This window comes from Hemitrygon akajei, chromosome 11, assembly GCF_048418815.1.
Source record: "Hemitrygon akajei chromosome 11, sHemAka1.3, whole genome shotgun sequence".
NCBI classification, from domain to species: Eukaryota; Metazoa; Chordata; class Chondrichthyes; order Myliobatiformes; family Dasyatidae; genus Hemitrygon; species Hemitrygon akajei.
In genome coordinates, this window is record NC_133134.1 from 51,701,119 (window position 1) to 51,906,458 (window position 205,340).

General features: G+C 40.9%; 3 protein-coding genes across 4 annotated transcripts; 2 read left to right on the forward strand and 1 right to left on the reverse strand.

Annotated features, from left to right (window-relative positions):
• Nucleotides 1–785: 785 nt before the first annotated feature.
• alkbh5 (alkB homolog 5, RNA demethylase) lies at nt 786–28,309 on the forward strand. The gene is made up of 4 exons (XM_073060851.1): nt 786–1,863; nt 24,163–24,243; nt 24,815–24,970; nt 27,336–28,309. Exons 1-4 carry the CDS (start codon nt 1,124–1,126, stop codon nt 27,529–27,531), a joined length of 1,173 nt encoding a protein of 390 aa, XP_072916952.1. The 5' UTR covers nt 786–1,123; the 3' UTR covers nt 27,532–28,309.
• A 13,018-nt stretch (nt 28,310–41,327) lies between these two features.
• Nucleotides 41,328–134,157, forward strand: llgl1 (LLGL scribble cell polarity complex component 1). Of its 2 annotated transcripts, XM_073060852.1 has the most exons (23): nt 41,328–41,566; nt 43,242–43,339; nt 83,552–83,633; nt 88,178–88,308; nt 95,203–95,361; nt 101,662–101,824; nt 103,461–103,593; nt 105,447–105,501; nt 106,122–106,276; nt 106,848–107,065; nt 107,517–107,584; nt 108,818–108,971; nt 110,049–110,153; nt 110,919–111,211; nt 111,984–112,137; nt 113,266–113,419; nt 115,916–116,032; nt 118,603–118,769; nt 120,059–120,323; nt 121,013–121,139; nt 126,987–127,081; nt 130,016–130,139; nt 132,465–134,157. In XM_073060852.1, the coding sequence occupies exons 1-23, from the start codon at nt 41,486–41,488 to the stop codon at nt 132,472–132,474; spliced, it is 3,108 nt and encodes a 1,035-aa protein (XP_072916953.1). In that variant the 5' UTR covers nt 41,328–41,485; the 3' UTR covers nt 132,475–134,157. The 2 variants fall into 2 exon arrangements, 1 of the variants encoding a protein (XP_072916953.1); XR_012100784.1 differs by lacking the exon at nt 126,987–127,081.
• Nucleotides 134,158–142,734: 8,577 nt separating this feature from the next.
• flii (FLII actin remodeling protein) lies at nt 142,735–204,951 on the reverse strand. Its single transcript, XM_073060853.1, has 30 exons — nt 204,838–204,951; nt 202,101–202,211; nt 201,111–201,182; nt 200,526–200,606; nt 199,403–199,488; nt 195,904–196,065; nt 194,354–194,457; nt 192,950–193,125; nt 191,664–191,821; nt 190,949–191,033; nt 190,224–190,371; nt 189,169–189,302; nt 187,642–187,854; nt 185,210–185,389; nt 182,214–182,293; nt 180,967–181,041; nt 174,124–174,207; nt 172,308–172,479; nt 166,254–166,358; nt 165,975–166,166; nt 163,201–163,386; nt 156,861–157,000; nt 156,356–156,563; nt 152,577–152,731; nt 151,920–151,980; nt 147,993–148,121; nt 145,680–145,786; nt 145,166–145,271; nt 144,331–144,396; nt 142,735–143,766 (listed from the first exon to the last, which is right to left on the reverse strand). The coding sequence occupies exons 1-30, from the start codon at nt 204,898–204,900 to the stop codon at nt 143,632–143,634; spliced, it is 3,774 nt and encodes a 1,257-aa protein (XP_072916954.1). The 5' UTR covers nt 204,901–204,951; the 3' UTR covers nt 142,735–143,631.
• Nucleotides 204,952–205,340: the final 389 nt, after the last annotated feature.

A 205,340-nucleotide genomic window follows, 5' to 3' on the forward strand; every position in this document is an offset into this window, starting at 1 on the left:
CGTTCTGAACCAGATCAATAGGCTTCCTTCCCTACAAATATTTGCTCTGGTCTGGCCCGTGCCAGGTTTCTGTATTCTGAATGAGGGCCTGAAATCATAGAGATTTGATTATAGTGTTCAAAATAATGAAGGACCTGACTAAAGCGAACATGAAGGAACTCAGAAGAGTCAACAATCAGAGGCCACTTATTTAGTTATTAGCAAAAGAACTAGAGGCAACCTTCAATCTGGAGTTAATTCCCTATAGAATCAATTAATAGGTAATCATAGGTAATTATAGGTTAATTGCCTATAGAATCAATTAATAGGTATGAATTTTATAACATAAATGGGATTTTTTTGGAGTAGTTTGTAAAGTAGATGAGAACTCAATTAGCTGAGAATGGGGGAGGAATGAACACGTTAGTTTTTTGCTGCATAATCCCATATCTGGAATAAATGGCAACACATTCAACATTGAATAAAATCATGTGCCTTCCCCGAGGACTTTCTCTGCTCTTAGCTGCCCATTCTACTACTGCGTCACTTTTATTGCCAGGAAAATGTCCTATACCCACATGAGAAATTTTTCATTCCCTGTTCATCAATATCTAATAGCAAACGAATCTATAATAAAGTCAGTAATAATGAAGAGAATTTTACTGGCAAAATTACAGGACGACTCCCGATATCTGAGGGAAATTATGTAACCGGATTGACAGGGTCGGGGGGGAAATCGCGCAACCTGATTGGCGGGAAGCTTGGGAGGGCAACACCTCGTGGAGATCTAAACGAATCGCAGAACAGTGTTGGCAGAACTTCCGGTGCGATGATAGGCTGAAGCCTGAGCGTATGTGGAGGGTCGGGTGGAAGCTACTGGTATTCCAGAACTCAGGATTTGTAGTTTGGACCATAGGCGCGGTTAGTTCATGGGAGACGTTAATAATGTGAAATACCTAAGCTGCGTTCGTCGTTGTATACCAGCTATGGGAATACGCAGCCGAATTCGGGCCGGTTACTAAGGGGAGCAGTGGGGAGCATGCGCAGTGGCTGGCCGCGGTCAGCGGTTCGGCCCACCCCTTGGTCCCGCCCCCCGCCCCTGTAACCCCGCCTCCCGCCGTGGCCCAGCCCCTTCCCGGCCAAGATGGCGGCAGGCGGCTACGCAGACTTGAGGGAGAAGCTCCAGTCGCCTCACCGCGAGAAACAGCGACTGGCCTCGGGAGCGGCGCTGTACAACGGCCGCAAGCGGAAACACGAGGCGGAAGCGGGTGATCCCAGCCTGAGTGGGGCGTGCAGCGGCGAGGAGTACGAGCACGGCAAGTATCACAGCGACTACGACGATGATCGGCTCGGAGAAGCCCGGCGGGTGAAGCAGGGCATCCGCCAGGTGCGCCTCTTCACCGCCGACCAGTGCACTCAGATTGAGACGCAAATCGACAACGTGGTTTCCCGGGCCGAGAAGGGCATTTACCGTGATCACACGGTGGACAGGGCCCCGCTGCGCAACAAATACTTCTTCGGGGAAGGCTACACCTACGGCTCGCAGCTGGAGAAGCGAGGCCCCGGTCAGGAGCGCCTGTATCCCAAGGGAGATGTTGACGACATCCCTGAGTGGGTCCACGACCTAGTGATCAAGAAGCTGGTCGATCACCGCATTATCCCGGAGGGTTTCGTCAACAGCGCCGTCATCAACGACTACCAGCCTGGTGGCTGCATCGTCTCGCACGTGGATCCCATCCACATCTTCGAGAGGCCTATCGTTTCCGTGTCCTTCTTCAGTGATTCGGCTCTCTGCTTTGGCTGCAAGTTCCAGTTCAAACCCATTAGGGTGTCAGAGCCAGTATACTTCTTGCCTGTCCGAAGAGGGAGTGTTACTGTGCTCAGGTGAGTCGGAGTGAGAACCTTAAATACAATAACATTGTATTTGGTGTGTATTTCAAAAGTTTCAGGTCGACCATGCCTTGTTCTGGCTGAGGTGTGTCGTGAGAGTTTAAGATTCCGTGGCTGGTTCGTTGCTTTCTGTTTGTAGGTATGTGTGGCTTGCGGGGGGTTGAGGAGAAGAATACATTGAAATGACAAGAAAGAAAATACTGGAAATAAGTCAGGCGGCATATGGAAAGAGGGACAAGTAACATTTCAGTTTCGAAAATCATCAGAATTTCCTTAATTTTTGTTTAATTTCAGATTTTCAGTGTCTGTGCTGTTACATTTTCAAAAACATGATTTGGGCCAAAAGTAGGGTATTTAGAACTTCTAGCATCAGTGGTATGTAAATTTGTAGGGTTTTGGTTTCCTGTAGATGAAGATTTTTGCATTAGGACAGTTACAAGTTATTGTAACTTCAGAAGATCAAAGAACATAAGCCTGTTTGGCAGTGATTTTTTTTTTGACAGTGTGTTGCCATGTAGTTATTTTCCTTTTTGAATTTTCTACAAGAAATTTAGTAATTTTAGTTCAGAAGTGTTTCATTAGATCTTTATGCAGAGCAATAAAATTGTAAACATGAGATTCTGCAGACGCTGAAAATACAGAGTAACATATTAAAAATGTTAGAGGTTCTCAGCAGGTGAGGCAGCATCTATGGCAGGGGTTCCCAGTCTGAGGTCCATGGGCCCCTTGCTTAATGGTATTGGTCCATGACATGAAAAGGTTGGGAACCCCTGATCTATAGAAAGGAATAAACAGTAGGTGTTTTCAACCAAGGCCCTTCATTAAGACTCTCTAATACAATTGCAATCTTGTTTTGGTGAAAGTAACTCGTGCACTGGAGTGAGTTTATATGGATTTCCAGAAGGCCTTTGACAAAGTTTCACAAAAGGAAAGCATGCCATTTGGCCTCTAGTTTCTGCTCTGCCATTCAACAAGATCACAGCTGACCTTCAATCTCAGTAACTTTCTAGTTTTGGTTGTCTTTGCTATCAAACAATCTCTCAATATCTGCCCTGAACCTGTATGGCACTTTTCTATTTAATACTTGCTGAGTGAAGAAATTTTATTTCTGTCCTAATAGGCCAACTGTTTATTTTGAGGTGGTTCTTGAAATCTAGATAACCTAGGCAAAGGAAACATTAAACCTCAATGTCCTCGCAATAATGTGGTTGTGCTAAAATGCAGTTAATGTGCATACCCTTCACTTAGTAGTTCAATTGCAGAGCATCCCAGTGATGAGAACCTTAATTTCTATATCAGCTGGAGGAGGTAGAGGTGCAAAATCACAAAGCAGTACAGGTGATTTAATAAGCAAGTCGGCAAAACTGGAAAATGGGTTTCAGTAGTTAAGTCTGAGCTTGTTCATTTGGATAGAAAACCAGATCTAACTTTGTCTTTTATAAGAGTTGAAGCTGTATTCATCAGTGCAAAGCTTTTAGACCACATTGTGCGTCATGTGGGTTTCTCTAGCTGGAAAGGATATGTACTAAAGCTTCAATAATCAGGCATCATTGATGCTTTGGTAGTGATCAACTCGTAGATTTTATGCTCCATTGGCTGTTGTTCCTCTTAGTACAAAACAGTTTAATTTCATTTTTTCTTGTAAACCTGGTAAGTTTACAGGTAGCAGGAAATACACAAAAACTCTGCTCCAGCTGTAAACCTACTTGTGTCACTGAATCCACAGTGGTCAAGCTTGTGCTTCATATGCACATCGAGTCTACCGTCTGGACTCCATTCCTGGCTGCATTCCAGATCTCAAGGCTTTTCTCCACTTGTCCTGCTCAGATTCCTGTGTAAGAAGTGAAGACTCATGCTGGGTCATCAGAATTTCTGAGCAATTGAGTGCTGTGTTGTCATTGGAATTAATACATATTCATTAGGTTGTCAACATGAGAATCTTAATTACATTTGTATTTCATGGAATGGTCATAATTATAGCATAAAATCCAAGCTCCCTCAATTAAATTTTAAGAGGAATCAAAAAGATAAAATGTCCCCAGCTAGTAGCTGGAACAAGAGAATAAGCATCAAAGTTGGGAAGAAAAGTTTTTCACAAAAGGTAGAAGATGATAGTTCAATTAGTTTTTTTTTAAAACTAAACTTTTTTTCAAGGAAGATATGAAAGGTAGGTGGATAATGTTGGAACACAGTCACTCATGGCTGTACTGGTTTATGGGTCATACGGCCTTTTACATACCCAGAAATTACAACTAATTGGGTTTTTGTGCTATGAATCGTCTTTTGGTCAGAAGTCTTTCTGCATCTACTTCTCTCCTGGAAATTTAGAATTGAATCCATTATCCTTGCTGGAAGTTCATTTTCATTATGAAAACTTGACTTGCTAAAAAAAAATTCTATTATTTGGTTTTGCTATTTGTATAAATTTGAAATCTTTAGTTATAAAGCTCCCAATTGTGTGCAGTAGTTCCCCTATAAAACATTAATTTAAAAAACTTAATAAATATCACCTGTAATTTCCATGGAACATTAATCAGTCTTGATAGCAGCTGTGCAGTTGTGTGAATTTAATGCAGATAATAGTGTGATTGAGTGTGAAAATGTAATCTGTGACATGCCACAAATTACATTGGTCAAGTTGACTGTCCCCTGCTAAGTGAAGATTGAGGTGGTAAGGAGGAAAATAAAGTGTTGTTGTTTTTTTTTTATGGGACAAGGTCATCATTTGGAAGGTGTTTTGATTAGCTAATTGGCAGCAGGTTAATAGGTTATATATCTCTAACAAAAGTTTGGGGTTGGGTTGGAATCTAATACTGGCTAGGAAAGAGAAATCTTTGTGCATTTAGTAGATGGTCTCTGCTTTTACAGTTCATTAGTAGGATGTTTAGGCTGATGGATCTTATGCACACCATACAGATTACTTTGTTCCAGTTGTATAAAAAAGCAGACGACCATTTGGCCCCTTAAGTCTGTTCTACCATTCAGTAATCGTTACCTGGCACTAGTGTGATGTGAATGTTACCTGCCACTTTCCAGTTCAGGCTTGTAGTCTTGGTGTCACTACACGCAGGCATGGACTGCATTCAAGTTTTGGGGAAGTGTAACTTTGAACTTTATGCTGAAAGGAAGATAATGGACAATATGGCTGAAGATTGAATGGATGATCTATATTGAGGAACATTTGCACTGTATCCTGAGTTAGGTTGATTTACTACAACCCTTCCACTTTTTCTCGTGAGATATAACTACGTTCATTGTTTTGATACCATTGATTTCAATTGTACGGGTTTCTCAAGGTGCTGACTTCATCTCAAGGCAGTCACCTCATCTCTGGAATTCAGCAGTGTTGAAACCTGGAGCCAGTGAGCCCATTATTAGAGATTAGCACTGTTGATGTCACTTCCATCACTTTGAAGCTAGCTGATGATTAGCTGGATTGAATAAATCCTATTTGTGAGTAGGCATACCTGTGCAATTTTACCTATTATTGGATAGATGCCAATATTTTAACTGCACTCAACTAGCTGTCTTGCAGCATGAAAGCAGGTCTTTCTGCTCAGCATATCCACACCACTTGCATAAGCTAGTTCCAGCTGCTCATGTTTGGCCTACAGCCGTCTAAACCTCTCCTATCCATGGATTATCTAGATCATTTTTAAGTGTTGCTAATATGCCTGCTTTAACCACTCTTGTGGTACATGTCACCATCCATCGTTGGTCTGCTAAAATGGTCACCGCTGCCTGACCTGTGTTTCTCCAGCATTTTCTGTTACTCTAGTTTTCCAGCATCTGTAGAATCTCTTGTGTTTATGTTGACTTACCTGAAGTATTCTGCAATGTATGAGAGAATCAGCTATGGTTTCCTTTTTCGTCGGTGTACTGGACCACTTGAAGCTTGATAGCTGAAGACTTTCTGTCTTGGCTGGAATTTTCCCATGTGTTTCGACTGGTTATTAATGCAGGCTCACATGATGAAAGGTCATTTGTGCCGTGCACTGGATATCCTTGGTTACCTTTAAATAACTCAGCAATGTTTCAGAGATTGAAAATTGGAGAGAGAAGAACCCCAGGCAAAGCCAAGCTTCATTCATTTTCTTTCCAGATCTTGAGCAGTCTTTCCTCAAACCAGAAGTATTTTGTGTGTTTTTTTTTCCCTCTCATTTTTTTTGAAGAACAAGTAGGAGCACAAGAAGGCCATTTTGCCTCTTGAATCTTCTGCATTCAATAAGACTCTCGCTACTTTTCCTTTTTTATTCAGTTGCAGACTTTCAATATACATCTCGCTTTCCTGACCTTCAGAGGTTGTTCAGATTTTTCTTGTTGGTACCCTAGTAAACTTTGCCAGATCACTTCTATAATAAATTTGTACTTGTATTTGGATTAAGTTTATAGTTTTGGCTTTGAAATCTGTTTTCACTCCTTTAATATATGATGCTGAACTTGTACTGTTATACATTATTCCCTTCTGTTACATTTTGGTTGGCTTTATTTGCCGCATGCATGTCAAACCACACAGTGCAATGCATCGCTTGCATTAGATCAAATCGGTGAGCATTATGCTGGGCATCCCTCAGAGTTGATACACCTCCAGTGACACTTTAGCTTACCCACTGCTGACTAACCCTTTGGAATGCAGAGGACACCTGTGCTTCTAGGGAGAACATGCAAAATCCTTATAGTGGAAGGATTTGAACTGCACTCTTGCAGCTGTTGTACTAACTGCTGTGCAGCCCCATCATTACTGTATCACTACATCTCACTATTTCTCTTCAGCTTTCTAGGTTCTTTCCGGCGTACTCTCCCACCTCAACTTCCAATATTGAGTTTAAAATCTTGTCTACAATATTTTCATTTGATTTACCAGGCCAGGTTAACAAATTTCATGACAGATGTCGGTGATATTAAATTTAATTCTGATTCAATGGCTCTACTCAACTTCAACTGAAGCTATAATCTGTCCATATGGATAACCTCCCTATTACTAGTGCTATTGTCGGAGCCAAGGTTTTGCAAATGAAATTACTTTTCAAAAATGACTTTCCAAGCCTGTCTGGTGTATTTAAGATTGTATCAATTGGTACTTAGTTTGGGTTATAATCTCCTCGTTAATTTAACTGCTCTCATGCCCTCAGCAAATGTCCTTTCTTCTACCCGTGTTGGGTTCGTGCATAATCACAGCAACTGGATCCTTCCCCTTCTCCCAGTTTCCTGTCCAACCAAGAGAAAATATTGTTAATCCTACTACCAGATATGATTCACAGCCTTTGATATTCAAGTTTGTGGTTACAAAGTTTCTATTCCCCTGATTTTACTCGCCCTGGACTTCTGGCACATTCCTTATAACTCCAATTTTTTTTTTTGCCTTTACAACTATCCCACCATCCCTTCCCCCGCATTTCTTCCCCGAGTAGTCCTGAAATCTGCAGTCTGATTTGGCTGGTTTACTCATCCACATTTCTCTTTTGCACACCACCTCATACCTGCAGTACTGTGCAAAACTCTTCAACACATTCCTGGCACTCTGAGGCTAGGGTGCCTAAGATGTTTGCACCTTATTTATCAACCTGGAGCAGAGAGCGAGAGTATAAATCTGGCAGGAGCAAAGAATATTGTGGGTTGGGGGGGCAGAGGAGTGCCAGGGTGTTTGGGGGTACAGACACACCCAACCCTAAAGCAATAGGCAAGGTAAATTGATTCCAAATAATTGCTTTATTGATCGTTACACAATATCTCTCTGCTTCCCACTCCCTCCCCTCTTCCTGCCCCCTCCTGCTGTCAGTCCACAATAGAGACCCATATCAGAATCGGATTTATCATCACTTACCTGCATAATGAATTTGTTTTTCTGGAGCAGTACAGTGCAATACATAAAATTAACTCCAGTACTGCAAATGCAATAGATGTGTCTCCTTCATTGCTATATCCTGGATACCCACACCTGCCTGACTCCATTTTGCTCTTTATTTTTCCTGAAGGTTGATTAAATAAATCTAAAGTTCTTCTAATCTAAGGGACATGTCTGCATGTCTTTTTCTCTCTGCTCTGTTGTGGTCTACAGCTTAGATTCCAACAGTTTTGAGTTGAAGTTCCCTATGCTGGAAACATTTTCCAGAGACTAAGTTCTTGGGGACCACATGTTATCAGTCTGCAGCTAACTGCCTTTCAATCTCAGTTTTGTTTTATGTAATTGTTAAAGGTTTGAAATTTTTAGCCAATTTTAGAATAATTTAAACCAGCCCTCAAAGAATAAACCAGCCAGTCATGCATACCTTTTTTACCTTTTTTAAACGCTTGGTCCATTCTCTTGTGACTATGCACTTGCTCTCTTTCTGCCTTAAATTGTCACATTACATGAAAGGCATATGTCTTGTCAATCTGATATGATTATAGATTTCTTGGAATTGATAAATTTCTTTGTTGAATGTTGGAAACAATAACCTGACTAGCTTAAGCATTTTAGCACTGTACAGTTTTACAATGGACAATAGAATACAATCTTCCAATAGAAAGTGAAATGATCAGGTCTTTAATGTCTGCGTAGAATTGGATGCAAGAATCTGTATACTAGCTTAGTACACTTGTGTGTTGTATGGTCTCTGTAATTCCTGTTTTATATTATTCCTCTAATATTCTAATGAAAAGATCTGATAACCGTTTAAGGGAAGTACTTATTTTGGTAGGGCTTGTCCATTTGTTTTGGTTACTAACCATTCCAATATGTGTTGGGGTAATAACCAGCTAATTTTGCTGTTCTCTCCAACAAAGACACATTCTTTGTCTTTTGTTATTTTTGCAGAAGACCCTAACTAGCATTTTAAAACAATGGATAAATTCCCAGATCCAGATAAAATAAATCCAAGACTCTTAAGTGAACCATGTTTTTAAAAAAAAACACCACATGGAATTTGCTTCTCACTTTTTTCTCTTTGGCTATGGAGATGGTTTCAGAGGATTGGAAAATTTCTACTGTCACTATTTAAGAAAGGAAAAAGGGATGCTATACTAGTCAGTCTAATAACTGCAAAAATGTTCAGAGGGACAGCCTTGAATTTTTAAGAGTTGATGGAATTGCTTGATGTTTCTCCATTATGGTAGTGGGAGAGAGATTGGAGGAATTGTAGTAAGTGTACCTACTTGTTATTTTCATAACAATTGCCATTTTGTGTGATTATCAAAAGAGATAATTTTGTAAAGATGTTTTGTTTTGGACTCTTGATTGCACATTAAGAACAATTGATAAAGCAATGTCGAATTTTTGACATGAACAGTGATTATTCTAAACAGTTAACTTGTAAAGCTACTGTAAAGTTATCAGCTTTCAGTATGACACTGGAGCATCTACATTGAATGTACAAGTCATACAGATCATTTCTTGGGTTACAAGCAAGTTCTGTTTTTGTAGATGTCCATGAATTGAGTTTGCTTACGAGTCAGAAAATAACTCACATCTCCTCGGTTGTAATAGATACTGTTAAAAGCACAACTGATGAAGAACGATTACTAAAAGTTTTTTTAAAAAGGCAGAAAACTAGGGCAAATGTATGTACGCCATATTTTTGAATTTAATATTGTGGGAGCTTGTTCATGTATACCAGTGTCCATAAGTTGGGCATTTGTACTCTAGGGACAGTCGTAGAGGGGGAAAAGAAAGATGTATAGTAAGTCCTCAACTGAGTTTCTATAAAGTTAAAATTGGTGCAATGTAATTGCATGAATTGTGAATTCATTGAGTTTTGGTTATGTGACTATAATAGTTAAATTTATACAATTGTAATCTGGGCAATGATGACAATGTCAAATTCATTAAAGGCTGTTGTACTGAGCAAGATTTCTGTTCTTGGTAGTAATGTTTGTAATCTGCCTGTGTTGTACATTCTCAATTCAGGAAAATGGAAATAAATAATATAACCACAAGATATAGAGGCAGAATAAGGCCATTCGGCCCATTGAGTCTGCTCCTTCATACCCTGGTAGCTGATTATTATCCTTCTCAACCGCATTCTCCTGCCTTCTCCGTGTAAAAATTTCACACTCTGATTAATCAAGAACCTAGCAACCTCTGACTTAAATATGCCCAATGACTTGGCCTTCACAGTTGCCTGTGTTAGCGAAGTCTGAGTTGACTGAAAGTTTAAGCTGAAGTGGATTTTTGTTAGATCCATGTACAGGTTTGCCCCACTATTCAAAGGTAGAGCGTTCCTATGGAACGGTTCATAATCTGGAATGTCGTAAAGTGAAAAAGCAATTGCCATTTATTTATATGGGAAAAATCTGTGAGTGTTCAGACTCAAAAAATAACCTACCAAATCATGCTAAATAACACACAAAACCTAAAATAACAGTAACATAGTAAAAGCAGGAATGATTTGATAAATATACAGCCTATATAATGTAGGAATACTTTTATTCCTACATTATACTTTTATGTCCACTTATGTCCACCACAGCGAAAATCTCATGCAAACGCTCTCTGCAGCACTCACGGCAGAAACAGACGGCGTAAGTGCTCCCCGCAGAAGCACTCTTTCCAGTAACCTTTAAGCTATGAAGCTACCAAATAACACATAAAAATACCCAAACTATATAAGGTAGAAATAATGTATGTACAGTGTAGTTTGACTTACCAGAATCGAAAAGAGAGCGAGCACACTGATGATGGTGTATTAGGCTGCGTCGTCGGAGGTTGGGGTGGTGGGAGGTAGAGGAGACTGGGGTGTCATCTCATTGTTGTCTGTTTCCATCAGGGCAAGCAGGTCACCTTCTATGTCTGCCTACCTCAATGTTGAAGGTCGAGTTTCGTTATCTGCTGTGGCTGTTTTGGAAGGCTTGAAAAACGACAGTATGCTTGACTGCTTAGCCTCGCGCATCTTTCTATCATACAGTTCTTTGTAAGCACTCAAGCCATCCTGCAAATATGCCCTAAACCTACGTACCCCTTCAAAATTAAAGTAGTTATTTTCTGCAATCATTGCAGCGTTATCAATCGCAGCAAAAATCTCACGCAATTACTTCCCGTTCAGTTCCTGGGTGTCTTCACTTTTGGGCCGTTCGCTACTGCATTTGGCTTCAATTGTTATCCTTTCCTCTTCATCAGCTCTTCATCTCTTAGTTCTTGGTCATGGGATGCCAAAACCTCTTCAACATCATCTTCATCAAATTCCAGAAACCCAGCCTCCTTAGCCAAACTATGTCCTTACTTTATTCTCCACGATCGAAATGCTTAATTATGTCTAGTTTTACGCTGTGTAACACCCTTATGCACTCTTTTAGGCTTTTCCGATACCTTAGAACACACCTTGCTAATGGATGTACAAAATAAATCGACATAAAGCACAGATGCTCACAGGCACGTGTTTAAGCAATGCCGGATAGAATGTAGTTCCGGGGGAAGAATTTGGCTGCTCGGCCATGCGCTGCCTTTTTTGTAACAGTGAAAACACCTTCTGTTAGCGAAAACAGGTTACTAATGTAGGTCTTTCGTAACAACAAGTTGACGTAAAGCGAACGTCCGAAAAACGGGGGAACACCTGTAATTGGGGTTGAAGAGTAGATCAGTCCTGATATCTAGAATGATGAAATTTTGTTAAATATTTGGACTAGAGGAAAAGGTTAGTGGCAGAGGTGTAGGAGGAAAGAGCCTTATGTATAATAGTTTGTTTACATATGTTACCATGTTCTGCTTCAGACTTTTATTCTAAAGTAGTTTAGGTCATTCTAGGATGTTCTTGATTTAAAGCAGTTTTCTAGAAAGAACATCTTTGATTAAAGGAACCAGCTGCTGCTGCTGCTAGTCACGCGGTGACTTATTTCAAGCAGGTGTCTATTCTGAGATCTTCCATGTGGGCCATTTGCCAGTTCTCTAGAATTTCAGCCGTGTCCCGTGATGAAATTCAGAAGAGAAGCAACACTAGATGTGGTAAACGGGGAAAAAACATCAGAATTGATTGAAGTTGAATGTGTTGAGGGACTTGTAAGCAAAAATAAACAATCTCTATCGGAAGGGAGAGCTACTGGTAATATTCTTCAGTCTATTCTCTATCTTGTACAAAGCATATTTGAGCAAGAACCTGTACTTGCCTGGGGCTCCTGGCAACATGTCAGTATTCAGAAGGAATTTTGTATTTACAGGTAGTCTGAGAGGGTTATTTAGGGTGTTGGTATTTGTGGCAAGACTTCCCAATAGTACATAGTCGTGGGAAGGGATTGAATTATTTACTAATATTTGCAAGGTGAAGGGAAGGGGAATCTTAGAAAGGGTCAATGTTTGAGAGTGGGGTGGGGCATTGTATTTCAGTATCTATGGAGGTTTTGTTCAGGCTTGGTCACAATGTAGATTAGCAAAGTAAAAAGCTTGAAAGCAATTTCAGTAAGAAGTATTATTGACAGAGCAAAGTGTTATATCATAAATATCAGTAATATTTTAGCTGTTACTTAACCTGAAATCTTCAAAATTATAATATATCTAGGAATTATTTCACCCATCTGCATTTCATCGTCAGGCTAATTTTGTAGTTAATAAGTGTGGTGTTCAAAATGAATTTTGATCACCCTGTGAGGTTTTGTAATAGCAGGTGGGCAGGAAAGTTTACTTCCAGACAAATGGTAGCCTTTCTCTTCTCTCTTTTCCTGGCTCTTGTATGTATTGAAACTTGTTTGTTACAGTTATAATGAAAGGTCATTGACCTGAAATTTTACATTTGTTTCTCTTTGCACAAGTGTTCCTATATATCAAATTTCCAACAGTAATCTTTTATGATCACCTGGCTGTATATAAATGAGCCAGAAGACCATATTTTTCTTTTTTTTGTATATAACCATATAGGTCATGCTCATTTAGAGTATGAACCAAAGACAGCAAAGGTAACTGGCTTGATTTTCCTCATTTTTCCTATCCTAGTCAACATGGACAAGGGCTCAAACCTAAACTGTTTTGATAACATATGCTGTGTTGTGACTGTCTAAAATTGAGCCACATAGACACTTACAAAAATATAAATGTCTTTATTCACAAGGAACACCTTAGAGAGAGTGTCCAAGAAAATCTCACTCTTCTTGACACATTGTTTTATGCTTGAATACAACAATAAAAGATCAACTGCAGTTTCAGTTGCTTTAACATTTGGAAACTAGGTGGGTAAATTTGCAGAGTTGCATGTTTACAGTGACAGTACATCTCAACAAGCAAACCCCTTTGAATATTCAATAGTGCTGTCTGTTCCAAAAGCCAGACACCCAACATATTCCCCATTTATTAGTGTTGAAAGATGGCTCTATGGATATACAACCAACCTAAACTATACCTTGAGTTACAGGGATGCATCTTTAACACATACTGTAAGCAGGAGCATTCACTTATTGCCTTGCGTAATTTCAATATGACAAAATCAGAATGATTAGTTTCATTAGCCACAAAGTATCAGTTAGAAGTTAAATTGTACAGGTTTTATTTCCTGAAGATGGGTGTTCATGACAGGTCATGTATACTTTTGCTCTCCATAATGTCATAACTCCAAAATGATCCATAATATGCTGTAAAGTACCTTTGCCAAAAGATTCATGGAGATTCAGGTTTAATATTACTGGTATATGTCAAAAAATTTGTTGTTTTGTGGCAGCAGTACATTGCAATACATAATAAAAGCTATAAATTACAATAAGTGTATATAAAGAGAAAATGATTACAGGTAGTCTCCGAGTTATGAACATCCGACTTGCAGACAAATTATGAACCAAGGAAGGGGGACACCGTCCGCCATTTTAAGTCTGTTTGCAACGCTGTCCGCCATTAAGTCATTGCCGTTGACACTGTGTTAAATGTGTAACTTTGTATTTGGCTTAAATTTTTCTTAGCAAGATTCACCTTGACCCACCCCCCATTGGCAGGTGGCGCAGTGAGATCAGCAACGGGCTGGAGAACAGTGTTTCCTGAGTTCAATCCAATAACAGACCGCTCCTGTGTCAAGTTGATGTCGATCCAGTGACTCCCGTACCATCTGTGCCACGTTAAAGTCGAGCATGCAACTCGACCTCGTTTTTAAAAAAAAAACACTGCCCCCTCCAGTTTAAATTCCCACATGGAATATTGTGGAGTATCAAACACAGTACCCAAACCCAGCACAGCCCCCACTTGTCCCATTTAGCCTGTCTCAGTGCGGTGGACTTTCGGACCCGGGGAATTTAGTGTGGTGGTCCTTAGGACCCAGCAGACCTCAGGACCCGCTGCCCACAGTGTATCTGTTCCATTGATGGGAAGCGATCGCGATTGAAAATAAAGTGGAAATAATAAAGCATTTGGAAAGAGGTGAAATGCCATCGGTCGTTGGAAAAGCGTTAGGCTACATTCAGTCAATGATCGGAACAATCTTAAAGGATAAAGTGAGAATAATGGAGCATGTGAAAGGCCCTGCCTCGATGAAAGCTACAGTTATTACTAAGCAACGCAGTGGTTTAATTATTGGAATGCATATGTTTCTTAAGTGTTTTGTATGCATAGAAAGATAAAGTATATGCTATATACTAAGAAAAACGTTTGACTAACTGACACTAAATAATACCAGATATACTTGTTCCGACTTGCATACAAATCTGGTTTAAAGACTGACTCAGGAACGGAACTCGTACGTAACCCGGGAACTGCCCGTACTGCAAAAAGGGGGAAAATAGAGGTTGTGTTCATAGGCTCATTGTCCATTTAGAAATCTGATAGTGGAAGAGAAGCTGTTCCTGATCTGTGTGTGTCGTTGGGATTCTGTACCTTGTCCTTGATGGTAGCAATGAGAAGAAGGCATGTTGTGGGTAATGGGAGTCCTTAATGATGGTTTCTGATATTTTGAGACATCACTTTTTGAAGGTGTCTTGGATGCTAGGGAGGCTACTTTTACGAATTTCTGCAGCCTTTTCTGATCCTGTGTAATGGCAACCCTCCCATACCAGTCAATGATGCAACCAGTTGGAATGCTGTCCATGGTACATCTGTAGAAATTTGCAAGTGTTTGTTGACATACCAATTCTCAAACTCCTGTCATGCCGCCTTTGCAACTGCCTCAATACATTGGGCTCAGGATTGATCCTCAAGTGTTGACACCTAGGAATTTGCAAGTAAGTTGCAATGATAGTCACGTTATTGATGAGCACTTTGGGGAAGCAACACACTGCACAATGAGGTTGTAGTAGTGCAAAAATAATCACCTCCCAGTCTTCATTGCTATTTATATTAATACAAGGTTGGATGACTTAGCCACTTGGATCAAGCAAGCTATGTCTCTGTACTGGGACAACAGGAAATCTCTCTTGTTGAAAGACCCCTCTAGTTAGCTGAGTCATTAGATAATGTATTTGTATCTTTATCTGTACTATGCTGAGGAAATGGTATTCTTCGCTGACTCTCTTGCCATTCAGTATCTCTGAGTAGTGATGCTCCAATCTCAGTTTCTGCATTCTCCTTTGTATTGTTTCTCTGGGGATCATACTGAAGTTGGAATACAGTTCCCACTCATACCAAGTCTAAAGAAAGCTGTCATAGTTTGGTGTCACTGAAAATAGATGTGGATGATTTTGACTTCAAAATGAGCATTGTCTGCTTTGTTTTATTTCTTCCTCTGAAATTTATTTCTGTCAATTATTCTGTACAAATTTAAAATAAAATGGGTTTTATTTGCAGTTGCTTTTGTCATTTTGAAAGTAGTGCTAGTGTTACCTTTTGGGCTCTCCACTGTAATTACAGGGTAATTTAGTTTCCCACAAGTAGATCAATGGATGGCCAGAACTATTCAAATTAGAACAAACTGATTTAATTTAATGTTCTGTTAGATTGTATGTATATGTGAAGTGAGATGCAAGTAGCTACAGGATTTGATTATCCTGTGGTGTTCTGGTTTGCATACATTACTGACAATCACTGTCCACTTGCTGCCCACATTTCAGGGACCAGGAGTCTGCATGACCGAGAAGAGGGTGTTCCAGGTACAAGAGATGAAGTGCTGTATTTTAACATAATCTGCAATCTAGTCGGCAGGTGTGAAATTCTTGAATACATAAGTCATGGTTTTTGAAAGTTTAATTTTTAAGCATTTTGTTGGTCAGTGCTGATGTTTGGTGGCAATAGAAACATAGAAAACCTACAGCACAATACAAGCCCTCCAGCCCACAATGCTGTACTAGACAAGTACATACTTTAGAAATTACCTGAGGTTGCCCATAGCCCTCTATTTTTCTAAGCTCCATGTACCTATCCAGGAATCTCTTAAAAGACCCTATCGTATCCGCCTCCACCACCGTCGCCGGCAGCCCATTCCACACACTCACCATTCTGCATAAAGATACTTATCCTTGACATCTCCTCTGTACCTACTTCAGCCCTGGGGTGGGGGGAGGCGGGGGGGGACCTTTGACTATCCACACGATCAGTGCCTCTCATCTTGTACACCTTTATCAGGTCACCTCTCATCCTCCACTGCTTCATGGAGAAAAGGCAGAGTTCACACAGCCTATTCTCATAAACCATGCTCCCCAATCCAGGCAACATCCTTGTAAATCTCATCTGCACCCTTTCTACAGCTTCCACATTCTTCCTGTAGTGAGGAGACCAGAACTGAGCACAGTACTCAAGTGGGGTCTGACCAGGTCCTCTCGGCTTCTAAACTCAATCCCACGATTGATGAAGGCCAATGCACCGTATGCCTTCTTAACCACAGAGTCGACCTACGTAGCAGCTTTGAGTATCCTATGGTCTCGGACCCCAAGATCCCTCTGATCCTCCACACTGCCAAGGGTCATTCTGCCATCATATTTGACCTACCAAATGAACCACCCCACACTGATCTGGGTTGAACTCCAACTGCCACTTCTCAGCCCAGTTTTGCATTCTCTTGATGTCTTCGCTGTAACCTCTGACAGCCCTCCACATATCCACAACAGCCCCAACCTTGGTGTCATCAGCAAATTTACTAACCCATCCCTCCACTTCCTCATCCAGGTCATTTATAAAAATCACGAAGAGAAGGGGTCCCAGAACAGATCCCTGAGGCACACCACTGGTCACCGACTTCCATGCAGAATATGACCCATCTACAACCACTCTTTGCCTTCTGTGGGCAAACCAATTCTGGATCCACAAAGCAAGATCCCCTTGGATCCCATGGCTCCTTACTTTCTCAATAAGCCTTACATGGGGTACCTTATCAAATGTCTTACTGAAATCCATGTACACTACATACATCTACTGCTCTACCTTCGTTAATGTGTTTAGTCACATCCTCAAAAAATTCAGTCAGGCTTGTAAGGCACAACCTGACTTTGACAAAGCCATGCTGACTATTCCTAATCATATTATGCCTCTCCAAATGTTCCTAAATCCTACCTCTCAGGATCTTTTCCATCAACTTACCAACCACTTGTCTATAATTTCTTGGGCTGTCTCTACTCCCTTTCTTGAATAAGGCAACAACATCTGCAGCACTCCAATCCTCTGGAACCTCTCCCATCCCCATTGATGATGCAAAAATCATTGCCAGAGGCTCAGCAATCTCCTCCCTTGCCTCCCATGGTAGCCTGGGGTACATCTTGTCCCGTCCCAGAGACTTATCCAACTTGATGCTTTCCAAAAACTCCCAACACATTCTCTTTCTTAATGTCTATATGCTCAGCCAACTACTGATTTTTTGCAAGCCTTTTTAAACATTGAAAATGCCATAACACAATTTGTATGTTTTATCTCTGATATACATGATCTATGCTTCATTTAATGTTTAACTTTGAACGTGAAATTTGTGTGTTTTTGATCTTACCTGGCCTTTTAGAACTTCCATTTGAAAGTTTGTTTGAACTTCACTAAGCACTCAAACTTGTGACATTTTAAAAATGGTTTTCTATTTGATAGTGCTTAATTGTGTTTTCAGATGTACAGTTGAAAGTGGTTTTTGAGTTCACCAACCTATGGCAGTGCTAATTAGTTAACACCAGAGGGCAGAGCAGACTTGTACTCTGAAGGTACACACTAAGATTACAACACTTAACTTCTGGCTGTTTTAAAATGTTTAGTTTGTCCAGTGTCTTTCCCCCCCCCCCCCCCCCACATAATGTGCAGGGAGAGGGCAAATTCTGTCCAAGTGAAAGAAGGCAATACCTTGATATCTCAAATGATGCCATTCAGTGGACCACAAAAAGAGATCCAAGTTGTCGTTGTAAATGATGTAAGGTCAAAAGTTTTGTGGAAAGACTTCTGGTAGTTTGCTCAATTCATTATTGTCGAACTAATGAGTACTTAATGTCATCAGGAATCTGAGTGACATCAACTTCGCTAGCTTCCATCCTGCCTTCATTCACTCGGATTATTTCTGACACTTCCTTCCTCACTCTGCATCTCTATCTCAGGTAAACTATCCATTGCCATCTGTTTTAAACCCACTGACTCCCACAGCTATCTAGGCTTGCACCTCTTCAGCTTTTCAAGATGGCCAATTCCTCCATTTCTGCTCTCATGATGACTCCTTCCTTTTCAATCTCCTAACTTCTGCACCCAGCAGATCAATTTTCTTCATTTCCACCGGCTGCTACATAATCCTACCATCATCCTGCAAGGACCACCCTCCACAACTTCCTGTTTGCTTGTTCCCTGTGCAACACTTGTCCCTAAACCACCATTCAGGGACCTAAATGGCTCTTCCAAGAGAAGCCAAGAACCACATGAACCTCCTCCTAAATTGCCTTTTGCATTTGGTACTTGTGATGTGGCCTCCTCTACATCAATGAGACCAAGTGTAGATGCTGTTTTGCCAAGCACCTACGCTCTGTCTACAATGGCCATTTTGAGTTATTGGTATTTTAAGGGTCTTGAAAGTGGACTGGGAATCCAGGTGTAGTGTTAGGCCTATCAAAGGCGCTTTCAGGGGTGCCAGCAATCTGATTAGGTTTCAATTCCTGCTGCTATCTGTAAGGGGCTTGTACATTCTCCCAGTGACCACATGGCTTTCCTCCGGGGGTTCCAGTTTCTGCTCACATTTCAGATATGTACGGTTAGAGTTAGTGAGTTATGGGTGTGTTGTTTTGATACCGGAAGTAAGGTGACAAGTGTGGGCTGTATCCAGCACCATTCTCAGACTCTGATCGTTTACGCAAAACACTACACATTTCACTTTGTTTTGTTGTTTTGATGTATATGTGCCAAATATAGCTAATCCCTTTAAGTGAAGTTAGGAACATTCACATTAAAAGGGTTTTAATAGTAGTTTGGAACTCCTCTGCCAAATTCAGACAATACTGGTTTTCTGTCACTGATTTTATATCTGAGTGAGGTTTTTCTTAACCAGATACAATGTCTTTTAGAAGTATTTAGCTACCAACCTATTGTTCATATAAATAAGTCAAGTCACTTTTTATTGTCAATTCGACCATACTGCTGGTACAGTACAAAGAAAAAATGAGACAATGTTTTTTCAGGACCATGGTGTTACATGACACAGTACAAAAACTAGACTGAACTACGTAGGAAAAAAAACTACACTAGACTACAGACCTACCCAGGACTGCATAAAGTGCACAAAACAGTACAGGCATTACAATAAATAATAAACAAAACAATAGGGCACTAAGGTGTCAGTCCAGGCTCTGGGTATTGAGGAGTCTGATAGCTTGGGGGAAGAAACTGTTACATAGTCTGGTCGTGAGAGCCCAAATGCTTTGGTGCCCTTTCCCAGATAGCAGGAGGGAGAAGAGTTTGTATGAGGGGTGTATGAGGTACTTCATAAATAAGAATTACAATAAGGAATTTTGATCAATTTAACTAAGAATTTTTATTTAAGTATCACTTGTTTGTTGAGCTAAAAAAAAAAGGAACATTGTAAAGCATGGAAAAACCGAAATGTCAGCAGTTCCGTAAGACATGGGAGTAGAATTAGGCCATCTGGCCCATCTAGTCTGCTCCGCCATTCAACCATTGCTAATCCTTTTTATTTCTCCTCCTCAACCCCAGTTCCCAGCCTTCTTCCCCCTAACCATTGATTCAAAAATTCAGAAGTATTCATTCCCCCTTTGCTCAGGACTTAGTTGAACCACCTCTTGCAGCAGTAGTCTTTTTGGATGCCTATTAGCTTTCAACAATGTTATGGAGCAAGATTTGCCCATTCCACCTTGCAAAATTGCTCAAGCTGTGGCAGGTTAGTTGGGAAGCAGCAGTGGACAGCAATATTAAGGTCTTGTCAGAGATGTTTGATCGGATTAATGTCAGGACTTTGACTAGGCCACTTGGACATCAAATTTTTTCATTTGAAGCCACTCTATGGTTGTGCTGGCAGTGTGCTTTTGGTTGCTGACCTTCTGAAAAACAAGCTTCATCCCCAGTTTAAGCTTTCTGGCAGAGGTTAGCTGGTTTTATCCAGGATCTCTCTGTATTTAGCCGCATTCATCTTCCCATCAATCCTGACCAGATTACCAGTTCCTACTGCTGAAAAGCATCACCATATCATGATGATATGGTCATATGTCACATATATACAGCATATATGACAAATAAACACTTCTCAGGCTTCCAGCTGGGTACAGGAATCAGAATCAGGTTTATTATCACCGGCATGTGACGTGAAAGTTATTAATTTAGCAGCAGCAGCAGTTCAATGCAATACATAATCTAGCAGAGAAAGGAAAAAGATAAATAAAATAAAACATAATAAATAAACAAGTAAATCAATTGAATATTGAATAGATTACAGGCAGTCACTGGGTTACGAACGAGTTCCGTTCCTGAGTCAGTCTTTAAGTCAGATTTGTACGCAAGTCGGAACAAGTACATCCGGTATTATTTAGCGTCAGTTAGTCAAACGTTTGTCTTAGTATATAGCATATATTTTACCTTTCTGTACATATAAAACACTTAAGAAACGTATGTATTCCAATAATTAAACCACTGTGTTGCTTAGTAATAAGTGTAGCTTTCATCAGGGCAGGGCCTTTCACATGCTCCATTATTCTCACTTTATCTTTAAAAAAATTTCTGATTGTTGACCAACTATAGCCTAACGCTTTTCCAATGACCGATGGTGTTTCACCTCTTTCCAAACACTATATTATTTCCACTTTATTTTCAATCACGATCACTTCCCATCAATGGAACAGAAACATTGCAGGCAGTGGGTCCCAAGGTCCGCTGGGTCTGAAAGTCCACTGCACTGAGACAGGTTAAGTGGGACAATTGGGGGCTGTGCTGGGTTTGGGTATTAGATCCTCCTTAATATTCCGTGTGGGAATTTACACTGCAGATGGCAATGTTTTTTACGAGGTCGAGTTGCGAGCTCAACATCAACCCGACACGAATGGTACAGGAGTCACTGGATCGGCATCAACCCAACACGGGAGCAGTCTGTCACTGGATTGAACTCGGGAAACTCCTTTCTCGAGCCTGGTGCTGATCTCACTGCACACCAGCTGACTGGAACGGGGGTGGGTGGGGGGGAAGAGGGGTCAGGGTGAATCTTGCTAAGAAAAATTTAAGCCAAATACAAGGTTACACACTCAACACAATGTCAACGGCAACGACTTAAAATGGCGGATGACATTCTCCTTCCTCGGTTCGTAAGTATGAGTTGTCTGTAAATTGGACGTTCGTAACTCGGGACTACCTGTATTTTAAAAATGTACAAAAACAGAAATACTGTATATCTAAAAAAGTGAAGTGGTGTCCAAAGCTTCAAAGTCCATTTAGGAATCAGATGGCAGAGGGGAAGAAGCTGTTCCTGAATCGCTGAGTGTGTGCCTTCAGGCTTATGTACCTCCTACCTGGTGGTAACAGTGAGAAAAGGACATGCTCTGGGTGCTGGATGTCTTTAATAATGGATGCTGTCTTTCTGAGACACTACTTCCTAAAGTTGTCCTGGATACCAAGATGGAGCTGACTAGATTTACAACCTTCTGCAGCTTCTTTCAGTCCTGTGCAGTAGCCCCTCCATACCAGACAGTGATGCAGCCTGTCAGAATGCTCTCCACGGTACAACTATAGAAGTTTTTGAGTGTATTTGTTGACAGGCCACATTGCTTCAAACTCCTAATAGAGTATAGCCGCTGTCTTGCCTTCTTTATGACTACATCAATATGTTGGGACCAGGTTAGATCCTCAGATCTTGACACCCAGGAACTTGAAGCTGCTCACTCTCTCTACTTCTGATCCCTCTGAGGATTGGGATTGATACATGTTCCTTCGTCTTACCCTTCCTGAAGTCCACAATCATCTCTTTCATCTTACTGACATGAGTGCCAGGCTGTTGCTGCAGCTCCATTCCACTAGTTGGCATGTCTCAGTCCTGTACGCCCCCTTGTCACCACCTGAGATTCTACCAACAATGGTTGTATTGCCAGCAAATTTGTAGATGGTGTTTGAGCTATGCCTAGCCACAGTCATGTGTATAGAGAGAGTAGAGCAGTGGGCTAAGCGCACACCCCTGAGGTGCGCCAGTGTTGATATGTTATCAACATGTCATCGCTAGCGAAGCGGATATGTTATCACCAATCTGCACAGACTGTGGTCTTTCGGTTATGAAGTAGAGGATCCAATTAGTGGGAGGTGCAGAGACCCAGGTTCTGCAACTTCTCAATTAGGATTGTGAGAAGGATGGTATTAAATGCTGAGCTATAGTTGATTAACAGCATCCTGACATAGGTGTTTGTGTTTAGCTGGTCTAAATGTAGCTTCATTTGTGAAATTGAGCACAAATTAAAGGTTATGTTGAACCATGTGTAGAATCTAGTTGGATCACGAGTATTGTATTTTGTTCGTCATAAAGGAATTTGGTAACTGAAACTGGCTTGCTTTAGCAAAGAAAAACAAGAAAACATAGATATGTTATTTAAGCTAATGAAATTTTAATACCAAGTAAGGAGAATTGGGTTTTTGTTGGTAGGGTGTAAATTCAGCATTTGAGTTCTATAACATTTAAGCAACATAAATTAATGGGACCAGTACTTGGTGCAGTGTGAACATCTGCCATGTGGCAAGTATATATTGGCCTTTTGTGGATCAACCAGGGTTCACCTACTAGAAAATGCCATTCCCATTAGGAGTAGTGAAGTTTTGTGTGACAGTAGACTCCTGTATGATGTAATGTCTTTGTATGGTTTACCCTGAACAGCTATCAAATTTATCAATAATTTTGAATGCTTCTGAAGTCCTTGGCATTTGGGAATATTAAGAACCTATTAAAATCAATTAAACATTTTTAAATTAAAATTTCTCAACATTAATTTTTAAAAATCATAAGCTGATATTTGTTCCCCATAGCTTTCACTCCACTAAGATAATTAAACTTGTTTTTCACTGTTACACAAACTCAGCAGGCAGATTCCCCAGCCTCCCTGCTGGAAATGGTACCAAGGTTCAAGCATCATTACTGACCTCTGGGATCTCTAGCATCTGGAAACTCCCAATGTAGCATGACATGTAAGTTTGAGAATTCATTTGAACAGGAGTCTTGAACTTGCTGGCACTTGCCAGCAATTTAACAAAAACAGCAGTGGAAAGCTAGAAAAATCATTTCATATGACTATTGGTTTTATACTATAACCAATGTGTTAACTGAACATGAGGTGAATATGAAACTTGATAAGAGAAGAGGCCAGGTAGTATGGTGAGAACTATGTAGTAGGGTTAATTGGTTGCTGCATCAAAGAGCCAGCATGGACATGTAGAACATAAATGCTCTCTTGTTCATTCCATATGTGTGAGAGGCTGCTGCTGTTCTCATTACTACCGACCTAGATATTCGTGCTAATGTTTTCTACCAACAGGCAGCTAAGTGTTCCTCCTGTAGAACTTGGCAATGCTAAGATGTCTTACCAGTTCTCATCCTCTGTACTTTGGTACATGAGATTTTACATTTATTTCCGGACAGATTGTGATTACACTTTCTAGAATCTTCTGTATATAAGCTAGTTCTGACCAGTGTCTGCTGTTGTAACATGTTAGTTTGTGTATCTTGCAGTTTCCTAACTTTATCATTGGATTCAAACCAGTATGTAAATATTGGCAATAATTGATACTTGTCACAAGATATTACAGTATACACTTGTATTTGAAGACAAATGTGAGATATTAAAACATCTTTAGAATTTCCATGTTCATTTGTGGCCTGCACAAAATGCCATGACCTTTTTTGTGCCAGTTTGTATTTGTGGCTTTGTGCAACAAAATGTGTAAATAATGATTATTTCCTGGCTAATCAATATGCAGTATAGTATTCTGTGCAAATACAACTATTTCACATGTTGGTTATTATGGTTGGATCCACTCACTCTTGACTTCTCTCTTTCCAGTGATTATGCAGCAGATGAAATCACTCACTGTATTCGGCCGCAAGATATCAGGGAGCGAAGAGCTGTTATCATACTCCGAAAGTAAGATTTTCTCATTTGTTGTAGTAGCTTTAATGCTATTTTTGTTTGTGTATGGTTAAATGCTGGTTTTAATTCTGGAATGGGGGAACAGAAAAATAATCTTTGGGTGCAGGAGATTGTGCTTTCTACACAACTGCAAGCAGCAAATGTGTAGGGAGGGAGAATCAAACTTAACATTTCAGGTAGATGATATTTCAGACTTCAGACCCCTTGCTTAATGGTATATGTCCATGGCATAAAGGTTGGGAACTCTGCTTTAGGCATTTGGTTATGAAACAGCAGCAAAAACTTTTTAATAATCTCAGCATACAGTGTCTTTTTCTCAGTTTGTTATTGTCTTCAATGTTATCTTTTACACACTCTCATAAGTCACCTTTCTTTCTACTGAACATCGACCTCTTGTGCACTAATCATTTATTTCACTTATTATTTAAGCTCTAATTCCCAGTTGCTTATGAAGATTGTGGCATAAGAGCAAAGATGTGTTGAACTGCATGTGCAGTAGTTTTGTGCATTTGTATTCAGTGGTAAGATTTGCTAGTTTTTATAAAATCATCTTTTTCTCCAATAGAACAAGGACGGATGCACCACGTTTGGAGTCAAAGTCATTAACTAGCTCACTGTTACCAGTTCACATGTCCAACAGACAGTTGAATAGTGACCGGTATCAATCATTACTGAAACAGAAAAGATCCCATCGGAAGGCTGATCCAGATGCTGCACACAGGTAGGAAGGAAGGGGAATTGTGTTGATTGGGGAGAGATTGTATGCTGGAACACACTGGGGAATTGTGCTGTGCTTGGAAGTTTTCCCTATGCTATCAGGGGAAGGAAATTTGTTGTATCTTGCATTGAGTGGAATGTAACTGTTATCAAACTGGACTGGAAGGAAGTTTCCTTAAGGTGAATAAATCCCTAGGGCCTGACTGGCACATTCTCGGACCTGTGGGAAACTGTGAGAAGTAAATGCAGAGGACCAGAATGGCCAAAATGGCATTGCTTTAAAAACAGGTAGCAAAACAGATCTCTATAAAGTGATCTAAATGAATTATGAATATAGAACACAAAATAATTGTTTTCATAAGTATTCACCCTCTTCAAGTCAGTATTTAGTAGTTGCACCTTTGGCAGCAACTATAGTCTTGAGTCTGTGTAGATAGGTATTAATCAGCTTTGCACATCTGGACACTACAGTTTTTCAACATTCTTTACAAAACTGCTCAAGCTCTGTTACATTGCATGGGGGTCATGAGCGGGCAGCCCTTTTCAAGTCCAGCCACACATTCTCAATTGGATTGAAGTGGCCACTCCAGGACATCAACTTTGTTTTTTAGCCACTCTTGTGTAGCTCTGGCTTTATGTTTGGGGTCATTGTCTTGCTGGAAAACAAATCTTCTCCCAAGTCAGTTTTCTTGCAGACGATCAGGTTTTCCTCCGAGACTTCCCTGTATTTTGCTGCATTCATTTTATCCTCTACCTTCTCAAGCCTTCCAGGGCCTGCTGCAGTGAAGCATCCCCACAACATGATGCAGCCATCACCATGTTTCATAGTAGGGGTAGTGTGTGGCTTACTCCAAATACAGCGTTTAGTCTGATGGCCAAAAAGCTCAATTTTGGTTTCACATGAAATCTTGGCTAGAGTTTGCCAGAAGGCATGTAGGAGACTGAAGTGAGTTTTTTTTTAAACCAGTGGCCACTTTTGCCATTCTCCCATCTCAGCCACTGGAGCTTGTAACTCCTCCAGAATTGTCAAAGGTCCCTTTGCACAGTCACTCAGTTTTTGAGAATGGCCTGCTCTCGGCAGATTTAGAGTTGAGGTATATTTTTTTTCCATTTCTTGATGACTGACTTAATTGTATTCCAAGGGATATTCAGTGACTTGGAAATTTTCTTGTATTCATCCCCTGACTTGCACTTTTCAATAACCTTTCTGTAGAGTTGCTTGGAGTGCTCTTTTGTCATCTTGGTGTAGTCTTTGCTAGGATACTGACTCACCAGCAGTTGGACCTTCCAGATACAGGCATACTTTTACTACAATCAATTGAAACACTTTGACGACACACAGATTTCCATTTAACTAATTATGTGACTTCTAAGAACGATTGGATGTGCGGTGATGGTTTGTTGTATTAAAGGGGGTGAATATTTGTGCAATCAATTAATTACAAATATAAAACACAATAATCTTGATCACTTTGACATGAAAGTCTTTTTCTATTGATAGGCGTTTAAAATAAATAAATAAATAAATAAATAAATAAAGCCAAATTACATCCACGGTGTAAAACTTCTTTTGGGGGGGGGGGGGGAGAGTGTGAATACTTTTTAAAGGCACTGTCTATGGACTTTAGCAAGACCTTTAACCAGGTCATTCATGGCAGGTAGATCATGTGATCCAGAGGGAAATGGGATTGGATTCATAATTGGCTCAATAGTAGAAAGCAAAGTGATAGTTCAGAGTTGTTGCTTTGACTGGAGGCCTGTGTCTACTGATGTGCCACAGGGACAGTGCTGTGACCTTTGTCATTTACGCAAATGATTTGGATGTGAATGTGCGAGGCATAGTGAGCTATTAGGAGAGGTTGGATAAACTAGAACTTTGTTCCCTTGAATGACCAAAATCACAAGGGGCATGAACAGGGTGAAAGAGCATATTGTTGCCTGCAGGAAGGTGGTGGCAAAAACAAGGCATAGGTTTAGGATCAGAGGCAACAAATTCAAAAGGGACATCAGGGACAGCTTCATGCAAAGGATGGTGTGTTTTGATATGTACTGCTGGAAATACTGATTGAGGAGGGCACATTAGCAACATTTAAAAGCCATCTGTACATGGATAGGAAAGGTTTAGAAGGCTGTGGGCCAAATGCAAGAAAGTGGAACTGGCTCACTGGACAACAGTCAGCATGGATAAGCTGGGTCTAAGGACCTATTTGCTTTTTGTATGACTTGATAATCGGTTGATTGGAGTGTTGTCAACTTGTGATATTAAAGTAATAAGCAATGGTTAGAAGTGTGTTAACTCTTGAATGCACTTGCCATCAATTTGTGGTATGACAGAAACTGACTCTGGTTCTATTGCTTCCTTTACAAAGGCCTAGGATTTTGGAAATGGACAAGGAGGAGAATCGGCGATCTGTTATTTTACCAAAACATCGCAGGAGGAGTGACTGTACCACAGAAAATTACTGGCGAAAGGCGCATGATTGTGTGGATGAAGAAGATGATGAGAGTGGTGAAGGTGGAGTAGCAGGTAGTCCAGTCCGAAAAGTAAAAATGCGACGCCACTGATTGGAGAGAGGAGATAAAATTGACTTTAACTTGAAGGCTGAAGGTCAAGAAATGCACTACTCGGTTCTGAAGGGGACAACTCAACAGCAACTTTCAAATTCAAAGAGCAAGTTTTTAAAAAGAAACACTCTTTAAAACAAAAGGATTTTATTAAGCTCCTCGAGGGTGGAAAGTGTCAGGAGATTGCTGTTCTGTTACAGCCAGGTGGCCTCTGTTTCATTCAACCTTTGTTAGTCGGTAACATTGTATAGCCTATTTTCCCATCTTTTGTTTTATGTATTTAAAACCCGAAATAACTCACACAGCTCTGTGTTAAAGAAAATTGTTTAAAATATATATTAATTAATTTTTTTTTAAACTACAATTTTTTTTGAAATGAGAAGCAGCCAGAGTATCATGGTATCACATGCGCTTCTTCAAACTTCAGCGCTTCCGTTGTTAGGGTTGCAAGTTTTGGGAAAGTTCCCAAAGTGATGTTAAATGTATTGTTGCAGAGGAACTCTTACTGAGAGCAAATTTTGTTTCCATGTATGGGGAGGGAAAGAAAGCTGCGTGTTGGCTTGTAACAAAGTTGTACAGTTCTAGAAAAGTTTAATGTACGCAAAAGAATGAGTTATGTAAATGAAAATAGGTATTTTATGTAAAAAAAACAAAAAAACTTTTAATTTGGGTAACTGTCAAAAAAAGTTTGCCTGTCAGCAGGGCCTTTGACCTGGATGCTTGCTTTATCTCTTGTACAAATGCTAAATTTGATTAAATGCAAAGAGCATCACTTTAACTTGAGTGTTATGTCTAAATTCCCTGAAAAAGTAATATGAATAGTCTTAAACAGACTGAATGCAAGAAAACTGCAGATAATAGGAATCTGTAACAACAAAAACAAGGAAATTTTTAGGTCAGGTAGCATCTGTGGCAAGGGAAATAGAAAAATTGTTTTGGGAGATCCTTGCGCTACACATGCATTCCAGCATTGTTTCATTACAGGACTCTTAATTGTGACTCATTCACTTCAACTGGATGTTATTTTTTAAAATCACAAACTAAGGTGGTTTCATTCCCTCTTGTTAGTTAACTTCATATCCTTGGAAATACAATTTGGGATTCTTTTACCTCTGATTCTTAGCTGAATAAAGTCTGTTTTGGTGGCATTGGTTGAGTGCAGAGTGGGGTGTGTGCTTTGTTGGCTCACAGGTGGGGTCCTGCTGATGCTTACTCCTGTTGACCACACGTCTATCCTTTGTATCAGAGTCAAGTTTAATGTCACCAGCATATGTCATGAAATTTGTTAACTTAGCAGCAGTAGAATGCAATACATGAATAAATATAGGGAAAAACTTACAGTAAGTATATATGTACATTAAATAAATTAACAATAGTGCAAAAACAGAAATAATTTTTAAAAGTGAGTTGTTGATGGTTTCAATGTCCATTTAGAAATCAATGGTGGGGGGAAGAAGCTTCCTGTGTGTGTCTTCAGGCTTCTGTATCTCCTTCCTGACAATGGGGAGGGCAAGTCCTGGGTGATGGGGATCCTTAATAATGGACACTGCCTTTCTGAGGCACTGCTTCTTCAAGATGTCTTGGATATTATGGAGGTTAGTACTCATGATGGAGCTGACTAATTTTACAACTTTCTGTAGCTTCATTCGATCCTATGTAGTAGCTGCCCCCCCACCACCCTCCAAACCAGACGGTGATGCAACTTGTCAGAGTGCTCTCCACGGTACATGTGTAGAAGTTATTGAGTATTTAGGTGACAAACCAAATCTTCTCAAACTTCTGATGAAATGTATCTGCTGTCTTGCCTTTATAGCTGCATTGATATGTTGGGACCAGTTTAGATCCTCAGATATTGACACCCAGGAATTTAAAATTGCTCACTCACCCCACATCTGATCCTTCTATGAGGATTGATTCGTGTTCTCTCATCTTACCCTTTCTGATGTCCATAATCATCTCTTTAATCTTGCCGATGCTGAGTGCAAGGTTGTTGCTGTGATAACACTCAAATAGCTGGTATACCTCCCCTTGTGTACACCCTCTTGTCTCCACCTGAGATTCTGCCAATAATGGATGTATCATCAGCAAATTTATAAATGGCATATGATCTATACCAAGCCCCACAGTCATGGATATAGAGAATAGAGCAGTGGCCTAAGCATGCATCCCACTAATTTTTAAACAATTTCTCAATTTTTAAAATTCTGCTTTTTACATTAAGAATATTTTCATTGTTCAAAGGTTCAGATGGAATAAAATTGCATAATTTACAGCAGCATTAAATTGTCAAATATTAGAACATTTCACTTACATTGCCTCTTGTTCCATTCCTGTACTTGTAATTTCTAGAGACCCCTCTCTTTTAAAATAGCCTGCTGCATTTTCTGAAAGGCATTTGGGGAATGGGCAATTACTGCTGGCTTTGCCAGTGATGCATTTCTCAGTCCTCTATCTACATTGTGCTCCTGGATAATATTATTAGAAAATAAATATCGTATCACACTACAACATCAAATTTTACCTCACTTTTACTTATTTGAGTCTCTTCATCCCATCACGTTGCTCAGTCAACTTGCTGAGCAGGAATTTTCTCTCAACTGTATATCGGGAAAATGAAGTCAATGATCTTTATAAACTACAATCCATTTACCAATAACTGAGCTCCACTCTCCTGACTGGCTGCCCAAAGCACAACCAGACAGTTCACAATGCATTTTACCTCAACGTTGTGGTGTCTAAAGCTATGTTAGTATCATCGTACTTAAAACCCTACAGAGAGCAATTTAAAGAATTGTTAGGAGGAAAAAGATGAAATATGAAAGCAAGTTAGTAAGCAATATCCAAGTAGATAGTAAAAGCTTTTTCAAGTTTTTAAAAGTGGATATAGCACTGCTAGCAAATGAGGCAGAAGAAATAATAATGGGGGCCAAGGAAATGGCAGATGAATATTTGTTTGGTTCATCTGCCAGATGAACTGTGGAGGACAATTGTTGTGTGCCAGATGTTGAAGGGAGTGAGGGAAGTGAAGTGAGTGCAGTTACTGTTACAAGGGAGAAGGTGCTCAAAAAGCTAAAAAAAAACCCAAGGGTAAAAACTGCACCTTCGGGTTCTGAAAGAGCAGTAGCGATTATGGAGGTAATAGTAATGATCTTTTAAAGATCATTGGACTCTGGCATTGTGCCAGAGGACTGGAAAATTGCAAGTGTCCCTCCATTCTTTAAGAAAGAAGGAAGGCAACAAAGGAAACTATAAACCAGTTGGACTGACCTCAGTGGTTGGGAAGATGTTGGAGTCAATTGTTATGGGTGAGGTTATGGAGTATTTGGTGACACGGGACAAGATAGGACAAAGTCAGCATGGTTTTCTTAAGGGAAAAGCTTGCCTAATGAACCTGTTGGAATTCTTTGAGGAGATTCCATGTAGGATGGATGAAAGGGATGCAGTTGATGTATATTTGGACTTTCAGAAGGCCATTGACCAGGTGCCACGCATGAGACTGCTTACCAAGTTAAGAGCCCATGGTATTACAGGAAAGATTCTAGCATGGATAAAGCATTGGCTGATTGGTAAGAGGCAGTGAGTGAGAATATAACAATCCTTTTCTGGTTGTCTGCCAGTAACTAGTGTTCTGCAGGAGTCTGCATTGGGACCACTTTTTATGTTGATTTAGATGATGGAATAGCTGGCTTCCTTGCCAAGTTTGTGGATGATATGAAGATTGGTGGAGGGGCAGGTAGTGTTGAGGAAACTGGCAGGCTGCAGATGGACTTAAGAGAGAGTAGCAAATTAAGTACAATGTAGGAAAATGTATGGTCATGCATTCTGGTAGTAGAAATACAAATGTGCAGACTATTTTCTAAATGGGGAGAAAATCCAAAAATCTGAGACGTGAAGGGACCCGAGAGTCCTTGTGCAGAACACACTAAAGGTTAGCTTGCAGCTAGAGTCAATAGTGAGGAAGGCAAATGCAATGTTAGCATTCATTTCAAGAGGTCTAGAATACAAGAGCATGGATGTGATGCTGTGGCTTGGTGAGGCCTCATCTTGAGTGAACAGTTTTGGGCTCCTCATCTAAGAAAAGATGTCCTGGCATTGAAGAAGATCCAGAGGAGGTTGACGAGGATGATTCTGGTGATGAAAGGCTTATCATAGGAGGAACGTTTGATAGCTCTGGGTCTGTATTTGCTGGAATTCAGAGAGATGAGGGGGGATCTCATTGAAACCTTTCAAAGGTTGAAAGGCCTAGACAGAGTAGATGTGGAAAGTATGTTTTCCATGGTGGGGGAGTCTAGGACAAGAGGGCACAGCTTCAGGATTGAGGGGATTCCATTTAAAACAGGCAGAGGAACTTCTTTAGCCAGAGGGTGGTGAATTTGTAGAATTTCTTACCACAGGCATCTGTGGAGGCCAGGTTGTTGGGTGTATTAAAACAGAACTTGATTGGACAGGACATCAAAGGTTGCAGGGAATGAGGCTGAGGAGGGGAAAAAGGATCAACCATGATTGAATGGCAGAGCAGATTTGATGGGCCAATAGCCTAATTCTGCTCCTATGTCTTATTGTCATATATCTGTTCAAATTTAGACTTGTCTATTCCTAAATAGATGATACCTTCATTATCCCTTAGAATTGGCTTTTCAACAAACATTTGACCAGCTTCCCCCTTGGGTCATCCAAGCATTTGCTTGTGTTTTATCAGTACAGTACTGACGAGTTTGATCGTCACCATCATGCTAAGTGACCGAGTTAGTTCTGTAATATGGTGATCTGTTATCTAACTAGTGTTGCATACTGTTGTTACGTTGCTGCCCTGCTCTTCCATATATAAATTAGCTGAGGAAAGCATTCTATATGCCTTTTAACAACTTAACGATCTAATACTTAATTTTGCCTTTCTAAATTCAACTTGTTCTTTTGAATCAATTCATTCACCTCCAAAGTTAAACTTGTGTACCTACATTCATTGGTTTTAAAAAGGACAGTGTTAGCAGCATTATAATCTGCTGGCCCTACTTGAAAAACTATGATCAGAAGCTTTGAAATGTTTTCACTTCTGATAGCCTGAGATATACTTCACCTTGGCTTGGTCATTAATCAATGTTGATTCTTAGTAGTTCCTCATCTGCTATGATTATCTCTTCAGTATTTCCTTCTTGGTCTTAACTGCTGTATTGATATCATCCATGTCTTGTAAAGGCAACCACAAAATATTAATTAAGAATCCTACTTAAAGTTCTGTGCAAAAGTCTCACATACACACACTTGCAAGAAAGTTTGTGAGGTCTCTCTGCAATTACCCAGTTTTCTACATTAATTACGGTACTCGTAAAATGTAGTCTGATCTTCATTTAAGTCATAATGATAGACAAACGCAATCTCTCTATACTAAAAACACACAGTTCTATTCTTTCTCCTCGATATTGAGTACACCATTTAAACAATCACAGTCTAGGTTCAAACAAGTATGGGAACCTCTGGGGTAATGCCTTCTACAAAAGTTATTTAGAGTCAGGTGTTCCAAACAAGGAGATGAGATTGGAAGCATAGGTTGTAGAGGTGCCCTGCCCTATTAAAAAAAGACACACGGTCAGGTTACTGACAGGTCCTGCTCTTCCCAAGAAAGATCTGTTTATGTGCACCATGCCTTGATCAAAGCAACTTTCAGAGGACCTTAGAAAAAGAATTGTGGAGAGGCATGAAGCTGGAAAAGGCAACAAAAGCTTTACTAAAGGCCTTGAGTGTTCATCAGTTCACAGTAAGAGAAATTGTCTACAAATGGAGGAAATGTAGTACTCTGGCTACTCTCCCTAGGAGTGGGCATCCTGCAACAATCACACTGAGAGCACAACTTGCAATGCTGAAGGAGGTGAAAAAGAGCCCAACGGTAACAGCCAAAGGCCTGCAGTAATCTCTAGAGCTTGTTAAAAGTCTCTGTTCACATGTCCACTATAAGAAAAACACTGAACAAGAATGCAGTTTGTGGAAGGACACCACAGAGAAAACAACTGCTCTCCAAAAAAAAAGTGTCATGTCTGAAGTTTGCCGAAGAGCACCTGGATGTTCAACAACACTTCTGGGACAATGCTCTGTGGACAGATGAGACAAAAGTTGAACTGCTATGTTTGGAGATAAAAAGGGATCTGCACACCAACACCAAATCCTCATCCCATCTAAGAAGCATGGTGGAAGGAGCATCATGGTTTGGGGCTGCTTTGCTGCCTCAGGAACTGGACAGCTTGCAATTGTTGAGGAAACAAAATTGTATCGAGACACTTTACAAGAGAATGCCCTATCTCACCTATGAGTCTTGTCATAAGGAGCTGTAAATTTGTTTGCTTTATTTTGTGGGAATATGTTTACTCTAACCCCTTGAATTTCCTTAAATGCCTCCATTGCTCAAAGTCTGCTTCAAGTTCCTACATACAACCTATTTTTGCTAAATAGTTTCTCAATTCAGTAAAACTGACTGTCTAACATTACTTTGGAAGTCTCTGGGAAATAGAAGAGAAAAATAAGGATGCAGGAGCCTTTGGCACACTTGAAGGAACTAGAGTTAGAGATGAGGTGTGTGATATCAGTAAGATGAAGGAAAAGATAAAGGCTTTAACACATGAACATAGTAAGGAGGTGGCCCTTGGAGCTTGCTCCAGCATTCAACAGAATCATAGGCGATCTCATCTTGGCTCAGTTCCACTTTCTTCATTCTCCTCAAGCCCTTAACTCTCCTGAAGAGCAAAGTTTGGTCTATATTTTGGCCTTGCATGTATCCAATGATTCAGTGTTTACTCTGGAATGGAGAATTCCAAGGATTCAATATGGTGGTAAGAATAATGTAGAAAGTTAACAAATAGAGAGCAGAAAGTGCTGTATCTAAGAGGTAAGGGGCAGGACATTATCATGAAGTGAGAAGGAAACTGCTGAGAAGATTGCACAGTTCTGAGAGGAACGTAACTTTTTGGGTTGCTAGCCGATTTCTTTAAAGGAAAATGGTTGATGCCAGAGGAAATTGGAGGAAGTCACCAATCCATGGAGATAGTACCAAGGGCTATCCAAACAAAGAGAAAGAGATCTAATTTTCTATTTGTTATGCCACAGACAGCTTGGGTAGCAGAGCGAGTAGAGTTGCTCCCTTACAGCTCCTGTGACCCAAGTTCAATGGTAACCTCTGGTGCTATTTGTTACTCCTTCCTGTGGGTACATAGATTTCTCCAGGTCTGCTGGTTTCCTCCCATATCCCAAAAGCACGCACATTGGAAGGCTAATTGGCTACTGTAAATTGCCACTGGTGTGAAGATGAATGGTAGAATCAAGGAGAAATTAATGGGAATGTGGAAGAATAAAATGAGTTAGAATATGATTATTGCTTGGTCTGCATGGATTTAGTGAACTAAAGAGCTTGTTTCTACCCTGGAGGCTGACTCAGAGTCACTTATTCTAACTACTTTGCATATTTGCACTTATCTGCTTGCCAGATAGCATAAGGGCATAGTATATTTAAGATTTTATTATAAATGCTGGTAATGTGACATTAAAGTAAAACTGATTATTAAATTGAATCAAATCTTATACTCTGGTGTAAATATCTCTCTGTCTAAAGACCACATTCGGCCTTAATTCTCTTCTCCAACATTGCAGCAAATATTCCTGTCATGCTCTAGTCTCCCAGTACATACACTCCAATGCCCATGAATCAACATAAATGTACAAGTTTTAATATTGTTCTACTCTTCCTCGGTCAACAAGACTGTTTGGAACTTCTAGTGAATCTTGTAATTACCAGGCATTTGTACGCCTCTTTAACTTTATTGTCCAATCTTGTTTAACTGTCGGTGAATGAGTCTTGAAATGCAGTTATGCTCCCAATTTCCACTCGGCAACATCTTGAAACATCTGTCTAATAAATGAACAGCAAATGCTTGATCAATATATGTTGGCCAGAAAATGTCTGTTCTCCTTTGAATGGTGTCATTGGGATATTGTCTGCAGGACCAAACAAGATTGATTCAGTATCTTTATGTGAACTGTAGACCCATTCATCTATGCATTGTTCCTTTACACCGGTGGTTCCCATCCCGAGGTCCACGGATCCCTCGGTTAATGGTAGGGATTCATGGCATTAAAAAGACTGGGCCCCTGCTTTAGGCACACTCTGACTCTACACTAAATTGCAAGCCTACATAGTGAGTTTTGCAAGAGGCCAGATCCTACTTCAAATAACTTAGCGTTTTTCTCCAATTTAGTTCCTTTTTTGTTATCACAAGTTTAATGATTTTCTATATAAAATGTGCCTTTTTATGTAATGCCTATCTCCCCCCCCCGCCACCGCCCGCGTATTTATTCGGGAAAATTCGAAGTTCTCATTTTTTTGTATCTGGTTTTCTTTCAATTTTGATCCTAATAAAAACTTTTAACTTTAAACAATTTTTAAAATTGCGTTTTTAATAGAGGCTTAATGCCCATAATTCTGTTTGTACTGAGATAATAATGAATTCGTAGTGACTGGCTCTTTACCTTTCCCAGAAACATTCTCCTGAGTTAACCCCAGTCCTAGGTTTTGCAGGAGTTGGTATTGTTACAATTTTGCACCTTTAAAACGTGGGCTAGAGGCTTAAAGAGCAAACATGAGGAAATCTGCAGATGCTGGAAATTCAAACAACACACACAAAATGCTAGTGGAACACAGCAGGCCAGGCAGCATCTATAGGGAGAAGCACTGTCGACGTTTCCGGCCGAGGTCCTTCGTCAGGACTAACTGAAAGGAGAGATACTAAAAGATTTTAAAGTAGTAGGGGGAGGGGGAAATGCAAAATGATAGGAGAAGACCGGAGGGGGTGGGATGAAGCTAAGAGCTGGAAAGGTGATTGGCAAAAGTGATACAGAGCTGGAGAAGGGAAAGGATCATGGGACTGGAGGCCTCGGGAGAAAGAAAGGGGGAGGGTGGGAGCACCAGAGGGAGATGGAGAACAGGCAGGGTGATGGGCAGAGAGAAAGAGAAAAAAAAACAAACAACTAAATATGACAGGGATGGGGTAAGAAGGGGAGACATGGCCTCCTCTACTGTCAAGATGAATCCACACTCAGGTTGGAGGAACAACAACTTATATACCGGCTGGGTAGCCTCCAACCTGATGGCATGAACATTGACTTCTTTAACTTCCGTTAATGCCCCTCTCCCCTTCTTACCCCATCCCTGACATATATAGTTGTTTGTTTTTTTCCTCTCTCTCTGCCCATCACTCTGCCTGTTCTCCATCTCCCTCTGGTGCTCCCACCCTCCCCCTTTCTTTCTCCTGAGGCCTCCCGTCCCATGATCCTTTCCCTTCTCCAGCTCTGTATCACTTTCGCCAATCACCTTTCCAGCTCTTAGCTTCATCCCACCCCCTCTGGTCTTCTATCATTTCGCATTTCCCCCTCCCCCCACTACTTTCAAATCTCTTAGTATCTCTCCTTTCAGTTAGTTCTGACGAAGGGTCTTGGCCCGAAGCGTCGACAGTGCTTCTCCTATAGATGCTACCTGGCCTGCTGTGTTCCACCAGCATTTTGTGTGTGTTGCTGGAGGCTTAAATGTTGATTTCCAGCTGATACCACTAGATGGCAGAAGAGTTAAATGGGAGCCCAGGCAATTACAGCTTTCAGAAAAAAAAGTCAACATTCTTTTAATCTATTATCTAAGTACATATATATCATCAAACACAACCCTGAGATTCGTTTTCTTGCAGACAGTCACAGTAAGTAACAAAGATATACAATAGAATCAATGAAAAACCACACACAAGACAAACAATCCATGTGTAAAACAAAACCAACCGCACAAATACAAAAAGAAAATATCTATAATAAATAAATAAGCAGTAAGTATTGAGAACAAGTGAGCCTTAGTGTTACAAACTGATGGATGAATTTAGAAACTGAAGCACAACCTATGTATTATTTTCACAAGGCAAAGGAGCATGACTACACACAATCTCACCGCCAAAGAAGGAACCACTGTGACAGATCACAGAAAGTTCCTCCAAAGTTGTAAAAGCTTTGAATAAAATTCTGTGTTGACTATAATACGAAAACTTCACCATGTCAATACAAAAAAATAGAGCAGTCAGGAAGACTGGGTTTGGCCTCTCTGTAACTTTTCCGAAGTAACTGATCTCTGGTGGGAAGCAGTGTTAAATGGGTTCTCTGGTATTTCACATACAGAAGGTGTTCAGTGCTCATTAGTGCTATGAAATTCTAAACAAAACTTGGCAGAAAACTTCAAGATTCTGATTGAAAATGCCTTCAGTTATGAAAGACAAATTACTATGCTGAGTTTGTGAGTTGGTAGATACAGTGGTAGTACATGTGATTCTCCTGTTACAATAATGGACAGAATATAAAGAATACCTTCAAAGTTCGATCCATATTTTTATGGCTGTTTCCCAGATGTTAGTTTTTCTTTTCTCCCTGATCTATGTGTTACACACCCAAGGCAGTTCTGATGTAGCACCAGACTCAAGTGTATCTTCCCAAGACTTGATAATTATACTGCACTGGCCTGTGTTGTCAAGCCCTTTGTCAACAATCTGTCCTACAAATACTCATCAGCCACAGATCACTGGCTGAGGTCCAAAATGGAATAAAAGTGCCAATACTTAGAGATAGAAACTTGATGTATGCCTAACATAAGCTTTTCTTTTTTTTGTCTTATCCTATTCTCAATGCACCTTATTATTGAGGGAGCATGTTCACCCTATGCTGAATCTCTCTTACAGCTTATGCTTTTAAATATTGTCCTAGTTCACTTTTTCTTCATCAGTGCACTATCTAGTAAAAGGTGATTTTCATCATTCAAATCTTTATTCCAATGTTATTCTTGTTCTTTTCCACAATGATACAAATCAGCACTTCCACATGCGTGCTCTCACACAGATACCAGTACACAGCGACACCGTTAGCAGAGCTGCTGTCTCACAACTCAAGCCACCTGAAGACAATTTTGACCTCCATTTGCAGTCAGTGTGAGGTTTTTTCATTCCACCTATGACTGTGGCTTCCCTCCATCCTTATATAATGACTTCCTCCCACATCCCAAGATGCACGGGTTGATAAGGTGACTGGTTCTTTGCAAGGTCAGTGGCAGAATCTGGGGAAAGTTGGTGAGAAATTAGATAAAATAAAATAAAGCGGTATTTGCTTTACTCAATAATCCCTTCCACCTGCCCTGCTTCATTCTCTAAAACTGACCCTGCTCAGCCCTTTTATTAGGCTTGCTATATCCTATCTAATTCTCATAAATGTAATTTAGGAATTTTAAGTCTACCTTTTACACCGACTGTATCCCAGTTATTATTAGGATCATTGCAATTTCTCTCTACTAACCATGGCATTTATGCACTTGTAAGAAATCTGATTTTCTGTCTCCCTCAGAGTGTGAGAAGGACTATCATACATGCCAAACAATGTGATTCTCCTTTCTTGTTCATCCCCTACACTCTCATTTGATGATCTTTCTAGTATAATCCATCTTCAGCATCTCTCTCACTCTGTCATCTAAAAACTCTATAACTAATACCTTTGAGATCTGCCCCACATTACATTTCAGTGAAACCTAAAATATTATATGTTAATTTATTTTATTTGGGGTTTTCAGCTTATCTGCTTATTCACTAAACTCCTTGCTTTTGGTAATATAACATTAGGCACAGTCAGACTCCTTTATTTTTGCCTGCTTTCTCTGTAACCTTTGGTTGCTCTGTCTTATAAACTCTGTCACTAATTTTTTGCCTTCCATGTTCATTTTTGCTGTCTCCCTTCTGAAACTTTTCTCAGTTTACTGCTCCTCCACCAAGCCATTTGAGGCTTTCCCCAACAACAAACACTGCCAGTGAGGATGTAACCGGAAGATCATTAGAGATCCTGGCCTCTTTAGAACTGGACTCAATGTTCTGAAAATCTAAAATTTTCCTTCTTGCATCATCTCTCTAGCTGCATCATCCTCCTATTTCTGTACTCACTGGCATTCAGAGATTACAAACTTCTGAGGTACAGCTTCCTAATCTGTTTCCTAACACTTTATGATCTCACCGACCTATGCTGTTAATACCAGTTAGGACCATGATTCTGGATGTTCACCCCAACCGCCCCCATCAACGTTTTGTATTGACTCACTGTTGGCTTTGACCCTGATAATTATTCCCTTATTATCTTTCTCCTCCTCTGAAGATCACTTCTTGACCAGATGGGTTTTGATTTTGTGCACAAGTTTCTGCCCGCAGATCTGTGTGTTGGCCTCTAAATTGACAACTAGTACATAGGTGAGTGGTAGATTTGGGGCGGGGGGAGAGAAGGGAAGAGGGACAAGAATAGGTTGATAAGGAACAGTGGAGTGTTTGGTGAGACAGCATAGATCTGATGGGCCAACTAGGTAATGTAAGGAATTACGAATACTCTTTAGAGGCCAATCTGTCCTCCAGGATCTGCTGAGCTATCTTCCTAGACTTTTTTATTGTTCTAGCACTCATCCAGCCCCTGTCTACCTCCACTCTATTAGCTTATGGAATACTCATTCCCTGAAATGTTAAATCTTTCATTCTCATGGATAGGCTGTAGTCACTCAAGCTCCAAACTCTAAACTCTGCTGCCTCCTCTCCTATACTGTCCATGAGAAAAACAGAACTCATACGTTCATTTCCAGATGAACAGAATTAAAAATCAGAGATGTTGTGCTAGAGTTGTTGAGAAATTTGGTGAGATGACATTCTGGTCTCCATGTGATAAAATAGAGGTAGAGTCATTGACAAAGGTATAGAAGTTGAAGGTTATTTTTACACAAGGGGTGGTAAAGTATATGGATTGAGCTGCCAGTTGAAGTGGTTGAGGCAGGTACAATAGCAACTTTTACAAGGCAGTTGTCCATGTTCTTGGATTGGAAAAGTCAAGAAGGATATGAGCTGAATACTGGCAAATGGGGACAAGCTTGGATGCAGCTCTTGGTTGGTATGGGCCAGTTGGTTGAATGGTTCCATGTTTGTGTGTGTGTGTGTGTGTGTGTGTGTGTGTGTGTGTGTGTGTGTGTGTGTGTGTGTGTGTGTGTGTGTGTGTGTGTGTGTGTGTGTGTGTGTGTGTGTGTGTGTGTGTGTGTCTCTCTCTCTCTCTTTATATACAGCATATATCTGTTTATATTCACTGTAATAACATTAGAACTGTGAGGTCTTACCAATTAGTAAAGATTGACCAGACTGGAGAATCTGTAAACCTGTTGGAAGTCAGGATATTGTGGGCTACATCAAAAATATCAACCTGTAAGATTGTGGAAACACTTAATCTGGGATTCCAAGGGGAAATGTATGAACACTTGAGCGAATGTAGTTGTTCACGTTTACAAGTGCGGGAGAGCAAATGAAACGTTCGAACCCCAGGAGCTTCTGTGTCTTGATTCGGCATACAATGACACTAATGAATACCATGTGGAATTCATTAGAAATAAAGCTGCAGGAACCATTTGAGCGGAAAGTCATTAATTAACTGAGGAGGAAAGCTGGCCAACGAAGCACTCTTCTGATAAGTGGAGCTGGAATCGCAGACGGTCCCGAGGACAGCGACGAGACAGCCGGCTAGCCTGGCCTGCGTCTGCAAACTGGCCGTGAACTACTTTTCCCAGCATGCAGTGCTCGATAGGGCTGCGCCAGGCGATTGGGAGATACACCATCAGACAGGAGGAGACTGCTTCCAGCGATTGGCCTCGCTGGCAAGATTGTGATGCCAATCAAGCGGGAAGATCCAATGGCTGTGCTCCTTCTCGAAGGTGGGGTTAACAGTTGCAGAGCCGCCACAAAAGAAGCGTCCGTGGAGCAACCGGGAGCCCTCGGCGTGAGTTGAGCCCTTCCGGCTCGCTTTCCCTGGACCCAGCGGCAGGTCGGCCCGCTCCTGCAGATAACGCGTGTCTGCACCCAGCCTACCGAGGGTCCGAGTCGAGACCATGATGAAATTTCGATTCCGCCGACCGGGCAACGACCCGCAGCGGGAGAAACTCAAATTGGAGCTGTTCGCCTTCAATAAGGTGAGGGGAGATGAGGAGTTGGAGGGGGGAGGGTGGAGGTGAAGGGTAGAAGAGAGAGATTGGGGCGGAAGAGGGTGGGGGTGCGAAGAGGAGGTTTGGGTAACTCGAATTGGAGCTGTTCGCCTTCAATAAGAAGGGGAGTGGGGGAAGGTAAAGGGTAGAGGCGAGAGAAGAGAGGTTGGAGAGGGGTTTGGGGGCAACTCGAATTGGAGCTGTTAGCCTTCAATAAGGTGAAGGAAGATGGGGAGTGGGGGAGGTGAAGGGTAGAGGCGAGAGAAGAGAGGTTGGGACGGAAGAGGGGTGGGGTGCGAAGAGGGCTTTTGGTAACTTGAATTGGAGCTGTTAGCCTTCAGTAAAGCGAAGGAAGATTGGGAGTGGGGGGAAGCGAGAGAAGAGGGATTGGGACAGAAGAGGGAAAGGGAGCAAATACAGGGTTTGAGTTACTCGAGCTGCAGCTGTTTGTCTTGGAGATAGAAGGAGGAAGGTTGGAGAGAGGATGAGATGGTGTACAAATTGTTCCTTATTAGGATTGGGGTGAGTTGGGGATAATGGAGATAAGAAAGGTGTTGGTACAAAGAAGTTGGCCTGGGGTGGGTAAGAGATTATGTAGAGGTCAGTAGAAGGAAGTTAGGGAGGTTAGAGAGATGGAGGATTGGAAGTGTTGTTTAGCATGTTACCTTGGGTGCCAAAATAGAGGGAATGATGTTGCATGGGACTCAATGGACTGGAAGTAGGGAGGAGTGGAGTGTGGAGACATGGAGGATGCGCAGAGAAAATGATTGAAGTTTGGCTCTGCTCAATGTACCTTGTGTAGATAAGCTGCTTGTACAGTCTTCATTATTCTAAAGTCACTATTGCCACTAGCATTGGAAAAAACCCCTTTGGTAAAGAGAGAAATGATTGGGTTAAGAGAGATAGTGTTTAAGAACCTGGGTGTTTGGAAAGTTATTTACCTGATTTTGTTTTGCCCTTTTTCTGGGCTTTTTGCCTTCAGAAAGCACATATATTAAAATGATTTGCTAAACTGATGGCAACTATGATATGAATTTGATTGGTTCATCATTGCAACTTGCAAAAGAAAGTTACCAAATGCCCTTGCAAACCAGATGCAATCTGCAGATGCTGGGAATCTGAGCAACACACAAAATGTTGGAGGAACTCAGCAGGCCAGGCAGCATCTGTGGGGGAGAAAATGCAGTTGATGTTTCAGCCGAAACCCTTCAATAACGGATTTTTTTCCCATAGATGCTGCCTGGTCTGCTGAGTTCCTCCAGCATTTTGTGTGTGTTAACAAATCCCCTTTTACACTTTTCAAATTTTGTCACTCTGCAATAGTGGAAAGACATTGGGCTAAAATTATTGACAATGTGCACATGTAAAGTATTTTGATTTTTTTTTCTGAGTTCTCCTTGGATTTCAGAGCAGGATTTCTGCATTGCCATATCCGATTATTTTCCCCCCTATTTGCATGGGCATAAACTCTGGAATTCCTTACAATAAATTTCTGACCAAGCTTTTAGTCAAGTAATCTGATTCCTGTGGCTCAGTGCCAAGTTTTGTGATAAGGCACCAAATGATGATTTGTATTTTTAAAGCACTATATGTGTGCTAGTTATTGTAAAGAGTATTTTTTACACTGAATAAATCATAACTACAGTTATTTCCACCCCCGTAGACAGTCGAACATGGATTTCCAAATCAGCCTAGCTCTTTGGCACATGATCCGAAACTCCGGCTAATGGCCATTGCAACCAAATCAGGATCTTTGAAAATGTATCCTTTTTATAAAATAATCCTTGTCTGGGGTGTTGCTGATGCTTGTGTAGGTAAGCATTTTGTGGGTTTTTTTTTTGAAGCGCTTCATTAAATAGCAAACGTGTTGGTAGTTTAGAAATTCAGGTGCTTTCTATGTATTATGCACAAGGCATCTGACTTGATTACCATGACAACATATTATGGAAGATGAGTGGCACACTTCAGAATTTTGGATTTTATTGTCAATTTATTTTAGTTTGGTTGTTTGATTCCATTGCTTTTTCCAACATGTTCACCTTCAATTAAATGAAATCTCCAGAAAGAATGGCATTAACATTTGACACTTTTCCCTTTTTCATTGCCTATTGATTGCAGCAGTGTAAAGCAATTCTTCCTATATAAGGTGATCCCAGTAAATTTGGTGAATGGGGAATGCCTGCCATTTGGGTATAAACTTTTAGACTCTAACATCATGTTTGTAGTCTGATGTCTAAGAATATAATACTTTGCACTGTCTTGTATTTATTGCATTTTAAATTGTTGAATCAGATTGGAGATTCTTTTGGGTGCATCTTTTCTATCCTGTAGTATGTCTTCTAGAAGAGGGAGTAGGAAGAATGATTTAGAACCTGGATTTAATTCCCACCTCCTCTGCACTCTACTGCAAAGGAAGATGATTATAAATTTGTTTTGATTGCTGCTAGCAAGTGTGTAGAGGCATTCTTATTTCCCTGTGTTCAATGATGTTTGAGTTTACCATAGTATTTAACCAAAACGTGTAGTTGAACCCTGTCTGGTTTAAAACGGTTGGGAATGGGAGAGTTGCAAGTGACAATGCTCGCTGGAAGAGTGCCACTGTGTCTGTGGTAGTGTCTATGCTGGGATGATATTGGTGGATTGCTGTCTGTCTGTCGGTTCTGGTAGCTGAGTCTTGCCTATGCAGTAGTTACTGATGTGGTCACTGACCTCTGTTCATGCAAGAGCCTAAGTAATAGTGCAGTTAAATCATAACATCCTGTTCAAGGTGAAATTTACAGTAAATGTTTAGAACAGTTTAGTTTCAGGTTTCCCTTTAACAATGATGAATTATTCAAGCTTAAACAAATTGACTTGACTGCAGTGAACTGATTGGGTGAAAGGATATTTGCCCTAAAAACAGTTGCAATATATGCATGCAGTGCAAGTCAAGGCAGCAATTTGGGTAAATGCCCCAACCATAGTGAGACAATGGTTCAATGTTTTTTCTAAAGTTAAGCACTGTAGAGACCAAGCAGAAGAGACAATATGTAATGTTCAAATAGTTTTGTTGGCAATTCTGAGTTCTAATTCCTGAAATTCTTTTGACAATGTATAGAATGGAAAATGCAGTCAGCAATTGTTTCATGTTAAGCTTACCACTTGGTGCCAATATCAACAGGGCCTGGAGTACAAAAGTGAGACAAGCTTCGTAAATCAAACATGCCTGCATGCATACTTTAAAGATCTTTATTGCAAATGGATATATTGGATTGCTGTTTATTGGCTAACAGTGTTGTCAAGAAGTTGAAGGTGGGATATATACCCAACAGCAGCCTGAGCCATTTATGGTACAGCAAATTCACTTGGAAAACAGTTTCCTTGAAGAGCAGAGGAAAGGGAAATCTCTGCTTGTATTTCCTAAATGAGTGGTGACTAGTTGTATGTAAATAAAGCATAAAATCAATCTTTTTTTCATTTGCAAGCTTGATTGGTAAAGATGTTGCTCAGTTATTTCTATCCTGGCTGTGGTATAGATGCTATTTACAGTTTGAGTTTGACGAGCAAGAGATCTCATGCTACTCACCAAGCTAGTAATTTGGCCTTGATCATTGATCACAAGGGAGTATAGACAAAAGAAGGTTCCTCAATTATGAAATAAACGTCTGACCTCCAAGACACTTGACATTCCCTTTATTACATTGTTTGATACTGTTATTGAAGATTACATAAATGCTGGAGGAACATAAATGTTAGAATAGCAATTTGAAATCTTGCTGGGATTCAGATTAGTTCCCCTGGATCACTGATCCAAACCTCTAAATGCCAGTTCAGTAACTGTAGAGGGAAAATTGATTTTTTTTTGTTCCTCTATGAAATAAAGATGGAGCAAGCAATATGTCCTAAGAGTCTTCAGGACTTAAATAGCAGTGGAAAGAAGGTGGATGGGGGAGTGGAGAGCAAATTTGACTGCATTTGCATAGATGTAATGTGGAGGAATTTATCCTAAAATTAACTTATTGCTGTCTGCACAATGCTTCCTGGTGACTTGCTCTAAATAAGCAATATTTCACAGCTGACCCAGCTTTGCTTTGGTTTTAGTTCTCTCTCCTAGCAAAGAGTCTTTTTAATGTAAGATGTGTCAGATGGGGGGAAATGGTTTGGCTTTTATAGCGTGACTGCTCAATAGAGCAGTGCAAAGGGCCCCTTTGTTAGTAAAAAAAAACCTTGTGTCTGTGGTATTGTTGGGATCTGCCTGGGAGAATGACTTGAACTGCACATCAGCGCACAAACTCTGCGTTGCTGGACAAAGGATGGGCATGCTGACCCTTCAAAGCAGTCCACAATCTTTCTCTTTAGTCTGATGTTTGTGACTGCAGCAATATTGTTTTGTGACCATTTGTTGTAATGTTTAATTTCTTGCACCTGTTTGTGCCCTTTCCTTGCTGGAATTGATGCTGTTTTCCTGATTGGCTGTGTGAACAATGTTGAACTCTGATCTTGGTTGTATTTTCTTTTGAGGGTTGATACTTCTAAGTACAGGCAGTGAATCTGCTTTCCATCTCTTCCTATCGTCCAACTCTTTTAATCTCTTCCCATTTCACTATTGAAACCCTGCTAGATGTTACCTCCCATTTCTTGTTGAGCATTAACTTCATTCCCTACGTAAACCTTAATTGGGTCAATCCTGATAGATGATTTCGGCCTGAAAAGTCGAGTGTTAATTCCCCCTGCATTGATGCTGTTTGACCTGCTGAGTTAATCCAGCATTTTGTGTATGAACCTGCTAACTCCTGCGACCTAGGAAGAGATCTGAAACAGTGCTAGCTGTTCAATATTGTTGTTCCATTTGCTTCTGAGCATCAGAAGATGCAACTTTCAGTGCTGCCTGATTCCACCCATTCTTCAATTCGTCTACATCCTTAAGATTTTAGACACGACTGCTCCATTGTATTGCTAGTCAGCATCCAGAATCTTGTCCATACCATAGAAAATAGTACTCTAAGGCCATTTGTTCAAATTCTCGTGATGTTGGCTAATTCCGTCAGAATGAAATCTCCTGCCACCAATACCTTTTGTGTCTAGAGAAATGCTCATCTCCTTATTAAACTTATTCAGCCTCTTGTGACAAAGAATTCCTCATGTTGACCACTGAGTGAAAAAAAAATTCTCATTTCCAGTTCTAACCGTATTGCCCAAAACACTGATATTTTGGCTCTTCATTTTAGATCATCGTCAGTACCAGAGAAAGTATCCTCCACTCACCCCACCCCAGTCCAATCTGACCAGCCCTGTCAACATTTTTAAATCAGATTTTCTCACTTTCTTTTAAACTCAAGTAGGTACAAACACCATTGACCCAATCTCTTGTATTATTCCAGAAATCAGTCTGGTAAGCGTTAATGCATCCACTCAGCCAACAGTATCTTTCAGATAAGGAAACAGACACTGCACACAATATTCCAGATCATTGTGTATGGTCTGAGCAGAGTCCTGTACACAATCTCATGTAATGCAGGTGAGCATAACTGCTACCTTAGTTGTGTGCTGAAGCTGTGTGTTTGCTTTCAGAAGCTGGTATACCAAAATTCAGAGTACATTTATTATATATCATATACAACCTTGAATTTCTTCTTGCAGGTAGCCACAGAAACAAAGGACTACCAAACACTATGCATGCTCATTTTCTGATTTCACAATCTCATCCACTTCTGTCACTGGGAAACATAAATATCACCTTTTGTTTCCCTCATCAAAATCATTAATGTATGTCATGAAGATCTGGGGCTAAAGTTCTGATACCTTGGTACCTCTGTAGTCACTGTCTACTTCCCTTTGGTTCTTCCTGTTTCTAACCTATCAATCAGTTCTCAACTTATGTCAGTACATTTTCACTTGCACTCAGTGCTTTAATGTTGCATTCTAACCTCTTTGAGAGACTTTATCAAATTCCTTTTGAGCATCAGATGGAACATATCCACTGATCTCCCTTGTTTGTTTTACCAGTTACTTTATCAAAAAAAACATTTGTCAAATGCTGTTTCCTTTTAATAACCCTCAAACCCTGATGATAGTTTCTAACTGTGCTGTTAGTATGCCCTTTAATATCTAGAGTTTAATACTTTCCCTACTCATGTTAGTGTCTCAAGTTGTTTTTGCTCCTTCTTCCCTTTTTCAAATAATAGAGATACATTTGCTACCCTCTAATCTGCTGGAATGGTTTCATAATCTGCAGAATCATGGATTATGATGATCAACATATCCTTTTGTTTCTATGACTACCAATATTGGGTACTCTGGATGCAGATTCTCGGGCCATGGGTACCTGCTTTTGGTAATAATCTCCAGCACTTCTTTAACCACCACCTAATTCCTAGTTTTTTTTATTGGACTCCCTGGTTTCTTGGCATTTCTGTGAAGGTAATTGTCCTTTTTTTTGTTTGAAGAATGAAGGCAGAATATTTCTTGGGGTCCTGTTGTAAAGCACAGGTGTGCCTTTCAGACCACTAAACTTGTGCCAATGGTTTTGTCCATCTATGCTAACTGTAAATGGACAGAAAGGTTACATTAGGTCCATATTCTTCTTTGTCTTGCCTGTCTTGCCTGTCAATGTCTCTTGAACGTAGTGATTGTATCTGATTCCAGTGATTTCAATACTGATATACAGTTGTAGAAGATGCTATTGTCTGACTGTGAATTCCTGATATCAGGCACTTTTTAATTAAAAAAAAAAATCTTTCCTTTATAATTCTCTTTAAAACTCCTCACTGTAAACTTGTGCCCTCTTGTTTTTGATTTCCTTTGGCTTTGGAAAAAGATTCTATCTGCATTTTTAATTTTGTATACTTCTATCTCTCATGGGTAGTTTTTTTTTCCAGAGTAAACAAACCTAACCTGTCCATTATCTTTTCATAACTGGAATCCTCCAAGCAACAGCCTGGTGAATTCCTCACTCTATTCAGCACTACTGCATCCTTCCTTGAGTGTGGCAATCAAAACTGCCCACATTACTGTGGTAACCAAATGCCTTTCTTCACCGTCTATTGAACTGGGTTGCTATTTCCAGGGAACTCTGGACTTGAATCCTAAAGTTCTTCTGTCCAACATTTCTTCTTGCCCTAACACTTGCAGTATATGTTTACATCCCAAAGTACAGCACTTTGTTGTGAGAATTAAATTTTATCTGCCAGTGCCCCGCCTAACTTTCCAATCTGTCTTGCTGCAGTATTGGACAACATTCCTTGCTATCCATAACATTACCAACTTTCTTGTAATCTACAAACTTGCCATTTATACCTCCTACATCTGAGTTGGTGATAAATATCACAAGTAATGAGGTGGTCACAGGCTTGCAATCAGAGTGGAATCCTTCCATCTTTGTGTTTTATCTCCTAATGCCAATCCAGTTTTGAATCCAAGGTAAATGCATTTTGTAGCAGTGTGAAGTCCTGATGTATGTTTCACTTTGTAATTCAAGCTTCTGTTAATTCTTATTCCCCTCCCCCCTCCCATGGGTGTCTTGTGGACTGCTAAAGCTGTATGCTTTCTTGCCATTTTTGTTTCCCATTATAGTTTCTCCTATCTTTGCTTGTAATGCACCTATGTTAATCATCAGTAATTCACCAAGTGCCATTAACCTGTTTCCTTTACTGTTTAACTTGCCTGAGTTCCTAGTAACAAACAATAGTGTTGTCTCCAATTGTAGAAGGGTTTTATTTGTGTGCTTCTCAAGTTTAGATCTTTGGGGCAATTAAAAATTGGGGAAGCAAGAATGTGGGTGTGCATTTTGATGCAGAAAGGCCGTGCGGAAATATAGATTAATTGAATGGGCAAGGATGTGGCAGAGACAGATGTGGAAAAGCTTGTCCTGGGGGTGGGGAACAACCAACTGAAGAGAGGGTTACTTAAAATTAGAAACCTCCATATTCGCTGCGTTGGGTTGTAGACAATCTAAGCAGAATGAGGTTGCTCTGACAGTTTGGGTTTGGCGTCATCCTGGCCAGAACGAAGGCTGATGGGCACAGTGGTCATTGCAAACTCCCAGTTCTGGTGATTTTTTTTTTGTTTGGGGGGGCCAAGATGTGTTAGAAGTAAGATGTGATCTGGCACTGGCTTTAATGCTAAAGTGTACTCCAGTAAGGTGGATAACGATGATGTTGTGCTGTTTAAGAGCTATTCCTGTATGGGAGGGAACAAAATGTATTTGTATTGTGGGCAGTTAATGTGATGCAAATCTATTTGTGTTATTTTGCCTCTTAATGATGGGGAAATGCTAAAGAATACAAAGAAAGGGCCCTTTGAAGCACTTGCTGTTATCTGCCAAGTAGTATGTGTTTGGCACTAGGCTGCAGAGTGAATTGTTAGGAAGTAGGTCAAGCTAATTGTGGACTGTGGAATTAATGATTTGCATTGTGGTGCTGCTTTTGGCTTTGATTAAATGTGCAAGTATGTGGTCCATTGTTGAAATTGGGAATAGCTCCATGTGGCATTCCCATCATTTGGTGACATTAATTGTGAATGTTGTACTAATCCATAAAAATAACCATGTGGCTGAATTCTAAATGTTCAACCGTGGGTTGTTCCATCTTTATTCCTTTTGAATTCTGGAGCCTCATTCGTGTCTCATAATTACTGAATGAGCCAAGAACTGGGAAAATAATTGCCAAAGTAGCACTAGGTTCCTGTAATTCCTGCAGGATTTTGCGTTTTATTTTGTAGCACGTTGGGGTAATATTTAACACTGCTGAAGTCAAAATTCCAGAATTATAAAATTCTATGCTCCCCTTAAACATCTACATAATGAACTTTCTGTAACTGCTGACAGGTAGTAATACTGAATGGGTCAGAGGTCTAAATAGTTGCGATTACAGCTCTGACATTTAGTGCTACTGAGTACTTGCCTTATGTGCACTTTCCCCATTCTGACAAAGAATCTGTGATCACAAACGTACCTGTTTATCTTTCCAGAGGTACTGCCTGACTTGTTAGTATTCCCAGCACCTACCATTTAAAATTTTATTTTGACTTTCATGGAGATTAAATGTTTAATAGTTGGTGTAACTGTGGGTCTATATTGGCAAGTGACCTCTTACCTGGTAGGTACAAAATCTTGCTATGCAGAACAAAATGCATTCTTTATTGAAGTGATGTTGGAGATGCTCAAACAGGTCAGGCAGCATTGGTGGAGAGATGGAGTTTATATTTCATCAGAACATAAAGAATGATTATTTACTCAGTTTAATTTGGAGTTGCTAGTTTGATTGGGCTGCTTAAGATACAGCCCCCTAGCAGTGATCAAGCCTTTAACTGCATAGTGTACTGAAGAATGAGCCCACAAAATCCAAAAGCAGTGCCACTGAGCACCCACTCTCTGCCTTAGCAGACACTACAGTGATCTTGGAGTCAGCCAGCAAAATTGAGGGGCTACAAATCAAAGATGGCTTTCATTCTTTGCAGCTACTGATGTTATATATACTAAACAAATTTTGAAAAATGCAGTGGGTTGTCCCTCTTGAACCAATGCTGAAGAGTTGGGCAAGTTATTATCTCCTGAGTGGAAATTATAATGGCAGTGTAAACGTGACATTGGTTCTCGACTATGGCAAAGGTAAAGTCATTAGGAAAAGACTAATGGCTGGAGTTGTATGTGTGCATATATAAATTAAAAATGGCAATTGCTATTCAATGGTTAGCTTCAAGATGTGCTGCAAGAATTTCTTGGGGCAGTGTCAGAGTTCATATCATCTTCAGCTGCTTCATTTCTACTTGGATTCCACAAGAAACAAAGCAGCCCCTGGTTTCGTACAGCCAGATTGTGACAGTGTTCAGGCACAGACTGATTATATTGCAAAAACAATTGTGCACATTACCAACCAATTAATTCACTCAACTATTTACCCATGGCCTACAAGAGCTTACCATCACCAGGATGCTTCCATAAATGTTCAGGTGCTATCTTTGATTCACAGATTTATAAGAGATGAAGCCATTTGTAAATTATACTGGACAAAAATACTATCTAGCCTAAACCATTTTTCAGCACTGTTTCCTCAAATCCATCTGCCAACTACTTTGTAATACACTATGGTAATTAAGCATTCAACTAAGGAAAGAATCCTTCCTGCAATGTCTATGTAAGCCAAGTATAAATTTATGCAGTGCCATTAAATCATCCCTCACATTTTCTGCTCTAGCATTGGGATCCAATGGCTTCTATTTATTCAGCATCTCTGGCAGAGCATAAACATCTCAAGCTGCTCTGGGGCTCTGTCAAATACAAAAAGGTGACAAAGGTGTTCGGACAGGTGATAACTGAAGTGGGGTCTTTGAGGAGTATCTTGGAGCAAAAAAAAACTAATTCTGGTGCTCCTCAAGAATAAATTATGCTGTACTTCCTAGCATGTACTTTCATCAGACCAGGGGTTGAATATGCTGTAACAGCCTTGGTCATCACTCTGTTCTGCTTTTGCTCTTACCTTTTTGTGTTGATCAACATCCAGTGAGATTGTTGAGCACCTCAGTTCCATCTGCAAAAAGTGAAAATTCCTGGTGACCAATGATTTCAATTCCTATTCTGACATGCTGGTCCATGGCCTCCTCTACTACCATGATGAGGACACCTTCAGGTTGGAGGGAAACACCTCATTCTGTTAAGGTAGCCTCCAACCTGATGGCAGGATTTGATTTCTCCAACTTCTGTTTTTTTTTCTTGCCCCTGCTCTTCCATCTTCTATTTGCCACTATAGCCTCTTGCCTCTTCTCACCTGCCTATCACCTCCCTCAGGGTCCCTCCTTCCCTTTCTCCCAAAAGTCACACCTATCAGATTCCTCTTCTCCACTTGTTTTTCCACTGATCACCTCTAGCTTCTACTTCATCTGCCTTTTCCCTCACCCGCAGGACATCACCTGGCTTGACTTCCTTCTCCCCCACCTTATTTCCTCTTCTTTCTTCCACCCCACCGCCCCTTCAGTCCTGATAAAGGGCTGGCAGTTCATTCATTTCCATAGATGCTGCCTGACCTGTTGAGTTCCTCCAGCATTTTGCGTATATATCCAAAAAGATTGTTTAGCAGCCAGAAATTTGAATTCTGGTGCCTCTTAAATTTTGAGTGTAATTTGTCATTTGTGGAAACTTTTTGTATTTTGTTTTCTAGTTGTATGATGGGACTTCAATAGCATTGCATTTAATTCATTTAACTGTGCTTTATAAATGTATGCATAGGTCTGTGAACTTGCCTCTTAACTTCGACCCATTAACAGCATTTAAAAGCAGCTGTTCTGGAGGGAAAATACAAAATTGTATTGATGCTGGAGGGGCTGTGTGAAATACGGAAAAGATGAATTTCAAAAACCCGTCTCCCTCTTGATCAGAAAGCAGTGCACAAAAATAACTTCCAATTCATACACGGGAGATATCTCTCACCACTTTAATGATATGACAATCCTCCTACCCTCCAATTATCAGCTACAAGGAAAGGAAACTTTCTGCTGCCTTTTAAATGCTGCTGCTTCAACTGTCCCAATTGCTGCATAAAATCCTAGACAATAAACATTGCTCCGTTTGTATTTCACATGCCCTGTAACGATGTGTACTAAACCTCTCACTGGATCTGGTATCCGTCACTGAATTTTGTCATGTGATAAGTAGACTCTAAGTGCAGTTATTACAAATGCTTCTACAGGATTATTCTTCATTTTTTCTCAATCCATTATTTTAAGACAGTCGAGGTGTCTGGCTGACGTGGCTTTCTTCTGCCATTAAAAGAAAAATGGATGCCTTTGTTTTCCTCTGTTGGGCCAAACTCGTAAATGTTTCTAATTATGCAACAGCCTCCACCCCCACAATATTGCAACATACTTGGGAAAATATCCCACTTTAAGGAAGAGAAAGATCGCACTGTGCCAAGTTTGGGGATTTTTTAAAAAAAAAACACAAATCTTCTTGACTAAACAACACTGGAGGCCTTAAACACTGCTAGAGATCTACTGCAGGCTCAGAGGCCTTTGTTCAGGTGGAGAATTTCCTCTGGAATCTAACTCTTATCCAAAACGTAAGACGTTCCCCAAATGGTGTTTAATTCTCTAGTGTCGTGTTTCAGAACTTGATCTGGAGAGCATTCCATCAACAGGAAGAAGATTTTGAAGAACTAGAATCTGGTCTGGTTACCAGTTCCAGAATTCTGTTGTAACTGTTGCTACTAACCTGAATAACAGCACCTGTTGTGTATGCCACCTGTCTAGATGTTTTGAGATCAATATTGCATTTTAGAAAGAGTTGGCTGTGTTTGCAGAAGTACCAAGGAAATGGGTCTCCGTGCTGTGCAAAAATATTTTACTTGGGATTGACCTTGCTGCATACATGTGTATAAGGTTCTGTGAACCACAAATTACTACCAATCACACTGAAAATTCTAGCAATTTGCAGGGAAGGTAGTTCAAACAAAGATGCTACTTTTCCTTCAGTAAGGGACTTTATTTTGATATTTAGTTTTCTGGAGTAATGTGGTTTTGCACATTGTTTCAAAAAGTGTTGTCTTTGCTGAAATTCTTGACTGTTTTAGTATCAATAAAGAATAAAACACCAGAGTTTAAATGTGTGCACAGTTGCTGCAATAAAGTACTGTGTTATCGAGAGCAAAGATGATTAGAAAATTCAGTATTCCTGCTTCTGGGTTGTAAACTACCCAAGCAGAACGTGCAATGTTCTTCCAGTTTGTATTTTGCCTCTCTGTAATTTAATGTTATTTTCACCACACACTGCCTTGTTCACCTTCCCCCCCCCCCCCTTTCCTTCCTACCTTTTCACTCCCCACTTCACCAATCTATTTATATCTGCAAGTTATCTCCTCCCCATTTTGTTCTACTTACCAGCTTTTTCTCTTCTCCACACCTTCATCCTTTGTAGACCGTGGACATAGGAGCAGAATTAGGCCATTTGGCCCATCGTGTCTGCTCCGCCATTCAATCATGGCTGATCCTTTTTTACCTCCCCCTTCAGCCCCACTGCCCGGCCTTCTCCCAGTAACCTTTGATGCTGTGTCCACTCAAGAACCTATCAATCTCTGCCTTAAATACACCCAACAACCTGGCCTCTATAGCTGCCTGTGGTAATAAATTCCACAAATTCACCATCTTCTGGCTAAAAAAGTTACTCTGCATAAGTTTTAAATTGGCACATCTCTATCCTAAGGCTGTGCCCTCTTGTCCTAGACATTTTACCCCCTGCCACCCACCATGGGAAACATCCTTTTCTGCATCCACTCTGTCCAGGGCTTTCAACATTCGAAAGGTTTCAATGAGATCCCCCTTCATCCTTCTAAATTCCAGTGAGTACAGACCCAGAGCTCTCAAACGTATCATATGATAACTCCTTTCATTCCCAGAATCATCCTTGTGAACCTCCTCTGAACCGTCTCCAATACCAACACATCTTTTAAATGTTCACTCAAAACTGTTCACTCAAGATGAGGTTTCACCAGTGCCTTACAGAGCCACAGCATCACATCCCTGCTCTGTATTCGAGACCTCTTGAAATGAATGCTAACTTGCATTTGCCTCCCTCGCCACTGACTCTAGTTGCAAGTTAACCTTTAGTGTGTTCTGCACAATGACTCCTGAGTCCCTTTGCATCTCAGATTTTTGGATTTTTCTCCCCATTTAGAAAATAGTCTGCACATTTATTTCTACTGCATAAGTGCATGACCATGCGTTTTCCAACATTGTATTTCATTTGCCACTCTTGTCCATTCTCCTAATCTCATCTTTCTGCAGCCTAGCAGTTTCCTCAACACTATCTGCCCCTCCACCAATCTTCACATCTGTAAACTAGCAAGAAAGCCATCTGTTCCATCATCTAAATCATTGATGTATAGCATTTTTTTAAAAACCAATCCCAATAACCCCTGCAGAACACCACTAGTCACTGGCAGCCAAACAGAAAAGGATCCTTTTCTATAGGGAGAAGAGCTGTTGACATTTTGGAGAACAGGCCATCTCCCTCTGGTGCTCCCTTCCCCCTTTCTCCCTAGGCCTCCTGTCCCATGATCCTTTCCCTTCTGTAGCTCTGTATCCCTTTTGCCAATCACCTGTCTGGCTCTCAGCTTCACCCCACCCCCTCTGGTCTTCTATCATTTCACATTTTTCCCTCCCCCTCCCACTTTCAAATCTCTTACTATTTTTCCTTTCAGTTAGTCCCGACAAAGGGTCTCGGCCTGAAACGTCGAGAGCACTTCTCCCTATTGATGCTGCCTGGCCTGCTGCGTTCCACCAGCATTTTGTGTGTGTTGCTTGAATTTCCAGCATCTGTGGATTTCCTCGTGTTTGAGGATCCTTTTCTTCCCACTCACTGCCTCCTGCCAATCAGCCAACACTCTAACCATGCTGTAACTTTCCTGTAATGACATGATAAAGTTGTACAGTTAGTTGCAAGAGAAAGTTTGTGAACCATTTGCAATTACGTGGTTTTCTCCATTTACTCATAAAATATGATCTGATCTTCATCTAAATCACAATGATAGACAGACACAATCTGCATAAGCTAATAACTGACAATTGTACTTGTCAATGTACCATTTTAAACAATCATACATGTACATTTATGCAAACCTCTGGGATAGTGCCTTCTCCAAAAGCTCTTTCAAGTCCAGTATTCCAGTCAATGAGATTGTAGAGGTGTCCTGCCACATGTATAATTTGTGGATACATTGTGTATTGTATACACACATGTGCCAAGTTAGGTTACTGACAGTCTGCTCTTCCCAAGAAAAATCAGTATATGTGCACCATACCTCAATCAAAAGACTTTCAGAGGACCCCAAAGAAAAATTGTAGAAGCTGGAAAAGGCTACAAAAGCATTTCTAAAGGCCCAAGTGTTCATCAGTCCACAGTAAGAGAAATTGTCTACAAATGGAAGAAACTCCATACTGTTGCTACTCTCCTTGGGAGTGGGGGTCCTGCAGAGATCGCACCAAGAGCACAACGTGCAATGCTGAAGGAGGTTTTTTAAAAAAAAAAACCAAGGGTAACAGCAAAAGACCTGAAAACTCCAGAATTTGCTGAAGTCTCTGTCCGTGTGTCCACTATAAGAAAAACACTGAACAAAAATTCAGAAAACCAGGTAATTGCAAAGGGTTCACAAACTTTTTTCTTGCAACTGTACATACTGGCAATCTTTTCTTTTCTGTCTCAACTTGATACAGTGGCTGAACCTGAAATATCAACTTGCACCTTTGGCTTCTATAGATGCTGGTTGGCTTGGCGAGTTTTTCCTCTTCTGTTTTGTTCAAATACCAGCATCTAAAATTGCTCGTCCACATAAGTTGGATGTTATGCTGTCAATGGAGTAAGATCTAAGGTGCCAATTACTGTTTTCCTCCCAGACTGGTGTGTGAATGGATTTGTAAACAATGTTTTATATTTTCAAAAAAATCTCTGGGTTTTGGAGGAAGTCATCTCTGCAATTAAATGGAATGGAGGGAAGAGAATAAAATGGCATCTGGAGTATTAAAATGGAGAAGAACCCTTACTGCTTTCTCATGTCTATCCATGGTTGGGTAAAATGGTATTTAATGGTTTATTGATAAATCGTGAAACTCACTATCTCATTGTTGGAATTCGTGATGGTTTGGTGTCGAGCTCACCAGGTTTTGCATGCAATCTCAAGATACCTAGACCCTGTGTTGCTAGGTTTCCCTTCTAACCGGTTGGACCTTTCATTCCCTTGCAAGTCTGTGATTTGCTGAGCTCAGTGAAGTGTTATTGCAGGACATTATTTAAAATAAAAAGAATCGGAATTTCAAAATCCTAATAAAGTTAGGTCTACTTGTCTAATGTGATAGTCCAACACCACTGAAGTCCTAGGCATGCCAGAATAATGGATCAGGAAAAAAATGGGTGGGTGTAAACTCTTGGAACTCCTTCACTGTTGAATAAGCTCTTGGCTAATTCTGTACCTCAGCACAACTTTAGCCCTAACCCAATATTCACATTTTTCTTATTGACCAAAAATGGTTTCCAGACTCCCAGATGTGGACATTCCTACTGTTGCTCACTGATCATCTTGGACACCTGCACAGCAGAAGCGTCTGTTGTACTGTTGTGTTTGAATCTTTTTGTATTGACACTTCCCATTGTGAAATACCAGCTGTCTCCTGCCCCTTGTAAAATTAGAAGAGTATTGCGAGTTTTTGCCAGTACAAGCTCTGAAACTCTTAGAGGCTTTGGAAGGGGTCTGCATTCCCGCTTTCTCTTCAGTCTTTAGCCTTTGAGGTTGTGCATTTTGCTGTCACATGTCATGGTATCAACAGCTACAGTGGGAAATTTACCATACTTTGACAAGGTGGTTGAGTCTTGTTCCTCATTGTTATTCCACTCTTCTGTGTCATAGTTTTAATATTTGTTTTTAGTGAGTGGGATTTGAACTGGAATTTAATATCAAAATTGAAATTTCTGTATGACTAAGTTTTTAAAAAGGCCTGGGGAAGTAATTCTAGTAATTGAGACTTAAGAAGTTATGCTGCTATATTTGGCAACACTTGCACTGGTCAGTAATCTCCATTGACTGCATATTAGTCATTGCATCCACTACATGGTATTCAGAAATCAAGTACACTGTCACGATATCAACACAATGCAGTGTCTGAGCAAAGATGTCCGAATGTATTATTGGGCACTTCTTGAGCAGCTTTGCATTTTGAGTGCAGACTTGCTGCCATTATGCCATTCAGAGGGTTTGAGCCATCAGATACAATTGTGCATGTGCCTGCCAGTGTGCACCACCTTGAGGGAATGCGTTTTACTCCCAGCAACATCACAAATTTCCTTTCTGTTGAAATGTGTGTTTGAGCAGCTACATCTTAGTTTTTCAAATGGTCATTATTGAAATGCCTATACTCTATAAAATTTAGTTTGTTTTATGCACAAATTACGTGCATGGAGTTGTGATGAAAAAATGTGCAGCTGCATCACAGATACGTACTATCAGATAAACAGCATTCATAAGAAATAAATATAATAAATTTTACAAGAAAACACTACAATTAGAGCAAAAAAGGTCCATTGTAGTGTATTCAGGCTGGTGCTATTACTGAGGTAGTGATTAGGGTTGTGTAGGTTGGTTCAAGACGATAGTTGAAGGGAAGTAGGTGGTGAGGGACTTGCAATGAATGTTCCAGTTCAGTGTAATTCTGCAACTCTTAACAGTTGTCTTGTTTCTAGATTTTATGTGAGGAAGGTGAGAATTACAGATTTGCAGTTTTGTTCTGGTCTGTTTTGCCTTTGTTTGTCACATGTACTTTGAAAGATGTCTCCAGGGACTGGTTTCACACTAATAGTAAAAGTCGGTTGGATGCTTGTAAACAGTTTATTTTCAAAACAAACAAAATGCGTGATCTAATTTAGCTAAATTATCCCGCCATGAGGGCATTGATTTGAGCTCTGTGGTCAAGTTGCTACTTGATATTTGCACGTCCTTTCCAGTAGAAATTAAACAACAAATACTTGCCCAGCCTAAAACTTCTGCCACTTAACTAACTGGGTACTGCAAGTGATTGGACTCCGAAACAATGCTCAAACTTAGAAATAGGTGGTTCCTATATTGTTGCTGGAGCTAAATTGTGCAATGCCTTACCTGAGGGAAAACTTTGATTGTCTTCACAGTAGAATCTATACTAGATCAGCTCTCGTGCTGCTCTACCTCCTTCAAAGTTCAAAGTAAGACTGAGATTCATTTTATTGTGGGCATTCACAGTAAATATGGGGGGGGGGAATACAATAGTCAATTTAAAAACTGCAAAGACAGACAAACAACCATTATGCAAAAGATAACATTGTGCAAATACAAAAAAAAGTAAGTAACAAATATTGAACATGAGTTATAGAGTCACTGAAAGTGAGTCTATAGGTTGTGAAATCAGCTCAGTGGGGTAAGTGAAGTTATCCACTGTGGATCAGGAGCTTGAGGGGTAATAGGTGTTCCTGAACCTGGTGGTGTGGGACTTCAGGCTCTTGTACCACCTCCCTGACAGCAGTGAGAAAAGATCATGGCCTGGATGGTGGAGGTCCTTGATGGATGCTGTTTCCTGCAACAGTGCTCCTTGTAGAGGTGTTCAGTGGTGGGGAGAGACTTGCCTATGGAGTGGGTGGTACTCAAACTTCCTGTAGGCTTTTCGGTTAAAGAGCATTGGTGTTTCCATATCAGGCTGTGATGCAACCATTCAAAATACACTCCACACATCTATAGAAGTTCGTCAAGGTTTTGGATTTGTTACGAACCCCGTAACTGGGTCACTTACCAGCAAAGATAGAGAGGTCCGTTGAAGTCTGATGGTACTATTTTTAACAGTATTTATTAGTAAAAATACACAAATAATATCAATGCAAATATACAGATAATATACGTCGTCAATACTAAATCTAAAAGTGCAGGTATAATAATCAATAAGAAATAAGCTCTATCGTTGTCTAGGGGATAATGTATTGTCCGATGGAAATATAAAGTTCACTCAGTTCATGCAGGCTGCAGCCTTTGGGGACCGCTGGGTTGCAATGGTTGGAGAGAGATTTGGGAGAAAAACTTGCCGGCTTTCCTTTTATGATTTCGATCCGTCGGAGTCTCGTTGGTGTGGCCGTTCACTTGTGGTCTGTCCTTTAGCTAAGCTGTTCTTCCGTGATGAGCCCGCCACCCTGGCAAGGGAGGACGCACACGAGCCCCTCACCGGCTGTCGCTAGTAAACGCCGTCACGGAATTTCTAGCGTTTCTCCTGGTGCGTCTAAAGGGGTTGTTCCCCAGACCCTCTTTTATCCTTACTCACGGGGTCTCAGATGTCAGTCAGGTTGGGATGATGCAATCCCTCAACCAGCCCACTCTGGTTGTCCCCTGAGGGGTTTCAATGAATAGTACAGTACTCAATACACAATTCCGTCTCCAAGAGACAATAGCTGTTATCAGTGGTTTCGTTTCGCTGAGGCCAGGACACATTCCAAACCTTGTGGATTCTGCGTGTCTCTCTCTCATTTCCTGGGTCCCAGACCCGAATTAATAGCGATCTTGTGATTCTCAAAAAGGAGGGGGTGACTTTTTACCCTTCGGCCCCTCAGTTGCGTCACATTCGTAACAGATGACACGCCAAATGTCTGTAAACTTCTAAAAGTAGAGGGCCCGCCATGCCACCTTCATAATGGCGCTTGCGTGCTGGACCCAGGGCGGATCCTCTGACAACACAACAATTTAAAAGTTGCTAACCCTCTCCACTTACGATTTCTCCCGGTGAGGACTGGCTCCTGGAGCTCCGGTTTCCTCCCCCTGTAGTCAATAATCTGCTCTTTGGTTTTGCTGACATTGAGTGAGGGGTATTTGTGGTACCATTCAGCCAGATTTTTCAATCTCCCTCCTATATGCTGATCATCCCTCTTTATTGATTCAGCCTATGACTGTGGTGTCATCAACACATTTAAGTACAGCAGCAATGCCATATTTAATCTCAGTCTTAAATATAGAATGGGTAGAGCAGGTGCTAAGCACACAGCCTTGTGGTGCACCTATGCTGATGGAGATTGTGGAGATGTTGTTGCCAATCTGAGCTGATTGGCATCTGCAAGTGAGGAAATCGGGGATTTATTTGTACAAGGAAATGGAGGCCTAGATCTTGGAGCTAGTTGATTAGCTGTGAAGAGCTGATGGTGTTGAATGCAGCTCTGCATTCATTGAAGAACATCCTGATGTTTGCATCATCACTGTCTCTATTTTCCAGAGTTGAGTGAAGAGCCAATGAAATGGAATCTGCTGTTAACTTGTTGTGACTGTGGGCAAATTGGAGCAGTTCCAAGATGTTCATCAGGCAGGAGTTATGTTTCATCACCAACCTCTCAAAGTACTTCATCGCAGTGGATACAAGTGGTACTAGGCGATAGTCATCACATTCTTGGGCATCAGTACTATTGATGTCTGTTTGAAGTGGGCTCCTTCAACTGCTGAAGCAAGATGTTAAAGATATCAATAGACACTTCAGTCAGTTGATTTAGTGAAGGTCTTCAGTAGTACTTGGCCAGGTATAGGGTCTGGGTGAGATGCTTTCCATGGGTTTACCCTCTTTGTAGTTGCTACAACATTGCTTTCGGAGACTGCAATCACAGGATTGTCAATGGCTCTAGGAGTTTGAGGTTTCCTCAATGTATGTTGGTCAAATTGAGCATAAAAAGCATTGTGTTCACCTGGGAGTGAGTCTTTATGAAGTCTGTGGCATATTTATATATTGTTTAGTCCTTAAACACGGCCCAGTCCACCAACTCAAAGCAGTCCTGTAGCAGTTCTGTGCTTCCCACGGCCACCTCATTGTTACCTCTGGTGCCTTGCTTTTTTGCTTCTGCCTCTATGCAGATTGGAGGACGATGACAACCAGATGATCAGATTTCCCAAAATATGGGTTGGGCATAGAATGGTAGACATTCCTGATCGTAGTGTAACATGCCGAGTGTTTTGGGAACCCTGGTGTCCTGGTGCTGCAGGTAATGTCTTGATGATAATTCTAGTAACCTTCTCTAAACAGCTGGGGGTAGACAGTAAATTCTGGCCCTGCTGGTTACACTCAGGTGTTTATGCATTTATTTAAAGATAGGCAGGGTTTCCTGCTGGCCCAGGCTGCATTAAATAGAAGGTTTGAGCCTCCAATATACAGAAGGTTGGATGCCTAGGTCTTAAAAAAAAAAGTTATTAAATCAGATTCAAAATCAACTGAGCCATCATCAACAGAGTTATGAAACCAAGACAAGGATGTGGAAGAGTTGGAAATTCTTTGGATTATGGGCAATTGGATATGATTGGTACATGGCGTTTTTTTGGTAGTACAGAGTTCCTAGTTTCTGTGCTGAATGAAGGACTGATTCTCAAATTGAAAGGGATGAGAGGAAAGATCATTCATAGACTTCATAGGTGAAAGAATTGTAAAGCAGGCCTCCCTCTCTCTTGTTGCTTTTGTGGAAAAGTGCCTTGTGAAGTAAGGAAGCCAGGTATGTTGAGATCACTATCAGTGTTGATAAACTCACTCGTACAGGTAGTATAGCATGGGAATGGCCCCTTGCCCAACTAGTCAATGCCAACGGTGGTGCCCATATAAGCCGTTCTCGTATGCCTTTGTTTGGTCCCTATTGCTGTAAACTTTTCCTGTGCATATATCTTCCAATCTTTTTTTTAGCAATGTAATTGTTTTTGCTTGTACCACTTCATCTGACAGCTCACTCTGCACACTCACTGCTGCCTGGTAAAAGCTGGCCCCTCAAATTCCCTCTCACCTTAAACCTATATTTTTAACTCTAACTTGGGAAGCACCATGACTACCCTAATCAGTGTACCTCATTACTTTGTAAACCTCTCAAGTTGCCCTTTTGGCCCCCTTCATTCCAATTTATTCCTATTTCAAGAGACATGAGGTTATAATGATAACTTAGAGAAATGACACTTCAAATCATTAGTCTTTGCTGAATTGGCTGTTTTTATTTCAACCAGACTGGGTATTGCAATTAAAGTAAAAGTCTACTTTGACAGTTGATGTTATAGAATCTTGGTCATAGAGCATAACATAAGCAGGTCATTCAGCCCATCTAGTCAACACTGAACTATTAATCTGCTTAGTCCCATTGGTCTTGGTGTAGGTCATAGCTCGCCACACCCCTCCTATCTATGTACTTATCCGATCTTTTAAACGTTGAATTTGAACATTTCTGCTGGGAGCTTTTCCATGCTTTCACCATCCTCTGAATGAAGTTCTCGTGTTCCCTGTTTTTTTTATTTTTTAAAATCACCTTTCACCTGTAACCCATGACCTTAGTTCTAGTCTCATCCAATCTCAGTGGAAAAAGTCTGCTTACATTTACCCTATCTATACCCTTCAAATCTTGTATACCTCTATCAAATCTCTCCTCGGTTTTCTATGTTCTGGGGAATAAAATCCTAACCTATTCAACTTTTCCCTAAACTCAGGCCCTCAAGGCCTGGCAACGTCCTTGTAAATTTTTCTCTGTACTATTTCAATCTTTCCTGTAGGTAGGTAACCAGAGAGGCCCCAGTTAGTCAGGGTTGACCATGGATGTTGCGACTTAGCAGTCTATTTTCAATTGTGAGAGCAGGTAACTGAGTTGCACGCAATGCTCCATATTAAGCCTCACCAATGTCATATATAAATTCAACATGACATCCCACGTTTAGCCTTCATAAGTTGAAGTACAATGTGCCAAAAGTGCTCTTTAAGACCCTATCTACCTGTGGAGTGGTGTTGTTTTGGGTTGTATCTGCAAAACGGATTCCCGGTTTCAGACAGTAATTGCCCTTTAGATAGTTTAGGATGAGGAATGAGATTTTGGGGACTTGGCTTTACTCACTGACTTCAGTAATGAGGTGATTGTGAGCCAGGAATTGGCATTTGTGTGCAGAACAGTTTGTTGGGAACTAAGTTTTTTGTTGAGCACCACCCATTATCTAAGCAGTTGCTCTGGTTTAGTTGCAGCAAAATTACTTTCGTGCATTGAAAATAACTGTGTGCTCCTTGATGAATCAATAGTACAATGTAGGGACTGCAACATGTCACAGGAGATTTTAAAACCTTGGCAACTTTTTTTTGTAGAATGACTACTTCTCGCTTCCCTACAGTGCAGAAGTTTTATGGTTGAGAGCAATGCAATTGCTTGGAGCCCTCTAGTAAATTTTTCACAGGTGGGAAAGCTGATACTCCACTAATATGGTTGATTTATGAATGCTCTCCCTGTTCATTTCCTGGTTCTGTTCCAAGTAAGGTCTAGGGGCATGCACTTGCTGCAGTCAGAAGATTCAGATTCTGGTCTTGTTTTTTAAGTGGCAAACTGACAGCTGAACACTGTATATTTGGAATATAGACCAATGGAAAATCAGTGTAAACAAATGTTAATGGGGGCAACAGTTATTTTCAACATTGCCTGATACCTTGAGTGAGGCATTGCTGATCCTCTTTTAGCTGAGGGCGATGTTAATTCTGTGGGATGCAAAAAAAACTGAAGGCTCTCTTTGAAACAATGCATCAATTAAACTAACCAGTGAAATGATTGGTTGCTACATATAATAGGGCAGGGTTAATTAGTAATCTCATTCTAAGTCATCTGGGGAAAAATAATTTTACTCAGTAAAATTAAATGCCCACGGTCAGTCGAGCATTGATTTGAGGTCAACTGGGAAATAATGTAGATTTGACAGATAAACAAGGAAAAGAACTTAATAGGAACAGATTTTTTTCACTGTCCCAAGTCTGAAATTGGGGTAGTTGGAAAGTGTCAACAAATGATTTAGTAGCTGATTGTAATTTTTTTGGGGGGAGGGGTTAGAAAAATGAGTACTCTGCAGATTTACTGGGAGTGTGTTTGCTACAATGCATGCTGGTAATCAATGGAAACGGGGTTTGAAATCTTTATTTGCAACATGCAAGGGTACACAGATTACTGTTCATCCCATTTGTCCATGTGATGGTGAGAAGCAAATAAAATTGCGGGTGAAATGGCTATAAAACAAAAGATCTATGCATTTATGTGAAAGAAGTTTTCTTCTGTTGATTTTCATTCTGGGACCGGTGTCAATTCAAACTAAATTTGTAAATTTCTTTCCAGTATTCAGTCAAGCAGCTAACAGGCTGAGATTGACGTGAATCTGTACCTTATAGGATTGTGTAGCAAAGTGAGTCGGTACTGTTTTATCATTAAAAGTGGACAGGCCCAAATGGGCCTACACACCCTATTTCTTATGAACAACACGCACTGGAGATGAAATGGTGAAGGCTCCGAAATAAGAAATTATTTCAAAAATGAGCACTATTTGAGGGAGAAATTGTACATTTGGTATAGATTGCACATGGATCCCAATGCTCCTTCAGCTAGTCTCACTTTTCCTTTTTAATGTTGCAGATTAAAAGTGGCTCATGGAAAAGTAAAACTGAGTTTCCTATAGTGTGCCCCTTGTTTACTCAGATTTTGCTAACTGAGGGGAACTGTGGCCTTAAACTAATATGCAAGAAGCTTTGCAGTCGGCTGTTGGCCAGTTTGAATGTTGGCCTTAAAGGTCACACATTCGTTCTGTTTAGCCCTTTCCAGCATTTCAGCCATAGCTGCAAATATTATTAAGTCACTGTATTGCTGAGCTAAAGTGAGTGAATAATTCTCACCTAAAGACACTTATGTTCCTATTTCTTTTCTGCCTCATCCCACCTGAAAATACTTCTGTAGAGAGGATGTTTCTTATGGTGGGGGAGTCTAGAACCAGAGTCTAGCACAGACTCAATAGAGGGATGTCCCTTTAGAACAGATAAGGAATTTATTTAGCCAGAGGGTGGTGAATCTGTGGGATTCATTTGCCATAGATGGCTGTGGAAACCAAGTCATTGGATATATTTAAAGTGAAGGTTAATCAGTAAGGTCATCAATGGTTTTGGGTAGAAGGCAGGAGAATGGGGTTGAGAGGGATAATAAATGAGCCATGATGGAATGGCATGGCAAAGCAGACACTATAGACCAAATGGCCTAATTCTGCTTCTATATCTTATACTGGCATTTCCTGGCAGGCATTTTGTGTGGACTCTGCTGGTACCTTGGTATAACTTGTGATTTGCTGAATTATGGATTATGGCCAAGCAAAGCACTCTTCAGATGCTGCACAGTCCCTACATTGAGGACCTTTCCCCGATCTGGTCCTCAAACTCTCTCTGCCCTGAGGCTGGTGAACTCCAAGCTGTATGCATGGTTTCTTTTTAAATAAACCAGCAACATTTAATTGTGAAGGTTAATCAAAGCTATAAAACATGCACGTAAATCTCCAAAGCTTTCCATAATGCTTCTGTGAACTCTTGTGCTGTCTGGATTTATCAGTGCTGCTCTGAAAATGAATTGGTTTTATCAGGGATGCCTCGTTAAATGTATATTGTACTTTGAAGGAGTGGGGCTGTGGGGCAGTTGAATGCTGATTGCTTGGCTGTAATGTTGGGTGGGCTTTCCTAGAAGGATGGCTACCAGAGGATGACTAAATCATGGGTTGGGGATTAAGACTATAAAATGGGCGGGGGGGGGGGGGGGATAACAGAATAGGCCATCCAGCCCATCAAGTACACTTTAACTGATTTTTATTTTTCCCCCTCAGTTCCATTCTCCTGCCTTCTCTAAACCTTTATGAATCAAGAGCCCTCTGCTTTAAATATATGTAATAACTTGGCTTCCATAGCTATCTATGACAAGGAATTGCACACATTTACCATTATCTGGCTAAAGTTCTTCCTCATCTCTATTATAAAGGGACGTCCTTTAATTCTGCGATTGTGCCCTCTGATCCAAGACTGTCCCTCTGAAAACATCCTCTCCACGTCCATTCTAACTAGGCCTTTCAACATCCAGTAGGTTTCAATGAGATTTCTTCTCTACCCACCCCCCAGTTCTTCTAAGCTCCAGCAAGTACAGAGCCAGAACAAACAAAATCTTATCTTGACCCTTTCATTCCAGGTATCATTCTTATAGACTTCCTCTGGACCCTCTCCAATGCCAGCAGATCAACCCTTGGATATGGAGCCCACCTAAGCTCCAAATGTGGTCTGACTGATGCCCTTATAAAGCCTCAGCATTACATCCTTTTATATGCTAGTCTTCTCGAATACTAACATTATATTTTTTTTCTTCCTCACCACTGACTTCAACTGCAGGTTAACCTTTAGAGAATCCTGCTATAGGACTCCCAACAACACAAAATGCTGGAGGAGCTCAGCAGGCCAGGCAGCATCTATGGGAGGGAAAGTACAGTCAACATTTCGAGCTGAAATCCTTAGGCAGGACTGGAGGAGAAAAGCTGAGGAGTAGATGTGGAGGGCAGGCAGAACAAACTACCAGGTGATAGGTGAAACCCAGAGAGGAAGGAATGAAGTAAAGAGCTGGGAAGTTGATTGGTGAGAGGGGGAAAAGAGGATGGGTAATGTAGGTGGGGGGGGAATTGGGGGCATTACTGGAAATATGGACATGGATGGATATTTTGACATATCCACCCTTGGCCTCTTCCACTATCATGATGAAGCCACACTTGGGTTGGAGGAACAACATCTTGTATTCCTTTTTGGTCACCTCCAACCTGATGGCATGAATATTGATTTCTCAAACTTCTAGTAATGTCCCCCAACTCTTCCCCCTCTTTCCATTGCCTGTCCTCTTTCCATTGCCTGTCCTCTTTCCATTGCCTGTCCTCTTTCCATTGCCTGTCCTCTTTCCATTGCCTGTCCTCTTTCCATTGCCTGTCCTCTTTCCATTGCCTGTCCTCTTTCCATTGCCTGTCCTCTTTCCATTGCCTGTCCTCTTTCCATTGCCTGTCCTCTTTCCATTGCCTGTCCTCTTTCCATTGCCTGTCCTCTTTCCATTGCCTGTCCTCTTTCCATTGCCTGTCCTCTTTCCATTGCCTGTCCTCTTTCCATTGCCTGTCCTCTTTCCATTGCCTGTCCTCTTTCCATTGCCTGTCCTCTTTCCATTGCCTGTCCTCTTTCCATTGCCTGTCCTCTTTCCATTGCCTGTCCTCTTTCCATTGCCTGTCCTCTTTCCATTGCCTGTCCTCTTTCCATTGCCTGTCCTCTTTCCATTGCCTGTCCTCTTTCCATTGCCTGTCCTCTTTCCATTGCCTGTCCTCTTTCCATTGCCTGTCCTCTTTCCATTGCCTGTCCTCTTTCCATTGCCTGTCCTCTTTCCATTGCCTGTCCTCTTTCCATTGCCTGTCACCTCATCTTGCCAATCAACTTTACATCTCTTCCTCATCTCCCTCCCAAGTTTCACCTATCACCTGGTGATTCTCTCCCTGTTCTTTCAACCCCAACCCCCCCACCTTTTAAATCTACTCAGCTTTTCTCCTCCCATCCTGCCAAAAGAGTTTTGACTTGAAACATTGACTGTACTTTTCTTCCATTGATGCTGCCTGTCCTGCTGAGTTCCTCCAGCATTTTGTGTGTGTTTCTTGGATTTCCAGCATCTGCTGATTTTCTCTTGTTTGTGATAGGACTCCCAAGTCCCTTTACACCTCCTGATTACTGAATTTGTTCCCCATTTAGAAATTAGTCTACGCCTTTGTTCCTTCCAAAGTGCATGACCACACACTTCCCTGTACTGTATTCCATCTGTCACTCCTTTGCTCATTCTGCTCTATACACTCTGCTTCCACTGATCTTTGTATAATCTGTAAACTTGGCCACAAAACCATAGGATCTTGAGTTACTAAGAATATTTTGGGTCTCTTTATATGGTAGCAGCTTGTAATTTGCCTTATTAACTACCGATTTATAAGCACATAAGGTATTAACGTATTCGGACAAATGTGCATTTGCTTGATGTGCTTAAGTGGAAACCAGATGAAGCTAATTTGAAATTGACTCTAGAACTTGAGAGGGGGAGGTGCTCAGTAGGCATTTGAAAGCAAGAATGCCAATAATAGAGTAATTAAAATCTGGGATTCTCAGAGTTAAACAAATGCATCTGTTTGGAGGTTGAGTGAGAGCATAGAAGGATTTGAAAGAGGATGTGAATTGTAAAAACACTTTTTTTGCTTAACCAGTAGCTGTTGATCAACAAGTATCAATGTGTAGAGTGGGCTGTTTTGGAAAGCTTAGGCTAGAAGATGCAGATTTCAAATGAGCGCAAATTTGTAGATACTGAAAGATGGTAAATTGGAGAGAAGAGCAAAGCTATTGTCATCAGGAGCAGTTATAAGTAATTTGTTTTATTTTGGAGCTTGAAGTGGGGCACGTGCCATTGTTTAATCTCACACCTGTTTCAATGAGGATAAACTTTGCCTGTCTTGGACTTGGTGCTATCCTGCATTAAAATAAGCAGCTTTGGGGAAATTTGTAGTGTTATGACCAAAATTCACATTCCACCCCTTAACATCAGACTTGATGCATAAGCTATTTCTTTAATGAGAAAAACTGCTTTTGGAAAAATGGATCATGTTGCTGGGAAACATTGGAAGAGAATGTTCCGCTGATGGCTTTAGTTTGAAAGGCTTTAATTAACCCAGAATGAGGCGCAGTTCTCCAAGCCAACTTCATAGTTTTAAGTAAATATTCTGTAGACACTACAGGAATCCTTTGGTAGGAAGACACTTGGAACAAACATTTTTCATGCTTTTGTAAAAGTAATCTTGATTCTTCTCTTGCAGAGTGTATATTGAGTTTTATTTCATTGTAATTAACTGCATATGGTTCTTCTATAAAGTTGCATTCCTGTTATAATCCCCCGTGCTGTGTTGCTGTTGGCTGCTACACTTCGTTCAGAGACCAATCACTGTAGTTGCCCACTGACAAGGGAATCTAAACATGCTTCAAATAACAATGTTTAATTAAAGGATCCTGCCAACAGATTCCAGATGAAGGATTGGGTTTGTTTTTAATTGCTTCCCTACCTTTTCTCTTTTTCTGATGTAGACTTTTGTTGAAATGCAGTTCCAGCGTTAACTTCTGAGAAGATCTGAAGCTTGTTCTCATCGACCCCAAGTGTTAGCAAACAGCTTGAAATTGGACATCGTTACACCCAGTTCTGGTCTTCACTGTCGTGTAAGCAGTGAATTAAAAGATAGGGATGAACAACAGTCCCCACTGTTTTTGTTATCTGATTTAAGAGAGGGTAATTGCTAGCATGTGCAACTTCAGCCCAGAAACAGATGGGGGCCCTAGCCTAGGTACTCAGTAACAAAATAAATAATTTGTTGACCTAAAATTTTTAACTTTTACTCTCTCCACAGATGCTGCCTGGTTTAATATTAAACATTTGTAGCTTTTGGTTCTCTATCAACAATAAATTTATTTGGGGAGATGCCAGGATTTGCATATTGGGTGCTGACTTTTTCTTTTAAAAGCGTCAGAATAGGATTTAAAAAAAAAAAAAAAAATTCCCTCCCTCAGCAACATTCCAAAATTTGTTCTGAATTTTTCAGCATTTTCAAGACTCTGGTTTTGGATGTTGGGAAAGGGATAGAGGAATATGGTCATTGAGCAAAAAAAGCTGTGAAATTATAGGATCATCTGTAATCTTACTGAGTGATGCTGAGCCACTGCATGGTTCACCACCACCTTTGTGCTGGCATGTAGTAATTATCAGTTGGGCTAGTTGAGAGTACTCATTAGTTCCAGTAAAAGACTTTGAGCTGCAACAGTGTTTTGTATAAAAGGTCAGATTGATGGCCTGACATTTTCTGTCAGTCTAAGAGCCCCAAACAAAGGTTTTATTTTAATATTTCTCAAAAGTGGTTATCACTGGTATTGCCTGCCTATCCTTGATAGATACATTGAACTGCTATGGTCTTTATGCTGAAGATCTTGCACTACTATTGGGTATGACAGTTCAGAATTTTGACCCAGAGATAAAGGAACTGCAATTGTATTTGTAAGTCAAAGTGGCATATAATTTGGAGAATCTAAGAGTATATTTTGTGTTGCTCTGGTCCTCTTTAGTAGTAGGTGTTGTTAGGCTTGGGGTGAGTACCTAGAGCACACTTGTAGATGGCAAACAGCAGTAGCTGTATGCTGATGGTGGACGGAATTAATGTTTTAGATGGGATACCTATCAAGCAGCTGTTTTGTGCTGGATAGTGTGAACTTCTGCAGTTGTGCTGCATTAACCCAGGCAAGTAGAATACTCTTGGTTTTTTGCCTTGTAGATTAATTTTCTGCAGCATACCCAGACTCTGATCTCCTTTTGTGCTGACAGCAGTAGTGGCTGGTGTAGTTGAGTATGTAGTGAATAGGTAACTCCCAAGATTTTTGTAGACTTGACAATGGTATTGCCATTAAACATCAAGGTTGCCTCTTGCCCAAGATCCACAAACCTAACTCTCCCAGTAAGCCCATTGCTTCTGTCTGTTCCTACCCCACTGAACTCGTGCCCATGTGCCTTGGCTCCATTTTGTTTTCCTTGGTTCAGACCCTTCCTATGTATAACCATGACACATCATGTGCTCCCTGTGACTTTCAGTTCCCTGGCCCTTATTTTCACTATGGGCATACAGTGCCTATGCACTTCCATTCCCCATCAGGAAGGCCTTAAAGCTTTTCATTTTCTGCACAGCAGACCTAACCAATTACCAAGGTTTCCATTCCACTACCATTGATACTGCTCTCGCCAGCATCTCCTAAATTTCCTGCACATCTTCCCTCACCCATTCTCCTGCCAATCTCCAACAAGATCCTATCATTAAGCTCAGTGCTTCCTCACTTCCCACTCCTCCCCTGGCTTTCTGCAGGGATTACTCTCTAAGTGACTCTCTTGTCTACTCCCTCCCTATTGATCTTCCCTGTGCTACATCTGCCTCTCTCACCACCACAACCAGAGTACTTCACTTGTCTGTCAGGGTGCTCCCAGTGCAGTCTCTTCATTATAGGGGACCATTTTATTGAGTACTTTTGGTCTGACTGTCCCAAAAGGCAGCATCTCCCAGTGGCAACCATTTCAATTTGACCTTCCATTCCCATTCTGACATGTCTGTATGTGACCTTCTGTACTGCTATGATTAGGCCACAATCGGGTTGGAGGAGCAATTCCTTATTCTGTCTGGTAGTCTGGAACCTGATGGCATGAACATCGATTGCTCTAATTTGTGTTAAGTTCCCCCACTCACTTCCATGTGGTTCTTTTCCCTTTCTTCCATGATCCACCACACACTAATAGATTGCAGCTTCTTCTGCCCCTTGTCCACCTGTCGCCTTCCAACTTCTAGCTTCATTCCCCTGCCCTACACACCCACCTCTTCCCTCACTTGGTTTCAATTATCTGCCAGCTTGAATTTGTGTCCTTCCCCATTTCCCCTCCCCCCCACCTTATTTTGGTTACTGCCCCCTTCCTTTCTATTCCTGATAAAGGGTCTAAGCCAGAAACATCAGCTGTTTATTCCCCTCTGTAGTTGCTGCCACTCCAGCTAAGTTCCTGCAGTATTTTGTGTGTGTTGCTCAAGATTTCCAGGATCTGCAGAATCTTGAGTTTGCAAACATCCGGGCTACAAAGTTAGTGTACTTGTTGATGCTTACCTTGCACTTTTATGATACTTGGAATTTCTCAGCCCATATTTGATGTTCTCTGAGTCATTGAGTGCTTTATTTTGAGTTGTTATAAAATTGAACATTGGTTGCTCAGTTAGTATCTCCTTGTCTGACCTTAAGATTGAAGTAGGCTCATTGGCGAGGTCCCTGAAGATTAGGCTTGGGATATTGCTCTGAAGAGCTGCTGTAGTGATGTCCTGGGCTGGGGTGATCGTGCAAGTAGTGATTCAAACTCGGAGTGTTTTCCCATTGATTCCCCTTTACTAAGTTTCATCCAGATGCTGCATTCAAATGCAGGCTTTCTTTGGTTTTGGTCCATAGTTTGACCAAATCTGTGATAAGGTTAGGAGCTTTGTGGTCCTAGGAAAATCGGCTAGGCATCTGCAGTCTCTTGGAGATGCCAAGGACTGCAGATGATGTAGTCTGGAGCAATGTAAACTACTGAAGAAACTTGGCAGGTAGAGTGCCATCTGTAGAGAAAAGCATTTGACGTTTCAGATCAACGCCCCATAGCATATCCAGATGCTGCTCAAATTGCTGAGTTCCTCTACCAGTTTCACTCTGGTTAGTTTTGATTAGTTATTGGAGCATAAGTGCTGCTTGAGAATACTGTCGACAACACCTTCCATTACTGATTTGAGAGTAGACTGAGGGCTTTACTTAGCCAGAATGCATTTCTCCTTTTTTGTGAATGAATCTACTTGTGTAACTTTCCAAAGCTAGATTTATGTCAAAGTTGTAACTTCACTGGAACAGCTTGGCCAGTGTTCAAAGTTCAAAATAAATTTATCAAAATATGTATGTGTCACCATGTGATTTATTTTCTTGCAGACATTCACAGGAAAGCAAATAAAATACAATAAAATCAGTGGAAAAACTACAAATATGAACAACCAATGTGCAAAAGACAAGCTGAGCAAATAATAAATGATACCAAAAGTGAGTTAAAAGAGCATTCCACCATGAGTTCTAGCGTCTTTGAAAATGAATCCATAGGCTGTGGTATAAGTTCAGTGAGGTGGGTGAAGTTATCCACACTGGTTCAGGAGCCTGATAACTGTTCCTGAAGCAGGCAGTGTGGGACTTGTGGCTCCTGTACGTACTTCCCGATGGCACTCACGAGAAGAGACCAGGCCTGGATGGTGGAGGTCCTTGATACTGGATGCTGCTTCCTTGCAGCAGTGCTCTTTGTAAATGTGCTCAGTAGAGGGGAGGGCTTTTCCTGTCATGAGCTTGCCTTCCATTGTGGACTCTTCCATTCTTGGGCACTGGTATTTCCATACTGGGCCTTTGACAAACTTCTATAGATGCACAGTGGAGATTATCTTGACTGGTTGTTTCAAAGGTTTTGATGTGCCAAATCTGCACAAATATCCAAGAAAGTAGAGGTGCTGTTGTGTCATCCTTGTGTTCTGGTCCCAGGACAGATCGCCTGATAGGATTACTCCAAGGAATTTAAAGTTACTGACCTCTCCACCTCCAATCCCCTAATGAGGACTGGCTCATGGACCCACAAAACAAGCCCAAGTCAGATCTAGTATGTTTGTTAAACCCTCCTAATGCAGTCCATGGCATGTTCCTGACTTGCAACCAAATGTAAAACCAGACAGATTCACTGCAATCTGACAGCAGTAAACCACAGCTCCAGCACAATGATAGGAGGTACTTGTTCTAAAATTTAGTGTTGTAGCAGTGGTGTTGTTGTGTTCTGTAGCCTCTGTACCTATCACTTATTTGATATTCATGATATGAATTAAACTGCATGGAGGCAGGTTTCTGCGATTTGAATCTTGGGGAGAAGATGATGTATTGAACTGCACTTTTTTTCCCCCCTGACTTCATGAAGTGTTCATAATCATGACAAATAGCAAGCCAGGAATGTGGCTTAATTGGCTGCTAAGTGCACTGCACCTTGCCAGTAAGAGTTGCCCTGTGAGCCATGTTGCGGCTGCTAATGTCCAGAGAAGAAAGGAAGGTAAATTTAGGAAATTTTTTTTGTTGTTGTCTGCAACTTAAATACTCTTAATTGTGGAAAATTTTACTGAGATACAGCGCAGAACAAACCCTTCAAAGTGCACTTCCCAGCAACCCCTGATTTAACCATAGCCTAATCACAGGACAATTTACAATGACCAATTAACCTACTAACTGGTACATATTTGGACTGTGGAAGGAAACAGGAGCATCCAGAGAAAAACACTTGTATTCCATGAGGAGGGCCTCGGAGGACACTGAAAATAAACCCCTAACTCTGTGGACATGGTATTTGGATTTTATCCAGAAAGAAATGAGCGATCATTGTGTTTGTGCTGTAGTTTACTGCTTTCAGCTTGGAGTGAATCTATTAATCTGACATCTGTTAGTATTCTTTGAAGAAATAACAGGCAGAATAGATGAAGGAGAATTGGTTGATACTGTGTATTTGGATTTTCAGAGGGCCTGTGACATGGTGCGACACATGAGGCTGCTGAACAAGCTACAGCAGTGGCTGATGTGGCAGGAGGCAAAGAGTGGGAATAAAGGGATCCTTTCTAGTTCGCTGTCAGTGAGTAGTGGTGTTCCACAGGGGTCTATGTTGGGACAGGTTCTTTTTGAATTGTATGTTAGTGTTTTGGATGAAGGAATTGATGGTTTGCTGCAAAGTTTACTGTTGATATGAAGATGGGTGAAGAGGTAGGTAGTTTTGAGGAAATAAGCTTTGGAAGGACTTGGACAGACTAGGAAAATGGGCAAAGAAATGGCGGATAGAGTAGTGTTGGGAAGTGTATGATCATGCACTTTGGTAGAAGAAGTGAAAGGGTTGACTATTTTCAAAATGGAGAGAAAAATACAAAAAAAAACTGAGGCACAAAGGGACTTGGGAGCCCTTGTGCAGGATTCCCTAAAGGTTAATTCACAAGTTGAATATGTGGTGAGGAAGGCAAATGCAATGTTAACATTCATTTCAAGAAGACTAGAATATAAAAGCAAGGATATAATGTTGATGTTGTACAGCACTATTGAGGCCTCACTTGGAGTATAGTGAGCTGGTTTGGGTCCCTTAATCTTGGAAAGGATGTGCTGAAACTGGAGCGGATTCAAAGAAGATTCATAAATATCATTCCAGGATTGAATGGCTTGTCATATGAAGAGTGTTTGATGGCTCTTGGCCTGTATTCACTAGAATGCAGAAGAATGAAGGGTGACCTCATTGAAACCTATCAAATGGTGAAAGTCTGCAATGAAGGATATGGATGTTTCCTATGATGGGTGAGTCTAAGACCAGAGGACATAGCCTCAAAATAGAAGGGCATCCTTTTAGAACAGAGATTAAGTAATTTCTTTAGCCAGAGAGTGGTGAATCTGTAGAATTCTTTGCCCCAGGCAGCTGTGGAGGCAAGTCTTGTGTATATTTGAGGCAGAGGTTGATAGATTTTTGGTCAGGCATGAAGGAATACAGGAAGAAAGCAGGAGATTGGTGCTGAGAGGAAAATTTAGAGGAAAATTGGATCGGCCATGATGAAATGGTAGAGCAGTCTTGATGGGCCAAATGGCATAATTCTAATTATGGTCTTAAGCTTGCCTCGGTTTTGTGTTTGATTGTAAATTGGGGCATGCCATGGACTACATTAGGAGGATTTTTTTTAAAAACGAGGCTGGACTTGGGCTTATTTTGTGCATACTGGCTTGTAGCTAGAACCTGTGGGGTCTTGGATTGTCATGATTTTCAATTAATGTCATTATTTAAGGAATGAGCAGTAAACTGAATTGGGTCTGTACTCTGAGTTTCCAAGCTTTTACAAAACTGAATTTCCCATTGCATCTTGGTAGGAAGTGAGAGCATTCCTCTTCTCTTCATCCAAGTGAAATAAAAGATTGGCCTGCTTGGTCAATTTAACTCTGACTGATGGGATTCTTTCATCCAAGTTTCTTAACCTAAAAAATGAATGCACAAAACCTACTGTAATTCGACAAATTCAGAATCAGGTTTATTATCACCGGCATGTGTCGTGAAATTTGTTAACATAGCAGCAGCAGTTCAATGCAATACATAATCTAGCAGGGGAAAAATGAATTAAAATATGCATATTGAATAGATCAAAAATAATGCAAAAAAAAAATTTAATAAGTGAGTTAGTGTTGGCAGGTTCAATGTCAACTTAGGAATCAGATGGTGGGAGGAGAAGCTGTTCCTGAATTGCTGAGTGTGTGCTTTCAGGCTTCTGTACTGCCTACCTGATGGTGACAGTGTGAGAAAAGGATGTGCCCTGGGTGCTGGGGGTCCTTAACAATGGGCACAGCCTTTGTGAGTCACCACTCCTTGATGTCCTGGGTACTTTGTAGTCTAGTATTCCAGATGGAGCCGAGTAAATTTACAATTGCAGCTTCTTTTGGTCCTGCGCAGTAAACCCTGCCCTTTCTCTCTCCTCCCCCCCCCCCCCCCCCCCCCCCCCATACTAGACGGTGATGCAGTCTGTCAGAATGCTCTCTGTGGTACATCTGTAGAAGTTTTTGAGGGTATTGACATACCAAATCTCTTCAAACTCTTAATGAAGTATAGTCATTGTCTTGCCTTTATAACTGCATCAATATGTTGGGACGAGGTTAGATCCTCAGATCTTGACACCCATGATCTTGAAGCTACTCGCTCTCCACTTCTGATCCCTATGAGGATTGATATGGGTTCCTTCATCTTGCTCTTCCTGAAGTCCACAGTCAGCTATTTCGTCTTGCTGATGTTGAGTGCCAGGTTGTTGCTGCGACACCACTCACTAGATGGTATATCCTGTACGCCCTCTGGTCTCCATCTGAGATTCTACCAACAATGGCTGTATCATCAGCAAATTTAGATGGTATTTGAGCTATGCCTAGCCACACAGTCCTGGGTACAGAGAGAGTAGAGCAGTGGGCTAAGCACACCCTTGAGGTGCACCAGTGTTGCTCGTCAGTGAGGAGGAGGTATTATTACCAATCTTCACAGATCGTGGTCTTTCGGTTAGGAAGTCGAAGATCCAATTGAAGAGGGGGTACAGAGACCTAGGTTCTGTAACTTCTCAGTCAGGATTGTGGAAATGATGGTGTTAAATGCTGAGCTATGGTTGATGAACAACATCCTGACATGGGTGTTTGTATTGTCCAGGTGGTCTAAGGCCGTGTGAAGAGCCATTGAGATTGCGTCTGCTGTTGACCTATTGTGGCGATAGGCAAATTGCAGTGGGTCCAGGTTCTTGCTGAGGCAGGCGTTCAGTCTAATGACCATCCTCTCAAAGCATTTCATCACTTCATGGCAGTGCATGGCTATTTTGCAGCCCTATCTGCATTTTTTTCATGCAGCTCTAATGTACTATAAATATCAAGTGTCAGTGATTCTAAAGATTTTCAATCCTGAGTTTCAGGTCTTAAAATGTCTGCCCTTAATTTTGATACTGTGCTTCTTTATTTTGGACTCTTCAGCCAGCGAAAACATTTAACTTGACATCAGCCGGATGCCAAAGCAATTCAGAATATTGCTTTAAGATTCCTCTCATTCCTAACTACTTTAAACCTGTTTGCAAAAAATCATTTGTCTTTCTAATTATTTGCTGCACACGCTCATTTTGATTTATACACAAGGGCACACAAATATATTTGAAAAACAGCATATTTATAAATAGTTTTTGTTCCTGTTAGAGGTAAATCTAAATGTACCCAATTAACCAGTTTCCTTTATCTGACCAGGTGGTCACAATAACAAAAAGTAGATTTGACAAATGAGTTCCCCTTTCATAAGAGTTAACTCCACTTAATCATATTCTCCTTTTGCAACTAACTTAATCAATTCCAGCACTTTCATGGTATCATTTTTGTAGTTCATTGTTACATGATCTCATCTTGCTTATGGAGCTTATTTACATATTTCCAAAATCAATGGAGGAATTTGAAAACTGGGCACATCTCAAGAATTTTTGGGTCTGATATCCTTGCAGGAAGGTTTGCTTGTGCTGCTTTGAGGTTTTTGAATAAACATTACAGAGGAATAGGAAGTGGTGTGTCAGGGCGGCAACTAGAGTGGTTGCAGGGAAAGCAGATGTTAAGCCTCCATTCAAAGATGGAGACAGAAAGGTTGAGTGTGGTGGGACTAATGTTCTGGATTGCATTTATTTCAGTGCAGGAAGTATTGTAGGTAAAGCATATGAGTTTAGAGCATGGCTCAACATACTGTGGCTGTTAAGGAGACTTGATTGCAGAAGGGGTGAGACTGGCAGCTCAGTGTTTTGGGCAACAACACACACAAAATGCTGGTGGAACACAGCAGGCCAGGCAGCATCTATAGGGAGAAGCATTGTCGACGTTTCGGGCTTAGACCCTTCGTCAGGACTAACTGAAAGGAGAGATGCTAAGAGATTTGAAAGTAGTGGGGGGAGGGGGAAATGCGAAATGATAGGAGAAGACCGGAGGGGGTGGGATGAAGCTAACAGCTGAAAAGGTGATTGGTGGAAGTGGTACAGAGCTGGAGAAGGGAAAGGATCATGGGATGGGAGGCCTACGGAGAAAGAAAGGGGGAGGGGGAGCACCAGAGGGAGATGGAGAACAGGCAGGGTGATGGGCAGAGAGAGAAAAAACAAACAACTAAATATTTCAGGGATGGGGTAAGAAGGGGAGGAGGGGCATTAACAGAAGTTGGAGAAATCAATGTTCATGCCATCAGGTTGGAGGCTACCCAGCCGGTATATAAGGTACTGTTCCTCCAACCTGAGTGTGGCTTCATCTTGACAGTAGAGGAGGCCATGGATAGACATATCAGAATGGGACGTGGAATTAAAATGTGTGGCCACTGGGAGATCCTGCTTTCTCTGTCGGACCAAGTGTAGGTGCTCAGCTAAACGGTCTCCCAGTCTGCATCGGGTCTCACCAATATATAAAAGGCCACACCGGGAGCATCGTGTTTACTCAGTGTTTTGGGGTTCTGTTTTAGACATGACGGAGGGGGATGTATTGGAGGGGAGGTGTGGCATTGCTCCTCAGGGAATATATCACAGCAGCCCTCCGATAGGACGGACTGCAAGACTTGCTTACTAAAGAATAAGATAAGAAAGAGATGACCATATTAACGGGTGCATAGATCTCTCAGTGGTTATCAGGATTTAGAGGAGCAAATTTATAGCAATATAGCAGATATTTGCAAGAAAAATAAAGTTGTGATTGGTGATTTTAACTTCGCACTTACTGGGATTCCCATACTGTAAAATAATTTGTTAAATGTTCAGGAAAGGTCCTTTGATTAGTATAAGAGGTCCCAGCTAGAGGGGGCATGATACTGCATCTGATTAGGGTGCAAGATCCAGTAACAGAAGTTTGTGTTGGGGACTGTTCATGATTCTATTATTTTAAAGATTATTATGGAGAAGGATAGGTCTGGTCATCTAATTTCTATATTGATTTTGATGGCATTAAAGAATCTGGCAGCTGTGGATTGTGATAGGTTGCCTTCTGGCAAAGGGAGGGTATGATAAGTGGGGGGGGGGGGGGGACTTCAAGAGTGTAATTGAGAGTAGGGTTTGTATCTTCCTGTTAGGATATTATATGTAAAAGGCAAGGCTAATGGGTTTAGGGGTGCCTGGTTTTCCAGAGTGGCCTCGGTTAAGAAGATGCATAGCAGGTATAGGTAACAAGGAGCAAATAAGGCACTTAAGTATATCACAGTGGATAGAGGGGAACAGATGAATGTTATTTACTTAGATTTCCGGAAGGCATTTGATAAGGTGTCACTTACAAGACTTGTCCATAAGATAAGGATGCGTAGAGTTAAGGGTGATGTATTAGCATGGATGGAGGATTGGTTAACTACGTAATAGAAAGCAGAGTTGGGATACATGGGTGTTACTCTAGTTGGCAATCAGTGGTGAGCAGTGTGCCTCGGGTCGGTGCTGTGCCTGCAGCTGTTCACTATATACATTAACGATCTGGAAGAGAGGACCAAAAGAAGTGACTGTATCAAAATTTGCTGCTGCTGATTCTAAATTGAGCGGAAAAAGCAAATTGTGCAGAAGATGCGAAGTGTATGCAGAGTGATGTAGATAGGTTAAGTGCAGATCAACGATAGATGCAGGTCAGTGGGATTATGCATTGGGCCCCAGGCCCTATTTCTGTGCTGTCACACTCGACACTATCAGATCTAATGTTTCTTCATTCAACTCGTGCAATCTCAACATCCTGGCCTTGTGGATTTGTCAGCCTTTAATTCCATTAGTTCTTCCACCTCTTGTCACTGAAAGTTCTCTGCTTTAAGTAGCCTAGTTTGCTGCTGTTTTTGGGTTTTACTATTGTTCTATATGTGAAGATGGGACAAAATTCTTAATGAACATCTCAGCTATTTCTTTATTCTTCCTCAGATTTTCCTGCCTTCGCTTTTCAATTATTGTTTACTTTTGTTTTTGCATACTTGTAAAATTCTCCAAATTTGTTTAGTTTTTCCTGAATTCCTTATTTTCAGGTTTAAAATTTTTTGTAATCCTTTGGTTAATGACCATTGCATTCTCCAGGTTTACACTCTGCTTCACACCACAGTCTCCTTTTTATGTAATACCATTATTAATTTTAGATGGCCACTCAGAGTACTTTAGTTCTTTTATTTTTCAATAGTATGTAATTTCATTCAGAATTTTTAAATTTGCATAATTTGCCATTAGCAAGTATGATTTCCTAACTCGTGATAAAAATGCCCCTCATACCTCCCTTGTGTTATGTCTAAAATTAGTTTCGGGCTTGAGATGAACATAGTGTCTCTGCTACCCTCGAAGTTAACCCACTGGATAAAAGTGATCATAATTAATCCTGTTTCATTATACAAGACCTAAAATAGCCTCTTGGTTTGTATGCTACATTTTATTCTAGGCAATTTCTAGAATCTACCTGCACCCAAGAGGCAATTTTCAGCCTCCATTTAACCTACCAATCTGGGCTTTGGGTTAAGAATCCGGGAGAAATCTATGGTCATGGAGCGAATGTACAAACTCCATATGGCCTGTAGTAGGTGTTAAGATTGAAACCTGGGTCTACAAGAGTCTGCAAATGCTGAAATGTGGAGTAGAAGGTAACTTGCTGCAGCATCTTAGTGAGGAGGATTTGGCGACGTTTCAGATTGAAACCTGATGCAAAGTTGAACCCAAATCCGTTGTAATTCTGAGGAAATAACAGGCAGGATAGACAAAGGAGAGTCGGAGATGTTGTATACTTGGATTTTCAGAAGACCTTTGACAAGGTGCCGCACATGAGGCTGCTTAACAAGATAAGAGCCATTATATCACAGGAAAGATACTATGAATGGATAGAAGATTGGCTGACTGGCGGGAGACAGTGGGTATAAAGAGGGGCCTTTTCAGGTTGGCTTCCAACAGCTAGTGGTGTTCTGCATGGAAATGTATTGGGACAGCTTCTTTTTGCATTCAGTATTATTGATTTGGATGATGAATTTAATGCTGTTGTGGCCAAGTTTGTGGACAAAACAAAGCTAGGTGGAGGGGCAGGTAATGTTGAGGAAGCAAGAAATCTGCAGAAGGACTTAAAAACAGTTTGGGAGAATGGGCAAAGAAGTGGCAGATGTAATTTAGTGTAGGAGCATGTATGGTCATGCACTTTCGTAAAAGAAATAAAGGCATACTGTTTTCTAAGTGGGAGAATTTAAAAATCAGGTGCAAAGAGTTCTTCTGCTGGATTCCCTGAAAGTTAATTTGCAGGCTGAGTCGATGATTCAGTTGTGTCATTTAAGGTAAAATTGGATAGGTATATGGACAGGAAAGGAGTGGAGGGTTATGGGCTGAGTGCGGGTAGGTGGGACTAGGTAAGATTAAGAGTTCGGCACGGACTAGGAGGGCCGGAATGGCCTGTTTCCGTGCTGTGATTGTTATATGGTTATATGGAAGGCAAATGCAATGTTAGCATTCTTTTTTTTTTGAGAGGACTAAAATATAAGAGCAAGGATGTAATGAAGCTTTATAAGGCTGCACTTGGTGTATTGAGAGCTGTTTGGGGACCCTTGCCTAAAAAGCATTGTGCTGATGTTGGTGAGGACCCAGAGGAGTTTCTCAAAAATGTTTCTGGGAATGAAAGGGTTAACATATGAAATGTGTTTTAATGTTCTTGCTGTAATTTAGAAGAATGGGGTGGCGGGGGGGATCTCAATGAAACCTGTCGAATATTGAAAGGCCTCGATAAAGTGGATGTGGAGAAGGTGCTTCCTGTAATGGATGAATCTAGGACCAGAGGGCACAGCCACAGAATAGAGGAACGTCCATTTAGAACACATCAAGCATTTCCTTAGCCAGAAGGTGGTGAGTCGGTGGAATTTATTGCCACGGGTGGCTGTGGCTGCCAAGACATTGAATGTATTTAAAGCAGAAGTTGATTAGTTAGAACATCAAAGGTTACAGGGAGAAGGCAAGAGAATGTGGTTGAGAGGGTTAATGAATCAGGCATGATGGAATGGCAGAGATTATTCAAGGGCTGAATGGCCAAATTTTGCTCTTGTATCCTATGATCTAATGGACTTTTGATCTAAGACACTGGTTCTCTTCACCCACCTGCAGATGATGCTTAATCTGCTTGAAACCTGAATAGTTGGTGTTGTGGGTGTAGTTGCTCAAATAGCTGCACTATTGTGCTTTCGAAGGACAATGGCTTTTGAAGTGTTTTCTGGTGATAAAGTGAAAGGCAGAGAGGCATCATTTAAAATTCAGGGATCAAACTTGGCTGCTAAAGGAAAAGGGTGATTGGAAACTCAGTGGTGGGTAAGTGGAACCAGGCATGGTCAATCCATATAGTACTGTAGCGTCTGATGGGCAGTGTGATAAAGTACCTTCAAACGTGATGCGTTCCTGCTCTGGAGTTCTCAAAGCTGAATGTAGAAGAGCGGGACTGTTCTGAGCACAATTCATTTAATTATGGTAATTTTATGGGTGTTTATTCCTTGACTTTTAATTTTTAAAGCTATGGAGTTCCAGGCGTGGAGTTTACAGGGCTACACAAAGAAACTGGCACAGTGACGCAGATGCACTTTCTACCTGGCCAGGTATGCCAATATTCATTGTGTAAATAGAGGCACACCAAGGAAAATGGTTTTGCAAAAAAGCCTTATTCTGTGTCCCTTAGAGGGGTTTGGAGAAGAGGTTCCATGAAATGTGTTCCTGTTGTACAGGAACCCACCCCAACCCACCCTTCCACACAGCCTGCATTACTTACAGTCCTGTTTGGGCAATAGAAATTTCCCCTTGTGGTATTCACAAATCGCTAAAAATGTGTGAGATTTAGTTTAGAATAACATTTTGTGGTAGGAAGTATATATTTTTAACATCTGATTTAGTCAAGCTAGCACAGATAACACTGCCACGAAAATTACCAGGGCAAATTTCTGGGGATGTGAACTTCCCCACCCCATGCCACCACCACTTTTTCCCCTTTTCCCCCAATACAGGTCACCTGTGATCTGATTGTGGGGGAAATGGCAAGTAAAACTTAATGAAAATGTGAATATCACAAAGAAAATTAGCAATATTTGCTCCCAAATAATAAGAGCTAAAGATGAAACCAGTACTTACCAGTACAACCAGCAATTGACAAAGTAACACTTGTTTTGGTTTAACTCACACAAAATATTGGAGGAACTCTCAGTTCAGACAGCATCAATGGAAATGAATAAATTGTTTGTTTCAGGCCAAGACCCTTCAGGACTGAAAAGTAAGAGGGAGATGTCAAAATTAAAGGTGGGGCGAGGCAAGGGAAGACGAGCTAGAAGGTGATGGGTGAAGACGTGGCTGGGAAAGGTAAAGTGATGGGGAGGAAGGAATCTGATAGAGGAGAATTAGGGAAGGAGGGGCACCGGAGGGGGAGGTGGTAGCAGATGAGGAAGTGGTAAGAGGCCAGAATAGAAGTAGTGGTAATGGAGAGGAAGAAAAAATTACGGAAGTTGTTTGTGCCATCAGGTTGGATGCTACCTATAAGAAAGAAGTGTTGCTGATCCGCCCTTATTGGTCTTGTTGTGGAAAAGAGGCCGTGGACTGGCATGTCTTTACAGGAGTGGGGATAGGAATGACAATCGTTGGCTATTGGGGAAATTCTTCTTTTGGCAGATGGAGCAGAGGTCTACTACAAACCTCTTCCCCCTCCTCCCATTAACACTCTGCTTTCTGCAGGGTTAACTCCCGTTATTCCCTTGTCCATTCATATCTCCCTCCTGGTGCATATCCTTAGACATACTTTATTGATCCCAGGGGAAATTGGGTTTCGTTACAGTCGCACCAGCCAAGAATAGTGTAGAAATATAGCAATATAAAACCATAAATAATTAAATAATAATAAGTAAATTATTCCAAGTAAGTCCAGGACCAGCCTATTGGCTCAGGGTGTCTGACACTCTGAGGGAGGAGTAGTAAAGTTTGATGGCCACAGGCAGGAATGACTTCCTATGACGCTCAGTGTTGCATCTCAGTGGAATGAGTCTCTGGCTGAATGTACTCCTGTGCCTAACCAGTACATTATGGAGTGGATGGGAGACATTGTCCAAGATGGCATGCAACTTGGACAGCATCCTCTTTTCAGACACCACCGTCAGAGAGTCCAGTTCCACCCCCACAACATCACTGGCCTTACGAATGAGTTTGTTGATTCTGTTGGTGTCTGCTACCCTCAGCCTGCTGCCCCAGCACACAACAGCAAACATGATAGCACTGGCCACCACAGACTTGTAGAACATCCTCAGCATCGTCCAGCAGATGTTAAAGGACCTCAGTCTCCTTAGGAAGTAGAGACGGCTCTGGCTCTTCTTGTAGACAGCCTCAGTGTTCTTTGACCAGTCCAGTTTATTGTCCATTCGTATCCCCAGGTATTTGTAATCCTCCACCATGTCCACACTTTCCCCTTGGATGGAAACAGGGGTCACCGGTGCCTTAGCCCTCCTCAGGTCCACCACCAGCTCCTTAGTCTTTCTCACATTAAGCTGCAGATGATTCTGCTCACACCATGTGACAAAGTTTCCCACCGTAGCCCTGTACTCAGCCTCATCTCCCTTGTTGATGCAACCAACTATGGCAGAGTCATCGGAAAACTTCTGAAGATGGCAAGACTCTGTGCAGTAGTTGAAGTCCGAGGTGTAGATGGTGAAGAGAAAGGGAGACAGGACAGTCCCCTGTGCAGCCCCAGTGCTGCTTACAAGTGAGAGAAATGCCATACCTGCCCGTTCACCCCATCCCTCACCTCCATTCATTGCCCTAAACAATCCTTCCATGTGAGGCAACACTTGACCTGCAAATCAGTTAGGGTGCTCTATTGGTGAAGCCCCTTGTACATCTGATGTAAATTGAGGGATGGCTTTGTCGAGCACCTCTGCTCGGTCAGCCAAAATAGAAATTTCCTGGTAGCCAACAATTTTAATTCCTATCCCCATTCCCATTCTGACATGTTGGCCCATGGCCTCTTCTGCCATGAGGCCACTCTCAGGGTGTAGGAGCAACACTTCATATTATATCTAGTTAGCCTCCATCCTGATGGTATGAACATCAACTACCCCCTCTCCCCCCCCCTTCCAGTCCAGAAGAAGTGTCTCTGCATGAAGCCTTGACTGATTCATTTCCATAGTTGTCTAATCTGAGTTCCTCCAGCATCTTGTGTTATTCTGAATTTCCAGCTTCTGCAGAATCTTTTGTTTATTGTTTTGGTTTGTAATTCATTATTGTCAGAATAGGTGAAGATCACATTGTCAAGTTCTTATTATAGCATACATTTACTGTGCCCATTTTTAATTCTAAGATGTAAGAATGTTATTCAGCTGCTGGAGTCATTTGCGTTCCTTCTCAATGTCAAAGGCTGTATTGAGAGGAGTGACTGCAGGTGTTTGCCATTTGAAGAGACATCATATGGTATTAAACAGACAGTATTATCAAGAAAGCAGATAAATAAAAGCTGGGATATTTGTGTTCAAGTTAGGATGAATATTGTAAAAAGTTTTTTTGCAAAAGCAATAAAGATAACCCTCAATATCTAGTGACATCATGAAGTAGCATACTCTATTTTCAGGCAGATGAAATAATGTTATACCAAATGGCATTTCTAATCTATAATATCTGAATTTGAAATAGATTAATGAGAGTGAAGCAGACTATCATGGAGCCATTGGCTCAATTTAAACAGTGACATACTATGTCTCAATAAACAAAACATTTAATGTAATAATGGGACAATACAATCAGTGCACACAACTGCAGCTAGACTGATAGACGCAAGGAATTAAAAATTGATTTCACTCTAGAACTCAGTTGATCATTTCCTGGAGAAACTCCTGCAGATTTGCTAGACTCAAACTCTGTTTCATTGTTCACTCAAACAAGACTGAAAATCTCATTTGAGAAGTGTCATGCTAACAGAAGGAAATTGTGATTTAAAAAAAAATTATATATATATGTATAAAAAATAATGCAGCACCTCGGCTCTCTATAGGCTAGAGAGGGGATTGTGTGCAGGGTCTCTTCCACAGTTAACTGTCTCTCACTAATTTATTCAGTACTGTGCACGTATGCAAGTTAGCAAGCAATATTCACTTTGCTTTCCCTGGAGCTGTATTTCCCTGAAAACTGGGCTCAGGACAATTGATGCCCAAGGTGAGGCAAGCACATTGGAGAGAATTGGTTTAAGACCATAAGACAAAGGAGCAGAAGTCGGCTATTCGGCCCATCGAGACTGTGCCGCCAGTTCATCATGAGCTGATCCAATCTCCCCTTTAGTCCCATTCCCCCGCCTTCTCACCATAACCTTTGATAGGTATGAGTAGTCAGTGCATCAATCTCTGCCTTAAATACGCCCAATGACTTGGCCTCCACCACCCCCCCGTGGCAACAAATTCCATAGAATTTTAAAAGGTAAATTAAAAATTAATTAATTAGAAAATTAAAAGGCAAAGTTCTGTTGCTTACACCTATAAAAGCACTAGTCACCTCCTCTTTGTATTTGAAATGAAAGTAATTGATGGGAATACCCAGTATGGTGGAAATCGTCCACGAACAGAAAAACAATTAGCATTTCCAGTTGGTTATCGTTTGGAACTGGGAAAATTAGAAAATAAGCATAGTTAAATCTGAAGACGGGATGGAGAAAACAAAGGCATTGTCTGGTGTTCTGGGGATGAAGAGAAGATGGAAGACACTGATTGGCATTGACTTAAGAAACCCTGCAATTAATGGTAGCTAATAATCTAAAAATGTAGAGAATAGGAGAGAAGAGTCCTAGTGTTTCTGAAATGTAGAACACAGCATGCCTTAAATCTAAGTAAAGTGGAATGGTGGGGAAGTTCAGCAGATCAGACACTAATCAGTGTCATCAGTCTTGGTCCCCATTGTATCACAAAATTCCTGTTTATTCTATACACCATTACTGGTTGTTTTTTAAACTTGAGTTTTCTAAATTGTCCCAATTCTGAAGGATCATTGAGCAGAAACATTTTATTTCTTTCTCCACTGATGCTGCTTGATCTGAGTATTTCCAGCATTGTTTTTTTTTTGTTTCACACTTCCAGTAAGTGTAGTTTTTTTTGTAATTCACCATGATTCACTTTTTCTCTCTTCCCAGGGCCGCCTACTGTCTTTGTTGGATGATAATACCATTCACTTGTGGGAGATTAATCAAAAGAACAACTATTCTTTCCTGGAAGAAGTCCGAACTTTCAGACTTCCTGGGCGGCCAGGATTCGATGGCGCAAAGTACAAAAACCTAATAATTTCTTTTGATGCAAATAGTGAGAGAGGAGTGAACGATGAGCAGGTTGTATGATGAAGGCAAATAAGAATGGCTCTGCTTGAATCTATAATCCTGCTTTTGATTCTACTCTTAAATCTGTTGTAGCGGTGTCTTGGGCATTTAATGCCCATTGCTCTGGGAACAGAGGGCATTAAGGGTTATGGTAGGAGTGATGGGAGTAGTGAGATCACATAACCAAAGGTAGGTGTTGGAAAGGGTGTTTGACATTGGAATTGCTGGACTATGGACAAAGATTTAGAAGGGAGCTGGGAAAATGGCAAACATTAAGTTATCAAAGTAATCTGATGGGGAGGACTAAATAGCTTGGCAAATTCCAAATGAGGAATGTTGCTGTTTTGGAGTTCCATGTTTGGGCCACAACATGGATGTAGAGAAAACTGATGCTTCCAATGTATGAAGCTTATTTAAAATTGAGTAACAAACAGTCTTTTTTTGAGCTAATCTACAAAACATCGTGCATCATATCAAATTCCAAAACTTGTCAACAATTTACTAAAAATGAAAAAGCAAAAATGTGGGGCTAGAAAAGTATTCATCCTCTTTGTAATTGCTGTGCTAACTTTCTCGGGTATAGTACTGTATATTACCTTACCAACTCACCCAATTTGATGTACGGTACTATGCAAAAGTCTTGGGCAACCAAATTTTTGTCAATTTTGCACCAGATATTTATTTCTTGTCTTTGCATTAGTGTGTGTCACAGAAAAGAACAAATTTTAGATTCCAAATATTTTCCAAAAAATGAAATGTTAGATTTTTAAAATTTCATTAATGTTAAGTAATAAAGGCTTTTAAATAAAGGCTTGATGACCTTGTAGGTTTATAGCCCAGTGTATAATTAAACAAAACAAACAGGTACTAATGATCAATGACATAATGAGTTGACTGAACTAAACTGATTAATTGAAACAAATGGGTGTAGGAGGAATCAAACTGGGCAAAGACAACCAAACTAAAAGGTGAGGGTGTGAGCAGATGTGACAGTTTAACCTTCAAATCATCAACTCTTAGACTGTGCTAAGAGTGAGCATAGCAACAAAACACAGTGGTCATCCTTGCACTGGCAAGGTCTATCCCAAGCAGAAATTTCATGGTGGACAGGAGTTTCAAGATGTGCTGTCCAAGCTCTTCTGCAGAAGAACAAAGAAACAGTCAAGGTTGAGGACCAGAAATGCAGTGTGGTCATCCATGGAAACTGAGTGTAGCAAACAAGAGATGCATCAAACTGACTTCTCTAAATTGGAAATCCAACTCTGTTATTAGCTCTAAACTCACCAAAATTACAGGAACCCAAGTACAGCCCTCTACAGTCTGAAGAAGTCTTGTCAGAAGTGGTCTTCATTGAAAAGTTGCAGCCGGAAAGCCATTCCTCCAAAGTGGAAACTAGGCCAAGATACTTGCTACACAAAAATAAGGACTGGGGTGCTGAACAAAGGCAGCAAGTGCTCTGGATTGATGAGTCAAAACTTGAAATTTTTGGCTCAAACAGGAGTCAGTTTTATCTGTAGAAAAGTTGGAGAATGCTACATGAATGAGTATCTGGACCAACAATGAGCAGGGCAAAGGTTCCCTGCAGTTTTGAGGCAGCATTTCTGCAGATGGAGTTGGTAATCTAGTCTGAATTAGTGGAATTCTCAATGTTGAGAAGCCAAGCAGACTATCAGGAAGGTGTCTGATCCCGCAGGGAGGCAACTTCATTCTGCAGCAAAAAGGAGAACAGTTCTGCAACAGACTGTAGATACTGTAAAGATGTGGAAGGTCTTGTGGTCAAATGAGACCAAAGTATAACGTGGCTTCATCACTGAGCAGGGCATCTGGTGTAAATCTAATACTGCACATCAGCCAGGTAACGCCATCCTACTGTAAAGTATGGTGGAGGTAGCATTGTACAGTGGAAGTGCTTTTCAGGGGCAGGGAGTGGAAATCTGGTCAGGATTGATGGGAAGATGAATGTTGCTAAATACAAAGATGCTGGATTTAAAAACCTGTTGGCCTCTGCTAGAAAGGTTAAACTGGGGAGGAAATTTGTCTTTCAGCAAGACAACCACACTGGTAGAGCAACCGTAGAGTGGCTTCAAATGGAAAGAATACTGGGGTCCTTGTTGGAGTTGTAACCCTGACCCGATCAAACATCTCTGACAAGACCTCAAAATTGCTGTCCACTGCTGCTTCCCAACTAACTTGGCACAGCTTGAGCAACTTTTTTTTTAAAAGAGGGATGGGCAAATCTTGCTCCATCACATTGTGCAAAGATAATAGAGACTTGTCCAAAAAGATTACTGGCTGTAATAGTCGCAAGAGGTGATTCAACTGCATACTGAGCAAAGTGGAATGAATAGTTTTGAACTGCTGGCATTTCAGTTTTTGATGCTTTACAATTTCCCCTGTTTTTTTTAAATTTGGGCTCTTCTGCGGGGGAAGGGAGGGAATGTGATTCACAAATAAGTTTCTCAGTTAAATTGATCAAAGTCCCTTTTGTAGTATTCATTTGTGAGCAGAGTTGGGAACTGAATACTTTTACAAGGCACTGTATTTATATAATTTAAAAATAAACACCACAGATGATACACAGGTGATTATGGATGATGGCACTCTAATCTGCTCACACTTGGATCCTAGCCCAGTGGTAGATCATTCATTGAAAGTCTTATTTGTTTTATTCTTCTCTCCCTTCCCCCCCCCCCCCCCCCCCACCAACACTGGGTTTATATAGGGAAAATTAAAATTCGTTGCTGCAGAGATAGCAGTTAAACATTTCAGCCTAGTGCTGTTTGAATGCTTCTATCAATTTGTTGCTTGTTTTGCCTCCAATCTAATAAGTGCCTTGCCTCCACTCAAGCTCTGTGTTTACTCAGTTTGACTCAACAGTCGGAAAGCTAGTTTCACTGTTTCTGAACATTGGTTATTGCATGAATCTAATTTCCCTTGCCAGTTCCCATCCAGCTGCTAATCACCATTCAACTCAATGCACAAGGCATCAAAAAATTTTAACTACTCCAAAATACAAAAATGTTTTTTAGTCTGAACTTGTCTGCAGGGATCTGCTTTCAGTTGGAAATTGGCTGCTGAAATCTTGCATAAATCATCCAGTGACGCAATATTTTAATCACAATTCCTCTTGTGTGAAACTAATCTTCAGCCAGTTCAATTCATTCCATGTGTTGTCAGTAAACAACAGAGCTCTGGGTACAATGAAGGCAGTGCAGTCAGACCACATCCTGTCTGTTCTGCTAGAGGTTTGCATTCCAGAATGTAATGTGCTTCTCGTCTAGTAAAGATACAATATTGTCATTATACAGTTGTGGAAAATTATCCAGGTATGAACTGTCCATAAAGTAGTAAATCCAACTGGCTAATTACCAACCCGTCACTCTGCTCTGTTATCAACAAAAGTGATAGAATATGTCACTAACTCCACTATCAATTGGCACTATTGTCTGTCACTGGTGATTTGGATGTGGCTAGAATTATTTATCTTAAATTCTCGTTCAAGCTTTGATCCAAACGCGAATCAAAGATCTGATTACTAAGGCATGAAGACATCATTTGATTATGTATAACATTCAGGAATCAAACTGAAAACACTGGCAATTGAGGGAAAAATCCTCCCTCCCTTGACTGGAGTTGTACCTCGACAAAGGTGGTATTGCTATTGAAGGTTACAGAGAACTAGAATGAGAGGTTGAGTTGAACATAGGTCAGCTATGATAAATTCTCTTAGCCCATGGACTTTGCAAGAGTTCCTCAGGGCCATATCCTTGGCCCAATTATCTTCCATTTCACTTTGCATTATCCAATGAGAAGTGGGAGTGTTCTCTAATTCTATAATGTATTAGTTTAATAAGCTTGTCATAGTCATAGAACACTACAGCACAGAAATAGGCCCTTGGGCCCATCTAGTCAGTGCCAAATTTTTAATCTCCCAAGTCCTATTGACCTATACCTGGACCACAGTGCTCTTTACCCCTCCCATCCATGTATTTATCCAACTGCTCTTAAATGTTGAAATTGACTGCATCCATCACTTATACTGGCAGCTTGTTCCACACTCGCCATCTATGAGTGAAGAAGCTCCCCCTCGTATGCCCCTTAAATATTTAACCTTTCACCCTGTACCCATGACCTTTAGTTCTGGTCTTGCCCAACCTCAAAAACCTGCTTGTATTTGTCCTGGATTGGTACCCCCCACTGCAGAAAATTGTAATCTCAACCAGTTCCATCAGTTTCCCCAGCACTGAGGAGATCTTCTAAAGGCAATGCCTCAAAGGCAGTGTCCAACATTAAGGTCCCCCATCACCTGGGACATAACCTCTTCTCATTGCTAAAATCAAAGTGGAGGCACAGGAGCCTGAAGATTCATTCAACGTTTCAGAAACAGTTACTTCCCCTCTGCCATCAGATTTCTGAATGAACAATGAACCCATGTGCACTACTATTCTCTTTTTGCACAACTTATTTAATATATTTATTATTATGATTTATCGTTTTTATTATGGATTGCAATGTACTACTGCAAAACAAATTTCTCTACATATGCCAGTGATATTAAACTACTTCTGATTCCTATCTATACCCTCAATATATCTCTATAAAATCTCCTCTCATTCTCCTTCGCTCTCGGGAATAAAGTCCGAACCTTGTCATCCTTTCCCTGTAGCTTAGGCCCTCAAGTCCTGGCAACATCCTTGTAAGTTTTCTCTGTACTCTTTCAATCTTGTATGTATCTTTCTTGTAGGTAGGTGACCAGAACGGGACACAATGCTCCAAATTGGGCCTTCCCAACATATTATAGGTTAGATTAGATTCAACTTTATTGTCATTGGGCTGAGTACAGATACAAAGCCAAATGAAATGCAGTTAGCATCTAACCAGAAATGCAAAGAACAGTGTTATTTACAGAATAACTGGGAATAAAAAAAAGTGCTACAGCACACAAATATAAAAGTACTGAGACAGTACAATATAGGTGCAATACTGCTTAGCACTGTGATGTGAGGTTCAGCATGGTCACAGCCTCAGGGAAGAAGCTCTTCCTGAGCCTGCTGGTGTGGGAGCGGAGGCTCCTGTAGCGCCTACCGGATGGGAGGAGTGTTTAAAAAGTTCATGGTTAGGGTGAGATGCATCCTTGATGATGCTTTTTGCCCTGCCCAAGGAGAAACTGGACACCTGGAGAAATCCACGTATTCAATGGGGAGAATGTACAGATACTCTCAGAACAGCAGCAGAATTGATCTTCAAACTCTTAACGCCTCCTATGCTTCTGTGGCATTCTTTACAACCCTATCTACATGCGACGCCACATTCAGGGATTGTGATTCTGTATTTCCAGATCCCTCTCTTCTGCCACAGCCCTCGGTGCCCTACTATTCACTGTGCAAGTCCTACACTGGTTGGTCCTCCCACATTGCAACACCTCACATTAGTCTGTATTAAACTCCATCTGCCATTTTTTTTTTCTCAGTCCATTTTTCCAGTTGCTCCAGATCTCACTGCAAGCTTTGATAGCCTTCCTAGATGTCCACTACACCCTTGATCTTGGTGTCGTCTGCAAATTTGCTGATCCAGTTAACAGCATTATTGTCCAAATAGTTGATTATAAAGTACAAACAACAATGGACCCAACATTGATCCCTGTATTACACAGATCTCCAAAGAAGCAGCCATCCACTACCACTCTGGTTTCTCCTGCGAAGGCAATGTCCAATGTAATTTACTGCTTCAACTTGAATGCCATGCAACTGAACCTGCTTAACTAACCTCGCATGCTGGACCTTGCTAATGAGAGAACTTGATACTGAAGAAGTAATGGTGCCTGTACCTTTATGGTAATTGCTGGTAAACAGAGCTGTGTTGGTGATGATGGTGATTTTTCTTTGAGTTTCTGCTGTAATTTGGTCAATTTTTGTTGTTAGTCTGTGCTAACAGATCCTTTAAGTAGGAATTTTCCTTGCCAGTATATAATTTTGGCTTCAGTTGTGAACTGTAGAATTTAATTCCTTTTATTAGAACATCTTGCATTGAGAGTTCTATCTTTTTCATTTCCTGAGTGCTGCAATGCAACTTTTAGTTTCAACTTCCCAATTTCCAAAATGTATTGAAGAACATTCCCATCCTAGAAAAATTTTCATGATTATCTATGCTGGTTAGATTGTCTCTACCACCTCCCCCCCCCCCCCCAACTTTTCTTTCTTCTGTCCACTCTTGAATCCGGAGAATTCTACTAAACTTTGGATACGGTAATAGAAAAGTAATATACAATAGATGGAAGTCTGTAGAAGTGACCGGGCCTTTAGTTACTAGACTTTGTTCTGTTGCCCCTCAGTTCTGGTAACTTGAATGGTCTGCTAACCAAAGTGTAATATTAACCTTTTAGTTTGAGTAATTAACCAATCGAGCTAGGTGTAAGGCTAGGATGTTCAAATCGGTGAGTGTTTTGCATGTAGAAGGGTCTATCTATCGTAATGTAATAGTGATCTCTGCTGCAAAGCAGAGTATAATGGTGGATAAGAGTGTTTGTACACCTTGCACACTAGCTTGCCACTAGTGCAGAGAAGTGAAGGAGTTGGAGTCAATGTAAATCTACAGCAGTTTCTGTAGTTGTCAGTTTACATCAGCATCTTTACAGTTCTTACTGCCCAGGTAAGATCTACAGTACCTTTGGGTGGTTAAGAGAGGAGGATTTCCCATTTGCACTGATTGCTGTTAATCCCCATTTTAGTGTTCACATTTTTCTGTAGTAGATGAGAACTCTGCCAAATTTGTTCTATTATGCTGAAAAATTAGTGGTCTTTCTACTGATGTTTAACATAAAATATCATTATTTTCTTCTGATACAGTGCTCCTCCCAGCATTACCAGAATTACTGTGATCATGTTGAGGTCTTGCTGCAAAGTGGCATGTTTGGGGACAGAAGGTGGAGGTGTATACTTCCTGGATTTGCCCTCGATGCAGCTGCAGGACAACAGGACTCTCCTTCAGGATGAAGTCTTGCAAGGGTAAGTTTTCCTCTGGGAATATTAAAATTGTAGCTGATACCCCTCTCCCTCCTCAACTAGTACTGGACAATATTTCGTCCCTGGGAAACTTGTGTCCCATTTTCTGTGCTGTCCGTCTGGGAGGGACAAAGATGGAGAGTTAATTTAGTTTAACATTGCCCATAGTCAAGGTTTTGATTGAGCTAGGAACTAGCTGCTTGTATGGCCATGGGCAAGAGAAGTTAATAAATAGTTTAAACCTGTGCTGATTTGTAAATGTGACCCTGATGTATTTTGCATATCCTTGTGCACAACTGTAGTGTGGGTTTGGCTTTTGTAATGTTTTAAAGTATGTATTTATAAAGTGTGGTCATGTTTAACTCATTGTCATCTTGCTTTGCCAGTAAGTTTTGGATTGCCGGCAATGCATGTGCAGCTTTTCTGCAATGTCCTTCATGTTGGATAGTGAAATAAAAGTACCTTGGGTCAGGTCAGATTTAAATTTTAAACCTGTGTAGACATCGAAGCTGGACTTTATTTAGAAATGTAGCATGGTAACAGGTCCTTCCGCACCACCTATTTATACCCATGTGACCAGTAAACCTTTTAACCTGTACATCTTCTGAAATGTAGAAGGAAATTGGAGCACCAGGAGGAAACCCACATGGTCTTGTGGAGAGCATACAAGCACCTGACGTACAACAGCAGAATTGATCCCGGGTCATGCTATTGTGCCACCCTGCGGATTAATGTCTTTTCTGCTGGACTTTTCCTGTTCTGCCTTGATCAGTGTGCTGTGCCTGTTGGCCCTGCTACAGTGGGGCAGCTGTTGATAAAATGGTCACTCTGTACGAATCCGGGCAGAACAATGTATTATACCCGTCCTAATACCTTTCTCTCTGCTGTCAGGTCACTTTTGTCTTTGGGTCCTATGCCTACTATTTTGCACCAGATGTATTTGTTGATTTTGATTGGCAATATTTTTTATGTGCTACCTTTGCTTTCCTAATTTCCTTTGCAAATCCACTCTTGAAACTTCACTCCTGGACTTCCTACATTACTAGAGTCTTGGAGCTAACCCAGCATGGAAAGCTGGCCTGTCAGCCCAACTCATCAGCGCTGACCAAGTTGCCTAACTAAACTAGTCCCATTTACCTCCAGTTTGTCCATATCTCTCTGAACCAGAGGTTTCCACTTTTTTAATGCCATGGACTAATATCATTAAGTGAGAGATCCATGGACCCCATGTTGGGAACCCCTGCTCTAAACCTTTCCTAAACTTTACCTGTCCAAATGTTTTTGAAGTATTGTCATTGTCCTTGCCTCTGCCGCTTCCTTTGGGAGCTCGCTCCATATATGGTCCAACCTCGCTGAAAGGGGAGGTGAAACAAAAATTTCCCTTTCAGGTCCTTTTTAAATTCTTTCTGTCACTTTAAACTGATGCCCCTGAGTTTTTGACTCTCCTACCTAGAAATAGCTACAGACTTCACCTCATCTTTTTCCCCCCATGATTTTATAAACCTATTATAAGATCAACCTTGAATGCTCCAGGAGGAAAAAGTCCTAGCTCTTCTAACATCTCCTTTTAACTCAAATCATCCAGTTCTAGTAACATCCTCATAAACCATTTTTCACCCTTTCAAGTTTACTTCAGCATCATAGTCCAAACCAGTTACTTTTCGTACAGATTGTTCGGGCAGATTAGGGTTTTTTGACTGTGTTTCTATACTGACTGCAGATTTTTTTTTTAAAAGAGCTTGGCTCAGCTACTGTCATTACCTGTTCTTTTTTAAAAAATCCGTAAGATCATGTAGGAGCATGATTAGGTCATTGGGCCTATCGAATCTGCTCTGACACTTCATGGCTGATGCATTTCTCTCTCTGCCCCAATATCCTGCCTTCTCCCTGTATTCCTTCATACAATGACTAATCAAGATAGATTCTTGATCAGTCACCCTCCGCCTTGTATATACCCAATGACTTGGCCTCCACAGCCACCTGTGGCAGCAACATTCCAGAGACTCACCACTCTCGCTAAAGAAATTCCTCCTTAACTCCAGTCTGAAAAGACTCCCCTCTATTTTGAGGTCTCATCCTCTGGTCTTGGACTCTGCCACCACAGGAAACGGCCTTTCAACATTTGATAGGTTTCTGAGCAGAAGCCCAGAGCAATCAAACACTCCTCATGTGTCAAGCCGTTCAATCACAGAATCATTGTGAACCTCCTTTGAACCCTCTCCCATGTTGAAGAAACAATGAGCTGCTCAAAATATTCCAAGTGAGGCCTCACCAGCATTTTGTGAAGTCTTCACATTACATCCTTCCTTAAATCCTTTGATACTAAATTGGTGGTCTCTGATTGGAAGCTCTTCCTCCTTGGCCACAGCCATTAAGTGGACGCCTGCCCTGATGTTGCAGTTAGTATTCACTTGCACTTCCTTTATGGATAATTTGCCTTGTACTTTGTCGGGGTTTGCCCTTCTGGAAGAAAAGAAAAGCTGCTGATACTTGAACTTGAGTAGATAGGGTAGCATTCCAAAGTTTGTAATTGAAACAAAAACTAAATGTAGTGAGCACAGACGGTATAACCAGACCTTGGAAGACCTAGACAATGAACCAGGTGTATGATGAATAAAGTTTAAACTAGTTTGAAAAGAATGGTTCAAACCCAAATGGCGCAATTTAGAGCAAATGTGAAACACTGCAGATGTTGAAAATTTAAATATCCGAATTGCTGGTTATACTCAGCGGGTCAATAACACTGTGATGAAAGGCTGCAATAACGTTTCGTCAGAGCCATGTCTGAAGCTGCAGCAAGAGAGATCTGGTGTGTATGTGCTGAAATATACGAAGTGGAGGCAAGGCAAGTTGTGAAAGCTACTTTTCTTTAAAAACCTGTATGGAAATTTTTGATATCGTTCATGGTGATGGAGTATAAAAGTAGAGGAATTAACTAGACCTTAGCTGTAGTAATGTTCACACTTCAGACATCAGTTTAGGCAGGATTTCAAGCCCTGGCAGGGGCTGTAGACATTTATTAGAATGCAACCAGGGATCAGGGGCATTGGGGAAGAATTGACATGCTGGTGTTTTCCAAATGGCAAAGGAAACATTTTTAAAGTCTAAAATAATTAGAATTGATTGGCCAGTGCTAAGTGATTGGCATAAGCATCATGGATCTCTATGCATTATGACTGAGTGCTTAAAAGTGGCAGATCTGAAGGTTTTTTCCCTCAACTATACAGGTACAATAAAGCAATTCCCTTGGACAAATCTTCTACACAAGGCCATTGACTTAGCTTGTGTAGCTAAAAATGTGTATGAATACATTATTATTGAAGCGCTTTGTGTTTCAGAAATATTTCAAAGAATCAGCAATGATGCTTATCCTCTTATTTCAAATGCTTCCCTCATAAGATGTCATCATGTAAGGCCCACTTCAGTTAGTCGTAATATGTGCTTGCTTCTCATCAGTGGGATTAAAAAGAACCCTGTCTCTTAGTGGGAAAGCAAGCTGGCAGTGTAATCATATTGACAAATTATTACAAATAATCCAAAGGATAAATTATTTGTCCTTTGCATTCTGGTATGTCAATGTTTCTTATTTAATGACAGTAATACAGAGAGCATTGTTCCCACTGTCAGTGACAGATGTGTCAACAACCACATTTCACCAGATTTGAGGCACACAGTTTTAATTATCACTTCATTTGTGAAATAATTGCACAGAACATTCACGCCTGCCTTCAACTGGTGTTATCCACTTTTTCCAGCCACTTAATCATTTGTAAACAAACAGCCTTGTTCATACAGTTAGCCCTGATCATTTCTGTCGGGTAATTTGTTGTGAAGACTTGGTGCTGGTTTTAATCTGCTTGCTCAACCAATTTCTAATTATTGCTTTTGAGTTACTTTCTAACTATACTGCTGTAACTTTTGGTTGCTGTCACCTTGTACTTAATAGTACAACTTCCTGTCCAACCTTCTTGAACTGGCAGAAGTTCACCTGTAAAGTGTGACCCTTGTATGTTTTATTACATCTGGTGCACTCCGATCGATAAACACCAGGTAAACATTCAAGAATGTGGTTGATGCTTAACTTGCAATACTGTATCTGTGAATCAATGTTTATCACACTGTCTTCTAGGCTGTGTGGTTTGTAATTTCCTAGGACAGGTTGGTTCATTGTCTGGTTAAGTTTTAGTAAGATATGAATCCTGCTAGGATTTTTCATGCCTTGCACTGATTTTTAACTCCTGAATTCAGGGAAGAAATTAATCGAACACATGGGAAAGTGTGCAAAAAATCTTCAAGGGGCTAGTAAAATTGTTAATAGCATTTAGAAGGCAATTTCGTGTGAACTTCAGGAAACCCAACTACAGTCAGTCCCCGAGTTACGAACGTCCGACTTACGGACAACTTGTACTTGCGAACCGAGGAAGAAGAGCACCGTCCGCCATTTTAAGTCGGATCGTGACGCCGTCCGCCATTTTAAGTTGTTGCTGATAACGTTGTGAGTCTTTAACTTTGTATTTGGCTTAACATTTTCTTAGTAAGATTCACCCTGACCCCACCCACCCACCCCCCCCCCCCCCCCCGTTCCAGTCGGCTGATGGCGCAGTGAGATCAGCGCCGGAGAACGGAGGCTCGTGAGTTTGATCCAGTGTCAGACCGTTCCCGTGCCGTGTTGATGTCGATCCAGTGAATCCCTTACCATCCATGCTGGGTTGATTTCGAGCTCGCAACTCGACCTCGTTAAAAAAAAATATATAGCCACCTCCAGTTTAAATTCCCACACGGAATATTGTGGAAGATCAAATACCCAAACTCAGCACAGCCTCTATTTGTCATATTTAGCCTGTCTCAGTGCAGTGGTCCTTAGGTCCCAGCGGACCTCGAGAGCCGGCGCAGCTCAGGACCTGCCGCCTGCAGTGTTTCTGTTCCATTGACGGGAAGCGATCACAATTGAAAATAAAGTGGAAATAATAAAGTGTTTGGAAAGAGGTGAAACGCCATCGGTCATTGGAAAAGTGTTAGGCTACAGTCGGTCAACGGTCGGAACAATTTTAAAGGATAACGGATAAAGTGAGAATAACGGAGCATTTGAAAGGCCCTGTCCAGATGAAAGCTACAGTTATTACTAAGCAACACAGTGGTTTAATTATTAGAATACATACGTTTCTTAAGTGTTTTATATGCATAGAAAGGTAAAATATATACTATATACTAAGACAAACATTTGACTGACGCTAAATAATACCGGATGTACTTGTTCTGACTTGCGTACAAATCCGACTTAAAGACGGATTCAGGAACGGAACTCATACGTAACCCGGGAACTGCCTGTATAGAACTACTTTTAATTAGCTTATTTTAAGGTTTTATTGTTTATAAACTTAATATATATTTATGGTGGCATAGCATAAATAGTAATCTATTGAGAAGAGTATTGCAGTCTGTTACTTCTATACTATGTCCTTGGAGTAGGCTTATCTCTAAACAGTATTTACTCCATCAAGAGCCTTTATTGAAATGCAAGTTGTGTTTAGGAAAGCTTCTGCACTCAAGTACCACTACTAAAGGTGACTGCTTGTACAGAGGGTCTGGTGTTGGCAGAGTTAGCTTGCTGCTTTTAAGAAATAATTATTAAAGTTTAATTGTCGATTCAACCATACATGAATGCCTATGAATGCCAAAATGAAACAGCATTACTCCAGTACCAACAGTCATGCAGCACACAAGGCAGATATCAGTAAAGTACTGTTATGCAAAAATATAGTCCATGTCTCTGAGTCCATGCCAAACTCTGGCGCTGCAGTGGAGCACCTGATCTGATCCTCTCCTTTTCCCCCCGCACCCCATCCCACTCCCGACAGCTGCAATCAGGTGACACCACAGCTCGAGGCCTAGTCCTCACTATGACTGAGGCCACACAGCTCCCCGCTGTCCATAAGTAAACCAATTAATTGGGCATGCAGCATTCTTCACCATCAATGTCCAACAGGGTCTTGTGGCCACAAGAAAAGCGACTAAGGCGACCACTTGCTGTTAGACTGCATACCACCTTTGTGCACTGGCACCTGTGTTGCAGTCAAGGACCACGCCAAGTCTAGGTCCTTCAGTTTCTCTGCCACCGAGCAACTCGCTGATGGAGTAGACCTACAGTACTTTAAGCACTGTGAATGCCAAGTGTCCTTTTTATATATATTTTTTAAAAAACTCCTTTGGTTGGCCCCGTAGATGCTACTGCTTCCAAGTGTGCTGACATCTTACTGGAAGCCAATTTCTTGGTTTATTGTAATTTCTTGGTGTGCTTTTCAGTGTTCCAGATGATTACAAATGTGGAAAAGCTCTGGGAGCAATAGAGTCTCTCCAGGAACATCCAGCTGATCCAGACAAGCTTCTGATTGGCTACAGCAGAGGCCTGGTGCTCCTGTGGGACCAGAGCACCCGGCAAGTGGAGAATCTGTTTCTAAGCAATCAGGTACCTGGAGGAATAGTAGCACCAAGAATGTCTATATGTGATTGCGAAACTGAGCTCGCTGCCAGTAGTTTTCACCAGTAATGAAACTTATAATATAACATGACAGTAATTTGACCAAGAGCTGTCTACAATATCATTGTGCCTCCTGAAGTTTAACTCGTGTATATTTTGTTCACCTATCCACTGAATGACCTAAATTATCTCCCCAAATCCAGTAGCACCTAAATCTCAAGTTGCTGTTCTCATGTTCAAATGCTTCTGCAGTTTTCCTTCTCTCATCTCTAACCACCATTGGGAATATAGTCCTTTGTTGTTCAGTTGTCTTGTTACTGGCTATATATCAAGGCCATTGTAATGTCTGGATTTATTCTTGTAGATCTCTGCAACTTCATAGTACATTCCTAGTCACTGTGATTCCCCTGACTTTTTTTTTTCCTGTGTTCCTATTCTTGGCCTGAAATGAGAGATTTCTGTATTTGTTTCCAAATCCCACTTTCTCCAAATCTCCCATCTCCTCGTTTCTTCCTTCCCTCAATTTCTCAAACATAATTTATGGGACTATCCATTGACACTCTCAACAATCTTTTAATGACCCACCAACTTACTTCCTGTAAAGATCTGATTCTTGTATTTCTACACCTCTTGCATTTGTTCCAACAATATCACTTTCCGGGCTGGAGGTTGCATTGCTCCTCACTGGTTGGCAAGGTGGCTCAGTGTTTCATTTCCTGCACTGACTTTCTCCCTGCCATCCCCAGAAACGCAGCAGGGTTCTCATTGACCTCATCTTCCACTGCCTGTCCTTGCGTGATGTGATCAAACATTGGAATTGGTTCAGAGGAGGCAGTCTATCCTTCCAGACACCCTCAGTAACCCATCATTTACACAAGATATCTTTGATATCAGCAGAACTATATTTTTCCTATGCTCTGAAGAAAGCTTTACTAATTCGCTCCACCACTTTGAGATTTGCTTTATTCTAAATTAATGTACTGAATTTTTATAACTGGTTTTAATTTGTACTGTACCACACTGCTGCATCTGATCTCCTCAGTTACTGCTTTGAATTTTGTCATGGGTTGTGATTAACACTAGCATTGTCAGCATTTCTTGCCTGTTAAATGCTCTGAGCCTGCTTAGAGCCAATAATATTAGCATATCTAGAGTTGTAGTGAGGGTTCTGTTGCATCTGTGAACCAGATGGGATTTTTACAACATTCTGGTAGTTTCTAGATTACTGTAACTGAGAATAGATTTTCAATTTTGCAACTTCTGTTGTGGGATTCAGACTCGCTTCTGGATCCATTGATCTAGAAGTCCGATTACTAGTTCTGTAGTGCAAAATCATTTCAGTGTACTTCCAAGCTGCACCTTTCTCAGTAGGCCCAGTAATATCTAGACTTCTAAACAAAGTGCAAGAGACCCTCCTTGTGGTCCAGTTGCCCACTAATGAACTCAGTTGTGCTCTGTATCATAGATGAAGTAAGCCACTTTGACAGAGCATGGCGAATGCATTGGCTTGAATAGAGAAATTGCATAATACGTTCCCCAATATTGGTTTGTTAAAGTTGCATAATAAGATGATCTGGTACAATGTGTGCTTCAGTACGGTGAATTTAGGAATTTTGTCCTGCAGCAGCTTGAGAGCCTCTGCTGGGAGCGAAGCAACAGGACGTTTGTGAGTTCCCACAGTGATGGAAGCTACATGGTGTGGCCAGTGAACAATGCAAAGTACAAAAACCAACCCATCACCTCTTCGATTCCATTTGGTGAGTGCCGTTTTGGAGATTTACAATTCCATTTTGCACGTTATAGAAACTTGTTTTAGGATGGGAGAAACTTGACTTGCTTAAATTGTATGTATTTCATCTGCCTAAGATTAGAAAACGTAGACCCCTGTACACTTGCTTTGAAGTCCTGTGTCACTCCAAGAATAATATTGTACAAACTGATTTTCATTAGGGCTGCAAGTGGGGGGTAATGAAGCTATGACTATTGTTTTTGTAACTTTTGCTGCAGTCTCCAGGAATGAAAAGCTGATTTAGTTATTCACACAAAATGCTGGAGGAACTCAGCAGGCCAGGCAACATGGATAAGAGTAAACAGTCGATGTTTCAGGCTGAGACCCTTCAGAACTGGGAGGGGTGGGGGGGGGGGGGGAGAAGACAAATGAGAAGTCCGAGCAAGAAAGTGGAGGGAGGGCTTACTTTTCTTGGTTATAGGTGGCTTTGTGCTTTAATGTTAGGAGCTACTGGGATAGCGAGAAAACGGCAATGAGAATTGCTTCATGAAAACAACATGACTTGTTCTGTGGTGTGAAAGGCAGGTTCCCATCCACTTAACAATTTCTGCTTTGTTTATTGTGTGCAGAATTTGTAGTTAAATGAAGCTGTAATCTATTGATATAAAATGTTTTGAGAAAGTCAGTATCTGAAATGGAGAACAAATGTTGAAAGATATCTGCACTGCATAACTAGGAAGCCCAGTTGTCCTTCACTTTAAATTCTATTTAATTTCATAATCCTTACTCCTTTCTCTGTAGAAATGGATCCCTGCCGAGAAACCAACAGTTCTTGATGCTGTGACCTTGCTAGAATCCTAAGTGAAATAGTGAGAGGCTTTGCTCAATGTCTGGCATTCTCATTTGGTTATGAGTTGGAAAATGTAGTTCAGTGCAGCTGCATGAGCAGAAAGCATAATGACATGGAATTGAGATTAATTTCACAAGCAAGGGACTGCACAAGTGTGCTTTTGCTGGGTGCTTTTGGGTGGACCTTGTTACTTAAAAAGTGCACGTCTTTAAAATTGGACAGCATAGCTTATGAGATAAAAGCCACAGGAGGACTATGGTATTTCCTTCAGTTTTCCCAGGCGAGTTTGAAGTATTGGCACATTCTATAAACTTCAACCACACACTTCATTCCCTACGCTGTTCCCAGTGGACTAAATATTCAGCATATTTTTTTCAAAGAAAGCACGTTATTTCTATCAGTTTGAGTAATTGCTTCTCATATTTTCTGGTTCAATAAATTTGTGCCTCTCCTCCCCCTTCCAACTAACCCTCCCTTGTACCCTTGTTTACTATGCTTGTTCCTCTTGTTTCTCAAACTTGCTATGTAGGAGTTTCCTTTTCTCCATTCTTTCTTTAAAATTGTTTTTGAATTAAAGCCTTCTTTCTGTTTGGTCTTGATTTCAGTTAAGCCCCTCCCTCCATTCACTTATCAAATAAATCCTCTTCCTATTGCCTCTGGTGAATCTGCCTCCTGAACTTATTTTTTTTTAAAGAATGCTTTGCCAGCTCCATCGCACAGTTGTGTTTAGCTTGTGTGGGTGGGTGGGCTCCAGTCAGCTTCAGCTCAACACAAGTCTGAGCTGACCTGAGGTTGGCCTCTCGCTCCAGCTGATTCTTGAAGGAAATAGTGAGAGGGGGAGGGGGTATACTGAGTTCAAAAAAAGCTGGCAAAATGCTGTATGTGCTTTACTTTTGATCCTTATTCTCAGAATTTTGAGAACTCCGCTACAATAACTTTGCTCCTACACCTCAGGTTATTCCATTTTAGATTATTTTCTGGATTGCTAAAAGTTTAAGAATATCTTGAATAAAATTTTATTCCTCCTGCAGGCCCTTTCCCTTGCAAAGCCATCAACAAAATCCTTTGGAGAACCTCCGAAACAGGGCAAGTATACTTTTGATTTGAAACAGACTCCCACAGTGAGCAGTTAATTCTTTTGAACACTGTCATATTTCTCTCCTCAGTTACTTCAACCCTGGGGAACAGAAACAGAATGAACACAAATCTTAGTCTGGCACTGTGCCAACGTTGACATTTTCTTTGGCAAACCTCGTGCTTGTACTGACCAATTATTTTGGTGTTAAACAGCTGACTGAATATTTGTTCTTTCCTTTGAATTCTTGAGCTGCTATCCAGTTCTGAGTTCTGCTTTCCCAAGGGTTTTAAATGCATGAAGTTCCCGGTGTGGTGGGTGGGGGGAAGGGGCAGAGGGGGTTTGACTGGTGGAGCATTACTTGCTAAAAGCCCACAGATGAGCAGTTTTCTCAAGTTGTTATACAAATATTGGCAGTCCTTGCATGTTGCACCTCCACCTCCCTAGGCCTTGTGTTGTATTCCATCCCCTCTCCTAGTTGGCTCAGCACAGATGGCTGTACATGAGCTGTAGAAACTGCTGCTTTAATTTGACATTCTTCTTCTTGTGTAAGAAAGAAGATTTCAATTTATTATTGTTTGGATGATTTATCTGTTTAACAGAAAATGTCCTTTGCTCTTTGCCCCTCCAGGAGTCCGTTCATAATCTTCAGTGGAGGAATGCCAAGAGCCAGTTATGGAGACAGGCATTGCATTACTATAATGCAGGGCAAGACCCAAGTTACTCTGGACTTCACCTCACGTGTGATTGACTTCTTTACAGTACATAATATAGATCCAGACCAAGGTAATATCCTCCTCCTGGATGTTTGCTGCTCTCTAGGTTGGGAGGAGGGGGCTAGATAATTGTTGACAGGTTAATAATGGGTTGTGTCTCACTTTAATAGAATCAGGTTGGTGAAACATTGTGTGGACCATCTGCCAGAAGACTGTTCCTATACAATATATCTACATGTGTAGTGAAAAGGCTGAGTGGCTAAGTAAAAAAACAGAAATTGGTTTCAGTAAGGAGTTTTTTTTTCCTGGACCAGTGATGTCCTGACGTAGAATTGGCAGGGCACTGGGAAGTCAATGGGAACAGCAAGAACGGTGGGCTAAAGGCAGCATTCAGCATTCTGAACTGAAAATGATCACAGGCTACACTTCCTGCAGGAACTTGACGTGATAATTTCTGGAATTATGTAGTGCATTTAATGACAGATCTGGCTACTGGTGAAAGCTTGAATTTAACTTGTCAGTTAGGCAGCCTGTAAAGGATCATTTAGATGCAGCTCAATCTGCATGTTCTTTGTCTTGTTAGCTCATTTTCATATTGCTTGAGAATGCAGATGGTAGATTTTGCTTTGTTTGGTTTTAAGAGTATGACAATCCCAGAGCCCTTCTCGTGCTGGTGGAAGAAGAGCTGGTGGCAGTGGATCTGCAGACTCCGGGCTGGCCAACCATCACTCCTCCATACCTAGCACCGCTCCATTCCTCGGCCATCACTTGTTCCTATCACATTTCCAACATTCCAGCCAAGCTCTGGGAGAGGATCATCTCTGCAGGGAAGCAACAGAACCCCCAGATTTCAACAGTGGTGAGTAGCTGAGCTGGATGATCATTCAGAAAAGTATAAACTCTTCATTGTCCTGCTAATAACAATACTGTTTTACAAAGGTTGTGTGTCCAAGAATGATTTTGCTCACGTGACCAGCTCCTGCAGCTGCAGCCCAGAATATTTTTCTTTAAACTGGTGAATTTTTTAAGTGATGACTGAAACAGGCTCTATTTAGAAAGCCTTGGAAGAACTATTATTACCCACGGATTTTATTTAAATGTCAAGTTTAATTCTTCTGCTATGGGTTTCCTGAATGTTTTCTTTTGAATTGTTACTCTTGATTATCCATCTTATCAAACCTTTATAAACTGAACATCTGCCTTGCACCTGGCAGCTCTTGATGGGACTGGGAAAGTTGATGGATTTGAGGTGCCACTTAATTCGTTTTTGATTGCATAATATGTTTTTATTGTCATTCTATATTGTTTAGGAGTGGCCAATTAATGGTGGGAAAAATCTGGCCCCAGAACCTGCCCACAAGGGACTTTTGCTAACTGGGTAAGATTTTCATGCCTGCTTGTTGTTTCTTTCTCATTAGCAAGTGCTGTTAGCAACCTTGTTTTTTTAATATTTAAACAAATTGGTTTTGAATTTAGTTTTCTAGCACTGCTGTTTGTTCTCTTGAGTTTGCATTGCTCCTAATAGCCATATCTGCCCAGAAATGAGAGCCATGGAAACATGGAGCCTGTGTGTAATATCCAGTTGGAATTATTGATGTCTCATATGCTGTCCCTTGCCTATATAGTGTGACTGATTCCCCCCCCCATTTGTTTTTTAAGTAATTGATGTTCTACTGTAATGTAGAACTGTACAAACATATCTGACCTTTTGGTTACATGTCACTCATTCATCAGCAGTCCTGCTGTACAACTTCCTATACTTGGATTGTATCCTACAACCTAGCAAAAATTTGTTTCAGAATTGAACATTTACCAGCTGGTATGTGGTGATGAATAAATTCAGCTGTCACAAAACACTTGTCAATTGAGCATTAGCAGTAGAATGAATGCTTAGCAAGAACCATTACAATGAAACCTTTAAGTTTAAACTTGAGTCCATGTTTAAACTTGGCTGCAGTAACTGCTGTAGGATAGAAAAGGAAGAATGCTTCAGGGATTACCGTAGGTTAATTTGGAAGTGGTGTCTATGGTGTAGGCAGAAGTAGCAATCATATTAGCCATTGCAAGATTCACAAACAGCAAGTTAATAACCAGTTGCTTATTGCTTTGCTTATTGTTGTTCAGGTGGCTGAATAAACTTTAAGAGGTGATCTTGTGTTCACAAGTACTTCATTCAAAATTGCATCTTAAAGTTCACATCTTTAACTCCTCTCAGTACAACATTGAACTGTGTCAGTATGTACAACTACTTTTGACTTGGTTTTAAAGCTGGTGCTTGTGCTTCTGCCACCGAAGATTGCAGATTTGATCTCTTCTGTTCAGATCTTGATCAAATTGGTATTGTGCTTTTAACCCCATTAGTGAGGTTGCTATTCTGATTACTCTTGGATAATTTCTGTTAAAGAAGCAATGTCAGCTACAGTTACCCTGTGATCTACTTTGTTCAAGGGTTTTTTCCTGCACTATTGACTTGCATGTAATTGGTTTTGTGAAGTGCTTGCATCCTGTCAGATTCTGGGAAGAAAATCATGCAAGAAATGATGATTGGATGAAATATTGCTATGACATTTAAGCAATGGAAATATTTACTCATTAGCCCTTTTGCTCTCAGGCATGAAGACGGGACAGTACGTTTTTGGGATGCATCTGGTGTGTCACTGAAACCTCTTTATAAACTAGCCACAGCAAATATTTTCCAGACGGATGCAGACCACAATGAGGGTTTCTCACAGTGTGGGGAGGAGGAATGGCCTCCATTCCGCAAGGTAACATGGTGCAATTCGACAGCAGAGATTTCTCAGGCATTGGAGTACAAAGATGATTGCAGACATGTCTCAGTGAGAACAGCGTTTTAATGAAATTAAAACAAACTCTTACAATTACATGCATCAAGCAGCAATGGAAGGTCTGGAAGTACTTGGCTTGTCATAAAACATTTGTTGACATTTCACATTTCATAAAATGGTTTTTGAGCAGTAGTGACAAAACAGGCATATTTATGAATGGATAGAGGCAAAAGTAAATAACAAGAAGGGATTACAATTTGGCACTAAGAAGCACAAATGGCATCCAAAGATATAACTGAAAAGAGGAAAGTCACTGGGAGCAGTTGTTGAATAGGAGATGAGAGCAGTGGTCATGATCTTAGCTGAACTTGGCCTAAGAGTGAATGATGGGCTTAGATGAAACAGTGAGGGAATTAGATGCTAGAAAGAGTGTGGGAATGAACTCATGGTCATCTGTCACTTTGATTTTAACATCATACTGAAAGTCTGAACATAAGTAGTCTTCTGTAAAGCAACCACTTAAATTTGGTGTATCTAATGTAAAAAAGGACCCTGGAGCAGAATGCAGAACTCTATGTACTCAAACTGAGTAAATCTTTGTAGCATCTGGAAGGAGTTCTTGAGGCCTGGGGTGAGGTCCATGTTCTCCAGAACAATGTGTGTATTGAAGATTGAGGAGTGGGGGAGCGTAGTCAAGACATGCCCAAAGCATTCAGGTGGAATGTGACAGCTTCAGGACAGATGCAACTGAGAATTCAGTAGAACGGTACAAGGGGAACCAGCTAGTTATGAGTCAGTTTATGGTAGGAATCATTTGTTAACCCCTTCCCAGAAATAGGGATAGAGAAGTCAAAATTTGAAGGTGAATCACGTGACCGGCAGAAAAGGATGTAAGTTGGAAGCAATAACTGATGAAGTTTTCTAGTTCAGTCAGATGAGAAAATTGCATTGATAGTCACACCAGTGTAAGTGCTGAGTGCAAACTCATTTTAACAATTTAATGCTTCTTTCTCCTTGCCCTTCAGTATTTTTGAATTTGTTCTATCTGTCTTGTAGGTTGGCTGTTTTGATCCTTATAGTGATGATCCAAGGTTGGGAATTCAGAAGATTTCATTATGTAAATACAGCAGTCGATTGGTGGTTGCTGGTACAGCAGGACAGGTACTAATATTTCTCATTAGTTTCTGTTTAGAAAGTTGAAAGACATTGACTTGCTTGAGGATAGGAGTGGAGAAGAGGGGACAGTTGGGTAATGGGGAGGAAATTATACTTGGGGTTGGCTGGGTGTGACACTTGCTTTTAATTGGTCTAAAGCAGCCTGTCGCATTTTAAAGCCAAAATCTCCCTGCAGAAAGATGCAAAGTATTGCAGATATTCGTCTTGCTTCTCCAATTGCTACAATATTTGGAGAGAGTACTGCCGCCTTTAAAACCCATGGCTGGTTTTATACCAGGAAGAAATAAGTTAAAGGAAGGAACACCTTCTGAACTTTTCACTTATTCTAGAATTGAAATCCATGCCAGAACGATGGGTTGAAATATTCCAGTGTTGTGTAATTGTCTAAATGAGTAAAGGCTTTTGTGTTACCTTGAAACTGGGGAGTGGGGTGGGGGAGAGCCACTGAATGTGTGTCCTTGTGCAGTTAGTGATAAAACATAAAGAATAGCACATGGGTACTGTGCTTCTCTCTGTTTAAAGCTTGCATGAACCTAAAATGAGGGAGCCAATGCTGCCACCCAAGCTGCGTTTTCACCCCTTGGGAGGGATGCGGAAGGTTATGGTTCAGGTGTGGGTTGATGGGGCGAAGCAGAATAAGTTTGCCACGGACTATATGGACAAAGGACCTGTTTCTGTGCTGCAGTATTCTTCGGCTCTGTGCAGTTAACATTAATTTTCTTTTACATAAAATGCATTTTTAATCCACAGGTTATCGTAATGGAATTTAATGATGAGAAGTCAGAACGAAAAATCAGTGTCTCTACAGTTGACCTCCTCCAGGATCGTGAAGGCTTCACCTGGAAGGGCCATGACAGGTTAAGCCCAAAGGATGGTTTAATCAGCTTTGTCAGTGGCTTCCAGCCAAGCTTCCTGGTTCAGTGTATTCCTCCAGCGGCTGTGACAGCGGTGGCTTTGCACACCGAGTGGCAGCTTGTGGCTTTTGGTACCAGTCATGGTTTTGGCATCTTTGATTACCACAGGCAGCAGCCAGTGCTGGCTAGGTATGTGTTGATTTCTGCAAATGTAATTGCTTCAGTCCTGTTCCAAGTAGTTTTAATTGGGGGAAAATGGGCAGATGTTTGGTGATTCTCATTGGCCATCGTCATTGCTTGTCACCACCCCCCCAGCAAGTTATTCTTTCTTTTAAAAAAAATATTAGAATTTGGTTATCTATTTGCTGTGTCATAATTCCAATGAGATTCATTTATATAAAAAGTTGTTTCTAGAGATAAGATGTATAAAAACATTTATCACCAGCCTCCCTGCTATGGTACTCTTGATTTTCTTTGTGGACTTGCAGTCCTTGGTGACCCTATGTAGGAGGAACCACTGGTCCTCCAGTACCATCTGAGGCTCCCTGGTGTCCCAGCACAGTTGCATTGATTGTGCATGATGGACTTGTAGGATAAGTTGACCATTGACTTTTAAGCCACTGAAGCACTCGTTGGGTGACATTTCCATTGTCTGAGAACCACAGAATGCATGTTCCATTGATTGCAGGGGCAATCAACTTGCTGGCACACATAACTTTCATTTACACCACTGGTTATTTTGTGTGATCAACACCATGAAAGTTAATTCCAACACTTTGTCGCCTTTCTGCCTGATAGTTTAACAGTTTGCCATGGACTAGATGGGCAAAGGATCTGTTTCTGTGCTCGCAAAACTTGCTTTTCAGGGTTGCTGTCTTTCACCCAGGTTTTGTTAAATCTTTAACTGGTACTGGTAGAGAATGAAATGGAACACTTTCCTTATGTTTATTTGTCCTCCTAGGTGCACACTGCATCCAAACGATTCTTTAGCGATGGAGGGTCCACTATCCCGGGTGAAATCACTGAAGAAGTCATTGCGTCAGTCATTCAGAAGGATACGGAAAAGCAGGGTCTCTGGAAAGAAGCGACCATCATCAACCAGCCCCACCAGCAAGGTAGGCAGCTTAAGTATTCAGATTTTACTTCTGGTGTATACTGGCAGAGAACTGTCACTTCTCTGAACCACCTAAACCTTCCTTGCTGCTAAATTCCTTAAACCAAGCCAGACTATTCAATCTAGAAATCATAATTGAATTGAAGTTTAGGCCACAATCCCTGTAATGCTTAAACGTCATGGGCTTTAATTCTCCTGATGAAGTTTGCATCTTTGTCATTGTTTACTTCTAAACCGTAAGTACACCTTGAGTGACTGTATTTTATCCCCTGTAAGCTTGGGATGATTTTGCATCCTAATTCACCAAGTCCCTTTCACTCCCCTCCTATGTGTTTCCTCTTCCATGTTTGGTGCTGGTTAAACAGCACCTTATTGGTCTTAAATTTTTATCCTTGCTTTCAAGACTCCTATTTTTGTCACTATCTATCTGAAATTGCCTCCTGCTTTGCAACATCTTTGTAATATTTGTCCTCATACTATTCTAGCACTGGCCATTCAGTTTTATTTACTCCACCACTGGCAAATGTGTCTTCAGCTTCCAGAGCTGATCCTGGTCTTTAATTTCTGAACTTCTATCTGTTTTCCATCTCTTACAAAACATCCTTAAACGTACTTCCACTAGCCCAGTCCTCCCTTATGTGGGCCGGATTCATGTTTGTCAATGCTGCAAGAATATCGGAAGGTATTTTCTGTGTTTTAAGCATTGCATGTTGTTGACTCTGGAAAGCAGCAATGCTTCCTCCATTGACCAACTCGGATATGTTTCTGAGTTGCATAAAGAGAGGAGTGAGGACATGAAGACATGTAATATCTGACTTGAATATTCATTCACTGAGTGCTTTATGACAAGTGCATTCTGTGATAGAGAAGTAATGCCTTTCTAAAGTAATTTGTGTGATTTGGGCAATGTGACATAAAGCATAATTCTTCCCTTTTAAGCTGCTTGTAACATTGTAATCGCCTTCTGAATATGATTTTAAACTTTTGGATGTGGTACAGTGATGAATAGGTCCTTGGGGCCATGTTTCATCAGACAGGTGCTAACCTGTTCTAAATTGGAAAAATGTACTGAATCTGAGGTAATTAAGTTTGATATCTATGTTTCTTTCCAAAACCGTGGTTGTAACAGATCCAAGAAGCAAATGCCAAACTTGCTGAGCAGGATGGTCCTTGTGACGTGGAGGTGACTCCAGTACAGAGGCGGATCGAGCCACGTTCTGCAGATGACTCTCTTTCGGGTGTTGTCCGCTGCCTTTATTTTGCTGACACATTTTTGCGGGATGGTGAGTGACTTGTTGCTGTGGTGATGTGTTTGGTGTAAAGTGGGAACAGGTAAGAACCAAGTTCGTTCTCATCCTGAGGAAGGGTCACTGAAATATGGGTTAGTCTTTCCATAGATGCTGAGTTCTTTCAGTTTTTGTTTAGGTTTCCAGTGGTTTTCCATTACCATTCAAAAGTTAACTTATCCTGGGCTGTCTTCAGTGGGGATGTCATCATCCCAGTACTGAACTGACACTTTCCTAATCTTCACAGAAGCAAACCCTTTGCCCCTTAGTTTGTAGATGAGTGATAGAATCTGGGAGGAGATGATGGGCCAGTGTTGAGCAGTTCACCGACCTACCAACCTGCATGGGTTTGTGATGCAGAGGGAAACCAGAGTATGCTGAACAAAGCTTTACGATCACAAGGCGAATATGCAAACCGCACACAGCACTGAACCTGAGTCACTGTGCTCGCTGTGCACCGACCCTCCCAAATTGTCCTATCCCAGAGAACTGAAACTACTACCAACCTACAGCTCCCATTTCCAACTGGCTGAAAGTCATTGTTAGTGAAGAGCTAGACTGGGATCCTTGTTTTCTGCTTTTTTCCTGGGGATCTAGGCTTAGTAGTGAGGAGATCTTTGCCATCACCCCCCATGATATCAAGAAATGACTGAAAGCACTGGATACTGCGAAGGCTATGGTCCGAGACAAAAGCCCGGCAATAGTCCTGAAGACTTGTGCTCCAGAACACTAGCCAAACTATTCCAGTACAGCTACAACACCAGCATCTACCCGGCAATGTGGAAAATCGCCCAGGTGTGTTCTGTACACAAGAAACGGGACAAGTCCAACCTAACCAATTACCACCCTATCAGCCTACTCTCAATCATCAGCAAAGTAATGGAAGGGGTCATCAGCAGTGCTATCGTGCAGCACCTACTCAGCAATAACCTGCTTACGGATGCCCAGTTTGAGTTCCATTAAGGCCAGTCAGCTCCTGACCTCATCACCTCCTTGGTCCAAACATGAACCAAAGAGCTAAATACCAGAGGTGAGGTGAGAGTGATGGCCCTTGACATCAAGGCAGCATTTGAGTATGGCATCAAAGTGCCCTAGCTAAAATGGAATCGATGGGAATTGGGGAGAAAAATCCTCCGCTGGTTGGAATCATACCTGACACAAAGGAAGATGGTTGTGGTGGTTGGACGTTAATCATCTCATCCTCAGGACATCACTGCAGGAATTGACCAGGCTAGTGGCTTCAGACCAACCATCTTCAGCTGCTTCATCAATGATCGACCTTGTGTCATAAGGTCAGAGTTGGGGATGTTCACAGGTGACTGGTCAATGTTCTACATCATTCGTGACTCCTCTGATAGTGAAGCAGTTCATACCCAAATGCAGCAGGACCTGGACTATATCCAGACTTGGGCTGACAAGTGACAAGTAACATTCGAAACACGCAAGTGCCGGGCAATGACCATCTCCAACAAGAGAAGCTCTAACCATCGTCCCTTGACATTCAGTGGCATCGCCATCACTGAATCCCCTACTGTCAGCATCCAGGGGATAACCATTGACAGGAAACTGAACTGGTTTAGCCATATAAGCACTGTGGCTACCAGAGCAGGTCAAAGGCTAGGAATCCTGTGGTGTGTAACTCACTCCTGACACCCCAAAGCCTGTCCACCATCTACAAGGCTCAGGTCAGGAGTGTAATAGAATACTCGCCACTCACCTGAATGAGTGCAGCTCCATCAACACTCAAGAAGCTTGACACTATCCACTACAAGGCAGCCCACTTGATTGGTACCCCTTCCACAAGAATCCAGTCCCTCCCCCATTGACAAACAGTTGCAGCAGTGTGTACTATCTACAACATGCACTGCAACAGCACACCAAAGTTCCTAAGGCAGCACCTTAGGAACCAGACCCACAACCACGACCATCTAGAAGGAGGAGAACAGCAGATACCTGGGCACACCACCACTTGGAAATCCCCCTCAGTCACTCACCATCCTGAGTTAGAAGCGTATCGCCATTTCTTCATTGTCGCTTGGTCAAAATCATGCAATTCCCTCGCTGACAACACTGGGTGTACCAACACCTCAGACTGCAGCTCATCAGCACCTTCTCAAGAGCACTAGGGATGAACAATAAATGCTGGCTTAGCTGGCAATGCCTACATCCCGTAATGAAATTTTTAAAAATCATTGGGAAAATAAGGGTGGCTGGAAATCCATTTTTTGAGTTTTGATGCTTTTTTAAAATACCAAATGGTTATTACTGAAAGGTCACATTGAATAATTTCGAGCCAAATGTAGTTAGCTCTGTTTTTTGTTGTTTGGCATTGATTATGTGTGGTTGCATGTAATCTTTGACGAGAGCCAGATATTCTGATGTTGGTGATGCTCTGCTCACGTATGTGATGAGTGCCACTTTATTCCACAGTAGCTTTACTGCCTAGACATTGCGGAGACTGCTCTTATGTCAGTGTAACTCTTCACTTTGCAGCCACACACCATGGCCCTACACTGTGGGCAGGAACAAATGCTGGGTCTGTTTACGCATATGCACTGGAGGTTCCATCCAGGGAGAAATGGACAGAGAGGTCCACGGAGGCTGTACTGGGTAAGATTCACACTGCACTGTTCATGCTCTGTTGGTCATTCAGTTTGGGTCCTGTTGCTGTGGTACTACCACCTCACTGACATTTACTACTGAAACGTCTTCCATTTCATAACTTGTCTTTTTCTAAGAAATAAATGGTTTCCCCATGTCACTATTTATTCTTTTTCCAACCTTGTCTCGGTCGCCGAAGGCAGGTTTTCCTGTCGCTCTTTTATTTCCTTTTCTGAAAATAAACCAATAGAAATTATTCATGGTTTTTATTGAAGTGTTTAAATTTCTTTCCTTTAATGAAGAGAATGCTGCCGTTCTCATAACTCTCAACTCCCTATAGGGAGTGCATGCTACTTACAGAACACTGGCTGTAAGTCAATGAAGTACTCACACTGACAAAGCTAAAACACACCCAGTTTGAAGTCCCACAGCCCCAAATGGAACATATTTCAAACCCCAAAACTAATAGCATTCCCATCTCTCGGCAGTCTCTTGGCTGACTGCAAACATCACTAATGCAACCCGTTAACTGACCTAAATGAAGTTCAGACCTTTAACTTTTCAAGGAAAGCCTGGTCATCCTCAATTACCCGAGGAAAGGCCAAGAGACATCTGGTCACGTGCCTCACAAGTGGCCCAAAAGGAATATCCCAAATTATGACATTGGCCACCCAAGTTAAGCTATTATTCAAGTACACAACTCCTGCTCTAGTATCTATTTCTGGTATTTTCACAGCCGTTCATTCTGTCTCACTTGAAGTGGTTGAATATTGTTAATTTTGATATTAAGTTCTAAAACTTGCTAGTCGTACTAATACATCCATATAACCGAAGTTCCTCATCTGGTTCTATTCTATTAACTCTTCTCTACATCTATTCCATGGCTTGACATTTATTGAAATGTGTAACATCCAGAACTGGCTGTGATAATCCAGTTGTCCCTTGTCAGAGGGTTAAAGGTTTAATGTAAACTCTTTGCCTGTGCACTGTTTTATTTTATTGAGATACAGCATGCGACAGGCCCTTCCAGCTCTTCATTCTTTACTGCCCAGTAACCCTTAATTTAACCCTAGCCTAACCGTTCAGCAATTCATAATGACCAATTAACCTACCAACTGTACATCTTTGAACTGTGGGAGGAAACCAGAGCCACAGAGGAAATCCGCAGAGTCACGGGGAGAACGTACAAACTCCTTACAGACGGCAATGGGAATTGAACCCAGCTCACTGGTACTGTAAAGCAATGTGCTAACCACTATGCTACCATGCCACCCTCTGTGGCTGTGTGTGTCCTTTATCAGGAACTTTCTCATCTTGTCCTGGCACCATCAAAGTCTTGTAAACGTGCACCCACAGTTCTCTTTTCCTGTACTCAAACTTTCCTACCAAATTATAACATTTGTATTTCTCAACATTGGGTTTCATTGTGTAGTTTGGTATCCATGCTACCTACCCAACCTTAACTATGAGTAACTTTGCTGAAGTTTGTGGTACTTTATCTAAAGCCTTTTGTATGTCCACATTAATTACACTACCTTAATTTTCAGATAATTTCCAGTAAATTTCCATTGTATCTTCTTGACATCTGAATAACAATACCTTTACATTTTCAAAAAGCTCGATCAAGCTAATCGAATAATTTGTCTTTCACGTGTGTGGTGATAATTTTCATTTCTTCCCTAGTACATTTTAAGTCTCATTGGTTAATTACAGTTTGAGGACTTGGTTAGTAAATTGTGATTAATTCTCTTTCTTCCACCCCCCCCCCCCCCCCAAAGTAATGGTGATATCCTGTGAGAATTGTCAAATGTTGTGGGGCGTGAGCTGTAAGTGGGGTTTTGTCTGATCCAAGCATTACGATAGAAAGGCAATGCAGTGAGCAGAGACATGACAAGTTCTCCCCTTGCCAATTGCAATTTTGATGGCCACAGAGGCTGATTTGGGATCAAGGAGCTGAAAGATGCTGACAAGGATAGGTAGCATGTGGTTGTATTCATTTCTTGGGTAATATTTAGAGTAGGTGAGGGAATGGGGAGGAATAATAGTGATTTAAAAACTATAATTTGTGCAAAGGAACCTGTAAATCATATGAGCAAAGGGGCCAGTCCTCCATCTGAGCAACACACCTAGGGAATTTTCATTTCTTCAGCCATTTCAAATTCAAACATTTATTTTCTTTGAGTAATGCCATGAACGCATGGGAAGTTGATTTGCACCCTGCCCACTTGTTGTTTTACGTGCATTTCTTTTTAAAAGAAATTTTGATAGGTTAGTTGTAAGGAAATTGTTCCCCTCAATGTGCAGCAAGTCCACTTGACACTAACAGTTTAACTCAAACTTGAGTGGTTATGTACAGAGCAGTGAGGATATGAAAATCGTTGTCATAGGGAGCAGATAATATCAAGTGTCGTAGAGAATGGCTAAGGCAACATAGAAAGGAGTGAGATTGGTGGAGGCTTGTGTGAGGACTAAATACCAGCTCTGTAGGTTCCATCTTGTACCATGCCTTCACCTGGATTATGTTGTTTCTTTGTGTCATTGAAATGTAATTTTTTTTTCATGTTCACTGTTAATTGTAGGTAAAGAAATTCAGCTGATGCACCGAGCCCCAGTGGTGTCAATCGCAGTCTTGGATGGGCGAGGAAACCCACTCCCTGAACCACTTGAAGTATCTCGCGATCTGGCCAAAGCCCCAGAGATGCAGGGCAGCCATTCTGTGCTGATCATCTCAGAGGAACAGTTCAAGGTAACTAGTTGGAGTACCTGAGAGACTGAATGCAGAATTCACTGTAGAGGGGTGGCATAGTAGTGGAGCAATTAGCATTACACTATTACAGAACTAGCAAATGAGGTTCAGTTCCCACCACTGTCTTTAAGGAGCTTGTATGGGCTAGTAGGGCCTGTTCCACCCTGTATCTCCAAATAAAGAAATCAATAAAAATGGGTGGCCCCACAGGGAAGTGATAGTCACCAGGATTAACCTCCTCCAGATCTGAAGAAGTATTGATGCAGGGTTGTGAATTGTAGTTTTAAAATTTTGGAAATGAAAATGAATGATTTTCCAATTGATTAGCTAGTAGAATATTTGTGTTTTGGAACAAGAAACTGAGAGATCAGTATATATCAGGGAGGTAAATTGTGTTCCAGTGGGAACTACTGGGCTTGGGTTTATATCATGGAAAAAATCTTGTAGCTATTACACAATATTTCCAGTGTTTTCCCTCATTCTTGGTTATTCAAATGCTTTCCTAACACCTTTTATCTTCTATCCTTGAGAGACGTTGTATAATCTAAAATGCATTTGTTCTGTTCAAATTCCCACCTAATCCTGTTTACCTATCTGATCTACAGAGTCTCCTCATTTGGCAAAGCCTTAACTTATGAAAATTTCGGTCCATTCTGTTCAAATATCTCCATGTTCCTTACCCACCACACCCTCCAGATTTGCTTCACCTCACTGGTGCACTTGTGTTCATGGGTTCTGTTGCTGTTGGCTTTAACCTGTGAAGTTTATTTGCACTCATCCACCTTTTTGGAGATGCATAATGTCACCACTTGTGAGTGAAAACTAGTACTGAGTGCATCCAGCTTTCAATCTGAGACTGGGTCAGTAGGAACTAGGATTAATTTCTAGTCCTTGACTTGACCATGTGATAGCTGTTTATCTTAGTTTGGTTACACTCCAATATCAGAAGGCAAGAAATTAGCAATTTTACTAAATATCCAGTTCTGAACCATCCTGAGTTTTTACTTTTATTTGTTGATCTTGGGCAGGGCATGCTTGTGTAAAACAGCTAGAGTTCCTTTTCTACTCTCATCTGGCCAGAAGTACTTCTGTGTGGGATTGACTAAAAATGGATTCTTGATTTTTGTTATTAACTAGCCACGCGAAATTTTGTTGCATCTGGCACACAAATAAGCTTACTTGTGAAAGGTAATATTTCAGAGCAGTGCTCCACCTTCACTCTTAGTCATTGAGTGGGAGTTGTATGATCCTTTGCACCATAATCTCACTAAATTATTGATTGTGTGTAGGTGTTTACACTGCCCAGGGTGAGTGCAAAGACGAAGTTCAAGCTGACTGCCCATGAAGGCTCCAGAGTAAGGAAGTTGGGCTTGATGAATTTCCCCAGTGTTGTGTCGGATGAATATTCGGAGAACTGCCTGGTGTGTTTAACAAACCTGGGAGACATTCACATCTTCACAATCCCAGGACTCCGGCCTCAGATCCGCTACGACTGCATAAGGAAAGAAGACATCAGTGGCATAGCTTCATGTGTCTTCACCAGGACAGGCCAGGGTAAATTGGGCGCAAAGTGATATTTATATGTTCAAAGCAATTTGTGGTACAGTACTCGCTGGTGTTCTCCTGGGCTGTTTTCTCACTTTTTTTAAATCTTCCCTCTGCTGGTCAGTGTGCTTGGCCACTCTGGTGCTGATGTTCAGGAGAGTCAATGTTGAGATGTTCCGTCAAGTGTACCCAGTCACTGTGACTCTGCTATTCAAATGTAGAGCATTGACATGCATTTAATACAAAATTGGCCCCCATCCCCCTTTTAATAGAGATTGTATACCCTATAATCTTAAAGCACATTCTGTTTTGCCTAGCTCTTTTGAAGGAGCCTACTCATTAGGCCCACCCCCCTCTGTTATCTTTAATTCTATTGTATTTTAATTTCAAGATGCTGCAGTTGGTTTGAAACTAATTTGTTTGCAATATGTTTTATCAGTTCAGGATGATATAATGTGCAATTGATTGGTCTGTTTGAGAACTGTATTCTCATTTAACATGTTAAATGCAAGTTTGTTGTGAAGAGGTATGGAGGCTGGGTGACCCTTCTTGAAACATTTATCCCATCTTGGAGCAAAATAATGCAATGTTTCTGTCAGGAACTTTGGGTTACAAGCCTTTGAGTTGGAACTTCAGGACTATTAATATTCCAGGACATTACTACGATGTGATATAAATTGTTTTCTTTCTTCTTTTAGGCTTTTATTTGATATCTCCATCTGAATTTGAGCGATTCTCTCTGTCTACCAGAAACATAACTGAACCGCGTTGTGTGGTGGCGTGGGAAAGTTCAAGAGAACCCCTGAGCCCTGTCTCTAGCTTATGGCAAGTTTTTAAAAATCACAATATGGCAATTTTACAGTAAAGTGTGTGGAAATATTTTTGAGGTGGAGTCAGATAGAGGGGAGAACTTGGCATGTAGCCATTTCCCTCGATACCAAGTATGCCACTTTGATACTGTTTGGGGGGTGGGAGTGGGGGATGAGGGTTGACTACTGGGGAAACTGCAGTGATCTCATCTCTGGCACGTGGCCTGGCTCTGTGGCTCAGAAGGAAAGGGGAGAAGAGGAGAGTGGTGGTGATAGAGGATTCAATAGTTAAGGAAACAGATAGGAAATTGTGTGAATATGAAAGAGGCTCCTGGATGATATGTTGCCTCCCAGGTGACAGGGTTGGGGGACATCTGAAATAGAGACCACAGCATTAAGGGGGAGGGTGAGCAGCCAGATGTGGTACATATTGGTACCAACATCATTGCTACAAAAAGGGGTGAGATCCTGAAGAGCGAATACAGGGAGCTGGGAAGGAAACATAAAAAGCAGGTCCTCAAGAACTTTATAGGCATCAGTTAGTCTCATGAGACCATGGATTTGTACCTTGGAAGGTTTTCAGGGCGCACGGTTGTATGGGAGACAGGCAGTTGCCCAAGCTACAAGCCTTCCCCTCTCCACGCCACCGATGTTGTCCAAGGGAAGGGCACTAGGGCCCAAGCAGCTTGGCACCGGTGTCATCGCAGAGCAATGTGTTGTTAAGTGCCTTGCTCAAGGACACAACATGCTACCTCAGCTGAGGCTCGAACCAGTGACCTTCAGATCACTAGACCGATACCTTATCCACTAGGATAAGTGGATAAGCCAACACAACAAGAACAATGATCTGTGAAATGCTGCCTATTGGCACCCACCCCTGAGGGCAGGAATGGGCTGATGTGGCAGATGACTGTGTGGCTGAAGGTGTATTGGTGTAGAGGGTGGGGTTTCAGATTTGTGGGTCCTTGGATCTCTTCTGGGGAAGTTATGACCTATACAATAGAGATGGGTTACACCTGAACTCAAAGAACCAATGTCCTTGCGGGCAGGTTTGCTGGAGCTGGTGGGGAGATGGCAGCAACCGTGATAGATCAGATGATAGAGCGGTTAGTGTAAAGGTAGATGCAATGTGTAGGAAGTGAGGAAACTTGGACAGTGGATAGGGCATACGTGCAGTCAGTTGGATGGGTTGAGATGAGAAGCATCAGGAACAGGTGATGAACTCAAGTACATGGAACTACAATGTGAGCATTACAGAGACTTGGCTATACACGGGCAGGAATGTTCTGGGGTTTGGATGTTTCAGAATGGACAAGGAAGGAGGTAAGAGGTGGGGTGGCATTGCTAATCAGTTTAAGAAAGAGGACGTTGTGGAGCTAATGTCTACTGAATCTGTGTGGGTAGAAGGAGGCAATCACTCTGAGTCAAACATGAGGAAATCTGCAGATGCTGGAAATTCAAGCAACACACAAAATGCTGGTGGAACACAGCAGGCCAGGCAGCATCTATAGGGAGAAGCGCTGTCGACGTTTTGGGCCGAGACCCTTCGTCAGGACTAACTGAAAGGAAAGATAGTAAGAGATTTGAAAGTAGGAGGGGGAGGGGAAAATGCGAAACGATAGAAGACCGGAGGGGGTGGGATGAAGCTGAGAGCCAGACAGGTGATTGGCAAAAGGGATACAGAGCTAGAGAAGGGAAAAGATCATGGGATGGGAGGCCTACGGAGAAAGAAAGGGGGAGGGGAGTACCAGAGGGAGATGGAGAACAGGCAGACTGATGGGCAGAGAGAGGGAAAAAAACTAAATATGTCAGGGATGGGGTAAGAAGCGGAGGAGGGGCATTAACGGAAGTTAGAAGTCAATGTTCATGCCATCAGGTTAGAGGCTACCCAGCCGGTATATAAGGTGTTGTTCCTCCAACCTGAGTGTGGCTTCATCTTGACAGTAGAGGAGGCCATGGATAGAAATATCAGAATGGGAATGGGACGTGGAATTAAAATGTGTGGCCACTGGGAGATCCTGCTTTCTCTGGCGGACAGAGCGTAGGTGTTCAGCGAAACGGTCTCCCAGTCTGCGTCGGGTCTCACGAATATATAAAAGGCCACACCGGGAGCACCAGACGCAGTATACCACACCAGCCGACTCACAGGTGAAGTGTCGCCTCACCTGGAAGGACTGTCTGGGGCCCTGAATGGTGGTGAGGGAGGAAGTGTAAGGGCAGGTGTAGCACTTGTTCCGCTTACAAGGATAAGTGCCAGGAGGGAGATCGGTGGGAAGGGATGTGGGGGATGAATGGACAAGGGAGTCGCGTAGGGAGCGATCCCTGTGGAAAGCAGAAAGTGGGGGGAGGGAAAGATGTGCTTGGTAGTGGGATCCCGTTAGAGGTGGCGGAAGTTATGGAGAATTATACGTTGGACCTGGAGGCTGGTGGGGTGGTAGGTGAGGACAAGGGGAACCCTATCCTGGGTGGGGTGAGGGCAGATGTGCGGAAAATGGGAGAGATGCGTTTGAGAGTAGAGTTGATGGTGGAAGAAGGGAAGCCCCTTTGTTTAAAAAAAGGAAGACATTGCCTTTGTCCTGGAATGAAAAGCCTCATCCTGAGAGCAGATGCGGTGGAGACGGAGGAATTGTGAGAAGGGGATAGCATTTTTGCAAGAGACAGGGTGGGAAGAGGAATAGTCCAGGTAGCTGTGAGAGTCTGGAGGCTTATAGTAGATATCAGTAGATAAGCCGTCTCCAGAGATGGAGACAGAAAGATCAAGAAAGGGGAGGGAGGTGTCGGAAATGGACCAGGTAAATTTGAGGGCAGGGTGAAAGCTGGAGGCAAAGTTAATTAAGTCAACAAGCTCAGCATGCGTGCTATCCCCTTCTCACAATTCCTTCGTCTTCACCGCATCTGCTCTCAGGATGAGGCTTTTCATTCCAGGACAAAAGAGATGTCTTCCTTTTTAAAAAGGAACAGGGAACATTTGCATGGCATCTGCATATGTATGTTCCATTGAGGCAGGGAAAGGGTGGTAGGGTTAAAGAACTATAGTGTACAAAGTATGTAGAAAATCTAGTTAAGAAGAAAAGCTTATGAAAGGTTCAAGAAACTAGGTACTGTTAAAGCTCTAGAAAATTACAAGGTCCTAGAAATAGAATTAGGAGAGCCAGAAGGGGCCATGAGAAGCACTTGGTGAGCAGGATTAAGGAAAACCCCCAAGGCATTCTACAAGTATGTGAAGAGCAAGAGGATGAGCCGTGTGAGAATAGGACTAATCAAGTGTGATAGTGGAATTATGTGCATGGAGTGGGAGGTAGCAGAGGTACTTAATGATACTTTGCTTCAGTATTCACCAGGGGAAAAGACCTTGGTAATTGTGGGGATGACTTACAGCAGACTGAAACACTTGAATATATAGATATTAAGAAAGAGGATGTGCTGGAGCTTTTGAAAAGCATTAAGTTAGATAAGTCACCAGAACTGGATGAGATGTACCCCAGGCTGCTGTGGGAAGAGAGGGAGGAGATTGATGAGCCTCTTGCGATAATCTTTGCATCATCAGTAGGGACAAGAGAAGTACAGGAAGATTGGAAGGTTGCAAATGTTGTTCTTTTGTTCAAGAAAGGGAGTAGAGGAAACCCAGGAAATTGTAGACCAGTAAGTCTGACTTCAGTGGTGGGCAAGTTGTTAAAGAACTTGAGAGGCAGGATTTATGAGCATTTGGAGAGACATAATCTGATTAGGGATAGCCAGCACAGCTTCGTTAAGGGGAAGTCATGCCTTACGAAAATGATTGAAGGTAGAGAAGTGGATGTATATGGATTTCAGCAAGCATTTGATAAGGTCCCATGTGCAAGGCTCCTTCAGAAAGTGAGGAGGCATGGGATCCAAGGAGACCTTGCTTTGTGGATCCAGAATTGGCTTGCCCACTGATGGCAAAGGGTGGTTGTTGTAGATGGTTCATATTCTGCATGGAGATCGGTGACCAGTGGTGTTTTGCAGGGATCTGTTCTGGGACCCTCTTTATGATTTTTATAAATGACCTGGTTGAAGAAGTAGAAGGGTGGGTTAGTAAGTTTGCTGATGACAAAGGTTGGGGGTATTGTGGATAGTCTGAAGGGTTGTCAGAGTTTACAACAGGACATCAGTAGCCCAGTTCTGCATCCTGAGAAGTGGCAGATGGACTTCATCCCAGATAAGTGTGAAGAAGTTCATTTTGGTAGATCAAATTTGAAGACCGAATATGATATAAGTAGACTGTTGGCGGTGTGGAGGATCTGAGAGATCTTGGGGTCCATATCCATAGGACACTCAATGTTGTTGCGCAGGTTGATAGTGTTGTTAAGAAAGTGTATGGTGTGTTGGCCTTTATCAACTGTGGGATTGAGTTCAAGAGCCATGAGGTAATGTTACAGCTATATAAGACCCTGGTCAGACCCCACTTGGAGTACTGTGTTCAGTTCTGGTCACCTCACTCCAGGAAGGATGTGGATACTATAGAGAGAGTGGAGAGGAGATTTACAAGGATGTTGCCTGGATTGGAGGGAGTACCTTATGAGAATAGGTTGAGTATACTTGGCCTTTTCTCCTTGGAGCAACAGAGGATGAGAGGTGACCTGATAGAGGTGTATAAGATGATGAGAGGCATTGATCGTGTGGATAGCCAGAGGCTTTTCCCTAGGGCTGAAATGGCTAACATGAGAGGGTGTAGTTTTAACGTGCTTGGAAGTGGGTGCTGAGGGGGTGTCAGGTAAGTTTTTCCACATGGGGGTGAATGTGTGGAATGCCCTGCCGTCGGTGGTGGTAGAGGCAGATACAATAGGGTCTTTTAAGAGCCTCTTAGATAGGTATATGGAGCTTGGAAAAATGGAGGGCTATGCGCTAGTGAACTCTAGGCAGTTTCTAGAGTAGAGAATAGAAAAAGCTTCTAGAGTAGATTACATGGTTAACACAACATTGTGAGCCAAAGGGCCTGTACTGTGCTATTTTGCAATCTGCAATTTTTATGTTGTATTTCCTAGGGATCTGGGGCCCCTGCTGTACTTGGATGAGGAGTGTTATTAATTTCCATTTGATGTGAAGGTTGGTGGTGTTGTGGATAGTGCAGAAGGTTGCCGTAGGATACAACAGGACAGAGATGAGTTGCAGAGCTGGGCTGAGAAGTGGCAGATGGAGTTCAATCTGGGAAAAGTGTGAAGTAATTCTCTTTGGAAGGTTGAGTTTCAAGGCAGAGTACAGGGTTAATAGCAGGATTGTTGGCAGCGTTTAAGAGAAGTTTTGACAAGTATATGTAAGTCTATGGTCCAGGGGTGGGTCAATGGGGCTAGGCAGAATAACAGTTCAGCATGGACTAGATTGTGGACCAAAGGGCCTGTTTCTATTTGGTACTCTTGACACTAAATCCAGGATCGTCATTTCAATACAGTGTCAGTGAGAACTGAAACTACAATATATTGCTTCTATCACACTATTAGAAGGCCAGTGCAATAGAAGCAATGTATTGTACTTTCAGTTCTCATTTCTGTATGATCATTGTTGCCTTAAAGTGCTGCATCTTCTCCTTTAGTGACTTGATTGGGGTAACTGAAATCCCAGAATGGCAGGTTCACAAAGACGGAGCAATAGAATTTGATTTTCAAGGTTCTTGAGACAAAGTGGCACTCTTGATGTAGTCTGGGCAAGTTGTAGCTTTGCATCTTGTTTGTTGCCAGTATGTTGCAGGGAATGAATATATACTGAGCCAGGTGATGTCAGTGGACAAGCTCCGTTTGTGCACAGCAGCATGTTTGCTGGATTATTGCAGATCTTTTTTTATCTTGGTCTTGGCTTCCATTGTAGTTTCCTGCAGTAATTGAGATTTTCCTTCCTAAATATTCAGCAATAACTTGCAGGGATCGCCCAAGGTGAATCATTCCAATGGAATGCACAGGGTTCAGAACAAGGAAGAAAACAACTCGCTGGGCGCTACTGACGGTATGTCTCGCCAGCCTCGTGTCTTTGGGTGATGCTCTCTCAAACGTCTTGTTAGAAGTTATTCACAAAGCTTGGGAATGAATGGAAGAACTTTGAAAGCAAAACTGAGGAAGAAACTAGAGTTAATTTTAAAAAGCAAAAATTGTTAGATGAAGTTGGAAGCATTCACCCAGAAGCCTTTTAGAATAGAAAACCAGCGAAGGGACACGAGTACAGGGCTCTTCCTCACCGTATGAACTGTGGCTTCACAGCTTAAATTCTCTTTAACCAGAAAGAAGCAGGGACCCGAAGCTAATCAGGACTTGGTGTCTGATTTACAAGAAATGCCTACAGAGACTTGAAGAGGATCTTCACTGTCAGAATGAAATGTAACTGAAGGGCAGGATCAGGAATTGAAAAATCCTAGATTTACAACATGGGAGACCATTCATCCCTTTGTGTTGGTAAACCCAGCCTGACACCTCATGACTTCAAGTACACATTAAATGTGGAGAGCCCCACAATTTCAACAAGGAGTGGATTTTAGGCCCCACCCACTCTCTGGGTACAAGTATTTTTTTCAGCATCCCTCTAATCCTTTGAGCACTTACTTTAAATCTTTAACACCTGCTGAGGAAAATGGATCTCTCAAGTGTACTGCCTAGGTTCTTTAATTATATGCACTTCAGTTAAGTCTTCTCTCCATCTGTTCTGGAAAAAACAGCCCAAGTCTTTCCACAGCTTTTGGGTCATGGCATCATGCTTGTAAATGTGCTTTGCACTCTCCCCAGTGCGTACTCATCTCTCCCACTGTGTCAAGAACTATGTAATACTAACCAACATTGTTTGCAGTGCTGTCTCTCAAATTCTTTGTTTCAACATGGCCTTTCCAACCACTGTATTGGTGCACATTCCAAGGCCCATCTGTCCTTTCACACGTGTTTTTTATCCTTTATTCATAACGCTGCGTCATATTTCTGCAAATGCAACGTCTGTCTGAATTGTATTCAGTTTGCCACTTCTGCCCAACTGAAAAATCCGCCAATACCTTCCAGTGCCGTCGAGTTTTCCTCCTGACTTAAACCACAAGGTCCATTTGTGCATTTATGTGCAAATGTCCTCGTTCATCCTAAGGAACTGAATATTGAATCAATAACCTTCCAGCTGCAAAAAAAATTGCAATTAGTTTTGTTTCCTGCCACCGTCCATTTTGGGACTAATTTATCACTCGCCTTAATTCCATGGGAGTTGCTTGAATGTGGCTGATCTAATAGACTGCAGCTTCATATTTTTGCATTGCTTGGAAGTAGGAATTCCTTGGGCACTTAGAATATGCAATAGTTAATGCAGTGAGGAGGAAAGGACAGTAAAAATTAATTTTTAGTGTGGAGTAGGCCCTTCTGACCTTTTTGAGCTGCACTGCCCAGCAACCTCTGACAACTCTGATTTAACTTCTCTGAAAGGAGCAGAAGTAGGCCATTCAGCCCATCGAGTTTCTTCCACCATTCAGTCATGGGCTGATCCAATTCTCCCTGCCTTCTCCCCATACCCTTTGATGCCCTGGCTAATCAAGAACCTATCTGTCTCTGCCTTAAATACACCCAGTGACTCGGTCTCCACAGCCTCTTGTGGGAACAAATTCCACAGATTTACCACCCTCTGACTCTGCACCTCCGTTCTAAATGGACATCCTTCAATCCTGAAGTGGTGCCCTCTTGTCCTAGACTCCCCTACCATGGGAAATAACTGTTAAGGCTTTTTAACATTTGGAATGTTAGTGAGATTCTCCCCTCAAATTTAGCCACAAATCCATTAAACCTATAGTCCAAATCATTGACATATATTGTAAAAAGCAGCAGTCCCATAACTTCTCTGTAATTCCATGGGCTCTTACCTTGCTGAGCAGCCTCATGTGCGGCACCTTGTCAGAGGCCTTCTGAAAATCCAAGTACACCACATCTACTATATCTCCTTTTTCTACCCTGCTTGTAATTTCCTCAAACATTGGAGTAGGTTAGTCAGACAGGATTTTCCTTTCAGGTGTCTCCAGGTACTCTGTAATCTCATCCGTAACAATCGATTCCAACAACTTCCCAACCATTGATGTCAGGCTAACAGGTCTATAGTTCTTCTGCTACCTCCCACCCTTCTCAAATAGTGAAGTAACATTTGCAATTTTCCAGTCATCCATTACAATACCAGAATCTATCGATTCTTGAAAGATCATTGTTAATGCCTCCGCAATCTCTCCAGCTACTTCCTCCAGAACCCAAGGGTGCATTCCATCAGGTCCAGGAGATATATCCACCCTCAGACCATTAAGCTTCCTGAGCACCTTCTCGGTCGTAATTTTCCCTGACACTTGTGAATGTCCGGTATACTGTAGATGTCTTCCACTGTGAAGACTGATGCAAAATACACATTCAGTTCCTCTGCCATCTCTGCGTTCTCTCATTACAATATTTCTATTGGCTATTTTTCTAACCCTAACCTAAACATGGGACAACTTGTAATGACCAGTTAACCTACCCAGTTTGTGATGGGGGGGGGACCCATGGGAAGGTCGTGCAGGCTCCTTGCAGGTGATGCCAGAGTTGAACTCCGAACTCGGACACCCCATGGTGAATAGTGTTGTGCTGACCGCTATACTACTGCGGCATACGCCACCAGTGGTTTATATCGAGTTGCACAGGGAGAAGAAATTACAAGTTAAGATTAGGCTTTGTACTAATTCTAGGTGTAGGAAAAGGCCAAGCCTATTTGATCACATTTTTGAGTCAGTTGGAAAGCATGTTCCTACAGTGGCTTTTTTCATTTTTTTTGTAAGCCCCAAGTTATTGTGATGGATTAAGTTGTTAATTTTGAAGAGCAAGAAATGAAGTATAAACTGTCTATTTTTGAACAATTGGGCATCATTAATTCCAGTATAAAGTTGTCTGCTTATCTTGTGAACAGGGGAGATGGAGAACTTCCCACTGGCATTGTCTCAGACACCACTTGACTCCCCCATCAGTAGCACTGACATCACCCTGGATGCGAGCGGTGACATGACGGTGGAGGATGTGAAGGACTATTTGCCGTGAGTATATTTTGCCATGCCACGTGGGAGGGGTGGTGAATAGGGTTCAGGTCTACATTTCACCACTTCTATTGCTTGAAAGTGGGAATTCACAGATTGGGCTATTTGAATAATTTTGTTTTCATTGCTTCTGTAATGACTCAGCTGCAATCACTGTTCTGTGGAGATCTGTCTGTTTTGCGTACCCCTAAAGGGGGAAGAAGATAAAGCTGCAGTTTGCTTCAAAACTGCTTTATCAGTTTGTAATCCTACATTTTAAAGATCTTCCATAGAAGGCCTTTGTGATCTCATTGTGTAACATTATCAATGTGTTTGAAAGATCGCAGTGTTCTCCATTGCACTGTGAAATGGTCTGGTGATTGTGGTGTAGTCAAAACAATACTCCTTCAACAGAGCCAGAAGATCAACAATTATTATCCGATCTGTGGTTTTGGTTTGGTCTTGCATCATGCTAGCAAATGGAAGGCCAGATATTAATTTTTGTAAATTATTTGATTGCATCGTTCCTGTGGTTTTCCATTTCATTCCGTGGAGCAGATTTCACAGGTCTGAGAATGACACCCTTTCATGTGTTGACTTGTGGATATACAAGAGATGTATTGCAAGGGCAAAACTGATAATGAATCTTTCACGTTGTTGCAGTTCTCTTTTGACATAGTATCATTTCTTCTATTTCACTTGCTCACTTCATATACCCAAATTGCAGATACCACCTACTGTTCTCCTGCCTTTGCCCATGAGGTGCCCAAAGAGACAGAGATAGTGAATGGCCAATGCGTACTTTCTCACTTGCTCTTTATCTCTCTGTGATGGGTTATTGTCAATGATTCTTTCATCACAGTTATGCTGATGTAATGTTCATGCCTACATTACTTCAGTTTCATCTTCCCTTTTGTCCATCCTCTCCATGGCCAGTATGTAGATTATTGGACTGTATGTTAGAGGAATGCTACATTGAAGCACGTGGATTAGATGTGTTCCTCATAGCATTTTCTTTTGCTTTAGGCACACTTTCATTGTTGGCATAGCAACCAGGGCCTCATTGCCAGGCTAATTTGCTATTACGGTAAATCAGTGTCCTGTAACTTAAAACTGCTTTGTTCATCCTCTGTGACACAACAGCACAAGCTGTCCAAATGAGAGATCGGGGAGTGTTGATGTTGAAGGCCAGGATGAGGTTTAGAACAATAAGCAGCATTTATGACACATCAAATGGAAGCTTGAATCTGTTGACCGGGAAAGAGTTGATACCTGGCACTATCACTGAGCAGAGTATCATTAATGGCCTTTGTACCCACAATTTACTTTTGACCTCCCCTTTCTACCCCCCAGGAGCTGACTATAATATATGTTAGAATATGGGGAAACTGCAAACTTACTTTTCTATAATCAGATGGGAAAAGAGCCAAGAAATCTGTCCCCAAGTACTTGCACAGCAAAGCGTGTGTTTGCAGACATAGAGCCTAGGTTATGTAAGAGTCAGTTATTTTTTCTAACACTTCTGACAAATGAGTCCACTGGAGATTTAGAGCTGATAGCATAAACCAGGCCTATGAGAGACGGGAGGACTGTTTCCAATATCCAAGAATTACAAGAGATGACAATTGTTAAGTTCCCATGAGATGAATTAGCCTTAAAAGGAGGCAAGTGCAACTCATTTTTAAGCCAGCCGTTGTAACTTTGTTCTATTGCTGCTTGGTGTTTGCTGTTCAAGATGACTCCATTTCTGCTATCTTCACGGCCTTGCTCTTCCCCGCTGTAGCCCTTTCACTGCAATATTGAGCAGCATTCTATCTAGTCTACCTAATGAGAACAAAAGTGCCCATACAGAGGTCTATGCTTACCTCTCCGAATCTCTGCTCTGCTCTTCAGTGTGTTTAACAGTTAACTGCTTAAGTTTGTCTCCCTCGTTGCTGGATTTTCGTTCCGTGCTACAGATGAACCCTTGATCCCTCTGTCTGTGTAACTGGCCTTTCACTTTGTCTACCTGCACTGCACTTTCTCTGCAATGCTGCATTCTGCTTTGTTTCTCCCCCTTTTCTACTATCTTGTGTTTTAGTGTATGATCGGTTTGGATGGCTTGTAAGGATTTTCATTAATAAACCAGCTGCTAATGCTAACAGTTTGTGTAGTACCTTTAACCTACTGAATGTCTTGAAGTGCTTCACAGGAGCCAGTAACAAAGGAATGTAGGTGAATTCACTGGCTGAGTTGGTTCAAGCAGAACTGAGTGAAAAGAGGAAAAGTGACCGATTCTGGTTCAGTGTATCTATTGAATGTGTGAAAGACTTCTATGTTTGTAATCTGGAATCTCTTTGTTTTCAGGGACTGTTAGTGGAATGAGGAACTTCGGATACCTTGCAATGTGACTGGTTAGCTGTGCAGAAAAGGGAATATTATCTACATCAGTACCCAAACCTTGCATTGGGGTCATGGACATCGATTTCACGGAGGTTTAAACTGTCACAGCTTCTGTGCCAAAAGACATTTTCTTCTAAGACTATTTGAAACTACATGTGGAACCAGCGGCCTCCTACTTGCCTTCATTCTTACCCAACACTACACACAGATAACTTTATAAAGACTGAATTTCATATGGTCTGTGAGAGGCACCTCTGATATCATGGCTGAAATAAAAAATCCAAAATTTGACATGAAGGAACTTCAAATTTGGAAAGTAGATCATCAGTCTGACTCTCTTCCCCACAAATATGCCTGCCTAAGAATCAGCTTTAAATGACATTAATCACATTTTGTTTCCAGACTTTGAAAAGGAATTAAATTTCAAGGAAGTTTTTGACTCTCCTTTGCAGCTTTTCTGTTTTGTACAGAAGGTTTCAATGAATAAGAATCCTTCAGTAGATTTTCCTGAATAACGTTTACCTTCCTATAAAGGGTTGAACAATGATGACTGAAGCCTCTCTGAAGTAGCCCTGGGAGAACAGTGGAGCCCTCTTCCAGAAAGCTGATTTAGTTTTTCAGTTTGCAGCATAGTAATGGTTGAATTTTGAATGAAACAAGTGTCTGAACCAATTCGGTGCAATCTACACCTTGGAGCTTGGAGCAAGTTTAACTATGCTACATTTTAACCACTTTCTGAAATGATGTATAATTGTTCCTTGACATTCAATGTAATTCGCCAATGCACTTGCACGTTCAATGGGCTTGAGGGTGTGACTAACCTCACTGTAGCATACATGCATTCTACAATGCCAGGTTTAGATGGCATATGACCAGTTTTAAGCTGTTTTTAATAATTCAACTGTACAGTTTTCAATAGCTAGACTCAAGCAATTTTTATGTTCAGCTTTCATCTGAATGTGTCAGTAATAAGGGTTCCCCTCTCCACCCCTCCCTAACACCTGTGCACAAAGTGGAAAAATATCTTCCTGGGTTCTCCTATTTTTCTAGTGTTGATCATCAAAATGACAACGATATGACCTTTTCTACGATTGGGGAATAATGTTTTAATTGCTTGTTTCGCAGTTTCTTCTGATAGAAGAAGAAATCTGAAATTGTTCTCAAAGTTTGATGGTCTTAAATGTTTAATCATTTCCTGCTGTTGCTGAATCTCATTACCCTGGATATCATATCTAACTGTGCTTCCAACAGTGTTACATAGGTCATATCTCTTGAATAGAATGGTATTGCACTGGTGTGATTTTTGTCTTTAATTTTACTGACTGTCAAGCAGAATGGTACAATTTATTTGTAAATACGCCTCCTTTATTTTTTGAAGGATTTTTTTTTGCAATTTCTACAGGGCTGTTCACGGGATTGTTCCCTTGTGTGGAAAGCGGTTGGTACTTGCATCTTTCTGTCTGTATTTGTCATTATTAGACACTTTGATATTGACTCCGCAGGCACTGTGAAAATTCCAGTATTTTTTTTAAGAACTTTGTGCTGTTTACAATATCATTTTCTTGTAGAATGTGTGCTGTTGAACAAAAGCTCATTACATTATCTAATGGATTTTGCTTTTAACAGTAATAAAGCATCTAGTGTCTCATGAACTTAACTCACTGGTGCTAGCTTTTTTCCTAGAGCTCTGAAGGTGAACTCCCGTGGAGAGGGTAAAGGTAGTCCATCACACAACAGAACTCAGCATTTCACTCTCACTAGTCATTACTAATCCCATTTATAAGCTCCTGGTGTGTAGATCATTCAAGTGCTTGGCTCAATAATTGAGGAACAGTGGCATTCCCCCATCAGTTGCTTTATGTAGAACTCGAAGATTAAAAACCTACAAATGACTTGTAGTCAGAGACCGACAAGGGACAAATTGAAGATCCAGTCGTGGTAAAGGATCCTTGACTTGAAATATTACCTGTTTCTCTTTACGCAGATGCTGCCTGATCCAAGTATCACCGGCATTTTCCTTTTTTATTGTGGGTTTCAATCATCTGCAGTTGTTTGCTTTGATTTTTAAAGTGTAATACTTGTCTGTTGAACATACTTGAAGGGGTCTTTCTAACCACTGAGCAATGTTAATGCAATTCAGGTGAAGTCCCTTGTAATCAATAGTCAAGGAGTTTTTGTATGGAGCCTCAGAAAAGCAGCTGACAGATCAGCTGGTCCTCTGCAATTGTTCACTGGTTCTTCCCTACCCTCTGCCCAATCCCGAAGACACGAAAGAACATAAGAAATAGGAGCAGGAGTAGGCCATCTGGCCCGTTGAGCCTCCTCCGCCATTCAATAAGATCATGGCTGATCTGGTCATGGACTCATCTGCACCTACCTGCCTTTTCCCCATAACCCCCATGCAAAAATTTGTCCAACTTTGTCTTAAGTATACTTACTGAAGTAGCCTGCACTGTTTCATTGGACAAAGAATTCCACAGATTCACCAGTCTCTGAGAAAAGCAGTTCCTCCTTATCTCTGCCCTAAATCTACTTCCCCTGAATCTCAAGGCTACGTTCTCTAGTCTCACCTACCAATGGAAACAACTTTCCTGCCTCTGTCTCATCTATCCCTTTCATAATTTTATACCTGTAAGATCCCCTCTATTCTTCTGAATGTCAGAGAGTATAGTCCCGGGAGACTTGATCTCTCCTCATAGTCTAACCCCCCACATCATTGGAATCAACCTGGTGAGCCTCTGCACTGCCTTCAAAGCCAGTATATCCTCCAAGTAAGGAGACCAGAACTGCACACAATACTCCAGGTGTGGGCTCACCAGTACCCTGTACAGTTGCAGCATAACCTCCCCGCTCTTAAATTCGAGCAATAAAGGCCAACATTCCATTTGCTGCCTTGACAGCCTGCTGCACCTGCAAACCAACCATTTGTGATTCATGCACAAGCACTCCCAAGTCCCTCTGCACACCAGCATGTAATACTAGATGTGCATCTGAGGGTAGGGTGACACCATCCAATTTAAAGTAAACCACTAGTGCTGCACCTACCACCCTAAGTATTCTCCCTTCTACCTGCATACCATAGCTGAACTCCACATCTATGCAATGAATTAACTTGTCCACACGTTATTACCTGCCATAAGACATGGGAGCAGAATGAGGCCAATCAACCTGCCGAGTCTCCTCTGACATTCGATTATGACTGACTTATTATCCCTCTCAAACCCATTCTGCCTTCTCCCCATAACCTTTGCTGTCCAGATTAATCAGGAACCTATCAACCTCCACCTTAAAAATACCAAATGACTTGGCCTGCACAGCTGTCTGTGGCAATGAATTCCACAGATTTGCCACCCTCGGGGTAAAGAAATTTTCTTCATCTGTTGTAAATGGACGTGCCTCAATTTTGAGTCTGTGCCCTCCAGTGCTAGACTGCCCCCCCCCGCCCCAAACAAGTATAGGGAATGTCCTCTCCGCATCCACTCTATCTAGACCTTTCAATATTCAATACATTTCAATGAGATCTTCCCTCATTCTTATAAACTTCAGCAAGTACAGGCCCATAGCCATCAAATGTGCCCCATATATAACCCTTTTTGTTTTGTGATCATTCTTGTGAGCCTCCTCTGAACACACTCCAACGCCAGCACATTCTTTCTTGGGGCCTGAAACGGCTCATAATATTCCAAGTGTGGACAGACCAATTCTCTATTAAACTTCAGCATTATGTTCTTGCTTTTGTATTCTAGTCCTCTGAAATGAATGCTAACATTGCATTTGCCTTCCTTGCCGCATTGAACCTACACATTAATCTTTATGGAATCCTGCACAGGATATCTGATTTTTTTTAAAATTTCCATGCCTTTATTCATTCTTCGAAGGTGCACATCCAGATGCTTCCCTATACTTTCCATCTGCCAGTTTGCCCATTCCCCCAATCTGTCCAAGACTACAGCACAGAAACAGACCCTTCAGCCCATCTAGTCTGGGCCAAACAATTTAAGCTGCCTAGTTCCATCAACCTGCACCCAGCCCATAGTCCTCTATACCCCCCAATCCATGTACCTATCCAAACTTAAACATTAAAATCTAAATCACATCCACCACTTACGCTGGTGGCTCATTCCACACTCTTTCAACCCTCTGAATGAAGAGGTTTCCTCTTGTGTGTTTCCTTAAACCTTTTGTCCTTAACCCATGACCTCTAATCATAGTCCCAGCCAACCTCAGTGGGAAAAGCCTGCTATCTATATCCCTCATAATCCATCTTTCCTTATAACTCAGCTCCTGCAGTCTCAGCAACATCCTTGTTAACTTTCTCTGTACTCTTTCAACCTTATTTGCAATCTTTCGTGTAGGTAGGTGACCAAATCTGCATTTGGTACTCCAAATTAGGCCTTACCAATGTTTTGTACAACTTCAACATAACATTCCAACTCCTGTACTCGTACTTTGATCAATGAAGGCCAATGTGCCAAAAGCTTTCTTTATGATCCTATCTACCTGTGATGCCACTTTCAATGAATTATGGACTTCATTCCCAGATTAATTTGTTCTACTGCACTCCTCAGACCTCTACCACTCCCTGTGTGAGAACTACCCCGATTGTCCTCCCAAAATGCAACACTTGTCTGCATTAGATTCCATCTGCCATTTTTCACCCCATTTTTCCAAATCCACTGCAAGCTCTGATGGTCTTTCTCACTGTCCACAACAGCCCAATCTTGGTGTCATCTGCAAATTTGCTAATCCAGTTAACTGCATTATCATCCAGAGTGTTGATATAGGTGACTAATAACAATGGACCAGGCATGGCTCCCTGTGGTACTAGTCTCGGGTCTCCAGAGGGGCTATCATACACTACCATTCTGTTTTCTACTACAGCCAATGCCTAATCCAGTTTGCTGCTACTTTTGAATGCCAAGTGACTGAACCTTCTTGACCCAACCTCCCATGCAAGACCTTGTTAAATGATTTGCTTAATCCATGTAGACAACAGCCACTGCCTTGCCTTCATCAACTTTCCTGGTAACTTCCTTGAAAAAATCTAAGATTGGTTAGACACAACCTACCATGCACAAAGCTATGCAGACTACCCTCATCTGTCCCTGTCTATCCAAATACTCATTATTTAGTCCGTTCCAATAACTTTCCCACTGCTGTTGATGGCTCACCAGCCTATAATTTTTGGTTTATGGCCCAACATTAGCTACCTCCTATCCACTCCTACCATCAAAATTGGCCTTTCTCCAATCTGGGTCTGGTCCACGGGTTGAGATTCTGCCACCCATGTTTACTTTGAAACTATTGGCATTATGATCATGAGATGCAAAATGTTCACCTGCACAAATTTCACTTGTCTCATCCCCTAATATAGATCGGGTATTGCACACGGTCTTGTTAGGGCTTCAATGTACGAAGGGAAATTTCCTGAACCCATTTGACAAACTCTATCCCATCTAGTCCTTTTACAGTATTGGTGTCCCAGTCATGTAGAAAGGTTAAAATCATCTACTATTGTAACCTTGTGTTTCTTGTAACAGTCTGCAATCTCTCTAATAATTTGTTCCTCCAAATCCCGCAGACTTGTTTCCTTGTGGGGGCAGGGGAGGGCTCAATTGACATAGTCATACCTTTCTTATTCCTGAGTTTTACTCTTAAGGCCTCACTAGACATGTTCTCCAGTCTATCCTGACCGAGCGCTACCGTGAAAATTTCTCTGACTAGTAATGTCACCCATCCCCCTTTAATCCCTCCTGCTCTGTTGTGCCTAAAACAATTGTACCCCGGAATGCCAAGCTGCCATTCGTGTCCCTCCTGCAACCAATTCTCCCTAAGGGTTACAATAATTCCATGTGTTGATCCATGCCCTGAGCTCACCTGCCTTTCCCATGATGCTACTTGTGTTGAAATATACGCAACTCATTGCTTTAGTTGCACCATGCTTAACCTTTTGATTTCAGACTTTGAGGTCTTGGCAACATCTGTGTCCACAACCTCTCCACTATCTGTTCTGGAACTCTGGTTCCCATTCCCCCTGCAACTCTAGTTTTAACCACCACCCCACCCCCTGTGCCATACTAGCAAATCTCCCCGCTAGGATATTAGTTCCCTTCCAGTTTAACTACAACCCGTTTCTTCTGAACAGGTCCCACCTTCTTTGGAAGAGAGCTCAATGATCCAAAAATCTGAAGCCCTCTTTCCTACATCAACTCCTTGGCCATGTGATAAACTGCATGATCTTCCTATTTCTGGCCTCACTAGCACAGGTAGCAATCCTGAATCCTGGGGGTCCTGTCCTTAACACCTAACTCCTTGAACTCACTTCATGGCCTCGCGCCTCTGTCTACCTATGACATTGGTACCTACGTGGGTCACAACCTTTGGCTGCTCACCCTACACTTGAGAATGCCGAGAATTCAATCCCAGATATCCCGGTTCCTTGTACGTGGAAGGCAGCATACGATCCGGGAATATCGTTCTTATCCGCATCTCCTGTCTGTGCCCCTAACGAATCCCCTATCGAATCCCCTATCACCAGAGCTTGCCTCTTTTCCCCTTTCCCGCCTAAATTCTGAGCCACAGAGCCAGACTTGGTGCCTGAGACCTGACCACTATGCCTTTCCTGTGATAGGTTGTTTCCCACAATAGTATCCAATGTGTTGCTGAGGGGGATGGCCACAGGCGTACTCTGCATTGGCTATTTAACCACTTTCACAACCCTGTCGCCCAGTTTCCTGTGTCCTGCACCTTGAGGTAACTACCCCTCCATGTTGTCTATCACACCGGCAGCCTCCCGAATGAACTCCGGATCATCCAGTTCTACCTCCAACTCCTTAAGGTGGAGTGTTAGAAGCTGTAGCTGGATGCACTTGTTGCAGGTAAAGTTGTCACGAACACTGGAGCCCTCCTTCCTTCCCACATTCCACTATTCTGCTTGACATCTCTACTGTTCTAACTGCAATTATAAAGCAGGAATCAATAAATAAACTCTAGCTTTTTGCCTTTCCTTATTCAAGCCTCTCCTCACTGAAGCCTCAAATCCTCACTTTAACAAAGTCTACTCCAACAACAGCCCCTGCCTTTTTTATTTCCCTTGCTAATGAATCCCCATCTCTGACTGGCTGCTGAAACTTTGCAAAGCATTGTTTTTAATGCACACTTGCCTGTGAATCACCTCTCGCTGCCGATCTCTGACTGAGAAAGATCTTCTGCAGACACCTGGCTTCCTCAATACTACCTATGCCTCGGCCTATCTTTGTATTGTCCCCAAAGTTGGCCATAAGCCATCAATTCCTTCATCCAAATCAGTTGACGTGCAATGTGAAAAGTGGCCCCAATACCAAACTCTGTGGCACACCACTAGACACCAACAACCAACCAAAAAATGCACGCTTTATTTCCACTCCTTGTCGCCTGCCAATCTACTATCCATACTAGTACCTTTCCTGTACTACCATGGGCTCTCGTTAAGCAGCCTCATTGGGCACCTTGTTGGAGACTTTTTAAAAACCCAATTATCAACATCCACTGACTTTCCTACTTATTTCCTCAAAAAATTCAAATTTGTCAGACATGATTTCCCAAAGAAAACTATGCTGTCTTTGGACTATTATAACATGTGCCTCCAAGTACCCCGAAAGACTCCAATCTCATTTCAACCACTGAAGTCAGGCTAATGGGCCTATAATTTACTTTCTTTCGCCTGCCTCCATTCAAGAGTGGAGTGACATTTGTAATTTTCAGTCTTCCAGAACTATTCCTAAACCTAGTGATTCTTGAAAGATCATTACTAGTGCCAACACAATCTCTTCAGCCACCTCTTTCAGAACCCTGGGATGTTGTCTAAGTGACTTGTTTACCTTCAGATTTTTCAGCTCCCAAGCACCTTAACAATAGGAACAACACTCACTCTCTCATTTCAGCTGGTGTCCTCCACAATGCAGACTCAAGTTTGTCTGCCACTTTGTCCATTACTACCTCTCCAGCATCATTTTCTACCTTTTTACTCTTCATATCTTTAAAAACTTTTTGTATCCCCTTTTAGATTATTGGCTAGCTTAACTTCATATTTCATTTTTAAGGTTCTCAGCCTCTACCTTCCTATTTTTTTTGCTTTATTATATACTGTCTTTGACTTTCCTTGTCAGCCTCAGATGCCTCATCCTACCTTTAAAATACTACTTCATCTTTGGTATGTATCTTTCCTGTGCCTTCCTAATTTCCCCCAGAAACACCAATCATTGCTCTTCTGCCATCATCTCTGCTAGTGTCCCCTTCCACTCAACTTTGGCCAGCTCTTCTCTCTTCCCTCTTTAATTTCCTTTACTCTACTGTAATATCGACATACTGCATTTTAGCTGCTGCTTCTCAAGTGCAAGGGTGAATTATCATCGTCTCCTAAGGGTTCCTTCACCTTCAGCTCCCTAATTAAATCTGGGTCATTACATAACTCCCAATCCAGAATTGTTGTTTCCCTAGTTGCTCTAAAAAGCCCTGTCATAGGCATTCTGCACATTCCCTCTGTTAGGAGCCAGCAACAAGCTGATTTTCCCAATCTAGCTGTATATCGAAATCCCCCCATAACTATCATGACAGTGCCCTTGTTACATGCCTTTTCTATCTGATATTGTAATTTGTAGCTCACATCCTGGCTGTACAGAGGCCTGTACAAAACTCCTATCAGGATCTTTTTACCCTTAACTCCAGCCACAAGGATTCTACATCTTCTGTTCCAGTATCACCTCTTTCTAAGGAATTGATATAATTTTTTTTTAAATAGAGGCACTCCATCTTCTGCCTATTTGTCTGTTCTTTTGGTACAATGCGTATCCTTTCTCCTTACTGATATGGAAAGCATACTGAAGGTTCTCAGCGGTCCCCTCTCCTGTTGACCTAAAAGGAGTTTGGCAAACTTTTCACTTCAAACTTTGCAAATCTTGGTTGTCAGTGACTGGCAATGTAGTAAACTCAATTACCTTGATTATAAGTTTTATTAGTCAGGTCAATATGTCTTCTCTGTGCCTGCAGTCAGGTTAATCCTTGAATTACAACAATGGTAGAGGCTCAATGTGTATGTATTACCTGAGATTGGAGGTGAAAGCTACAACTAATGAAGGCTCTGTTACCTTTCTATAATCCCACACCTTATTCTTCTGTTGCAACAATATTTGTTCCCTACTAATTTTAAAGTTGCCAGTGATTTATAATGTTGTAATGGGAGGCAATTATATTGCCTAGAATTAGTTCCTACCTTACTGGCCTTGAGCAGTATGACTCAAGGACTTTGCTTTTACTGCAGCTTCTTTGTATATAAACAAGTTGTGGACAGTCTGGAGGGTTGTCAGAGGTTACAGTGTGACAGCGATAGGATGCAGAACTGGGCTAAGAAGTGGCAGACAGAGTCCAACCCAGACAAGTGTGAAGCAGTTCATTTCAGTAGGTCAAATTTGAAGACAGAATATAATATTAATGGTAATACTTGGCAGTGTTGGAGGATCAGCAAGATCTTGGGGTCCATGTCCATAGGACACTTATAGTTGCTGCACAGGTTGCCAGTGTTGTTAAGAAGATGTATGCTGTGTAGGCTTTCACCAACTGTGCAAATGGGTCTAAGAGCAGTGAGGTAATGTTACAGCTGTATAAGACCTTAGATAGACCCCACGGAGTATTATGTTCAGTTCTGGTCACCTCATTACAGGAAGGACGTGGATACTATAGAGTGCAGAGGAGATTTAAAAGGATATTGCCTGGATTGGAGAGTTGCCTTACGAGAATAGGTTGAGTGAACTTGGCCTTTTTCACCTTGGAGTGACAGAGGATGAGAGGTGACCTGATAGGGGTGTATAAGATGATGAGAGGCATTGATTGTGTGGATAGCCAGAGGCTTTTTCTCAGGGCTGAAATGGCTAACATGAGGGGGCATAGTTTTAATGTGCTTAAAATAGGTATCGAGGGGATGTCGGGGATCAGTTTTCAGAGTGGTGGGTGTGTGGAATGCACTGCCAGTGACTGTGGTAGAGGCAGATACAATAGGGTCTTTTAATAGACTCTTAGATATGTACATAGAGCTTAGAAAAAATGGGCTCTGCAGTAGGGAAATTCTAGGCAAATTGTTAGAGTAGGTTACATTATCAGCACAACATTTAACCAAAGAGCCTGTAATGTGTTGTAGATTTCTATGATCTATAATATAATTACATATAGCACTTGAGTAAGAAGTTATTCCTTCAAAAACTACATGCTAGCACTTTGTTTATTTTCAGGAATTAAATAACTTATTACATGTCAAAAATGTCTTAATAAAATTGCTTTGACATCACACCAAGGCTAGTTCGTGATCACCCATTTTCAGTGTAAGATAATTCTAAATGCCCAACTATCTCTATTCAAGATCACAATGCAATTTCTTAGCTTTATATAAAATATAACACTGGTGGTTCTTGTGTGCTTTGGCAAATGTGAATTGTACAATAATCAAATTTTTATTTTTTGAAATTCTTCTCCATGAAGTTGTAGACACCAGACATTTGAAGTTAAATAATGCTTTATTTTGGCACTAACTTTCCTCCCAAAGCATCATTTAAATTTGCCATGGTGCTTTTTTTTTTAAGTTTTTGGTCAACAGGGATTATGGAACTGATTTCCACAATGGCTCTAGTGAGATTTATCAGCACATCCAAACCATTTCAACTGATACTATCAGCCTTTCTATATAATTGATTTCTGAAGTGCAGACCTGGCACAGTAACATTCTTGAAACTGACAGAGGGAGGAATATTGGTTTCACACTGAGCACCATGTTCTTTCACACAGCATAAATAAGGCTGTGCATTAGTGTAGAAAGTTTTAAATTAGGATACACCCCAATTCTATTCCTGATCCAGCAGTAACATCCTTTCTTCACCCAAAGAACAAAACTATACTATCCCAGTTATAGACTAACAGCAGGCTGATCAAGTCTTCAGTGCAGTTCCAGGCAGCTGAATGAAAAAAAATGCTTTGAGCAGAGCAAAATTTTGCTTTAAAAAGCTGCTTTAAAAACAGATCCTTGTGAGGGTGGACTCCCTCGTTACTCATCCTATTTCTGTGTAAAGGAATGGTCAAAAAAAATTGCCCATTCCAGGGCAAGTGCTTAAGCAGGTGGTTTTTTGAAGATGCTCCAAGCATGAAAGCAGCGTGTAAAGTTATGGGGTTCATTCCCTTTCCGGACTAGCCGTAATTTACGTGGATGTTCGCTGTCTTTGGCTCTCAAGTGTTGGATATAAACCTATGAAAGAGAAATAGCTTTGTTACATTGCTGATAAAGGTTTACTAAAAAAAAATTACAAAATATGAATTAACAAATATGGGAATGTTCAACAGTTTAAATTTGGAGATAGAAATCGTATAAGAGCCTGACTATAACTTGAACAATTAACTTTAATGATAATGCTTCCAAACAAGCATTTTGTTTATCAATGTGGACTAAAAAAAATATAAATTGACAGTTAGTCAAGGAGTTCAAGGAAAGAAAATACAAAATGTTGCTCTGATTTACAATTTGTTCCAAGGCATCAGATATAGATGTAGTAGCCAGAGATGATTTAATTCCACGAGAACAGTGGGTTTCTTGAATGGCTTAAATCTTCAAGGCAAGGCTGGATCAATTTCTGTTTGAGGTGATGTCACTTCCCAGAAAGAAATTGGTTTCAATTATCCAGATTGAGCAAGGAGACTCTTACGGGTAGATATTACACCATGTTTAAGCTAAGTGTAGATCTTGTGGTTTTGCATTTCTTGCAATGGAATTGACCAGAGTGCCTTTATCACTGTTTGTAAACCTTTCACTTACTTGGCAAGCTTTGAGGCTTAGTTTGATCTCCACTTGACTGGTCTGTGTTCCTACCCACATGTAAACCTGAAAAGTCAGAAGAAAAAATATTCTAAACTGGGCATTTTACTTTTCCCTTTTCCTAGTATTTTCTATTCTAGCAGTAGTACTGCAGTGTTCTACTGGGCATTTACAATGCGATTCCAGCCTTAATTCCAATGCTTTGTGCTCTCTGTGCAACAGTGGTACTACTAATCACAGATAATCTCAGCAACACACACAAAATGCTGGAAGAAATCAGCAGGTCAGGCAGCATCTATGGAAAAGAATAAGCAGTTGACACTTTGGGTTAAGACCCTCCTTCAGATATTGTTATCTGCAATTCCATTACCCAAATGCATTATAGACCAATATAACTATTCCACACATTGTTACCTTGCCACAATGCAGCGATCAAAACACTAACTCCATTAAGCCTATTTGCATAGCCTTTTTGGAATTGGTTTATTATTGCCAAATCCAAGACAAGCTTTTCAATGTATTCTGATACAAACAGCTCAAATCATTACAGTAATTGCAATGGAAGAAGGTAAAACAATAGCGAGAATGTGCATTACAGATAAATGAGATGTAAGAGCATACTCAATGGTTTTATACAACACACTGCTAAAATTCATTCAGTTTGCATTTGGCAGTTTTGTGCTGACAACTGCATTTGTGATTAAGGAACTATCACTTTATATATATTTATAGGGATTATTCCCAAAAACGAATGTACCCTATAAAGGTAACATTTAAATTCATCATGCTTAAATTTTAGTTTGGTTCCTGTCTTTCTCATTCATTCAGTACCAACCTCTTTTCCATTGTCAAGTAACATGATATCGTCATCTGCAAGGTCATCCTGGCAGAAATCCGAACACTTTTCTGACACACAGAAATAACCTTTCTCATTGGAGCACCTTAAAAGGAAGGACAACAGTGTAAGTGTCACATTCAGTGGTTATCCCACCACTTTTCCAGAACTCAAGCAACATCAGATAGAGGCCATGGTGCTTAAGGTAGTCCTGTGCAGTCCCACTGCCCGGCACTTTAGCTGTAGTCCTGTTAGTTTTCTTCTATTAATCCACTTCTCTTTTCAAAGCAGCTAATACATCACCTTTCAGAGGCTAAACTCCAGATCATGACCACAAATCAAATGTAAATCTCCTCGCATCATGACCAGGGGCAAGCTAACATGACAAAGACTGAAGCTTGTAGCCAATTTCTTGTATAACCACATAGTGCTTACAGGTTGCATCATGGGGGTAGCTCAGAATTGTTATGGTAAACATATTCCCTCCTCCCCCCCTCCCCCTCTGCTCACTTACCTAAAAAGCCTAGAGTGCTTCATGTACTCTGCATCTTCATCATATTGCTTTACTCCACCTATTCCAACCCAGAAGAAATTCTCAGGCTCCTCACCTTCATTGATTACCTAAAATAAAACAAATTGGAATTTAAAGTGTTATGAATGTACCACAGCTCTGAGGGGCTTGCGATTCCGGAGAATCGCAAGATCGCTATTAATTCGGGTCTTGGACCCAGGAAATGAGAGACAATGCAACGGATTTGACCATTGTTCTTAGAGGCACCTGTGTGAATTGCAACTCTATAGCACGTGCCAGCTATCAGGGACATGGACCCCCTCGGGCAATGTGGGGTGGGGATTGTATCACCCTACCTTGATTGACATTTACAAATCTGCCAGCCATGATAAAACGGAGACTGCAGGAGGCGGTACTCCAGCGACGCACCAGACCAGGCATGGGCAAATTACGGCCCGCGGGCCATATGCGGCCCGTTAAGCTTTTTAATCCGGCCCGCAGAACTTGATGAAATTATATTAATAAACCTTGTTAACACCTCAGATCCATCCTGAGAATCGCCACAACAAAACTAAATCCAGACTTTGATGCGCTGGCTAAAAAGGGAGACCAACAACACTGTTCCCACTGAAACTAAAAATAAGTTTCTTTGTTGTGTTATGTAAAAAATGCATTTGAAAATATTTTTTTCAATAAGCCTTACATGTTACATGTCATTTCTGTTAAGTGATGGACATGAGTAGTGCGCAGGTGCACGTACGTTCTCAAAATAAAAAATGCGCTCCAGATCAAATAACGCGCTCCGCATACTGGCGCGCTGTCACTGTTCTGTCCTTGTGCTGGTCGTTGTTGAGTTTTGGCACAGGGGACAATTGAATAAGAAGGAGCAGGACAAGTAGACCTGCATCTCCTACCGTTTTTGAAATAAAGACAGTCAGGAGGAGAGTGATGATGATAATATCTTGAAGGATAACAGAATTTTCAGTGCTTTAAAATAATAACTGTTACTATTAAAAAAAGCTGTATTTTATTCATTTAATTTTCAGTGTTTTAAAAGTCATTTCAATAAATAGCTAAATACCATGGGACTTCAAAGACAGATATTTTGTTGTAATGCATTTGTTCATTTTCAATTGAAATTAAAGCACATGTTTTCTACATATCCCATGATATTTTATTTTCTCTTATGAGGTGTATTACCAAAACACTCCGTCCATCTGCTCCTGGTCCGGCACCCCCTGTCAAATTTTAGAACCCTTTGTGGCCCACAAATCAAAAATTTTGCCCACCCCTGCACCAGACGGAGACACCATCGCTCATCGCTCCCGTAAGAACGGGAAGCTGCTCGGGAGCCACGTGTGATTTGGTTCCCCTAGCTAGGGAATCGAGTGGCTAATATTATTTTCTCTCTCCAACCCGTGAACACCCAGCGGTCCCTCAAACGGCTAAAAGCCTTCATGAACTGGCGAGACTTTTTATATTTCAATCGGACAATAGTTTTACCCCAAGACAAACGATAGAGCTACTTCGAATTGTTGATTATTACTATACCCGTGCTTTAGATTGAGTGTTGACGACGTATATTATCTGAATGTTTGTATTAACCTTACTTTTGTGCCCCTTTATAAATAAAAACGTTTAAAAATGGTACCATCAGACTTCAGTGGACCTCTCTATCTTTGCTGGTAAGTGACCCAGTTACGGGGTTCGTAACAAAAGCAAAATAAGGCAAGCTGGAGGAACTTGGTGGGTCAAGGAGCTGTGGTCATTCACTTGCTCAATCCTTACTAATGACAAAATTTTATACACCTTATGGCAGCAACAGAATTTAAAAACATGATCTTGTGGAATGGGCATTGTCATCTGCATCCACCTTCTTCATATTACCCAATTTATTTCATGTTCAGTGGATCACAATTATACAATGTAATTCTAAAGCGTATGCGGAATTAACTCTGCACTTTGTTTTTTAAAAATCAGATATACCTCATTCAGGTGGCTCGCTGACAATGATATCCTTTCCCCAGCGTACCAAAATAAAAAGGAGGAAACTGGCGGGGAAGGTGGTGAGTAGAGAAGTCACAAGAAGGATTTTAAAGGAAGGTCTGTCTGAGCCATTCAAACAGAAGGAGAATAGCAAGGTGATGGGCTCACTATACACACCAGCTCTACTGAAGCAAAATTAAAAGTGGTGACAGGTAACTGCCTTTTGGTTCCAGTGTCAATTCAAAGCAACTTTAACTATCTCAAAATAGAAAGTAATTTTACAAACAGAAAATGAAGTATAATTTAAGATAATTTTGAAGGAACATTCACCTGTTTGCTGTATGTCTCATCAAACATAGTATTCATGATATCTTCAGCAAGTTTGGCCTCATCTGGGTCTGCTGCACGTCCAACCCAGGTATAGACAATACCTTGGTTATCAATACTCTCAAAGGGAACCTGAGGAATTAGCAAAGATAGTAATCATGCACAGCAAACAGTATAGATGAATTCTTCTTATTGAATATTTAAAGAGCACCATTTACACGCACAATTTCTTCATGCACTGGAGATGGACAACAAACAAGACAGCTGAGAAAGGAACTGCAACTCATCCCTGGATTACCACAAGACCAAAAAACATAGGAGCAGAATTAGGCCATTTGGCCCATTGAATCTACTCCGCCATTTCTTCAAGGATGATCCATTCCCCTCTCAACCCCATTCTCGTGCCTTCTCCCCATAATCTTTCACACCCTCACAAATCAAGAACCTATCAACCTCCGCCTTAAATGCATGCAATAACCCAGCCTGAACAACAGGCTGGAGCAATGAGTTCTACAGATTCACCACCACCTGGCTAAAGAAATCCCTCATCTCCATTCTAAATGGTCATCCCTCTATTCTGAGGCTGTGCCCTCTGGTCCTAGATTTCTCCACCATAGGAAACATCCTCTCCGTGTGCACTCTATCTAGACCCTTCAACATTCGATAAGGTTTCAGAGAGAAGCCCCCACCCCTCATTCTTCAAAATTCTAGTGAGTACAGGCCCAGAGCCATCATATGATAAGCTTTTCATTCCCAGAATCATTCTTGTGAACTTCCTCTGAACCCTCTCCAATGTTGGCACATAAGGGGCCCAAAACTGCTCACAATACTCTAGGCAAGGCCTCAGCAGTGCCTTATAAAGCCTCAACATTGCATCCTTGCTTTTATATTCTAGTCCTTTTGAAATGAACGCTAACATTGTATTTGTATTCCTCACCACTGACTCAAACTGCTAATTAACCTTAAGGGAACCCTACACAAAGACTCCCAAGTCTCTTTGTACCTCCAATTTTTAATTTTCTCCCCGTTTAGAAAATGGTCCAGCCTGTATTCCTTCTACCAAAGTGCATCACCATACACTTCCTGACACTGTATTCTACCTACCACTCCTTGCTCACACTCCTAATCTAAGAACTTCTGCATCCACCCTTCTTCCTCAACACTACCTGTTCCTCCGCCTATCATTGTTTCATCTGTAAAGTTGGCCACAATCCCATTATCCAAATAATTAATATGCAACGTAAAAATAATCGGTCCAACAGCCAGAGGTGGCTCTCTTAATTCCCACTCTTTGCCTCCTGCCAATCTGCCAATGCTCTGTCCACACTAGTATCTTTCCTGTAACACCATGTTGAGCTGCATGGTGTGCAGCACCTTGTTGAAGGCCTTCTGAAAATCCAAGAACACAACATCTCCTTTGTCTATCAAGCTTGTTATTTATTCCCTCAGAGGATTCCAACAGATCATCCCGGCAAGATTTTTCCATAAGGAAACCATGCTGATTTTGGCCTACTTCAACACGTACTTGGGGGCACGTCCTTAACAACTGATTCCATTTTCCCCACCACTGAGATGAGGCTAGTTGGCCTACATTTTCCTTTCTTCTGCATCCCTCGCTTCTTGAAGAGTGGGGTGACGTTTGCAATTTTTCAGTCCTCTGGAAAATGTCAGAGACTTCTGATTCTTGAAAGATCATTATTGATGCCCTCACAATCTCTTTAGCTACTTCTCTTTTTTAAAAAAAAATTTAAATTGAGTTTTCAAATGATTACAGAAAGAGAAAAAAATTATCTACCCTTCCCCCTTCCCCCCTAACATCCCTATAGAAGAAAAAGAAAAAGAAGAAAAAAGAAAGAAAGAATGCCTGGATATCGGAAGATCCCCACTTGCTCCACGGAGTTCATAATAACTTTAGTATATTTATTTATTTATTTATTTCCCCCAAATAACCAATTATTTTATCTTCGGAGCACCTATATATTTAATCCTGTCTTTTGTAAATAAGGGCGCCAAATTTTCAAAAATGTTTCGTATTTATCTCTTAAATTATAAGTAATTTTTTCAAGGATTTAGCTACTTCTTTCAGAACTTGGGGATGTAGTCCATCTGGATCAGGTGACTTACCCATCTTCAGACCTTTCTACTTCACAGGCATCGTCTCCCTAGCAATAGCAACTGCATTCACTACTGCCCCCGACACACTGCCAGTATCTTCAAGTAAAGACTGATGCAAAATGCTAATTCGGTTCGCCTACCATTTCTTTGTCCCTTATTTTCCAGAGGTCTGCTCTCGCCTTTATTTTACACCTTGTTTATGAGAAAAGCTAGCCGATAATATCAAAGACAAGTTTATCTTCATATTTCAGCTTCCCCCCCCCCCCCCCAAGGCTTTTTTAAATTCCATTCTGTTTGTTGGCTTTTAAAAGTTTCCCAATCCTCTAACTTGCTATTAATTTTTGTTTTATTATATGCTCTCTCTTTTGCTTTTCTGTGGGCTTTGACTTCCCTTGTCAGTCAGAGTTGTATGATCCACCCTTTGGAATACTCCCTCTTCTTTAGGATGCATCTACACTGCATCTTCCAAGTTGGTCCCAGAAGTTCAGCCATTGCTGCTCTAATCAACTCCACTAGTGTCCCCTTCCAATCAACTTCTGCCAGCTCCTCTCTCATGCCTCTAATTCCCTTTACCCCATTGTTGTACTGATACATGTAACTAGCTTCTTCCTCTCAAATTGCAAGGCGAGTACTATCATATTATGCTCAGTGCCTCCTCAGGATTCCTTTATCTTCAGCTCCCGAATCAAATCTGGTTCATTACATACAACCAATCCAGATTAGCTGATCCCTTAGTGGGCTCAACCACAAGCTGCTCTAAAAAGCCATCTCATTGACAAATTCTCTCTCGGGATCCAACACCAACCTGATTTTCCCAAACTAACTATATGTTGAAATCCCCCACAACTATCATATCATTACAAGTCTTTTCTACCTTCTGTTGTAATTTGTAGCCCATATCCTGGTTACTGTTTGGAGGCCTGTATATCACTCCCATCAGGACCCTTGCAATTCTTAACTCTACCCACAAGGATTTTACATCTTCCAATCCTATGTCACTTCGTTCTAAGGATTTGATTTGATTTTTTTTAAACTATTAGAACCATGCCACCTCCTCTGCCTACCTGCCTGTCCTTTTGATACAATTCATATCCTTGGATGTTAAGCTCTAGCTATAATCTTCTTTCAACCATGACTCAGTGATGCCCACAATTTCATACCTGCCGATCTCTAACTGTGCTGCAAGATCATCTACCTTATTCTGTGTACTGTGTGCATTAAAATTTAACACCTTCAGTCCTGTATTCGTCATCCTTTTCAATTTTGTCCCCTTTTATAATGCAATTCATCCCACTGACTGTAATTTTGCCCTGTCACCTGCCTGTTCTTCCTGACAGTCTCACTACACACCATCTCTGCTTGTAAACAAACAGCCCCCCCCCACCAAACTAGTTTAAACCCTCCCCAATAGCTACAGCAAACCAGCCCACAAGGATATTTGACCCCTTTAGGTTCAGGTGTAGCCTGTCCCTTTTGTACAGGTCATGCCTTCCCTAGAAGGGATCCCAATGATCCAGAAATTTGAAATCTTGCTCCAATTCCTCAGCTACGCATTCATCTGCTAAATACTCCTATTCTTATTCTCACTGGTGCGTAGCACAGGCAGCAATCCAGAGATTGTACATGCTCCAGCTGTCTGACCAACATTAAATTGCCCCTTAAGATTAATACCCTATCTTCCAGTCAAATATTATTCAACAGGCCTAGAAACTTGGACAGTTCCTTATTATACACAGGGCGTAGGGTGAGAGTTTTATACATAGGTGAGAGTATTGCTTCAAATTAAGATAAATTGCTCATAAATTCAAATATTACCTTAAGGATGTAACAAAACTCTGAGTTTAACATACTAGAATCCGTGCTGATCTGGATACATCTAGAAATAACAAATATTCATTAAAATATGAACTTAATATCTCCTATCCATCTCTGGGCATGAACATTTAAATCAGAGAAGATGCACCAGAACCAAAAGGACATTATTACAAGAAATTAACAAGCAAACCAAAAGAGGAATCCAGAGTAAACCTTTATGCAAATAGTGCAAAGATTATAGTTTATGACATACATTCAAGGGAAGTAAGGTTAGTGCAAAGTTCAGATTTCCAACCCTGAAAATCATTATCTTGTGGGCATTCACAGTAAACACAAGAAACACTAGAATCGATGAAAAATCACACCCAACAGGGCAAATAAATAACCAACATGCTCAAGTCAACAAATTATGCAAATACAGAAACGATAAAAATAATAATAAATAAGCAATAAATATCGAGAACAAGAGAAGAGTCCTTGAAAAAGATGGGTATCAATGAAAACCATTCTCTACAGTAACAACCGTATCCTCAAAGTAATGAGGTGACTCAGGAAACGTTTTGGCCCCTGCTCCTAAAATAGATTTGGTGTCCATTGGCAAGAAGGAATGAAGGAAAAGGAACGATGCACATTAAAGATAAATCTGTAAAGTCAAACCTGGAGCAGACGGCACTACCATTGGTCCGAACATGATAGAGGCTGGGCTGCAGTCCATTCTCTGGAGCTTTCCTTTTCCCTTTGTGAATAATGAATTTCCTTTTGAAGTGAGATAGAAACTTAAGGTTTTCCTGCTGTTGGGTCATCCGTACTACCTAACACACACAAAAAAAGACAGAAATCCTTTGTATAAACTTTGTTTAATTTTACATCCTTATTCCCATTGCCCTGCCAAATTTGTGTCACCCTTCTCTCGTAGTACCAACAAATAGCCCTGCTGGAATACTGGTCATGTTTTATTGAGATGCAACTGATCCAGTCTGTACAGGAACCTGTCCCAATGCTGTAGGGATATAAAACCATCCTTTCTGCACCATCTCTTTAGTCACAATCCTCTATACCTCACTCAATTAGCTTGCTATCAATGGATTCCAGATCAGAATTACTCTGAGTAAAGATTTTTTTCTCTCTCTTCTACCTCATACCTCTGCCCCAAAATTTAAATCTACGTCCCTGGAACCTACAACTACGGTGAATAACTTCTCTTAATTTAGCCTGCTTAAAGTGGTTATAATCTTAGGTACATCTGCAAAGTTTCTCATCTCCGTTGTTTCAAGGAGAACAACCCAGCCTCTTTGGTCCAACCAAAATTGCTCAACATTCTAGTAAACCCTTTCTGCATGTTTCCTGGGGCCTTCACATCTGCCATATCTCAAAATGCTGTCAGTGTACTGGATAAAAATAGATAAGAGGAATTAGATAATTGTTGATCACTAATTAGTTAATTAGTGATTAACAGTTCTCAAAAGTAGAACAGTCATCCTCCCCAGTAGTGGTGCAACCCAAGTTACTGAGGGAATGAAGGATAGAAATGTGGAAGCTCTAATTTTCCAAAATAAAAACCTTCCATTTCAGAGATTATCCAGAAGATTATCATTTTTAAAATATGAGCGAGATGAACCTGGCAAATACAGGTGAATAAACCAGAGGTAACCAATTCCCACATTAGCACTCCATTAAAGTAGCACTTCATTCACATTCACTCTGCATGACCATGTAGACCAGGGGTGTCAAACTCATTTTAGGTCACGGGCCGGATTGAGCAAAATGCAGCTTCATGCGGGCCGGATCAGTCAGACGCGTGCAAACACAGCTTTCGTTGCCTCCGTTTTTTCAGCCTGCTCTCACGTGTCTCAGTCTCTGCTATAACTACAAAGTATTTCACTTTACAAATTCCGTTTCTTATGAAGAAGACTGCCGAATAAACACTAAAAACCCTGAAAACCTGGTACTGAATAAACTCAGCATTAGCCATATCATACGCCATAGGCGTTTCGATTACCGGGGCCAGCTTTAATAGTAATTAGATATTATCTCGCGGGCCAAAGATAATTCCACCGCGGGCCGGATTTGGCCCGCGGGCCTTGAGTTTGACATATATGATGTAGACAGACTGGCCAAGGAATGCAGAACAATCAATGAACAGCAGTACTGTTAACATTTATAGGGATCAAAGGGAAAAGAACACCATAGCACCAAAGGTGGTTGTTGACATTTAAATCTCAGCTGTAGGACACCATGAATTCCTCAGAGCAGCAGTCTAGGCCCAAGCTTTCCACCCCCAGTTCTGTAACTACCAGTGCTGTGTTTCAATCAAAATTTTTTCAATAAGTAGCTCCTACTTGTATCCAGAAAGACCAGACTACATTTAGGCTTTGGCTGGTAGTGACTATTACATTCAGTATTAATGAGTATCTATGAAGATTAAAATACCTTCCATGAATTCAAGGCACTATCATCCCCAGAGCCTCCAACATCAACATCTCTGAATCATCACTTACCATAAAATCACCTTGGCAAGACACAAATGCTATAGCTACTGAATCAGGTTACATACTTCAGGCAACAGCACACTTGCTATCTCCTCAGATTCTCTCAACCAACATCCGGGCATTAGTAGGGAACAGGATGGAATACACAATGGCCAACAACTACTACAAAACTCAAGAGATTTAACAATCTCCATGCAAAGTAAGCAGTTTGACTTCCCTACTTCCAGTACCAACAAACATATTGGAGTCATAAAACACTACAGCACAGAAACCAGCTTTTCAGTCCATCTATTCTGTGCTGAACTATTTAAACAGCCTAGTCCCTCTATATCCTCCCATCCATGTACCTATGATGCTGACATCAAACTGGCATCCATCACTTGCTCTAGCAGCTCGTTCCAAACTCTCACCATGCTCTGAGTGAAGACATTCCCCCTCATGTTCCCATTAAACATTGCACCTTTCACCTTTAACCCATGATCTCCAATTCTAGTCACACCCAACCTCAGTGGAAAAAAACTGCATGCACTTACCCTATGGATATTCTCCATAATTTTGTATACCTCTATCAAATCTCCCCTTATTCTCCTACGTTCTAGATCAGGGTTCCCAACCTGGGGTCCAAATGGCAAAGCTCACTGGCAGAAAAATGGTTGGGAACCCCTGCTCTGGGGAATAACACCCAAATCCATTCAACCTTTCCTTCTACCTCAGGTCCTGGCAACATCCTTGTAAATTTCCTCTGCACTTTTTCAATCTTACTGACATCTTTCCTGTAGGTCGGTGACCAAAATTACTAAAAACTTCAAGAATTTATTTAAAGAAAACTTAAACCCCTTATTGAATTATGTAAAAAAGATGCTTTCTAAATGGTCTCCTCTTTCTTTATCCCTAATTGGCCGAATTAATTCGATTAAAATGAAGATCCTTTCTAAATTTTTTATATCTTTTTCAGGCTTTACCTATTTTTATTCCTAAGAACACTAAATCTCGGTGTTATCTGCAACTTTGTTGATCCAGTTTACCACATTATCATCCAGATCATTGATATATATGATAAACAACAACGGACCCAGCATCAATCACTATGGCACACCACTAGTCACAGGCCTCCAGTCAGAAAGGCAACCATCTACTACCACCTTCTGGCTAAGGCCTTGCTAAAATCCATATAGACAACATCCACTGCCTTGCCTTTATCAACTTCTTGGTAATTTCCTTGAAAAGCTGTAAGATTGGTTAGATCTACTACGCAGAAAGCCATGTTAACTATCGCTAATCATTCCCCGTCTATCCAAATACATATCCAGTCCCTTAGAATATCTTCCAATAACTTACCCATTACTGATGTTAAGCTCACTGGCCTATAACTCCCTGACTTATTCTTAAAGATTTTCATAAACAATGGAACAATATTAATTATAATGTAGATGCATCTACAGTTCTGAGGAGTAGAACAGCCATTCTCTCCAGTCATGATGTAACCTAAATCACTGGGGGAATGAAGGATGGAAGATTAGAGCTTCCACATGAAGGTGATATTCTTGAGATTTCTAATTGCTAAAAAGAGAAAGACCAAGTATATGGGGGTACAATCACTGTGATGATCTCCTCCATATATGACATCAACATGTACTTTTCATACTCATTGGGCAAATCCTAAAACACATCCTAATATCACTGTGAGAGCATTTCTACCACAGGATGAGTGGATATGAAGGCAGCTCACAGCCACCTTTACAAACCACTTACCATGGGAATACATGCTGGCCTTGGCAGTGGTTTTCAAATCCTGCATGGCATTAGCACAATCCTAACACTGTTGCCTAAATGTCAGAATCTTTAAAGAAGGAATCTCATGATGAGTAAACACAAATATACCTCCAGACATTTTATATCTTCGCCAACTGATGAAATACTTCTGTAATGTTGATACCAAGTGTTTACCTCTAGCTTGCCAGGGAAAAGGCTTTCAAATTTCTTTTGCAGGCTGAAGGTGAAAGTTAGCCAACCCATGTTGGAAGCCTCTCTGCCCTGCCAAAAGTACACCACACACTGAAAATCTTCCTCCTGCTGCTTTTCTTCATCGTCTCCATCTTCTTCCATCTTCTCTTTGTCCTTTTGATTATCATCATACTCCACTGGAACCCAATACCTGATTCAAGCAAATTTCAAAAAGACTATTGAGAACATACCTACTACAGAACATGTATAATTGGCAATGTAATGCAGTGAGGGCTTAGCAGTAAGATACATGGACCTGAGAAGCTCATCATGGCATAGCTGATTTCAAACAACTGAAAACAAAATTTGTGAAATAAGCTCAAGCAAGGTACAACAGAATTCAAATGGTTCACTGCAGATAATTGTGCCATGGATTTAAACATTTGCCAGCCATTCTTTTTTCATATAAATACAAGGGTGTACCATTACAGTTACTTTACAAGCTTACCTGCAAAGAAAGACGTAACAGTCCTGTGTATAAAAATGACCAAAATCTTCTTCAGGAAGGCGTGCAAATTTCTTTCCCTCCAAAACAAAGCCTTCCATTCCATCCAGGTCCTCATTCCACTCCTCCATCAGCTGCTCAGCCTGAAGGTTAAAACTAAAAGTCAAATGCTTGCTAATCAAGTTGAATTTCATTCTCGCCAATACAGAGTTTGTAGGGTTAACACAGGGTACACCATTTAAGTCAAGAACTAGCAAGGTAACTTCTAGCAAAAGTTTACAGCCAGTACCAACATCTACAGTACAGAAGTCAGACCATTCAACCAACCTTGCCATTAAATTAGATCATAGTTGAAATCACACTCTTCAAAACTAATTTGAATAGATACCCTTTAATTTAACCTAACAAGATTCTATCTCAAAAAGAGATGATATTTTTTCAACAATCATCGTTTCACCACTCCAACTTATCCTTACCTCATCACTATGTAACAGGAAAGTTTTCCGGATTTCCACTAATATAGCATTGTTTTTAAGATCACCCTGTTTAGTCAAGCTCTAATATTATGTGTTAATGTTACGAAAAAGTGAGATTCAGTGCTTAAATGAGGAGTCGGTGCTTGCTTGTGAGTTTCACTTTAAGGACTTTAAAAGAAATCAGTCAAATTGGTCAAATAATCATCAGCAGCCAATAAAAAAGTTGAAGTAAGCAATGCTACATTGGGGCACTGTAGGAATGGAAAGGCTTTGGCCCAAAAGGCTGAATAAGTGGCCCAGGTTCTTGAGATGAGAAAGGAACTTTAATACGGTAAATTTCATAGATTGGTTAATTCGCATTCTATCCAATAAAACAAGGTGGCCTTTTGGAGCAAAGATGATGAGAATAAGGAACTGAGGCCTTGGTTCAAAAGGCTTTGATGAAACAGCACAGGCAAGGACAAGTAAGGATTTATTTTTGCTTGTCATCCTCAGCCCGATTCAGTGCATTTCCAGCAGTGGAATGCACCACTTGCACGATGTAGGAAGTGTACCAAGCTGCATCACCTGATAGACCAGGTCAAGGGACTGGGGCTGGAGTTCGATGTACTCAAGACCATCTGGGAGGGCGAGAACCTTGTAGATGAGGTGTTTACTGAGGTGGGTCACACCCGAGGTACAGGCTTCAAATGGATTAGTCAACACCAGGAAAGGTTAGAGGACAGGCAATCAGTGTAGGTCATTCCCCTCATTAACAGGTATACTCCCTTGAATATTGTTTAGGGGGATATTGTTCCAGGGCTAGCTACAGAGTTTAGGTCTGTGTACTGTGACATGATACATTTTGGAAAGTAAAGCAAGGTAGGTGTATGAGTGATAGTGCTTTAAGGGGTGTAATGGAATGGAGGGACTTGGGAATACAAATTTAAAGTGGCATCATAGAAACAGGGTGGTGAAAAATGCTGGCCTTCATCAGTCAGAGCACTGATTATAGGATCTGGGACACTATGTTGCAGTTTATATAAAGTTGTCAATGAAGCTACACTTTTGGTCACCCTGTTATACAAAAGATGGTTAAACTGGAAAAAGTCCACAAAAGATTTGAGGATGGTGCCAGGACTTAGAGTACCTGAGTTTATAGGGAGAGATTAGCCACACTAGGCCTTTGGAACATACATAGGAAAATGAAGACAACTGCACAGAAATGTTTAACATTGAGGCATAAATAAGGTGAAGGTAGAAGCCTTTCCCCCAGGGTAGGGAACCCAAATCCAGGGGGTATCGATCTCTGGTGAAAGGGAAAGAAGACCACAAATCACAAAAATAAAATTAGGCCATAAAGCACATCAAGTCTACTTCACCATTCCATCATGGCTAATTTATTATCCCTCTCAACCCCATTCTCCGTAACCTCTGATGCAAGAAAACGGCAACCTCTGCTTTAAATATACTCAGTGACTTAGCCTCCACAGCCTTCTGTGGTAATGAAATTCACAGATCCATCACCTTCTGGCTAAAGAAATACCTTCTCATCTGTTTTTAAATGGACATCCCTCCATTCTGAGGCTGTGCCCTCAGGTCCTAGACTCACACACTATAGGAAACATCCCCCCCCACATCCAATCTATTTAGGCTTTTCAATATTCAATAGGTTTTAATAAGATTTCCGCAACCGCCTCCCCCCCCCCCCGCTTCTTCTAAACTCCAGCAAGTATAGGTTCAAAACCATCAGGTACTCCTCAATCACATGAACCTCCTCTGGACCCTCACCAATGCCAGCATTTCTTTTAGACAAGGGGCCCAAAACTGCTCCAAATGTAGAATGACCAACTCTTTATAAAGCCTTAGCATCACTTCCTTGCTCTTATATGCTAGTCCTCTCAAAATTCCAACATTGCATTTGCCTTTCTTACAACCAACTCATACTACAACTTAACCTTAGGGAATCCTGCACAAGGACACCCAAGTCCCTTTGCACCTCTGACTTTTGAATTTTTGTCCCAATTAGAAAATAATCTGCACCTTTATTCCCTCTACCAAAGTGCATGACTACACTTCCCTACACTATATTCCATCGGCCACATTCTTGCCCATTATCCCAATCTGTTCAAGTCTTTCCGTAAAGATCCTGTTTCCTCAACACTACCTGCCCCTCCACGCATCTTTGTATCATCCATAAACGCCAACACCTGAATCATTGACATATAATGTGAAAAGTGGTCCCAATGCAGAACACCACTAGTTACCATTAGCCAACCGGATTAGGCCCCCTTTATTCCAGCTCTTTGCCCCCTGCCAGTCAGCCAGTCTTCTATCCATGCTAGTACCTTTCCTGATCTTGGGCTCTGATCTTGTTAACCAGCCTCGTGTGCGGCACCTTGTCAAAGGGCTTCTGAAAAGCCAAGTAAAGAAGCACCAACTCTGTCTACCCTGCCTGCTTTTCCTCAAAGCATTCTACCAGATTTGTCAGGCAAGATTTCTCCTCAAGGAAACTATGCTGACTTTGGCCTATTTTATCTTGTGCCCCCAAAAACCCCAAAACCTCATCCTTAATAATGGACTACAACATCTTCCCAATCACTGAAGCCAGGATAACTGGCCTATAATTTCCTTTCTTTTGCCTCCCTACTTTCTTAAAGAGTGGAGTGACATTTGCAAATTTCCAGTTCTCTGGAACCATTCCAGAATCTAGTGATCATTACTAATGCCTCCACAATCTCTTCAGCTACCTCTTTTAGAACTCTGAGGTGTAGTCCATCTGGTCCAGGTGACTTATCTACCTTCAGACCTTTCAACTTCCCAAGCACCTTCTCCTTAGTAATAGCAACTGCATTAAACTTCTGTCCCTGACACTTGAATTCCTGGCATACTGCCACAGTGAAGAGTGGTGCAAAATATTTATTAAGTTCGTCCACCATTTCTTCTTTTTCCTACAGCCCCCAATACTGCCTCTCCAGCATCATCTTCCAGCAGTCCAGTATGCACTCTTGCTTCTCTTTACTTGATCTTACTCTTAGTTGATCTTTTCTCTTAGTATCTTCTTTAATATTATTGGCCGACTTACCTTCCCATTTCATCATTTCTCTCCTTATGTGTTTTTTTTTTAAAAAGGTGCTCTAACTTCCCACTAATTTTTGCTCTATTATATGCTCTCTCTTTTGCTTTTATGTTGCCTTTGACTTCCTTGTCAGCTATTAATCTTCTTTAACATTATTGGCTAGCTTACCTTCACCTTGTTGCCTCATTCGCCCTTCAGAACACTACTTCTTTGTGATGCATCTCTCTTGGACATTCTGAATTGCTCCCAGAAGCTCTAGCCATTGCTGTTCTGCCATAAATCCTGCTAGTGTCCCCTTCCAATTAACTTAGACCAGCTCCCCTCTCATGCCTCTGTAATTCCCTTTCACCCACGAATTCTGAGAGATCTAACTTTATCTTCTCTCTCAAACTGCAGCGTGAATTCTATCAAATTATGATCGCTGTCTCCTGAAGGTTCATTTACCTTAAGCTCTCTAATCAAATTGGTTAATTACACAAATTGACAACTGTTTCATGCAAAGAGTGATGAACATATGGAAATGACTTGCCAGAAATAGTTGAGGCCGGTAATATATTATTATTTGAGAAGTACTGAATAGGTATATGGAGGGGTGGGCCTTAGAAGCATATAGGGCAAATACAGCAAACTTGGACTAGTTGGGTGTAGGCCATGATTGGTATGAACTCGTTGTGCTGTAATGCTCTGACTATTAGAGCTCTCCCATCAGTCAACAATACCTCTATCAACCCTATCAACTACTTAGCACTTCAAGCATCTCAGTAAGGCCTCCCCTTAAACTTCTAGATTAAAGATGATAAAAATCTGGTCCACAAGAACATGCAAAATTGAACCAAAAGGCATCCATAGAGTCTCATATCTGTTCCACATTCAAATAACTGCTGATCATACCAGGATCCACTTTCCTGTCTTGTCCAACTTCACATAGTTTTGTAATTCTACCTCTGTCCCCACCCGATATACTCAAGTATTTACATATACATAAAATTGGAAGAAAAAAAGTTTGTGAACCCTTTGCAATTACCTGGTTTTCTGCATTAATTACCGTACTCATAAAATGTGGTCTGATCTTCATCTAAGTCACAATAATAAACAAACACAATCTACCTAAATTAATAACACAATTATATCTCTGGTCAGTACTGAGTACACCATTTAAACAATCAGTCTAGATTCAAAAAAGTATATGAACCTCTGGGGTAATGTCTTATGCAGAAGCTATTTGGAGTCAGGTGTTCCAATCAATGAGATGAGATAGGAAGTGTGGGTTGTAGAGGTGCCCTGCACTACAAAAAAAAAGACACATAAAGTCAGGTTACTGACAGGGCCTGCTCTTCTCCAGAAAGATCTGTTTATGTGCACCATGCCCTGATCAAAACAACTTTCAGAGAACCTTAGAAGAATTGTAGAGATGCATGAAGCTGGGAAAGGCTACAAAAGTATTTCCAAAAACTTGAGTGTTCATCAGTCCACAGCAAGAGAAATTGCCTCCAAATGGTGGAAATTCAGTACTGTTACTACTCTCCCTAGGAGCAGGCATCCTGCAAAGATCACACCAAGAGCGCAACATGCAATGCTGAAGGGCGTAAAAAAGAACCCAAGGGTAACAGTAAAAGACCTGCAGAAACCTCTAGAATTTCCTAAATTTTCTGTTCATGTGACCACTACAAGAAAAACACTGAACAAGAATGATGTTCATGGAAGGTCACCACGGAGGAAACAACTGCTCTCCAAAAAAAAAAATTGTTGTGCGTCTCAAGTTTGCCAAAGACCACCTAGATGTTCCACAATGCTTCTGGGACAATGTTCTGTAGACAGATAAGACTGTCCCAGAAATGCACACCGTTATGTTTGGAAGGAAAAGGGCACTGCACACCAACAGCAAAACCTCATCCCAGTTGTGAAGCATGGTGGAAGGAGCACCATGGTTTGGGGCTGCTTTGCTGCTTCAGGGCCTGGACAGCTTGCAATCATTGAGGGAACAATGAATTCAAAATTGTATAGAGGTATTTTACATGAGAACGTCAGGGTAGTGGTCCATCATCTGAAGCTTAATGCAAGTTGGATGATGCAACAAGACAATCATCTGAAACACAAGAGTAAATCAACAGAATGGATTAAAAAGAAGAAAATTTGTGTTTGTAATGTCTGTCAGAGTCCAGACCTTAACCCAATTGAAATGCTGTGGCATGAGCAGAACAAAGCTATTCATGCAAGGCAGCCCAGAAATATTGATGAACTGAAACAGTTTTGTAAGCAAAATGGTCTAAAAATCCTCCTCACTGTTGTGCAAGTCTGATCAGCAGCTACAGGAAATGTTTGATGGAGGTTATTACTGCTAAAGGAGGTTCTACCAGCTATTAAATACAAGGGTTTGCATACTTTTTCCAGCCTGGACTGTGAATGATTAAACAATGTTTTCAATGAAGACATGAAAAGTACAATTGTTTGTGTGTTATTAATTTAGGCAGATTGTATTTGTCTATTATTGTGACTAAATAACAAACAGACCACATTTTATGAGTAATTAATGCAGAAAACCAGGTCATTGCAAAGGGTTCACAACCTTTTTCTTGCAACTGTACTTCTCTCCAAGGCCGGCTTGAGAGCAGACTGCAAATCTTTCAAATAATGAAAATTTCTCCATATCTCAGTTCCAAAGGCCCACTCTTTATCCTAAGACTATGACCACCCACTTCCCAAAATCGTCTTCAGACAGACTTATAAAATACCTTTCCTTACAACTATTTGTTCAAGCTTGTTTACAGACCCAAATTCAACAACAGTTCTGCTTTGGCACAGTTAATACCTCCAAGAGTGGCATTGGTGGCTGTCGAGGCAAAAACAGGGCAGTCAGATCAGCCTTTATTTGGTCTTTCTGCTCAGCATCCTTCTTCACTTTATCTGCAAGTCCCTTCTTCAACACAGTCTCTGCATTTCTTGTGTAATCCACCTTCAGAACGTCATCCCAGTTACGGAATTTAGATTTAAACACCTGGTTACAAAGAGAGTCATATTTGTTACTGAACAACCATGAATACTACTCCATCAAGAGATATGCTGGAATGCCAAATATCACAAACTATTAAAGTCAGGGTTGAGTCTGGATGACTAGGTCAGAAGAGAAGATGTAGTTCCTTCAGCTTAAGTCATGCTTTCTTGGAAATGGAGAGATGGCCACAGATGGAAAGGTCCAATGGGAGTGAGACGAAATTAAAATCATTAATTTCATCTCCTCCAATAACAAAGTAAAGTGTCATTGTAAATTAGTGAAGACAGAGTGTATTAGAACATCACAGAGGGAACAGTTCTTTTAGACTGTAGTAAAGTAATCCAGTTATGGTATCATATGCATGGTATGTAAAATTATGGAGGATAATAATCTGCTGAATCTGAGAGGAAAGGAAGAGAGGGATCCTATCCTGATTTGTGTTTGGAGAAGAGTGGTGGCAGAAGTGTGGGAAATGGAATGGACACGGTTGTCAACTAAGGAAAGAAATCACAGGATAAGGAAAAAAAGTGTACTGGGAGCACTTGCTCTTAAAAGTAGAAAATAAGAAGAAATATAACAAAGGTGGATGAACTGTGAAAATGGAATAATGTTGCAGGAAACTAGGGTGAAAGAAACATTAGGCAAGGTGGCCAGAAGAGTAATTGGCTCACTGGGCATTGATCAAAATGGAGACTGAGAAGGAAAGGAGGTGTCAGAGAAGCATCGTGATGGTGGGAGCATGGTGAAATTTGGCCACAGAGGTGACTAAAATGCATCAATATATGGGAAGCATAGAGACCAAAGTAGGATACAAATAGGGCATGCAGATATACCGTATTTCCACTTAAACAGGGACATGAGCCTAAACATCTTTTATTTGGAGGAAGAAAGTACCATTAAAGGAGAAATAGTTCAATGCAAAATTATAGAGATGAGGCAGAAGTGACTATGACCCTGGTAGAATTGAGGTTGGAGGGTGTAGGTGTAGAGGAGATTGCTCAGACACAAGGCTTCCCAACCTGGGATCCACAGACTCCCTGTGTAATGGTATTGGTCCATGGCACAAGAAAGGGTGGGAACTCCTGCTCTAGAAGAAATGAGCCAGTGACTAGCTGAGAAAGAAGAGACTGGTGTTCACTATTGTCAGACATGACCCAGGCAGCTAGCATTGAATCTCTGAGGTAGAGGGAAAAAAAAAAAATCAGATGAATTGGAGATGCTGGAAATATGAAACAAAAACACAAAAACACTAAGGAGTCAGGAAGCATCTGTGGAAAGCAGAACAGTTAACCTGACAAATGGATTCCATCATACCACCGAAAATCTCGTGTCACTATAAGCAAATACAGTAAACGTTACTTATTTGAAAAAAGGAGTAACTCAAGGAAAGAGGAAATTATTAATTGTCCAATTAGTAAAATTTCAAAACCCCTCTTTATAAACCCAAACAATAGTCCTGCATGGAAACTTCTAGCCCTCTTGCCACTGCAATTCATACTGATCCCCATTGCCATTCCTGAATTCTGACTGCATTAATAAGGCAGATGGAGTTCAACCCAGATAAGTGTGAAGTGGTTCATTCTGGTAGGTCAAATATGATGGCAGAATATAGTATTAATGGTAAGACTCTTGGCAGTGTGGAGGATCAGAGGAATCTTGGGGTCCGAGTCCATAGGATGCTCAAAGCAGATGCGCGGGTTGACTCTGTGGTTAAGAAGGTATACGGTGGATTTGGCCTCATCAATCGTGGAATAGAATTTAGGAGTCGAGAGGTAATGTTGCTGCTATATAGGACCCTGGTCAGACCCCACTTGGAGTACTGTGCTCAGTTCTGGTTGCCTCACTACAGGAAGAATGTGGAAACCACGGAAAGGGTGCAGAGGAGATTTACAAAGATGTTGCCTGGATTGGGGAGCATGCCTTATGAAAACAAGTTGAGTGAACTCGGCCTTTTCTCTTTGGAGTGACAGAGGATAAGAGGTGATCTGATAGATGATGAGAGGCATTGATTGTGTGAATAGTCAGAGGCTTTTTCCCAGGGCTGAAGTGGCTGCCACAAGAGGGCATAGGTTTAAGGTGCCTGGGAGTAGGTACAGAGGAGATGTCAGAGTAAGTTGTTTTGTTTTTTTTAAAACACGCAGAGAGTGCTGAGTGCATAGAATGGGCTGCCAGCAATGGTGGTGGAGGCGGATACAATAAGGTCTTTTAAGGAGCTTTTGGATAGGTACATGGAGCTTAGAAAGCTATGAGTAACCCTAGTAATTTCTAAGGTAGCGACATGTTCGGCACAACTTTGTGGGCCGAAGGGCCTGTATTGTGCTGTAGGTTTTGTACATTCTTTTCTGTTAATGATTTATTGCACTCCCCATTCCCATGCCTAAATCACTTCAGTGGAATCAAGGTTCACCACATTAACCTTTAGCTAGCTCATTCCTCAAAATAATTTATTTCTTACCACTGGAGAAATCCTTCAGTGCTTCTATAATCTACAAACTACTAAAACAAAAACTCAACATTGAGATGTACTGACCCCACCCCCCACCATTGCTTAACTATATATTACCAATGCAACCCAAGCCACATTTTCCTACCTGACATTCTGTTCCCTCCAAGTTTCGGATAACAATAGCATGTTTGGGTCGATGTAGCATGCAGCACAGTTCCTGTCCCAGCTTCAAGGCTGCGGCTCTGACCAATCGCGGAGACTTGCGTCCAATCCAGATGAAGACATCTGACCAACAATCCAGAATATAGACAGATTTTGTATCTAAAAGACTCTGGAGCTGAAATGAGAGTGAAACCTCATGGGCAACTGACAGGAAAGCTTGAAAGATGAGTTTAGAATTTATACAAGGGAAGAATCACTATACCAGTCTCATTTCGGGCAACAAGTCAACCTTTGGCCTCACTTTATGCTCTACAGAGAGTTTGTAATGAATCTGAGGAAGCTCCAGATATCCAAGGCCTAATCCAACCTAAGGAACAAAAAGCAGGAACATTTTATTTTAAAACCTGTACTTGGATGGAAAAGGGAGAGGAAGGGTTCAAATGTGGGGGAATGTATAACATGAGAAGAGAATGTACAAGATAATAACAGAGTTGCTATATGGGTGATAAAAAGCAGAATGACAGGAGGAGATTGAGCACAATGCAGAATATAGACAAAAGTAGGGGAAATTGGATGCAAAGTGAAGATTAAGTTCCCATCTGAATGCATAAAGCATTCACAACGTCACTGGTGAATCAGAAATGAAAACCGGAAAAAGATAATGGTTAATCCAGCAGGGGGGACTGAATACTTCAGGGTACATGACTTTCCAGATAATCAGGTAGAACAGAAAAAAGAAAATAGGTGCTTGCAATGTGAAATAAAAACAGTAAATACTGGAAATATTCAGCAGGTCAGATCAGTTTGAGTGGAGCTATAGAATAAGTTATAGAAAGTTACCGTATTAGTAGTAGTATTCAAATTGTAGCTACAATTTGAAAAGACCAACATAAAAGCAGTGGAAACAAGTAATAAAAGGCATTACAATAATTAAGAAAGACTAAAATCAGTATACAAAAATCAAATCAGCTTTTAAGATTGTAGAATCCATTTGTAAAGATTTCTGGAACAGGTCATAGTGGAATCTCCCAAAGAACTTGCTTTAAGATAGAAGATTAATATACAAAAGGTAAATAATCTTCTGTAGAAGACTGACAATATGATTGAAAATTTAGTTTGGGTGTGACAGGATTGTAATCTAAATATAGAGATTTAAACTTAAATGTACACAGTCACATGAGTACAAAGAACGAGTTTTAAACAACTGAAGCATAGGGGGACCAATATCCTTGTGGACAGTTTTACTAAAGGGTTTAAACTAACTTGGCACGGTGATGGGAACTGGAGTGATAATGCTGAGGTTCAGGTTGTTGGTTTATAAAAACAGAGGCAGCGTGTAGTGAGAATGCTAACAAGGAGAGGCTGACGATAGGGCAAAATTGCAGTCAACTAGATGAGATGCAATGTAAAAGGTGGACAGAATTGAAAAGGATGAATACAGGACTGAAGGCGTTATATTTGAGTGCACGCATTATACAAAATAAGGCAGATAAACTTGAAGCACAATTACAGATTGACATGTATGACAACGTGGGCATCACTGAATTGTGGCTGAAAGAAGATTACAGCTGGGAGCTGAACATCCAGGGATATACAGTGTATTGAAAAAAAAACACAGGCAGGTAGGCAGAGAGGGCGGTGTGGCTCTGTTGGTTTAAAATAAAATGAAATCAAGTCATTAGAAAGAGGTGACATAGGATTGGAAGGTATTAAATTGTTGTGGGTACAGCTAAGGAACTGCAAGAGTAAAAAGACCCTGATGGATGGTTATACTCAGATCGCTAAGCAGGATGTGGTCTACAAATTACAAGGGGAGATAGAAAATGTGTATCAAAAGCACAATTTTTCAATAGTCACAGAGTATTTCAGTATGCAGGTAGAATGGGAAAATCAGGTTGGTGCTGGATCTCGAGAGGGGGAATTTCTAGACTGCCCACGAGACGGCTTTTTAAAGCAGCTCGTGGTTGAGCCCTCCAGGGGATCAGCTGTTCTGGATGGAGCGTTGTGCAATGAACCAGAATTGATTAAAGACCTTAAAGTAAAGGAACCCTTCGGGGGAATGAGTGATCCTAATATGATTGAACTCACTCTGCAATTCGACAAGGAGAAACTGAAGTTAGATGTATCAGTATTACAGTGGAGTAAAGGGAATTACAGAGGCATGAGAGAGGAGTTGGCCATAATTGATTGGAAAGGAACACTACTTGGACGATAGCAGAGTAGCAATGCCTGGAATTTCTGGGAGCAATTCAGAAGGCACAGGATACATACATCCCAAAGAGGAAGTAGTATTCTAAAGGCAGGATAACACAACAGTGTCTGGCAAGGGAACTCAAAGCCAACATAAAAGCCAAAGAGAGGTCATATAGTAGAGCAGAAATTAGTGTGAAGTTAGAGGATTGGGAAGCTTTTAAAAACCACCAGAAGGCAATTTAAAAAGTCGTAAAGAAGGAAAAGATGGAATACAAAGGTAAGCTAGCCAATAATGTGAAAGAGGATACCAAGTGTTTCTTCAGATATGCAAATAGTAAAAGAGAGGCGAGATTTGATATTGGTCCACTGGAAAGTAATTCTGGAGGTAGTACTGAGGGAAGTGCCAGAAGAACTGAATAAGCATTTTGCATCAGTCTTCACTGTGGAAGGTACTAGCAGTATGCAAGTTCAAGAGCATCAGGGAACAGAAGTGTGTGAGAAGGTTCTTGGGAGACTGAAAGGTTTAAAGGTAGATAAGTCACCTGGATCAGATGGCATACACCCCAGATTTCTGAAAGAGGTGGCTGAGAAGGTTGTGGAGGCATTAGTAATGATCTTTCAAGAATCAATGGACTCTGACATGGTTCTGGAAGAATGGAAAATTGCAAAGTCTCTCCACTCTTCAAGGAGGGAGAGAGGCAGAAGAAAGGAAATTATAGGCCAGTTAGTCTGACTTCAGTGGTTGGGAAGATGTTGGAGCTGATTGTTAAGGATGTGGTTTCAGGGTACTTGGAGGAACATGATAAAATAGGCCGTAATCAGCATGGTTTCCTTAAGGGAAAATATCTTGTCTGACAAATCTGTTGGAATTCTTTAATGAAATAACAAGCACTTTGACAAAGGAGAATCGGTTGATGTTGGGTACTTAGATTTTCAGAAGGCCTTTGGCACAATTTAAGAGCCCATGGTACTACAGGAAAGATACTTGTATGGATGGAATTGATTGGCTTTAGGCAAATGTGGAAATAAAGGGAGCCTTTTCTGGCTTGCTGCTGGTGACTTCTAGTGTCCCACAGGAGTTTGTGTTGGGGCTGATTCTTTTTATGTTATATGTCAATGGCTTGGATAATGGAACTGATGGCTTTGTGGCCACGTTAGAGGACAGTACAAGGTTAGGTGGAGGGGCAGGTAGTTTTGAGGAAGTAGAGAGGCTTCAGAAGGACTTAGACAGAATGGGCAAATAAGTGGCAGATGGAATACAGTGTTGGGAAGTCTATGGTCATGCACTTTGGTACAAGAACTGAAAGCACAGACTATTTTCTAAATGGAGAGAATTTGAGGTGCAAAGGGACTTGGAACCGCTCGTGCAGGATTCCCTAAAGGTTAATCTGTAGGTTGTGTCTGGGGTGAGGAAGGCAAATTTGATGTTAGCATTCATTTTGAGATGACTAGAATACAAAAGCAAGGATGTAATGTTGAGGCTTCATAAGTCACTGAGGCCTCACTTGAGCAATTTTAGGGCCCTTATCTAAGGAAGATGTGCTGTCATTGGAGAGGGTTCAAGAGATGTACAAAAGCAATTCCAGGATTGAAAGGCTTGTTATATGAGGAACGTTTGATAGCTCTAGGCCTCTATTCACTGGAATTCAGAAGAATGAAAGGAAAATCTCATTGAAACCTATCAAATGTTGAAAGGCCTAAATAGAGTAGATGTGGAGAAGATGTTTTCTATAGGGGGTAGGGGGGACATGGACAGAGGACATGGCCTCAGAATAGAGGGATTTATTTTTAAAACAGAGAAGAGGATGAATTTCCTCATGAAATGAGTGGTGAATCTGAGGAATTTGTGGCCACAGGCGGCTATGGAAGCAAAAATTGGGTATATTTAGGGCACAGGTTGGTATAGTCTTGATTAAGCAGGGTCTGAAGGGATACAGGGAGAAAGCAGGAGATTGGGACTAAGAGGGAAAATGAATCAGCTATGATGAAATGGTGGAGCAGACTTAATGGGCCAAATGGCCTAATTAAGACCCATATCTCATTCACGAGCAAATCTGCAGGTGCTGGAAATTCAAGCAACACACACAAAATGCTGATGGAACGCAGCAGGCCAGGCAGCATCTATAGGGAGAAGCACTGTCGACGTTTCGGGCCGACACCCTTCGTCAGGACTAACTGAAAGGAAAGATAGCAAGAAATTTGAAAGTAGGAGGGGGGAGGGGAAATGCAAAATGATAGGAGAAGACCGGAGGGGGTGGGGTGAAGCTGAGAGCCGGAAAGGTGATTGGCAAAAGTGATACAGAGCTGGAGAAGGGGAAGGATCATGGGACGGGAGGCCTCGGGAGAAAGAAAGGGGGAGGGGAGCACCAGAGGGAGATGGAGAATAGGCAGAGTGATGGGCAGACAGAGAGAAAAAAAGAGGGGGGGAAAAAAACTAAATATATCAGGGATGGGGTAAGAAGGGGAGGAAGGGCATTAAAGAGGAAGTTAGAGAAGTCAATGTTCATGCCATCAGGTTGGAGGCTACCCAGCCGGTATATAAGGTGTTGTTCCTCCAACCTGAGTGTGGCTTCATCTTGACAGTAGAGGAGGCCATGGATAGACATATCAGAATGGGAATGGGACGTGGAATTAAAATGTGTGGCCCATATCTCATTGGTGGTCTATACACAGAATCTTCATGTTAAAGAATTCTTAAAACAAAATCCAAACAACTTTACAAAAGAAATTACAAACAATTTTGTCACTGTCAAAAAAAAAGTCATCTTTAAACTAGATCTCTGGACAAATTTTTTTCAAAAAATAGTCACAGCCCTGAACATACCATTTTTCTAATGGAAATCAAGAACTGTAGGTGCTGGAAATTTGAAATAGAAACAGAAAATGCTAGAAATACTCAGCAGGTCTGATGAAGTGTTCTGGCCCTGAAATGTTAGCAGATAGTGGTTCTGCATCTGCTGCCAAACCTGCTGAACCTGCTCAGGGCCAAGTGAGCAACTACATCATCTAGTTTCCAACCAAGTTACAAAAGGCTGGAAAGCCTCACTCTGAGCCCAGCTGCTGGCTTTTGTATTCAAAAAGAGATTAAAGAGTAGAGAAAACACATTGAAAGAAAAGGGTCAGGGTTAGCTAATTATTATCAGATTAATAGCAATGAACCATTCTGGACAGTCCAAGATTCTGGGCTATGACATGATAGATTTGTTACTAATATTCATTGTCGGGAGCAAACAGATCAAAAATGGACACCTAGGGTGAAAGCAAATACACACAGCTCAAGCACAGGAAGGAAGTGCATGTACTCTATTCTGCTACAACATTGTACTTACTGCAAAGAAGCCACTTAGCAACCAAGAGTAAAGCAGCATGGGAGAAAACATATAACATGCACCATGCTGTAAACTAAATTAATGCCAAATCACATAGCCAGCTTCTACTTGACCCCACAGAAAGGATTAACAGGCATTAGCCTCTGTCTTATCCAAATCCTGGTTATGCACAACAATTAGCAGCAGGATTTGGAGTTCAGTGATTAGCAAAATAAATTCTAATAATTAACTTAAACATGAACACAAGCAGGCACAATAAAAAACAAACAAGTAGGAACATGATTTGCGCGATACAGTGACACAAAGGAGTTTGCAAACAATAATTACCCCAAAGTACTTGTTTTAAAGATACTTAATAGCTCAACAGGATGGGTTGATTGTCTTCCAGTATCTCAGAATTCTACAAGCTGATTATTACTGGTGACAAAAAGCCTCCAGCTAGACTGAGCATCTGTGAACAAGGAAGAGGAAATGCTACAGCACTAGGACGCAGATGCAAGTCCAACAGATCGCAACTTCAGTGTTGTTGTAGCCAGGTAAAATAATTGTGCCACATTTAGGACAGAAAAGAAGTCCTGGCCAGTCTCATGTGACCCCTAGTAGCACTGCATTTAACTGAGAGAGTAAACCAGGTGGGGAATTGAGGGGAGGAGGAATAGAAATGTTACTACCTTTCAATACATCATTCCAAAAGAGTAAAGACAGTACGCACAGAATACATGCATTATACTAAAAGCAGAACCAAGAAAGGTTTAAAAAAAACCTTTCAGCCAGTTATACTGTCTTATTTTTACCTTATAAAGCTTAGGCCTTACTGGCTTGAAATTGTCTGCCACATGACATGTAATCTGCTCAGGCTGTCCTCCCAGTGTCTCCCAGAATTCTGGTGTTTCCTGAGTCTGGGTTAATTGTATAATCTCTGCACTTCCTTTTCTCTCATTTTTATTTATCTTTTCAGCAAATAGCCTGAAAGGCAAGAAATTTCATTATTAACCATGATTAAACAGTTCAATATATTCAACAGTGGTCCTTGCAGAATTGTCATCCTACTGAAACTCAAATAAACACAAACTGGAAATAGACCTTACAGGGAAAAAAAAACAGCTGGCTGCCATCTTAGTATTTCCATCAGCAGGACTCAGATCTCATCTCATTAATCTCATAAAGCAGTTCATCAGGATTGAAGCAACACACACAAAATTGCTGGTGGAACACAGCAGGCCAGGCGGCATCTATAGGGAGAAGTACAGTCAACGTTTCAGGCCGAGACCCTTCGTCAGAACTAACTGAAAGAAGAGATAGCAAGAGATTTGGAAGTGGGAGGGGGAGATCTGAAATGATAGGAGAAGACAGGACGGAGTGGGGTGAAGCTAAGAGCTGGAAAGGTGATTGGCAAAAGGGATACACAGCTGGAGAAGGGAAAGGATCATGGGATGGGAGGCTAAGGGAGAAAGGGGGAGGGGAGCACCAGAGGGAGATGGATAACAGGCAAGGAGTGATTGTGAGAGGGGCAGAGAGAGGAAAAAAAAGGGTGGATAAATAATTAAGGGATGGGGTAAGAAGGGGAGGAGGGGCATTAACGGAAGTTAGAGAACTCAATGTTCATGCCATCAGGTTGGAGGTTACCAGGATTGAAGATGCCACCTCTTATATGGTGAACAATAGAGTAAAAAAAGAACTTAAGGAAATTCTAATATGAGAAAAGACCAAATAGCCCATTCAATGTAACCCATCCAGGCAACAAGTTACTGCATCTCTCCTGCCCTTAATGATTTGATACCACTGTCTTAGCTGAAAATAAATACAAATAAGTACTTTTTTAAAAAAATTCTTTGGGTATTTTATAATAACATAAATTTAATTTTACTGTCTCTAGCTCCACTGCCAGATTGACCTTTAAGTAATATTGTGGATTCACCTCATTAATACATTGCACTTATGTAGACAATAGACAATAGGTGCAGAAGTAGACCATTCGGCCCTTTGAGCCTGCACCGCCATTTTGAGATCATGGCTGATCAATTACTATCAATACCCGGTTCCTGCCTTATCCCCATATCCCTTGATTCCCCTATCCATAAGATACCTATCTAGCTCCTTCTTGAAAGCATCCAGAGAATTGGCCTCCACTACCTTCCGAGGCAGTGCATTCCAGACCCCCACAACTGAAAATCATTTACACTTGCCACTGTATTAGTAACTAATTTACTCATCGGGAGCAATGTAAGCATCTAAGGGGGCAAACAAAAATAGTAAAGTTTAATTAATGTGTTAATTCAGTCAAATACAGACCTCACCTTCAAATCCAGCTCACCATTAGCTTCAAAATTGTTTGAAGGAAACCCTTCAAAAACATAGTCAGTTGAGCAACTATCCTCTGTGAAAATTTCAATCAGCTCTTCTGTAATGTACTTGGACTGAAATTTGGAAACATTTATGCCCTGGTTACCACTGGGAGGCTTCCCATAACCTTTTAAGTAAACTGATGCTTCTACAATCCTTCCTTGTAGCTGATCTCCTTAACACCTGAAATAGTCTTGCTGCATCCTTCTGTATTCTATGTCCTTTTCTGGTGAACAATATCATAGACAACACTCCAGATGCATTTACCTAGCTTTGGTGCTTGCACTCAAGGTGGCCTGGGAGCCTCTCCAGACATAAATTTCAAGTCCGTGATCAAGGAGAAACACAAAGCTGGGGGATAAAAGGTAAATAGTTAACATCCTAAAAGGTGACTATATTCAATAAAGAAAATAAGAGTTAGAAGTTTTATAGCAGTTCTTCATTACTTATCATCAAAGTGGTTTATTGACAATATCACTGTTAGGTTCAGGGTTCTCACCCAGCTGGTGGTAGAGACAGAAATACCGAAAAATGACGAATGTATACTTTGAACAGCACTGACTGTGGGATTAGGATAGTACAGATATACAATGGGTCAAATGATCTTGTTCTGTGCTACATATTTTCCATGGTTCCTAAAGGGGAAAAAAAAGTCAGAGAGCGTGACAGTCATTAACTCACTCTTCAATGGAGGGTACTGTTCATGACTTCCCGACATTTCTGATCTCAGCCTGCTTTGTCGAGCAGCTGCATTTAACCACAACAATCAAAACGGAAGAGGTGGGGAAAACAAGTTTTGTGCAACTACTGTTTGTACATTTCCGAGCAGCCATTCTCCCCAGCCTGCTCGACTGATGGCCTGCTACAGGATTGCTTCCCCCCACCCTACAAGTTCAAGATAGTTTAATGTCATTTCTAGTACACAATGTAAATAATAAAATAACAGTTAACAAACAAGAGAAAATCTGCAGACAATGGAAATCCAAGCAACACACTCAAAATGCTGGAGGAACCCAGCAGACCAGGCAATTAAATAATTGTTACCCCAGATCCAATGCAGTACAAAATTAAACACAATACATAAAGATACAGGAAGTGATAAAGTAGTGGTGGTGGGGGAGTGTGGAATGATGGGTGGAGGTGTTGATCACCCTTACTGCTTGGGGAAAGCAACTGTTTTTGAGTCAGGTGGTTCTGGCTTGGACTCTCTGCAGCCTTTTCCCTAATGGGAGTGGGACAAACAGTCCATGAGCAGTAAGGGTGGGATCAGTCATCATTTTGCTGGCCTTTTCCAGACACCTTTCTGTGTAAACAGTGCCTATAATAAGTATTCACACCCCCCCCATGAAAGTTTTCATGTTTTATTGCTTTACAACATTGATTCACAGTGGATTTAATTTGGCTTTTTTGACACTGATTAACAGAAAAAGACACTTTCATGTCAAAGTGAAAACAGAGCTCTACAAAGTGATCTAAATTAATAACAGATATAAAACACAAAATAATTGATTGCGTAAATATTCCCTGCACCCCCCCCCCCCTTTAATATGACACTGAATCAACACCGGTGCAGCCAATTGCTTTCGGAAGTCACGTAATTAGTTAAATAGAGATCAACCATGTGCAGTCAATGAGTTTCAATTAATTGCATTCAAAATACACCTGTATCTACAAGGTCCAACTGCTGGGGAGTCAGTATCTGACAAAACCTAGACATTGAAGACAAAAAGAACACTCCAAGCAACTCCACGAAAAGGTCATTGAAAAGCACAAGTCAGGAGATGGATACAAGAACATTTCCAAGTCACTGAATCCAGTTAAGTCAATCATCAAGAAATGGAGAGAGTATGGTACAGCTCTAAATATTCCTAGAGCAAGCTGTATCAAAAAACTAAGCGACCGTGCAAGAAGGGGTCTACCAAGAGACCTATAACAACTCTGGAGGAGTTAGAAGCTTCAGTTGCTGAGATGAGAGAGTGGCTAAGAGAAAACCACTGTTTGGGGGAAAAAAGTTCACATGAAATCCTAGCCTGAGTTTGCCAGAAGGTATGTGGGAGACTCACATACCTTCAAGTCAGCTTGAAGGTTCTATGATCTGATAAAAGCAAAATTGAGTTTTTTGGCATTCAGACCATACGCTGTTTAGTGCGAGCCAAACACTGCACATCATCAAAACACACCATAATTATTGTGAAGCATGGTGGTGGCTGCATCACGCTGTGGGAATGCTTCACTACAGCAGGCCCTGGAAGGCTTGTGAAGGTAGAGGGTAAAATGAATGCAGCAAAACACAGGGAAATCCTGGAGGAAAACCTGATGCAGTCTGCAAGAGAACTGTGACTTGGGAGAACATTTGTTTTCCAGCAAGACAATGATCCCAAGCATAAAGCCAAAGCTGCGCAGGAATGGCTTAAAAACAATAGTGGCTAAGTCAGAGTCTAGACCTCAATCCAATTGAGAACTTGTGGCTGGACTTAAAGGGCTGTTCACTCACGATACCCGTGCAATCGGACAGAGCTTGAGCAGTTTAGTAAAGAAGAATGGGGAAAAATTGTAGTGTCTAGATGTGCAAAGCTGATAGAGACCAATCTATACAAACTCAAGGCTGTAATTGCTGCCAAAGGTGCACCTACTAAATACTGACTTGAAGGGTGTGAGTAATTATGCAATCAATTGTTTTAGATCTGTAATTAATCTAGATCATTTTGTAGAGATTTGTTTTCACTTTGATAAAAGTTGTTTTCTATTGATCAGTGTCAAAAAAAAAGCCATATTAAGTCCACTGTTGTATCCAAAGACATACTGTGCCATATTAAATCAATGAGACATGAAAACTTCGGTGGGGGGTTGAATACTTATTAATAGGCACTGTATATCTTTGATGACAGGCACACTGGGGCCAGTAATGCTTCGGGCAGTTTTAACTACGGTACCTATCGTAAAGCCTTCCTGACTGCCACAGAGCAGTGTCCATACCATGTTGTGATGCAGCATATTAGAATGCTCCCTACTGGCCAAATGTAGAAGTTCAGGGTTAACTGTTGTGGATAATTATTCTTCATATGTAAGCCCTGAAAACCATTAGCAATGATGACAGCTAGGATGGTAACAGCATATGAAGTGATCAGGCGACAAAGGCAGCCCTAACAACAGCAAGGGCCAAACTGTCCAAGGCCATCAGAGGGGCAAAGCGTGCACACGCCCAGCGAATCCACAGCCACTTCCAGGGCAGCAGTGACACACGGCGCATGTGGAAGGGCAATCAGGACATCACCAATTACAAGACAACATCACCTGACTGTGCCGGTGATGCCTCCCTCCCAGATGCACTGAACAACTTCTACGCCCGTTTTGAGGCAGAAAATGATGTGGCAGTGAGGAAGTCCACCCCTCCTACAAGTGACCAGGTGCTGTGTCTCACTGTGGCCGACGTGAGAAGAACCCTGTGCAGGGTCAACCCATGGAAGGCTGCTGGACCAGACAATATCCCTGGTAGAGTGCTCAGAGGATGTCAGACCAGCTAGCAGATGTTCTCACTGACAAAATCACTACCGTCCCGTTGCACTCACATCCATCATCATGAAGTGTTTCGAGAGGCTCGTCATGAGGCACATCAAGACCCTGCTGCCCCCCTCACTGGACCCCCTGCAGTTTGCATACAGTCCCAACCGCTCAACAGAAGATGCCATTGCCATCACCCTCCACCTGGCCCTAACCCACCTGGACAAAAAAAGACACATACGTTCGGATGCTGTTCATAAACTTCAGTTCAGCATTCAACACAATCATTCCTCAGAAACTGATTGGAAAGCTGAGCCTATTGGGCCTGAACACCTCCCTCTGCAACTGGATCCTAGACTTCCTGACTGGGAGACCTCAGTCAGTCCGGATCGGAGGCAGCATCTCCAACACCATCACACTGAGCACGGGGGCTCCCCAGGGCTGTGTGCTCAGTCCACTGCTGTTCACTCTGCTGACCCACGACTGTGCTGCAACACACAGCTCGAACCACATCAAGTTCGCCGATGACACGACCCTGGTGGGTCTCATCAGCAAGAACAACGAGTCAGCTTACAGAGAGGAGGTGCAGTGGCTAATGGACTAGTGCAGAGCCAACAACCCGTCTCTTAATGTGAGCAAAACAAAAGAGATGCTTGTTGACTTCAGGGCACGGAGCGACCACTCCCCACTGAACATTGAGGGCTCCTCGGTAGAGATTGTTAAGAGCACCAAATTTCTTGGTGTTCACCTGGCGGAGAATCTCACCTGGTCCCTCAACACCAGCTCCATAGCAAAGAAAGCCCAGTAGCGTCTCTACTTTCTGCAAAGACTGAGGAAAGTCCATCTCCCACCCCCCCATCCTCATCACATTCTACAGGGGTTGTATTGAGAGCATCCTGAGCAGCTGCATCACTGCCTGGTTCGGAAATTGCACCATCTCCGATCGCAAGACCCTGCAGTGGATAGTGAGGTCAGCTGAGAAGATAATCGGGGACTCTCTTCCCACCATTACGGACATTTACACTACACGCTGCATCCGCAAAGCGAACAACATTATGAAGGACCCCACACACCCCTCATACAATCTCTTCTCCCTCCTGCCGTCTGGGAAAAGGCACCGAAGCATTTGGGCTCTCACGACCAGACTATGTTATAGTTTCTTCCCCCAAGCTATCAGACTCCTCAATACCCAAAACCTGGACTGACGCCTTACTGCCCTATTGTCTTGTTTATTATTTATTGTAATGCCTGCACTGTTTTGTGCACTTTATGCAGTCCTGGGTAGGTCTGTAGTCTAGTGTAGTTTTTTTTCTGTGTTGTTTTTTTACGTAGTTTAGTCTAGTTTTTGTACTGTGTCATGTAACACCATGGTCCTGAAAAAACGTTGTCTCATTTTTACTATGTACTGTACCAGCAGTTATGGTCGAAATGACAATAAAAGTGACTTTACTTGATCTCTTGGGCCATTGATTCCATGCTGACTCTCAACTCAAGCAACGAAGTTCCAACACCCCCCCCCCCCCCCCCACAGGAACAGACTCTGAACCATTTTGTCCATGTTGACAACAATACCAATTTAAACTAATTCCATTCTCTGCACGTGATCCATATTCCTCCAATTCTTGCATGTTCCTGTTTAAGTGCTTCTTAAACATTGCTAGCCACTGCTTCCACCTCTTTCCTCAGCAGCACATTCCAGGCACCCATTATAAAACAGGAAATTCAGCAGATGCTGGAAATCCAAAGCAACACATGCAAAATACTGGGGAACTTCAGCAGGCCAGGCAACATCTATGGAAATGAACAAACAATTGATGTTTTGGGCAGAGACCCTTCTTCGGGACTGGAAAGTAAGGGGGAAGTCAGCAGAATAAGGTGGAGGGAGGGGAAGGATAGCTGGAGGTGATTGGTGAAGCCAGATGAGTTGGTAAAGCAAAGGACTGGAGAGAAAGTAATCTAATAGGAGAGGAGAGTGGACCATACGGGAAAGGGAAAGGGGGGGGAACCCAGGAGGAGGTGATCGGCAGGTGAGAAGAGGGAAGAGCGGGTAAGATGGAGGACGGGCAGAGAGGAAGAGAATTTGTTTTCTCTTTAAACAGAAGGAGAAATTAATATTTATGCCATCAGTTTGGAGGATAACCAGATGGAATACAAGATGTTGCTCCTCCACCAAGGGTGGCCTCATTGTGGCACAAGAGGAGTCCATGGACCGACATATCGAAACAGGAATGGGAGTTTGAATTAAAATGTTTGGCCACTGGGAAGTTCTGCTTTTGGTGGATGGAGCGAAGATGCTCAGTGAAGCAGCCCCTTAATTTGTGACGGGTCTCACCAATTTCGAGGTGGCCGCATCAGGAGCACTGAACACTGCAGATTTGCAAGTGAAGTGTTGCCTTAGCTAGAAGGATTGTTTGGACCCTGAAGGAGGGAGGAGGTGAATGGGCAGGTGAGGCACTTTGGCTGCTGTAGGGATAAATGCCAGGACAGAGATTAGTGGGGAGGGACAAATGGACGAGGAAATCCTATGGAAAGCAGAGAGAATGGGTGGTAAGATCCCATTGGAGATGGCAGAAGTTGTGTAGAATGAGGTGTTGTCTTTGCAAAAAAACAAAATTTTTTTTATGTCTTGTAAATCTCCTTCAAACTTTTCCCCTCTCACTCTAGTATTTAACATTACAACTCAGGAAAAAGATTCTGAATATCTACCCTGTGTTTCAGTTTTATATACCTTTATTAGGTCACCCCTCAACTTCCAATGCTTCAGACAAGTTTGTCTAAATTTTCTTTTTAATCCAAGCAACATCCTGATGATCCACTCCTGCAACATCTGGCCAGCCACCACATCCTTCTTGTAACGCAGTGACTAGAAATGTACGCAATACTCAAATATGGTCTAACTAGGGTTTTATATATGACACCCCGACTTGAATACTTAACTTTTCTACATATGAAACAGCCCACTCCTCTCTAATCTATCCTTGTAACTGTAATATCTCAACTCAGGAGGCTTCTCAAATCTTTTCTGGACCCTCAAATACCTTTGCTATTTGGCATGAAGTTTACTGTGCTTTCTACACTGAGATGATCTGAGAATACTCTGGCTGATACTATACCAACATCTTATAAATGTTAGCATGTTTAAATGGTCTATGCCTCAATTGATAAAGCTCAATCTACTTAATGCTTTCTTGAGCTACTTTGTTACTTTCAGTGATGTGAACATAACCACCAGATCTCTACTCCTTACATTAATTTTGGAACTTAATCCCTCATTCTATTGTCCTTCCTCAATTTTCCTACCAAATGCATACATGCACATTTCCCCGGATTCAACTTTATCCACTACTTGTCTGCCCAGTCCGCAAGACTGTATTGACTGCAACTTATCACTTTCCTCTCACAAGATTACCAAGATCTGTGTCATCTGTAAACTTATTGTGGTATGCAGCCCTAAGATTTGGTTACCGTTGAAAGCAAAGCAAACCTGCAGCTGGGGATAATCAGACATGATGAATTAAGAACACCACAAGTGAATTTACCCATCTTATCAAATAAAGTACAAGAAAAGTCACTGAAATAACTCCTGCTGAGAGTGCTTCAACAACTTACCGAGGATCCAAACTCGAGGCTTTAAGTGGAACAGATTCCAATTTTATATTCTTTTTACCATGGCATCGATACAACCTGTAGCAGGTGGGGGTGGGGAAGAGGGAGCAGTAAAGACAAGTATTTTATACGAGCCAAAAGATGAGTGAGTCAGTAAATTGTAATACTTAAATTGAGTGTTCAGTCTTGAGCTAATAAAGTTGCTGCAATGAGCAAAACATCAAGTTAGACTAGGCTTTTGGGAAAAAGACCTTTCAACATTAATCAGCAAGTTATTATTAGACAACATTCAGTTGATTATAGTAGGGTTAAAATTTAGAAAACTTAATTTAGATATTAAATATTTACTGAGAATGGCAGTAAATTCCTTTAAAAAAGCTTTTAGTGCAATCTCATCATTTCAACTCTGACATTTAGTTACATCAAAAGAGTCATTTGAAAATCAATTCACAGCTACTTTTCTTTCATCAGTGACTACACTTTAAAATATTTTATTAGCTATGAAAGATTCTTAGATGACTGAAGATCATGAAAGATGTCCCATAAATGCAATTCTTTTATTCCCCCTAATGTAAACCTAATGTACAATTTTAAAATAAAGTTGGGAGTTGAATACTAGTAGAGCATCCTGGATGAATCTTTCCACACTTTCTAAACATTTCTCTTCAAGACATTGGTTTCAACTCTTGCCCCCATATTCAATGTAGAGAACCACTAAATTAAAACAAATGTACTGAACATACTGTAATATTTCCAAATTTTGGTTAATAGATAGTTTTCACCCAGCTTGCAAAAATCTCTAAGTGCTAATTATCAGGACAATTGGAGTGCTGTAGTGAATTCAAAACATTAAAGATGGATCTTTTCCTCCAATTAGAGGTGAATTAAAAACTAGTGGAGACGGACTTGAGGGGGAAGAAATGTAAAGGGGATCTGAGAGGAATTCTTTATAACCACAGACTGGCAAGTACCTGAAACGCACTGCAAAAAGGCAATGAAAGCAACTTTGCTTACAGTATTTAAATGTGCACTTGAATTGACAAGGTATTGAAGGCTACAGGCCAAGTGCTAGAAATGGGATTAAAACGGATGGGTGCACAGTAGTTGACATAAATATAGTGGGCCAAATGGCCTGTCTTCAGGTTGTATAACTATATACACTATGTAATAAAATTGTTAAAGTGTAATCTACCATTACACTCTTTCCATTCTCATCTTCCTTACTGCAAACCAGTTCTCCTGTTCTTTACCTGGTGATATACTGTGTTTCTTCTACTGTGTAGAAGCCACTTGCTGTTCCTCCTTCAATGTAGGCGATGCTATCAAATATCTACAAATATTTTAAAAATCATAATTAAAAAGGTTGAATTCATTAGATATGATTTTTACACAATTGAAGACAATGTTCATTATTGGGTACATTATCAGCACCTGTTTACAAGAAACAAGGTGCCATATTTGGTGATCTTATCAATCCTGACAGGAGTTTCAATTTAAAACTGATTAATTACACTACAAGCTAATTACTATGAATTGCAATTGCTTATAACATTTTAATTTGGTCCCAGGAGCAGCCCATAATATGTAGAAAACAATTCTTCACTAAACCCTTAACAGCAGGTTCAAAGTCACAATGGTCTACTATTAGTATTTCCATTTACAGCCAATGATGGGCAATATGAAATTAAGATCTAAGCAAGAATAAACATAATCAGAAAAGAATACAAAAATTAGCCTGATTGGAAAAAGTTGCCCTTCTTCACCTCCACTGATCTGCGACTATTGGCAGCAAAAAATCTTTATTTTGTCAGCCAATCATGAGACTATTGATTTACAAGATTTCAATTTGCATATGTAATTATATTAAGTTGGCATTAGTGAGTTGACAGCTGGAGACAAAATAAGCTTAATTGGTAAAGTACATTATTTAAAAATGTACCAACAAGAGAGAAAGAGTGGGCAAACAATTTTATTTTTTTTTTTAAAGTTTTTAAATTCCTACATCTACGTCTCCACCAAATGATTGTAGTGGAAACCTTGGTGACATTTGTCACCCTTGTACCAACTTAAAGTTAGATGTTGGTACAAAGCCTTGCCCTACTCCAAGCAGCATCTCCAGGTTTCCATGTCAATCTGTGAAAGGAAGATACACCATCAGCCTCCACTAGGGCTGGTCACATGACTCCCCATGCAACGGAAGGAAGCGCAACATGTGGTCAGCCTATGCAATGCCACTGAGACTACAACTGCAAGGCAAAATTGAGACAGATATCAAGCCAGACAACCTGACTCAATATGACTTACTAATGCCTATTACCATTTTCCTGGAGGACTTCAGCATTTGTCCAATAAAGTATGTCAGGCTACTTAATTTTAATCCTTCTACTTCCATGCCCCCTTCTTTCAACAAGCTTGTAGCTGACAGTAATTATACAATATATCCTTAATACAAAAAGTTTAATATAAACTAGTTTAGTGCTCTGAACATTTGAATGGAAGCAAATTAAATTCAGCAATATCATTCTTGCCTGGCTCACTGGACATGGGTTCCAGACCCATCTGGAGGATCGAAACTCAAGTGCTCCACTGGGTCTTGCTAATTGTTTAGAGCATACTGTGTGCACCCTTGGGTGCTTGCAGAAAAAACAACATCACTTCGAAGAACAGGGAAGTTTCTATGGAACACTGGGCAAATTCATCTTCAGTCTATAATACAGACTTTTGTATGATATGCTGTCACATATCCATTGTCACAGCCTTTTTAAACTATTTGGATGAAACCAATGTAATACATTGAAGTCATAAAAGGTGCTTTATTACTGAGCTTTTTCTTAATTAAGCAGATTGGTCTTCAATTTAACAAAGTGTGGTTACAAATCAAATATACAGTGCCTATAAAAAGTATCCACCCATCTTGGAAGTTTTCATGTTTTATTGTTTTTCAGCATTGGATCACAGTGGATTCTTTTTTTAAAAAAAAAACACTATCAACAGAAAAAAACTCGTTTGTGTCAAAGTGAAAACAGATCTCTGCAAAGTGATATAAATTGATTACAAATACAAAACATAGTAATTGATTGCATAACTATTCACACCCCACCCTTTAATATGACACCCCAAATCAACACTGGTGCAGCCAACTGGTTTCAGAAGTCACATAATTAGCTAAATGGAGATTATCTGTGGGCAGTCAAGGTGTTTCAATTGATTTTAGTAAAAATACACCTGTATCTAGAAGGCCCAACTGCTGGTGAGTCGGTATCCTGGCAAAACCACACCATGAAAGGAAAAGGTTAGTGAAAAGTACAAGTCAGAAGATGGATACAAGTAAATTTTCAAGTCACTGAATATCCCTTGGAATAGAGTTAAATCAATCATCAAGAAATGGGGGGGGGGGGGGGAGGAGGAAATGGCACAGCTCCAAATCTGCCTGAAGCAGGCAGTCCTCAAAAACTGAGCGACTCCGCAAGAAGGGGATGAGTGAGGGAGGAACCAAGAGACCTATGACAACTCTGGAGGAGTTGTAAGCTTCAGTGGCTGAGATGGGAGAGAGACTGCGCATACAACAACTGTTGCCTGGGTGTTTCACTAGTCACAGCTTTATGGGAAAGAGAAATCCATTATGATTCAATGTTGTAAAACAATAAAACATGAAAACTCCGGGGGGGGGGGGGGTGAATACTTTAATAGGCAATGTATGCTGTTGGGTATGAACCATTTAGAATCATTTATGACCTTTGTTAACCACATCGTTTGACAAGTTGGATTGGATTGTTTTTCCTGGAATTATTTATTTAGACTGGAATACTAAGACATTCCACAGAGAAGAGTCAGCACATGGAAAGCTTCCTGAGATACAGACAAATTGATCCATATCACATCAACATCTGTAATGAGCCCTGGGTCTAGTTCCCATCTGTAAATCACTACTAAACTAAAAAATAAAGTATTTCATTCTTTATGTACTGATTCATTGGAAAAGGAAATCTTGTTAAAATCAGGAGATCTGCTTAGCCATTTTTGATTATACAGCTGCTTATTTTGGTGAAGAGTAATACTGCCAATAGCTCCAGTCCATTACTTCCAACCTGAGTCAGCATTGTCCCTTGAGGAACATGATGATACTGGGATGAAGTAAAAATGACGATGCAATTGATAATGCAAATTGCTCTCAAAGACTGATTCCAAATAACTAAGAGTAATGATTTTTAAGTGCAGTCACACTTGTACACAATCATATACACACCACAGTAAATTCTTCACTCTCATCGCCCATTTCCTCACGAATCGTCCTGCACCGTGCCCCCAGAAAATTACGGAGATTGACTGCATGGATGGCAGCACATGCTTTTTTATCCATTGAAGCTTCCTGTCCAATCCAGTAGAAAATTTGCCAGCTGAGAGCACCATTCTCATCCAGTATAGTCTGCAAAATATTGACATCTTTAAAAACGTTTCACAAAGAAAATATGATTGCTTCCAAAAACTAAGTAATCAAAAAAAATCTACTTCACCAAAATTGCTACAACTCAAGGATCATTATTTTGCTTAAATTTAATTCTACTTCAAGATTATCAATAGTAGATTGAAGGGGAAGGTACAGGAAAAGTTAATACATAAAGGCTTTTCAGAAATGCAGTGGTTTAACCTGACTTCTATAGACTGTAGTATCTATGATTGATTATTTTAAAAGCCAGATTATAAAGGGAATCAGGAAAATAAGATGCAAAAGATAGCTAAAGTTAAACAAGCACAATCATCATCGATGGTGCTGTAATTAATGGGGTGATGAATGTGGAGCTTTTCAGAAAGGATTCTAAGGAATAGCGTGTGTGAGTATGCACATTAGCTTTAAGCCAAACAGCAATCAGAAGGTAAAACTGTCTAGTATTCTTAGCCTAAACCAAAAGCTAGGAGTTGTGGGGTAAGCAGGTGCAGGGGAAAAAGGAAGAATTACAAATGAAGATTTCTGCCTAGGTTCTTCCCCCTACAGATGTCAGTTGTTTGATATTAAATACAAACAAGATCAAGCTAACAGTACTACTCTTAATGTAAAATAGCATATTAACAATCATTGTTTTACAACATGGAGGTCCTGAGCTCCCCAGTATATGTGGTATTGTGCATTAAGACAGATTAACAATTTCATGGTTAGAAGGTTGGGATAAAACTGAGAGGGGGAGCGGGGGAAAAAAAAAATCATTCATACCAATCACTGTGGCCTTAAATGATTTAAGTCCAGTCCAGTTAAATATTTTTAAAAAGTAGCACAGTAAAGAACAATTCCATTTGTCAGGTGCATCTCAAACATAATTGATCTTCATAAATAATTTAAAGCAGAATCTACATGAAAGTTATATTTAAGAATTTTCTTTATGAAGTAAAACCTTTACAGATAGCTGTTAATGGAAGTCAAACAGCTATTAATGATGACATCATGAGAATTTGATCAGCTCAACAGTGCTGCTTCCTCATCACTGGGCTGTGAAGCCTAGAACTCCCTATACAACAGCACCGTGGGAGTATCTTCACCACAAAGGGCTGTAGGAATTCAAAAACTCAAGGATGGGCAATATATTGGCCTTGCCAGCAAAGCACAAATCTCTCACAAAAAAAACCTATGAATTTAGAGGCTAGTTCAAATGGTTTGAAATGATGAGGCCCCTAACTATTCCATTCCAAGTAGGTTTTGTTGCAGTCAAATAGTCAGAATAAACCATGTCTATTCATTGGTTATCTACTCTAAAGACTAAAATTTTTATTACCAGCTCACTGATACAAATTTCTTCTACAAAGAAAATGCTTTCATTTTATAGTCAAATACAAGTAGAAATCATGTCAGTCATATTTACAGATTGTTGGGACTATGAAATGTTATGGAATTATATGCTTGATGCTCATCAGTTTAAATTATTCCAGGAAGAACTATTAGATTCTGTACTTTGTATTCAGGATCATCTTTTCCAATTATGTTAGATTGGTCTCACTGTATTTTATAACAGTCTGCTATTTATCTATAAATAAATGGGATTACTAGTATGGCATTTCCATCCTTCCAACTTAGTTGATTATAATATCCAATGCACTGCATTATGGTAGAAGATTGATAATATCCTTATATCATACTATTATGCAACTGGGAGACTAAGTTTATATATGGATACAGGCCATCCCTAGGTTAAGAATGCCCTTTCAACAGACGTTTGTCTATATGAACAACCTCATTAAATTCAAAACTCATTAATTATATACATTAATTCTCACACAAACTGATTTAATTTCCCCTTTCCCTCCATTTTTAATAATCATTTCTTTCTTATCCATTTCATGCACTTTTGATGCTGTTTACTATAAGGCTGTGGAGGTTTGGTGACCATATCAAGTGATTTTTCAATATTTCTGACCTACAGGCAAAAACAGAGTTTTGGACATCTGTGAAAATGGTATCCATTTGTTAACCAGAGACAGCCCGTACTGCCCATTTTTGTGGATTAAATTAAATAGTAGAAAGTCTAAATTGCACCAAAAGTATTCAGCTGATTGGAGAGCTTGTGAATAACAATAAAGCATAAAATAATACATTTCTTGATTGTTCCCTTTACCATGTTATCTATTTAAGCATTATACATGAGTTCTGCCAGTCAAAAAATTTATTCTACTTTTTCCTGCGATGGTTACCTTTAGGATAATGTAACAGTCTGCTTCATAGAACTTGCCGTGAAGAGCCTCATCAATCTGAGAAGGAATGAAATTCTCTATGTGCCAAATCATGACCCCTGGGATCTGACCAATATCCTCAGTGAAGAACTCTGAATAATCAAGAGGAGGCTTCTCAAGACCCAGATCCCATCGCCTTGTCTTCAGGTCTGTGTACTTGACTTCGCCCGCCTCCTGCAAGGAAAAAGGTAAATTGAAATGAAGCATTTTTTAAAATATGCTGTATATGGGCAGTTTATCATTTATAACAAACTGTATGAGTGCAGAGCAAAATAAAAGTTCTATTACCATCAATGTCCTAAGATTTAAGATTTTTTTTTGTTCTTTTATTGAGTACAGACAATGATCAGTCTCTGCCCTTCTCTATGATACAACTATGACCACAGATGCAAACAAAATACTACATTAAAAATGTACATTGCCTGGTACAACATAAGAATCCCACATTCCCTTTTGAATAATGACATACTGATAATGACTAGTTTCTCGTACTATTTCTGTAAGCCAGCCTGATGCATGGGTCTACTCTGGAGTGGAGTTCCATTCCATAATATTACATAAAAACATGGAAAATCTACAGCACAATACAGGCCCTTTGGGCCACAACGCTGTGCTGAAAATGTCCTTACTTTAGAAATTACCGAGGTTTACCCGTAGCCTGAAAGAAGCAACCAGACTGATATGCTGACAGCTGGAATGTGGAAACTGAGGGGAGTAAATCTTGGTATTGGTAAACTTGATTAACATGCAAAATCTTTTAGTTGTGAAAAGATACTGCAAGAAGCAGATTTGTTTGAGAGTTCAGCGCTGATACCCATTACTACATCAAAATGCTACATTTCTTTTACCCCACTTTGTGGCTGCCTTTGAATGTGTTGATTCTTCTTGCGGCACATTCACTCTTCATTTGCATTTCTACAATTGCGTCTGGTAGTTGTTCAAATATTAACTGATAACGCTTTATTCCTTAGCTGACTAGAATCATGCAGATTCCTAATTCAGACTAGGGAAACTCACTTGTGCTGTGATACTGGGGTGGGGGAGCGCAGGGCTTGAAGGACTGAAAAGGAAGCTTGGAGGTGGGATAGATCTAAAATTTGCTTTAGTCAGCAAAGATATGCCATAAATGTGTACACAAGTTTAGGTAAAACAGTACTTGCAGATTTACCCCGATTCTTTGCCACTCGGCATTGTATCACATAACCTACTCCCCACTCTGATGATAATAGGAGGTTCTTTTAATTTTCCTTCTGTCCTCACAGATGTTTTGAAACAAGTCTGTTATTTTTGTTGTTTTAATTTGTGCTGACAATTTCTGTATTTTAAAAAATAAAAATTTGAAAATAGAAATCTGCCAAGTGATCACAAATAGCCATCTTCCTATGATTTTACTGTTCATGCATTTGCAAATTAAATTTATTATTGGAAAGGAGTCATGCATTTATTCTGTTACATGTTTTCATATAGAATCATTCTTCAACTAGTTACCTCTAATTTTTTGTTCTTTTCCTGTGCCACATCACTCATTCCTTTTAGTACTTGTTTGGCCTGGTCATCCTGGCTGGAGTCTTTCCTTCTCCGGAGGCGCATTTTCCGAGCGATTGGATCTCGAGCAGTGACTCCTGTTGTCGGAAGGGCAAATGATAAGGTTTTTAACGAATATTTGCTTATTCTTTATTTAGGTTCGAGTACCCAATTATTCCAAAGTGTGTACATTGAACAAGAATGCAATCAATGACAGCCAAGATTACATGTACAGTACTGAAAAGCTTTCAAGGCCCAGAAGCACTTACAATGAGACGCAACACAGACTTAAGGAACAAAATTTCATCTTTGGACATGTTTGCATCTTTTGGACTCAGTACTGAACTCCCAACTTTTGTTGTTTATTTTCCCTTGATATCTGTTTCCGCAGTGGACATTTCTGACAGTAGTCCATCTATAACTTTGGCTCAGTTTTTGCTCTTTCTGTATATCTGGCCTGTTAGGCATATCTGACAGTCTATCAGCAAAACTTAATAAAGAATGTTTCTGGGAAATTACACAAGAGAATGATTTTACAAATATTTCTCCTTCCTACTCACCTTTAAAGGAGTTGTTACAACAATCAGAGAGTCTGAGTCAGTCTAAGGTCTGAGTTGGAACATGAGTAGACACAAGTAATTTTATTGGAAGACTGTGAGGAGGAGTTTAAATGGCCACATTCTAACCTCATTGTGATTGAACTAGCATCTTGTTAGTTGTGATCCTGGCCTCTTCCCTGTTGCATGATGTTTCTTTTTCCACAGACTACTTCTTTCACTGGCCTGAGATAACTTACTTCCCACAACATACTGTCTGACCGTTAACTTTCTTCACTCCTCCACCCTGTCATACATTGTCACTAAACATACATAAACAGAGTTGTTCTGTAAAGTAATGACACCACAGTTGACTCAAGATAAAAATTAATAATCTTTTGGAGCTAGACATTTCAGTTTTCAGTACCAGGATGATAAAAAACTGTACAAAATGAACAAATGTTATGTCTCCATTCTCTGTACCTCCACTAGCTGCAGCAACAGTAGCTGCCGAAGCACCAGCCAATCTAAGCTGATTCTGCAAGGAGAAATCAATATTGTAGAACTCTGCTGACTGATCCACAGGCTTAGGGGGCATTATTAAGTTAGGATTCTCACGAACATCCAGAACCTAAAAATAAATAAATAATATCAATTTCAATTATAATAAGATCAAATAATTTGTTATAATAAAGAGTTAAATTATACAATATTAGAAATCTGAACCAGAAGTCACAGCAAGGAAACATTAACAAAGCTTTAGTTTTCTTTGTTTTTTTTGCATCTGGATTTTAAATGGTGTAATTTCTTTTTACAAATATTGCCTTCTACTCCAGTTGTTACTATCAAGTTATTTTATACAATTATAAAGATTTGGTAAATCTATTCAAATAGTTTTTCAAAATGTCCAAGTTGTGCTGGGATTTTCCAGACTATACCCCAGCAGACTCCTCAAGAGTCCAGCTGCAACATGCTGTAAGTACCCATCAGTTTTGCTGAAAAAAACTATCCACTAAATCTGTACTGTTGTTAAACTAGGTCCAGGAATAGAGAACCTAATCTTATATATCCACACAATGCTCTGGAAACAGAATTCCAAAATTCAGGAAAACGTGTACCACCACATGTAAGTAAACCTCTTCTGGCTAACTATTGCAACGAGGTATTCTACAAGAATTTTGCTTATAGTTGTGTTGGAATTAACCTACCTGTATATCTCCAAGGAAGTGGATGGCTTCAGGCAAAGTGACCAGCCGATTTTTATTAAGAACTAGCTTTTTTAGTTTTCCGCATCTGCAAACAGAAATTTATGTTAACGCTTTCACTTCAAAACAAACTCTTCCAATGGTTACACGAGGAAATCTGCAGACGCTGGAAATTCAAGCAACACACACAAGATGCTGGTGGAACACAGCAGGCCAGGCAGCATCTATAGGAAGAAGCACTGTCGACGTTTCGGGCCGAGACCCTTCGTCCAATGGTTATTTTTTTTCCCCTCCGAAAAATAGGAGACTCTTAATTCAATGTCAGATATACACTGGCATATAATCTCAGACAAACTGGGAGTATATGACAAACAGGGTAGAGGACGAAGATTAAAGTCAATTGTGACAGCTCCAGGTAAAAGTGGTGGGTAGAAGGCATTGGATTTAAATGATGAAAGCAAGAAGTGATGAAGCCTGTCACTACTGATCATCACCCACCTCCAAAGGATGAAGTTTGGCTATTTAATCCTATATATAACTAATTTACATTCAATATCTCATCTTAGACAAAAAAAGCTAGTAAATACTGAAGCCTCAGAGATGTTATCACCCCAAATAGAACTATGGATTGAAGACTATAGGATTAATTAATTCCTGAATACTGCCATATGAGAACTTTAAACTCAAAGCAGAACTTGAAGATCAACACAGCGCATACCTGCACAAGCTCTCTGGGATCAACTCAAGGTTATTATTGGCGGCCATGAATTCCTCTAGGTTTGCCAGTTTCCCAATGCCTGACGGAATGCCATCAAAATCCAGCTTGTTTGAATTCAAGTACAACTTCTTTAGCTTAGTTAACTTGCAGATGGCTGACTGAAAGGGAAAAACACATCCAGAATTTTAGTTGAACATTTTACGTATCTGAAGTTTATTCACTGCTTGAAACTTTCATTGTAATTGGTTGATTTGGATCGATCACATTCAGTTCACTCTAACACACAGGTGCAACTAAACTCATTTGTGCTAGTGTTTATAAGCAATCATATTTATTTACTTCCATCGGTTCTTTTCTCCACTTCAATCAAAACAGCAAAGGATAGAAAAAGGAGATGGTGATGCTTTAGACTAACAAATCCATACTAACAGATTACCTTTGACTTGATACACAAAACAAGTGACAGGTTTATACATAGTGATGAAAGCGTGAGGGTTCCCCAATTTAGAAAGGATGTGCATGTTAATTTCAGTGAAACAAAATCACTAATTACATGGATTCTATGACGGTACCACGCTCCAAGCCGCCACAAGGGGGGAAATTCTGGACAACTGCAGTATTTCAGTCCTTACTACTGGATATTGATACAACGCACTCTCGGTAACCAAGTATAAAAGGTGACAACATTAATTTTAAGAGCCAAATTTCCAAATTGCTGCTGATTACAAGATGAATACAGCTTATGCCTGTACAATTAATCTGGGATCAGCTCAAAATTATTAATGGATGCTATACATTCTTCTGGGCTTGACATTTTCTCAATATCTGATGGAATTCCATCAAAATCCAGCTTGTTCAAGTTCAAGCACATCTACCAAATGAAGACTGCACCACAAATAACACAAGGCTGTTACATATGGGCAGAAAGCTTGAAAACAAAAAAATTGCATTACATTATCTTTAACTTTCATCTTTCCTTTCATTCCACAGGGGACAAATTAAAACTTCAACCTTTAATGTTTGATTCTCATGAAAGACTCGCTAGATTGACCCAGATGCAACACAAGTTGTGTCCATGGCAGATGTTTGTTCCAGACGATGTACAAACATGATTTAAAATAAATTAGACAAAACTCCCTGTTACAATAGCCAACACCACTCAATTTGTAAACATTCCCAAATGAAACTGTGGATCAGTAAAGCAAGAACAGAGCCATGAAAATAAGCATCCAAAGCAACTGACAGAACAGGCAAGGCCCATCTTTAAAACAACTTAACCATCATACAGGAAGTGAAGTGAGTTGGTTCCGGGAGAGATTCAGTGTGTCCAGTTGCGTCCACTGATCAATGCAGAGCGAGAGCTCAGAGATCTGATTGGTACTGAGGTTCAGCCGCCGCAGAGACGAGAGGGTATATAAACACTCAGGTACACGGCTAAGGTCATTACAAGACAAGTCAACATCTGGGAAATAAATGACAACATTTTTAAGATTTGAAAAGTTATGTTTGTTTGATCCTGCTCAAATGAGCAGAAACTACAGGTTAAGTTAATTGGCAGGCACTTATAATTTTAAAGACCTTAAAATGAACCTCAAAAATATTTTATCACCCTCTACCTGGACATCAGTTAATAATGGGAAGAATGAGCCAGGCACCATTTCTAAAATATCTTGTTTGGTTTATGGAGGCAATTCTGTACCATAGGATGATCTTATGCACCCCAGTTCCAGTAGCAACATTTCAGCAGTGCCAAATGATAGACCATTACCAGTGCCCTTGGGTGACATTACACTCAATGTAATGTAAGGACTTATCTATCAGGAGGATAAATCCAGGGCATTCCTGGTTGTTTCAATTTTACTTCTGGTGCTCTCTTACAGCCCAGCACTAATTAAAAATATCACATTGATTCCACATCATGAGGAAAAAAAATATGATAGCTGTGGGTGATACCTGTGTTAATGGCATGCAAAGGAAATTCGCCAGAATTCACAATACCAAAAATCTGAGATACAGAATAAATTCACTCACTGAATTTGTGGGGGGGAAAAAGTATATAAACAATATTCTTCAACTTGTGTCTCTCGACATGTGTGCTGAGAGTGTGGTATCATGATACAGACTTTTTAGGAATACAGTCCTCCTGTATCCAGGAGCTGCCTGTGCTCATCCCTTCTTGAAGGAGAATCAGAGACAGGGGTCAGAACAAAGAGGGAAAGGGATGGTTGCCAGCTACGTTCAACAGGACTTGCACAAAGCAATTGAGCAAGACACAGTCACAGATCAATACTGACATAACCAAATACTACAAATGAATAACTGAATAGCTTCAACTGCACATTGTAAAATTCTGGCACATTCCCATCCAGGACGAGGATGAAGGTTAGCAATCTCAGGCCAAGAGATAGAATTAAGCAACTATAGCTTAGTGCAATACGAAATCCTGGTGTAGCACAAAGCACGAATGAACAGAAATAGGGAAGCCTACAAGTACATAAAGCCAAAGCTAGGGAACTACCAGATGGCCACCAAAACACTGGACTGTATAAAATTTCAAACTGGAAGGCACACATAATGCCAGATTTGCAAATAAAAACATGTAGGACAGGAACAGTTTTTTTTTTAAAAAAGGAACGATTGACTAAAAATGTGTAGAAGCAGTTTAATTTCACAAAAAAAATTAAACTTACCTATCAAACCAGACAGGCTCTCTAAGCTGGTGGGCAAGTTACTTTGTGTCCGTTGTGTATTTCTGAGATGCAATGTTTGTAGAGCCGTCATTGCAGGAAGCTGCCTACAAAAGATTAGTACAGTGAATTATACACCCTGCTAGAATTCAGTCAAGACACCTCAGTTCCACAGGTTAGAAACAGAAAATCTACAGCACAATACAGGCCCTTCAGCCCACAAAGTTGTGCCAAACATGTCCCTACCTTAGAAATTACTAGGCTTACCTCTAGCCCTCTATTTTACTAAGCTCCACGTACATATCTAAAAGCCTCTTTAAAGACCCTATCATATCTGCCTCCACCGTTGCCAGCAGCCCATTCCAGGCACTCACCATTCTGAGTAAAAAACTTACCCCTGACATCTCCTCTGTACCTACTGCCCAGCACCTTAAACCTGCGTCCTCTTGCGGCAACCATTTCAGCCCTGGGAAAAAGCCTCTGACTATCCACACGATCAATACCTCTCATCATCTTGAACACCTCCATCAGGTCACCTCTCATCCTCTGTCGCTCCAAGGAGAAAACGCCGAGTTCACTCAACCTATTCTCATAAGGCATGCTCTCCAATCCAGACAACATCCTTGTAAATATCCTCTGCACCCTTTCTACAGCTTCCATATCCTTCCTGTAGTGAGGCTACCAAAACTGAGCACAGTACTCCAAGTGGGGTCTGACCAGGGTCCTATATAGCTGCAACATTACCTCTTGGCTCCTAAATTCAATTCCACAATTAATGAAGGCCAATACACCATACGCCTTCTTAACCACAGAGTCAACCAATGCAGCTGCTTTGAGTGTCCTATTGGCTCGGACCCCAAGATCTCTGTGATCCTCCACTCTGCAAGGTTACCACACAAAATCAACATGCACTATAGATAACTACTCGGCTGTATAGCAAATGGTTATAGTTCTAAACTATCATCTCTGTAAAGGTGCTACAGAATCATACCCATGTGAAGCACTTAAGATTGTCACTTGATCCAGTGTCAGGATTTATCACCGATTACCATTGTGTTAGCAGTTATAACTATTGTGGGTGGTGACACAAGAACGTCGTTTGATAGAATGGTCCTGTTCCTACTTCATCAGTGCCAAAAGGTCTCAGGGAGCAGTAGAATAGGGGAAAATTAACTCTTGAACTTTATCTGTATCTAAATACCCCATGGTTCTGTGCACTCCATGATAGTCATGCATTGACACAAAGATGGCTCATCACCCAGAAAGACAACATCCACAGTATTTGAGTCCTGACGAAGGGTCTCGGCCCGAAACGTCGACAGTGCTTCTCCTATAGATGCTGCCTAGCCTGCTGTGTTCTACCAGCATTTTGTGTGCGTTGTTTGAATTTCCAGCATCTGCAGATTTCCTCGTGTTTGCTCTTTAAATGCACAGTATTTGACAGTTTCTGAAAGTATTTTCCCTTTTACTACAGCATTCATTCATCATCTTATGTTAATCTTAATTAATGGCATAAAATTAAACAGAGCAATTTGCATTTGGTTACCCCTTACCGCATTTGTGCGTGCATGAGTGGGTTGTTATTCAATATCAGTGTTTGAAGATGAACCAAGCGTCTCATCTGAGGAGGCAAACTCTCCAACTTATTTTCACTTAGGTCCAAATACAGCAAATCAGTGAGATTTATAAACAGCTGGTTTGGGATGTTGTCAATACTGAAAAAGAAAACAAGGTGATAAGAGCAGGATTATATAATATTCAAGTACTAGGACAGAAAGCCAAACAATGTAGCAAAAGAATTATATTGCAGCAAAGCTTGCTGATGTACACATGAATCATAGATGTACCTGTGGAAGACAATATCAAGGTGGTTTTCCCTGCTGTATGTATGGGCATAGGTAAAATGAGAAAGTAGTGGAAACTTGGTTGGGTTGGGTTTGGTGTAGTTGGAAATAGAAATCAACTCAAGCATATAACAAGAAGCAGCCAGCCTCAGAACTTCAATAGCAAAATCCAGGAAATAAGCACCTTAACTGCTGGAGCTTATGTGAGCAAGGAGGAACTTTGGTCCTGCAGTTCCACAATACAAACTTTTATCTTCAATACCCTATTCATGATTGCCCAATCTTCAACTAGACAGAAGAACAAATTGGAGGAAATAAAATACATACAAACCTCAGTAAAACAGAAATAAAAGTTTTTAAAAATCTTCTACTACAAATGTTCCTTTGTTCAAAAAAAAAAGTAACAGGGAATTATAGACCAGTGAGTCATACATCAGTAGTGGACAAAGTATTGGAGAGGATTCCCAGAGACAGGATTATGAGCATTTGGAGAAACACAAGATTAGCTTTATTTGTCATATGTAAATTGAAACATAATGAATTGTGTCGTTTGCATCTTCAACCAACATCAATTGGGGATGTATTTGTGGCAGACTGCAAGTGTCACCAAGTTTCCTGCACCAGATAGCATGCCCACAATTTTCCAACCCTAACCCATATGTCTTTGGAATGTGGGAGGAAATTAGAGCACCCCAAGGAAACCCATGTGGCCATGGGGGGAACATACATACTCCTTACAAACAGCTTTAGACTGATTTACAGCTGGCGCTGTAAAGCACTGCACTGAACGCTATGCTACCATGCCACAACAGCCTGATTAGGGGTAGTCAGTGTAGAAAAAGTCTTCACACATGAACCTGTCAACTTTTCAAGGAAATTACAAAACAAATTGATTAAGGAGGATGCAGTCTATATACATTTCAGTAAGGGTTTGATAGGTTCCCTATGGTAGCCCATTCAGAAGTTAAGGGATGGGATCCAGAGAAATCTGGCTGTGGAGTCAGAATTAGCTTTTCCTTGGCAGAAATGGTTAATATGAGAGGGCATAATTTTAAGGTAATTGAAGGAAAGTATAGGTAGAGGTAGCTTTAAAAAAAAAATACAGTGAATTCCGGTTAATTGAACCATTGGTTATTCGGTGCAGCCACTTATTTGGGGGAAATCTTAAAGAACAAAACTAATTGAAAAAATAGCCGGGATTCCCTTGTTTATTTGGGACACTGTGTCGCTTAATTGAGACAAGCATTTTCTAACAAGTGTCAGTCGCGTGCATGTCATGAGGCTATGAGACACTGCACTGGATTTAGAATGAACAGTTTGTAAATAGCATCACTTGTGTGATTTTTGTCAGTTAGTTGACGAATAATAAACAGTAAGAAAATTCAGAACTGTTGTGATCACTGCGGTTTCAAGCATTCCAGCTTGAAGATGCCAGAAACGACCGGGAGTGAAAATAAAGTGTTCACTTCTTCAACAAGTTAGGAACTATGAAGAATGTGAAGGCATCAACAATCATCTTGAATGTTACCATTAAATGACGATTTGGAGGGTACAATCATCAAAAGCACTGTTTGAAGGCAGTCCTCAATCTGCATGGAGGTATCTGCGCTGATTTTGTTCATTTACAATCAAAAGAACACATCAAATGTACATTGAATGAATTCCTCTGTCAGTAACTATTAGGAATTAATACAGTTTTTATAGCACTGTAGTGGTCCTGGTAGTGTTCTAATTTATTCTGTACTTCATTTAAATAATTTCTTACCCAGTTGAACTTTAGTTTGCCTTTTTTTTTAAAAAAAACACACCTTCCTAACCATTTTTTAAAAATAACTATTTCCATGAAGCTTTGGCTAATTGGAATAGCCAGTTAATTGGAGCAAAATGTACGGATCCTGATGTGTCCCAATTAACCAGAATCCACTGTATATGCGGAGTGCGGTGGGTGAGTAGAACACGTTGCAAGGGGTGGTGGTGGAGACAGAACATTAGGGACACTTAAAAAACTCTTAGACATGGATGAATGAAAAAAATGTTGGGCCTGTGTGCGAGGGAAGCGTTAGGGTGATCTTGGAGTAGGTTAAAATGTCGGCACAACACTGTCAGCCAAACAGCCTGTATTATTTGTGAATATTATAAATCAGAATCAGGTTTATCATCACCGGCATGTGACGTGAAATTTATTAACTTAGCAGCAGCAGTTCAATATAATACAGAAGTATTATGTATATAAATCTTTTTCAGTATACTTTATACAGTATACATATATTGAATAGATTAAAAATTGTGCAAAAAACAGAAATACTATATATTTAAAAATGAGGTAATGTCCAAGTGTTCAATGTCCATTTAGGAATGAGGTGGCAGAGGCGAAGAAGCTGTTCCTGAATCACTGAGTGTGCGCCTTCAGGCTTCTGTATCTCCTATCTGATGGAAACAGTGAGAAAAGGGCATGCCCTGGGTGCTGGAGGTCCTTAATAATGGACGCTGTCTTTCTGAGACACCGCTCCCTGAAGGTGTCTTGGATACTTTGTAGGCTCATACCCAAGCTGGAGCTGACTAAATTTACAACCTCTGCAGCTTTTTTTCCCCCCCGATCCTGTGCAGCAGCCCCCCACCCCCCCACCATACCAGACAGTGATGCAGCCTGTCAGAATGCTCTCCATGTACATCTGTAAAAGTTTATGAGTGTATTTATTGACATGCCAAATCTCTTCAAACTCCTAATAAAAGTATAGCCACAGTCTTGTCTTCCCGGTCAGATCCTCAGAGACCTTGAAACTGCTCACTCTCTCCACTTCTGATCCCTCTATGATGATTGGTATGTGTTCCTTCGTCTTACTTTTCCTGAAGTCCACAATCAGCTCTTTGGTCTTACTGACGTTGAGTGCCAGGTTGTTGCTGCTGCTACACCACTCCACTAGTTGGCATATGCCCTCTCGTCACCACCTGAGATTCTACCAACAAATGGTTGTATAGTCGGCAAATTTATAGATGGTATATGAGCTACACCTAGCCACACAGTCATGGGTACAGAGAGAGTAGAGCAGTGGGCTAAGCACACACCCCTGAGGTGCACCAGTGTTGACTGTCAGCAAGAAGGAAATGTTATCACCAATCTGCATAGATTGTGGTCTTCTGGTTAGGACATTGACGATCCAATTGCAGAGGGAGGTACAGATGTGCTTATTATGAGATTCATGCTTACCTGTTATGACTCAAGTTGAGCACCAGCATGTTTTTAGCATTCTCCAGCTCCCTAGGAATCTCCGTTAACTGATTATAGCTGAGGTCCTGAAACATAAAGTATGCATAAATCAAGTGTTTTTTCAAATATAGAGTCAATAAATTCACTCCTAAAAATTGATATCCTTGGGTCCCACTGAGATTGCTGTGTTTTTGCATAGAACTCAATTTCAGTGCTTGCCTTCAGAGTTATTGTTGCTAACAACTGCAGCATTAAAGGAGGAAAAAAGCATGGGAATGAAAAATAAATCCTGTCTGATCACTATGAGTTCATATTTAACAAAATACCACTCAAGATTACTGTAACCACATGGGTCATGAGAGGGACCTGGGTTTCATTCTGACCTCAGGTTCTGACTGTGTGGAGTTTATAAATTCTCCTTGTATTTACAGATTTTTATCAGGTGTTCTGTTAATTCCAAAGACAGGCTCGTAGGTTAATTGGTGACTGTAAATGATCCCTTATAGCAGTTAGATGGTAAATGAAAACCATTTGATAGACATGTTGAAAGTAAGTTACAGGTTCACAGGGAAATTAGAGAGAAATAAACTAATCGGATTGTTCTGCCACAACTTGCAGGGACTTGAGGGGCTGAATGGCCTTCTCTATCATAACATGCAAGAAAGAAACACAGGTTAAACCAGCATTTTGTTTGTTTTGCCTTTACTCTTTGAAATATACACTATTTCACCGAAATAGCACAGGTTTGAAGAATTAGTTATGGTTTTGGTCTTACGGAAGCAACAGTGGAGCTTCCAATCCCTTGTGTCCTTCGAGATATTGTGGGAGTTCTTCCCCACCAAGCTCCCCCGCCAACAACCCCATTCTCCCTGAAAAATACCCACTGTAGTTTTGACAGCAGAAAATTCATTTGTAAAACATTCAAAAACACCAGGAACTGAATCTTCTAAATTTGTTTTATATCAAATATTTAACAAATAGAAAATAAGCAAAAATCTATAAAAACACTCCTGGCTGTTACTCTGGCTTTATGTGTTTGGTATTAAGTCGTCTTCAGTAAGAAAAACACATACCCAGGATAGATTTTCCCCACACTACCTGATAACAAATCTTCTCAACATACCAGCACAGAAAGATCATCCAACTGGAAAATGTCATCAGGAACACCAGAATTTTTCAAATTATTAGCTCGAGCAACAATGGCCTACAGAGAACAAAGAATATTACACACAATGACTCTTCCAGATAAGGCAGCAAAAATGTTTTAAATTGGAATGGGGGGGGGGGGGGGGGAGGAGAGAGAAACAGAAGCACCACAAAATAACCAATGGTCTGAAGATTTGACTAAATTACAAAGTCAAGAGTCTAAATTCTTCCATGAACTACACATAATGTCCACCTTCTAAATACAACTTAGTTACAACTTCAAGCTCTTAAACTTTAATGTTCGAAAGATCATTGTAATCTGGAGACCCCAAGATTAAGTACAATGTAAAATTGTTATAACGAGCCCAATGAAACAGAAACACCTACAGAGTCTTGGAAAGCTGAGTTCGGAACATAATTTATGAAGGGATTATCTATAATAATGCATAACACTCTGAAAAAGTTCCTCTTTTTAAGTTCCATTTTAAAGAGCTGATTATTTCAAGAATTGTTAGATACAGTTCCCACAATCCTTTACAAAATTTTGTGCCTCATTACTCACCCGTAAACAAGGCAGACTGGAGAGCTCCCCATGAAGCGTTGTCAAACTATTATGACTCACTGATAAGTGTTCCTACGTTGAAACCAAAAGCTTCATGTTAGAGCAGAGTAAACCATTCCACATTTTTCTGTCCTTAAAATACACTTTGAAAAAGAGTACTGGCACAGAAGCTGGACCTGTTTTGTAAACAGACATGCAAGGGGAAATAATCTTCAGTTCTAAACTTTACTAAACCAAGAGCTCAAACCCCAAGTGTAGTTCTGAACGACTGTAACTATTATTAGACAATTTGCAGAAGAGGTCTTGGTCCAACTAACAAAACAATTTCATCAGAAGTAGCAACATTTCTTAATAAGAGTGACACAAACTGGAGATGACTTCCATGAAAATTAATTGTTTCCTGTACTATCCTTTAAGTATAAACACAAACGACTAAAGAGATACCAGATCATAAGAAACTACCCTTGGCTAGGTCCTTCCACCAATGCATAAATAAGCACAAATGCATCTCATATCGAATGGCGGTCAATGGCTGATCTTCAGGCGATTTCCACCCTAGCCCACTGAAGTTAATTTTAGCATTACAAAGCATTTCCCTCCCTGCAGTGCAACTTCAATTGGAATTAATTACAATTAGAACAGTCTTCTCATTACCCAAGATTGTAAAAAGATACTGGACATGCACAAGGTAACGAGCATGAGTTTTGTCCAAACTTCCAACCTTCAAAATAATTTTATGACAAATTGATTTACTTAATAGCTGGCCATTTTTGACTGCCTGGCCTGCACTTTGTAAGGATATACCATAACTTAGTTGCAATCAGAAATTCGTTGTTTGAAATCCACAAAATTCATTGTGTACAAATTAAAATGAAAATATAGATTGAACAATTCTTAGAGGAGACATTGCTCAGTGCTAAAATTAAGGATGGAAGGTGGGAAACAAAGAACACTTATGAATTGGATTTTGTATTTCAATACAACACTTACCAGTTTATGGAGAGAAGCCAATTCCTCTGGTAAGTAGCAAAGTCCTGTCCGGTTCAGTTTCAGCCATCTCAAGCTGCTCATGCATTTAACGTGTTCAGGAAAATAACCACCCTTTGCAAAAGAAGAAACATATTAAACTATGCAGCCCTAAAATGTGCCCTGGTTAGGCATCAACACATTTCAAACAGGCTTTAATTTTGCTAAAATAACAACATCAACTACTTACACAAGCTATACTGTCAACAAAATTTCAAGACTGTATTCAAAATGTCAAAGGCAGTGACTAAAAAGTTAACCCCTCAGTGATGTCATCTGAAAACAACACATTAGTTTTCACCTGTACACCCGCACTATCACTTCCACCTTGCTCAACCGTCCACTATTTTTGAAGTTGATAAGACTGCTTTACTGGCACGAGACTTAGAATTCAAGAACCTAATTATGAGTGCAATGAAGTTTCAACACAAGTTTAACCTTAAATGTTTTAGGCATTACGTCATTGCTAAAACGTACTTAGCAAGTATCCCTGCCACTCTCCACAAACCAGCTCAGACATTCTCCCTCTCTTTACGTGCCGCAATGCAAGATATAAACCACCCACTTATTGCACAGCCATATCCCATTAACAACAGTACAGATGATCAGATTAGTATCTACGAGATGTTGATCAAGGGATTAAAAAGTGAAACAACTTCTGCTTATGATTGGGCAGTTTAGCTAATGCACAAAGTAAATGGCACCATGTCCAGTTTCACAGGGTATAACCACAGAGCATATGAGAATTTGGCCAGACAAGAGATTAGGTAACATGGGGGTGGGATCACAAAGCAGGGACGAGGAATTTAATGTTTAACTAGTGAGCTGATCTATTAAATATAGACATGGTAGGGCACTTCAGAGCCACGGAATGCACATCGCATGCCCTGCACATACAGCAGGGAGGGCTTTGGATTCCTGGGGCATCTGGTGAAGTTACGGGGAATGTAGGAGCTATGTATTCAAAGAGGGTTCAAAGGAGGTCCGCGAAAATTATTCCAGGTTTGAATAGCTTGTCACGTGAAGAGCATTTGATAGCTCTGTGTCTGTATTCGCCAGAATTCAGAAGAATGAGGGCTGAATACAGGCACCACTCTCTGGCTAATGCGCAGAACAGAATTACTATAAGACATAGGAGCAGAGTGAGGCTATCTGGCTCATTCAGTCACACAGCCTCAGAATAGAGGGGCAACCTTTTAGAATGAAGATGAGGAGGAATTTCTTTAGCCAGAGAGTGAATCTGCAGAATTTGTTGCCACAGACAGCTGTGAAAGTCAAGTCTTTATGTATATTTAAGACAGAGGTTGATAGATTCTTGATTGGTCAGGGCACGATGGGACACAGAAAGAAGGTAGGAGATTGGGGCCGAGACGAAAAATAGATTAGTCATGACGAAATGAGAGAACAGACTGGAAGAGCCAAATGGCCTAATTTTGCTCCTATATCTTATGGGATTCTGTGCTGTGCATTTATGTGTATTAGATTAGTAGGGCCATGATAAAAGCCAAGAGAATATACATTCATGCTTATTTTGGGGCAGTTTGTAGCTTGGAACTGCAGAGGTAACATGTTTGCTGACCATTGGGATAATGCTCAATGCTTAATTGTATGTTTGCTAATTGTTAATAAAGGATCGAAATAAGGAATTCAACTCTTTGGAACAAGCACTGGAGTTGTGGGCACGTTATGCAAGTAGAACATCTCTGTCTGGAGTCACAGGCTGGCGGAAATATTTTATTTTGATTTTGGATAAATTTTGCTGCTACATGGAAGATGGGAACTGTGAAGGTCAGACAGGCTATACCTCAATGGAACTGTTGCCAACAACCAGAGAGGGATGTTTGTCAGAGCTGACAGTGTTGAAATGGGCTTGATGGGTAGTTAGTTAAGGGTAGATTCAAAAGACAGAAAAACAGACTTGGAAGTGTAAGTCAGCACATTGGCAAGAGCATTTAAAAGGAAATGCAAACAAAGGCTGGAAGTTAAAAGGAGTCAGGCAGTATGTATTAGTATACAGCAAAATGGTTCAAATATACTAATAACATAGGGAGATCAGGGAAAAACACATTGCTGTTATTACTGAAACATGGTTTTAAGTTGGGCAGAGCTATTTAAAATTCCTGTTTATAGGGCTTTCAGACAAATTAGGGAGGAGCTGAGAGAGAAGAGAGCTAAAGAAAAAAAACCAGGTGTGGCATTAATGGTCAAAGAAACAATTAAGTCATTAAGATTAAGAGTTAGAAAATAAAGTTAATCTAGTGTCTTGCTTTTCCAACCAACATGAAGGGCATGATTTGTATTAAAATTTGCACAATTTTATGATCCTCCATTCAGCAATACCTCCAGAAAATGTTTTTTCTAACAACGCACATTTGCCAAAAAACACTACATATCAACAGTTTACAGAAGAATTAAACTGTTATTGTGTAACTAAGAGCATTGCCATTTTAATGACATAACTTTCCAAGAAAACTAGTCATAAAGTTAAATAAACATGGAATATTTCCATGAGAAAAATGAAGATCAGAGGGAACTGCAAACAGATATACTACATTACATTACTATTTATAAATACCTTGGGCCTAGGCTACCTCCCTCACCCAAGCAGACTGTTACTCAATAATGAAATTCCAACTACCAACTAGCCACTAGCTCCCTTCTACACCAAATATTTGTATTCACCACGGTGTAACCGACTTACTTTGAAATCATTTCCACTGAGATCCACTCCTCTGATGAAAGGCAATACTCCAGTGGCAGCCATGGCCGCTATGACAGTCCGCCTCAACCTACCATCATTAACCCCGCCCTTCCTTCGCAGGTTATTGGCAGAGATCAGTCACCAAGGCGGGAACCTACTGATTTTAGGAATTGCCATTGGTCAATGTACCTATCAACCACAAGCCTTTCGAAAGGTTTGGTTGCACGGTAGCGTCCCGTTTCCGGACGTGAGACAAATTGTCTGCCTTTTGCTGATTGGCTATTCTAAGATGACCGTTTACTGATTGGGCAGGAGAAACGTTCGTCACAGTGTGTGGGCGGGTCCCTCTGTCGAGCTTCCATATTTGTGGGACATCAGTAATTGAGTTCAAGATTGGAGATTGTTTAATGTCATTGCCAGTAGACAAGTGTAATGGATAACGAAATAATTGTTACTTCAAGATAAAATACACAATAAATATAAATAATAAACAAGATAGTTTA

What these genes read in the sequence shown, in the direction of transcription:
- flii (XM_073060853.1), bottom strand. Translation starts at nt 204,900, where the DNA reads ATGGCTGCCACTGGAGTATTGCCTTTCATCAGAGGAGTGGATCTCAGT. An exon ending in GCCTCGAGTTTGGATCCTCG is followed by an intron (nt 174,208 to 180,966) that starts GTAAGTTGTTGA and finishes TTTATCCCCCAG; the next exon opens with CTTTGTGTTTCTCCTTGATC. An exon ending in TGTTGCCCGAAATGAGACTG is followed by an intron (nt 166,167 to 166,253) that starts GTATAGTGATTC and finishes CTCTCATTTCAG; the next exon opens with CTCCAGAGTCTTTTAGATAC.
- llgl1 (XM_073060852.1), top strand. Translation starts at nt 41,486, where the DNA reads ATGATGAAATTTCGATTCCGCCGACCGGGCAACGACCCGCAGCGGGAG. An exon ending in AAATCAGGATCTTTGAAAAT is followed by an intron (nt 43,340 to 83,551) that starts GTATCCTTTTTA and finishes TAATTTTTAAAG; the next exon opens with CTATGGAGTTCCAGGCGTGG. An exon ending in TGACACATTTTTGCGGGATG is followed by an intron (nt 113,420 to 115,915) that starts GTGAGTGACTTG and finishes TTCACTTTGCAG; the next exon opens with CCACACACCATGGCCCTACA.
- alkbh5 (XM_073060851.1), top strand. Translation starts at nt 1,124, where the DNA reads ATGGCGGCAGGCGGCTACGCAGACTTGAGGGAGAAGCTCCAGTCGCCT. An exon ending in GGGAGTGTTACTGTGCTCAG is followed by an intron (nt 1,864 to 24,162) that starts GTGAGTCGGAGT and finishes CTCTCTTTCCAG; the next exon opens with TGATTATGCAGCAGATGAAA. An exon ending in GATCCAGATGCTGCACACAG is followed by an intron (nt 24,971 to 27,335) that starts GTAGGAAGGAAG and finishes TCCTTTACAAAG; the next exon opens with GCCTAGGATTTTGGAAATGG.